Raw genomic sequence first — 288,358 nt, forward strand, 5'->3', positions numbered from 1 at the left:
GCAGAATACAAAAGGTATATATTAAATCACGAAGAGTTCCAAACCAAGAGGGACATACATTCAGTATACCATTCATTTAGACTGTTTTGTAAATGAACTGGGATTACAACTTCTACACTAGATACTCAAAAGCAAGTACATCACTCATAGGTATTAGATTGATATCAATTGTGGTTGAGGTAACAATTGAATTCTCGAGCTGTAATGCAGAATGTTGAATACTCATCCGATCTGTGTGGATTCAGATCTCCCGCGGACACAAAGAAGCAGTGGCAGGCTGTTGCTGTGTGCAATCGGCGCTCTCTGGCTCGGTGCCAGGCAGTGGCAGGTGCGGCTGGCGAGAAGGAGAGGAGGGAGAGATTCCTGCTGCAATGCGCTGCTGATGCTCTTTGAAGACCGGCTAGTTAGTGTTGGCTGAAACTAGCAGAGCTTGTGCACATGGAAAGTGACTGCGGGTCCAAGCCAGTCACACTCTTTAGATGGGAAGAAGACCAGTTCGTTCCCGATGTAGCGCTAGTCCTGAATCCTGAGATTCAGCTGTCGACAGTTCCAACCGTAGTTCACTCGTTGATCAGGTGAGCTTTGGCGGTGGAGTACCGGCGGTTCACGAGGCTTGCTAACCTCGAGCAGATCTTTTTATTATGCACGGGCAACCTCCGTTCTCGACTCTTAAAACAAAGTGAAGTCCTGGCACTCGGACACACTGGCCATCACGTGATTGTCCGAGCTGAGTCTGAGAGCATCCTGGAGGGGCACCTTCTGGGCATCGTGCTGCCTGTTTTATCTGGAGGAACTACGGTAGTTCAGTGGCTTAAAGTTCTGCAGGCATTCGAGACCCACGTGGGGTTACCCTGCCCTACCAGTTCCTGATTGGCTGATTGAGGTGGCGGATGAGTAACAATGACCTCTGACCTTAGGGTTGTAAACCTTGGGATGAGACTCTCCCATGGAATCTCCCAGACAGTAAGGCGCCATAGATGACCATTTATTAGGGTGGCTGGTGAATCTCAGCATTGGGAGCTGTTCCTTATCAGGAAACTCTATCAGCTAGAAAAACACCTTAAATGTGAACCAGATGGAATGGCCTCTCTGTATCCAGCTGCACTGAGATGAGGGAGAGAGGGACTGGCAAGGGAGCAGCAAACTTAATTCCTGTATTTTAAATTAACCTTGCCTCTACAGAAGTGTCCTTAGAAGAAAAACATCTTCTATGATAGTGGTACAGTCCATCACACCCCTCCTATAGCCTTTCAAAGAGAAAAAAAACTGACAACAAAGTATGTCTATGTGTGGTAATCAACCAGGTCTTACAAACATTCTTAAACCCTTCCACCTCCTTTCATTGCAAATGATTTGTTCATGTTAGAAGGTTAATTTTGGCTTCTGATATTATTGTGGATTAAGAGTCCTGGAATCTTTGTAGAAGGACAAAGATGAAAGAAAGGACAGTGTAATCATGGCCAAGAGAAGGCAAATGTTGGACTATCCGCTTGGATTGAATGGAGCAAAACGTAGGCAACTCCTTGAGCAGAACCTGCTTCATCCTTCAGACTGGGGTTTCTGAAGATCTGTACATTTGAACTTTCAAAGTGACTAAAGTAAAGGAGTTTTCCCTTTTTACCACATAATTCCCACAGATCAACACTAACAGAGAGCCTAATTCCAGCCAGGATTCAATCACTGTCTCTCAGGCATCCCAGCAGTGGACTTCATGACTTCAGAAAGCCATCTTCACCAGTGGAGAACTCAATGCTCTGAGGTTTACTGGCAGAGTCTCACACTGGGTAATGTTAGATGTTGATAAATAATGTCCTATGGAATTCTACTATTGATAACTTCTACTATGGAACTGCGATGTGTCCTAAAAAAAATCTTCTATGATAGTGGTACAGTCCAGCACAGCCTTTAAAAGAGAAAAAAAACTGACAACAACAAAGTAAGTCTGTGGTGTAATCAACTAGGTCTTGCAAACATACTTAACCTCTTCCAGCTACCAACATTACAAATGCTGTTTACACATTAGATGGTTATTTTTGGCTTATGATATTATGGTGGATAAAGAGCCCTGGAATCTTTGTAGAAGGACAAAAGACGGAAAGAAAGGGCAGTGTAACCATGGCTAAGAGAAGGGAAATGTTGGGGAGAGCTTTTTTCATACACTTTTTATCAGTTTTTCCAGCCCAACAAAGATCAACATATATGAGCAGGCGTCCTGTGCCAAATCCAATCTGCCTTCCTTCCAAGCATACAGGAATGTGAGTGAATTAAATATTGACATATGAAAATACACAAAAATATGCAATCACACTGTAGTGTGCTCTCTGAAGGCACCAGTTCTGTAGGGTTTGGGCATTTACTGGGACAATTATTAATTGTAGCAGTAAATCACAAAATTGATTCTTTTGATGGCTTTAGAATCCAACCATGCGACATAACTCAAACAACGCACACACACAGGTACTAATACACGAGGATACATTTATTAATACATAGAATATGCATATAAACCTAACAGATCTTATCGAGAGGGTTATCAGAATACAAAAGGTATATATTCAGTCAGTTACAAAGTGTTACACATATCAAAAGGACATACGTTCAATATATCATTCATTTAGACCGTTTCGTAAATGAACTTGGTTATAACTTCTACATTAGATACTTAAAACAAGTACATACAGATGCAGCCATTCAAAATGCGCGGGCGATACCGCATTATTTTGCGGTACGCTGTACGCAGTCTACCGCAAGCTACCGGTAAATACCGCGAGTTACCGTAAATTCTCCTATAATACGACAAGCAAAATAATAGTATCCGGAATTTCCGCAAGGTGGAGCTAATAAAGCTCAACCTCTCATGTTTGAGCTGTGGCCATCAAAGTCTTTAACGAAGATATTACTAATAGTATTAATAATGAATGACCTTGGACAAGCTGTAAGTGTAAACTCAAAGTATTGCCCTGGTCAACATTCTTTTTTTCATTGACCATCTTTGTAAAAGTAACACCACAGAATTTCGCAATCACGCATTTGTTTCCAATCATGCAAAGTACAGTGATTCACCATGCCTTTCACATGCTCATAAAAGAGATTGATTTAGGAACATAAACATATTACCGTATGCAAACTGTACTGTATACAGTATGTATATGTATATTTAATGTCTTAACGGTGCCCGTTTAAGTATTGACTATTCATATCTAATTTTACCACTGAAGGGAAATCTTAGTAGCTGAGCATAAAAAGAATAGGAGCATACTGCAACGCGTGTGAAGGCCATAAACGATATTAATTTTGGAACATAAACATACAGTATATGGCTGGTCTCGGTACTTTAAAGAAAACATACACGAAACATGGTTTCATTATGACCAGAATCTGTCTTGAGATATTTTTAACTTGATTTACAGTATTTGAGAGGTATGTCTTAACACCGATACTACAGTGCTTAAGTACTGCTCACGTATATGTTTCTAGGTTTATATTATGCATTTCATAAGGTCAAATTACTTTTGAGCAACTAATAAGAAGCGCGAAACGGTATGCGTTTTAGTTTCGTTTCGTGCTGGGACCCGTGGATTGATTAGAGATATCAAGTACATACAAGTCATTTTTTAAATGTTGTAGTTCGTCTTGAAAAAATGTTACGAGTACATCATCTATCAACAATTACACAGGGTCTGTTTCCATATTGTGGATTTTGGTTACGTAATATTATTTTCTAGATTTCACGTTGTGAATATATGATTTGGGCAAACAGAGCCGCAAAGAAGTACATTGTGGGTTGTTGTTTTTTTTTTATGCAGTTTTATCTAGAACAAGCGATGCTTAAACCTTTGTCTGATTCTTGTGAAACTATCCACACGACAGTTACAGTACCTAGGAGTTGACTTCAGTGATGTCACTGATGGGATGTTTCTAAAAATCCATCCTCTGTAAAACGTCTTCTCTAGTTGTCCTGCATATGTATTCGCTAATGAAGCTGTGTGTTCTGAGCCTGGATCTCTACATTTCTGTATGAACCAGCTTAGAGGGCTAAAGACAGCTTGTGTTTAAATTGAGTGTAAGGCAATTTATGCTTCTAAAGTCATGGTCAGCATTTATTATTGAACTGTGCTGTAAACTTGTTCTGTGCCAAGTCACATTATTTTATAGCGTTTTTATAGCGTTATCAAATCCGGTGGAGTTTCCTGACTCCCATGTCACATGGTCTGTGATTGAAACTTGTAAAACCGGTTTAATTCGTCACAGCCAGCACTCCGGTTGTAAAGTAGAAGCAGGCGAGATTTCCAGCGAAAAACACCTCCCCCTTCTTCAGGTGTGAGGGTCTTCTGCTCAGAATGAAACGCTAAAATGTAATGTAGGCTCTGAATGGGTTCAATTGTGATTTGGGCTTGATTAAGGTCGCTGCCTTTCATCTAAAACCCTACTTGAATCCTTCTAAACTAAAAATCAGTGTTTGTGAGTTCTAAATAAAGAGGTATCCAGGTAACAGTGAAACGGGCGGACAGTCTGGGGAGATCGCCCGTTTTCCATGTAAATAGTTCCCTGGTTCCGCACCCCTTGGTGTTTCTCTCGCTCTCTCTCGGGTCACCTGATCATTAGCTCGAAAGATTTGAGTGCTTTGTGTATATTCTAATGGTAGTGGGGGCACGGTGTGTGGGAACAGGTTTGGTTGAAATTGCATTGGAGATCTATGTTCTTCACACCTGAAACATTTTCTCTGAAAGCATTTTCTTCGCAGTTTAACCGATCTTGTTACAGCATGTTACAGTTTACTATTATTAACCATATTAATTTTAAGTGCTTAATGTAAAATCTTGTAAAAATATATTTTCATTGTTCAAATATACATTAAGTCTGACTATCATATAATAAGTTAAATACAAAACTAAAGAAAAAATAGGGTTAAATATAATTCAAAATATTTTGCTAACAATGTTAACTGTTTATGAATAATAAAATGTATTAGCTAAGGAGTAGGATGGCACAGTTGTTAGTATGTTTTTTGTTTTGTTTCTTTTTCATAAATACAACAGTAGTACCTGATGTCTCAGTGGCTTTCAAAATTAAATTATGCATGCAAACCTGTGAACTAGAAAGATAACTAAGATATCAATCCATTTATAATGGTGGCAAAGTGGTTAGCATTGCTATCTTGCAGCACTGGGGTCCTAGGTTCAATTCCTGCCATCCTGTGTGTGTGGGGTTTACATGTTCTCTCTGGGTTACATGGTTTTTCTCCATATGTGTGATATGACTCCCTCTCGCACTCCAAAACATACTGGTAAGTTAATTGGTTTATGGGAAAACTGGCCCTGGTGTGTGTGTGTTTGTGTCTGTCTGTCCTGTGATGGACTGGCGCTATGTCCAGGGTGTATTCTGCCTTGTGTCCGTTGCTTCCTTAAAATCTAAAATATGAGCTCTACTTGCCACTTACAGTACCAACAGTACCAGCTAACTTTAGTAGTGACATTTTCATGGATCTTTTTAACAATAAAATTTACAACATCAGACTTCAGACACAATTAAACAGGCCTCAAAAAAGTCTGGTACAAACATTTTCAGCATGGAATAAACCGTTACTTTAATGGTATAAACCTTAAATGGATTCATATTCTCAATACGATTTGGTGCTCAGTAACATGACTTAGAAAATGACAGAAGACATACGTATCATGCTTATCCTTCTATTTTTCATAATCGTAAACTCCTTAAGGCAGTTACATTTTCTCTGTTCTGACCTGGAGTTACAGAGAAATTTAAATTCTAATAAGAGATTTGTAATGAGGAAAGTCATACCAATCACTCATACAGTACCAGGATTTGCAATTACAATACAAATACTTTCTTTCTGTATGTGTTTATTTTGCAGTTTGAGTCTATGGCATTCCTTTGGGGGTCTATACTCCCAAGGCATGACTTTTTTATGTATAAACATCAGTATTTACTGCTATTAATTACTGTACGATTTATAGTTGAAATCTGAGCCTAGATATAAAGTTAGATATAAAGTTAAAATCTCGACAAAGCAATGTAGGAAATACAGAGAAAATAAATCCTTTCTGACATCTAAAATCAGTTTCGATCAAGGTCTCTAAAACGAACAAGAAAAAGAAGATTTTCGGAGGGCAATTACGCTGTGTTTATATAGAATAAGTGATTTATGAGCAATCTAATTTCTTGTTCGTTTAAAACAGTGAAATGTCAGCTGTAAAAGATCGCACCAGAAACAGCACTCTCTCTGCCTGTCATAGACGTTCAGGAAAGGCTGAATGAAGTCATGTCAAGTACAATAATTCGGAGATCAATAATAACAGTTGTAGGACAGTATATAAGGAGGATAAGGATTTTGAAGTTGACTCGAAATCTGATAGGTAACCAGTGCAAGGACTTGAAAACAGGTGTAATGCATCCCTGATAGGATTCTTGCTGTCATATTCTGAACATATTGAAGATTGCTCAGTGTGGATTTAATTTCCCCAGTGAACAGGATGTGCATTTATTAATTCTAGAAAAAAAGCCTTTCTTGATTTCTCTAGTTCTTAGTTTCTCTAGTTCCCTTTAAAATAAACTATTATTCCACAATGCAGAGTATTACATGGCCAGTATTTACACATGATATTTGTGATTTAAAGAAATTAACACAAGCAGCTTTTGGAGATTTAAGTGTTGGCTGAGTTATTGCAGGATAAAAGACTAGAGATGTTGGCAAGAAGAAGATAGTTTGGGGAAAGCTGAGGAATACACTTATAACAAGAACACTTCCTAATGGGGTTAGGCATACTTTTGATGAAGATGATGAAGTTAACAGACTATATGTTTACATAGATACTGAAATAAGGATTGTATTTTAGATTATGTGTAGTTGCTGGCATTGAACTGTGTTGGATGCACATGAATTGAAGGAATGGGCAAACATAGCTGATGCGGATCCACAGAGCCAGCATATTAAGATGTTTATAATTAGAGGCAATTTGTTTAAATAACTAGGTATGGATACTGATGTGCAAGAGAGGTGGAAAGGCTGTTTCCTTAAGATATAAAATATTTTAATAAAATAATAAAATATTTTATTCTCAGTGAGATGCTGCCATTTCATAGTGGGTTTCTAACACTGTGTATAGTTCCATCCACACAGTGCCTTTACTTCCATTTCTAATCTCTTTATCCAGTACAGAGGATTTGGAGCCTATCCCAGTAAGCGACGGACACAAGGCAGAATACACCCTGGACATAGCGCCAGTCCATCACAGGACAGACAGACACAAACACACACACACCAAGGCCAGTTTAAATCTAACCTCAGAACCTTTCTTTTCAGAAGACTTAGTGTCTGTATCTGCTTCATTTTCTAATTTTGGTAGCACCTCTAACTGCTTGTCTTTCTTATATGCATTTACTTTGTAATCTGTGGTCCTTTTATCTGTTTTTACATCTACTGTATTGCTTTGAGATGCCACCTTTAATGGTGATATATCAAATAAAAGTTTTTATTATTGTTATAGGGAAACATGATCAGATTGTCCCTGGTTCAGAAAAAAAGATCTAAAGTATACTAGTTTGTCACTCTTCTAATTCCCTTTGCTAAATGACTTTTCATACTAATCTGATCAATCTAACTGCCAGTTTTCTGTGCTTTCTCTATCCTGCTAGATTTGCAATTATTCTGAAAATTTTCATCTTGAAATAACTCATTTCTAAATACCTTTTTCACTGTTAACATCTTGCAGCAACTCTGCGACAAAATATACACTCTGACAGTTCATCCTGCTACCAACATTAAATAGAACAAATCTTAAGATTTCTATATTTATGTCTTTATTTAGTGGTTTCATTAGTGACAAAGGCTAAACTTTCTTGGAAAAATGTCTTTTATGTGTTGTGGAAAAAACTGACTTGCTTTAACAAAATATGTTTACAAATCCTTTCACCTGGCATTTTCGTAGTTAGAAATTATGGAACGCTCTGTTAAAAGCAAGGGAGTTTTTATGTCCGTTGCAGTTCTTTTGCAACATGAATATAATTATATCGTTATTAATTTCTTGAGATACGCGATTCCATATTATATTCCCTTTTAATCAAATTCTAAAAGTATGCTTGTTGACTCCGGTATCGTGTTAGTTAAAGACTTCGATGCTTAAAATGTTTAGGGAGAAATGGAATACTGGTGTGTATTTTTTTCTTTAAAGTACCAAGACCAGCCATATACTGTATGTTTATGTTCCAAAATTAATATCGTTTATGGCCTTCACACGCGTTGCAGTATGCTCCTATTCTTTTTATGCTCAGGCACTAAGTAAAAGGAGATGCTTCATATTGCTTGACTAATTTTAAAAACTAAGTTAGAAATGCAGACGCTCCCTCGGTGCGCTGCTCTGGTGCGCCGGCTCTTACACAGTGCCTGTCTGCCGTAAGCGTTACAATATACATACCCAACACTGCTTGTACCCATCTGTCATGCAAATAAAACACCTTGAATTGAATTGAATTGAGGGGAGAAGGGGGGGATACTAAAGCCAATACTGGCTCAATGGGCTTTGACGTGCTAATGCGTTGGTTTAACAGTCCGGGTGTGGCAGGCTTCCAATGTCAACTCGACTCGATTGGAAGACAATGAACGTATTTTAGCCCTAAATGAATTAATAGCAAACATGGTTTACATAAAATACATTTTTCCAAGAAAGTTTATAATAATACGATCTATAGTTGAAATCTGAGCCTACTTTAAAAATAAAGGAAAAGCATTTTCAGAGAGCAATCACGCTGTGTTTATGTAGAAAAAGCGATTAGGTTTATGAGCAATCTAATTACCTAATCGCTTAAAACGCTATATAAAATAAAGTTTATTTAGAGATGAATGATCAATGTGGTAGTTTAAATAATGTGAGTCAGGAAACTAACACAGCGCCACCGGAGTTAATAACGCAATAAAAACGCTATAAAATAATGTGACACAGTACAGCACAGTACAATAATACTGACCATGACTTTAGAAGCATAAATTACCTTACACTCGATTTAAACACAAGCTGTCTTTCTGTATGAACCTCTAAGCTGGTTCATACAGAAACTGTAGAAATGCATTAGCCTGATTATGATTAAAAACACATAATTAAACACGCGTTTGCGATTTAAATCAGAACACGATTTAAATCAATATAAATGTTTATATTGTAACGCATACTGTCCAGCCTCCATTTCTCTATAAAAATTTACTGTTGCACACACACACACAATAGAAGCGGGAACCGCTGTCAGAAGGGAAGATATGTTCAAAATATCGCAAATATCGATCATGTTGCGATATTTTGAAATATAAAAGTCAACTGATTGTCCATAATATCGCTTACCTATTTTTTCGAAGAAATGTTTGTTAAAATAAAAGTCCAGCACCAGCTGGATTCGAACACACAACCTACCAGTTGGTAGTCACGCACCTAGACCAGTAGGCTACAAGAGAGCTCACATGATCAGGCAGGCGAAACAGCCCTACACAGCCCTGCCGCAGTACACGGATATAATCATACCGTTATTAAATTCTTTAGATACGCGATTCCATATTATATTCCCTTTTAATCAAATTCTAAAAGTATGCTTGTTGACTCCGGTATCACGTTAGTTAAAGACTTCGAAGCTTACAATGTTTAGGGAGAAATGGAATAACGGTGTGTATTTTTTTCTTTAAAGTACCAAGACCAGCTATATACTGTATGTTTACGTTCCAAAATTAATATCGTTTATGGCCTTCACACGCGTTACAGTATGCTCCTATTCTTTTTATGCTCAGCTACTAAGATTTCCCTTCAGTGGTAAAATTCAATATCTACAACGGGCACAGTAAAGACGTTTACAGTAAGTCTTTCTACGACAGACCAACGGACCACGAGTGCCCCTGTCGGTCAACCAATCACGCACCGCGGTATGCCGTGTCATCATACCTGCGGTATCTGTACCGCGGTGTCTGTGCCGCGCACTTTGAATGGCTGCATCTGTAACTCTTAGGAATTAAATTGATATCAACTGGTTGGGATAACAATTGAATTCTCGAGCAGTAATGCATTGAAGTTGAATACTCATCCAATCTCTGGGGATTCAGATCTCCTGCGGACTCAAAGAAACAGTTGCAGGCTGTTGCTGTCCAATCCGCGCTCTCTGGCTCGGTGCCAGGAGAAAAGATGAGTGTGGGTCCCAGCAGGTGAGGAAGAAGACCGGTTCGTTCCTGATGAAGTGCTAGTTCTGAATAGTGATTCAGCTGTCCACAGTTCCGACCTGTTCACGTGGCCTGCTGCTGGTGCTAACCTCGGGTGGATCCTCTGGTTACTCTCTGGCAACCTCCGCTCTAGACTCTTAGAACAAAAGAAAGTTCTGGCACTCGGACACACTGGCCGTTCCGTGGTTGTCCGGGCTGAGCCTCAGGATGGTCAGGAGGCGCGCTGTGAGAATGTCCTGCCCTTGGGAGCCTTCTGCTCCTGGGCCGTCCTGCCCTGGAATTCTCCTTTGAATTCCCTTTAGAAAAGTCCACAGAATTCTCCTGAATCTTACTACAGGCTCTCTGTGTTGCCTGTTTTTACCTGGAGGAACTTCAGCTCGTTCATTGGCTGAAAGTTCCATGGGCATCAGAGTCCCACGTGGGTTACTCGGCCCTACCAGTCCCTTATTGGTTGATCAAGGTGAGATATGAGTCATTTACTCCTGACACCTAGGAATGCAGTCCATCTGGCACTCCCTAGACAGATAGGCGCCAATGGATGACCATTGATCATGATAGCCAGGCTTAGCTAAGTGCATCCCCCTTTGGGAGCTGTCCCTTATCAAAGGAAACCTTAAATCAGCCTGCATGAATAGTTTCTCTGTGGCTGCACCACAGAGATGAACAGAGAGATGAGGCCTAATTTGGGAAAGCTCAGAACACTTAATTCTTTCTTATTAATAAGCCTCACCGCTACAACACATATGCAGTTTGAGCAAACATAAGACAATAACCAAGTACCACAAACTACCAGGCATCTAGTATCATTAGCAGTTCAGGTGGGGAGCTGCGTCACCATGTGTAGGCTGCAAAGGAACAAGTAATAGGTCTATTCCATGCTTAAAAGAAAAGAAAGAAAACACAACATTTCAGCCGTGGAGCCCTCACACCTGAAGAAGGCTCCACGGCTGAAACGTTGTGTTTTCTTTCTTCTCTTTTCATCTAGTGTCATTAGCCTTTTAACAGTTCCTGTCAAAATAAAATAGAAATGGATAACATTCTAGAGAGAGTTTGAAATACCAAGGTACAATTTAAAACATATCTCTTCCACTACAACCACAATATTTTGGAGAGATCGTTGAACCTCACTGTTCTGACATGTCCGTTAGCCTCCGTCCTGCTTCAGCAATGAATGTGGCGGGGCATATTCTGAGGGAGATGAGGTCAATCAGGTGGCAGGAAAACCACGCTATGCTTTTTTTTGAGATCCTGAAAAGGACAGAAGGGCCATGTATATGTGTGCAGCTGGATATGTAATTGCAAGTGGCGTAGCAAATTCTGCCGAAGCCCCACTACCTGGTGTGGACAGTAGCTGTGCATGTTGCAGCAGAATTGTGCATGTGAGATCAAGGGGGCATGTCATGTGTTTCAGCACTTCACTCCCTTCAGTAGCACGTGATTCCCTGAGTCCAAAACAATTGTGAGTTCTTTAGATAACCTTCGTTGCCTATTGTACGATTGTACGAGCTGAACTTTTGTGCTCATCAATTCAACGCTCTTTCCATCAACTCATCTTGTCTTTTGACACTTCGTGTTTTGCGCTCCTTTGACTATCGGCAGATCGGGTGACTGCAAACACTGAAGTTCTTGCTTACGGAGTGTGGAACATTGTTTTCAAGTGATCGCTGTTCTGTCATGTTGACGCCGAGTGAATCTTTCTTTGGCAACATGGCCAGGCTGACAGCAGTGCGAGCGAAAGTAATGGCAAATTTCTTGACTTATTTCTGAATGTGAATGTTCTTTAGAAAAGGGATGCGGCGTTGCTTCTCGCCCGTGTAAAGGTCACGCATTCCAGACGTGGTTATGAGCGAACAGTTGCCGCAAGTGTTTGAAAAGAGCAAGGGAGGAAGCAGCCCTGCCCCGTGTGAGGATCAAACTCACGACCTTCAGGTTATGAGACTGACACACTACCTACTACGCCAATGAGGCCAGCTGCAGTGAATGTGTCGGAAAGTTTGCCTCACATGAATTTCAGTCACCTGTACCCTAATCTTGCGACGCCCTCTGCTGGATGTTGCATTTGCCTTTTGATCTCACCGATACTTTTTTGGTCTGTTTCTGTTGCGAGTCCGTCTTTCAGATCTCACCTAGCACAAGTCTCTCTGGCTGAAGTGGCCTCTCTGCTTCAGCATCGTGCACTCACTCAGCCATTAAAAATGTCACTCGGACTTCTGACATGCTGACATGAAATGTCAAGAGAGAGTGGCGGAGACGCTTAAGCCAGAGAGAAGACGAAAAGGGGGCATAGCTGCGAAATGCTTGACAGCTGCACAATGCTCTCCATGCAAGGCGTGACCACAGGCTAAAGGATACCTTTCAGCACATCAAGCTCTAAGCACACACCTGGAGGATGGGGGAATTGATCCTGCTACCTCCCACATGCAAAGCAAGCGCTGTACCATACAAGCCAACCCTGCTTGCTGGGGCTTATGCCTCGGCGTCACCTAGTGCCGCTTGTTCCCCTCTTACCGGGCACAGTTCACTGCCCTTCGTCTGCAAGGCAGTCGTGTAATTGTGGCTTTCTTGACTTATTGATGAAGGTCTGACCGGACGAGCGAATGACGCCTCTCCCCCATCCTCAAGCTCGCTGACAGATTGAAATGAAAAGTGCTGCTGTGGCTCGTTGGTCTAGTGGTATGATTCTCGCTTAGGGTGCGAGAGGTCCCGGGTTCAACTCCCGGACGAGCCCTCGTGTGCTCTTTTCCTCCTCTTCCACAAGACTGGGAACTGATATCCACATCACTTCGCAGCGTCTGCTTATGGCAAACGATGGAATGTGACTAATAACTGAACGAGCCTGGTGAATTCTCATCACGTGGCACAATGAGAGCGTGCAGTCAGCTGTCCAAGGCGGCAACCTCATTGCTCGTTCAAAAGAACACGTACTGAAAACTCATCACCACTATGTCGTAGATGAGCACCGCGATCGCTTGTTGTCATGCGTCCTTACTTGGGAAATGCAGAAGCAAAAACTGCCCTCTCTCAGCCACCGAAACGTGTGCGGCTCGCCTTGCGCTCTCTGCGCCTCGCATATTTGTGGAGCTGTCTGCTCTTCTTTCTGTTGAAGTACTCAAGTTACGGGGTGTCCTGCAGCCTATGATGTTCTCACTGAGAGCTTTCAAGATTTGAAGGAAAACTACAAGCTTGATGGCTCAAGTCGAACGAATGTGATTGTTAAGCAATCGATGATCAAAAGCACGTCTTCTAACAATTTGTGAGAGTATTATCAGCACTGTTTTCACTCGGATATACTTTTCACTTGCTAAGCTGACAAATTGGACGAGAAAATGCCGGAGACGCACTCAGTGCAGACTGAGGTTGGGAAGGAGGTGTGGCCCTTCAACGCTTGACAACTGAAGGACATTCTCTCCGCAACGGAGGAGCACCTGTCAGAAGTTGCAGAGGCTAAATGAAAGCACCGGGCTCGCGGAGTTCCAAACTCAGACCTGGAGGATGCAGGCATCGATCCCGCTACCTCTCGCATGCTAAGCGAGCGCTCTACCATTTGAGCTAATCCCCCTCGCTTCATGCTTCTCGGCATCATGTCTTACCGCCTCTGCCCCTCTTGCCGGGCACCGCCCACTGCCCTTGGTCTTGTAGTGGTTTGATGGGTTTACTGAGACAATTATTAATTGTAGCAGTAATCACGAGGTTCTTCGTTGGGGCTTTTAGAAAATCAATCGTCAGAACAACTAACAACGCACACACACGGGTTCAATACACAAGATACATTTATTCATATAAATTGTGCACCAAACATATACTAGTCTGCCTGGATACGAGCGGCAGACCTTACTGTGAGGGTTATCAATATACAAGGTATATAATCTCGAAGAGATGCCAACACAAAGAGATACACAACAGAGAATATATGTCAATATATATCGTTCGGTTACCAAATCGCTAATCAGTGTTATTACCCACTGTTACTCTAAACTCGGAAGTAAATACATTACTCATGAATTAAATTGATAACAACTTGTGTTGAGGTACAATTGAATTCTTGAGACGCAATGTAGAACATGGGGTTTACTTATCCACTGTGTATGGATTTGGAATTTCCCGGCACGAACACCAAACCAGCTGACAGGCTCTGTTGCAGCCTCTGTTGCAGCGGTTGTCCAATGGGCGTTGTGTCGGCGTCCTCTGGCTACCGGCCAACCAGTCAAGGTGCAGCTCGGAGTAGGACGGGCGGAGGAATCTGACTGCGGCGCGCAGGGCAATCGTTGCTCCAAGGGGATCTACCAGCAGTCCGGCTGACTAGTAGAAAGTCTCTATGCACAGAGTGTGACCGCGAGTCCTCACAAGTCACTCTTTTGCCTGGGAAGAAGCTGGTTCGTTCCCGGTCCAGCGCTGCTTCTGAATAAACTATTCAGGTTGTCGACGAGGGTCCAACTGTAGGCTGCCGTTGATCAAGCGGAGCATTCACGTTGGTAGAATTCTGAGTACGTACGGGATCCTCGGCCTCGCGCTTAGAACAAAGTCCAAGTCCTTTTGCAGACAACAGCGGTTGTCACGTGATTGTCTCTGAGGATGCGCGAAAATGGCCAAGGAGAGCCCCGATCTGAGCTTGCGCTCCCTTTTTGACCAAGACCCAGATGTGTGCTGATTGGTTGAGAGTTTGGTGGGCATTGGAGACCCACGTGGTATTACCACGCCCTGCCAGTCCCTGATTGGTTGGTCAAGATGAGATATAAGTCACTTACTCTTGACACTTAGGAATGCAGTCCGGATGTCCATTCGGCACTCCCTAGACTGATAGGCGCCAATGGATGACCATTGATCTTGATAGCCAGGCTTAGCTAAGCGCATCCCCGTCTGGGAGCTTGTTCCTTATCAAAAGAAAACATCTTAAATCAGCCTGCATGAATACTTTCTCTGTGGCTGCACCACAGAGATGGAGGGTGAGATGGGGCCTCCTTTAGGACAGCATACCAACGCTTAATTCTGTCTTATTAACAAGCATTGCCGCTACACAGGTCTGGACCGACCAGCGCTTGTAAGTGGTGCGTTGGGGTCATGGGTTAGGAGGTTTTTAGAGCAGAGCAGTGGCTCTGCAGCTGAGAATCTGTGCCTGTGGCTGGAAGGGTTTGCCGGTTCAAATCCCACAGCTGGCAGAGGAATCCTACTCCGTTGGGCCCCTGAGTGATGCCCTGAACTCCAACTACTCCAGGGGTGCTGTGTAAATGGCTGACCCTGCACTCTGACCCCCAGCTTCTCTCCCTGTCTGTGTATCTCCTGGAGAGCAAGCTGGGGTCTGTGAAAAGACATGTTCCTCATGCAAGAAATTGTACATGGCCAATCAAGTGATCTTTGATTTATTATTTCCCCAACATGTCTCACCTCTTGGGACAGGATCACCTCCCATCAGATTTCTACCACTGTGAGTCCCTGAGGAAGCTCTCTGTGGTCAGAGACATGCTAGTGTTTCCTAGTGTCCACTAGGGGGCACAAATTGTGTCCTACCGGTTGTTCAATCTGTCGCTTTTTGAATCACCCTATTACATCACTTCCTGAAACAACCCCATTACGTCACTTCCTGAAACACCCCATTATGTCACTTCCTGAATTACCCCATGACATCAGATCCTGATGTACAACACAACTTATTATGTCACTTCCTGGAACACCCTGCTACACACCTGACTCCCTTCAGCAATTCACTAACAACACAGCAGATGAGTCAGGACCTCATAAAAAGAGAGCCCCGCGTATGAGCAGAGGGGGGTGGAATACTCACACAGGTGCCAGGACTTTTGGCTGCTCGCCCCCTGACCTGGAAGAAAAAAGATTTTGCTTTCAGACTGACGGGACCCCATTGGTTAGTGCAAGACACCTTAATTCTGCCGCACGGTGTCTGTAACTCAGAGCAACTAATAATCACATATTAATTTAAGAGCTTTTGCCTCAAACTCTATATTATGCCCACTGCAACCAGAAGAATTAAAAGAGAGAAATTACCTGTATTTCAAAAAGAGACTGGCAGCCAATATCTTTTTTTCCATGACAGCTATTTTGAGATATGTACTTGGTGTTATTGCTAATTAAAACACTATTAATTGAGGACCCAGCTGCCCAGCCCTGTTGTTGAAGCCGATACCCTGGCTCCTCTCCAGACACAGCAGGATGAGCTCCTCCAGTCAGGACAGGAGGCTCTACTGTACACAGAGAGGGGTGGGAGGGGGGAACAGGCTGCTCAGCCACGTGGTTGAAGCCGAGACACAGGTGCCCCAGCCAGGACAGAGGATGTTCCTGAAGCCCGCAAGGTGTATCGAACCCACCTGGGAGACGAGGTGAGGTGGAAGAGTAGGTGCCTCCGGACCGCCCTGTCAGGGAAAGAAGGCGAGAGTTAGCTGTGCTCACTGTCTGTTCCTCAGGCTGGGACAGGAGATCATACACACTGTATTATTATTATTATTATTATTATTATTATTATTATTATTATTATTATTATTAAGAGACAGGCTCACTGTCTGTTCCTCAGGCAGCTTCTCGGGAGCTTATTCCATCTTCCCACTCGTAATCTACTTGAAATGTAAGGAAAATTCAAGTGCAACCCTCATCTTATTTTATCTTATGACTGGGATACGGGAGAGCTACAGTATATGTGCAGAGCGACACCAAGCGGTCACGGTGGAGTACTGCGTTAAGAATTGTGTGTCGGGTCGTGTTTTTAGCTGCTGCGTTAATTTGTATGCTGGGGTGTTAAGATTATCGAGTTGAGGATTATGTCAAGACGCTAGGTTGTGTTAAATTTGGTTTTGCAACACCAGCATTCACAACGTAATCACAACCTGACAGAAGATAGACCCTCTCCGCCCTGCGTGGGCAGTATTTCTCCCGGTACTGTGTCCCGATGACCCGCTGCGCTCATTTTGATGTGGCAGCGGGGTGAGGTTCACGTTATAAGTTTCTTCAGAGGCGTGGGGCTTAGCTGCAGCGCCACACGGCTGTTTTCTGAGAGGTTATAAAGCGACCCCACGTCTCGATATAGTACAGAGGGAGAGGGGAACAATGTTTACTGATTTTATCATCCTGGGCTGGAGGCTCTTTCTCGGCGTGTAACCCGACCCATCGCTGCCCATGGCGACGCTCAAATTACTATAATTAACACCCCTCCGCCGGCAGGGCTTATACCTTTTTCATGTATTTACTTTCTTTCGGTTGTGATCTTTTGTCTTAATTTTTTTTTATGAGACGTATAAAGAATCTACAAATACAGCTACAACCAGAGGAACAAAACCAGGTACAAGAGGAAAAAAACACATCTCACCGGCAGAGCTCAGGAAGTAAATGATGTGCTCAAACTGTATTTTTTTACACAGATCATGTTTTCCTGGCTTTAGTATTTCTCCAGTTTGTTTAAATAGAATTTAAAGAGCGTTTCCGCTCCGCCTCGAAAGTACTGAAAGGGGGAGGACTATTAGACCCTTTGGATTGATGGAGGGGAAATTCACCCAGAAAGACTAATAAATTGACTGTAAATAAATGCTCTTTTTTTCCGAATTGTCTGTTAAACGGCACAATAACATCTCAAAATCCTTCAAGCCTGCAAACACTACTCTGCCGGTCTGTCCAGAGTGACTTCACACACCTCCACCTCACAAATAATATGCAAATATACAATATACATCATATACAGATAATATATATCTATAATAATGATGCACCCTTTCAGCCCGACAAGAAACACACAGGGCTTAGACCTGTTGCCCGGGGCGACGACCCGGTCGCAGGGGCGACGACCCGCGTTGCCGGGGCGACGACCCGCGTTGCCGGGTGACCCGGGGTCAGCGGCCGGCCCGGCCTCCTGCGCTGCCGAGGAGCAGCAGACAGTGATGGTGGCGTTTTGTCGGGGCCTCGGCTCACGAAGTGCTGCTCAGGGCTGTGGGTGTCGCCCACCCATCGAGCTGCGCCTCGCTTTTCTCGTCACACCGGTCTCGCCGGGCCGAGAGACGTCTCCTATGACTCTGGCGCTCCCCTCCCCCCCCCCCAGCCTCCACCCCAAACCTCACGACCTGAATGTCGAAACACGTTGACATTTAAAAAACACAACATTTTCTTCGAGGCCGAGAGCTGAGAGAAGCGCCTTTCTGCCCATCTAGGAAGGAAAAAAGACCCCCCCCCGAGTTGTCTCGTAATGACAAAGTCTTACCCGAGGTCCTGTCGTAGCCCACCTGCAGGTCTCCCTCTCAGATCGTGGATTTGGGGGTCAATTCAATCGCTTTCTGCGCCTGTTTGAGGGCGTTAGCGGGTGTCCCCTTGGGTGACCGCGGCGCTCACACGGATAGGCGCTATATCCAAATCAATCGAAGTGAATTGAATCGCATTACACGCCGTAGCGCCCACGAATCGTCCAATAACGAAACGAGCTTTCAGCGAGCAGCTGAGCTCGGCCGGTTATTCATGTCTTGTACTTGCGCTCCATAGCTTTTCAGGCGATTTGCCTTCTTGTCTTTAGCCCTGTTGCGATAGCTTCGTGAAACGACCCGAGGTGCCGCACCCGGCCACTATCTGTCGGTACCAAACTGCAAGGGGGTTCGGCTGAATTTGAACCCCCCCCCCCATGGGAAACCAGCTGAAAATACCTCGTGTCCTCATGCTCGCACGTCATCACATATTTGTATATAAAGTGAACGGGGTTTTGGCAAGAGACCCGTGTTTGAACAGTCTAAAATAGGCGTATTTACACGTACACGAAGGCTGAGCGAAGCTTTTCTTCATTTAGCTTGTTTAATCTTTTAATTGTGTTATCTCCCCCCGCCCAAACGTGTATTTTTGGTTGACAGTACGTTTCCCCGGCGACGTTCTGTCTTTTGTCTTGTCTGTGCGTTTGTGTTGTTACAGTAAAAAGTAAAAAAAACAACAACATACTTTTGACTGTAATTGGGCGTTACAGGGACTCTAACGCCATGGTGAATAACCCCAGGGCAACACCAGGCGCACACCTCCAGGAGAGCTGTGGGGAGCTTGTAGCTGCTGTCAGGGGAAACTGGGAAACTGGGGAGTTTATCCTGCTTCATGGTAGCCATGTGCGTATTGCTATCAGCGGCACCTTTACAGCGCCAGCAGCCATATCACCGTGCAACCCACCACTGGCAGCCCCCCCACTGGAGCCCAGCAGGTGTCCAAGTTGAGCCCTTAAGTGTGTCTGTGTGTGTCCTGTGATGGTTTTGGCAAGAGACCCGTGTTTGAACAGCCTAAAATAGGCGTATTTACACGTACACGAAGGCTGAGCGGAGCTTTTCTTCATTTAGCTTGTTTAATCTTTTACTTGTGTTATCTCCCTCCACCCAAACGTGTATTTTTGGTTGACAGTACGTTTCCCCGGCGACGTTCTGTCTTTTGTTCTGTCTGTGTATTTGTGTTGTTACAGCGCCAGCAGCCATATCACCCTGCAACCCACCACTGGCAGCTCCCCCACTGCAGCCCAGCGGGTGTCCAAGTCGAGCCCCTGGGTGTGTCTGTGTGTGTCCTGTGATGGACTGGTGTCCTGTCCAGGGTGTGTGTATGTGTGTGTGTGTCCTGTGATGGACAGGTGTCCTGTGCAGGGTGTGTGTGTGTGTGTGTGTGTGTGTGTGTGTGTGTGTGTCCTGTGATGGACAGGTGTCCTGTGCAGGGTGTGTGTGTGTGTCCTGTGATGGACTGGTGTCCTGTCCAGGGTGTGTGAGTGTGTGTCCTGTGACAGACTAGTGTCCTGCCTTGCACCTGCTGCATGCTGGGATAGACTCCAGCCCTCCTGCAGCCCCTGTACTGGGAAAACCAGTCAGAAAACAGACGGCGCAAAATCCAAATCGAGCCCCTGGGTGCTCTGAGACATTTCTTCAAGCTCCTCTGAGGGGCTGGAGATCCCCACCATCGCTAGGGAGTATCTGCAAACCACAGGCCGTGTCACCGACCTGGACAGGCCCTCCCGCCCGTGAAGAAAGACTTCCACATTCGATGGGGTACGGCAAGCAGTTCCCCCTTTTATTATGACACCCATTACAGCAACAGTATAAACTTAAACCTGGAAAAAAACAGACTCTATAAATATACTATGAAGTATAACTTCAGGGCCTGGGGCGGTCCTGCATTCAGAAGCACCTGTTCTTCTCTTCCTTAAAATCCCCCCTCAACTTCAGGTGTTTCCCTTCTGACAGACGAGTGACGTTATCCAGCCCCAGAATGGAAGGTCAAGCACAGCAGGACCAAGACTGGCGAGCCAACCAGCTCGGACCGGATCGAGCTCGTCGCCAAACCTGTGTGCCGATCTGTCCCATCGCACGCCTGGGGCCCCCTGGCAACATCGTGAAACGAGGCGAGGATCTCCCGAGCGCCCACCTGCAACACTCCCGACTCTCCCCGCCGCGAATCCGGATCGTTTAGCTAGGTCTAGTTGTCCTGCACTTTGGCCAGGTTTTTTGTTGAGCGTCGAGAAGCGGATGAGCTGGACCTCGCCCGCGAATCCGGATCGTTTAGCTGGGTCTAGTTGTCCCGCACTTCGGCCAGGTTTTTCTTGACCGTCGAGAAGCGGATGAGTTTGACCTCGCCCACTCGCTTCTTGTTGTCGTCCCACATGTACTCGGGGGAGAGCAGCCTGCTGGGCTTGTGGTGGATCAGGTACTTGTTCAGGTGGCTCTCCTCCTGCCAGGCCGCCTCGATGTCGTGCCGCTTGTCGGCCTCCAGGTTCTCCTCGCAGGCGCGGACCAGCCCGTACACGCTCTCCACCAGCCCCCCGAACACGGCCGCCTGGTAGTAGAAGTCGCCCTGGCCGCGGGGGACGTAGGCGGTGGAGGCCTCCCAGCGCTCGTAGGGGAACTGGTCGCGGTTTACGTAGTAGAACCAGGAGTGCAGAGCCGCCACCAGCCCGCCCAGCACCTCCGCGCCCACGCGGTTCTGGAAGTGCATGTCCACGTCCAGGCAGAACAGGTACCGGGCCTCCTGGCGGATCCGCTCCTCGATGGTCTTCCGGATGATCTCCATCCTCCTCAGGGAGATCTCCTGCCAGCGGCTGAACTTGGGCACCTGGATGGCGGTGAGATGTCTCCCGGGCGCCAGGTCCACCTGTGGCACCTCGCCCGGCTGGTCGGTGAAGACGTAGTAGTGCACCCTGAACCCCACCAGGAAGTGCTTCTCCGCCGACTCCAGGAAGCCCCTCAGGAAACAGATATACCTGGGAAAGAGCAGAACGAGAGAGCTTGGGAACGGTGCTGTCGAACCAGGGGCATTCAGCAGTTCGGTCATATTCTAACATAGGCGAAACAAAGTCAACTTTGGCTTGGAGTCGCACCGGCAGAGGAAATGACCTCATTGGTTACAGATTGACTTTGCTGCATGAGCCCCAAAAAGGTCCCCCGAAACACCAACTCAGATTGGTTGAGGGTCAACACCGCACCAGTTGGACACCAGCCAGTGGGGGATTGGGGAGCAAAAGGGAGGAGGAGTGGGACCCAGGCACAGCAAGAGCTGTGATCGTGGAGGACGGTGCCCAGTACAGACGGACACCGTGTGATCGTATCCGAGAGGCCTGGGAAGTGGGACCCAGGGACAGCGAGGGCTGTGAGTGGCTAAACAGATGAGTGAATATACAGGGACATACTGTGGCATTAAGGCACCTGGCAGAGGAAATGACCACACTGGTTGCAGACCCGCATTGCCACAAGCGCCCCCAAACACAGCCCTAAAACACCAGTCAAGCAGCTGAGAGAAAGCCTGATGCCTGAGAGCTTTTGCTTGTTCCCGTTTGGGTGACAGGAAAAAAAAAACAGGCTTACTTGCCGACGGCGAACACCGTGGTCGCTACGGTGATGTTCAGGGGTTTGTAGATGCCGTCGAGGATCGAGGGGTCAAAGGTCCCTTCCCAGACGATGGGCGCCAACCAGGGGGTGACGGTCAGCACGTCTCTCCTCCTGGGATAGGAGAGAGGCAGTCACAGGTCTGGACCGAGCAGCGCGTTGCTGCACGATTTCACATCCCAGAGGCTGTTTCCTCTGGCAATCTAGGTGATTCTCCCAAGCTTTGAAGAGCGAAAGAGAGATCATGCGGGAAATAAGGAGTTTTCAGTTCGGAACAAAGAGGCATCATATAGAGAGAGAGAGAGAGAGATTGAGAGAGAGAGAGAGAGAGAGAGAACTGATCACACAGAGTTCTCTATTCTCTCCACTGAGAGAGGTAACGCCGAATTTCCAGCATCAGACTGGGATTTGGTTTGAAGGCCACTCTGGAATCCGAAGACTGTCAAAGAGACCTTAGGGGAGACACAGAGACAGGGAGAGAAGCTGGGGTCTGTGAAAAAGATAAATTCCAAAAGCAAGAAATTGTACAGGGCTAATAAAGTGATATTATCAGATTTATTCCACTGAGTCTCACGTTCTCAGTATCCAGTAGCTGGTACAATTCTCTCCCATTGGTTACTAACTCACTTCCTGAATCACCCTATTATGTCACTTCCTGAATGACCCTGGTACCCATCTCAAGAACTGGATCAATTCCTTCACAATACAACAGGGAGGTCAATGTCTCTGGTCTCCCAGAACGTGATCTTATCCGGAAGGAAGTCTAGGAGCAGCGTGGGTCTGGATACTCACGGAGGGTCCAATACTTTCGTCTGTTTGTTAACGAACCTGGAAAAGGAAGACAGCCGTTTCAGTCTCAGAATTAAAGCGCTGCTTGGCGCCCACTCATTCATTAATGAACAGGCAGATTTCTTGGACTGTTCGCCTGGGCAGACAGCAGATCCCACTCTCTGCTCGTCTTCATCACCCTCAGCCGCACGCTGCCCTGATCTGCCTTCAACACTGATCTCTGCAGGTTTTTTTCGGTCGTTACTTAAAAACTGCCTGGAAGCCAGCACAGGGATGCCAGGACTGGGGTTATCATTGAAGTCGACCTCAGAGCTGATTGAGAGACTTGGTTTGTGTTGGAAAAATATTTCCAGAAAGAGGTCAGGACACATTATTATGGGTTTTTCTTGGGGGTACAGATGATGTTGGACTTTAACCTTAAGGGTGTTGCATAACCAGAAAAGAGCACAGCCAGGGTTTCTCAGAAGACAAACCGAAATACTCACCCCTCCGGACCGACATTGATCCCTTGAGTCCTCTTCCACTCTTTCCTGTTAAAAGTCAGAATGCTGGGCGTTAGTGCAAGAGACATGAACTTGGGTCACATTCGTTCAGGTCAGGAGTCAGGGGTCGGGGGTCAAATCCCATTCTTCTAGTCACCACAGTGTCTCCGATCGTCCCCACCAGAATTGCTCTCAGAAACGGTTTTAACTGTGAGGAGACGGACAGAAATGTTGCCGGCACACAGCGGAATGAATCTCTCTGTGCGCTGTACGCAGAGAGTGGGGGGAGATGGGAACAGGTCTGTACTTCACCAGCACCAGGGGTAGCAGGATCTCTTAGTTTAGAAATAGGCACTCGTGCACTTGACCTTACAGGGCAACATGCGAACTCCCCCCGCGATATTTCACTCGGAAAACGATGCGTTTTCCACGATCCAAGTATTTCCAGCTCAGGTCTACATGTCGTACTTCCAGCAGAGCAGCCTCAGGCCCCAAACTTCACCAGCTTCACCAATATTGACCACCCTGCTGCACTCCAGTGTGTACACAGAGAGGGGTGGGAGAGGGGATCAAGCTGCCCAGCCCTGTTTTTGAAGCTGATACCTTGGCTTTTCTCCAGACACAGCTGGATGAGCTCCTCCAGTCAGGACAGGAGGCTCTACTGTATACAGAGGGGGGCAGGAGGGTAGAACAAGCCGATACCCTGGCTTCTCTCCAGACACAGCTGGATGAGCTCCTCCAGTCAGGACAGGAGGCTCTACTGTACACAGAGAGGGGTTGGAGGGGGGAACAAGCTGCCAAAGTGGGTGGGGATGCAAGAATTCTAGTCCTTGGTAAGTTAATTGGCCTCGTTAATCGCTCATCTGCTCTTTCCTGCTCTGGAGAAGCTGGGGGTGGGAAGAGAAGGGGACAGGGCCATCAGGGACAAGCACAGTCTCACTGCTGTCAGCTCCAGTTCTGGCTCCAGCTCGGCCCGTACTGCCTACCTGTTCAACGCATGGGGGGTGACAGCCTGGAACAGCCACAGGGCCCTGCGGAGACAGAAAACGACATTTCTGTGGCCAAGCAGGAAAAACAGGAAGCGTGTTGCATGGGGAGGGAGAAGGGGGTGGGACCGGGTATCCCAGCGTCCCCTGTTCTGTAGTTCTCAACTGAACTTCCTCGTTCGCCCTCATCAGGAGGGACCTGAGCCTCCTCTCACACAGCCTTTGTAGAAGGGACCGGATTCATTCCTTGGATGCAGAAGTGCCGGAACGGACCCAGGGATATCTCCACAGACTGGGGAGTGACTGATCCGAGGCTGGGCGGCCACGTGACCGGTTCTGAGCGGGGGACCGCTTCAGGACGGCGGTCCTTGTCGGGGGAGTCTGCACGGTTCCCATACCGGGCGCCGTGGGCCCGTGGGTGAGCTGTGATCCGGGGGACCTCACCAACACAGCAGCATCAGCGCGGCGCTGGAACCACACTCACCCGAGCGACAGCGCAATTCCGGCCAGGAAGTACGGGAGGAATCTGCACGTCCCCATGCTGTCTGCACAAGGAAGAGGAGAAACAACATCGGGGAGGAGAACATTAGTGTCCAGTTATTCTGAGGGGTTATTCTGAGGTGGCCTGGCTGTACACAGAGAGGGGTGGGAGGGGGGAACAAGCCGATACCCTGGCTTCTCTCCAGACACAGCTGGGTGAGCTCCTCCAGTCAGGACAGGGGGCTCTACTGTACACAGAGAGGGTTGGGAGGGTGGAACAAGCCGATACCCTGGCTTCTCTCCAGACACAGCTGGGTGAGCTCCTCCAGTCAGGACAGGGGGCTCTACTGTACACAGAGAGGGGCGGGAGGGGGGAACAAGCCGATACCCTGGCTTCTCTCCAGACACAGCTGGGTGAGCTCCTCCAGTCAGGACAGGAGGCTCTACTGTACACAGAGAGGGGCGGGAGGGGGGAACAATTCGATACCCTGGCTTCTCTCCAGACACAGCTGGGTGAGCTCCTCCAGTCAGGACAGGAGGCTCTACTGTACACAGAGAGGGGCGGGAGGGGGGAACAAGCCGATACCCTGGCTTCTCTCCAGACACAGCTGGGTGAGCTCCTCCAGTCAGGACAGGAGGCTCTACTGTACACAGAGAGGGGTGGGAGGGGGGAACAAGCCGATACCCTGGCTTCTCTCCAGACACAGCTGGGTGAGCTCCTCCAGTCAGGACAGGAGGCTCTACTGTACACAGAGAGGGGCGGGAGGGGGGAACAAGCCGATACCCTGGCTTCTCTCCAGACACAGCTGGGTGAGCTCCTCCAGTCAGGACAGGAGGCTCTACTGTACACAGAGAGGGGCGGGAGGGGGGAACAAGCCGATACCCTGGCTTCTCTCCAGACACAGCTGGGTGAGCTCCTCCAGTCAGGACAGGAGGCTCTACTGTACACAGAGAGGGGCGGGAGGGGGGAACAAGCCGAGACCCTGGCTTCTCTCCAGACACAGCTGGGTGAGCTCCTCCAGTCAGGACAGGAGGCTCTACTGTACACAGAGAGGGGTCTCCCGCCAGCTCGGGACGAGCCCGGCCCCACCCACCACCTGCCGCTCGCCTGCGGGCAGAGGCGCCCCCGCCCTGCTCTCTGCTCGCTGCTTGTTCTAGATGTTTCGGGCGAGCCCCTCCCTGCCCAGGAATCTCAAAACACACCTGCTCCCCCCCCCGCCCCCTCAGTGCCTCCCGCCGAGAGACAACTCCCGACACAACAACACGTCCGGCCGGCGACGCGCGCCGCGTCACGCAGAGACCCCACGGGATATCCCCGAGCCAAGCGCGTCGATATCAAGGCGGTAGAGAAATATCACACACGAACCTGTTACACGTCAGCCCCGTTTCTCAACACCCACAGCGATCCTGCGGGTAATCGATTCTGCCATTATGAGTAGCAGCGGTGGTGTCAGTAATAGTATCGATGATAAAAATTTAAAGGTTTAATACACGCGGAAAGGAAACGGCGCACGACGTTTCGGCCGCGGACTGTGTGTGTGAGTGTGAGAGAGAGAGTCACCTTCCCTAAATTCAGAAATCGAGTCCCAGAATTCCCACACCTGCCAGAATCCCAGCGGGTCCCGATCCTACTGGGAGAGGGAGGAGGGAACTCAGCTGAACTGGCGGCCCAGTCTGTGATCTTCTGTCCCAGCCTGAGTAACAGTGAGCCTCTCTCAATAATAATAATACAGTGTGTGATCTCCTGTCCCAGCCTGAGGAACAGACAGTGAGCCTGTCTCTCAATAATAATAATACAGTGTGTGATCTCCTGTCCCAGCCTGAGGAACAGACAGTGAGCCCGTCTCTCAATAATAATAATACAGTGTGTGATCTCCTGTCCCAGCCTGAGGAACAGACAGTGAGCCCGTCTCTCAATAATAATAATACAGTGTGTGATCTCATGTCCCAGCCTGAGGAACAGCGAGCCTGTCTCCCAGTAATGTTCAATATCTTTACAGTCTATGTAAATATTTTACGATATGTCTTTGTTGTAAATGTCTGTCCCCATCGCCCACGCTAATAAAGCCTCTTGAATTTGCATTGAACTGATTAGCGAGACCCAGCAGCTGAGAACAACTTCGCCGTCAGAACGAACAGTCGCCATCAGGATCAGGAATGAAGTCGTCCTGAATCCGGCTCGTCGACAGCCGAAGCGCAGGCAAACGCAGCGCCCTTTCCTGACGTTCGAGGACGAGAATGAGCATCATAATCATCATCATCATCCTCATAATAGTAATATTAAAAACCATTACAGCCGGACAGCACAGCCACACCCAGAGCTTAAACCCGCATCGAACCCTTAACCTCGGCGTGTCGTCCTGAACTCGGCCACCCCGGGCAGCCTCATTCAGGACTGAATTTGCTCGGTGTCTGGGCCGCTCTTCGTTGCTGGCCGCTAGTTTTGGTGGTTTTGTGTCTTAATTTCGGTCGGTGTCGCTTATATATAAAAAGACACACACACACACACACACACACACACACGCACGCACGCACGCACGCACGCACGCACACACACACACACGCCGCGCTGAGCTCGCCCGACACGCAGCGCGTCCCTCACCTGTCTCCAAGGGGCCCTCCCGGCCGCGGCAATGTCGCCGAGATGCCCCGCAGACGTGAGAACCGCGGAGGAGGGCTCCTGGACAGGACAGACCGGCCGGGGGCCTTTGAGTATCGCCCGCTGGAGTCGAAACCGAGGGCGACCGCCGAGGTCGGGAGAGGAAACCCTCTGCGGACGGAGACACACGCCCAGAGCGGAGCCCCTCCTCCCCATCGCCGGGCAGGTGAGTGAGACTGGTTCCTCCTGTCAGACGATATTCAAATACCCCCGGCCGGTCTGTCCTGTCCTGTCCTGTCCTGTCCTGTCCTGTCTGGCGACTTCGGCGCGGCGTGTGTCGGTGTGTGTGTGTGCGTGTTTTTTACGCATCTTTTTTATATAAGGCGACACCGACCTAAATTAAGACACAAAACCACCAAAACTGGAAGCCATCAGCCAGGAGCGGCCCATCACCGAGCCCCCGAATGCGTAGTGAACCAAACTGACCAAACTGGTTCGAATTTCCTCTGTCGATGTGCGTGCGTCGGTCGGGGGGACATTTCTCTTCCACATCTGGAAAAAAGATTTCTGACACATTCCCAATAAGCGAGTGCCCCACGACGAACCTGTCTGTGGAGAGCTGGGGAACGTGACCTCTTCACTAGGACGCCCAGACAGTGAGGCACAGCCAGGATCCTATCATCGGCTTCATCCAGAGGGCTGGGCGGCTCGTTCCTCACCCCCACCACCCTCTGTGTACAGTAGAGCCTCCTGTCCTGACTGGAGGAGCTCACCCAGCTGTGTCTGGAGAGAAGCCAGGGTATCGGCTTGTTCCCCTCTCCCACCCCTCTCTGTGTACAGAAGAGCCTCCTGTCCTGACTGGAGGAGCTCACCCAGGTGTGTCTGGAGAGAAGCCAGGGTATTGGCTTGTTCCCCCCTCCCACCCCTCTCTGTGTACAGCCAGGCCACCTCAGAATAACCCCAGCAATCCCAGTCCCACCTACAGCCTGTGTCTCAGCTGCCACCAGCAGCGCCCTGTGCCGTGACATCATCAGTGGCCCGGTTTCCGTGGCGCCCGCCCATTATGACGTCAGTGCTCCGACGTCGCCCCCTGGCCCCCTCCCTCGCCAGATTGCTCCTGGACGCTAATGTTCTCCTCCCCGATGTTGTTTCTCCTCTTCCTTGTGCAGACAGCATGGGGACGTGCAGATTCCTCCCGTACTTCCTGGCCGGAATTGCGCTGTCGCTCGGGTGAGTGTGGTTCCAGTGCCGCGCTGACACTGCTGTGTTGGTGAGGTCCCCTGGATCACAGCTCACCCACGGGCCCACGGCGCCCGGTATGGGAACCATGCAGACTCCCCCGACAAGGACCGCCGTCATGAAGCGGTCCCCCGCTCAGAACCGGTCACGTGGCCGCCCAGCCTCGGATCAGTCACACCCCAGTCCGTGGAGATATCCCTGGGTCCGTTCCGGCACTTCTGCATCCAAGGAATGAATCCGGTCCCTTCTTCAAAGGCTGTGTGAGAGGAGGCTCAGGTCCCTCCTGATGAGGGCAAACCAAGAAGTTCAGTGGAGAACTACAGAACAGGGGACGCTGGGATACCCGGTCCCGCCCCCTTCTCCCTCCCCACGCAACACACTTCCTGTTTTTCCTGCTCGGCCACAGAAATGTCGTTCTCTGTCTCCGCAGGGCCCTGTGGCTGTACCAGGCTGTCACCCCCCATGCGTTGAACAGGTAGGTAGTACGGGCCAAGCCGGAGCCAGAATCGGCGCCACAGGTGGGCCCAGCTCCTGGAGCTGACGGCAGTGAGACTGTGCTTGTCCCTGATGGCCCTGTCCCCTTCTCTTCCCATCCCCAGCTTCTCCAGAGCAGGAAAGAGCAGATGAGCGATTAACGAGGCCAATTAACTTACCAAGGACTAGAATTCTTGCATCCCCACCCACTTTGGCAGCTTGTTCCCCCCTCCAACCCCTCTCTGTGTACAGTAGAGCCTCCTGTCCTGACTGGAGGAGCTCACCCAGCTGTGTCTGGAGAGAAGCCAGGGTATCAGCTTCAAAAACAGGGCTGGGCAGCTTGTTCCCCTCTCCCACCCCTCTCTGTGTACACACTGGAGTGCGGCAGGGTGGTCAATATTGGTGAAGCTGGTGAAATTTGGGGCCTGAGCCTGCTCTGCTGGAAGTAGGACATGTAGACCTGAGCTCGAAATACTTGGATCGTGGAAAATGCATCGTTTTCTGAGCGAAATATCGCTCCCAAGAGATCCTGCTACCCCTGGTGCTGGTGAAGGGGCGGAGAGCCACGTCTCATCATCCCGAAACAGGTTTTTCAGTCAGTACAGACTTGTTCCCATCTCCCCCCACTCTCTGCGTACAGCACACAGAGCGATTCATTCCGCTGTGTGCCGGCAACGTTTCTGTCCGTCTCCTCACAGTTAAAACCGTTTCTGAGAGCAATTCTGGTGGGGACGATCGGAGACACTGTGGTGACTAGAAGAATGGGATTTGACCACCGACCCCTGACCCCTGACCTGAACGAATGTGACCCAAGTTCATGTCTCTTGCACTAACGCCCAGCATTCTGACTTTTAACGGGAAAGAGTGGAAGAGGACTCAAGGGATCAATGTCGGTCCGGAGGGGTGAGTATTTCGGTTTGTCTTCTGAGAAACCCTGGCTGTGCTCTTTTCTGGTTATGCGACACCCTTAAGATTAAAGTCCAACATCATCTGTAAACCCAAAAAAATAATAATAATAATGTGTCCTAACCTCTCTTTGGAAATATTTTTCCAACGCAAACCAAGTCTCTCAATCACTTCTGAGGTCGACTTCAAGGATAACCCCAGTCCTGGCTTCCCTGTGCTGGCTTCCAGGCAGTTTTTAAGTAAGGACCAAAGAAAACCTGGAGAGATCAGTGTTGAAGGCAGATCAGGGCAGCGTGCGGCTGAGGGCGATGAAGACGAGCAGAGACTGGGATCTGCTGTCTGCCCAGACGAACAGTCCAAGAAATCTGCCTGTTCATTAATGAATGAGTGGGCGCCAAGCAGCGCTTTAATTCTGAGACGTCTGTCTTCCTTTTCCAGGTTCGTTAACAAACAGACGAAAATACTGGACCCTCCGTGAGTATCCAGACCCACGCTGCTCCTAGACTTCCTTCCGGATAAGATCACGTTCTGGGAGCCCAGTGACACTGACCTCCCTGTTGTATTGTTTAGGAATTGATCCAGTTCTTGAGATGGGTACTGGGGTGATTCAGGAAGTGACATAATAAGTTGTGTTGTTTCAGGAAGTGACATAATACTCAACCAATCTGAGTTGGTGTTTCAGGGGACCTTTTTGGGGCGCTTGCAGCAAAGTCAATCTGCAACCAGTGCGGTCATGTTAGAATATAACCGAACTGCTGAATGCCCCTGGTTCGACAGCACCGTTCCCAAGCTCTCTCGTTCTGCTCTTTCCCAGGTATACCCGTTTCCTGAGGAGCTTCCTGGAGTCGGTGGAGAAGCACTACCTGGTGGGGTTCCGGGTGCTCTACTACGTCTTAACCGACCAGCCGGGCGAGGTGCCGTAGGTGGACCTGGCACCCGGGAGACGTCTCACCGCCATCCAGGTGCCCAAGTTCGGCCGCTGGCAGGAGATCTCCCCCGAGTACATGTGGGACGACAACAAGAAGCGAGCGGGCGAGGTCAAGCTCATCCGCTTCTGGACGGTCAACAAAAACCTGGCTGAAGTGCGGGACAACTAGACCCAGCTAAACAATCCGGATTTGCCGGCGAGGTCCAGCTCATCCGCTTCTCGACGCTCAACAAAAAACCTGGCCAAAGTGCGGGACAACTAGACCTAGCTAAACGATCCGGATTCGCCTGATGCGGGCCCCCTCGAACCCCTTTAAATGTGGCGGGGAGAGTCGGGAGTGTTGCAGGTGGGCGCTCGGGAGATCCTCGCCTCGTTTCACGATGTTGCCAGGGGGCCCCAGGCGTGCGATGGGACAGATCGGCACACAGGTTTGGCGACGAGCTCGATCCGGTCCGAGCTGGTTGGCTCGCCAGTCTTGGTCCTGCTGTGCTTGACCTTCCATTCTGGGGCTGGATAACGTCACTCGTCTGTCAGAAGGGAAACACCTGAAGTTGAGGGGGGATTTTAAGGAAGAGAAGAACAGGTGCTTCTGAATGCAGGACCGCCCCAGGCCCTGAAGTTATACTTCATAGTATATTTATAGAGTCTGTTTTTTTCCAGGTTTATACTGTTGCTGTAATGGGTGTCATAATAAAAGGGGGAACTGCTTGCCGTACCCCATCGAATGTGGAAGTCTTTCTTCACGGGCGGGAGGGCCTGTCCAGGTCGATGACACGGCCTGTGGTTTGCTGATACTCCCCAGCGATGCTGGGGATCCCCAGCCCCTCAGAGGAGCTTGAAGAAATGTCTCAGAGCACCCAGGGGCTCGACTTTTGCGCCATCTGTTTTCTGACTGGTTTTCCCAGTACAGGGGCTGCAGGAGGGCTGGAGTCTATCCCAGCATGCAGCAGATGCAAGGCAGGGTACACCTTGGGCAGGACACCAGTCTGTCACAGGACACACACAGACACTCACACACCCTGGACAGGACACCAGTCCATCACAGGACACACACACACACACACACACACACACACACCCACCCTGGACAGGACACCAGTCCATCACAGGACACACACACACACTCACACACCCTGGACAGGACACCAGTCCGTCACAGGACACACACACACACTCACACACCCTGGACAGGACACCAGTCCATCACAGGACACATACAGACACACACCCTGGACAGGACACCAGTCCATCACAGGACACACACACACACACACACACACACTCACACACCCTGGACAGGACACCAGTCCATCACAGGACACACACTCACACACCCTGGACAGGACACCAGTCCATCACAGGACACACACACACACACACACTCACACACCCTGGACAAGACACCAGTCTGTCACAGGACACCAGTCCATCACAGGACACACACACACACACACACACTCACACACCCTGGACAGGACAGCAGTCCATCACAGGACACACACAGACACACACACCCTGGACAAGACACCAGTCCGTCACAGGACACACACACACACACTCACACACCCTGGACAGGACACCAGTCCATCACAGGACACACACACACACACACACACACACACACACACACACACACACACACGGTGATATGGCTGCTGGCGCTGTAAAGGTGCCGCTGATAGCAATACGCACATGGCTACCATGAAGCAGGACAAACTCCCCAGTTTCCCAGTTTCCCCTGACAGCAGCTACAAGCTCCCCACAGCTCTCCTGGAGGTGTGCGCCTGGTGTTGCCCTGGGGTTATTCACCATGGCGTTAGAGTCCCTGTAACGCCCAATTACAGTCAAAAGTATGTTGTTGTTTTTTTTACTTTTTACTGTAACAACACAAACGCACAGACAAGACAAAAGACAGAACGTCGCCGGGGAAACGTACTGTCAACCAAAAATACACGTTTGGGTGGAGGGAGATAACACAATTAAAAGGTTAAACAAGCTAAATGAAGAAAAGCTCCGCTCAGCCTTCGTGTACGTGTAAATACGCCTATTTTAGACTGTTCAAACACGGGTCTCTTGCCAAAACCCCGTTCACTTTATATACAAATATGTGATGACGTGCGAGCATGAGGACACGAGGTATTTTCAGCTGGTTTCCCATGGGGGGGGGTTCAAATTCAGCCGAACCCCCTTGCAGTTTGGTACCGACAGATAGTGGCCGGGTGCGGCACCTCGGGTCGTTTCACGAAGCTATCGCAACAGGGCTAAAGACAAGAAGGCAAATCGCCTGAAAAGCTATGGAGCGCAAGTACAAGACATGAATAACCGGCCGAGCTCAGCTGCTCGCTGAAAGCTCGTTTCGTTATTGGACGATTCGTGGGCGCTACGGCGTGTAATGCGATTCAATTCACTTCGATTGATTCACATCGGCGTGATATTCACTTCGATTGATTTGGATATAGCGCCTATCCGTGTGAGCGCCGCGGTCACCCAAGGGGACACCCAAGGGGACACCCGCTAACGCCCTCAAACAGGCGCAGAAAGCGATTGAATTGCCTCATTTTTAAATGTCAACGTGTTTCGACATTCAGGTCGTGAGGTTTGGGGTGGAGGCTGGGGGGGGGGAGGGGAGCGCCAGAGTCACGGGAGACGTCTCTCGGCCCGGCGAGACCGGTATGACGAGAAAAGCGAGGCGCAGCTCGACGGGTGGGCGACACCCACAGCCCTGAGCAGCACTTCGTCAGCCGAGGCCCCGACAAAACGCCGCCATCACTGTCTGCTGCTCCTCGGCAGCGCAGGAGGCCGGGTCGGCCGCTGACCCCGGGTCACCCGGCAACGCGGGTCGTCGCCCCGGCGACCGGGTGGTCGCCCCGGGCAACAGGTCTAACCCCTGTGTGTTTCTTGTCGGGCTGAAAGGGTGCATCATTATTATAGATATATATTATCTGTATATGATGTATATTGTATATTTGCATATTATTTGTGAGGTGGAGGTGTGTGAAGTCGCTCTGGACAGACCGGCAGAGTTGTGTTTGCAGGCTTGAAGGATTTTGAGATGTTATCGTGCCGTTCAATAGACAATTCAGAAAAAAAGAGCATTTATTTACAGTCAGTTTATTAGTCTTTCTGGGTGAATTTCCCCTCCATCAATCCGAAGGGTCTAATAGTCCTCCCCCTTTCAGTACTTTCGAGGCGGAGCGGAAACGCTCTTTAGATTCTATTTAAACAAACTGGAGAAATACTAAAGCCAGGAAAACATGATCTGTGTAAAAAAATACAGTTTGAGCACATAATTTACTTCCTGAGCTCTGCCGGTGAGATGTGTTTTTTTCCTCTTGTACCCGGTTTTGTTCCTCTGGTTGTAGCTGTATTTGTAGATTCTTTATACGTCTCATAAAAAAAAATTAAGACAAAAGATCACAACTGAAAGAAAGTAAATACATGAAAAAGGTATAAGCCCTGCCGGCGAGGGGTGTTAATTATAGTAATTTGAGCGTCGCCATGGGCAGCGACGGGTCGGGTTACACGCCGAGAAAGAGCCTCCAGCCCAGGATGATAAAATCAGTAAACATTGTTCCCCTCTCCCTCTGTACTATATCAAGACGTGGGGTCGCTTTATAACCTGTCAGAAAACAGCCGTGTGGTGCTGCAGCTAAGCCCCACGCCTCTGAAGAAACCTATAACGTGAACCTCACCCCGCTGCCACATCAAAATGAGCGCAGCGGGTCATCGGGACACGGCACCGGGAGAAATGCTGCCCACGCAGGGCTGAGAGGGTCTATCTTCTGTCACGTTGTGAATGCTGGTGTTGCAAAACCAAATTTAACACAACCTAGCATCTTGACATAATCCTCAACTCGATAATCTTAACACCCCAGCATACAAATTAACGCAGCAGCTAAAAACACGACCCGACACACAATTCTTAACGCAGTACTCCACCGTGACCGCTGGGTGTCGCTCTGCACATATACTGTAGCTCTCGCATATCCCAGTCATAAGATAAAATAAGATGAGGGTTGCACTTGAAGTTTCCTTACATTTCAAGTAGATTACGAGTGGGAAGATGGAATAAACTCCCGAGAAGCTGCCTGAGGAACAGACAGTGAGCCTGTCTCTCAATAATAATAATAATAATAATAATAATACAGTGTGTGTGATCTCCTGTCCCAGCCTGAGGAACAGACAGTGAGCCTGTCTCTCAATGATAATAATACAGTGTGTGATCTCCTGTCCCAGCCTGAGGAACAGTGAGCCTGTCTCTCAATAATAATAATACAGCGTGTGATCCTCTGTCCCAGCCTGAGGAACAGACAGTGAGCCTGTCTCTCAATAATAATAATCCAGTGTGTGATTTCCTGTCCCAGCCTGAGGAACAGACAGTGAGCCTGTCTCTCAATGATAATAATACAGTGTGTGATCTCCTGTCCCAGCCTGAGGAACAGTGAGCCTGTCTCTCAATAATAATAATACAGTGTGTGATCTCCTGTCCCAGCCTGAGGAACAGACAGTAAGCCTGTCTCTCAATAATAATAATACAGTGTGTGATCTCCTGTCCCAGCCTGAGGAACAGACAGTGAGTCTGTCTCTCAATAATAATAATACAGTGTGTGATCACCTGTCCCAACCTGAGGAACAGACAGTGAGCCTGTCTCTCAATAATAATAATACAGTGGAACAAGTAATAGGTTTATTCCATGCTGAAAAAAAAGAAGAAAGAGAACACAACGTTTCGGCCGTGGAGCCTTCTTCAGGTGTGAGAGAGACAGGGCAGTAGGCAAAGGTAAAGTAGCGGGAGAACAAAGGCTGGGAGGGAGGAGGAGTGAGAGGCGGGAGTAGGGGACAGAAAGAGAGGCCAATCAAGAGGTGTGAAATGAAACTTCCAATGAATGGAGAAAATTTAAAAGAACAGTAGTCTGTCGTTAAGAGAAGGGAGAATGTGTGATCCTAGCTGCAGAATAATTTTGGTTTCGGTGGTCTTTCTGATGTACGAGTTTGGAAAACCGTCTTTGAGAACACAGACGGAGAGATTAGAGTGGTCGTGGCCGTCAGAGGTGAGATGAGAAACAATGGGCTTGGAGAGATCTTTAATCTTCACAGCCCTGACGTGTTCTCTGAAGCGGTCTCCGAGTCTCCTTCCTGTTTCTCCAATGTAGATGGCTGGGCATTTACTGCAAGAGATACAGTAAATAAGGTTGCTGGAGGTACAAGATGCTGTCTGGGTGATCCTGAATTGTCCTGAGGGGCCTTGAATGAGTGTGTTGTTGGATGTGTACTTGCAGGTGATACAGCGAGCTCTGTTGCAAGGGAAAGTGCCTGGTGTGTATGGTTGTTGAGGGCGGTCAAGGGAGCTGTGAACAAGGAGGTCACGCAGATTAGGTGATCGGCGATATGAGATGATAGGGCGATCAGAAAAGATGTCCCCCATCACTATACTGGGGCATCAGGACCCACACAGACCGCAGGGTGAGAGCGCCCCCTGCTGGCCCCACTCACACCTCTCCCAGCAGCAGCCTCAGTGTTTTCCCAGGAGTCTCCCCTCCAGGTACTGGCCAGGCTCACACCTGCTGGGCTCCAGCGGGCTGTCAGCTGGGAGTTGAGGGCGATATGGCTGCTATCCCACGTTCCTCTCCTGCGTGACGAAGGTGGTGCGCTTTTAAGCTCTCCGCCCGCCAGAAACTCCTCCCGCACTCCCTGCAGCTGAAGCTGGTGGGTTTTTCAACTGCCTTCCTGACTGAAGCTCTTCCCACATTGCTCGCAGCTGAAAAGTCTCGCTCCCGTGTGCGTCAGCTGGTGTTTTCGTAAGCTAGCGGCCCAGCTGAAACTCCTCGCGCACTGACTGCAGCTGAAAGGCTTCTCTCCTGTGTGAACGGACTGGTGGGTTTTTAGACTGTCCGAGCGACTGAAACTCTTCCCACACTGACTGCAGCTGAATACTCTCTCGCCCCTTGTGACTTAATTTCCCTGACCTCTGAAAACACTGCTGCTGTCTGTGCTGTGCCGACACTTCCTCCGTTTTATCTGAACAAGGCGTTGAAGGCTTCCTGATCCTCTGGCCCACGACGATGTGTCAAACCACCTCGGCGCTGACAGTCTCTGAATTTGCACAGAACAAGGTCTTGGTACTATCGAGCCCTGTAGGTGCTGCTCTTGCTCCTCCCTGTCCTGACTCTCCTCTGGGTGCTGTGACTCAGCACTGATCTCTTCACCAGGTACAGCAGTCTGCTGCTCTGCAGGGTCCATCAGCTGGATCACCACGTACTGCTCTGTAAGAGGAAACTCACCCAGTTCTTCATTGTGCTCTTGTACAGAGACAGAGTCCTGCTCCTTACAACTTTCACTAATATTCTTAATGTCCAGATCATTAATCTCGTTTGAGGGCTTTACTAAGAGGCTCTCAGGCTCGGTCTTCATCATGGGCACAGAGTCCAGATCCTCCACACTCTCTCTGCTCTCTGTGTGCTGCTCCCTGAGTCTCTCTTTCCCTTGTGCGGCGGTGAGCTCTGTCTCCTGCCTCAGACTGGAGCCCCACTCCTCCTCCTCACTGTGCTGCTGTTCAAGAGGAGCCCTGTCCCCAGCGTCAGGGAGGGCACTGACCTCTGACCCTGAAAAACACAGGACAAGAGGACAGGGCCTTTAACACGGGCTGAGGGTAGAGGCCAAAACCTTCTCAGAAAACAAAATGTAAAGTAGCAATAACTGAATAATCCTCAACAATGAAGATCAAAGAAGAATTGTGACAGAGATGAATAAAACATCTACCAAATTGCAAGACCGTACATGCGCCGCACACAAACGCAGAAAGCTCAAGTCTTTCAGTTAACGTACGACTCCAGCTGATGTATGTGTGGATTATTGTATCTGCAGGGTCAGTCCACTGGGGCTCCTATGTCCTGCTCTGCAAGATGAAACTCACCCAGTTCTGCTCTGAGCTCTGGTGCATAGAGACGCTGTCCAGTTCAATACAATGTTCTGCGATATGCATGGTGTGCGGATGATTGATCTTCTCTGTAAATATTAAGAGCCCAGGTGTCTCACTCTCAGGCTAGGTCTTCATCGTGGGCACAGAGTCCAGATCCTGTCTCTGTCTGCTCTCTGTGTGCTGCTCACTGAGTGTCTCTTTCCCTTGTGCGGCGGTGAGCTCTGTCTCCTGCCTCAGACTGGAGCCCCACTCCTCCTTCTCACTGTGCTGCTGGTCAAGAGGAGCCCTGTCCCCAGAATCAAGGAGAGCACTGACCTCTGACCCTGAAAAACACAGGACAAGAGGACCAAACCTTTAACCAGGCTTAGAGTACTGCTCAAAAGAAGTGATACCCATGCAAAGAGCAGCTTCAAATTTCAATTTGAAATTGCAGAGACATTCTTCAGAAGGCTGGCTCTGTGTTGGGGATGAGACTCGACCCCCTGGAGGTGGTGGCTGAGAGGAGAATGCTGACCAAGCTCACAGCCATCATGACCAACGCCTCTCATCTGCTTCTGCACATGTTTTATTGTTTCTACAGGGACTATGGGCATCACATTTTGCACACACCTATGTATTTATTTTATATTTATTTTGTTGTCTTTTGTTTTTATAACTATTCTGATGTCTGTTTTTGCTTGTCTTGGGCTGGACTGCTATAGTTCCCTACGGGATCAATAAAGTCTTATCTACAGTGGTGTGAAAACGTTTTTGCCCCCTTCCTGATTTCTTGTTTTTTTGCATGTTTGTCACACTGAAATGTTTCAGATCATCAAACAAATTGAAATATTAGACAAAGATAACACAAGGAAACACAAAATGCAGTTTTTAAATGAAGGTTTTTATTATTAAGGGAAAAAAAATCCAAACCTACATGGCCCTGTGTGAAAACGTGATTGCCCCCTAAACCTAATAACTTTTTCACACCACTGTATAATGTAGGATGTCGGAGTTGATATGTTAGCAGTCAAGAAGAACCTGTTGTGGTAATAGCTCTGTACAGCCTGGTAATTGGCTGCCAGACCTGGGACATGATAATATTGTAACGCAACGGGGGCTCAGGCGGGCGCCCTTGCCGCATCAGGTCGGCCCCACACCGTCCGGGGCTCGAACCCGGGACTTCCGCGTCTCTCTGCAGCGACCTAGCCCCATGAGCTAAAGAGAGATCTCTCTACAGCCCAGTAGCTGTAGTCCTGCTATCACAGGGAAGGGCGGTGACGTCACCTGCTCTGGTACGCCGGCTCTTACACAGTACCTGTCGGCCGTAAGCGTTACAATATACAGGAATTCAGGCAGAGAGTCTTTGTCTATTTTAACAGAGCAGTGGTTTGCTATTGTGAAGACTGAGTCTGTCCAGAGACTTTTATATCCATTGACACAGTAAAGCTCTGCGGTATCAGATGAATGTTCGACTAACAACGCTATAAAAACAATGCAGTGTCGACCATGAAAATGTCTGAACAGCCGAAATGTTGTTTCTCTTTCTCTCCCGTTCCTTTGCGGGATCAACATGCTGTAAACGAGTCTCATGTTCGCGGTGCTCCGGGATTTCTGTACGTCAGCTTGTTCATTTGATAAAGTTATTTTAGACACGTCCCACCCTTTTCTGAATACAAATACGCAAAACAAATACACAATTAAAATTAGGAAAAGCCACTGACTGGACAAACCGTGATAAGTAAAACATGCTAAAACCGACGCGAGACTCGGGTAAATTAGATTTACTCACTAAAACACAGTGAGTTCGGGGTTCCCAGTCCTGGTCCCTGGGTCACCTGGCTCTGTCCCATACTGATGGTTCAAGCTGTCTGTTTCACAGGCGACAGGTGCGTCTGTGTGAACCTGCGCCCAGGTGTGTCGCCTGCTGTCACTCAGAGCTGTCTGTCCCGCGCGCACAGGTCTGAAATAACCCTGCCAAGGAGTATCAGTGCTTTATCAACAAACTGTAATAACTTTTATTTTATACAGTATCTTTCCTGGGGCCTCTCATGGCATCAGTTTGTATAGAATTTCCCTATGTCGGATTTTTTACCAGTAAAAACAGTATCTGCGACACACACAAGCAAATACACAGGCTTTCTGAGCACCGCCCGCGTGTAAAACGAGCCTGACAGGTTACCGAAACCGAAAGTACTTGAGTGTTACGAAACACTGGCGTCCTCACCTGCACAATCACCTTCGCTTTGGTGTTTTAAGGGCTCTTTTTCTTTTTCTTTTTTAAGAGCTCGAATCAAACAGAGCAGGGGCATGATGATGCTGTTCGCGGTTCTGGTGGGTTTGGGTCTTCCAGGCTGGGTCGCTGGAGATGAGTCCTGCTGGTGCTTTTCCAGACGCACGAGTAGTAAACTCGGGAAAAGGGCTCGCTGCTTTTTTATGTTTATGTACGGCTAAAGCTATACTTTAATCAATATTTTATTGTCGTCACTTTGTTTGCATCTGTCCATTTCGTTTACAGCCTTGGGGGTCATTAATTATGATAATTATGATACGCTTTCCGTGAAGCACAACAAAAACATAATTTCCTCTTCACGTCTCAATTCCATAGATTTAACGTACAAACAGGCCTGTTGTCATGACTGAGTGATTTCTAGCAATTGGTGTCTTGCCAGACTCACCTAGCTGGGTAATTTCATAAACGTCCAAGGAAAGTGTGCTCATATTTGGAGCAAAAGTGTCTACAGCGCTGAAAATTGACGGACCTGAAAAGCTGGGAGAGGCAGTGACAAAAAGGCTGTATTTATACACATGAACTGATTTATGTTAAATCAGCTGATTTGGAATGAAAAAAAAAATGCAAACAAACCATCTCTCCAGGACCGCTGTTAATATAATATAATGTTGAGTGTGTCTGTATTAAACTCTCTTAATGCAGTGTAATGTCCAGTCAGTGTGTCTGTATTAACCCCTCTCTCTCGGTGCAGTGTTAATGTACTGGAGTGTCCAGTCAGTGTGTGTGTATTAACCCCTCTCTCTCTCAGTGCAGTGTTAATGTATTGGAGTGTCCAGTCAGTGTGTCTGTATGAACCCCTCTCTCTCTCAGTGCAGTGTTAATGTACTGGAGTGTCCAGTCAGTGTGTCTGTATGAACCCCCCTCTCTCTCTCAGTGCAGTGTTAATGTACTGGAGTGTCCAGTCAGTGTGTCTGTATGAACCCCTCTCTCTCAGTGCAGTGTTAATGTACTGGAGTGTCCAGTCAGTGTGTCTGTATGAACCCCTCTCTCTCTCAGTGCAGTGTTAATGTACTGGAGTGTCCAGTCAGTGTGTCTGTATGAACCCCTCTCTCTCTCAGTGCAGTGTTAATGTACTGGAGTGTCCAGTCAGTGTGTCTGTATGAACCCCTCTCTCTCTCAGTGCAGTGTTAATGTACTGGAGTGTCCAGTCAGTGTGTCTGTATGAACCCCTCTCTCTCTCAGTGCAGTGTTAATGTACTGGAGTGTCCAGTCAGTGTGTCTGTATGAACCCCCCTCTCTCTCTCAGTGCAGTGTTAATGTACTGGAGTGTCCAGTCAGTGTGTCTGTATGAACCCCTCTCTCTCAGTGCAGTTTTAATGTATTGGAGTGTACATACTGTGCAGTAAGTATTAACATACAATTTCTTTTTTTTCCAGAGAGACTGAAATTGGTTCGGTGCAATGGGAAATTCCATGGCTTAGTCTCTTTGGATGGGGAGCCCTTGATGGAGTACAGCAGTGGCATGAAGTGTGTCGTGTTCACGCAGGACTGGCTGAAGCAGGTCGCAGTAGATTCTGCAAACCAATGCATTCTGGAGGAGCTTTTCTTCTATGAAATGATGAAAGAGCTAAAAAACCTAACTGGTGGTGAGAGGAAAGACCTAATATTTTGTCACAAATATGTGATATTTTGTCCTCACATGTATAGAACTCTTTATTGACACATAATGTTGATTGCCTGTGAATTGTGTATGTTATTTCTCTGGTGGTCTCTCAGATGTTGAAGAGAGGTAACAGTGAAGCTCATTCTTGTCCGTCTCTCAGGGGTTCATGTCCTGCAGAGGTTTGTGGGCTGCTCAAAGGATGAGAAAGGGAGGGTGGAATCATTCGACTGGATCGGGTACAATGGTCAAGTTCGACAGCTTCAACACCCAGTGGGAGGGTCTCTCTCCCATCCACCAGTCTCTCAAGATGCACATGGACCGCAACACAGACTACAACAGAGAGAACAGAGATGATCTGAAATACATCTGTCCCGAGCTCATGGACAGCTACCTGAAGGTCAGGGGACATCACTCAGGTGAGTGTGTGAAAGGAATATGTGAAAAAATATGGGCCAGGACTTAGGTGTGCATAAATGTGCCAGCAGCCATATCACCCTGCAACTCACAACTAACAACCCACTGAAGCTCAGCAGGCATGTGTAGCGGCAAGGCTTATTAAAATACAGGAATTAAGTGTTGCTGTGCTTTCCCAAATGAGGCCCCATCTCTCTCTTCATCTCTGTGGTGCAGCCACAGAGAAGCTATTCATGCAGGCTGATTTAAAGATGTTTTCTTTTGATAAGGGACAGCTCCCAAAGGGGATGCACTTAGCTAAGCCTGGCTATCATGATCAATGGTCATTCATTGGCGCCTATCTGTCTAGGGAGTGCCAGATGGACATCTGGACTGCATTCCTAGGTGTCAGGAGTAAGTGACTCATATCTCACCTTGATCAACCAATCAGGGACTGGTAGGGCTGAGTAACCCATGTAGGACTCTGATGCCCATGAAACTTTCAGCCAATTAACGAGCTGAAGTTCCTCCAGGTAAAAACAGGCAAGAAGGAGAAATTCTAAGGAGAATCTCTAAGGAGAATTCCAGGGGTACGAGACAATTCCAGGGCAGGACAGCCCAGGAGCAGAAAGGCTCCCAAGGGCAGGACATTCTCGCAGCGCGCCTCCTGACCATCCTGAGACTCAGCCCGGACCACCATGGAACGGCCAGTGTGTCCGAGTGCCAGATCTTTCCTTTGTTCTAAGAGTCGAGAGCGGAGGTTGCCACGAGTAACCAGAGGATCCACCCGAGGTTAGCACCAGCAGCAAGCCTCGTGAACAGGTCGGAACTGTGGACAGCTGAATCACTATTCAGAACTAGCGCTTCATCAGGAATGAACCAGTCCACTTCCTGACCTGCTGGGACCCACAGTTTACTTTTCTCCTGTGCACAAACTTCGCTAGTTAAAGCCAACACTAACTAGCCAGTCTTCAGAGAGCAGTGCAGAGCATCAGCAGCGCACCATTGCAAGCCGCACAGCACAGCCTGGCACGGAGCCAGAGAGCGCGGATTGGACAGCAACAAGCCTGCAGCTGTTTCTTTGCGCCCACAGGAGATCTGAATCCCCAGAGATTGGATAAGTATTCAACTTCACTGCATTACAGCTCGAGAATTCAATTGTTATCCCAACCAGTTGATATCAATTTAATTCCTAAGAGTTATGTACTTGTTTTGAGTATCTAGTGTAGAAGTTGTGACCAAGTTCATTTACGAAATGGTCTAAATGAATGATATACCGAACGTATGTCCTCTTGATATGTGTAACTCTTCGTGATTGAATGAATATATATCTTTTGTATTCTGATAACCCTCACGATAAGAGCTGTTAGGTTTACATGCATATTGTATGTATTAATAAATGTATTCTTGTGTATTAGTACCTGTGTGTGTGCGTTGTTTGAGTTATACCGCATGGTTGGATTCTAAAGCCATTAAGAGAATAATTTTGTGATTTACTGCTACAATTAATAATTGTCCTAGTAAATGCCCAAACCCCTACAGAACTGGTGCCTTGTGAGAGCACACTACACATGAGACTGGCCAGTACCTGGATAGGAGACCTCCTGGGAAAGTTAAGGTTGCTGCTGGAAGAGGTGTTAGGGGGGACAGTAGGAGACGCTAACCCGATGGTCATTGTGGGCCCTAATGCCCCAATATAGTGATGGTTGTGAAAAGGCGCCGTCCTTCAGATGAGATTTAAAACCAAGGTCCTGACACTCTTTTGTCATACAAAATCCCAGGGCATCTCTTGAAAAGAGTAGGGGTGTTACCCTGGTTTCCTGGCCAAAAAAATGTCCCATTGACCTTTATCAATCATGGCCTCCTAAAAATCCCCATCTATGAACTGGCTTCATCACTCTGCTCTCCTCCCCACTGACAGCTGGTGTGAGGGGAGTGTACTGGCGCACTATGGCTGCCTTTGCATTGTCCAGGTGAGGGCTACACTTTGGTGGTGTGGAGGGGAGTCCCCATTACTTGTAAAGTGCTGTGAGTGAAGTGTCCAGAAAAGTGCGACGTAAGCGTAATTATAGAGGGAGTGTGCTTTGGGTCTAGAGTTTTGAGGAGCCTCTACCCTCTTGACCCTGTCTGTTTAAAAAATTGTAGTTTCCTCTGTGCAGGAAGAGAACTTCCAAGTCCCAAGATACCTTGGGGGGGAAACAGCCTGCTCATTTTTTTCTGAGCTGTGAGGAATTACCCGCCTTCTCTCTGGCTCCGAAGATGTTCAGTGTGTGTCTGTTGTTGTTGGTCAGTACTCAGTGTCTGTGGGAGTGGTGATGGTCAGTGTGTCTGTTGTTGTTGGTCAGTAGTCGTGGCTGTGGGAGCAGTGATGGTCAGTGTGTCTGTTGTTGTTGGTCAGTAGTCAGTGGCTGTGGGAGCGGTGATGGTCAGTGTGTCTGTTGTTGTTGGTCAGTAGTCGTGGCTGTGGGATCGGTGATGGCCATTGTGTCTGTTGTTGTTGGTCAGTAGTCAGTGTGTGTGGGATCGGTGATGGCCAGTGTGTCTCTTCTTGTTGTTGGTCAGTAGTCAGTGTCTGTGGGAGCAGTGATGGTCATTGTTTCTGTTGTTGTTGGTCAGTAGTCAATGGCTGTGGGAGCAGTGATGGTCATTGTGTCTGTTGTTGTTGGTCAGTAGTCAATGGCTGTGGGAGCAGTGATGGTCATTGTGTCTGTTGTTGTTGGTCAGTAGTCAATGGCTGTGGGAGCAGTGATGGTCTGTGTGTCTGTTGTTGTTGGTCAGTAGTCAATGGCTGTGGGAGCAGTGATGGTCTGTGTGTCTGTTGTTGTTGTTGTTTGTCAGTAGTCAGTGTCTGTGGGAGCGGTGATGGTCAGTGTGTCTGTTCTTGTTGTTGGTCAGTAGTCAGTGGCTGTGGGAGCAGTGATGGTCATTGTGTCTGTTGTTGTTGTTGGTCAGTAGTCAATGGCTGTGGGAGCAGTGATGGTCAGTGTATCTGTTGTTGGTGGTCAGTAGTCGATGGCTGTGGGAGCAGTGATGGTCATTGTGTCTGTTGTTGTTGTTGGTCAGTAGTCAATGGCTGTGGGAGCAGTGATGGTCTGTGTGTCTGTTGTTGTTGGTCAGTAGTCGATGGCTGTGGGAGCAGTGATGGTCAGTGTGTCTGTTGTTGTTGTTGTTGGTCAGTAGTCAGTGGCTGTGGGAGCAGTGATGGCCAGTGTGTCTGTTGTTGTTGGTCAGTAGTCAGTGGCTGTGGGAGCAGTGATGGCCAGTGTGTCTATTGTTGTTGTTGTTGGTCAGTAGTCAGTGGCTGTGGGAGCAGTGATGGCCAGTGTGTCTGTTGTTGTTGGTCAGTAGTCAGTGGCTGTGGGAGCAGTGATGGCCAGTGTGTCTATTGTTGTTGTTGTTGGTCAGTAGTCAGTCGCTGTGGGAGCAGTGATGGCCAGTGTGTCTATTGTTGTTGTTGTTGGTCAGTAGTCAGTGGCTGTGGGAGCAGTGATGGCCAGTGTGTCTGTTGTTGTTGTTGGTCAGTAGTCAGTGCCTGTGGGAGCAGTGATGGTCAGTGTGTCTGTTGTTGTTGGTCAGTAGTCAGTGCCTGTGGGAGCAGTGATGGCCAGTGTGTCTATTGTTGTTGGTCAGTAGTCAGTGGCTGTGGGAGCAGTGATGGCCAGTGTGTCTATTGTTGCTGGTCAGTAGTCAGTGGCTGTGGGAGCGGTGATGGTCAGTGTGTCTGTTGTTGTTGGTCAGTAGTCAGTGGCTGTGGGAGCAGTGATGGCCAGTGTGTCTGTTGTTGTTGGTCAGTAGTCAGTGGCTGTGGGAGCAGTGATGGCCAGTGTGTCTATTGTTGCTGGTCAGTAGTCAGTGGCTGTGGGAGCGGTGATGGTCAGTGTGTCTGTTGTTGTTGGTCAGTAGTCAGTGGCTGTGGGAGCAGTGATGGCCAGTGTGTCTGTTGTTGTTGTTGGTCAGTAGTCAGTGCCTGTGGGAGCAGTGATGGTCAGTGTGTCTGTTGTTGTTGGTCAGTAGTCAGTGGCTGTGGGAGCAGTGATGGCCAGTGTGTCTGTTGTTGTTGTTGGTCAGTAGTCAGTGCCTGTGGGAGCAGTGATGGTCAGTGTGTCTGTTGTTGTTGGTCAGTAGTTAGTGGCTGTGGGAGCAGTGATGGCCAGTGTGTCTGTTGTTGTTGTTGGTCAGTAGTCAGTGCCTGTGGGAGCAGTGATGGTCAGTGTGTCTGTTGTTGTTGGTCAGTAGTCAGTGGCTGTGGGAGCAGTGATGGCCAGTGTGTCTGTTGTTGTTGTTGGTCAGTAGTCAGTGGCTGTGGGAGCAGTGATGGCCAGTGTGTCTGTTGTTGTTGTTGGTCAGTAGTCAGTGCCTGTGGGAGCAGTGATGGTCAGTGTGTCTGTTGTTGTTGGTCAGTAGTCAGTGCCTGTGGGAGCAGTGATGGCCAGTGTGTCTGTTGTTGTTGGTCAGTAGTCAGTGGCTGTGGGAGCAGTGATGGCCAGTGTGTCTATTGTTGCTGGTCAGTAGTCAGTGGCTGTGGGAGCGGTGATGGTCAGTGTGTCTGTTGTTGTTGGTCAGTAGTCAGTGGCTGTGGGAGCAGTGATGGTCAGTGTGTCTGTTGTTGTTGGTCAGTAGTCAGTGGCTGTGGGAGCAGTGATGGCCAGTGTGTCTATTGTTGCTGGTCAGTAGTCAGTGGCTGTGGGAGCGGTGATGGTCAGTGTGTCTGTTGTTGTTGGTCAGTAGTCAGTGGCTGTGGGAGCAGTGATGGCCAGTGTGTCTGTTGTTGTTGTTGGTCAGTAGTCAGTGCCTGTGGGAGCAGTAATGGTCAGTGTGTCTGTTGTTGTTGGTCAGTAGTCAGTGGCTGTGGGAGCAGTGATGGCCAGTGTGTCTGTTGTTGTTGTTGGTCAGTAGTCAGTGCCTGTGGGAGCAGTGATGGTCAGTGTATCTGTTGTTGGTGGTCAGTAGTCGATGGCTGTGGGAGCAGTGATGGTCATTGTGTCTGTTGTTGTTGTTGGTCAGTAGTCAATGGCTGTGGGAGCAGTGATGGTCTGTGTGTCTGTTGTTGTTGGTCAGTAGTCGATGGCTGTGGGTGCAGTGATGGTCAGTGTGTCTGTTGTTGGTGGTCAGTAGTCAGTGGCTGTGGGAGCAGTGATGGTCAGTGTGTCTGTTGTTGTTGTTGTTGGTCAGTAGTCAGTGGCTGTGGGAGCAGTGATGGCCAGTGTGTCTGTTGTTGTTGGTCAGTAGTCAGTGGCTGTGGGAGCAGTGATGGCCAGTGTGTCTATTGTTGTTGTTGTTGGTCAGTAGTCAGTGGCTGGGGGAGCAGTGATGGCCAGTGTGTCTGTTGTTGTTGGTCAGTAGTCAGTGGCTGTGGGAGCAGTGATGGCCAGTGTGTCTATTGTTGTTGTTGTTGGTCAGTAGTCAGTCGCTGTGGGAGCAGTGATGGCCAGTGTGTCTATTGTTGTTGTTGTTGGTCAGTAGTCAGTGGCTGTGGGAGCAGTGATGGCCAGTGTGTCTGTTGTTGTTGTTGGTCAGTAGTCAGTGCCTGTGGGAGCAGTGATGGTCAGTGTGTCTGTTGTTGTTGGTCAGTAGTCAGTGCCTGTGGGAGCAGTGATGGCCAGTGTGTCTGTTGTTGTTGGTCAGTAGTCAGTGGCTGTGGGAGCAGTGATGGCCAGTGTGTCTATTGTTGCTGGTCAGTAGTCAGTGGCTGTGGGAGCGGTGATGGTCAGTGTGTCTGTTGTTGTTGGTCAGTAGTCAGTGGCTGTGGGAGCAGTGATGGCCAGTGTGTCTGTTGTTGTTGTTGGTCAGTATTCAGTGCCTGTGGGAGCAGTGATGGTCAGTGTGTCTGTTGTTGTTGGTCAGTAGTCAGTGGCTGTGGGAGCAGTGATGGCCAGTGTGTCTGTTGTTGTTGGTCAGTAGTCAGTGCCTGTGGGAGCAGTGATGGTCAGTGTGTCTGTTGTTGTTGGTCAGTAGTCAGTGGCTGTGGGAGCAGTGATGGCCAGTGTGTCTGTTGTTGTTGTTGGTCAGTAGTCAGTGGCTGTGGGAGCAGTGATGGCCAGTGTGTCTGTTGTTGTTGTTGGTCAGTAGTCAGTGCCTGTGGGAGCAGTGATGGTCAGTGTGTCTGTTGTTGTTGGTCAGTAGTCAGTGCCTGTGGGAGCAGTGATGGCTAGTGTGTCTGTTGTTGTTGGTCAGTAGTCAGTGGCTGTGGGAGCAGTGATGGCCAGTGTGTCTATTGTTGCTGGTCAGTAGTCAGTGGCTGTGGGAGCGGTGATGGTCAGTGTATCTGTTGTTGTTGGTCAGTAGTCAGTGGCTGTGGGAGCAGTGATGGTCAGTCTGTCTGTTGTTGTTGGTCAGTAGTCAGTGGCTGTGGGAGCAGTGATGGTCAGTGTGTCTATTGTTGTTGGTCAGTAGTCAGTGGCTGTGGGAGCAGTGATGGCCAGTGTGTCTATTGTTGCTGGTCAGTAGTCAGTGGCTGTGGGAGCGGTGATGGTCAGTGTGTCTGTTGTTGTTGGTCAGTAGTCAGTGCCTGTGGGAGCAGTGATGGCCAGTGTGTCTATTGTTGCTGGTCAGTAGTCAGTGGCTGTGGGAGCGGTGATGGTCAGTGTGTCTATTGTTGCTGGTCAGTAGTCAGTGGCTGTGGGAGCGGTGATGGTCAGTGTGTCTGTTGTTGTTGGTCAGTAGTCAGTGGCTGTGGGAGCAGTGATGGTCAGTGTGTCTGTTGTTGTTGGTCAGTAGTCAGTGGCTGTGGGAGCAGTGATGGCCAGTGTGTCTATTGTTGCTGGTCAGTAGTCAGTGGCTGTGGGAGCGGTGATGGTCAGTGTGTCTGTTGTTGTTGGTCAGTAGTCAGTGGCTGTGGGAGCAGTGATGGCCAGTGTGTCTGTTGTTGTTGTTGGTCAGTAGTCAGTGCCTGTGGGAGCAGTAATGGTCAGTGTGTCTGTTGTTGTTGGTCAGTAGTCAGTGGCTGTGGGAGCAGTGATGGCCAGTGTGTCTGTTGTTGTTGTTGGTCAGTAGTCAGTGCCTGTGGGAGCAGTGATGGTCAGTGTATCTGTTGTTGGTGGTCAGTAGTCGATGGCTGTGGGAGCAGTGATGGTCATTGTGTCTGTTGTTGTTGTTGGTCAGTAGTCAATGGCTGTGGGAGCAGTGATGGTCTGTGTGTCTGTTGTTGTTGGTCAGTAGTCGATGGCTGTGGGTGCAGTGATGGTCAGTGTGTCTGTTGTTGGTGGTCAGTAGTCAGTGGCTGTGGGAGCAGTGATGGTCAGTGTGTCTGTTGTTGTTGTTGTTGGTCAGTAGTCAGTGGCTGTGGGAGCAGTGATGGCCAGTGTGTCTGTTGTTGTTGGTCAGTAGTCAGTGGCTGTGGGAGCAGTGATGGCCAGTGTGTCTATTGTTGTTGTTGTTGGTCAGTAGTCAGTGGCTGTGGGAGCAGTGATGGCCAGTGTGTCTGTTGTTGTTGGTCAGTAGTCAGTGGCTGTGGGAGCAGTGATGGCCAGTGTGTCTATTGTTGTTGTTGTTGGTCAGTAGTCAGTCGCTGTGGGAGCAGTGATGGCCAGTGTGTCTATTGTTGTTGTTGTTGGTCAGTAGTCAGTGGCTGTGGGAGCAGTGATGGCCAGTGTGTCTGTTGTTGTTGTTGGTCAGTAGTCAGTGCCTGTGGGAGCAGTGATGGTCAGTGTGTCTGTTGTTGTTGGTCAGTAGTCAGTGCCTGTGGGAGCAGTGATGGCCAGTGTGTCTATTGTTGTTGGTCAGTAGTCAGTGGCTGTGGGAGCAGTGATGGCCAGTGTGTCTATTGTTGCTGGTCAGTAGTCAGTGGCTGTGGGAGCGGTGATGGTCAGTGTGTCTGTTGTTGTTGGTCAGTAGTCAGTGGCTGTGGGAGCAGTGATGGCCAGTGTGTCTGTTGTTGTTGGTCAGTAGTCAGTGGCTGTGGGAGCAGTGATGGCCAGTGTGTCTATTGTTGCTGGTCAGTAGTCAGTGGCTGTGGGAGCGGTGATGGTCAGTGTGTCTGTTGTTGTTGGTCAGTAGTCAGTGGCTGTGGGAGCAGTGATGGCCAGTGTGTCTGTTGTTGTTGTTGGTCAGTATTCAGTGCCTGTGGGAGCAGTGATGGTCAGTGTGTCTGTTGTTGTTGGTCAGTAGTCAGTGGCTGTGGGAGCAGTGATGGCCAGTGTGTCTGTTGTTGTTGGTCAGTAGTCAGTGCCTGTGGGAGCAGTGATGGTCAGTGTGTCTGTTGTTGTTGGTCAGTAGTCAGTGGCTGTGGGAGCAGTGATGGCCAGTGTGTCTGTTGTTGTTGTTGGTCAGTAGTCAGTGGCTGTGGGAGCAGTGATGGCCAGTGTGTCTGTTGTTGTTGTTGGTCAGTAGTCAGTGCCTGTGGGAGCAGTGATGGTCAGTGTGTCTGTTGTTGTTGGTCAGTAGTCAGTGCCTGTGGGAGCAGTGATGGCCAGTGTGTCTGTTGTTGTTGGTCAGTAGTCAGTGGCTGTGGGAGCAGTGATGGCCAGTGTGTCTATTGTTGCTGGTCAGTAGTCAGTGGCTGTGGGAGCGGTGATGGTCAGTGTGTCTGTTGTTGTTGGTCAGTAGTCAGTGGCTGTGGGAGCAGTGATGGTCAGTCTGTCTGTTGTTGTTGGTCAGTAGTCAGTGGCTGTGGGAGCAGTGATGGTCAGTGTGTCTATTGTTGCTGGTCAGTAGTCAGTGGCTGTGGGAGCGGTGATGGTCAGTGTGTCTGTTGTTGTTGGTCAGTAGTCAGTGGCTGTGGGAGCAGTGATGGCCAGTGTGTCTGTTGTTGTTGTTGGTCAGTAGTCAGTGCCTGTGGGAGCAGTGATGGTCAGTGTGTCTATTGTTGTTGGTCAGTAGTCAGTGGCTGTGGGAGCAGTGATGGCCAGTGTGTCTGTTGTTGTTGTTGGTCAGTAGTCAGTGCCTGTGGGAGCAGTGATGGGCAGTGTGTCTGTTGTTGTTGGTCAGTAGTCAGTGGCTGTGGGAGCAGTGATGGCCAGTGTGTCTGTTGTTGTTGTTGGTCAGTAGTCAGTGGCTGTGGGAGCAGTGATGGTCAGTGTGTCTGTTGTTGTTGGTCAGTAGTCAGTGCCTGTGGGAGCAGTGATGGCCAGTGTGTCTGTTGTTGTTGGTCAGTAGTCAGTGGCTGTGGGAGCAGTGATGGCCAGTGTGTCTATTGTTGCTGGTCAGTAGTCAGTGGCTGTGGGAGCAGTGATGGTCAGTGTGTCTGTTGTTGTTGGTCAGTAGTCAGTGGCTGTGGGAGCAATGATGGCCAGTGTGTCTGTTGTTGTTGGTCAGTAGTCAGTGGCTGTGGGAGCAGTGATGGCCAGTGTGTCTATTGTTGCTGGTCAGTAGTCAGTGGCTGTGGGAGCGGTGATGGTCAGTGTGTCTGTTGTTGTTGGTCAGTAGTCAGTGGCTGTGGGAGCAGTGATGGCCAGTGTGTCTGTTGTTGTTGTTGGTCAGTAGTCAGTGCCTGTGGGAGCAGTGATGGTCAGTGTGTCTGTTGTTGTTGGTCAGTAGTCAGTGGCTGTGGGAGCAGTGATGGCCAGTGTGTCTGTTGTTGTTGTTGGTCAGTAGTCAGTGGCTGTGGGAGCGGTGATGGTTAGTGTGTCTGTTGTTGTTGGTAAGTAGTCAGTGGCTGTGGGAGCGGTGATGGCCAGTGTGTCTGTTGTTGTTGGTCAGTAGTCAGTGGCTGTGGTATCAGTGATGGTCAGTGTGTCTGTTGCTGGTGGTGGTCAGTAGTCAGTGGCTGTGGGAGCAGTGATGGCCAGTGTGTCTGTTGTTGTTGGTCAGTAGTCAGTGGCTGTGGGAGCAGTGATGGCCAGTGTGTCTGTTGTTGTTGTTGGTCAGTAGTCAGTGCCTGTGGGAGCAGTGATGGTCAGTGTGTCTGTTGTTGTTGGTCAGTAGTCAGTGGCTGTGGGAGCAGTGATGGCCAGTGTGTCTGTTGTTGTTGTTGGTCAGTAGTCAGTGCCTGTGGGAGCAGTGATGGTCAGTGTGTCTGTTGTTGTTGGTCAGTAGTCAGTGGCTGTGGGAGCAGTGATGGCCAGTGTGTCTGTTGTTGTTGTTGGTCAGTAGTCAGTGGCTGTGGGAGCGGTGATGGTCAGTGTGTCTGTTGTTGTTGGTAAGTAGTCAGTGGCTGTGGGAGCAGTGATGGCCAGTGTGTCTATTGTTGTTGTTGTTGGTCAGTAGTCAGTCGCTGTGGGAGCAGTGATGGCCTTTGTGTCTATTGTTGTTGTTGTTGGTCAGTAGTCAGTGGCTGTGGGAGCAGTGATGGCCAGTGTGTCTGTTGTTGTTGTTGGTCAGAAGTCAGTGCCTGTGGGAGCAGTGATGGTCAGTGTGTCTGTTGTTGTTGGTCAGTAGTCAGTGCCTGTGGGAGCAGTGATGGCCAGTGTGTCTGTTGTTGTTGGTCAGTAGTCAGTGGCTGTGGGAGCAGTGATGGCCAGTGTGTCTATTGTTGCTGGTCAGTAGTCAGTGGCTGTGGGAGCGGTGATGGTCAGTGTGTCTGTTGTTGTTGGTCAGTAGTCAGTGGCTGTGGGAGCAGTGATGGCCAGTGTGTCTGTTGTTGTTGGTCAGTAGTCAGTGGCTGTGGGAGCAGTGATGGTCAGTGTGTCTGTTGTTGTTGGTCAGTAGTCAGTGGCTGTGGGAGCAGTGATGGCCAGTGTGTCTGTTGTTGTTGGTCAGTAGTCAGTGGCTGTGGGAGTGGTGATGGCCAGTGTGTCTGTTGTTGTTGTTGGTCAGTAGTCACTGGCTGTGGGAGCAGTGATGGTCAGTGTGTCTGTTGTTGTTGGTCAGTTGTCAGTGCCTGTGGGAGCAGTGATGGCCAGTGTGTCTGTTGTTGTTGCTCAGTAGTCAGTGCCTGTGGGAGCAGTGATGGCCAGTGTGTCTATTGTTGTTGGTCAGTAGTCAGTGGCTGTGGGAGTGGTGATGGTCAGTGTGTCTGTTGTTGTTGGTCAGTAGTCAGTGGCTGTGGGAGCAGTGATGGCCATTGTGTCTATTATTGTTGGTCAGTAGTCAGTGGCTGTGGGAGTGGTGATGGTCAGTGTGTCTGTTGTTGTTGGTCAGTAGTCAGTGGCTGTGGGAGCAGTGATGGCCAGTGTGTCTGTTGTTGTTGTTGTTGGTCAGTAGTTAGTGGCTGTGGGAGCGGTGATGGTCAGTGTGTCTGATGTTGTTGGTCAGTAGTCAATGGCTGTGGGAGTGGTGATGGTCAGTGTGTCTGTTGTTGTTGGTCAGTAGTCAGTGGCTGTGGGAGCAGTGATGGCCATTGTGTCTATTATTGTTGGTCAGTAGTCAGTGGCTGTGGGAGTGGTGATGGTCAGTGTGTCTGTTGTTGTTGGTCAGTAGTCAGTGGCTGTGGGAGCAGTGATGGCCAGTGTGTCTATTGTTGCTGGTCAGTAGTCAGTGGCTGTGGGAGCGGTGATGGTCAGTGTGTCTGTTGTTGTTGGTCAGTAGTCAGTGGCTGTGGGAGCAGTGATGGGCAGTGTGTCTGTTGTTGTTGTTGGTCAGTAGTCAGTGCCTGTGGGAGCAGTGATGGTCAGTGTGTCTGTTGTTGTTGGTCAGTAGTCAGTGGCTGTGGGAGCAGTGATGGCCAGTGTGTCTGTTGTTGTTGTTGGTCAGTAGTCAGTGCCTGTGGGAGTGGTGATGGTCAGTGTGTCTGTTGTTGTTGGTCAGTAGTCAGTGGCTGTGGGAGCAGTGATGGCCAGTGTGTCTATTGTTGTTGTTGTTGGTCAGTAGTCAGTGGCTGTGGGAGCAGTGATGGCCAGTGTGTCTGTTGTTGTTGTTGGTCAGTAGTCAGTGCCTGTGGGAGCAGTGATGGTCAGTGTGTCTGTTGTTGTTGGTCAGTAGTCAGTGGCTGTGGGAGCAGTGATGGCCAGTGTGTCTGTTGTTGTTGTTGGTCAGTAGTCAGTGCCTGTGGGAGCAGTGATGGTCAGTGTGTCTGTTGTTGTTGGTCAGTAGTCAGTGGCTGTGGGAGCAGTGATGGCCAGTGTGTCTGTTGTTGTTGTTGGTCAGTAGTCAGTGGCTGTGGGAGCGGTGATGGTCAGTGTGTCTGTTGTTGTTGGTAAGTAGTCAGTGGCTGTGGGAGCAGTGATGGCCAGTGTGTCTATTGTTGTTGTTGTTGGTCAGTAGTCAGTCGCTGTGGGAGCAGTGATGGCCTTTGTGTCTATTGTTGTTGTTGTTGGTCAGTAGTCAGTGGCTGTGGGAGCAGTGATGGCCAGTGTGTCTGTTGTTGTTGTTGGTCAGAAGTCAGTGCCTGTGGGAGCAGTGATGGTCAGTGTGTCTGTTGTTGTTGGTCAGTAGTCAGTGCCTGTGGGAGCAGTGATGGCCAGTGTGTCTGTTGTTGTTGGTCAGTAGTCAGTGGCTGTGGGAGCAGTGATGGCCAGTGTGTCTATTGTTGCTGGTCAGTAGTCAGTGGCTGTGGGAGCGGTGATGGTCAGTGTGTCTGTTGTTGTTGGTCAGTAGTCAGTGGCTGTGGGAGCAGTGATGGCCAGTGTGTCTGTTGTTGTTGGTCAGTAGTCAGTGGCTGTGGGAGCAGTGATGGTCAGTGTGTCTGTTGTTGTTGGTCAGTAGTCAGTGGCTGTGGGAGCAGTGATGGCCAGTGTGTCTGTTGTTGTTGGTCAGTAGTCAGTGGCTGTGGGAGTGGTGATGGCCAGTGTGTCTGTTGTTGTTGTTGGTCAGTAGTCACTGGCTGTGGGAGCAGTGATGGTCAGTGTGTCTGTTGTTGTTGGTCAGTTGTCAGTGCCTGTGGGAGCAGTGATGGCCAGTGTGTCTGTTGTTGTTGCTCAGTAGTCAGTGCCTGTGGGAGCAGTGATGGCCAGTGTGTCTATTGTTGTTGGTCAGTAGTCAGTGGCTGTGGGAGTGGTGATGGTCAGTGTGTCTGTTGTTGTTGGTCAGTAGTCAGTGGCTGTGGGAGCAGTGATGGCCATTGTGTCTATTATTGTTGGTCAGTAGTCAGTGGCTGTGGGAGCAGTGATGGCCAGTGTGTCTGTTGTTGTTGTTGGTCAGTAGTCAGTGCCTGTGGGAGCAGTGATGGTCAGTGTGTCTGTTGTTGTTGGTCAGTAGTCAGTGGCTGTGGGAGCAGTGATGGCCAGTGTGTCTGTTGTTGTTGTTGGTCAGTAGTCAGTGCCTGTGGGAGCAGTGATGGTCAGTGTGTCTGTTGTTGTTTGTCAGTAGTCAGTGGCTGTGGGAGCAGTGATGGCCAGTGTGTCTGCTGTTGTTGTTGGTCAGTAGTCAGTGGCTGTGGGAGCGGTGATGGTCAGTGTGTCTGTTGTTGTTGGTAAGTAGTCAGTGGCTGTGGGAGCAGTGATGGCCTGTGTGTCTATTGTTGTTGTTGTTGGTCAGTAGTCAGTCGCTGTGGGAGCAGTGATGGCCTTTGTGTCTATTGTTGTTGTTGTTGGTCAGTAGTCAGTGGCTGTGGGAGCAGTGATGGCCAGTGTGTCTGTTGTTGTTGTTGGTCAGTAGTCAGTGCCTGTGGGAGCAGTGATGGTCAGTGTGTCTGTTGTTGTTGGTCAGTAGTCAGTGCCTGTGGGAGCAGTGATGGCCAGTGTGTCTGTTGTTGTTGGTCAGTAGTCAGTGGCTGTGGGAGCAGTGATGGCCAGTGTGTCTATTGTTGCTGGTCAGTAGTCAGTGGCTGTGGGAGCGGTGATGGTCAGTGTGTCTGTTGTTGTTGGTCAGTAGTCAGTGGCTGTGGGAGCAGTGATGGCCAGTGTGTCTGTTGTTGTTGGTCAGTAGTCAGTGGCTGTGGGAGCAGTGATGGCCAGTGTGTCTATTGTTGCTGGTCAATAGTCAGTGGCTGTGGGAGCGGTGATGGTCAGTGTGTCTGTTGTTGTTGGTCAGTAGTCAGTGGCTGTGGGAGCAGTGATGGCCAGTGTGTCTGTTGTTGTTGTTGGTCAGTAGTCAGTGCCTGTGGGAGCAGTGATGGTCAGTGTGTCTGTTGTTGTTGGTCAGTAGTCAGTGGCTGTGGGAGCAGTGATGGCCAGTGTGTCTGTTGTTGTTGTTGGTCAGTAGTCAGTGCCTGTGGGAGCAGTGATGGTCAGTGTGTCTGTTGTTGTTGGTCAGTAGTCAGTGGCTGTGGGAGCAGTGATGGCCAGTGTGTCTGTTGTTGTTGTTGGTCAGTAGTCAGTGGCTGTGGGAGCGGTGATGGTCAGTGTGTCTGTTGTTGTTGGTAAGTAGTCAGTGGCTGTGGGAGCGGTGATGGCCAGTGTGTCTGTTGTTGTTGGTCAGTAGTCAGTGGCTGTGGTATCAGTGATGATCAGTGTGTCTGTTGCTGGTGGTGGTCAGTAGTCAGTGGCTGTGGGAGCAGTGATGGCCAGTGTGTCTGTTGTTGTTGGTCAGTAGTCAATGGCTGTGGGAGCAGTGATGGTCAGTGTGTCTGTTGTTGTTGGTCAGTAGTCAGTGGCTGTGGGAGCAGTGATGGCCAGTGTGTCTGTTGTTGTTGGTCAGTAGTCAGTGGCTGTGGGAGCAGTGATGGTCAGTGTGTCTGTTGTTGTTGTTGTTGGTCAGTAGTCAGTGGCTGTGGGAGCAGTGATGGCCAGTGTGTCTGTTGTTGTTGTTGGTCAGTAGTCAGTGCCTGTGGGAGCAGTGATGGTCAGTGTGTCTGTTGTTGTTCGTCAGTAGTCAGTGCCTGTGGGAGCAGTGATGGCCAGTGTGTCTGTTGTTGTTGGTCAGTAGTCAGTGGCTGTGGGAGCAGTGATGGCCAGTGTGTCTATTGTTGCTGGTCAGTAGTCAGTGGCTGTTGGAGCGGTGATGGTCAGTGTGTCTGTTGTTGTTGGTCAGTAGTCAGTGGCTGTGGGAGCAGTGATGGTCAGTGTGTCTGTTGTTGTTGGTCAGTAGTCAGTGGCTGTGGGAGCATTGATGGCCAGTGTGTCTATTGTTGCTGGTCAGTAGTCAGTGGCTGTGGGAGCGGTGATGGTCAGTGTGTCTGTTGTTGTTGGTCAGTAGTCAGTGGCTGTGGGAGCAGTGATGGCCAGTGTGTCTGTTGTTGTTGTTGGTCAGTAGTCAGTGCCTGTGGGAGCAGTGATGGTCAGTGTGTCTGTTGTTGTTGGTCAGTAGTCAGTGGCTGTGGGAGCAGTGATGGCCAGTGTGTCTGTTGTTGTTGTTGGTCAGTAGTCAGTGCCTGTGGGAGCAGTGATGGTCAGTGTGTCTGTTGTTGTTGGTCAGTAGTCAGTGGCTGTGGGAGCAGTGATGGCCAGTGTGTCTGTTGTTGTTGTTGCTCAGTAGTCAGTGGCTGTGGGAGCGGTGATGGTCAGTGTGTCTGTTGTTGTTGGTAAGTAGTCAGTGGCTGTGGGAGCGGTGATGGCCAGTGTGTCTGTTGTTGTTGGTCAGTAGTCAGTGGCTGTGGTATCAGTGATGGTCAGTGTGTCTGTTGCTGGTGGTGGTCAGTAGTCAGTGGCTGTGGGAGCAGTGATGGCCAGTGTGTCTGTTGTTGTTGGTCAGTAGTCAGTGGCTGTGGGAGCAGTGATGGTCAGTGTGTCTGTTGTTGTTGGTCAGTAGTCAGTGGCTGTGGGAGCAGTGATGGCCAGTGTGTCTGTTGTTGTTGGTCAGTAGTCAGTGGCTGTGGGAGTGGTGATGGCCAGTGTGTCTGTTGTTGTTGGTCAGTTGTCAGTGCCTGTGGGAGCAGTGATGGCCAGTGTGTCTGTTGTTGTTGGTCAGTAGTCAGTGCCTGTGGGAGCAGTGATGGCCAGTGTGTCTATTGTTGTTGGTCAGTAGTCAGTGGCTGTGGGAGTGGTGATGGTCAGTGTGTCTGTTGTTGTTGGTCAGTAGTCAGTGGCTGTGGGAGCAGTGATGGCCATTGTGTCTATTATTGTTGGTCAGTAGTCAGTGGCTGTGGGAGTGGTGATGGTCAGTGTGTCTGTTGTTGTTGGTCAGTAGTCAGTGGCTGTGGGAGCAGTGATGGCCAGTGTGTCTGTTGTTGTTGTTGTTGGTCAGTAGTCAGTGGCTGTGGGAGCGGTGATGGTCAGTGTGTCTGATGTTGTTGGTCAGTAGTCAATGGCTGTGGGAGTGGTGATGGTCAGTGTGTCTGTTGTTGTTGGTCAGTAGTCAGTGGCTGTGGGAGCAGTGATGACCATTGTGTCTATTATTGTTGGTCAGTAGTCAGTGGCTGTGGGAGTGGTGATGGTCAGTGTGTCTGTTGTTGTTGGTCAGTAGTCAGTGGCTGTGGGAGCAGTGATGGCCAGTGTGTCTATTGTTGCTGGTCAGTAGTCAGTGGCTGTGGGAGCGGTGATGGTCAGTGTGTCTGTTGTTGTTGGTCAGTAGTCAGTGGCTGTGGGAGCAGTGATGGCCAGTGTGTCTGTTGTTGTTGTTGGTCAGTAGTCAGTGCCTGTGGGAGCAGTGATGGTCAGTGTGTCTGTTGTTGTTGGTCAGTAGTCAGTGGCTGTGGGAGCAGTGATGGCCAGTGTGTCTGTTGTTGTTGTTGGTCAGTAGTCAGTGCCTGTGGGAGTGGTGATGGTCAGTGTGTCTGTTGTTGTTGGTCAGTAGTCAGTGGCTGTGGGAGCAGTGATGGCCAGTGTGTCTATTGTTGTTGTTGTTGGTCAGTAGTCAGTGGCTGTGGGAGCAGTGATGGTCAGTGTGTCTGTTGTTGTTGTTGGTCAGTAGTCAGTGCCTGTGGGAGCAGTGATGGTCAGTGTGTCTGTTGTTGTTGGTCAGTAGTCAGTGGCTGTGGGAGCAGTGATGGCCAGTGTGTCTGTTGTTGTTGGTCAGTAGTCAGTGGCTGTGGGAGCAGGGATGGTCAGCGTGTCTGTTGTTGTTGGTCAGTAGTCAGTGGCTGTGGGAGTAGTGATGGCCAGTGTGTCTGTTGTTGTTGCTGGTCAGTAGTCAGTGCCTGTGGGAGCAGTGATGGCCAGTGTGTCTGTTGTTGTTGGTCAGTAGTCAGTGGCTGTGGAAGCAGTGATGGCCAGTGTGTCTATTGTTGCTGGTCAGTAGTCAGTGGCTGTGGGAGCGGTGATGGTCAGTGTGTCTGTTGTTGTTGGTTAGTAGTCAGTGGCTGTGGGAGCAGTGATGGCCAGTGTGTCTGTTGTTGTTGTTGGTCAGTAGTCAGTGCCTGTGGGAGCAGTGATGGTCAGTGTGTCTGTTGTTGTTGGTCAGTAGTCAGTGGCTGTGGGAGCAGTGATGGCCAGTGTGTCTGTTGTTGTTGTTGGTCAGTAGTCAGTGCCTGTGGGAGCAGTGATGGTCAGTGTGTCTGTTGTTGTTGGTCAGTAGTCAGTGGCTGTGGGAGCAGTGATGGCCAGTGTGTCTGTTGTTGTTGTTGGTCAGTAGTCAGTGGCTGTGGGAGCGGTGATGGTCAGTGTGTCTGTTGTTGTTGGTCAGTAGTCAGTGGCTGTGGGAGCGGTGATGGCCAGTGTGTCTGTTGTTGTTGGTCCGTAGTCAGTGGCTGTGGTATCAGTGATGGTCAGTGTGTCTGTTGCTGGTGGTGGTCAGTAGTCAGTGGCTGTGGGAGCAGTGATGGATAGTGTGTCTGTTGTTGTTGGTCAGTAGTCAGTGGCTGTGGGAGCAGTGATGGTCAGTGTGTCTGTTGTTGTTGGTCAGTAGTCAGTGGCTGTGGGAGCAGTAATGGCCAGTGTGTCTGTTGTTGTTGGTCAGTAGACAGTGGCTGTGGGAGTGGTGATGGCCAGTGTGTCTGTTGTTGTTGTTGGTCAGTAGTCAGTGGCTGTGGGAGCAGTGAAGGTCAGTGTGTCTGTTGTTGTTGGTCAGTAGTCAGTGGCTGTGGGAGCAGTGATGGCCAGTGTGTCTGTTGTTGTTGGTCAGTAGTCAGTGCCTGTGGGAGCAGTGATGGCCAGTGTGTCTATTGTTGTTGGTCAGTAGTCAGTGGCTGTGGGAGTGGTGATGGTCAGTGTGTCTGTTGTTGTTGGTCAGTAGTGAGTGGCTGTGGGAGCAGTGATGGCCATTGTGTCTATTATTGTTGGTCAGTAGTCAGTGGCTGTGGGAGTGGTGATGGTCAGTGTGTCTGTTGTTGTTGGTCAGTAGTCAGTGGCTGTGGGAGCAGTGATGGCCAGTGTGTCTGTTGTTGTTGTTGTTGGTCAGTAGTCAGTGGCTGTGGGAGCAGTGATGGTCAGTGTGTCTATTGTTGTTGGTCTGTAGTCAGTGGCTGTGGGAGCGGTGATGGTCAGTGTGTCTATTGTTGCTGGTCAGTAGTCAGTGGCTGTGGGAGCAGTGATGGCCATTGTGTCTGTTGTTGTTGGTCAGTAGTCAGTGGCTGTGGGAGTGGTGATGGTCAGTGTGTCTGTTGTTGTTGTTGGTCAGTAGTCAGTGGCTGTGGGAGCAGTGATGGCCAGTGTGTCTGTTGTTGTTGGTCAGTAGTCAGTGGCTGTGGGAGCAGTGATGGCCAGTGTGTCTGTTGTTGTTGTTGGTCAGTAGTCAGTGCCTGTGGGAGCAGTGATGGTCAGTGTGTCTGTTGTTGTTGGTCAGTAGTCAGTGGCTGTGGGAGCAGTGATGGCCAGTGTGTCTGTTGTTGTTGGTCAGTAGTCAGTGGCTGTGGGAGCAGTGACGGCCAGTGTGTCTGTTGTTGTTGGTCAGTAGTCAGTGGCTGTGGGAGTGGTGATGGTCAGTGTGTCTGTTGTTGTTGTTGGTCAGTAGTCAGTGCCTGTGGGAGCAGTGATGGTCAGTGTGTCTGTTGTTGTTGGTCAGTAGTCAGTGGCTGTGGGAGCGGTGATGGTCAGTGTGTCTGATGTTGTTGGTCAGTAGTCAGTGGCTGTGGGAGCAGTGATGGCCAGTGTGTCTGTTGTTGTTGGTCAGTAGTCAGTGGCTGTGGGAGCAGTGATGGTCAGTGTGTCTGTTGTTGTTGGTCAGTAGTCAGTGGCTGTGGGAGCAGTGATGGCCAGTGTGTCTGTTGTTGTTGGTCAGTAGTCAGTGGCTGTGGGAGCAGTGATGGCCAGTGTGTCTGTTTTTGTTGTTGGTCAGTAGTCAGTGCCTGTGGGAGTAGTGATGGTCAGTGTGTCTGTTGTTGTTGGTCAGTAGTCAGTGGCTGTGGGACCAGTGATGGCCAGTGTGTCTGTTGTTATTGTTCAGTAGTCAGTGCCTGTGGGAGCAGTGATGGCCAGTGTGTCTGTTGTTGTTGGTCAGTAGTCAGTGGCTGTGGGAGCAGTGATGGTCAGTGTGTCTGTTGTTGTTGGTCAGTAGTCGGTGACTGTGGGAGTGGTGATGGCCAGTGTGTCTGTTGTTGTTGTTGGTCAGTAGTCAGTGGCTGTGGTATCAGTGATGGTCAGTGTGTCTGTTGCTGGTTGTGGTCAGTAGTCAGTGGCTGTGGGAGCAGTGATGGCCAGTGTGTCTGTTGTTGGTGGTCAGTAGTCAGTGGCTGTGGGAGTAGTGATGGCCAGTGTGTCTGTTGTTGTTGGTCAGTAGTCAGTGGCTGTGGGAGCAGTGATGGCCAGTGTGTCTGTTGTTGTTGGTCAGTAGTCAGTGGCTGTGGGAGCGGTGATGGCCAGTGTGTCTGTTGTTGTTGGTCAGTAGTCAGTGTCTGTGGGAGTAGTGATTGCCAGTGTGTCTGTTGTTGTTGGTCAGTAGTCAGTGGCTGTGGGAGCGGTGATGGCCAGTGTGTCTGTTGTTGTTGGTCAGTAGTCAGTGTCTGTGGGAGTAGTGATGGCCAGTGTGTCTGTTGTTGTTGGTCAGTAGTCAGTGGCTGTGGGAGCGGTGATGGCCAGTGTGTCTGTTGTTGTTGGTCAGTAGTCAGTGTCTGTGGGAGTAGTGATGGCCAGTGTGTCTGTTGTTGTTGGTCAGTAGTCAGTGCCTGTGGGAGCAGTGATGGTCAGAGTGTCTGTTGTTGTTGGTCAGTAGTCAGTGGCTGTGGGAGCGGTGATGGCCAGTGTGTCTGTTGTTGTTGGTCAGTAGTCAGTGTCTGTGGGAGTAGTGATGGCCAGTGTGTCTGTTGTTGTTGGTCAGTAGTCAGTGGCTGTGGGAGCAGTGATGGCCAGTGTGTCTGTTGTTGTTGGTCAGTAGTCAGTGGCTGTGGGAGCGGTGATGGTCAGTGTGTCTGTTGTTGTTGTTGTTGGTCAGTAGTCGGTGCCTGTGGGAGCAGTGATGGTCAGTGTGTCTGTTGTTGTTGGTCAGTACTCAATGGCTGTGGGAGCAGTGATGGTCAGTGTGTCTGTTGTTGTTGGTCAGTAGTCAGTGGCTGTGGGAGCAGTGATGGTCAGTGTGTCTGTTGTTGTTGGTCAGTAGTCAATGGCTGTGGGAGCAGTGATGGTCAATGTGTCTGTTGTTGTTGGTCAGTAGTCAATGGCTGTGGGAGCAGTGATGGTCAGTGTGTCTGTTGTTGTTGTTGTTGTTGGTCAGTAGTCAGTGTCTGTGGGAGCAGTGATGGTCAGTGTGTCTGTTGTTGTTGTTGTTGGTCAGTAGTCGGTGGCTGTGGGAGCAGTGATGGTCAGTGTGTCTGTTGTTGTTGGTCAGTAGTCAGTGGCTGTGGGAGCAGTGATGGCCAGTGTGTCTGTTGTTGTTGGTCAGTAGTCAGTGGCTGTGGGAGCAGTGATGGTCAGTGTGTCTGTTGTTGTTGGTCAGTAGACAGTGGCTGTGGGAGCAGTGATGGCCAGTGTGTCTGTTGTTGTTGGTCAGTAGTCAGTGGCTGTGGGAGCAGTGATGGCCAGTGTGTCTGTTGTTGTTGTTGGTCAGTAGTCAGTGCCTGTGGGAGCAGTGATGGTCAGTGTGTCTGTTGTTGTTGGTCAGTAGTCAGTGGCTGTGGGAGCAGTGATGGCCAGTGTGTCTGTTGTTGTTGGTCAGTAGTCAGTGGCTGTGGGAGCAGTGATGGCCAGTGTGTCTGTTGTTGTTGGTCAGTAGTCAGTGGCTGTGGGAGTGGTGATGGTCAGTGTGTCTGTTGTTGTTGTTGGTCAGTAGTCAGTGCCTGTGGGAGCAGTGATGGTCAGTGTGTCTGTTGTTGTTGGTCAGTAGTCAGTGGCTGTGGGAGCGGTGATGGTCAGTGTGTCTGATGTTGTTGGTCAGTAGTCAGTGGCTGTGGGAGCAGTGATGGCCAGTGTGTCTGTTGTTGTTGGTCAGTAGTCGGTGGCTGTGGGAGCAGTGATGGTCAGTGTGTCTGTTGTTGTTGGTCAGTAGTCAGTGGCTGTGGGAGCAGTGATGGCCAGTGTGTCTGTTGTTGTTGGTCAGTAGTCAGTGGCTGTGGGAGCAGTGATGGCCAGTGTGTCTGTTTTTGTTGTTGGTCAGTAGTCAGTGCCTGTGGGAGTAGTGATGGTCAGTGTGTCTGTTGTTGTTGGTCAGTAGTCAGTGGCTGTGGGACCAGTGATGGCCAGTGTGTCTGTTGTTATTGTTCAGTAGTCAGTGCCTGTGGGAGCAGTGATGGCCAGTGTGTCTGTTGTTGCTGTTGGTCAGTAGTCAGTGGCTGTGGGAGTAGTGATGGCCAGTGTGTCTGTTGTTGTTGGTCAGTAGTCAGTGGCTGTGGGAGCAGTGATGGCCAGTGTGTCTGTTGTTGTTGGTCAGTAGTCAGTGGCTGTGGGAGCAGTGATGGTCAGTGTGCTGTTGTTGTTGGTCAGTAGTCGGTGACTGTGGGAGTGGTGATGGCCAGTGTGTCTGTTGTTGTTGTTGGTCAGTAGTCAGTGGCTGTGGTATCAGTGATGGTCAGTGTGTCTGTTGCTGGTGGTGGTCAGTAGTCAGTGGCTGTGGGAGCAGTGATGACCAGTGTGTCTGTTGTTGGTGGTCAGTAGTCAGTGGCTGTGGGAGTAGTGATGGCCAGTGTGTCTGTTGTTGTTGGTCATTAGTCAGTGGCTGTGGGAGCAGTGATGGCCAGTGTGTCTGTTGTTGTTGGTCAGTAGTCAGTGGCTGTGGGAGCGGTGATGGCCAGTGTGTCTGTTGTTGTTGGTCAGTAGTCAGTGTCTGTGGGAGTAGTGATGGCCAGTGTGTCTGTTGTTGTTGGTCAGTAGTCAGTGGCTGTGGGAGCGGTGATGGCCAGTGTGTCTGTTGTTGTTGGTCAGTAGTCAGTGTCTGTGGGAGTAGTGATGGCCAGTGTGTCTGTTGTTGTTGGTCAGTAGTCAGTGGCTGTGGGAGCGGTGATGGCCAGTGTGTCTGTTGTTGTTGGTCAGTAGTCAGTGTCTGTGGGAGTAGTGATGGCCAGTGTGTCTGATTTTGTTGGTCAGTAGTCAGTGGCTGTGGGAGCAGTGATGGCCAGTGTGTCTGTTGTTGTTGGTCAGTAGTCAGTGGCTTTGGGAGTGGTGATGGCCATTGTATCTATTGTTGCTGGTCAGTAGTCAGTGGCTGTGGGAGCGGTGATGGTCAGTGTGTCTGTAGTTGTTGTTGTTGGTCAGTAGTCGGTGGCTGTGGGAGCAGTGATGGTCAGTGTGTCTGTTGTTGTTGGTCAGTAGTCAATGGCTGTGGGAGCAGTGATGGTCAATGTGTCTGTTGTTGTTGGTCAGTAGTCAATGGCTGTGGGAGCAGTGATGGTCAGTGTGTCTGTTGTTGTTGTTGTTGTTGGTCAGTAGTCAGTGTCTGTGGGAGCAGTGATGGTCAGTGTGTCTGTTGTTGTTGTTGTTGGTCAGTAGTCGGTGGCTGTGGGAGCAGTGATGGTCAGTGTGTCTGTTGTTGTTGGTCAGTAGTCAATGGCTGTGGGAGCAGTGATGGTCAGTGTGTCATGTTGTTGTTGGTCAGTAGTCAGTGGCTGTGGGAGCAGTGATGGTCAGTGTGTCTGTTGTTGTTGGTCAGTAGTCAATGGCTGTGGGAGCAGTGATGGTCAGTGTGTCTGTTGCTGGTGGTGGTCAGTAGTCAGTGCCTGTGGGAGCAGTGATGGCCAGTGTGTCTATTGTTGTTGGTTAGTAGTCAGTGGCTGTGGGAGTGGTGATGGCCATTGTGTCTATTGTTGCTGGTCAGTAGTCAGTGGCTGTGGGAGTGGTGATGGTCAGTGTGTCTGTTGTTGTTGGTCAGTAGACAGTGGCTGTGGGAGCAGTGATGGCCAGTGTGTCTGTTGTTGGTGGTGGTCAGTAGTCAGTGGCTGTGGTATCAGTGATGGTCAGTGTGTCTGTTGCTGGTGGTGGTCAGTAGTCAGTGCCTGTGGGAGCAGTGATGGCCAGTGTGTCTATTGTTGTTGGTCAGTAGTCAGTGGCTGTGGGAGTGGTGATGGCCATTCTGTCTATTGTTGCTGGTCAGTAGTCAGTGGCTGTGGGAGTGGTGATGGTCAGTGTGTCTGTTGTTGTTGGTCAGTAGTCAGTGGCTGTGGGAGCTGTGATGGTCAGTGTGTCTGTTGTTGTTGGTCCGTAGTCAGTGTGTGTGTACGCAGTGATGGCCAATGTGTGTCTGTTATTGTTCAGTAGTCAGTGGGTGTGGGAGTGGTGATGGCCATTGTGTCTTTTGTTGCTGGTCAGTAGTCAGTGGCTGTGGGAGTGGTGATGGTCAGTGTGTCTGTTGTTGTTGGTCAGTAGTCAGTGGCTGTGGGAGCTGTGATGGTCAGTGTGTCTGTTGTTGTTGGTCCGTAGTCAGTGTGTGTGTAAGCAGTGATGGCCAGTGTGTGTCTGTTATTGTTCAGTTGTCAGTGGCTGTGGGAGCAGTGATGGCCAGTGTGTCTGTTGTTGTTGGTCAGTAGTCAGTGGCTGTGGGATCAGTGATGGTCAGTGTGTCTGTTGCTGTTGGTCAGTAGTCAGTGGCTGTGGGAGCAGTGATGGCCAGTGTGTCTATTGGTGGTGGTCAGTAGTCAGTTGCTGTGGGAGCAGTGATGGTCAGTGTGTCTGTTGTTGTTGGTCAGTAGTCAGTGTGTATGTAAGCAGTGATGGCCAGTGTGTGTCTGTTATTGTTTAGTAGTCAGTGGCTGTGGGAGCAGTGATGGCCAGTGTGTCTGTTGTTGGTGGTCAGTAGTCAGTGGCTGTGGGATCAGTGATGGCCAGTGTGTCTGTTGTTATTGTTCAGTAGTCAGTGGCTGTGGGAGCAGTGATGGCCAGTGTGTCTGTTGTTGTTGGTCAGTAGTCAGTGGCTGTGGGAGCGGTGATGGTCAGTGTGCCTGTTGTTGTTGGTCAGTAGTCAGTGGCTGTGGGAGCGGTGATGGTCAGTGTATCTGTTGTTATTGTTCAGCAGTCAGTGGCTGTGGGAGCAGTGATGGCCAGTGTGTCTGTTGTTGCTGTTGGTCAGTAGTCAGTGGCTGTGGGAGCAGTGATGGTCAGTGTGTCTGTTGTTGTTGGTCAGTAGTCAGTGTGTGTGTAAACAGTGATGGCCAGTGTGTGTCTGTTATTGTTCAGTAGTCAGTGGCTGTGGGAGCAGTGATGGCCAGTGTGTCTGTTGTTGCTGTTGGTCAGTAGTCAGTGGCTGTGGGAGCAGTGATGGTCAGTGTGTCTGTTGTTGATGGTCAGTAGTCAGTGTGTGTGTAAACAGTGATGGCCAGTGTGTGTCTGTTATTGTTCAGTAGTCAGTGGCTGTGGGAGCAGTGATGGCCAGTGTGTCTGTTGTTGTTGGTCAGTAGTCAGTGGCTGTGGGAGCAGTGATGGCCAGTGTGTCTGTTGCTGTTGGTCAGTAGTCAGTGTCCGTGGGAGTGGTGATGGTCAGTGTGTCTGTTGTTGTTGGTCAGTAGTCAGTGGCTGTGGGAGCAGTGATGGCCAGTGTGTCTGTTGTTGCTGTTGGTCAGTAGTCAGTGGCTGTGGGAGCAGTGATGGTCAGTGTGTCTGTTGTTGTTGGTCAGTAGTCAGTGTGTGTGTAAACAGTGATGGCCAGTGTGTGTCTGTTATTGTTCAGTAGTCAGTGGCTGTGGGAGCAGTGATGGCCAGTGTGTCTGTTGTTGCTGTTGGTCAGTAGTCAGTGGCTGTGGGATCAGTGATGGTCAGTGTGTCTGTTGTTATTGTTCAGTAGTCAGTGGCTGTGGGAGCAGTGATGGCCAGTGTGTCTGTTGTTGCTGTTGGTCAGTAGTCAGTGGCTGTGGGAGTAGTGACGGCCATTGTGTCTGTTGTTGTTGTTGGTCAGTAGTCAGTGGCTGTGGGAGTAGTGATGGCCAGTGTGTCTGTTGTTGTTGTTTGTCAGTAGTTAGTGGCTGTGGGATCGGTGATGGTCATTGTGTCTGTTGTTGTTGTGGGTCAGTAGTCAGTGTGTGTGGGAGTGGTGATGGTCAGTGTGTCTGGTGTTGTTGTTCAGTAGTCAGTGTGTGTGTAAGCATTGATGGCCAGTGTGTGTCTGTTATTGTTCAGTAGTCAGTGTGTGTGGGAGCGGTGATGGCCGGTGTGTCTGTTGTTGTTGGTCAGTAGTCAGTGTCTGTGGGAGCAGTGATGGTCATTGTGTCTGTTGCTGGTGGTCAGTAGTCAGTGGCTGTGGGAGTGGTGATGGCCAGTGTGTCTGTTGTTGTTGTTGTTGGTCAGTAGTCAGTGGCTGTGGGAGCAGTGATGGCCATTGTGCCTGTTGTTGTTGGTCAGTAGTCAGTGGCTGTGGGAGCAGTGATGGCCAGTGTGTCTGTTGTTGTTGGTCAGTAGTCAGTGTGTGTGTAAACAGTGATGGCCAGTGTGTGTCTGTTATTGTTCAGTAGTCAGTGGCTGTGGGAGCAGTGATGGCCAGTGTGTCTGTTGTTGTTGGTCAGTAGTCAGTGGCTGTGGGAGCAGTGATGGTCAGTGTGTCTGTTGTTGTTGGTCAATAGTCAGTGGCTGTGGGAGCAGTGATGGCCAGTGTGTCTGTTGCTGTTGGTCAGTAGTCAGTGGCTGTGGGAGTAGTGATGGCCAGTGTGTCTGTTGTTGTTGGTCAGTAGTCAGTGTCCGTGAGAGTGGTGATGGTCAGTGTGTCTGTTGTTGTTGGTCAGTAGTCAATGGCTGTGGGATCAGTGATGGTCAGTGTGTCTGTTGTTATTGTTCAGTAGTCAGTGGCTGTGGGAGCAGTGATGGCCAGTGTGTCTGTTGTTGCTGTTGGTCAGTAGTCAGTGGCTGTGGGAGTAGTGACGGCCATTGTGTTTGTTGTTGTTGTTGGTCAGTAGTCAGTGGCTGTGGGAGTAGTGATGGCCATTGTGTCTGTTGTTGTTGTTGGTCAATAGTCAGTGTCTGTGGGAGTGGTGATGGTCAGTGTGTCTGATGTTGTTGTTCAATAGTGTGTGGGATCAGTGATGGCCAGTGTGTCTGTTGTTGTTGTTTGTCAGTAGTTAGTGGCTGTGGGATCGGTGATGGTCAGTGTGTCTGGTGTTGTTGTTCAGTAGTCAGTGTGTGTGTAAGCATTGATGGCCAGTGTGTGTCTGTTATTGTTCAGTAGTCAGTGTGTGTGGGAGCGGTGATGGCCGGTGTGTCTGTTGTTGTTGGTCAGTAGTCAGTGTCTGTGGGAGCAGTGATGGTCATTGTGTCTGTTGCTGGTGGTCAGTAGTCAGTGGCTGTGGGAGTGGTGATGGCCAGTGTGTCTGTTGTTGTTGTTGTTCGTCAGTAGTCAGTGGCTGTGGGAGCAGTGATGGCCATTGTGCCTGTTGTTGTTGGTCAGTAGTCAGTGGCTGTGGGAGCAGTGATGGCCAGTGTGTCTGTTGTTGTTGGTCAGTAGTCAGTGGCTGTGGGAGCGGTGGTGGTCAGTGTGTCTGTTGTTGTTGGTCAGTAGTCAGTGGCTGTGGGAGTGGTGATGGTCAGTGTGTCTGTTGTTGTTAGTCAGTAGACAGTGGCTGTGGGAGTAGTGATGGTCAGTGTGTCTGTTGTTGTTGGTCAGTAGACAGTGGCTGTGGGAGCAGTGATGGTCAGTGTGTCTGTTGTTGTTGGTCAGTAGTCAGTGGCTGTGGTATCAGTGATGGTCAGTGTGTCTGTACTGGTGGTGGTCAGTAGTCAGTGCCTGTGGGAGCAGTGATGGCCAGTGTGTCTATTGTTGTTGGTCAGTAGTCAGTGGCTGTGGGAGTGGTGATGGCCATTGTGTCTATTGTTGCTGGTCAGTAGTCAGTGGCTGTGGGAGTGGTGATGGTCAGTGTGTCTGTTGTTGTTGGTCAGTAGTCAGTGGCTGTGGTATCAGTGATGGTCAGTGTGTCTGTTGCTGGTGGTCAGTAGTCAGTGGCTGTGGGATCAGTGATGGCCAGTGTGTCTGTTGTTGTTAGTCAGTAGTCAGTCGCTGTGGAAGCGGTGGTGGTCAGTGTGTCTGTTGTTGTTAGTCAGTAGTCAGTGGCTGTGGGAGTGGTGATGGCCATTGTGTCTATTGTTGCTGGTCAGTAGTCAGTGGCTGTGGGAGTGGTGATGGTCAGTGTGTCTGTTGTTGTTGGTCAGTAGTCAGTGGCTGTGGTATCAGTGATGGTCAGTGTGTCTGTTGCTGGTGGTGGTCAGTAGTCAGTGCCTGTGGGAGCAGTGATGGCCAGTGTGTCTATTGTTGTTGGTCAGTAGTCAGTGGCTGTGGGAGTGGTGATGGCCATTGTGTCTATTGTTGCTGGTCAGTAGTCAGTGGCTGTGGGAGTGGTGATGGTCAGTGTGTCTGTTGTTGTTGGTCAGTAGACAGTGGCTGTGGGAGCAGTGATGGCCAGTGTGTCTGATGTTGGTGGTGGTCAGTAGTCAGTGGCTGTGGTATCAGTGATGGTCAGTGTGTCTGTTGCTGGTGGTGGTCAGTAGTCAGTGCCTGTGGGAGCAGTGATGGCCAGTGTGTCTATTGTTGTTGTTCAGTAGTCAGTGGCTTTGGGAGTGGTGATGGCCATTGTGTCTGTTGTTGTTGTTGTTGGTCAGTAGTCGGTGGCTGTGGGAGCAGTGATGGTCAGTGTGTCTGTTGTTGTTGGTCAGTACTCAATGGCTGTGGGAGCAGTGATGGTCAGTGTGTCTGTTGTTGTTGGTCAGTAGTCAGTGGCTGTGGGAGCAGTGATGGTCAGTGTGTCTGTTGTTGTTGGTCAGTAGTCAATGGCTGTGGGAGCAGTGATGGTCAATGTGTCTGTTGTTGTTGGTCAGTAGTCAATGGCTGTGGGAGCAGTGATGGTCTGTGTGTCTGTTGTTGTTGTTGTTGTTGGTCAGTAGTCAGTGTCTGTGGGAGCAGTGATGGTCAGTGTGTCTGTTGTTGTTGTTGTTGGTCAGTAGTCGGTGGCTGTGGGAGCAGTGATGTTCAGTGTATCTGTTGTTGTTGGTCAGTAGTCAATGGCTGTGGGAGCAGTGATGGTCAGTGTGTCTGTTGTTGTTCGTCAGTAGTCAGTGGCTGTGGGAGCAGTGATGGTCAGTGTGTCTGTTGTTGTTGGTCAGTAGTCAATGGCTGTGGGAGCAGTGATGGTCAGTGTGTCTGTTGTTGTTGGTCAGTAGTCAGTGGCTGTGGGAGCAGTGATGGTCAGTGTGTCTGTTGTTGTTGGTCAGTAGTCAGTGGCTGTGGGAGCAGTGATGGTCAGTGTGTCTGTTGTTGTTGGTCAGTAGTCAGTGTGTGTGGGATCAGTGATGGTCAGTGTGTCTGTTGTTGTTGTTGGTCAATAGTCAGTGTGTGTGGGATCAGTGATGGTCAGTGTGTCTGTTGTTGTTGTTGGTCAGTAGTCAGTGGCTGTGGGAGTGGTGATGGCCAGTGTGTCTGTTGTTGGTGGTCAGTAGTCAGTGTCTGTGGGAGCAGTGATGGTCAGTGTGTCTGTTGTTGTTGTTGGTCAGTAGTCAGTGGCTGTGGGACTGGTGATGGCCAGTGTGTCTGTTGTTGTTGGTCAGTAGTCAATGGCTGTGGGAGCAGTGATGGCCAGTGTGTCTGTTGTTGGTGGTCAGTAGTCGATGGCTGTGGGTGCAGTGATGGTCAGTGTGCCTGTTGTTGTTGTTGGTCAGTAGTCGGTGGCTGTGGGAGCAGTGATGGTCAGTGTGTCTGTTGTTGGTGGTCAGTAGTCGATGGCTGTGGGTGCAGTGATGGTCAGTGTGTCTGTTGTTGTTGTTGTTGGTCAGTAGTCAGTGTCTGTGGGAGCAGTGATGGCCAGTGTGTCTGTTGTTGTTGGTCAGTAGTCTATGGCTGTGGGAGCAGTGATGGCCAGTGTGTCTGTTGTTGGTGGTCAGTAGTCGATGGCTGTGGGTGCAGTGATGGTCAGTGTGTCTGTTGTTGTTGGTCAGTAGTCAGTGTCTGTGGGAGCAGTGATGGTGTGTGTGTCTGTTGTTGTTGTTGTTTGTCAGTAGTCAGTGTGTGTGGGATCGGTGATGGCCATTGTGTCTGTTGTTGTTGGTCAGTAGTCAGTGTGTGTGGGATCGGTGATGGCCAGTGTGTCTGTTGTTGTTAGTGGTCAGTAGTCGATGGCTGTGGGAGCAGTGATGGTCAGTGTGTCTGTTGTTGTTGTTGGTCAGGAGTCGGTGGCTGTAGGAGCAGTGATGGCCGGTGTGTCTGTTGTTATTGTTGTAGGCAGTGGTCAGGAGTCGGTGGCTGTGGGATTGGTGATGGCCAGTGTGTCAGTTGTTGGTCTTTCAGGTGTTTCTTCACACATCAGTTCGGAGGTGAGTACCAGTTCCAGTGTGACAGATAGAGGAGCTTGCGATCAGGCTGAAGAATTTGACCCCATGCTGCCCCCTAAAAGCCAGAAGCTAAACAGTGATGTTGAGACAAAGCAAATAATGCTGGAACATAATTTGTGACCCCTAGTTCACACAATATATTGTCACAGGTGTTTTATACACACTGACCTACACAGTTTCACCAGTGTCTTGACCGCAGCATCAAGAAGCAGTGAAACACAATGCTTAAACACACACTCACCTCCTCCAGCACTGAGAGAAATGTGTGCCAGAGCAGAGAAGCAGGTTTAAAGTCAGCTGTGCCAAGACATTTTCACCAGTAATCTTTCATGCCCTTCTTCACTTATTCTGCTTGTTCTTTAATGTTTGTTTTTTTAGGCCTGTGATTGTATCTAGGTTTCTGGGTTGTATTGTATCTGGGTGACTGTCTCAATGAGATACAGTATGAAACTGGCATAGTTGCTTAAGGCTAATTATCCTGATATATCTGAGACACTGCGCTGTTCAGGGCTCTTCCTCTTGGAGACACTGTTGTGACAGGAAGCGGTCAATAATCTGGGAACAGAGACAAGACAGGACTAGGGGAACAACCTCCCCGTCTTCCCTGCACCCCAAGAGGAGGACATGAGGATCAGAGGATTTACAAACCAGCCAAGAGCTGATGATACTGGAATCCAGCTACAGTGAGACTTGAGCACTGGGGCTTGGTCATTGTTGCACTACTGAAATTTGAATTTAAAATCAAAATATGAAATTTCCTCTTTTCTTTCTGGGTATTATTTAGCATACGTACTGTATTTGACCATGTTTGAAGATGATTTGCGATAAGTTGACAATGGTATAGTGAGTGGAACATTGGAAAAACATGTTTGCACCTGAATATACTTTTCATTTTATATTAATTAAATCCATATTGTAGCACATTAAAATGCACCAAGAAGAGAATCTGAGAACTAATTGCATGTTTCTCAGCTCTCAAAAACCTTTCTAGTCTGTCTGTTTGAGAATTTTGCAGGAATATGTTTTGAAACCTGTATTGTAATACTTTTTTGTTACCAAGGTCTTCAATAAAATAAAGCAGACTTTAATATTTGAGGCTTGCAAGCAATGCTGCATGTTAGTGACTGAGTATTGGTTTACTAGATGCTTCCCTACAGGCCTGCATGTTGCACTATGAACCTCAGGGGTGAAGACTTGATTTAAAGTGTTTGCTGTCGAAAGGGAACAGTTTGAAGTGAAAGGTGAACAGGGTGCACAGTGTTTTGGTTGATTTGACAGGTTGGTGATGGGAGAGAGGTGGAGGTGGGGCTGGACAGGAGATGTCAGAATGGCGGGAAGTTTGGGTGAGGCTGTGCAAGTACTGAGTGCCCTGTAAACAGATATCTGAGATAGCTACAGCATGCAACTGGGAGAGAGTCACTGTGCCAGGGCTCTGGGCTTTAACACAGGTCTCAATCACAGAAGAGAGGTAGTACATTTTACCAGGTGAGAGAGTCATTGTCTCAAGGTGAAACTGTCTTCGAGGGATGTTGCATCCAAAATACAATGGAAACCATCACATTTAAGCTTTTTTGGGGGGATCGAGAAGACGATCATGGTGAGACTCAAAACATACCTGTGTTTTCTTCTTTTGAGAATGAGTGGATTATTGCGGCGCAAATATTGGTTCAAAATAAAAAATCCATTCCTGTCATTGTTTATCCTTTGATAGATTCTTCAAATCCTTCCTCTGAACGTTGATATTTAGTGATAATATAAAAATTGTGGTTTTCTCTTTTCACTAATTTTATTAAAATAACAGGCTCTTTTACAATTGTATTGGATGTTTGGAAGGTATAACAGTCCCTCTTGCATCCACAGCTAAAATATATATTTTTTTTAAATTACAAAATATTGAATGGCATTTGTCTTTAGATTCACATTAAAATTAAGATAAATATGCCAAAAGATTATAATAGAACTCTACAGTCCTAACCTAATGACGCCGGCGAGCTGTCATTTTTACTTGTCACGTTCTCTAACAAATCTGTACTGTATTTTTAAAATATTTTAGCTGAGGAGACAAGAGGAGTATAAATGAATTCTTCTGCCGCCCACTCAATGAATATTTGCATTAAGCTAAATCAAGACGTATGTTGTCCATGACTATAAATTCTGTACAACAAGACAGAAAGAAAGGCACCACTGGGATTTGAGTGTAGGATCTGGGATGTTTACTAGACAGGTGCTTTATCAGCTAAGTGCTCCCCTTTTACAGCCACTTGTCCACAGCGCTCTGAGACACCCAAGTTCGGTGTGCGCTGAGCCTGCTCGCTGAGCAAGCTGTCTCCTTTACAAGCAATAGTAGCACTAAAACTGAGAGAAAGGATGAGAAAATGCTATTATCTGGCACTTTTCATGTTAAAGGAGCTCAATGTGCTTTCTGTGTACAACAGGATGTCCTGTACACCCGCCACTGAAGCACAGCACAGGCTTGGTAGCTTGACAGCTCCCAAGAAAAAATTTGAAATTGCAGTTGGAAGAGGAAAATGACCCTCGCCTACAGGGAAAGATGGTCATCTAGAGCATGACACCTCATGCCTGGAGGTGCTAGTTTTCCTGACGAAGTGGCCAAGTAGTTAAGGCGATGGACTACTAATTCATTATGCACTGCACCTGTGGGTTCAAACCTCATCATTACCAAGCTCACAGATGTGCCTTGTTTTAATAAAAAAGCTGGGTATGCTTTCATTTCCTTTTTTGCTCTTGTAGTACATCAGCAGTATATCTGGACTGAACATGCTATAGCAGGCTCACAGCAGGAACGTGTGACCCACAAGCAATGACAGTATCAGTATCAGATCTGGCTGCAGTATATTGGTTGACGAGAAGCAGTAAAGATTCTGTGGAAACAGGTGAGCTTGCTTTAATACAGCTCTTTTGAGCAGAATGTGTCACAACAAAACTGACCTAAACTCAACTATTTCAGTAGCTAAAGACATAAGTGATGTTGCTCCAGCTGAAACTCGAACTCATAACCTCGGTATGACTCCGCTGTGCGCTGATGACCGATTGCACCCCTGGAGCTGCGTAAGTTTCTCTCTACACAGACTGACGCTGCACAAACACAGGGTGAAACACAGGGTTTTGACTGTGGATCCATCTCCACGTGGGGGAAGGAGACAGTAAAATAGCAAGGGACATACAAAAGAAGGAACTGAAAGAATTGTGCTCGCTGCAAATTAAAAAGGAAAGAGATGGTCGGACATGTAAAACAGCTCGGCGGATAATTTGTAGCAACATTTTTTGCATCAATCAGCATACAGATTTCTCTTCGTGTGCCTTAAGATGTGCAATTTGTGCAGTCGTTGTATGACATTGGTTTCTTCAAAAGTCCAGTCAATTGGCAGTAGAGAGCTAGGCGACGCACGCCTTCGTGAAGACCCTCTGTAAGGCAATTACACATTTTATTTTCAAGTCGCCTCCTTCACATGCAATAGCAGCACCGACACTAAGAGAAAGGATGAGAAATGGCTTTTATCAAGCGATTACAGCCTTTGTTTGAAGGAGGGTATTTGTGTGCTGAACTGGCTCCTGGAGAAGTGCAGAACAGTAGGATACAAGGTTTATCAAAACTGACAGCAGCCCCAGACAATAAAGCTTCACACACGCATGACAAAATTCGTGTACGTTTGGGCTGCTCGCCTTAATGGTATAGAGGCCAGTACTTTGTATTGAGACCACAGTACTCCTGCTTTGAAACTGGGTTACAGCAACCCAAGACAAGAGAGCTGCCATCTATGATATTTGAGTGAAGGGGAAAACGGTCATAGAGCTGATGTGCCGTCCCACATAACCAATCCGAACAAACACTGCTTTACAAAGGAGCACTGCCTGAGCTTATTGTTGGCAAACTGAAGACCAGATCCCCCTCTTCCGTGACGAAAAGTAGAGGACAGGAGCCGCAGTGTTTAATATAAATAAAAGATTTCAGTTTTCTCTGGAGCAACTAGCATGAAACTCTGAATCTCAGGGTTGCGAATTCAAGCGCCAGACTGGCAAGAAATTCCATAGTTAATGATAAGATTTACTTGTATTCTAATAAAAAGACATATTATGAAACTTTTCCCGATACCAGTTTCACAGTGACTTTGTTGGTGTTCTTTATGAAAATAAGATTTTGTATGTGATCAATAACCGCACCAGAAAAAATATTGGAAAGAAATGGCCTGTCACTAACGAAATTCATTAAGTAAAGCAGAGACATAATCAGAAAATCGACATAATTGTAATGTTAATCACTTTGCATATTCTTTTGCGTTTTTTTATATAACTAAAGTAGTTCAAGATGTTCTAGTCCCTGTACTCCTCATAGATAATCTAAACGAAATCACAGTACAGTACAGGACACGCAGTCAGAAGCTCAAGCAGTGAAAATACTCTTGAACATGACAAGAGTAAAGGTACACTACACATCTGCGGACATCACGTCCAAGTTTAGTGAGAACTACTTCAGAGATTGTAAGCTAGGAAGTTTCAGATCGTTTTTTTACTGAAAGGTTTAAGCAAACCTGAAAACCTTTGCAGGAGACATTTCAGAATCCCAGTCAATTCCAGTACGATTGCTGGATTCTTCGAATTCGGCTGAGCTATAGCACAGATCTGCAGTCCACAGTTAGAATACTGTGGGTGCGTTGTATAAGACATACTGCCCAAAACAGTTCTTAAACAGGAGACACATTCTGATTTCAGAATGTGATATACATAAAGTGAAATGGTCTGGGAAGAGTCTTTTGTTTGAACAGTTCAAAATAGATGTAAAGGCGTATTTACAGGCTACTTTGAAATGTCTTTAATATGCCTTGTTCAATCTTTTTTTTAATAAGGTATAATTCATTATAGTATGTATCCCTGACAATGTTATTGATACTTTATATGTGTTCTTGTTTGTATTGTATCTAATTTTTGTTGTTCAAATAAAAAGTAAAAAAACAACTTTCCGGATGCGTCCTGCTGTAAAAATAAAATGACTTCAAGGGCGCTGTATGAAGAGATCTGAAGACTGCTCAACAGAGGAACTATATCCAGAGGTGCCAGAGAAGTTGAGAGGGGAGAGGGGAGAGGGAGAAGCATCTCAGAAAATGGAGGTGCAGTCGCTTCCAGGCATCATAAAACCACTAGGATGGACAACAAGAGCTGAAGCCACCCAGCATTCTCCGAGCAAGTAATGTGAAGAACAGACACAGGGTATAGGGTAGTGTGACCGAGGGTCTAAGGCGCTGGATTAAGGCTCCAGTCTCTTCAGGGGTTGGAATCCCACGGCTGCCAGTTGTTTCAGGAACTGAACCACGATCACTTGCTTGGGAGGCAGCTATGCTCACCATTATTTTACCAACGAGCATGCAAGATATGTGCAAATTTTCACTCAAAAGTTATGTAGACGAAAGTGTTCAATAAAAGCGATTTTTGTTCACTCAAAGCCCCACTAATTACTTTGTTGTGATGATGTTTGAATTAATATTTCCCGTGATAAGGTGTCATTGTGTCTCAAAGTTTAAGAGTCTGCTCCCTTTTTTACTATTGGCTGGTATAGGAAAAACTCAATCTTTGTTTTCACAGCTCCATTATAAATTATTTGTCGACGTTCTAACACCTGTGTGCATTTACAAGGCATGTCTCAAAAGGACATATTAAATAAGAACACAATCCTTCCTGTTACCATTCTTCTGGTTGGGGCTGTTGTTTCACCCTTTATAATTCTCGTACAATATTCCCAGGCAGGGCTTTATCACTAGAGTTCTACAGAACAAGTGTGCATCGGCCCATGAAAATCATCAGCAGTGATGGTTTTCTATGCATGGTTTAAGCGAGAGCACTTAAAAGATGTAAAAAGCTTTCAAAGAAGACAGAATTGAACGACAGTCTAATAAGAAGGTAGAGAAACAACACATCCCCATCGGCGAATCAACCCGTCTCCTGTGTGACTGGATATAGAAACAGCTGATTCATTCGTGCCAAGTAACTGGAAACTTTAATGTGATATTTTTTCTTTCCATTTCTCTTCATTCCTATGAATTTACTCTGCAGTAAAGGAAACGCATAAGTGGCAGACTGCAGACATTTTTCATTTATGTTGGATTGCTTGTGTGCAGGGAGCTTCAGCGTTTCCTAGGTAATCTCCACAGACACACTGCTGTGTACAAGTTATTTTCTTATTACTTTAGGTTTTTAAAAACCGCACACACCAGGAGCTACTGAAACTGGTAAGGCTCATATAATGTGCAATGCAGTAGCAACGTTTAGGGGGGAGAAATATGCCTTGCCATGAATCCTAACACTTTACAGGAGGTATTTTAATCATTATCGGCTCAGATATAGCTGTCAATAAATACATCATGCATTTCAACTCCATCAATATCAGCAGTGCTAAATGTAGATCCTGGTAATACTTCATGAGTTCTTACATCCACATTACAGTATTAAACAAAATGTTGGAAGAATCAATTGCATGCTGCTGATAAAATCTCTCTTCGATGGAAGTTATAGCGTAGAGATGCAAGGAGTCACAGCAGAGTGAGTTGTACTATAGTTTAGACTTGAAATAGTGTATTGCACATACAAGTATACAATGCAACTATATTGTTTGTGCTCAGTTCAACTTTAAGCAAAATGATACTGCACGTGAATTCTCTCTAGGTTTCTGACACATACACGCTTTTATAACTTTCCCTATTAGGTTCTCCTGTAAAATAGTAAAGATTTCATCTAAGTGTATTCTTATGTTGTGTTAGACCATTGCAAAAGTCTCATTTCAATGTTTTGGTTCTTCTTTGTCTAGGCTTCTCCTAGTTTGATTAAGGGTTTAAGTTGCTGCAATGTTAACTCTGGGAGCTTCACTTTCATGTTGCTCTTTATAAACTCACCTGTCTCTTCACTTTACAATATAAAGTTGTTGTATAATTTCTATTCCAAATGTCAGAAAAGTTTTATTTTTTCACTATCCCATGCATTGTTTGCATATTATTTTGTTTTTGCAGTTTTTTCAACATAATACGTAGTTTTTAACTTTTGTAGTGTTTCATAGCCGTTCAGGGACGCCAAATATGTAATGTAGTGGCTCTCTGAAGGCACCAGTTCTGTAGGGTTTGGGCATTTACTGAGACAATTATTAATTGTAGCAGTAAATCACAAAGTTGATTCTTTTGATGGCTTTAGAATCCAACCATGCGACATAACTCAAACAACGCGCACACACAGGTACTAATACACGAGGATACATTTATTAATACATAGAATATGCATGTAAACCTAACAGATCTTATCGAGAGGGTTATCAGAATACAAAAGATGTATATTCAATCAGTTACGAAGTGTTACATATATCAAGAGGACATACGTTCAGTATATCATTCATTAAGACCGTTTCGTAAAGTGAACTTGGTTACAACTTCTACATTAGATACTCAAAACAAGTACATAACTCTTAGGAATTAAATTGATATCAACTGGTTGGGATAACAATTGAATTCTCGAGCTGTAATGCATTGAAGTTGAATACTCATCCAATTTCTGGGGATTCAGATCTCCTGCGGGCACAAAGAAACAGCTGCAGGCTTGTTTCTGTCCAATCCGCGCTCTCTGGCTCCGTGCCAGGCTGTGCTGTGCGGCTTGCGATGGTGCGCTGCTGATGCTCGCTGACCGGCTAGTTAGTGTTGGTTTTAACTAGCAAAGTTTGCGCACAGGAGAAAAGATGACTGTGGGTCCCAGCAAGTCAGGAAGAGGACCGGTTCGTTCCTGATGAAGCGCTAGTTCTGAATAGTGATTCAGCTTTCCACGGTTCCGACCTGTTCACGAGGCCTGCTGCTGGTTACTCTCTGGCAACCTCCACTCTAGACTCTTAGAACAAAGGAAAGTTCTGGCACTCGGACACACTGGCCTTTCCGTGGTTGTCCGGGCTGAGTCTCAGGATGGTCAGGAGGCGCGCTGCGAGAATGTCCTGCCCTTGGGAGCCTTCTTTTCCTGGGCTGTCCTGCCCTGGAATTCTCCTTTGAATTCCCTTTAGAAAAGTCCACAGAATCCTCTCCAGAATCTTACTGAATCTCCCGAATCTGAATCTGAATCTCCAGGCCTGTGTTGCCTGTTTTTACCTGGAGGAACTTCAGCTCATTCATTGGCTGAAAGTTCCATGGGCATCAGAGTCCCACGTGGGTTACTCGGCCCTACCAGTCCCTGATTGGTTGACCACGGTGAGATATGAGTCACTTAGTCCTGACACTTAGGAATGCAGTCCAGATGTCCAACTGGCACTCCCTAGACAGATAGGCGCCAATGGATGACCATTGATCATGATAGCCAGACTTAGCTAAGTGCATCCCCCTTTGGGAGCTGTCCTAGGAAACCTTAAATCACCCTGCACTAATGGTCTCTCTGTGGCTGCACCACAGAGATGAACAGAGAAATGGGGCCTCATTTGGGAAGCTCAGAAACACTTAATTCTGCCTTATTATTAAGCCTCGCCGCTACACTTTCAATAATCACGTACTCAGAAATATTAAATATATAGTATTCTAATAGTTCATCAACTAACGATTTTCTCATTTTTTCCTTTTGAGTGATACATTTCCTTTTCCTTAATTTTATATTCTAGATATATGTAATATACATTCCCCCAACTACCAATATAGTAGTATTTTCTTAGGGTTATCATAAAGCTGCTCTTATTATCACTTGTAATGATATATTTACACTGATTCCTTCCTCTCAGCGAGAATATGATGATAAAAGTGGTTGGCTTTTATAATTTTTATATATACAGATACAGCCATTGAAAATGCACAGTACAACCCCGTACTGTGGAAATTTCTACAGTTCACCGTTGTACCGCAGTAAGTGATTGGCTGGCCAAAATGACTGACAGGCAGCACTCATGATGAATTGGTTGTTAGTGAAACGATTGCTTCATTTGATCTCTTTACTGTGCATGTTTAAATCAGCTTAATATTGAATATTAATATGGACATTTTACAACTAAAGGGAAATTTTAGTAGCTGAGCATAAAAAGAAGAGGAGTATAACGCGTCTGAAGGTAATAAATGATATTAATTTAGGAACATAAACATATTATGTAAAATGTATATGTCTGGTTTTGGTAATTTAAATAAAAAATACACACCAGTATTCCACTTTCTTCATAAACATTTTAAGCATCAGTCTTTCATTCGGTTACATACTGTGGTTATTTTGGAAAAAGTTTTACGTACTTCTGACTGTATTAAGTTTATATACAGAACTTCATTAAAAGTATATAAAAGTATATACTAAGTAAAAGTATAAGTATTAACTTCATTAATATTTATTCATATTTAATTGGGCTCGATATCACGGTAAAAAAACGCATACTTTTTATAATTTGATTAATAGGGAATATAATATGGAACCGTGTATCTAAATAAATTAATAACGATATAATTATATTCATATAGCTCAAAATATTACAGTAGTAGGCTTTCTTTGTAAACATCTGCATCAATTTGACTCATTCACCCGCGATTACTTGGAAACCTTTGGCCTGCCCTGTTCAGTTATAACTTGAACTGTTAAGCAGTGTCTTGGTATAATGGTTTAGGCATCTGACTTGTATGCTGTAAGTTGGGGGATTGAACCCAGCTCTTGCCATGAGTTTTCTTTTAACAGATAAACATTTCTTTGAAAAACTAAAATAGTAAATATTATTGACAATATATTGAATTTGATGGTAATTCTAAATATCACAACACATTCAAAGTTAACTGAGTTAAGTGATTAACCTTTTCTATGAATACTTCTGCTCGTTATCGCAGTAAAAAACCTCATACTTTTTAGAATCCGCTAAATAGGAAATATAAGATGGAATCGCTTATCTAAAGAAATTAATAATGATATTAATTTACTGTACTCCACATTCTTTGCAAACATGGTTTATTTTTAATTTGACTCAATCGCGCATGATTACTTTCACAACATTTTAAAACTGTTCGTCTCAGCTGTGTTTTTGAGCAGCCCTTGACAATCCAAGTTCAATACCTGCTTACGGCACAAGTTTTTCTTCTAACAAATACTTTAAAAAAATAAAATAGTAAGTATTATGTACACTATAGTAACATGTTTTTATATATATATATATATTTATCATAACATATTCAATGTTAATTTATATTAATAATGAAATAAAAACGTGAATTATCAAACGGGAATACTGTCAACTGTTCAACCAATTTGATTCAAAACACTTTATTCAGTTGGGCAGTTTAACAGACGCCTCAAGCCTTAAAACGAAGTTGTATATATTGTAATTAGAATCGAGAATAACAAATTAAAAATACCACTGAAACTATAATAATGTGTCTGGTCATTATTAACAGTATTAATTCAAAAATAATAATTTCAAGCTTCTTGTATCTTTTTCAGAGTCATTTTTTTCTTCGGTTTTCATAAGCTTTGCTTATTAAAATACCTGTTTAGGAGACACAATGTTTCAGATGTCGATAATTTTGTGAACAAATGACAGAGCCTGCAACCTACAGTTTTAAAGATCGTGATTTGTGAAAAATTTCACAGCTTTAATTTAAACAATATCTAGTACCTGGTTGCAGTTTTAGAAATCCTAGTTTGAATAAAGCGGATCCGAGGTGCAAGTGATAACGTGAGAAGACATTATGGTAAATTTTTTTATGCATCACTTGAAGCATGCTGAAGTCTCTCAAAAACATAAAAATGTAACATAATATTGTGTGGCACGATGGGCAACCGATTCTTTTAATTTTAAAGAAAATCAAAAATAGGAAACAATAAAGTGTGTGTCTCAAATAGACATTGCATGGTTTTAAAACCCATAAAAACGGGTTTAGTTAAAAATACGAAAAAAAAACAATTTCCTTTTGTGTGATCAGCTTAGAATCTTTGTGCAAGCTGTACATTTTTAAAACTTTTTAATTAAACATTTTAAAGACTTTAATATTGTAAACGCAACACAAATTTCTCACAGATACAGAACAATCACAATCTCCTGTTTTCCCGTGGTGTGAAATGAATTAGCAGGAGATTGAGAAAACGCTGTACCCACTAAGCTCAGTCAGAGAAAAGGAGGGCGCCTTATGGACACCATTCTGCAGCGCAGTGTTTATGGCTCTGAGTGGGCCTGCCTTTAAAACTTAATAATAGAGTGTAAATAATTTATTTTAACTTGAAATATTTTATTATTAAACATAGCTCGTTTTATAGTTCGTTTTATTTTTGAAATTATCTTTAAACAAAACAGGGGCTTATTGTACTTTCTAATGACATTACACATGGAAAGATTATACATTTTAATCATTTTTAATTAAAAAAATACATTTTAGAAACATTTCATCTACACAAATATCACATACTATTTTATTTCTGATTGTTATGACAACAGATTACAATCTAATCTTTCCACGTGTGATGCCATTAGGAAGTACAATAGGCTCTTGCTTTGTTTAATGATGGTATGAAAAATAAATCTAAATGGTGAGAAAGCTATGCTTAAAGTTAATTCAGGAACTAAGAAGACAAAGATAATGATTAACGTTGTTTAATTTTAAAAACTAAATAATAAAATAATGCAGACGCGATTAGTGCCATTTGCACTGCGAAAGCTCAGGCTGTGCTGCTTCTCCCCCCGTCCCCCCGTGGGGCGCAGTATTTTCACAGCCTCTGACTGGGATGGTTCTTTTCTGTATGAAACGTGTGTTACGTTTATGAAATTCAAGTATTTTAAACATTTAATTAAAAAGTAAAAATCTTAAAGCTAACACAAAGGTTCAAAGCTGATCACGAAGATGAAAAATCACCCATTGTTTGCGCATAAAAAGTGGTTTTTAACTAAACCATTTTTTTACAGATTTTAAAGTCATGCGATGTTAGGCAGGTACATGTAATTGAATCTTATTTTTAATTTAATTTAATAAGATTAAATCATTTGGCCATCTGGTTGATAGGCTGTTCTCCAATTACTGGCAATTGTAAAACAAAATAACCATTCCACCCTCCCAATTAACTTAATTAACTTAAAGAAAAGCTTCAACACATAACCATTATGTATAATAATTAATCCAAATACACACGCAGGAGCCAATTTTGCCAGACACAACATCCCAGAGCAAATCAGGCACTTGGGCTGAGATCTCCTTTAGCCCAGCCAGCTGGTTTCCTGTTGAATGACGTGACAGACTGGGTTCAATCCCAGGTGGTGTACTATATAGTACAGTTAATTTTTGGTTTTAATTCCAAGTTAAATTGTTGGCTGATTACTGGCTGATGACATTTGGATGAAGACAAAATATAGATTTTCTCAATTCGGGTGTAAACCTGAAAAAGACACATCATGTTCACAATAAGCTATAGTGGACTATAGTAGTAGTAGTAGACTATAATAATAGTGGACTATCTTTATGCATTCGGCTCTGATTGCGCCTAGGTGCGCCTAGGTACATTACTGTCATGATCGCAAACCCCTCCTCTTAAGGGCGCTCCAGCCCTTATTCCCCACACCTGTCCCTTGTTCCAGCCCCTTTTCAGTTCCCCCTTATAAGCCAGACGCAGAAGCCAATCTGGGCTCTGCATTGGTTCCTGTATCATGCGAGCCCGCGTCCTGGATGTGTCTGGCTCCGTCATGGTATTAAGTTTCTGTTCCTGTTCTCCTTGCCGGTCCCGACCCGGTTCTGGTTTTTAATCTCCTGTCTTGGATGGATCTCCTGGCCATGGACCTTTGCCTTGTTTTTGGACTTCTCTTTGGACTCGTCCCCAGATTGTTTGCCTTGCTACACCTTCCCCGACCACCAGCACTCCATGGACACGCCCCCCTGTTTTTATTCCCGTATCCTGCATGACTTTTTCCCTGTGTTTCCTCACTCAACCCCGGATTGTGTCGTCCGCATAGTGTCCGGAAAGAAAGCTTTCGTGACAATTACAGTACTCATTACCACTACAGCGACAATAGAAGTTTTTTTTAAAAGAAACGAATGTCAAAACGTTTCCAAAACGTCCACTTGTGATACTTTAGCTGCTTAGTTACACAATCCCATATTAATATAACTATCAAGTGATGTTAAATCACTACAACATGTATTTTTTTACAATAACAGCAAGTGGTGTTTTTACTACGTATTCTTAGAAAAGGATAAAACGTTATAACTTTTTATGAATTACAGAATATAAGCTTAATAATGTTAGAACAAGCATGTTAAAACCAGAACCCATGTTAGTTACCAAGTTAAAGACTTTGAAGCATAAAATATTTATGCATAATTAAAATATTTATGATGAAGGTAGAAGGTTGTGTACTTTTGTCCACAAGAGCAATCTTTCTTTTATAAAATATACCTACTTTTTAATGTTTAATGATTGACATTCTGTAATACAGTTTCAAATTATTAAAAATCTAAAGAGTATGCAATTTAAATTCTTAATTGTAAAAAGACCCTCAGCAGTGACTGGGATTCGAAACCAGGCGTTTTCTGGTGACAGCTCAAATGCTGTACATGAGATGTTAAGCTTTATTAGCTCCACTTGGTGATTTTACAAGGTGCTTCCAGATACTATTATCATATTTCAATTCAAATGTGGTATGATTCGCCATGCCCACCGCGTTTTACCGCCACGTACTCCACACATTTTGAATGGCTGGATCTGTAGGTGCCATTGCTCCAGGTGAGGCGTGAACACACAACATCGCCATGACTCTGCTGTGCACGCTGACTGATTGTGCCACTGGGGCTTCGCAAGTCGCAAGTCAGTCCAAAGACTTTGAACAAACAAATGGTGAAACAGGGTTTCGTCTGTGGATCCATCTCCACATGGGGGAAGGGGACAGTGAAACAGTAAGGAAAATACAAGAGAAGAAACTGAAAGAATTGTAATCACTGCAAAATAGGAAGAGGTGGTTGGACATGTTAAACAGTTTGGCGGTTAATTTGTGACATTTTTGGTGACAATCAGCACACGGATTTCTTTTCATTTTCCTTAAGATGTGCAGTATATATTTTCATTGTAGATTGGTTACTTCAAAAGTCCAGTAAAGTGACAGTGGAGAGCTATCCGATACACATCTTAAAGAAGACTCCCTGTAAGTCGATTAAACGTTTCATTTTCAAGTCAAATCCTTTACATGAGATAGACACCAACAATAGAAGGGGATGAGAAATGTCTTTTATCAAAATAAACCTGCTATTCACAGACCTCGGCCACAACATCTCCCAGGTACTTCTGCAGGATAAGGTCAAGCTCGGCTGCAGCCTGGCGGAAGCACTTGTCCACCTCAGATAAGTCACACCTGACCATTGTATTTTCGAAGTAGGATTTCAGCGCCTCTTTCACCTCCTCATAGTTGTCCTGCTTCATGATTCCTGTGCCCTGGGAGAACAAGAAAGGTGAGTATTCATCATCATCCCTCAACGATTCTCCAAATTGCCTGACTGCAGACACCACCATGAGGAGGAGCTGGAGTGACATAACATCATCAGTAGGCAGTGAGTCAAGAGAGGGGGAGTCATCCCACTGTTATCCTTATCCATGATCAAGAGTCTCACCCCCTGCTTTACACTGTCCCTAGTGGTGATCTGTAGACAGTGTGTCTTCCACCTCACCCACCTCCTGAGGCAATAATCTTGAATAAACAGAGGGCTGGAGGCCCAGCCCGGCTCCTGTCTCTCTCCCCTTGGGGACGGGAGATTTTCTCAGAACCATGTTGAGGTGAAATGGGAGTGGGATGACGCAGGTGTCTTGGAGAGGTGAGTCGCCCCAGCCCCTGTGTACCTCAGTGTGATTCAAGCAAGGGGGAGGGGTTTAAGGGACTTACCAATCCCACGAATGCACCCTCTGATTCAAAGTCAGGCAGGACTTCATTGTACAGCGCCAGGCAGTCCAGCTGGATAGATGATATCATGTTCTGAGCCCAGGTCCGCACCCGTATCTCCTCCTCCTGGAGAAGCCCCTCCAGCTCGACCTGCAGGCCCTCCCTGAGCCGCCACAGGGCCGCTGGGGTCAGGTCCGGGTGAGCGGGTGTTCCAGGGGGTGGGTGAGGGGGTGTGTGAGGGGGCGAGCAATGGGGTATGTGGGCTGCCAAGGAGGAGGTCCATGCCCTGTCCTTCTGCAAATCCCTCTCCAGGCCCTTAGGGTAGTTCCACAGCTGGGTCTCGGTCTCCTGCCTGGTGATTGGCTGGCTGGCCTGAGGGGACAGGGGCACAGAGAGGGCATGAGGAGGACAGAGAGGAAACTGAGAGGGTCTTCTCCAGGAGGACCAAGCCCTGCCCCTGGTCTCCCAGCAATCACAGTCACTATCATTGCAGCTGAAACCAAACTTTCGATAGACGTCACAGACATATCAGGCTCACAGACTTGCAGCTCTCGGCTGCCTGGGGTGAGACGCAGGGGGAGTCAGCTCCCTCTTCCTCTGACAGTTCTATCAGATGACAGCGGCAGACCTGATCCAACCCCACCTTCCCTTTCACACACAGCCACACACAGGCATGACTGTGTCACCATCATCAACACCTCCACCATTATAATCTCCACTATCTTCGTCACCATCATCTTCATCACATTTCTAATGAATGATCTCCACCATCTTCATCACCATATCCTTCTTCATCATGACAATCATCATGTCCACCATCATCATCATCAACACCTTTCCATCAACATCATCATAATAACCACCTTCATTATCTACACTACCATCTGCATCACCATCATCATCCTGAGCAGAACACATTGGTTGTCTTACACTGGACGAATCTTTGCTCAGAGCTTCAGTATCGGTTGCCCTTCTCCGGCCTTTCAGGGTCACGTCCACCTCTGTCAAGACCTGTCAGCAAGTTGACTGCTTTAGTCTCACCAGCAGAAGCCAACCAAGTTTGTGTCTCAGTACAGGTTTATTCTTTGTCTAACAGTATTAATACAGTATTCTTTACATAGAGGAGGGTGGGGGTGTGGAACAAGCTGTCTAGCCATGTTGTTGAAGCCGATAGGGTGGCTTATCTTAAGAGAGAGCTGGATAAGACTCTACAGTCAGGACAGGAGGCACTACTGTACGTAGAGGGTGGTGGGTGTGTGGAACAAGCTATCCAACCATGTTGTTGAAGCCAATACTCAAGTTCCTGTGGGATCTGCCCCAGGTCTCGGTGTGACACCCTTCTCTCTGCTCGGCCATCCCTCTCTCCACTTGAGCGAGTTTCTCCAGGCGGTGCTGGGGAGGAGAAAACAGAGTTACCAGCCAGTCACACGAACACACATCATCATCATGGGCCAAGATGACCCTACATGACAGTGGCCTGTCGTCCTCGATCCAGAAGCAGTGTCCAGCCCTCAGCTATCCAGCTTCATGATCCCCAACATCCCTGTCGAGACCTGTTGAGGGGCCAGTTCTGCTAGACCAGGGGTCTCAAGCCCAATCACAATCCCTGGAGAGCCAGGTGCATCTCCAGGTTTTCTTTCCAAACGGGGCTAGCCAATTAAACAATTAATCTAATTATTTTCATAAGAAAATGTGGAAATAATGTGTTTAATAATATATTTTGATGTCTCTCACTGTTGAAGACTCAAAATATTCAAGGCACAGTTGGATATTTAAGGTCTAGATAAAGGCACAGTATTAGATATATATTTTTTGTTTAATTAAAAAATTAGATCAACTTTGTAACCAAGACCTCTGGGCAGGAAACCAGATGATGCACCAGACCCTCTAGGAATGGAGTTTGAGACATGCTCACCCTCTCTCACACACAACCTCACACACACTCACCCTCTCACTACTACTGCTACTACTACTACTACTACTACTAATAATAATAATAATAATGCAGACTTGCTTTTCTTGGGGTCTTGGGTCTGGCTCCTGTGTTGGCTGAGTCTCCTGTTACCTCCTTCCTGATATGGGGATGTCAGACACAGTTCTGTTACAGACACGGGCTGGACTAGACTCACAAGCACACACACCCACAGACACACACTCCCACACACTAACACACACGCAGATGCACACACTGTCAGGTAGAGTCTTTCTCCTCCTCAAGAGAAGACAACAGAGCCCTGCTACTGCGATGAGCTTTAATTTCAGGAGGAGGAAGAAGAGGAAGAATCACAATATGAAGAAGACCAGCAGTGGACTCACAGCTCTCTGGGTCTGGGGCCTGACTCTCAAACTTGTCTCCAGTCTCTGGTGGGTTTGGACATCTTCTCTGTTCACCTCTGTTGACATCTGTGGACAGGACAGTTCAGTTAGACAAACAAGTTCGACCAGACTTCACTCTCATAGTCAATCAATCAATCAATCAATCAATTTTTTTCTTATATTTTGCCTTTTAATCCAGAACATCAAAGCACTTTACAAAACATACCTGGAAAATAGAGTATAAATGTGTAATACTGTAGTTCCTGGAGTAAGTGCTTGGATAATCCAGCTACCACTGTTGTTACTTCTGCTGCTACTACTATGACCATGACTACAAATTCTAATACTAATTCTGATATTGCTAGTACTACTGCTGTCATTACTAGTAATAGTGATAAAAACAGAGCACTCACAGCTCTCTGGACATGGGTCTGGAATCTAGAAAGTGGTTCCATTCTCAGGCGACTCTGGACCTCAACACCTGTTGATGGGTCACTTCTGTCAGACACACGAGTGGAGCCCAAGCCCACCTACACACACACTCACACACACTGACAGATATACACCCACCCAATCACACACATTATCACACACTGACAGACACCCACCCACACATATTCACACACAGACACTCACACACACTCACAGACACACATTCTTACACTGACAGACACACACACATACACTACACACACTCACAGACACACATTCACAGACACACACATAGACTACAAATACTTATAGACACACACCAACACACACACACACAGACAAAGACACACACACTCATAACTACAAATACAGTATAACTAACACTAACACAAATGCCACTAACAGTAACACAGTAACACTATCTCTAAGAATTACACTATCATTATCACTGACACAAACTACTACTACACTACTAATGCTAATAATAACAGTAATGTTATCACTAAAACTAACATGACTACTAGTGTAAATACTCTAACAGTAACTCTATAATTATAACTAATATTAACATGAATACTGGCATCAAAACTATCAGAAGCACAATCACCATTAATACTGACATGAACACTAGCATTAATATTAAAGCTACCGATTGTACTCTCACTAATATTAAATATGAATACACTCGCATTAGTATTAGTCCGTGACGTCAAACCACTCTTTGTGACGAAGGCGAGACACCTAGCTGGGCACAGTGACGTGGCACGTGTCGCCGTGGTTACCATACTTATAATTTGTAAACAGTGGAAAAATGCATTTAAACTGTTACCTACACAAATTTATCAACTTGGAATATAATTTTCAAGCTGTAGAATACAATTTCTAAACAATCATTTGAATAATCATTCTTTAATTTGGGATTGAACATTATGAACACTAAACGCACAATGGTATTTGATCGATACAGGCTGTATTGACTGTTTTCTAGATATTTAAAGAATTTAAAGAAAGAAAAGAATCAGTACTCACCAATCGGTGAAGTTAATCGATGATTCTAAGGTTTTTTAGTTGAATTAATTGGTTGTCGATAGATAAGTGATCAATATCTCTCCTCCGAGCGCTCAGCGCGCCTCCCGCGGTCTCGCTCTCTGATCCCGGCGCTCTGGCTGGTGTCTGTGACGTCACAGCGCTCTTTCTGACAGAGCAGAGCGCGTCTCCGCTGGAGGAGACTCCTGTCCGGAGCCCGGGGGGCTTTTCTTACAGATATACTGTAACATCTCCAAAAGAAAAACACCAGGCTGTGAAGAGAAGTGATTTACTGTATAACAGTTGGAGAAGGAGAGCGACAAACCGAGGAATTAAATTCATTTAACAGAAAAAATATATAGTTTACTTTACAGACTAATACGTTGTATAGCGTACTCCCGTAGAGCAGACGAGAAATAGCACAAGTACCTGTAATCAGCGCTTTTAAGCGTTTTACACGAATCTCCACAGAATATAATCCTAGAAGATCAGATCCTGGAAGTTCAAGTGCATCTCCTGGTTTTATTTCCATTCGAGCTCTCAGCTCCTCAGGCGGTTTGATGATTGAATTAACTATATAACTGTTATCAGACTCTGTTTAACTGTGTATTTATAAGACTCTCTCTGAGAGACGTGTGGGAGACGCTGTATCCCAGGGCTGGTGTGGAATCACACACAGACAGGTCTTCTGTGTGATCTGAGTCCCACTGCTCAGAGCTACAGACTGGTCAACTGGTCACTATTGTAGACTCAACCATCAGTCTGCTGCTGCTGAGAATCATAATACACTTATAACAGTGGCAATACTGCTGTTCATTAAATCAGTAAAAATAATAATAAAAGATAATCACATATTGCTCAATTGTCAGTCAAACACTTCTGACAGAGGATTGGAGGCTGACTTACAGTAAAGACAGTGAATCAGGACAGTAATACTGGAGGTCCTGGAAAGGGTTAAGAGAAGCTTCTTGCTTCTGACCTGGAACAGAGCCCACAGCTGCCAGATCAGTGACCCCTGAGCCCAGTTCACAGAGAGGAGAACCAGGAGCTCTGCTCTGTCTCTAAGAGGCTGTGAGGAAGGAGAAAAGGGGGAGATGTGACCTGAGTCCAGGCTGTTCTGTCTGATATTATTCATGTAGCAGCACTGATTGTCTCAATGTCCTCTGGTTCTGGATTATCAGGATAGAGAGAAGTATGGAGATGAGCTTTTGTCTGTTCAGGAGGAAGGAGTTTGGGTAAAGTACTGAGGGACCCAGAGCTCTGTGTGTGAGTCTGAGCTGTGAATCTGACTGTGAAGAGTTTTTTTTTTTATTCTGCTTCTGATAATTTTTTTTCTTTTGCCAAGTGATGTTACATCCCCTTCAGATACTCTGCACAGATTGTCAGAGTGAGAGAAGAGGAGAAAGAGAGATGGACAGATAAGAGCACACACAGCGAGAGAGACAGGAAGGGGGAGAGAGAGGAGAAGGGGCAGGAAGACAGTACAGGTGTTCAACCACACTGTGATCACAGGAGACAGGAGGCTTTTCTCAGCTGCTGAGGAGCTCAGGGCTCATGGCCACTCAGGCTCAGAGGCTCTGGCAGCAGTCAGGTCTGGGAGCTTCTCCTCATACTGACACTGGAGCTCTGAGAGTCAGCCTCCATTCTGACAGGAACAGCCCGTCCTGTTCAGCCCTGAGAGACACTGAGACAGCTGTGTAGGGAGAAGACCTGTCACCCTGTAGAGCTCTGAACACTGGGATCCCCTGTGTGCCTCACTGTACAGTAATAGAGCTCTGACTGGAGTCCCTGTGTGTGTCTCTGTACAGCACTAGAGCTCTGAACACTGGACTCTCCTGTGTGTCTCCCTGTACAGTTCAGCTCTCAGCTGCCTCATCACACTGCACTGCACATCACAGCACAAACCACAGACTCTCTGCAGAGTCTGACCTGCAGTTCCGGTAAAGCTCTGACGAAACAGGCCCATTTCCTAAAGACAGGGAAGTGAAGAGATAGTGCAGTTTTACTGAAGATAATATGTCCCTTTCTAAAAATATGTTGTCATGTCATTGTAGGAATTGTTTTAATTGGTGCCTTAAATCACAGCTCCTACTATCGCTGCTACTGATACAACTGCAACTTGTAATATTTTACTGCTACTACTAATGCTACTAAAGCTACTAGTACTACTGTTACTACTGCTGCAGGTACTACTGTTACTGTTACTACTGCTGCCACTGCTACTTCTACTACTATTAATAAGGAGGAGGTGGGCTGTGTTCTCGCTGGGTGTTGTAACAAGGACTGATTTTTCATTTAGCTGTTTTTCCAACTTTGAAACTGTCTCCTACTCTTCTGCTGAAGCTATATTGTTGAACTAAAGAGTTAAAATATAGCATAACTACCAATACTACTACTGTTACTACTGCTAATGCTTCTACTACTGTTACTACAGCTACTACTAGTGCTGCCACTGATACTGCTGCTATCCACTATTACTATTAATACCTACTATTAATATTTTACTGCTCCTCCTACTGCTACTGCTTCTACTACCTATAATAATAAGGAAGAGGATGTGAGCTGTGCCCTCACACTGTTCAGCCTGGGGGTGTATCAGTGTATCAGTATCAGTTCAGCTCCACTGTGCTGTTAGAGAGTCTCAGTCTCACAGTCAGCTCCACACAGAGAGACACTGGGGCCACAGCTGGAGGGGTTGGAACATCTGTGTGGATTGGAGCTGCGCAGAGACAGACTCTGGGTCTGAGGGACTCAACTGGAAGAGCTGCTGTCCACCAGGCTCAATACAGAGGGGACAATCACTGCTGAGCTTTTCTTTCTTTTTCATTTAAATTATTGATCACAGTCACAGGACAGCCAGTTCTTATTCAGTACACCTTGTCTCTGTATTCCTGTGCCGACCTGAATGACCTCACTGCCACCTTGAGCACAGGCTCTCCTCACACTGCCCTTGAAGAGGACCAGAAGACATTACTGTCTGGAGACACAACAACTCTGTGAGTCACTGCAGGACACCAGTCACTGGACACTGCCTGACACCGACAGCAAGACAGGACCATATTCAGGACACCAGTCACTAGACACTGCCTTACACAGAAAGAAAGACAGGACCACGTTCTAGACACTTCCTGATACAGACAGCAAGAATTACAGGACCATATATACATAATTGATTATCTTGATACTGATTTAAAAATATAATACTTGTCTACAATTTTTTCTTAGTTTAATATCTGATCTCTTCCTGCCCCTGCAGCACCTGCAGCCCTGCTGTCTGTATCTGTATCTGTGTTTCCTCCAGTGAGACACAGAGCTGCTCCTGTCTCTCCTCTCCTCCGCGCTGCTGGGAGTGTCTTCAGGGAGAGGAAACAGTGATGTGTCTCTGATATATATGGAGAAGACTGAAAGGGCCCTGTGTGATTGGCGTCCCACCTGTGTGAGAGGTTCCTGCTGTCAGTCTGAAAAGGCAGTGCTGTGTGTGATTGGCGGGGCAGGGGGCTGTGTTGTTACTGGGGGTCCGGGGTGCGGAGCAGCAGCTCAGTTGCCCTGTGGGCTCAGGGGTGAAGACAGGGGTCTCAGCTGCGCTCTGTCCAGATGACAATGAAGAGCTGCCTGTCCATCTTCTCTCTCGCTGTCCTGGTGCTGCACAGCTCAGCCAGTAAGTGACCAGTCTTCTCCTGTCCAGACAGACAGACAACAACTGGAATTAAATTAATTAGATTTTTTATGTAAATGGAGCAATAAGTGGGTTGAACAATTTTTGAATTTTTATTTAACATTCAGCTTTGTGGGTATTCATCAAAAATATTATAACCGTATTTTATCTTGTTCTGTAAGTAAGGAAATATAATTAGTTGTGTCTAAATATAATTTGTTGCTTTTAATTTTTATTGGATTTTATTAAAATATTCTTAAGATTTCTAAACATTATATAATAATAATGTTATAGATGGATAGAGCAGAAGCTGGCCATTATCACCCTCTATTGATAATTGTGAAAACATGGAGTGTATAAAATCTTTAAAAAGTTATTTAACTTACTCGTTACTGTAATAAGAAACTTTATATATAAGTGATAATTCGAGTGATATGCTGTGACATGTGAAAAAGTCTTCATTTACTCGAAAACAAAAAAAGTGTGAGCAATAAAAAATGTTTCTAGAATAATATCATATTATACAGGATGATTCAGGATGACCCTGGGTTGTTTATTGTTTTATTGTGTTCAATTCTGACTCCTCAGTATTGTATTATTACAGACTGGTGCATTAATAGAGATACACATGTTTTTAAATAGTGAATTATTACTGAGACTGATATTAAATTATTACAGACTGATGTATTAATAGATATACAGTAAATGTGTTATTACCATCTAAAGTGTTTATGCTAGAGAATTAAGACTGGAGTTTTAATGCTGCCATTATATCTTTGGTGTATTCAGACAGTCCAGGTTTCTATCGTTAAGCTGTGTGATATTCAGTTACTGTGAAAACAAGTAGTTCCTCTAGGTGTTATAAGAATATGTGTTCCAATATGATAGGAAGTTATGAATGTGAATTCTTCATTTTAAAGACATACAATTACATTTTGAAAATGTAAAACATTTTCAGTCATAGGACAATTAGCTCTTGTATTTTTATAGTGTGAAAATAAAATTTGTATACTGTATGTATAACCTGCTTCATAAAGACCAGGTTTGCTTGTTTTCACATTGAAAAGCACAGGCTGATAAAAGTTGCATTCATTATTGGTTTATAAGCTATAAAATGAAAAATATTAACAAAATTGTGGAAATTCTTAGTATTGTAGGTGTATTATTATTAACTGGGGTCTCATCAGAAACTGAGGTGTAACATTAATAATTTAACAGCTACAAGACATTGTGGCATTACAGGAAGAATTAAAAAATAGTAGTTGTGTTTTGTGTTTATACAGGATTTGTCTATTATTTAACAGCTAAATAATTTAATTTGTGTTTTTAGGTTAGTTATCTAATGACAGGGTTTTTTTGTAAATTGTGAAGTTTTAATAAGAATGCTTTATTGTTTTTGACTACATTCGAAATCTGAAATTAGTATCAAATGCAATTATATAAGTATGAGTAATACAAATTAAATATTTAATTACATGTTATCATACAAATGCAATATTTAAAAAATAATTCGTAATCACAGGACTCAAGTTTAGATTTTTGAGCAATTGCTCAGGACAACATCATAATAAATGTATCTGTGCCTATATGTTAAACCTGTCTGGTATTTTTGAAAATGTTGTTCTTTAATATAATTTAATCTGATGATCATGTGTTAAGTTTAGATGTTGACAGGTAAAGGCTAGAAAATCATTGTCAACAATTCACATACAGACAATGGGAATATACACCTCACACACATTTCAGCACAGCATGTGAGGGACCTGTCAGCCTCTGACCACTGTTGTGACCACAGGTCCCACTAACACAGAAACACTGGTCCCGGGACTTGGAAGCCACAGAGTTAGTACAGCCAATGTCCAGTATAGTGACCACAGTCTCCTGGAACCCAGGACCAGCCATCTGAGGTTCTACAGTCATTACAGCCACTGCCCGCCGTAGTGACCACAGCATGCAGAAGTGCTTTTCTGTTTAATTTAAAACTCAGCTTTATGGATATTTCTTAAAATTATAATTGATTTTATTCTGGTGCTATAAATAAGGAAAAATAATAAACATTTTGCAGTATTAATGAGATTTTCACCTCGACAATTAATCATAATATTAATTCAGCTTATATCTTTTTTAAACTATTTTCTATTAATGCTGTATTAATAGTTTTATATGCAGATATACACTATTACACACAACACAGACTAAGGATAATGTTTTTTAAGTACTAACATATAATTATTATAACTATTAATATTTTAGATATTTAGCAACCTTATCAAAAATGTTGTACAACTTGACAATCCCTTATCTATTACCATAATAATAAAATACAAAATTTGGGCTGTAATTTGGGTCATGTGCTAGGACTTGTGGAAATTTTCCCATTTGCAAACAAAAAGGAATACAAATGTTTTAACAATAATACAACGTCTTCAAAATATTTACCAGGGGTTGTTTATTTCATTGTGCTCAATTCTGCCCTCTCTAACAGGTATAAAAACAGACTAGTGTATTAACAGCGATCAGTGTGTTTTTAAACACTGTTGTATTGATCGGACTGATATTTTATTTTACACACTTATGAATTAATATGTTTTATTAAAGTAATTAACTGATGTGTTATTAAACACTGGAGTATTTTTAGACTAATATTTTAACTGAGATAAGTGTGTTATTAAATACTAGAGTATTATTGAGACTCCAGTATTATTACTATTGACACATTTTGTATTTACTGTATTATTAAACTAACATTAATAATAATAACATTATAACATTATGGAAATGTTATTAAAAAATAGAGTATTTTGAGAGAAGGTGACAATTTTAGTGCAAAGAACTATTACAGACAGGTGATCAGAGATAAAAGTATATTTAAGGCACGTTTCCGATTAACAAATAATATTAGTAACTATTGCAGATGAATGTGCTAATACAAATAAGAGTACTGAAGGTAAATGTATTAAAATATTTTTGATCCATGGTTATTTTTGAGAATGATTACAGTAGTTTTAGATACTATGGTAATTATATTACAGAAGGATCTAACATTGTAACATGATTGAGGACAAGACAAATAGTTGTGTTTATTTGTTATAACAGTCACATTCAGGTGGTAGGTATTTGTATTGCAGTGTGTTGTAGTTTTCTGACCTGAATCCATACTGGGTGCTTTTAGACAACAATGTCCAGTTTCAGTAACAACACAGGCAAATCTTGTAGTTTTTTCAACTTTAAACAAAAGTTTGGGATCTGTTCAGACTGGAGTTTTATTTGAGAAATGTGTCTATTATGTTGGAAGAAATGTGTATTTGACCCGGAAGTCCTTCATTTTGAAGAGTTAAAGGTTTAATTCTTGTTCCATGTTTATTCTGCATTTGACTGATACTTCACAGCTAAATGAATTGTTGTTTGTAAGTCTTAGATAACTAATGATAGGGATAATTTTTCTTACATTATGGAATTTAAAAAAAAAAAGATTAATCAAAACAACCTGTGCACTGTGATTCTAGAATATACTATTAAGTGCAACTATAATTCAATCTGTGAATTATGTACTAAGATATTGAGAGGTAAAAGCTTAAACACATGTTCACATATTTATCATGTAAGCATAGCAAAAAAATATATGAATAAAAAGTAGTATTTAAATGAATTGTAGCATATAGTGTGTAATGGAAAAAAATATTTCACACTCCAAACTGAAGGTGATTGAAAATGTAATCAAAAAGAACAAATCTAGTTACTGTAAATGTGCCCTGGACAGTAAGTATACACACTTCACGTACAGACTGGGCTGGGACTGACTCGCGTTAACAGCAACATTCCCTCGAGCGCTCACCCTGTCATTCAGACTGGGTCAGGACGTCTTTCAATTAAACCTTCAGTCTTTCATTCAGGCTCCCAGTCACACTAATCACCTCTTTATTTGAAACTGTTCAGAACACCGGATCTCCATCATTAGAGCTAAACCTTGCGAACCTAGCGATCACATTCCTCTCATAGTCAAGTTTATCACTTGGTTATTTTAATTTCTCACTACTCCTGCTCTTCGATCCTGAAATATTTTCTCTGTTTTAATTCTTTCCTTTTCCTCGCTGACTCTCCAGCCTTTCTTTTCTTTATTTCAGCTGGGAGACAGGTGACCCTCTTTATTTTTTCTTTCTGCTCACCTTTTTCATTCAGCCCAGCAGCCTGCATTCGATCTGTTACTCCCTGATCATTCAAACTCTGAAAGAGCTCAAAGTCCCGCGCCTGGGTTTCAATTATATCTCCTGCTGCAGATTTTCCATCTTTCTGCAGCATTACACTTCACATATTTCAGCACAAGTTGTGAAGCATCCATGTATTAAGAAAATATTTTTATTGATTCTGTTTTGGATTTTATAACTTATTTTCAAAGTAGACCATTAAAAAGACTTATCAGTGTTTAAATCAGTGTCTGATACAGACATGTGGTCAGTGTGCACTGCTAAGTACATGTGGGGCCTGAGACCCAGATACACCAGATACACCAAGCCAGGTTTCAGTGATTCAGCCTTCTGACAAACACAGGAACATGATAATTACAGCCACTGTCCACTGTACTGACCACAGCTTCTAGAAACACAGGAGCACAGTCATTATAGCCACTGTCCACTGTACTGACCACAGCTCCCAGAAACACAGGAACACAGTCATTACAGCTACTGACCACTATACTGACCACAGCTCCCAGAAACACAGGAACACTGTCATTACAGCTACTGACCACTTTACTGACCACAGCTTCTAGAAACACAGGAAGACCATCATTACAGCCACTGACCACTATACAGACCACATTTTCTAGAAACACAGGAACACAGTCATTACAACCACTGACCACTGTACTGACCACAGCTTCCAGAAACACAGGAACACTGTCATTACAGCCACTGTCCACTGTACTAACCACAGCTTTTAGAAACACATGAGCACAGTCTTTACAGCCACTGTCCACTATACTAACCACAGCTTTTAGAAACACAGGAACACAGTCATTACAGCCACTGTCCTCTGTACTGACCACAGTGGAACAGCCCTCTGCAGTCACACAGTGATATGGACAGAGAGATATATAACAGGATCTGGACACAGGTGTGTGGAGGGAGACGTGAGATGGCTGCTGGTGGACTTCCTGTCACTCCACTGTCTCTTCTTCCACATGGGAGAGACTAGCAATCCAATCAAAGAGGTAAAACAAAATAAAAATTCCAGATGTGCTTCTAAAATGTCTTAATATGAAAATATCCTGTAGACATGGTGATAGGTATTGTTTCTCTCTCTCTGCAGGCAGTGCTGATGTGAGGCTGGTGAATGGTGCCAGTCCCTGTGAGGGGACAGTGGAGGTGTATCATGGTGGAGAGTGGGGGACAGTAGCTCAGTTTGACTGGGATCTGAATGATGCTGCAGTGGTGTGCAGACAGCTGGGCTGTGGATCTGCTGTTTCAGCTCCAGGAGGAGCTCACTACGGACCAGGGTCTGGATCAGTCCTGCTGGGTGGGGTCAAGTGCAGCGGGTCTGAGTCTGCGCTGAGGGACTGTGGTAAAACTGTAGTGAAACAGTATAGCATTCCTCATGTCTATGATGCTGGAGTGAGGTGTTCAGGTAAGAGAAACAGACTCTCTCCAGTCTCCAGCACTGAGGAGAATTGAAACTCCTCCATTGATCGAGAGCCCCGTCAACACTCCTTACTGTCACTATGTCTTTCTAACTGTGTGGAGACCAGATGTAGAAACACAGACAGGAGACAGTGTCTGAGAGCAACTGCAGGACAAACCCCTCCTGTCTGCTGTCTGTCAGTTTTACACTCGACCTTCCAGTTATGTATAATAAACATTAATATATAAGGTAATATAACTATGTCACCAATGGATCTGAGTTGAACAAATTGAATTTTTCAGTCTCCAGTCTCCAGCACTGAGGAGAATTAAAACTCCTGCACCAATCCTTCGTCATTTGTCCATCCTCCCATTGCCGCTGCTCCTGTCCTGCTGAGAGCTGTGACATCACTCCTCCCTGTCACTGTGTGTCTTTTCTCCTTCAGGATTGTATTTCCTGCAGTGTGTAGAAAACATATTGAAAACTGTCTGAAACCCCCAACCCCACCTGTATGCTTTCTTTTAGGTTTTACAATTGACCAATAAAGAGGCCAAAGGACAGTGTTTGATCATAAGGCTGTAAATCTACGAATAAATTTACAGTATGTGACCGATAGATCAGTATAAACAAATTTATTCTTGGCCTTGATTTGAAAACTACAGTTTGTCTTCCTTGTAATTCACCAGCATCATTTTCACTTACAGTTCTGCTGTGTCTCTCTTAAGTCTCCCTTTTCTCTATTTAATTCAGATTCAAAGAGCTGTATTGATCAAAGAATTACAGCAATGACATTGAACATCAGTTGCATTTCTCTGACATATTTACAAACATTACAACAACGACCACATTCTGTGAGATTGAGTGAAACAAATTAGTTACAACAATATCTAAAAACTATAGAAATAAAAACTATAGAATAAAAACAATATGACTGATATATATTCTCAAAATTTAATCTATTACAAAGTAGAGGAGATCTCTCAGCTTCCTGGTCCATTTGGTAGTCAGTACTGATCCAAGGATCTCATCCACTGTTTCTTCAAGAAAGCTGGGATATCTGGTAACCTGTTCCATATTCCTACAGTCCTTTAGCAAAGGTGCCCTCAGTTCTCAGTGTACATACAGTATGGAATGTTTTAAATACATCATGAATACATTCACATTCTTAAAAAATAACTAAAAAATCTGATATAACATCTCTGTTTCTCTAGGGAAAAATGTCCTTCTCCCTCTGTTTTATGTTTTCCAGGGTTGAGGTTTCAGAAAATAAAAACGCTTTGTAAGTTAGTGTCAAACCCAGAAGCCAGCTGCTGTAAACAGACAGCTCTTTGGATGAACACAAATACAGCCTTCATTTCCAAAGTAGTGTTTCATTATTTACAGAACAATAAAAACAACCCAAAAACTAAAAAACTAAAGCTAAACATTTGAATGAGCATCTTCACATGAAGTAATACAACAGGCAATTAAGCTGCTTACCAGCTCTTTAATATCTTTCTCAAAAGTGATCAGTCCCTCCCTTCTGCTCCCATCTCATCACGGTGAACTGCTTCCTGCTTTTAAATGTCACCTTACAGGTGACTGAGGATGGCAGATCAATCTTCATGGGTTTGACAGAAATCACAATCTTGTCTTGTCTCCACATGCTCATCCCTTTACAAATTAGAAAATAATATGTAGGTACTGTACCTGAAATAAGGTCACATATGCACATATATACTGTAAATACATGAAGAATAATACTGTTTCTATTAATCTTAATAGAAGTGAGCTTCGGTAATTGAGCCTATACTTCCTCAGGGTCTGTTTCTCTTTACTGTGTCTTACCCTCAGCTAGTGTGTGTTGTCATATTGCCAGAGTGTGTGTCGGTGCCCAGGTCAGACAGTCCTGCTCCAGCAGTGCCAGACTGTGACACTCCTGGTCTTGTCCAGAGTGTGTGTCAGTGCCCAGGTCAGACAGTCCTGCTCCAGCAGTGCCAGACTGTGACAGTCCTGGTCTTGTCCAGAGTGTGTGTCAGTTCCCAGGTCAGACAGTCCTGCTCCAGCAGTGCCAGACTGTGACAGTCCTGGTCTTGTCCAGAGTGTGTGTCAATGCCCAGGTCAGACAGTCCTGCTCCAGCAGTGCCAGGCTGTGAGATCTCTGTTCCTTGGGTTTATAACGCCTGGAGTGACACGCTGCTCTTCTTTTGTGAATTAGATGATAATGATCAGCCATTTCTTCTGTAGTTATTAATTCCATACCTCTGGCTCCACTGAATTGGAAGAAGCAGAATTAATGGATGGATTTGTTATCACTTTCTGTTTTGATTGATTTCACAGCAGTCGGTGTGCAACATGTAGCACTACTGTCAGCGCTGTAGTAATAGTTATGGGCATGTTGAGCAGCTGGAATGATAGTGATAATTTGGGTACTTTGTAATGTTCCACAGACTGATCAATTTGGTGTCTGTGAGTTTTATTTGCCCCAGTGTATAGCTAATAATGCACTGAGTTTCTTCAGAGGCACATTTTAGAGAACAGGTGGAGGTGGAGGTGGAGATTGGTGGTTTAGCCTCTTTGATCTTAATATACATCTAAAATTATTAGATTAACATGTATCTACATTATTTCTGGAGGAAAACAATCAATTTTACATTCAGTAAAAACATTCAACCCTAAAAGATTTTTTGGTTTAACTATCTGACGTTGACCTTTCAGATTTTCTTCTGACTCTCCTCTCTTTCATTTCATTTTTATTTATGTCCTATTATCTACTTTTTTATCTATATCTATCCTATTATCTATATTCTTATTGAAAGCACTCTGCATTATTGTACAATTGATTGTAATAGTGTATGTATTTCTAAAATGTAATTTTCTACGCCAAATTGTAGGTGTAAATCTGTTTATGAATGGAACAATAAGAAGTCAAGATTTAAATTGAGAATCTATGATATTTATTTTTTCACATGAAGTTGGTTTATTTTCATAGGGTAGTAAGTTTAATTCTCACAGGCACCAGGTTCAGTGACAGTGAGCAATGAGCTGCACTATGAGAGATTACCTGCTCAGACTGACAGCCTGTAGTTCTCTATTGCAGGTTTCCTGAGGCTGGTGAACGGACACAGTCTCTGCTCTGGGAGAGTGGAGGTGAATCTCAAGAACACCTGGACCTCAGTGTGCGACTCTGACTTTGACTGGCAGGATGCAGAGGTTGTCTGTCGGGAGCTGGACTGTGGGGCTCCTTCAGTGATACACAGAGGCGCTCATTTCCGACAGGGCCAGGGTCCAGTCGGGTCAGAGCAGTTCCAGTGTACAGGACAAGAGTCCAAGCTACAGCACTGCCCCACTGCAGCCAGGCCAGAGCAGAGCTGCTCCCAGAGCAGAGCTGTGGGTCTGACTTGCACAGGTAAGATAAAATCACTTGACTAAAGGCGAGGTCATTGTCATTTGTGAGTATTGTAGTATTTGTGAGTATTTGTGGGTATTGCAGAGGCAGTGTATGAAACTTGTGTAGGACTAGTGTAGCACTGATGTTGGACTGTGTCATTGTTCCAGTAGCCCGCCAGGTGTGTATACCCCTAAAGAAAATAGCGCAGTATAATGGCCAAGGTGATGGAAGTTTCTGCCTGGGCTGTATTGTGAAATATACACCTACAACCTGTGCTGTGGCCACAACTGACCCTCAGCCCTGAGGCTGGATAAACCTCCAAGCCTGTGCTGTGCCAAAGCCTGTTTTAATAGCAGTAACCTGTCCTTCAGCCCTCAGAGTGGGTGGAAAAAAAATGTAGCTGGTGCTGTAGCAGGTAGCTGCTCTTCAACCCTGAGGCTGAGAAAGGTCTATGTGATGGCAGTGGCTGTTACAGGTATAGCAAATGAAATAGGTCGTCCTTAACTCACTATCTGCTGGTATTGCAGTCTATTTTCTCATCTGTTAGGTATTTGCTGGAGGTCACATCTTAATTAATATCAGCTGTGGACCTCCAGTTGACCTATATATAGGTAAATGAGAGATCTAGTGAGACATGAGGAGCAAAATAGATTACCAGTGTCCAGGAAAATTTTTTGATTAAGACTTTGTTTTTGTTTTTATTTTTATTCATGTCTTGGATTTGTTCATTTTAGTTGTTTTGTTTTTTGTAGTTGTTAGTCAGATTAGGACAGGGAGTTAGCCGAAGACTTTTCTTTTTGTGTTTGTTCTGTTTTCAGGTTCACAGCTAGTTACTTTTTTAAATTTTTCTTACTGATAGGACCTCACATATAACTGTGATACTATTTAACTAATGTTGTACCTGAGATTGTCAAATAAACTAGTACTCTGGTTTGTTTTTTTCAAAAACAGGCACAAGTGCTGTTTGTTTTTGGTCTTTTTTGCGGCTCATTGTTAGCCACAACGGGCACACCTGCACACTCTCTAAGTTTTGGGAAGGCTAGGTGGGAGCATAACACAACGCTCTTCTTCAGGTCTAAGGCTGGGGTTGTAGTGATGAAAAATAAAAGTGAAAGCCTTCAGCCTGGAGGCTGATGATCGGGCAGAATTTGTTCTGTGTCTTCTTCTCCTGGTTGTCCTTCCTGGTTTCATCAGGCCTGGAGCAGGGAGCACATTGTCTCATTGCCTTGGAGCTTCACATCACTATCTTAGGTACTGGGAAAGCTTGACAAAAATAAAGGAGTCCCTGGGAAAAGTAACACGTCTTGAAGAAGCCTTAACATGGCATCACAATATGTGTTCTTAGTCAAAGCTTTCTGTTGGTCTCTCGGTCACTGAGAGCTGGATGTTACAGTTTTTTCATCTTATTGATTTTTTTTTATTGTTGTATTTCATGTGCCCAGTTATGGTGTCATGCTGATGAAGTTCTCTCCTATCTGCAGGATACACAGGGTTCAGGCTGGCGAACGGCTCGGACTCCTGCTCTGGACGAGTGGAGCTGCAGTATGACAGTAAATGGGGGACTGTGTGTGACCAATACTGGGACCTGAGAGATGCCAGTGTTCTCTGCCAGCAGCTGGGCTGTGGGGAGGCTGTAGCAGCACCAGGACAGGCTTGGTTTGGACAGGGCAGTGGACCAGTATGGGCTGATGTGTTTGAGTGCCAGGGCAATGAGAGCCGTCTCTCACGCTGTGCTGTCTCTACATGGGGGAGAGCAGGGTGCTCTCATGGACAGGACGCAGGAGTCATCTGCTCTGGTGAGAATGCAACCATCAAACCAATTTACATCTTGATAATTAAACATGTTAACTACTAAAAATATATGAACTCGGGACATGCAGCCATTACATGCAGAATGTAAATGTGATTTTGACACATTGCTGGTGCTCCACTTCCATCAATCTGTTGGATCCTAGTGAAAAATTGTCTTTTAAATTGAAATTCCAACCGTTTTCTAACAGCTTCATCCAATTTAGTGTCATGGGGGAGTTGGAGCCTACCCAAGCAAGCAACAGGAGAAAGTGATACCAGTCCGTCACAGTGCACACACAGACACAAACACACACCGATACCTGGGGCAGTTATCCCAAAATCTAAATAACCTGTCAGAATGTTTCTGGACTGTGGTAGGAAATCCACGTGAACATGGGAAGAACATGCAGGTCATTAGTGCTGTGAGGCAGCAATGTTAACTACTGCACCACAATGCCATCCAATAAATGAAACATGATGTCCAAACATTTTGTTGAAAAACTGTTAATAAGTAACATTGGGTGGAGTGGTGGCTCTGTGGCTAAGGGTCTGTGCTTATGGCTGAAAGGTTGTTGGTTCAAATCCTGTGACTGGCAGAGGAATCCTACTCTGTTGGGCTCCTGAGCAAGGCCCATAACCCCAACTGCTCCAGGGGTGCTGTACAATGGCAGACCCTGTGCTCTGACCCCATGCTCTCTCCCTGTCTGTGTGTGTCTCACGGAAAGCAAGCTGGGATATGTGAAAAGATAATTCTTAATGCAAGAAATTGTATAGGGTTAATAAAGTGATATTATTATTATTTAAAAACAATGCTTCTTGAGGTTGAACACATGGATGTGTCATGTTAATTTTACCAAAAGATAACGGTGAAATCAGTCAGGTATGAACAAATTTTCCATCCTTTCACCTGGACAAAACAAATTCTCCATCTCCGTGGGCTGCTTTTATGGTACTGATATCTGACTGACAATAAAACGTGATGTTCATTTATTTTTTAGATTCATCCTTGTCAGCTCTAGATGGTGGAGTCCGGCTGTCAGGAGGAGAGAGTCACTGTGATGGCCGGGTGGAGGTTCACTACAACAGCGCCTGGGGGAGACTCCTCCAGCACTCCTGGGGCTACAGAGAGGCCTCTGTGGTCTGCAGACAGCTGGGCTGTGGCTCAGTGGTGCAAATATACAACTCCTCTCTGTATGAGACAGGCGACAGTGCTGTGTGTCTAACAGGTATTCAGTGCTCTGTAGTACAAGTCTATAACTCCTCTCTGTATGGGACAGTGACAGTACTGTGTGTCTGACAGGTATTCAGTGCTCTGTAGTACAAGTCTATAACTCCTCTCTGTATGAGACAGTGACAGCACTGTGTGTCTGACAGGTATTAAGTGCTCCGGGGACGAGTCTCACCTGGTGAACTGCAGTTCTCCACATACAGTCAGCTGCAACACTGGACAGGATGTTGCCCAGCTCTGCTCAGGTAGGGGCCATTCAAAGTATTTTTGACTGTTATCATATGCAGAGTTAAGAGTTAAAATATTGTATGACGTGATATTTGTTCCTATTTTAAGTCTTTGGTCCATTAATATAGACTGGTAATAAAGCTGGGATAAATGTTTCCTGAAACTTGAGCATGTCTGTAGAAGAGGCTCTGTATATTGTTCGATTCAATCATCCCTTTCTGTAGAGATGCAATGTTTTGTCATCAGGTTAATGCACTGCTGACCACAGATGTGCTTCTAATTCATTAAGATCTCCTTTCTTGCAGTTGTGAGCAACAGAGATGAAAACTGAGAATATTTGCATGACAAGTCAATAGATTAATTAACAATGAAACAATGAACAATGAAACTCTACAGCCTAAGGAAACAAACATTTTATCTATTTCTTTTTTTAAAAGAATGTTTGGTGGGCATTACCAGAAAGTATGGATGTAGATGCACTTACTACATCATGAGCATTGAAAAGTACTGGTATATTAAGTCCATAAAAACAATCTTTTAGTTGTATTAATGATATATAATGTTTTATCTTGAATGAGCTGGATTTCCATTGATATAACAAGAAAATAAATATTTAAACATTCAGAATCTTAACAAATCCATTGGAGATGGAGTCTCAGGTTGTCACAGAATCCAGGGGAAATTTCCACCTGGAAGAAAGTGCCCTTAAACATCTTGGGGTGCAATATCTTGTAAAGTATAGACAGTAGAGGCCTGGACCAGGGCTTGAATTGAAGCTAAACCCTTGGATATTAAACCTGAATCATCACATTTCTCGTATGTCTTAGTGACATAGGCAGTGCTAGAGAGGCTATATATAGGATTTAAGCAGTAAAAAAGAAGACTTCTTACAAACTGATTGCTAGCAAATAAGAATCTGATTGATCTGCACTTGACTGACATGCAGACAATGAAGATTAAACAAAAACTTGGTTTTTGCTCAGCATTGCCCCAAACAGCAATGATATCTCTCTAAGCCTCTGAATGGTCAGAATTCATTGACTAATAGCTATTTCTATTCGGGTTTTCTACAGACACTTAGTTTGAAGATAGTTTACCCCTTGTTATATTAAATGTTTTTCCCTTATAACTCTATAATCTGAAATCCTCTATGATGCATAAACAGGCTAACCAGAGAATTACCCTGCATCCTAAATGAACAGAATATGTTCTCACTAATATCATGCCAAAAAGTGAATGAAAATCTACTTTCTATTCTAAACCTCCAACTAGGAGAGAATGCCTTTAGCCTGAGGATTGCACAATAAAGGAAACCTGAAAATGTTTTAATGTTCTTAAATTACAAGACTGCAAGGTCTCTTAAACAAGGTTCACATTATTTAACTAGAATTTTATCTCCAGTTCTTCTTGTCTGACATGCCTCCTCTCTCTTCCTTCCTTCAGTTACCTCTCTCTTCTTTCTCTTTGTTTATATTTTATCCTGTGAATTTAGTCTGATGACAACTCTAATAAGGAGGTAATTCGAGTAGACCAAAAGATTTACTTTGTTCCTCTGTGCTTACCAGTTCTGCAGATATGTAAACTAATATTTTTGAGACTCCTAAGTTTTTTTTAAGAGTCAACGTTAGCTTGAATGGCACCACTCCAGCCATAATGATATATATGTCTCTTTCCTAGACCAGCACTCCCTCAGGCTAGATGAGGTAGGAGGTAATTGTATCAGCAATGTTTATAGAAACTCACACCTGAATAAGGCTCCACGGCTGAAATGTTGTGTTTTCTTTCTTCTTTTTTTTCAGCACGGAATAAACCTATTACTTGTTCCTTTGCAGCCTATGCATGCTGACGCAGCTACCCACCTGAACTACTATGTTTATAGGAATGTGTCTTTATCACTTGGTCCTGCCTCTCTCCTAGCCCAGCGCTCCTTAAGGCTGGTTGGAGCAGGAGGCGATTGTGCTGGGAGGCTGGAGGTTTATCACAATGGCTCCTGGGGGACAGTCTGCGATGACTCCTGGGACCTGGCAGACTCTCAGGTGGTGTGCAGGCAGCTCCATTGTGGGACGGCCCTCAGTGCCCCAGTGCCAGCCTCCTTCAGCCAGGGAACTGGACCCATCCGGCTGGACGAGGTGGACTGTCTGGGGAACGAGTCGTCTCTGTGGGAGTGTCCTTCAGCAGGTTGGGGACAGCATGACTGTGGACACAAGGAGGATGTGAGAATCCTGTGTTCAGGTAAGCGAACGAAAAATAAAATCATCCATAATCTCGAATTCCACAACGTGGATATGGTTTGCATTTGGAGTGCTTAAATATATCCTATTGAGGAAAATTCAATTCAATACAGTTTAATTTTATTTGTATTTTTTCAATGGACATTGTCACAAAGCAGCTTTACAGATTTCCAGGCCTGAACCAAGGCTTGAAAGGGGGAGCCTTCCTCCTCTGTTAATTAAAATGAACAGACATGGTGAAAAAGATAGTATTTTTATTTCAGTAATGTGTAGTGAGGTCCAGCAGTGTCTGGAATGTTCAGTAGTTTCCTTTGGTTGAAATTTCTCTGGGAAGTTGAGTTCGACAGGTAGAAGGAGCTGGATTCTGGGCCTGGGCTTCCTAACAGTCCACCTCAGAATAGACAAGAAATAAAGTATTAGTGAATGACAACGAAAACAGAAATTGGTAGGTTGCGTGGCTTGCTTTTCCTAAATATTTATCCAAAGGCTAGACTGAACAAATATGTTTTTAACCCAGATTTGAACACTGGGAGTGCGTCTTAATTCCACACATCTGCGGGGAGGCTATTCCATCATTGGGGAGCTCTATAAGAAAATGCTCTGTTGCCAGCTGTGACTTTTTTAATTCCAGGAACAACTAGGTAACCTGCTCCTTGTGATTGAAGTGTACGAGAGGGATTATAAGGGACTAAAAGATCACTCAAATATTTTGGGCCAAGATCACGCAAAGCTTTGTAAAAAGAGACTAAGATATAGTTATGATACAGCTGGGAATGCACAAATTCACATCCCAGCAAAAATAAAAATAAAGAAAGAAAGAAACTCTGGCACTGAATGTGAATTCCCCTCCACTAGTGAATGGGGATATATTCATCTCAGTGCTCCAGTAAGATCTAGAATCCAATCTTCAAACTTCTCACATCAATTGCCTTTAGTGATTTTCTGCCTCAAATGTTTCATTTTAATTTCTTCCAAGAATGGCTTCTGGCCAGATCCTGATGAACCACACGGTGTTAAATGTCACCCGAAGCAGCACGTTCTCCTTTCACAGCGCAGCACCACTCACCCTGAGCCACGCGTTCTACTTTCATACTCAGTTCCTTAGTTGTGCTGGTGCTGAATAGCCAAGCTGATCAGAATGACGTTTTGAATCAGAACCTGATCTTCTAATGGGATTTTAAAGCTCTGTGTGATGCACTGTCCAGATTCTGAATGAACAGCACCACACACTCCTGTCACCTTCATGTCAACTGTGTGATTGTACAGCTGTCCTTATTTCATTACGTGAGTCAGTTATAACTGGATTAGTACGGGAAATGAGACTGGTTGCTGTTCACATTGTTTGCTTGTAGTTTCTTATCAGTTCAGAATGAAATGTTGGGCTGTCTTGTCAGGGTTTGTTGCCTTTGACTTTCCCTGCTGTCTTGATAGATCACACTCTCCTGAGACTGTCTGCAGGCTGTTCAGGACAGGCAGAAGTTTACTACAATGGCACCTGGGGCAGTGTGTGTCAGAACGGCATGACTGACTCCACAGCCGCAGTGATCTGTAAACAGCTGGGCTGTGGAGACAAGGGCACCATCAGAGAGACAAACTCCAGGCTGAGCACTGATCCCAGATGGCTGGACATTGTCTCCTGTCGCAAACACGACTACACCCTGTGGCAGTGTCCCTCCTCCCCCTGGGGTCAGAATGACTGCACAGACCGAGAAGTGGCTAACATCACCTGCTCAGGTACAGAGGGAAGAGTAATGCTCTGTAAATTAGTGTTTTGCCATATTTAGAACAGACAAAAGCTTTAAACTGAATTCTTATTAATTTATATCCAAACATGTATAAAAATGAAAGCAATGTCATTGTTAGTCATTTTATAATAATAATGTTTTTATATGATTATTAATCTTTGAAGGTCCTAGAAAAGAAGCTGACAGAAGCACACCAGCCCCTCAGGAAGAGCAGCCTCAGCTGTACTGCCCAGGTGAGTTCAGTGTGTAAAACAGTCAGAGACACTGCAGCCCTGAGCTGAGGAACAGTAACCATACAGCTCTCTTCTAGAGCCACTCAATACCTCACTAGTCTTTACTACAGTCATTGAGCTAAAGACACTCAGTAGCCTCTGTGCTTTTGTCTACAGTCACAGATCTAATGACACTCAGTAACCTCACTGTTGTCTTTCAGTCCCACTGGCTCTGCGCCTGGTTGGAGGCACTAACTGCTCTGGCCGGGTGGAGCTGCGGTACGAGGGCTCCTGGGGGACAGTCTGTGACGACTCCTGGGACCTGCAGGATGCCCAGGTGGTCTGCAGACAGCTGGGCTGTGGGGACGCAGTGAGCGCAGCAATAGAGGCCTCATTCGGACCAGGAAATGGCGCCATCTGGCTGGACGAGGTGAACTGCACAGGCAGTGAACTTCACCTGTGGGACTGCTGTCACTCTGGACTGAATCAGAGCGACTGTCGACACAAGGAGGATGCAGGGGTTACCTGTACAGGTGAGGAGAGTCTTAGAACTGTAAATAAACAAGGTAGCAGATCAATGGAGAAGTTAGACTGATGTCACCCATACTCTATCACTGCTTAATATCTCACTAATCCAACTAAGATCATCAGTCACAAGATTTGGATGTTTTGTAGCCATGTGTGTGTGAACAGCACTAGGCTTTAATTCTGAGCAAGACACCATTCATCCTGCAATCCTACATTTGACCTCAAGGAACAAATGTAAAGATTTTTTTTTTTATTAAGACCACTCTGGATTCAACTTGCTTTAAAACCAAAGACAAAATAATGACAGTTCTCCTATCTCTTTTACAGGTTTGTCAGAGACAACAGCCAGTCCAGCAACAGCTACAGGTGAACAGAAATCCTCCTTGTCATTGATAACTCCTGTCTTTCTGTCTCTTCAGATTCCCAGTGTAGCTGTAGTGTCTCCTCTCCTCCCTCAGGGTGAAGATCAGTGTCTCTTCAGATTCCCAGTGTAGCTGTAGTGTCTCCTCTCCTCCCTCAGGGTGAAGATCAGTGTCTCTTCAGATTCCCAGTGTAGTTGTAGTGTCTCCTCTCCTCTCTCATGGTGAAGATCAGTGTCTCTTCAGATTCCCAGTGTAGCTGTAGTGTCTCCTCTCCTCCTTGAGTGTGAAGATCAGTGTCTCTTCAGATTCCCAGTGTTGTTGTAGTGTCTCCTCTCCTCTCTCAGAGTGAAGATCAGTGTTTTCAGATTTCCAGTGTAGATCTTGTGCTAGTGTCCTCTCTTTCCTCATTGATTTAGTGACAGTCCTGATGGGTTAGATTGGGAATCCTTAACTGTTCTTCATTGATCTTGGGTTCACCCTGAAGCCATGATAGCCACATATCGGAACAGGAGGAGAACAGGACATGTGTCGAAGTGTATATGAGCCCAAGAGCACCTCTCCTGATCCCTGTTCATCCATTGTCTCCCCCCTCTCTCAGGCAGAACCAGGACAACACCCCAGACACAGCCACTGGGAGGCCTGTCTGCCTCGCCCCTGGTCCTCCTGCTGCTGGGGGCTCTGCTCTTCGTGGTGCTGGCCCTGTTAGTGGGGCAGCTGATCCAGAACAGGAATCTGAGGAAAGGTAGGGAGGGAACTATCCATCCACATAGTGACCTCTAGTGGTCAGTTCTGTCACTCACATGGAACTTATATTTACATAATTACCTTGAGGAATAAACCTGGTAGAGAAAACCATTTAAAGTTTAAAAAAGATTATCAACAATTACAGATGGAGATATCAGGAAATTTGCAAATCCAGAAGCATAACATTTATGTGCACAAATGTCCAAAGAAGGTTTAGCAGTGAATTATTGATCTTGTACTCCTCTCCCTGCATGTTAACCCTGAGTGTCTGTTTTCTCACACAGCCCTATCTAAAGGAGCACTCGCCCCCTATCATGATGCCGTCTACGAGGAAATAGAGTACAAACTGGCCAGAGAGGGAACCTACAGCGCCCCCAGGAGAGGTGAGTGGAGAGAGTCTTCAGGTGTGATTAGTCTCCACCCTCGGAGGAAGATCTGAGGACTTACACTTGTAGAAAATCTCACTCAACTGGTTTCTGACAAAAAGAGTATTTTTTAGTTTTAAACCTGTAGGGTTTTTTCTCAACTGGTGTCAAACTAAGTGACGAAAATCAACACAGCACGAATCTGGATCTGCCTTATAAACACAAACTCACACCCTGGCTTCTCTTCCAGTAGAGGACACTGAGGCTGCTGCCCGACTGCAGGTATTACTGATCTGTCCTCCTGTTCACAGGGAGATTCCTCTCTGATGAGATGCCCTCTGGATATGACGATGTGGAGGACAGTGAGGGAGACCCAGTACCAGGTGAAGGAAGATGGAGTCAGGGGGCTCAGTGTGAGAACTTAAGTAGAAAATTCTGAATTATACAAATATAACCAAATGTGTTTGATACCTTATAAAGCCAGCTCTTCAGTGTTGCCTCACACTAGTCTTATCTCGGCAGATCACAGATGCTGAGCAAAACTAGATCTGGTCAATACTGGGGTGGTAAACAGGGTGCTGCTCTAATTGGTTTTGATAGAAAAGGAGACTGGGGAACAGCATGCTGTAAAAACGGCCTTTCAGATCAGATAAATCAGCGACCCTAGAGTTTTGGCTTAACTATACACCACAAAACATTTAAAATCACACTTTACAATTACTTTGCAGCTCTATGGTCAAACTAAGTCTGAGTCCTGAAGTGTACATTCTCTGTCTCTCTGTGTGGTTCAGGAGACTCAATAGCCTCTGTGAAAGAAGAGATCCCAGAGTACTATGATGATGCAGTAACTGTACCTCAGAGTCCAGATGCCTTGTCAGGTGGGTTATTTCAGTCCAGTCACATGGGGAATCTCTGCACCAATCCCACTGAGTCTGAATCTCTCTACTCTCTCTTCTATCTCAGCCTCTGAATACGGAGTCTGTACTATTCTGCACCAGTTACATGAATCTGACTCTCTCTCTGTGATCTCAGCCCTGCACACTCAGTCTGGGTCACTGCTGCCAGTGTCCGGCTCCTCTTCAGTATCTCATAGGGTTCACATCATCACCCTCTCTGTCCAAATACAGCTTAACTTTCTCTGCCCTGTTGTCCTTCAACATCTTATTTGAAAATCTAGGAATTGTTTTACATTTATCACAGTTGTGAATAGGACTGGAAATCAGGTTCCCCCTGATCTCCTGTACTTAGAGCCTGGAGTTTTAGTTCCTGTGTGATGTTGAGTTAATCAGTGTGTTCTGATGAGCTCCAGCAGTCCTGTGCTCTAGATAACTCAGTGTTCTGATGTGTGACAGTGAAGTTGTGCTCTGTGTGCTTTAGGAGAGATGATGTCCTCTGTGAAAGAAGAGGCCCCTGAGTACTATGATGATGCCATCACTGTGCCCCAGAGTCCAGACACTGTGTCAGGTGAGTTAAATTAAATAAGACTAAGGAGTACCCCCTGTACCAGCCCACAGTAGCCTTTGTCAGAAATAAATCTCAACCTAATTTCATATCTGCAAATAAACACTAACTGGGAATGAAGAGACCAGTTTGTGTCAGAATGACAGAGACATTACTGACCTACTCTTCTGTTCACAGGGAGACTCCTCTCTGATGAGACACCCTCTGGATACAGTGATGTGGGCGACGGTGAGGGAGATCCCACTTCAGGTAAAAGGGGCTACAGCCAGGGGGCTCAGTGTGGGTTAGGTAGTTCAGGGATGAGAGAGATAACCTCCAGTAATCCATCTCTGTTGCACTGTCATCCAAGACAGGGGGGAATCAGGCATTTTGCAGTAGCGGTAGCTTCACTCTGTCATGTCCTACAAGGATCAATAACAGCTAATAAAGGCTGAGAGACCTGAATTGTACAAAGTTAGATCACAAAGATCAGAGTGTCATTGAAACCCTGACACACCTAGCCAATCAGATAGCCAAATTGATTTAAACTGATCAGCAGCTGATTAATTGTGAGGGAATGAGGTCTGGGCAGAACAAAGCTTTAGATTCCCCAAGACCAGGAATTCTGTTCTCTGACTGCAGAGAGAATTACTAGGCTCAGAAATTACTAGGTCTTCCTCACTGTGGTTTAAGAGCATTGATACTTCATAAGTATAAGTGAATTCTACACTGAATTATCAAGTCTTCCAAAAAGATACAATTTAATTTTTAAAAAATCCTATTAAACACTTTTGACTACAATATTGTAACATCTATTCTGTATACTACAACTGTTAGTCCACTAATAGCCATTGATATCAAAGCAGATTACTTCTCAGATATGTTCTATTATGCTTATTTTTTGTTATGCAAATTATGATTATATTAATAAATTGTATATTGTTTGGTTAGAATACGTGTGAGACTATAGATTATGGTGTTTGATTAGTTCCTAAAAGTCTACAAGTACTCTCAAAATATACTGCTATAATTTCTGATTGTTACAGAAAATTAAAATCCCCTTTCACTACACTATTGTGACTACGTAAGTGTTTTAAAAAATCTAGGTACACCTGGCTAATGTCATCAATTCCAATTCCAATTCCAATTACATTACATGGCTAGGGGCTGCAAAGCAAGGAGATGTTTGCTGAGATGTTGAGGTGTGAGATTCAGTGATCAAAGCAACCATAAAGATTAGTTAAGTTCTGGGTAAATGATTGTCAATCAACCATCCAGGAATGACAGAGCTATTTCTTGCTTCTACTACTTGTCCAGATCAACTGGAAAGACCAGATTGGAGTTTAGTCTTTGACCCTCATAAAGAGAGCTTGCCTTTCTGTTGTTTTTAGAAACTTTAATTTCTTGTTTAGAGAATCCCTTGGTTACAAAAGTGCCTCTCCTGGCTAGTGGGAGCATCTTTAGAACAGGGAAATAGGCTCCCATTCATTTTGTAGCAATTGGGTTCACAAAGAGATTTAACTGTAGGTTGTAATGTCTTTGGTTTAGAAGGTTTGGTTTCTCTTTCTTTTATGTAGGTGATCTGTAAAAGCTGAAAAACATGGTAGCAGTGTTACGGATTCGGCCAGTGAAACCGAAACCAAGTAGTGAACCCACTTGCGGGAGCCGATAGAGACAAGTTGTGATCCAAATACCGTAGCCGAAGGAGAGAGCCGAGAGTCCAGGGGAAGCCAGTGATTCAAACAGGGAGAGAGTAGCCGAAGCCAGACCGTAATCCAAAACCGTAGACGAAGGAGAGAGCCGAGAGTCCAGGGGAAGCCAAAGAACCAAACTAGGAGGAAGCAACCAAAGCCGAGCCGTAATCCAAAAGACGTAGTAAAAGGGGAAAAACCAAAGTCGGAACCAGAACAGTACGAGGAGGTAGAAGGCGTAGCGCAACTAAGTAGCTCGAAAGGGAAACCAATACTGAGCGAGGGGGTAGGGAAAGACTAATACTTAAATACCAGATGAGACGGAGGTGTGGTGGTGAAAGCGTACACTGATAGGTAGACTGATGAATTAAGGCTACGCCTTCTTCTGCCTCTTTCGTTGCCGAGAGGCAGGGATCGTAACAAGCAGTTTGAGGATTTTCTGGGTGGTTAGGATGTAGGTGTCTAAAACACCTTGTCAGCAAATTTGTAATTGTGTGCTGTATGTTTGTTGTGTGCAATTTCGTGTGTGTTGTGTCGTTAATGACAAATATTTAACTATTGGGAATATATTTGGCAAAATCTTTACAATTTGGAGGCTTATGATTATGACTTTATGATTTAATTATTAATTTATCTACTCAGTCATTTCTGATATTCACCATTTTCATAATACTTATTTGTATCAATATTATGTTAATAACTGAGTCATTTTTAAAAATATGAGTCTGTGTCTCTCTGTCAGGTGTCCCCCACACTGGCCCTGGAGTGGACAGGGTCCTGCCCACACTGCCCTCTGAAGAAGGAGCCCCTGCCCCTGACAGGACTGACTACGATGATGTTGGGGACGAGTCTCAGGGAAAGGATGGGTGCTGTGAGACTGACAGGGCTGTCTGGGAGAAGCTCCTCCTGTAGGTCTAGACACAGAAGAGCTTCACCAACAGAGTCACGCAGTCTTAGAACAACTCTGAGCACTGAGACTGTCTGTGACCTGAGTCCACATCACTCCACTGTTTCCACACTGACACTGTCTGTGACCTGAGTCCACTTCACTCCACTGTTTCCACACTGTCCTGCAGCTTGTGTTTTGCAAAATTGAGACTTGAACATTCCATTTCTGCTCAGCCTTTCTTTTAATACTTTTTGATGTTCCAGATATAGGAAATAAAATTGTTGATTGATGTACAGTTCTGAATGTACCACTTTTGATGGGAATATTTTTAATACGTTTTATTAAAGTTTTGCTTTGCAATAATCTTTGGTTTTGTGCTCATTTCTAATCTATGACATTAAAGGTATCATTAAAAATTAAGGAGCCCTTGGTCACTCGCAATGATAAAATCAAAAGAAAGAAGAAAGTTACTTGTTTGTTTCAAATCATAAGTGTCAGTAGATCCACACAAAGGACAAAAAAACACTGTACACAAAGATAGACACAACATGATACAACCTAAATGTTATTTAAATTTCCCTACAAATCAAGAGAAATCATGGGTCCTGCAAGAAGACACTGTACAGCATAACTAATCCAAAACCTACAGAAATTGTATAGCTACAGTGAGTTACAAAAGCATCTGGATTTAAATAACTGGAACACAGGAAAGTTAAAACTATAAACAGGAATGACGTACATTGGAAAACTCATGATCATAAAGGGTCAGGCCTTTTTAAACTAACTTGCTAAAATAATATCAGAATGTTTTTGGACTGTGGTAATAAAAATATAATTAATAATTGCTTGTACTTATATAGCACTTTTCTGGACACTCCACTCAAAGCACTTTACAGGTAATGGGGACTCCCCTCCACCACCACCAATGTGGAACCACAGCCATAGTGCACAAGAACACTCACCACACATCAGCTCTCAGTGAGAAGGAGAGCAGAGTAATGAAGCCAAATCATAGATGGGGATTATTAGGAGGCCATGATTGGTAAAGGCCAATGGGAAATTTAACACATCTATGTAGAACAGAGGGACAGTTAGTCCTCAGTAATATCCTCTACTTTGGCCTCTACTCTTTTTGAAAGACGTCCCGGCATTTCTAATGGCCAAAAGGAGTCAGGACCTCAGTTTTACATCTTACCTGAAGGGCAGAGCCAGTTTACAGTATAGTGTCCCCATCACTATACTGGGGTATTAGCACCACCTGCTGGCCCCACTAACACCTCATCCAGCAGCAACCAGTTTTTTTTTTCCCCCAGGAGGTCTCCCATCCAGGTACTGGCCAGGCTCATACTTATTTAGTTTCAGTGGGTTGTTAGTTGTGAGTTGCAGAGTGATATGGCTGCTGGCAAGAAACTAGACCACCTGAAGGAAACTAATGCAAACATGGGGAGAAACCACTCTGCTCTACTCAAGGACAATTTTTATCTTCCACCTGCGATTTCAACATTTTCCTTGGAAGATGTCAACCCACAGAGCCTGTGCTGCGCTTCAGTGCCGGCTGTAGTGGATATCCTGTTGAACATAAAAAGCATATTGAGTTCCTCAGACATGAAATTACCAGATAAAAGCCATTCTCGTCACTTGCTGAGCGAGCAGGCTCGGCGCAAACAGAACGCAGGTGTCTCAGAGTGGTGTATCCAAGTGGTTGTAAAAGGGCCAGGCCTCCACCAGTGCCACAGCTTAGCTGGTTAAAGTACCTGTCTAGTAAACTGGTGAACCTTAATTCAAATCCTGCCAGTGCCTTTCTTTCTCTCTCGTCGTGTAGAGTTTATCATTATGGACAGCAGCAGGCGTCTGCCTTAAGTTTAATGTAAGTGTTCATTTCTGCAACAACTTGTTTTCTCCACACAAATTGCAATAGATAAAATACTAATCTCCCCTGTCAGTGCAGAATTACTACCAGCTGGCAAGAAAATAAAAACGATTTTTTTTGTCTTTAGCCTTAAACCTATGAATGTAGAAGAAAAGATGATATAGATGATAACCCTTAGACGTTCATCGAAAGCTCAGTAAACGATAAAGCAGAGGCTCATGTTCTGAATTCTCCTCGCATCTGATTTAAATTGTACACTGTGTAGACATGTCACTCTTCCTAACACAATTAAAGAGCCGCAGGCAAAAGTGCCTCTCAGGAGTTCAGTTCAGTGGCAGAGCACTTGCATGGCGTGTATAAGGCTTTGTTTTCTATCGCGACTCTGGATTTCTTTTTAAACGTGATATCTTATCTGTGATTATCTTTCGTGTGACTTCCCCCGTGTGTGAATTTCAGAGCGACACATAAAACCGTTTGTCTGTTTTAAAGAGATGCTATTTTTAAAACAGACCAAATGAAAGACCTAGTAGCTAAATACAAGTAGGAAACACGAGAATCTAATTGAGAAAATTTGGACCGGAGCAATGTACAGTATTACTAATAGCGGCACTATTACAGTGGTGTCGTAAGAAGTATGCTTTCAGGGCCAGTGGCACAATGGATAATGTGTCTGACTTCAGCTTGGAAGATTGTAGGTTGTATTCCTACCTGGCTCTTAAGGTTTTTAAACCACGCATCTCAACACTGTCACTATAGCGTGTGCGGTTCTATGCAACCTTTCTCGAATTCTTTCCGCACTTTCTTCTTGTTTCACCACCGTTACTGTTGGACCACAGCCACAGAATCAAGAAGAGATACGGTTCAGAGAAACTGTCTTTAATAATCACGTTGAAAAAGGTGACATCGTTTTTTTTTACTTTAACATAACCTTACATTTGCCTGTTCAGTTCAAGATATTTTCTGTACCCGCAAATTCCACCATTTTTCTGCTGTCTCCTGAGAAATACAAGTTTGTGTCAAATCACAATAACTAATACAAAGAATCTATTCAGTTAACACCCAGATGTGACAGAACACATTTAAGACTTACCTTTAAATATGTATTTCCTTCATTTAGGTTTTCTTCCCTCCCCAGGTTACCTGCAAATTCACTATTGCATGTTAAAGGCTGTACATGCATTACCTGTAATACACTAAAGGACTGAAGGACTCCCTGACTGATTGTGCCAGAGAAAGTGACACACATTGTGTTTTTTCTACATTCTACATTCACAGGTTTTTGGCTAAAGACAAAAAAAAATCATTATCATTTTCTTGCCAGCTGTCAGTAATTCTGCATTTTATCTTTTTATGGATTTCTTGAATAACAAGTTGTGCCAAAAACGAAATGAACACCTCCATTAAACTTAATGCAGAAGAATGGTGCTATTTATAAAGATAAACTATACAGCAGAACAGGCACCACTGGGATTTGAACACAGGATCTCCTGTCTACCCAGCAGGTACTTTAACCAAATGAGCCACAGCACCAGCAGAGTAGTGTTTTTTTACGGCCACTTGGACACACCGCTCTGATACATCTGCGTTCGGTGTTCGTTCTGCCTGCTTGCCGAGCAAGTTGAGGAAGGATGGGAAATGGCTTTTATCTGGCAATTCCATTACCAAGGTGCTCAATATGCTTTTCATGATCTACAGGGTGTCCACTACAGCCGGCACTGAAGTGCAACACAGGCTTGGTGGCTTGAAAAAAAAATTTAGCTGGGGATCCTCAAATCAGGAGTGTAGAAAAGAGCACCGCTAAACACCATCGGGAGTGCAGAACATGTGATAAAAGTGTTCTTTAAACAAAAAGTGAAAATAGTGAATTTGTCTTTCACTTATATTATAAATATATACTTATAAATTATAAAGCAGAGGCTCGTGTTCTAAATTCTCCTCACATCTGATTGTCTTGCTTTGACCTTTAAATTGTACACTGTGTAGACGCTTCACTCAATACCTAACAGACTACAATCCCACTAGATAAGGTGTTTAGGATGACCTATACGTAGCAGCATCTAAACTGGACAGTTGCTTTCAGTAGCTAAAGACCTGCCCAGACTGACGTTGCACAAACACAGGGTGAAACAGGGTTTCGGCATGTTTTCCGTCTCCGCCTGGGGGGGAAGGGACAGTAAAATAGCAAGGAAAATACAAGGGAAGAAAGTTAAAAAACAGTGCTCACAAAACAAAAAGAACATTAAAAGCATATCTGGGGAACAACAAAAACACAGAATCTAACTGCTATAGCTTTTTCAAGTTTTCCGTACTCCATCATACTCCTCTCATCTAAGAAGATATCTCTCATCTATCTGTGCACAGGCCAGCTGAGGGTCCACAGCTGATGGTAATTTAAGTAAGTAGCTGTGTCAGCATGCGTGGGCTGCAAAGGAACGAGTAAAGGTTTATCCCATCCTGAATAATGTTTCGGCAGTGGACCCTTCTTTGGGTGTGGTACAGAGTAAAACTTTACTTGTTTCATTTATGTTAATTTAGACCTGATCTCCAGCAAATACCTAAGAGCACCTAAACTCAAGAGTTGCTTTCAGTAGCTAAAGACACCGGCCACACTGGTCTAGGTGAGGCTCAAATTCACAACCTCAGCATGACTCCACTGTGCATTGCTGTATAAGTACCACGTGCTGACCGATTGCACCACTGGAGCTGCATGGTTTACATTCCTGTACATTGTACATTGTACAAGTTGCACAAACACAGGGTGAAATGTGGTTTCGGCATGTTTTCCGTCTCCGTGTGGGGGGAAAAGGACAGTAAAAGAGCAAGGAAAATACAAGGGAAGAAAATGAAAAAAATAGTGCTCACTGCAAAGGAGGGAGGAGGTCCCAGGTTCTTTTGCCTTCATTCGTGGACGTAGTGAGTACCCCTCTGTAAAGCACCGTTCGTTCACAGCAATGGGCTTTTTTTTGCCTTCATTCGTGCAAGTAGTAGAAGCAGACGCCCCTATTCTGCCGTGACCCGGATTCGAACCGGGGTTGTTGCAGCCACAACGCAAAGTACTGACCACTATACGATCACGGCAAGTTACCGAGACACATGTGGCAAGGCGGAAAAAGCTGTGCTCTCTTCGTGTGACATAATTCGGAAAAGTCCTGACGTTGCATTTCAACTAAGCCCCAGTATACATCGACCCTTCACCACTCTGAGTGACAACTCTCTTGCGTGTTTTCTCATATTTATATAGTTTCCTTGCATGATGCCCAGAACAGCGGGGTTGTGCGCTCCCATATAGTCTAGTGGTTAGGATTCCTGGTTTTCACCCAGATGGCCCAGGTTCGAGTCTCGGTATGGGAATGTCTCAGTTTTGCCTCCTGCTTTCCAAAAGATCAGCACCGTATACAAAGGAGCCGCATTAAAACTACTCGAACGTGCAAGACGTGCGAGAAGAGGGGGCGCTTGTTTCCAACTGAGGACCTCTCGCGTGTGAGACGAACTGATCATCGCTGCAGCTCGGAAACCTGCAGGAGTCAGGAGGGTTACTCTGGTAGACAGTGCTGACCTTTGGCAATAGGATTTATACTCTCCAAGATGATATTTGCACTTTCTGGAGAGGAGATTTTCTCCACTTCAGTAGCCCAATTTTGTCGATTGCGTGGAGAGGGCTGTAGAATGTGGCGCCGCCTTTCCTGCTCCGTCCATGACGGTCCATCAGCGCACTCCAATAAAGGCACTGGAAGCAGCTGAATCGCATTGGCGAAGCTCAGCACTGGGCCGCTGGGCACAGTTTCCTACTGTTTCTGTAGTGTAGTGGTATCACGTTCACCTCACACGCAAAAAGTCCCCAGTTCGAAACTGGGTGGGAACGGACCAGCTTCTTTGTCGCCACGCCCACTGTTTGGGGATTCGCTTAGGGCTGTGATTGAACAGACCCACTCACCTCTTAGTGTGACGGGATCTGCACAGTGCATGTCGCAGCGCTTCCTGCTTTCACTTCAATGCGCGTCCCGTGTGACAGGTGGGGATACTCGCCACTATACTAACAAGAAAGACATCGCTCTCTCTGACTCCCGGCATCGTGTCCTGACCCACCGCGCTGGAAGCCGACGCGTGCTGTGATTCCTGTACGGAGCAGAAATGACAACCGAGGAGCCGAGAGATCATTTCAGCATTTCGCGTCTGAACGGAAAACACAAATGACCAACTCGGAATGACTTGCTTTTGACGCTTTTCAAAGCTTTCTTTGTGCACGACGACTGCGCCGCTTGCAGATACAAATGGGTTGTACAACTTTGAACAAGCAAATGGAAGAGGGCTAAGCCCCCTCTCTTTTAGCCCATGTTCGATCTGTCTCCCAGAATCATCAGGGCATACACACACCAGTACGGTTAAAGTGCTCTGCTTCATTTCTAAAGGCAACTCAACATTCACTCCTACCCCGAAAAAAGAAAAGACAGCGTCCGCAGCAACAACAGCTCAAGTCTCTGCACAGGAGCTAAGTTGCCCCCATCTCCTCTGCTCTGCGGCTCCTGTGGAGTGGAGTCCTGCCTGGAGCCATGTCGCAGGTGGCTGCTCCCCTCACTCTGTCTGTGCATTGTGTCCAAGGGCTCCTGGGAGGAAGAGAGAGCCCTCCCACCCGGGGGCTTTTCCACGGTCTGTGTCTGGAGGGGCAGGTGTGTCCAGTAGCTTATCGAGCGGAAGCCTGGGGAGGCGGAGAGCTGTGATCATGCAGATCTTGAGGTGTCACCTCTTTGTCTGCTTTCCCGCCCCCCCCTCCACCCAAGGTCTGGTCCAAAGCGGACTGGCAACCCCTCACACCTGCACGTGTCACAACCTAAGGTGTGGTCATGAGACACCCATGGGGTGCTGTTCTGTTCTTGCTAATTGTTTCCTGCCCATCACAGGCAGAAGTCCATGCAAAGAAGATGCGCTGGACAGAGCTCAAAGGGCGCAGCTGGGTGGCTTTCCTTCTGAGTGACATTCCTGCAACACTCTCCCGCTCCTCTTGGTGCGCTCATGCCGCAACACAGGAAGGCTGGAGCAGGTGGCTGTGTACTGTGCGCACAGCCGAAGTAGGTCACTTGGGAGAGCGTTAGACTGAAGATCTAGAGGTCCCTGGTTGGTGTGTTGGCCAAGTGGGAAGTCGTTGGTTTTGTAAACTGAAGACCATGGGTTTGAGCCCTCTCTGTGTTTTCTTCATTCATCGTCCTGTTCCTTATCTAGGTCTTCAAGTACCTTGCAAAACATCTGTTACTGTTACTCTTTTTCAAAGTGGAAGCGCATAGTTGCCTGTTAAAGCCTTCTTTCACAAATAAATACAGAATAATACAGAGAAGACATTTTACAGTCATATATAAACCAGCAACAGTATCAATGCACACATTCAGAAGAGATTACAATGCCAATAGAAAAACGCACTTGCTCCGGCAAATTACATCACGTATCATGTTTGATTTTCATTTCAAGCTTTGTGATAATAAGAGTGTGTTGTGTCGCGCACTGCCTCAGTTTGGGGTTTACGACGATGTCGTGCTTTGGGTTGGGGGTTACCTTTTAACGGTACTCACGTGCCTTGGCAGGTTTTTGCCATTCTTTGTTAGTTATGAGTTATGCACCATAAAGGGCAGACATCCCTGAACTCTGTCCGCCTCAGTCCCTGGTCTTTCGCGGTGTACCATTGGCGACAAGGATGGAGCTCACTGTCACCGCCTTCCCCATTCCTCTCTTTAACCTGGCAAGCCTACAGTGCCCTGGACTCGCTGGCTGGACTCTCTTGAGACTTAATGGGCTGCACTTGACCTCAGAAATGTGCTGGACGCCTGGAAAAAAGCGATACCCGTACACTGCCTAGGGACCAAGGGACAGCGCATTTTACACACTCTCGGCCCGGCTGCAACATGTGCTGAAACCGTGGAGCTTCTGAAAGCGACCTTTCTCTCCACTTCCTCTCCACCCTGACAGCTGGAACTTGACAGCTTGTCGTCACACACATCAGTGTCTTCCGCTACACAAGGGTGCCCTTTGGATTGAGCTCCGCCGCCAGCTGTTTCTAGAAAGTGATGTCCACTATCTTCACCAGAATCCCTGGGTTGTTCATCTACCTCGATGAGATTGTGGTTGATGGCCCAACCCTTGCCAGCCATGATGAGTGCCTACACAGGGTGTTCAAGGTGCTTGACCACCACCACCCCTCACCCTCAAGGGAGTGAAACGTGTGTTGCCGCTGACGCCAGCAAGTTTGTGGTTTTTCACCTTACAGCTGCAGGTCTCACCCACTGCAGTTCAACATCGAGGCCATTCAGTTCATCCCAGAGCCTACCACACCAGCGCAGGTCACCTCCTTCCTTGGGATGACTGCCTACTATCTTCAGTTTCTGACACACTACTCAGCCACTACAGCCCCGCTGCGTCAGCTACTGCAGAAGGAAGCCCCTTGGGTTTGGACTCCTGCCTGCTCTGAAGCCGTCTGTCACTTGAAGGCTCATCTTACCTCACCGCCTGTCCTGGCACACTTTGACCTCTCCAGCCCCACCTTCGTCACCTGCGATGCCTCCAGCACTGCTGTGGGAGCTGTACTGGCCCGACTTCACAACAGGGCAGAGCAACCTATAGCCTTTGCATCCCAGGCTCTCAGTCCTATGATACAGAAGTACTCTGTGGGGGAACAAGAGGCCCTGGCCTGCATCCGGGCATGTGACAGGTGGCACATGCATTTGTATGGTCATTTATTCATGCATTCATGCATTCATGCTACGGATGGCCCACAGGCACTCACCGCACTGCTCGCCACTTTAGGAACAGGGCATCGACCACTCAGACTCCAACGCTGGTCCAAGAGGCTCCAGCAATACAATTTTACACTCAAGCGGACTTCAGGACATAAAATACTGTAGTTGCAGATCTACTGTCCTGCTCCTTTCCTAACCTGCCTGGAGGCCCTCATTCAGACACACTCGAGCCCGACCTCATCTAAATGCTCCACACTCCACTTCAGGCCATAGTCTCTCTCCAGGAGCTACAGAAAGCCTCAGAACCCAGTGCTCTCCCAGCTCCGCACCTTTATACGCTTGGGGTGGCCCTCCAAGGCCCCTGCCGAACTGGGCCCCTTCTATCTCGTCAAAGATGAGCTCTCTTGCTGGAACAACTCCTATGTTGCCCAGGGGACTTGTACGGTTGTTCCAGCTAGTCTCCAAGCACGTGTCCTGCAGATGGCACATGAAAGCCACCTGGGCATTGTTAACATCAAGCAACAGTGCTGGGATCTGGTGTGGTGGCCAGGAATCAACCGGGACATAGAGGCACTGGTCAGAAACTGCGAGGCCTGCCTCCTTAGCGGGAAAACAGGAGGGCCTCCTCTGCCACCTCTTCAGCCCCTGGCCGGCCAAGCCCTAGTATCACATCCAGCTGGACATCTGTGGGGAGCTACATGGTGTCCTGCCCCATCAGCACTTCCTCATAGCGGCCTATGACCTCCATTCAAAATGCCCAGAAGTAGCCTCCACACGATCGATCACAACTCAGGCAATCACGGGATTCCTGGAAGCCCTCTTTGCCTGCAGGGGTTACCAACCATCATCACCACTGACAACAGGCAGCAATTTGTGTCTTTCTTGGCAGACAGAGGCATTTGACACATTTGCACTGCTTTCTACAACCCAAAGGTGAAGGGGGGTGTGGAATGACTGAACCGGACCATCAAAAATGGCATAAGAGCCCACCTGTCCCAGGGCTGTCCTCAGCTGTGCTCCTCCACACTCTTTTTCACTACAGCACGCCTCAATTGGCAGCTCAACAGCCTTCCTCATGCTCGGTCGTGAGTCAACAAATGCCCCTGGACAGGCTCTGGGCATACTTCAACCTCTCGTAAAGCAGGGTGGCCGAACGCCAGAGTCACATGAAAAGGTGGTATGACAGGTCACACAGGGAGAAGCCACCAGTCCAGGATTGGGTCCGGATACGACGACCTCATCTGTCACGCCCTCTGTAGCCAGAGGACGCTCCTACTCTGTCCTGTCCCTTGTTTCCTGTGCTTTGCTGTCCTTCTGGTGTCTCTCCCTCTGGGGCTATATACTTCCTGGTCACTCATTCCTCTTCGCTCAGCAATGACGTTCGGATGTCCTGAGACCCGCCTAGCACCAGGTTGCCCCATGTCCGCTGCCTGAGGGCATGGGTTTCTATATGACTCCTGAACTGCTGAGCCCAGGCTAACTCAACGTTCCGCCGCCTCGCATAGGGGCTTTTTCCGCTCTCCTGCTATTCCACGGTTCGTCCCTTTTCAGACATCCATGACATCATCAGGAGCACAAGCTCCAGTCTTTTTGGTCTTTTCCTTCACAGGTTACAGAGCCGCCACCTTCCACCTATCAGATGGGTCACGATGGCACGCCAGCCACCTCCGTAGAGTGACACCGCCCACACACCCTGCCCCTGCTGGACACCCAGGTGAAGTCGACTTGTCCTTCACTGTGGGGGAGCAGCCCACAGCCCACCTGCAGGCAAATTACGGCCTGTGGGCCGGATCCGTGGCATGTGGAAAATTGGACAGGTCAAGGGATGCATCGACCCACAGAGTTTGGCAATCCCTGCTTTACTGATTTGATCCACCAGTTCAAGTGGGTCCATCATACTGTGAGGGAACTTGTGCCAAAATGAGCCGATCGAAGAAGCAGAAATGTCAGGGAGAGTTCTTTCCGGACCCTATGCAGATGACACAATCCGGGGTAAAGTACAGGGAAAAGCATGCAGGATATGGGGATGAGAACAGGGAGGGTGTGTCCATGGAAGGCTGGTGGTGGGGGGAGGTGAGGCCGAAGCAAACGATCCAGGGATGAGTCAAACGGGAAATCCAAAAATGGCGCAAAAAGTGAAAGGCCAGGCGATCCATCTGAGACAGACGATTAAAATCCAGAACCAGTTCGGGACCGGCAGGGGGAACAGGAATGGGAACAGAAACTAAAACCATAATGGAGCCAGGTGCATCCAGGTCCCGGGTTCGCACGATGCGAGAATCAATGCACTGAGTGGGCATCTGGCTTTTAAGGGGGTCTGGAAGGAAGCTGAAACAGGGGGCAGGTGCACAAAATCAAGTCCGAAGTGAAAGAACTGGAGCGCCCTTAAGGGGGAGGGACTACAATCGTGACAGCACACACATGAATACTAATACACGACAATACATTTATTAATACATAAAATGTTTATATTGTGATTATCGAGGCTAGCCTTTATTTGGTCATGGGGGCCTCGGTACTGTATGCTAATTCTAAAGACAGTTTCACCCGTTTTCTGATTGCTAGGTTCTGTACCAGTGCAGACATGTCAAACAGTGAATGGCTGTACCTCTATTGTATCCGTGCTCAATGAATGAAATCAGTAATAAATGAATATATGTATAGTTATCCGAAAAACAAGTGGTTTATCGACTCATCTTCATTTGCAGATTTAGAGGCAGCTTCGATATTCGTTTTACAAACGGGTTTTGTTTTTTATATGGGTCACACATGCCATAGCAACAAAACATCTCTAGAGATGAGGCTATAGATCACCTTTCCATCCTCCAGGTTTTCCTCCCAAAGCCAACGGCGACCCCTGCTGGCCGAGAGAGCAAGAGCTTGCAGCACCTGGTATTCCCAGGCGGTCTCCCATCCAAGTACTAACCAGGCCCAACCCTGCTTAGCTTCCGAGATGAGACAGGATCAGGCCCGTTCAGGGTGGTGTGGCCGCAAGCGATAGCCATGGCGCCTGACTCGCTACTTGAAGCTGTGTGTGGCCTGGGCTCCATGCTCCCCGAGCGGGACTGAAGGATCGTTCGTGTGCAACTCTTTGGAAAGGAGCTGCTTTCCAAATCGCATTGTGTACCTGGATGTTGGCAAATGTGCTCCCTTGTGTTGGCTTGTCCCGCACTGGAGGAGCACAAGGCAAGTCTTCACAAGACAAAAACCTCCAGTGCACAGCACTCAAAACATTTCTGGGCTGTCGCGTGTTTATTTCAGCACATAAAGCGCACCAGTCCAACACGTCGGCCGGGCGCGGCGCCTCCGCCCTCTTGTGGCCTTGCGGCGTCAGAGCAAGAGGCTCCTTCTCGCTGCCTTTCCGCTGTGTTGCAGAGCCCCGAGAGGGAACCTGGAGCGCACACTTTGTGGGGGGCGGGGGATTGCGTTCGCGCTCTGCCCCCGGTCTCTTGCGCGAGTACTAAATCTCACGGCGCCAGCCAGCGGCCAGGAGACAAGTACAATATCGCGGGACAGGGGGGCCTCGTCATTGATTGTTACATATGAGACGGGGATTAGGAGGAGACCCCGACTGATTGGTAAAGGGGAACACTAACACCAGAGTGACACCCCCTGCCTCTCTTTTTGAGAGACGCCCTGGGATTTCTTAATGGCCAAGGAGGGTCGGGACCTCGGTTTACGCCTCCCCCGAAGGACGGCGCCTGTTTGTGCAGCAGAGTGTCGCCATCAGGATGCTGGGGCATAAGAAAGCCACACAGACCGCAGGGTGAGCGCTCCCTACTGGTCCCAGTCACACCTCTTGCAGGAGCAGCAGCAACCTGAGCTTTTCCAGGGGGAATCTCCCATCCGGGTGCCGGCTAGGCTCACACCTGCTGGGCTGCCGTGGGTGAGCCCAGTCGAGAGTCGCAGGGTGACATCTAGTCACCAGGGAGAAACGATACAAGCGAAGGATTACTCGGCTCCCAGCACTTGAAAAGACCGACAAATGACTCGTTCCCGCCGGAGCTGAATGTACCTGCATGTGTCGTGTCGTCTACTTCCCCCGCCCCGCTGTGTTTGCTGTATTGTCTTTGAAGCCGGCCCCCGAGACCGGGAACCAGTTTCTTTGGGGTACAGCAGTGGCATCGACTCCTTTCGAACTGGGATCCTATCGCAGCTCGTGGTGTCGTAACTCTTCCGTATCTGATATTGGACCAAACACATCAGGGGAGAGCGCGAACGCAGTCCCCCACTACCAGAAATTATGCAGTCGAGATTCCCACATTTGGGGAATTCGCAGGGATCAGCACAGCCGGAGTGCAATGGCCGAGTCTTGCTCTGGGTGAATCTCCTTCTTGATCAAGGTATCTCCCTTGCCAGGTAAGTATGAGTTGTACAAGCCCCTGCAAGCGGCCCGCACCCACAGCACAAAGCGTGCAGCCTAGGCCAGCTCCTCGCCCCGCACACCACCGCCTCCTGCTGGGCCCACTCTTTCGCACACTCACACGCCACACTAACACTCAAAAGGGTGGGCAAAACGAGAAAACGAGCGCGCCGTTTCCTACACATCTGCAGTCGCCAATGCGCATTCGCAGCATGTCCCGGGACGCAATTTGGCCTCATTTGCATAACACCAGACCGGCAGATCGCTACGCAAGCTCGCGTTGTGCGCCTGCCACACACCGAACAAACACCGGAGCCTTTTCAGCAATTTCCAAAAAACGGGCCTGCTCGCCTGCCCACAAGGCTCCGTCTCTAACCCGCTCTCCAGAGCCTGCTGCCTTCTGTGCTGTTCTCTCGGCACCGCTGCAGCGCACACAACTCCTGCAGCGCGGGGAGAAAGTTCCACGCTCCGCCGCAGGGAAGGCTCGCTGTGGAGCTTAGTACTGATAACACTGCTGATATTGATGGAGTAGAAACAAGTGATGTATTGGCAGCTTTATCTGGGACGAGAAGTCCTGGAACAACTACAAAAATGTTAGGATTCAGAGGAAGAAATATTTTTCCACCTCACCTCACCCAATCCTGTTGCATTAACGAAGCTGAAGTTGGCTTCTTATTCGGCAGCTTCTTATTCGCGTTTTTCGTTCCACCTTATAAGATGCTGCTGTGATGTTATGCCGCCTTTCGCCTGTAGATGGCTCTCTATAGTTATTTTTAAAAATACTAATCCGAGTGGATTACTGGACATAGCCTCAGTAAAGCGGAATATGTAAGTAATGATGATCCAAATTGCATTTTTGTATGAAACACATTTAAGAAAATCGAAAACCAATTTTCAAAACTCACAATAACACAAACTGGCATGTTAGACGACAAGTAAATAAGACAAAAGCAAACCATCAATTCACTGGCATTTTCTGCATATTTACCACAACCTTGCCTTCTGATTATTAAAAGTCTCAAAATCCTGCATTTTGCAAGAAATGTTAATATAGCAGTCTACAATGGGACATTTAGAACATGGCATGTGAGAATATGGTTAACCGAAGATGAGCAAAGGGTGATGGCACTTTCTGCTTATTGCTATGACCCTCCCTCCTGATTATAAAATAGTCTCACAATTGTGCCACTGAGGTAATGTGACAAATTATGAAAATCATTAAGTATAAGAAAATTTACTGTACCATTTTTTAAATATGACCTTCTGAACATGTAAGGATTAACAGTCAACAAAATAGCACCCCTTCTGCTGATTTACTTTTTCCCTCCTTCCTTGTCACCAGAACATCTTAATATTCCGACACTAAGGTAGGAGAGACAAAATCACTCATCACGAACATTTGTAATTACGACACGTCACTGTTGCATTTCTGCGTTGTGACATTCTGAACATGGCATGTTAAAGTATATAGAAAACCTAGATCAGAACAGGTTAAATGTAATTCATAGTGATTTATATTTTTTTAATTCTTTCTAAATGAAAAAATATGTTTTTCAGTGATTATGACACTTCGGTATTACATAAAATATGCTTCAATGCCAAAATAAATAATAATGGAAAAAATACCCACAGTGGACATTCATACAGATGCAGCCATTCAAAGTGCGCGGTACAGACACGTACCGCAGGTAATTGGCTGCGGTGTCGCGTTCATGACGCAAGATGACGTTGGGTACCGCGGTACGTGATTGGTTGACCGACAGGGGCACTCGTGGTCCGTTGGTCTGTCGTAGAAAGACTTACAGTAAACGTCTTTGCTGTGCCCGTTGTAGATATTGAATTTTACCACTGAAGGGAAATCTTAGTAGCTGAGCATAAAAAGAATAGGAGCATACTGTAACGCGTGTGAAGGCCATAAACGATATTAATTTTGGAACATAAACATACAGTATATAGCTGGTCTTGGTACTTTAAAGAAAAAATACACACCAGTATTCCATTTCTCCCTAAACATTTTAAGCATCGAAGTCTTTAACTAACGTGATACCGGAGTCAACAAGCATACTTTTAGAATTTGATTAATAGGGAATATAATATGGAATCGCGTATCTAAAGAATTTAATAACGGTGTGATTATATTCGTGTACTGCGACAGGGCTGTGTGGGGCTGTTTCGCCTCCCTGTTCATGTGTGCTGTCTTGTAGCCTACTGGTCTCCGTGCCTGACTAACAACTGGCAGGTTGTGTGTTCGAATCCAGCTGGTGCTGGACTTTTAACAAACATTTCTTCGAAAAAATAGAATAGCGATATTATGGACAATCAATTGACTTTTATATTTCAAAATATCGCAACATGATCGATTCTAAGTCATTTTTGATAACAATGAATAGTCACCTTCTTCCCTTCTGACAACGGTCCCTGCTTCTGCTTTCTGCTTCTATTGTGTGTGTGTGTGCAACAGAGTAAATTTTTATAGAGAAATGGAGGCTGGACAGTATGCGTTACAATATAAACATTTATATTGATTTAAATCGTGTTCTGATTTAAATCGCAAACGCGTGTTTAATTATGTGTGTTTTTTAATCATAATCAGGCTAATGCAACATAAATTGATACAGTATCTTTGTCTTCTAAGTATCTTAATAAACTTTCAGCATAGCTTTCTACCCGTCAAGATTTATATTTCTTGGGATTTTGGGATCAAACGTGGAAGGATTAGATTGTAATCGTTTTTATTTGTCAAATACGTGATTGTATTTCTGAATGTTATGTGACACCTACAGTAGTTCACTGCTTTAAATACATCGAATTAAGAAAGTTATGTGTAGCACTTTAGATCTTTTTTCTGAACCAGGGAAAATCTGATCATGTTTCTCTATAACAATAATAAAAAACTTTATTTTACATATCGCCTTAAAAGTGGCATCTCAAAGCAATACAGTAGATCGAAAAACAGTTAAAAGGGACCAAATTAAATACCAGACAATCGCAAACGCGTTTTCAATAAAATTATTTTATTCATTCAGCAGAGAGTGAGAGGGACATCCAGCAGAGAGAGACACACACACCGGTTTTCATTGACAAAATTGTTTTTTTTTCAATTCCTCTTGTCTAACAGGAATGTTTTGTTTGTGGACAGACTGTTAGACTAGAGGAAAAGAGCGCCTCCTCCTACGAAGCATTAATCGCGTATCTAAGGAAAATTGCAGTATACCTTTGTTCATGCACATCATTATACAGTATCTCATTTTGTATTTCGATAAAAAAAATCGTTTGCCCAGCCACTATTGTTGTTATTGTTTTTATCCTGTAAAGCGCTTTGAGGAGCGCCACACCATCCTTACACAAAGCAGAAACTGATTGTATTTTCCGATAACATACAAGTGCAAAGATTACAGATTTTAATCGTCTTTTTTCTGAACCAGGGAAAATCTGATCATGTTTCTCTATAACAATAATAAAAAACTTTATTTTACATATCACCTTTAAAAGTGGTAGTACCTTTTTTAGTACTATATTTTTGTATTATATTCCCTATTAATCAAACTCTAAGAGTATGTATCGGCTTGTCAGTCAGGTCTTTTTTCTCTATTTCAATTGTCGTTTACACATGCACGACTTTAAAAGCTAGCAAGACAGGTTTCGATTCACATTAGCTGGTGAGCCTTGTTAACAAAAAAACTAATAATAATGTAACATGCCACTGTTTGTTCATGAACAAAGTTATACTGAGATTTCCTTAGATACGCGATTAAAAAATAAATAAATAAAAATTTGAATCTCCTGCGGAACACATTCCATAAGAATCAGCAGTTTTACAGTATATATCGCCTTTAAAGGTGGCTTCTCAAAACGCTTTACAGGATAGAAACAACCAGAACAGCAGCAACAACAATATTGTATTTCATTGCACTTTGAAAACCAAGTAATAACTTAACTATACAGTACGTGCAAAATACTGAGATTTCCTTAGATACGCGATTAAAAAATAAACGTTTCATATGTTGCTGTTGTGAATGCCTGTGGAGTGTATCTTATTAAGCTCTAAATTGCATTTTGAGCGCGGTTTTTGACTTTTTTTAAATTGCATTTTGGGCGCGGACAGCACATACAAGGGTTAATGAACTGCGCCAAGAAATTTAAAATAGTATTCTTTAGGTGTGAGGGTAGGAGTGGACCGCAGCAGGCATAATCAGCAAACCAGGAAAACAAAGAACAGGAACAAGCTTAGTCTTCCTCTAACGCAGTCTTTGCCTCGGACCACCCCTCTTGGCACATTAGCCCTTTAATTTTCGATTTTCTGTATAGAACACCGAATATCTTGAGGAAGTCTGTCAAGCAAAGACTGCTGGATAATTGAGGTGCAAACATTGGTTCAAAATCAACATCCTCTGCTATTGCCGTTGATTCTTTGCGAGTTTCTTCAAGTTCTTCATCTGACCTTCAATATCGAGGGATAATACCGTACTATTTGTAGCTTTCTTTTGATCGCCCGTTTTATTAAAATGCCAGCCTCTTTTACAATTATTTAGATGTTTAGCAAGGTGTAATAGCCCCCCTCGCATCCTCAGCTATAATATTTTAAAAGTACAACAAAATTACATTATATTGAACAGCGTTTATGTTAACATTTATATTCAAATTAAAGTAAATATACGAAAATATTAAAATACAACTTCGGCGATCTGTCGTTTTTGCTTGTCAAGTTCTCAAACAATTTTGCGTTGTAATTTAAATTACTTTAGCTGAAGATGCAACGGGAGCATAAGTGAATTCTCCCGCCACCCACTGGAACATATAATTCCATGGGTGAATACTAACTGCTCGCAAGTTGCCAATATCGGAAATTATTGGAAATTCCCGGTAATGTTGACTCTGGTACTCAATTGTTTACTACTGCAAATATCAAAATAGTTCCGGTTTTGCGGAACAATTATTTTTTTGCGGTGATGATGTTTACTATAGGAAGAAGTGCGTCCCTGGGTGGGATCAAAAAACCCACCTTGGGGTTAATAGCTGAACACGCTAACCGATTGCACCACAGAAATGCTTACACCTTGTTTTTTTTCATTTACATACTTTTGGTGAACAAAGAAATTCGCTCGCATTTCATCTTTCGCAAGCTATATGATTTAAAAAAAACAAGTTGTTCTTCAAAGGAAATGAATTAACGCATTAAACCAAATCAAGACCTCTTTGAGTGTCCCAAATTACATGTTCTGTAAAACAAGACAGGAAAAAAAAGGTACCTCTGGAATTCGGATCCAGGATCTCCTCTTTATGAAACAGGTGTTTTAACCAGCTTTACCACAGTGCCGGCAGAACACTATTCTTATACAGGTGGGTACCCACCCTCAAACCTTTGTTCTCTCGCTACTTTACCTTTGCCTACTGCCCTGTCTTTCTCACACCTGAAGAAGGCTCCACTGCCGAAACATTGTGTTCTCTTTCTTCTTTTTTTCAGCATGGAATGAACCTATTACCTATTCTTATACAGCCGCTTGGACACACCGCTCTGAGACATCTGAGGTCGATGTGCGCTGAGCCTGGTCGCCGAACAAAATCATGCCCAAGGGGGGTGACTTTTGTGACGAGGTGGCCGAGTGGTTAAGGCGATGGACTGCTAATCCATTGTGCTTTGCACGCGTGGGTTCGAATCCCATCCTCGTCGGTTTATGTCTTCGACTTCTGATCTGTTTCCAAGTCGGACTTGCTTTCTTTAGCTACTGTAGTAGAGCAGTAATATTTCTAGCGTTGGCTGAACATGGGTTACAGCAGTAGCTGACAGATATAGCCTCTTAATATTTAGGTTAAATTTATGCTTTGTACTGCTTTCACCTGATATTAATAGTAGTCCTGGTGAACGATTTAGGGACATGGCGCATCTTGAAAATGTTCTTTTTAAATTAAGTTTGGAAAAAATGCACTCACCAGAAGCAGAAACTGGTCGTATCTGCAAAATGCGCAATGCAATAGCAATGTCTTGCTATGAGTCCTTACCTATTACAGGAGGCGTTGTAGGACTTTTTTAGCTCAGAAAAAGCTATCAATTCATCTTACATTTCTACTCCATCAATATTAGCAATGTTATCTTTACTAAGCTCTAAATAAATGCAAATTTTAAAATACATTTTAAAATAAATGCTATTCCATATGTTGTAACTTTGTGGTATTTAGAATTTTTATCAGAGGATGCAAGGGAAAGTATTATACAAATGTGAAAGAGGCTTGTATTTTAATACAATTTTCGATCAAAAGAAAACCAAAATCCGTATGATATTACCGTCAATATCCCTTGATATCAACGTTCAGTTGAAAGATTTAAAGAAACTCTCAAACAAGCAACTGCAGTAGCAGAGAGTTTTGATTTGAGCCGATGCTTGTAGCTCAATACTCCATTCATCCTTGAGAGAAGCAAAGGTTAGTATGTTTTGAGTGTCACCATGATCCTCTTCGCAATCCAAACGAAAGGTTTCATGTGATCCTGATTCCACTAGAAAAAGAGTCAATTTCTACCTGCACTGATATCCCTTCAAATGTTTTATAAGAACTCCGACGTTTATAGAGTAGAAGCCTGGTCCATTTCTTCTACTAAACGAGACTCCCGAAAGCTCAGTATACAAAGAAGTAGAGGCTCCTGTTCTGATTAATCCTCACGTCTGATTGTTTTGCTTAGACCTTTAAAATGTACACTGTGGACTGTTTGCTCTTCCTAACACAATTAAAAAGCCGCCGACAAATTTACCGATCGGGAGTTTAGTTCAGTGATAGCGCGCACTTAAGACGCTCCGTTTTCTATCGCCGGCATCTCTGTATTCTTTTTAAACGCGATATCTTTTATTCTTCGTGTGTGAAATTCAGGGAGACTCATAAACCCTTTGTCTGTTTTAAAGATACATTATTTTAATCCAGACATAATGAAAGACGTAGTAACTAGACACACGTACAAAACACATGAATAGTAGCGGCTCTGAACTCAATGTGGTGCTGGATGGGAATGCAATACAAACGCCAATGGCACAATGGATAACGTGTCTGATTACGAATCAGAAGACTGTAGGTTTCTACTCCTTCCTGGTTCGTGAAAAAGCTTTTAAACCACACTACTCAACACTGACATCATAGTGTGTGCGGTCCTACACAACCTTACTATCGACCGGGCGGAAACAGCGTCTTTTCGCACGCTCCTGTACTTCACAGAGGTCTTGAGCCACCGGTCATTTGTTCCCAATGTATTTCCGCTGCCTTCATGCACTCTTGTACCAAACGCACGTTCCTTCTGTACGCGGAGCCGATCATTTGCATTTGGGCTGTGCCGACAGACCAAGACGAGCTCTGTCGGCTCAAACGCAGCGCAGCACCTGCAAGAACAACAGAAAGATTAGCATCCAGCGGGGGCTTCTTAGTGAGCCCAAGATCTCATCAAGAATCGGCTCCAGCAACAGGGCTGGGCGCATTGTTCCATACTCCGACCACTCTCGGTGTAAACAGGTCCCTCCTGGTCTCTGCTTGAAATGCACTTTCCTGCGTTTGCTTTGGTGTAACTGGCTTCCCCTGCATGGGCGAATGTGAAGAAGATCCTTAGTAAGTCATTGAAGAAACCCGAGAAGAGGTCGGAGTGGCCTCTGTCGTTCATCAACGATCCAGTCAGGCAGTACTCCTCTGTAAAGCGCCGTTCGTTCACATCGATTGGCTTTTTTTTGCCTTCATTCGTGCATGTAGTAAAAGCAGATGCCCCTATTCTGCCGGGACCTACAGTCGAACCGGGGTTGTTGCGGCCACAACGCAAAGTACTGACCACTATACGATCACGGCGAGTTACCGAGACACACACGGCAGGGCGGAAAAGGTCCCCGGTTCGAAACAGAGCGGCTTCTTTTGTCGCCACGCACACTGTTTGGGGATTCGCCTAGCGCTGTGATCAAACAGACCCACTCACCTCTTAGTGTGGCGGGATCTGCACAGTGCATGTCGCAGCGCTTCCTGCTTTCACTTCAATGCGCGTCCTTATGTCGAGTCGTGTGCCGTGCAGAGGCTCTGAAACCGAGAGCAATGAAAAGGTGCACGGCGCTGTGAAAGAAAACGCAGAGAAGTGAAAGGCAGTCCTTTCTCTAAGGAGGTAGAAGAAGAGCAACTCCCCGTCGGGGAATCAAAACCCGGTCTCCCGCGTGACAGGCGGGGATACTCACCACTATACTGACAAGGAAGACGTCAGTCTTGTCAACCCCCGGCATCGTGTCCCGACCCACCGTGCTGGAAGCCGACGCGTGCTGTGATTCCTTTACGGAGCAGAAATGACAACCGAGGAGCCGTGAGATCATTTCAGCATTTCGCAGCAATTCAGCTTTTCGAAAACAGAAACGACCAACTCGGAATGACTTGCTTTTGACGCTTTTCAAAGCGTTCTTTGTGCACGACGACTGCGCCGCCTAGCAGATACAAATGGGTTGTACAACTTTGAAATAGCAAATGGAAGAGAGCTAAGCCCCCTCTCTTTTAGCCCAGGTTCGATCTGTCTCCCAGAATCACCAGGGCACACACACACACTGTCTTGTTTCTCGTACACGTATAGTGTAAAAATGAAGAACCCAGGACGAAGATGTGACACTCGAAGAAACTCTTTATTATTTAACCTGTAACTCTGAACCAGTTAGCTCCTAAATTCACTATGACCTGTGACCCTGAGCAACCGTTATTCCCCGCTCAGCCCTTCATCAATCAACATGCAGTTTCACTGCTGACGCACACAAATATTACACCTTCTCCAGCTGTTATGAATCGCCTCTCTTCAAAGCCCGGTGTGTTTTTTTTGGAGATGTTATATATTTTAGAAAGTTCAGGTGGGTAGCTGCGTCAGCATGCGTAGGCTGCAAAGGAACAAGTAATAGGTTTATTCCATGCTGAAAAAAAGAAGAAAGAGAACACAACGTTTCGGCCGTGGAGCCTTCTTCACGTTGTGTTCTCTTTCTTCTTTTTTTCAGCATGGAATAAACCTATTACTTGTATATTTTAGAAAGAGCACTGTGACGTCAGAGACACCAGCCAGAGCGCCGGGATCAGAGAGCGAGACCGCGGGAGGCGCGCGAAGCGCACTGCGGAGAGTTATTGATCACTTATCTAGCGACAACCTATTAATTCAACTGAAGAACCGTAGAATTAACGATTAACTTCACCGATTGGTGAGTACTGATTCTTTTCCCGTTCTTGACCCTGTTTTAAATATCTAGAAAACGGTCAATACCGCCTGGATCGATCAATTACAGTACCATAGTGCGTTTAGTGTTAATAATGTTCAATCCGAAATTAAAAAATGGTTATTCAAATTATTATTTAGGAATTTAATCCTAGAGCTAGAGAATTATATTCAAGTTGATAAATTTGTTTAAGTAACAGTTGAAATGCATTTTCCGTTTGTTTACAAATCATAAGAATGGTAACCACGGCGACACGCGCCACGTCACTGTGCCCTGCTAGGCGTCTCGCCTTCGTCACAAAGAGCGGTGTGACGTCACGGACAGCTACTAATACTAATGCTAGTGTATTCCTGTTAATATTAGTGAGAGTACAACTGGTAGTTTTAATATTAATGCTAGTGTTCATGTGAGTATTAATGATGATAGCGCTACTGATAGTTGTAATGCTAGTATTCATGTAATATTAGTGCTTATTATAGATTTACTGTTAGACTATTTACACTAGTAGTCATGTTAGTTTTAGTGATAGCATTACTGTTATTATAAGTATTAGTAGTGTAGTAGTAATTTTGTGTTATTGTTAGTAATAATGATAGTGTTAGTCATAGTGATAGTGTTACTGGTATTTTTGTTAGTGTTTGTTATAGTGTAACTGTAGGTAAGAGTGGTGTCCGTCATTGTGTGAGTTTGTGTCTGTGAGTATGTGTACTGTCTATGTGTGATTCTGTAAATGTGTGCGTATCAGTGTGTGGGTGTGTATCTCTGAGTGAAGTGTCTACAGTATGTGTGTGTCTGTGAATGTGTGCTAGTTTGTATTTGTGCATGTATGTGTCTGATTGTGTGTATAAATGTGTATGGTGTTAGTCAGTATGTGTAGTGTCTGTGTGTGTGAATGTGTGTGAGTGTGTAGGTATATCTGTCAGTGTGTGTAAATGTGTGTAGGTGGGCTTGGGCTCCAATGTTGTGTCTGATAGAAGTGACCCATCAACAGGTGTTGAGGTCTAGAGCTGCTTGCAAATGGAATCACTTTCTAGAGTCCAGAACAATGTCTACAAAGCTGTGAGTGCTCTATTTTTATCACTATTAGTAGTAATGACAGCAGTAATAGTAGCAGGAGTATTAGTATCAGAATTAGTATTAGAATCTGAAGTCATGGTCGTAGTAGTAATGGTAGTAGTGGTAGTAGCAGTTGTGTCAGTGGCAGCAGTATTAGTAGCAGTAACAGTACTACTAGTAGCTTTAGAAACATTAGTAGTAGCATTAGGAGTAGCTGTAAAATTGTATTAGTTGCAGTTGTATCAGCGGCAGCAGTAGTAGTAGCTGTAGTAACACTAGAACCATGTGTTACGATCCCTGCCTCCCGGCAACGAAAGAGGCAGAAGTAGGCGTAGTCTTAGTTCATTAGTCTACCTATCAGTGTACGCTTTCAACACCACACCCCCGTCTCACCTTATATTTAAGCACTAGTCTTTCCCTACCTCCTTGCTCAGTATTGGTTTTCCTTTCGAGCTACTTAGTTGTGCTACGCCTTCTACCTCTTCGTACTGTTCAGGTTCCGACTTTGGTTTCTCCCCTCTTACTACGTTTTTTGGATTACGGCTCGGCTTCGGTTGCTCTCTCTCAGTTTAGATCACTGGCTTCCCCTGGACTCTCGGCTCTCTCCTTCGACTATGGTATTTGGATCACGACTTGTCTCTATCGGCTCCTGCAAGTGGATTTATTACTTGGTTTCGGTTTCACTGGCCGAATCCTTAACAAGTAGCTAAATACACAGGCCACACTGCTTCAGTTGAGGCTCAAACTCACAACCTCAGCATGACTTTGCTGTGCATTGCTGTATAAGCAATGCGCGCTGACCGACTGCGCCACTGGAGCTGTTTAACACCCTCTCCTCATACAGACTGATGCTGCAGAAACACAGGCTGCAAACAGGGTTTCAGTTGTGGATCCATCTCCACATGGGGGAAAGGGACAGTAAAAAAGCAAGGAAAATACAAGAGAAGAAACTGAAAGAATTGTGCTCACTGCAAAGTAGGAAGGAAAGAGGTGGCCGGATACGTAAAAGAACTCCGCAGATAATTTGTAACGACATTCTTTGGTGATAATCAGCGGTCGGATTTCTCTTCCTGTTCCGCTGTGCAGTATGAAGGTACATTCTCCGAGATTGGTTAGTTATATGTGATCAGCTGATATTAAATAGGACTAATAAGAATCAATACAATTGATGTCTGGCAAAGGCAAATAACCTTTGTACATGATCTGGAATGTGACTGGTTAAATTTCAGCACAGTTGCTACCCCCTTTATAAAGGGTGTGCACACTTAAACAACCAAGACATTGAAAGTTTTTTTTTTATTATTGTTCCAAAAATGTGTTTTGTTTCTTAAATGTTGTTGATTAAAAGATCTTATTAAATGTGAAAAGGTCAAATTCTTAGTGAAAAAATCAGTAATGTGAGGAAAGATGGATTGTGGGAGCCCCTTGACTCCTTGTGTAATTCTGTATTTCTCTCTCATTCTATTGGGAGTTGTGCCGTCGCTTCTGGATAAAGTCTGTCAGTGGCCATTCCAGATGTGTCAGGTATGACTGCACTTCGGCACAAGAAGAGACATCTGATTTGCGAGGATCCCAGCAGTGTCTTCATTTGTTTAGAGCCCAGATAGCTCAGTTGGTAGAGCATCAGACTTTTAATCTGAGGGTCCAGGGTTCAAGTCCCTGTTTGGGCGGTTGTGCTTTTCTTCAATCTATTGTGAATGTCATTCTAAATCGTCTTTTATCTTTCCCTCTTCTAGCTGTACTGTGGTTATTTTAAATGTTCTTCACTTCTATTTTCTTTAGTGTTTCCTTTCACAAACCGAAAATGTTCAAGGTGATCTTCTCACCACACTCCACGTAGATAAATTAAAAGAAATCACAGTAGAGTAAAGGACACGCAATGAGGAGCTCCCGCAGTGAGTACTCTTGAATACGACAAGAGGAAAGGCACACTGCACATCTGCGGAACATCGCAAAGTAATTTTTTTTATTAAAGGTTCAAGGAAACCTGAATATGTTTGCTAGAAGTATTTCAGAATCACAGTCAAATCGAGTACGATTGCTGCACAGATCTGCCGTGTGAAATTAGAATACTGTTTGTGCATTGTATAAAATACGCTGTTCAAAGCTTTTCTAAAACTACAGAGATACGTTTCAGAATGAGTCTTCCTGTAAAAATAAAATCTCTGCATGGGCGCTATAAGCAGAGTCTGAAGCCTGCTTAACAGAAGAACTATATTCAGAGGGCCAAAGAAGTGAATATTTCACCGAGTGAAAGAAAGCATCTCAGAAAAAGGAGGTGCAGTCTCTTCCATGCAGTATAACACCACAAAGTCAGACTACAAGTGCTGAAAAGCCACTATCAAGGGTAACCCGGCCGAGCGCTCTAAGGAGCTGGATTAAAGCTCCGTCTCTTTGAGGGCGTGAGTTGGAATCCCACTGCTCCCCAGTATCTCCTTGTTAAGAATCATGGTTTTGTTGTTGTAGATTCTGCGTGATTAAATCAGTTTCAGTAGAATTAATTTGAACAATCATATTTGTTTTATTCCTCCTACCATGGTAATTTGTGCTCAAAGATTTAACTTTTTTGTATTTTAAAAAACGTGCTAGCCTTGATGGGAAAGTAAGCGGAACCGCAGGCGTGGTGGCCAAGTGGTAAGACGTCAGTATCAATAAGGTCAATAATCTGTTAAACATTTTATGCCATTTTTTCCATAGATGATGCTCACGTTGGAACAGTGAGAAAGGTGTACCTGGATGCACTTGAACCATCACCTTACTATCACCTTACTATCATTTTAGTCCCAACCTGGCCACACTAAGCAATTGTACCACAGAGACTCCAACGAGTCGGTTTTCTCTATTTGCAGTTTTGGGTAAAAAATAATCTGCACTTTTAAGCAAGTATTTCTTGAAAAATGTTGTTTCAGAGAGAAACTGAGTAGACAGGAATAGCCCAGTCAGTAGAATATCGAACTTTTTATCTCTAGGTCCCTAGTCAGGCGACTGATTTTCTTGCAAGTACTGTGAACCTGCAAAATAGATGGTCTTTTGTCCCTCAGTTTTTCAAGTTGTTCTATGAATGTTTAAAATGTTCAATATTTTTCATGCTCTTAAGCACTTTCCATCACAAAGTTTATGGTGTTCTTGGTGCTGTGCTGCACGTAGATAATGTAGACGAGAGCACAGGTAACAATACAGGACAAGCAGTGAGGAGCTCCCGTAGCTTTCAACTCAGTGCAGAGTCCAGAGGGAAGCCTAGGTCGCTAAACGATCAACAGGTATCTAATAATGACGTTCACAAAGGTGACAATACGTTTTTTTCAACATATCCTTACATTTACTCATACAGCACAACGTATTTTCTATACCCTCAAATCATCAATGTAACGACTTTCTCCTGAGAAACACAAGTATAGAGTGAAATCACAATAACTTATAAAACAAATCTATTCAAACGCCCAGATATGACAGAACACACCCCTTTAAATGTGTATTTCCTTCATTTCAGTTTTCTTCCCTCCCCAGGATACCTGAAAATTCACTATCGCATATTAAAGGCTGTACATGTAATACATCTACTAATAAAGATGGACATTAAAGTTAATTATTAAAAAAATACACTTTTCATTCAGACCTGTATTGATAAAATTATTGTGAATAGTTGTGGTGTCTGGAAAGCAATTTTTGTTAAATATAACAATTCTCAAGCGAGTGGTGCATAAGCTTCTTATTTAGTGACTAAATTATTTCCACTGCATTCACAACAGTTCTAATGTGTTTGCTTGTTCCGCATAGCCTGCTACTGAGTTGTTTTCAGAACTGAAACCTATAAGAACATTATTTAAGATGCACCATGGCCCAGAATCGTTCATTGGGACTAGGATTAATATGAATTGAAAGTACTCCAAAATAAAAGATTTAACCTGAATATTAAAAGAGTAGGAAAGTATTAAAACAACACCATAACGTCTTGACTTCCAATCTTCTTCCAGGTTCAGGCCATGTACAGTAAAATGACATAATCAGTGGAGTCATGCCGAGGTTTAAAGTTTAAACCTCACCTGGAGCGGCCTGGTTTTCTGTCTTGACAAAAAAAGTGTTTTGTTCCACAACGGCGTGAAATGATCACGTCTTTCACTCTACTTCTTTCTTGTAATAAAGCAGATCTTGCTAGGTGAGCATTTGCTCTGGTAAATTAGGTCACTTTTCATGTTAACTCACTTCTTCTAAACACAACATTTCCTGGTGCATGTTTTCTCCATGAAAAAGTCATTTTCCCTTACATGATTTCTCGTCTTATTTCATCAAAGAGTACAGAAAGAAGAAAGGAAAAGTGTCGTAAATGAACTCTGCCGCCCTTGGGAGATGTCAAGCGCATTGGACATGAAAAGTGCCCAATAAAAGCCATTTCTCTTCGTTTCTCTTACAGTCGGGGCTCCTGTTGCGTGTAAAGGAGGCAGCTTGCTCAGCCAGCAGACTCAGGGCTTACTGAACGCAGATGGCTCAGAGCGGTGTGTCCAAGCGGCTGTAAAAGAGAAGAATTCTGCTGGCGCCGTAGCTTAGTTGCTTTAAGTATCTGTCTCGTTAACTGGAGATCCTGGCTCCACATCCCAGCTGTGCCTTTCTTCCTGTCTTTTTGTGCAGAAAGTACCATTTTGGACAACCGCATAGGGCTTGATTTAGTTTAATGCATGAATGCATTTCCTTTCTGCAACAACTTGTTTTTCAAGAAATTCATACAGCTTGTGAAAAATGAAATTTAATTCTTGCCTATCAGAGCAGAAGGAATATTGCCGACTGGCAATAAAATGCAAGCAATGTTTATTTTTTGACCAGAAAGGTGCGACTGGAGGAAAGCCTCTCTCGTCAGTCTCTGTGGCGCAATCGGTGAGCGCGTTCGGCTATTAACAGAAAAGTTGGTGGTTCAAGCCCACCCAGGGACGATCTTCTTATTATTGTCAATGTAAACACTGCCTCCTCTAAAGCCGAAACCTTAAACCTCTTTATATTTGCCGAAAATGCGAGTCTTTTGCCCGTGTCCAACAACAACACTTGAGACCGGGGAAGTCCAATAGTGATCAACACCGCAACTCCCCAGACAACCATATTCACCCATGGAAAAGTATCTTTGAAGGGCTGGCGGGAGATATCATTTATACTCCTGATGCGTCCTCTGCTAAAATAGTTTAGAAATACAGCGCGGATTTGTTTGAGAATTTGACAAGCATTGTTACGTTAGCACTGTGAAGTTGGATGTTGATATTTTGATATATTTACCTTCATTTTAACATAAATAGAAACATAAATGCTGTACAATCTACGCTGTACAGTCAAACACAGGTATATTTTGAGTCTCGTGCTGATCGTCCTGTGGATCCAAAAGAAAATGTTAAAGCTGATACATTTTCGATTGTAATTTGCATCTAGCTACAACGTCCCTGGAAAAGAGATTTTATTAGTTGCGTGCAATCGGTATCTTTTACTTTACGTATGGTAGTGGAAATAGTTTGAAAAATGTTTTCTAAAGAAGATTGTATTGCCAGGACCTGCCTTTAGCGCTCAGTAGCGATGACGCTGTTGATATAGATGGAGAAGAAATGTAAGATGAATTGATGATCTAAGCTAAAATAGCCCTAACACGCCTCCTGTAACAGTGTTTGTATTCATAGCAAGTAATATTCTTTTTCAAACCCGAACGTTGCTTTTGCATTAAGTGTTATGTAACCATTAGCGGTTTCGGTAGCTTCTGAAGAGCGCACTTTGCAAACTAAAGCCTATAAGAACATTATTCAAGATGCACCATGGCCCAGAATCGTGCATCGGGACAAGGATTAACATCAATTGAAAGTACTCCCAAATAAAAGATTTGACCGAAAAATTGAAAGAGTAGGCAAGTATTAAAACAACGCCATAAATGCTCGACTTCCAGTCGCTTTCCCAGTTCAGGCTTTGTAAAATGACATGATCAGTGGAGTTATGCCGCGGTTGTGAGTTCAAGCCTCACCTGGAGCAGCCCGGTTTTCTGTCTTGACAGGTAAACAGTGTTTTGTGTTATTTGCTAAATGGAGAGAGGATTCTGTGTTAATTGTGCTCCTCCTGGGAGAGGTCAAGATGAGAAGTTCACGAGGCTGGTGGTAAATATCCTGTCCAGGAATATCGGGGCTATAGGGGGTCAGATCTATAGATGTAGTAAACACATCAGTGGAGACGGTGTGTCTGCTCTCTGTGAGAGAGCCGGGCGGAAAGAATAATCTGTGGTCTGGGAAGAAGAGACCCTCGTTGGAAGAGCGGCGCTCCTCACAGGAGAGAATGAAAAAAATCTTTTTCAGGGACGCTGATTGTTCTCTTTGGGGGAATTAAAAGCACCTGTGGCGAGTGACCTCGTGGCGCAACGGTAGCGTGTCTGATTCCACATCAGAAGGTTGCGTGTTCAAATCACGTCGAGGTCAGCTGAGGAGTTTGCAGGTGCTGCTGGTGCCGAACCCAGAAATCACACCACGCAGTCGGGTTTTATCTGTACACCACATAGGTAATCTGAACGAAGTAACAGCGCAGTACAGAACACCCAGTCAGGAGCTTATGCAGCGAATCGTCATGAACACGACAAGAGAAAAGACACACTGCATATCCACGAAACATCACGCCCGGCTTTAGAGACAGTGACATCAGAGAATGGAAGCTTCAGATCTCCTTCCTGTTACAGGTTCAAGCAAACCTGAAAGTTAGGGAGTGTTTGGTCTCTTTTGTTTGAAAAAGTGTCTGAAGCCTGTAATTATAATTTGCCCTTTTTTAATTGTGGTTGAAATCCACTCCCATGTACCAAGACCTTACAGTATATTCATGTTTACTTAAATGACTAACGCCATTGGACATTATTTGGTGTTTTTTTTTTAACGATTTGCAATTTAATGCAGGAAAGAAAGGAACCCAGACCCAACGTTTGCTTTCAGGTGCGGTTCATTTACATAACGGACATCTATTTCTGAGGAGCCTGATTTAAATCACACAACCCCGGTAGAAGTCGAATCGACAATCTAATAAACCGAAATCAGACGCGTTATCCATTAAACCACTAGCCCGTCACGTAAATGAATTGCACCATGGTGAGTTCAGCGCCGCTCCTAGTAATACCCCACCCCCATCTTAAATTTCTACGTGAGAAACGTATTTTCTACATTTTTATCAGTTTTTAAAAATCATCACTTTTAAGCAGACAAAGCCTTTATGTGTCGCTCTGAATTTCTAATTGATTTAGAATTCCAAGAAAAAAGCGTTTTGTTCCACAACGGCGTGAAATGATCACGTCTTTCACTCTACTTCTCTCTTGCAGTAAAGCGGAACTTGCTGGGTGAGTATTTGCTCTGGTAAATTAGGTCACGGATCATGTTAACTCACTTCTGCTAAACACAACATTTCCTTGTGCACGGAAGTGTGTCTTTGTACAGCTGTTAAACAAAGGGCTGGTGGTCAGGGACGCGCTTCGGATTGTTTCGATGTAAACACAATCTCCGCTAAAAGCCCTCTTGAACTTTGCAGGAAATGTGCGTGTTTTAAACCATTTTCACGTGTGGAATTTTATCTTCAGCTGGCTGTAGTTAGAATGACTTATACACCCGTTGTGTATCCTTAGCAAAAATATTTTAAAATTATAACACAGAGTTGTTGGAGAACTTGATAATCCTTGACAATCATTATTAAATGAGCACAGTACAAATGTACATTGATATTTTTGTTGTATGTACTTTAATTTTAAAATATATAAACATAATTGTGCTGATATGGATGTTCATTTGAAGGATTTGAGGAATCTATAAAGGATGTCAGAACAACCAAAGAAACATTTGGGCATCTGCATATTTGTAAAGATTAAAGAGCACCGTAAGTGTGAAGTTTGCACACACGAGAGAAGAAATCAGTTTCAATGCACGTCATTAAACTGATGGTATGCTTATCAATCGTGCATAAAACGTGTATAACAGAGGATGGCTTTGATCCATCGATCTTTGGGTTATGAGCCCGGCACGCTTCTGCTGCGCCACTTAGCTATATTTAACACAACTGTTTTTGCACCTGAGATGAAAAGTTTCAACGGTAAACGCAGACGTCACTGAGCACTTGGTCTTTTGTAGTACCAATCATCACACGCTGCTCTACATGGGCGTGTCTTCAAGATCGTTGAGAACCAAAGCTTCTGCCTTCCTGGCTACTGATTCTTTCTTCGTTAATTCCCAAATCTTCAATGAGAATCAGTGAAACGAAAACCAAACACATGTACACACTCGCGTCCTAGCCTGAAAGAAAAATGATGGAAGCGTTTGAGAAATAACAAGAGTAGTCTGAACAGCTCCAGCCTATCAACTGCTCTACAAAGTGATCGCTATCTCCACACCCAGTTTATAACACTGAAAATGATTCAGGAAGCACAGCAAAGTTCTAAAATCAGCGGTTGAAAAGCGTCTAGATACATAAAATGACAATTTCTCAAAAGTAAAATCTTCATCTTTTAAATATTGTCATCCATATATTTTCGTTTTTCTCTTTTTTACATAACAAGCTTTCGAGAAATAAACTGTCTTGTAATGAAGGCTGCATTAGAAAATGTGTATCTAAATTAAAATCGGGTTTATTACTTCTGCGTTTTTCAGCTTTCTTAGCGCTTGGGTCTCGATTCAGATATTGCAATGAAAGCAACAGGGGAGTAAGTTTTCCTTTTCTAAATCAAAGGTGATCTGCTCACAAGGAAGTATAAAAACTTCAGCGTTTACGTTTTGAAGACCGCAAATTGTCGAAACAATATTGCTTCATAAGCTAATAAGTAACGTTTCTGAGCACGCATTGTATTACTAATGCTGTTATTAATAAAAAAAGGCTTAAATTCACATAATGGAATTTGGACGGCTCAAAGTAGTCTATTCCTTGTACAACTTTACTTGCCCGCTGAGTAGAGTTTAAAGCAACGGCAGCAGAAGTAGCAGTAATAGCGTGGTTAGAGTGTCACAATACACTCTATGAAAGAATTGCGGCTTCAGATCGTTTTGTTCTGTTCAAGCTACCTACAGGCTCCGATTAGCTGACATTGGCTGTGATCTTTTTCATGAAATTCTTCACATATTTGAAATATTTAATTCGGGTTCGCCTAATACACGGTGCAAACAGTACCTGCAGCAGAATGCTGTGGCACATGAAGTCGTTTTGTTTATCGGTTGTAAGGACTGAGGAGCGTACTACAAATCGAGGAAACGAAAAGAAAATTAAACAGGTGTCACTTTTTGGATTGCTAATCCATTGTGCTCTGCTCGTCTTGGTTCAAATCCCATCCTTGTCATGGTTAAGGCCTAAAACGTGTGTGTTTTTTCTAAACGGTGTTTGCATTTGTTTCCTCTTTTACTCCTGTAAACTCAGGATTTTTTTTTCCTTGGTGGCAACAATACGCTTCTGCAATACAGTAAATCGTAGACTCCGCTTTCAAAATAGCTGCACCAGGCATTCGGATACAGATAAACACAGGGATTTAAAATTCAGGAATATGAATGGCCAATTGCTTACAGCTAGGGTTTTCACGTTTTCTTATTTAGCGATTTGTGTATCAATCTTTTAACAATTCATTAAAATGCTAACAATATGTAAAATCAAAACAACAGCACCGTTAAATGCTGGGGAGACAGGTAGTTTTTTTTTTCCAATCAGATGCCAATCTCTAATGCTGTGTGTGAGAACTTACGTACCTTTCCTTTTCTCACATTTTCTGACAACTATTCCAAAGGGGCACCCTGTCAGCTCCTAATACTTTTTAAAAGTCTGCCTGCATGTTTGATTATTGTCGTTTTATTTAGAAAAAGTTCAATATTGATCATAACTAAAGAAAATTAGGATCACGAATAAAAAAGGGCTGAAGATGCGAGTCGCTCTTGAATCAGAGCTGGGCGACACGGGCTTCTGTTCTAATATGATTGTGCGAGAAGCAGGAGGAATCTCTTCTCTCCTATGGAGCATGAGCTGAATCAGGAGTGAGACATTTCGTATGCTCGTGTATATGTTAAGGCATGACCTACATCGTAAAACTAAATTAAAAGCTAACATTAAGTTGTCAAAGACATTCATTTATATACAAACAAGAGACAGACATAGTAATGATTCTACATTAACTTGTCCTACACTGATCAGACTAATTGAAATGTATGAAAGCCCGTTTCCGCCAGGGAGTTACAAAAAAACGCGCTATGGTATCTCAGAATTCCGACTAAGTAACTCAGAATTGCGACTTAGTAACTCAGAACTCCAACTTTATATTTCACATTTGCAACTTGGAAAAAGCCCATATTTAATTGTCTGTCATTTTGTTATTGTGACGGATTCGGGTTCTAGGGCTTGTACCCTCGCTACTCCCACTCTAGCTTGTGCCTTACTGCATTGGCTCGAACCCAGGTCCTGCCAGCTGAGCTAAAGAACACTTTCTTTAGTCCCGGCAGCCAGCATCCCTGTTATGCGCAGGGGAGGGCGGTGCCGTCATCACTGCAACCAGATCGTACAAATTGTATGTCGCAAAGGAACAAGTAATAGGTTTATTCCATGCTGAAAAAAAGAAGAAAGAAAACACAACGTTTCAGCCGAAACGTGTTTTCTTTCTTCTTTTTTTTCAGCATGGAATAAACCTATTACGTGTTAATTTGCAGCCTACGCATGCTGACGCAGCTACCCACCTGAACTACAAATTGTATGTCGGCCGTTCCGTTACACTATATTGATGAATCGTGCAAGATCATAGGATCTATAGGCCTGATGACTTGTCTTGTACAGTGCCCTGATAAAAATCAAATTAATTACATTATTTTTTATGGAATCCCATTTCCGCCAGTGAGGCTTCCATAGTACCCGGATGGAATAGTGGACGGTGGGCTTTTTTTTTTAAAATATTGAAACACTAGAAATACAAAAACGGAGACAGAATATGAAATAAGATACAGAAATAGACACTTCACATCCAGAGGAACTCACAATTATAAAATCTGAAACTTATACTTTTTACATATTACCATTGTATGTCCTTTTTTACTTAAAAAAGAAACTCTTCTTTAGCTCGGCTAGCAAGGCCTGGGTTCGAGCCAATACAGTGAGGCAAGAAGCAGGGTGGGAGCGGCGAGGGCACAAGAATCCATTACAATAACAAAAGGACAGACAAAGAAATATGGGCTATTTCGAAGTCGCAAATGTGAGATATAAACTCAAAATTCTGAGTTTTTAGGTCGCAATTCTGAGATTCTAAGTCACAATTCTGAGATACCATAGTGCGTTTTTTTTTACTCCCTGGCGGAAACGGGCTTCCATTGGTTCTCAGTGCTGCGAAGCAAAAGCAATCTCTGGAAAATCAGACAAATTATTATCAGATCATGTCAAAAGCTGATCAGTATTTCTTTACTGGGAAGCAAAGAAATGCTTGTATTACCCATTTTAATATGACATGCAATTACAGATGAAAAATAGTAAAATTATTTTCAATGCGGTACGTGTTGATAGAACAGCCCCCTCGATAAAAGAAAGTGTGGTCGGACTTGTCGCATGTTCCGTACTCTGTCTGACAGCGAGTTTAACACACTGTCCTCGTAAATTAGAAACTAATTGAACAATAAATTAATCTGAGCAAATTTTACACGTGTGGGTGATTTAATTCTGTCGAAATTGCGTGGAACTCCTCCGCTGAGGTCAGATACACACGGGAAAGTGTTCAGGCGGCTTCACGGAGTCCCGCCTCAGACTGGAAGCAGGTTCTAATTAGACGCTGAGAACAATCCGGGTCTCTGTGTGTAATTGATTGTGTTGATTGAGCGGTAGTGTGACCATGTGTGTGGTAGCATAGTCCTGCTAGTATAAAAACCTAGTCACCGCGTTCACACTTTATGCTCTCTTGCTTCAACACAGTTTGGTGGTTTACTTGTCTTACTTCTGTAGCAGTTTAGCGGGACGTCAATTTGGCAATGCGCTCGTTTCTCTTTGTGCTGTGCCTGTGCGCAGGGGCCGGGCTCCCCGCACTGATCTCTGCCGGGCCGGCTGGCTGGGACTCTCGGGAATTAGCGCTCCAGGCCGACCTCCCGGCTCCTGAAGACGCAGCCCAGTCGGAGGACTTGAGCCTGGCAGATGCGCCCTCCGAAGACCTGTCTGCAAGTGAGAACGACTCGCAGTCCTTGGCTCCCGACTTTCGCCGCCTTCCCGTGTCCAGAGACGCGTACTCGCCCTACTTCGACAAGGAGAAGATGAAGCCCGAAGCCGGCAGCCGCCCCTTACCCGCCTACATCAAGAGCGTCCTGTTTCCTCCCCAGCGAGGGCGGCAGCCGGCTCGCCCGGCCATCGGGGGCACCCAAGGAGTGGCTGTGTGGTGCGACTCCAGCAGGATGTACGTGAGGGTCAGTCGGCTCCTGTTCGGCTTCAGCTGTCGGCCATCGGAGGTGACCTTGGGCAACTGCAGCGTCAGCCGAACCACACGCAGTTACTTCTACTTCATCTACGGGCTTCACGAGTGCGGCACCGAGCGATCGGTAAGCGGGTCTTCATCTACATGCAGTGTATCAATGTGAGCTGTAGGGCTAGTGTCGGGGTTGCCTTTCGTGGGAATATCCCTTCCTCTGTGACCCTGCAGGTTGTCCAGGGCCGTCTGGTGTACTCCAACACTCTCCGCTATGCCCCACCCTCCTCCAGTGCACCTGTGCATCGCTTCATTCCCTTCTCTGTGCCGGTCAAGTGCTCCTACAACAGGTAGGCAGGGCTCTGCTGCTGCTGAGAAGCTGCTGGGAAAGTGACCAGAAGCCCCTCATCCCCTCTGTCCTGCAGGTTCCACTACTCCTACAAGGTTGGCTATGTCCCCACATGGGCCAGGAGAAGGACCTTCTTCAAGGACCTGAAGAACAAGCACAGCTTTGTCCTGCTCACCACCAACTGTAAGCTCCTTGAGCAAGTGGCTCCTCCTGCCTGCAGGGGGTGCTGTGTGCAGGTGTAATGCTGCCTCTCTCTCTCTCCAGCCCACTGGGTCCGGCTCTCTCCTAAGGATGAGTACTTCCTGGGTCAGCCCATGTACTTCCAGGCCACTGCCTACTTTGCCACAGTGGAGCAGAGGCTGTACATCCACTCGTGTTACGTAACGGAGAAACCGGACCAGCACTCCCAGCCCCGTTTCCCTGTGATCGACAACTTGGGGTACGGCCCCTTCTGGGAGGAGAGGTGGGTAGGAGCCCCGAGAACCTGCAGGGGTTCATCCTTGTCCTTGTCCCCGGGTGCATGGTGGACAGCAAGGCAGATGGATGCCTGTCCAGGTTTGTCCCCTCCAAGCAGAAGGATGTGCTTCGCTTCACAATTGATGCCTTCCTCTTCCAGAAGAAGCTGTCCAGGAAGGTACTACTCTCAAAGGCTGCTCAGCCTTCTTGCTCTACTGATCCATGGTCTGCTTTCACGTCCATGATCTAGATGTGAACCAGACTGTGGCAGCTGTAGTGCCTAGAGCTGCCAGCTTGACTTCACTGATGGCAGAAGGTCCTTCTCTGTCCCTCTATTGGCCTTGATCCCTTAATGCTGTGACTTTCCCTCTTGCAGCATGAAGTGACTGAGCTGTACATGCACTGTGTCATGGCTGTGGCTCCTGCTAAAGCAACACCAGGGACCAAGTCCTGCACCTACAGCAGGGAGGCTAAGAGGTACTTCTGCAAGGAGCCTGCTGAGGGTGCTCTGGGACATGCCAGGTGGAGGCCTCACCTGTCCTCCTCTCCTCCAGGTGGGAGGAGCTGTATGGTGACCATGAGGTCTGTGCCTGCTGTGAGTCCCGGTGTGCTGGCAGCTGGAATGAAGGTGGGTCTGGTTCTCTATCCCTTGTGGATGCATCTCTGCTCAAGAGACAACCATGCTTGGACAACTGAGGAATGATCCCATGCTGGACAAAGGGACTGTTTAGATGAGTAGCATCACTGTGGGACTCTGGGTATAGTGGATCCCTCACTCCTGGGTGCTGCTTGTCCATAGGTACCAGGAGCCTGGTGACCAGCAGTCGGGTGGCTGTGGCACCAGTAGAAGCTCCTCTGGATGTGGGAGCTGACTGGACTGAGGATGAGGAGGGAGACCCTCAGAGCTCCAGTGAAGATGCTGAGAGCACCAGTGAGGATGTGGAGGGAGCAGAGGACTTTGGAGATGTTGGCCAGTGGACAGGTAGGGTCTGGCAGGAGGAGCTCCTGTAGGGGTGGGTGTCCTGCAGTTCAGCTGGATTGTTCTCCTTCTTCCTCCCCAGGTGCCTGAATGAAGGCTCCAGCCTGGCCCTTGTGACTCCTGCCTCCACTCGGCTTGTAATGGCAACATTTCAATAAAGCTGTGAAAGACCCTTCTGCCTGCCCTTGTTTCTTTATGGTTTATAGGTTTGAATGGGGTGGAGGATTGCAAGGGAAGTGAGACCCATTAATAAATGGAAGTATTTGTGGGGGTTCCCCTTTCAAGAATGCTTCCCGTATTGCTGCCAATGAGGACTGAAAATGGCTGGAGTAATAAAGCGTTGTACTGGGGGAAGATGGCCGCACTATTCCTTGGGCAGGGCAGTGTGACTTTTTTTTTTACTGTGGGAGAGACAGAGGTGTTCAATATACTGGAAATCCTCCTGTTTCTGAGAGGGGTAGTGCTTATGGTGTGTGAGTTGCTATTGTAGTGCCCAGTAAGAGTGAGATCTGGTGTCCTATTCTAGGCTGCACAAACTCCCTAAAAGAAACACAAGGAAGGAATTGTCAACAGGGGCTTGGTATAAAGTAGCCCTTCCCTTCCTTAGTAGAGGAACAATACTGGTGCACAAACATCAGTGAATAATGGTGCAGTTAGAATCTTGGAGGTCTTATCTTATGGGTGTTGGTTTCACAGTAGTGGTATTGGACAGTCATGGGAAGTATTAGGATTGAGACTGGAGATCCCAGTACTAGACTGGGAAGACAGGTGTTCACAACCACCTCTACCAGCAGCACAGACTGTGTAGATTGGGACTGAACGCTTATTACACAAAGCCTCTCCCCTGTTTCAGTGTCCCATGTCATGAATTTCAAGTGAATCCTAGTCTTCTTTTGTGACTACCTATAATTTGCACAAATCCTGCTGGCCCACTAACACTGTTAATTCTTAGCCCTACTGCAACGCCCTATTAAAGCTTCAAGGATTTAGGATAAACTATTTTATATAATGGTTCTGAAGGTGGCTTCTCAAAGCACTTGACATAATTACAATAAGAATACACAGGATAAAACAATTCCAATAGACAGAGGAGACCATGGATGGCGGTACTAAGAAAAGTAGAAGCAGAGGGGTAAAGAATAGAACCAGTTCAGTAAAGGCTCTTCTCCAGAACAAGGTGTTGAGTCTGAATTTGAAGGAGTTTAGGGAAGGTGACTCTGGTGTCCTTGGGGAGAGAGTTCCAGAGCTTGGGGGCGTAACGGCAGAAGGCCCTGTCCCCCATACAGTGTAGACGGGCTTGGGGGACAGTTAGGAGACCAGAATTAGAAGACTGAAGGTTATGAAGTGGGGAGTAGGGTGATAATAGATTAAACTGCAACTGAAATGTGAAGGCACGTTCTACAGTTTATGCAAGAAAGGGTAATGTTAGGCTTTTATGGGACTGGGAAAGTGGCAGCACTTTTGAGGACCGTTGGTACAACAGCAGTGCTCAAGGATTCATTTCTAAGATTGAGGACAATAGGTTATATACCCATCGTTCTTACCAAAGGATCAGAGACCTTTTGCTATATAAAAAGACTCCTTTCCACCACTAATTTATTCAGGTTTGGTTCATTTGGGTTTTATCAGTTAAACATTTAATATTGTATGTCAGTTTGTTGATGCCTGTATATCACAGTGATCTGCACACACACCTTTGACTGAATATGGGCTGCCAAACCTCTCCACCAAACTTATGTATCACGGTAGGTACACAAGAAGTTTATTTTTAATAACAGGGTTGTTGGTGCCAGTAGTCAGATTGGGTCAATTGCAAGGTAAGAACAGCATCACATTAACTGGAGATGATCCAGAGATTAGCATGCAGCTCTGTATGCCAGATTAATACCGATTTGCAACTCGCTCGTCTGCTGACTTTAGTCCCCTGCTCAGTAATCACAATGTTACCAATTGCAATGAGCCCAAGGAAACAGCTGCTGCTCTCTAGAGGACACTACAGGACAGGACTAAGTACAATTCCTGCAATAGACTAAGCAGTTTAGTGCCAAACTAATAGAACACTGAATCCTATGGGACAGTTCCGAATGTAGTAACATCTTAATACTGAAATAATATCGTAAACACCTCGTGATCTTAAGAATCTGTCGCTGTTAAAAAGTATTCTAATAATAAGCTAAAATTGTACTGGAGCCACAACACAGTGGACTTGCAGCTCCTGTCCTGATCATACAGAAAGATGTCATCACTATAACACCTGTTAACAAACATAGCTCCTGCAGTCTGTGAAAGAGAGCTCTGAGGTAAATATTCCTTGCAGGGAAGTGAACTGAAAAACAGGCAAATACATCACTCAGATGAAGAGCAACGACTGTCGCTAAAGAAAGTGAGCGAGGGTACACCTATAGTAGTTCATCCACAGAAATTCAAATATAAATTTGTGACGCACCAGAGTACCACAAAGCTAGAAGCGTGCCTTCAACTGGAGTATTGTAGTACGACTATTTATAAGTAATATTAACTTATTCCAGGCGTTCATCTGGTTTAAGAATACGAATCGATGCCTTCAGATAGACCTTTAACAGTCCTTTGATGTAGAATTAAGAAAATGGGGAATTATTTGATCCCATTCTCAATCCAGTAGTTTATGGACAGGCGCTCTCAGCGGACTGTGTGCAGGAGTGAGGGGTGATGTGGAATTCTATGGGCTCAGTGGGACTCTGGGAGTCAACTCAGGGCTCTGCTATAGATTCCTGTAGAACCGGTGTGAAATGATAATGTATCGTTGGCTGGTATTGTTCATGTAAAGTTTACTGGTACGTTTCGGCCAAAACATATTTTCTTTCTTCTTTTTTTCAGCATGGAATAAACCTATTACATGTTCCTTTGCAGCCTACGCATGCTGACGCAGCTACCCACCTGAACTAAAAATTGTATGTTGGCCGTTCCGTTACACTATATTGATGAATCGTACAAGATCATAGGATCAATAAGCCTGAAGACTTGTCATGTACAGTGCCCTGATAAAAATCAAATTAATTACACTAATTTTTATGGAATCCCATTTCCGGTAGTGAGGTTTCCATAGTACACAAATGGAATACTGGACGGTGGGCTTTTAATTTTTTTTTTTATTTAAACACCAGAAATACAAAAACGAAGACAGAAGATGAAATAAGATACAGAAATAGACACTTCACATCCAGAAGAATTCACAATTATAAAAGCTGAAACGTATACTTTTTAAATATTTCCGTTGTATGTCCTTTTTCACTTTAAAAAGAAACTCTCCTTTAGCTCAGCTGGCAAGGCCTGGGTTCGAGCCAATGCAGTGAGGCACGAAGTAGGGTGGGAGCGGCGAGGGCACAAGAATCCGTTACAGTAACAAAAGGACAGACAATGAAATATGGGCTATTTCGAAGTCCCAAATGTGAGATATACTGTATAGTCGGAATTCTGAGTTTTAAAGTCGCAATTCTCAGTTACTAAGTTGGAATTCTGAGATACCATAGCGCGTTTTTATTTTTACTCCCTGGCGGAAACGGGCTTCCATAGAAATGGTCAGATTCAGATCCATTGCAGTTCGTGCTAATTAGAACAACGCCAGTACTGAACCCTCAGCACCGTACTGACTACTGAGCACAAGTTCAGCTGCTCGCCAGCTTTGTTACGCACAGTTTTGCATTGCTATTGAGCTCAGACCAGGAGCTGATCTTCAGACAGTACCGTGTTAAAAAAGCAACATGAGCCAGGCAGGAGTCAAACCTACAATCTTCTGTTCCGAAGTCAGATGCGTTATACATTACGTCACTGGCCCTAATCTTACGGTGCTCAACTGCACCATAGTGACCTCAGCGCCACTACTAGTAATACATCGCCCCCGGCCAAAATTGCTTAGTAAAAAAAAAAACGTTTTCTATACTTGTCTGTTTAAAAATATTATATCTTTAAAAAAGACAAAGGGTTTGTGTGTCGCGCTAAAGTTTCGATTCATTTCGAATGCAAAGAAAAAACATTTTATTCCAAGAAATCATAAATGTGTCTCATCCTCCATACTATAATTCTCTCTTGTAGTAGTAAAGCATTTTGAGTCAAACCGAACACTATATTAAAGGAACAAGTAATAGGTTTATTCCATGCTGAAAAGAGAAGAGAGAAAACACAACGTTTCAGCTGTGAAACCTTCTTCAGGGTTGTTTTCTCTCTTCTCTTTTCAGCATGGAATAAACCTACAATATTACTTGTTCCTTTGCAGATACGCATGCTGACGTAGCTACCCACCTGAATATATTAAACGTTTCATCTATACGATTAACATAATGTTCTCCTGAATAACTACAGTAAATGACAAAGCCATAATAAAAAAAAATATATTTACGAATTTTAACTTTTTATACAGTAAAGTTTTGTTGTGAACATGAGCCCTGTTTATCGATATCACCAACACAGTTCTGGATTTTATTCTGCCTTCCTATGGACATATGAATTTTCTTTCACACAACAGCTTGCATGTGTGGTAGCTTATTAGCGCCAGGGAGAAAAAGAATATTGTTGGCTTTTAAATGAGAAACCATTTGCGTTTACACAAAATCACAATGCGTTGTCCCAGACATTGGGACATCCTCTGTTTAAACACCTGTCGTTTTCTCTAATATTGGCTCCTGTGCTTCGGTCCATTTGAGAGAGAAGACACTGAAAAAGTCGTGTGAAAGTGGATTTTGCACCTGCGCCAGTGCTGTAGTGGTATCATACAGACACCCATACAAATCCATCACACGTTGGAAGCTCTGGAAGGCAACGTAAAATATTGCTCTGTCCGTTGGTGGATTAGGTACTGTATGCATGCTACATTTCAACGTAAAATGCAATGTAAAAAGATCAAATTTGATTCAAAATCGATTAATGTAAAAACCGATAAAGCTCATATTTTTTATCTAGTTTTATCTATATCTATATCTAGTTTTTCAAAGGTCTTTAAAAAATGTTTATCGCGATTGTGAAAGTTAGAGAAGGTGTACCAGTGCGTGCCTTTATATCGCCAGCTTCAGTCTCGCCTGTAGCTGCGAGAAGGTTAAAAGCGTACAAGTGATCTGTCTTTCGTCAAAATAATTGCTGGAGCAGCAGGACGTAGAGTACAATCCAGCAGCTGTAGATGGTGCTCAGGTAAGAGCTAATTCTGTTTTCAGCACAGGGAGCAAGAATGAGCTCAGTCCGGCTCCCAGCAGAATCCATTCTGGTTTGGTTGCTGTCAGACTGTGCATCTGAGGCTTTTTGGATCGCAACGTGAAAAAAAAAAAGAACAAAAAACAATTACTCACATCGTGTTACTTCTACCAGAGGAAGGGAAGATATCACTTAAAAAAAATCAGAACTGAATATTTGGATCCGGGGCCTCATACTTATCAAATTATTTAAATAATAATTATTTAACTATCAGATTGTGTTTCTGCAACATTTCGTGCACAGTATGCCGTATTTAACAATAAAACAACAGTCACAACGAGGCCTTTACACCCAGTCTGGGGTATTTTCCCCTTTTATATTTTTGCCACTTTATATCGAACCTGTTATACTCCCAGAAGTGCGCAGTAGCTTCTACTTAATACAAATATACAATTCACCGCTGGTATAAAGAGATGTGTGCCATGTCTGCCTTTGTAAGCATTTGTTTCAAAAATAAGTTCACAATATGTTAAAAACACCAAAAGCACAAACTTAATAATACAACGATACAAAATCAAAACCAAATCATAAAGCCAATTAAGTACCTATCCTTTGAAAACAGAACACCTTTATATCTACAATAAAAATGTGACATTTGTATCTACTTTTGAATTACTGTACAAAGCAGACAGAGTAGTCCCTGAATTCAAAGATCAGATCTTGGCCAAAACAAGACAATCAGACGTGAGCTGAATTCGGAACAAGAGCCTCTGCTTCGTCGTTTATTGAGCTTTTGATCAAAGTCTGAGTAAAAAAAGATAGGCTCTTTTAACTGTTTGAATGAAATACACAGAGGACACCTTCCTTCGAGCCGGAGTCAAACCAGCGACCTAAGAATTCCCTCTTGTTTCCGCTACAGTCCTCCGCTCTACCAACTGAGCTATCAACAGATGTCAGGAGCTGCTCTCTGGCACATACTGTCCAATGTAGTGAAATGTTCCGGATGATTTAAATCCCAGATCGACATCGTTTCCAACTTGTTTCCTTAGTCTTGTTTACCTTGAATTTAAGCCACAAACTAGGATTCTACTGTATAAACTTCCGGAGATATTACAAAATGTTTGATGGAGCATCAATCATTCCAGGCGGAAATTAACTCCTTTTCTTTCTCGAGGGATCATATTAAACATTTCATTTGGATCGAGAAGAGAATCACCATGAGACACAAAACAAACTGTTTCATTCTGTCTTTATTAGAATCTGTATCACAGCTAATGCATGTAAAGCCTTTAGTATGCGAGAGTGAGAGTTCAATTATGCCAGGGAGTGTGAGAAAAGAGAACTGAAATTTAGTAAATTAATATTTAAATAGAGTGTAAATCTTCAAAGTGTCACTGCAAAATTATTACAGGGGTCTACCAGCTGCAGGACGTACTTGTTTTGGGACTATTTCCAATAAGTACCGCATTAGTAGTTGTGTGTCCTTACTGGTATCTTTTAAACATTCGGTTATATACAAACGGGACAGAGACACAGTAATAATCCGATTTTAACGTGTCCTGCATTTTAACTTACTGAACAGATAAATTGAAATGTTCTGATTCAGAGCCCCTGCAGTTCGTGCTAATTAGAACCACAACAATACTCCTGAGTCCTGAGCACCACACTGAGCAAAGGTTCAGCTGAACTCTGACTTTGTTCAGCACGACTTCTTGTTGCAGTTGAGCTCAGAGCTGGAGATGATCTCTATATTCTACCACACTAACTAGTCCTAAACGTAGTACACAGTACACACTTTTTTAAAACAATTTAAAATATTACACAAAGGCTGTAAAGCACACTCTAAATCGATCCGAATATTTGATTTCCGAGATCCGTTTAGGCAACATTAGGCAACGTGGCGCTTCTCCAGCAAAGCATTTCTCAGTTTTGTGAACTACTGGTGCTTTTAACACACCAGCTTACGTACAGTACCTCGTCTGGATGGCCGAGTGGTCTAAGGCGCCAGACTCAAGGACTCCTGTCTTTCCATTGGTTGGGTGTTCTGGTCTCTGAAGAGAGGCGTGGGTTCAAATCCCACTCCTGACAGCTTTTCCCTCTCTTGCATTTTTCCTGTCTTGTGCTCGCTGACAACGACAGAAAGAAGAAAACGGAGAAACCGGCTTGCGGGCACATGATGGGCAGGGAAATGCTTCGTGAACACTTCAATGTGATTAGCAGAAAGTCAAATAGGCTTCGATTTCTACCTTAAGAACTGTTTGGGGTGCCTGTAATCGAGTAAAGATTTACAGTCAAGGTATGCATTCAAAGGTGAAAGACCGAAATATAAATCCAGAAGAAGATGTATTAAAACATATTGTTTTCCTTGCGGTTTCCCATGTATTTCATTAAATGTGGCATTGTGAAATCAGCCTGTAGCCCTATGGAATGCAGCCACTCTCCCGGTGACAGCGGCAGGAGCCGAGAGGATTAAATCAGAGCTCGAACAGAGAGTTAAAAAAAATATGGGCAACTAGAACATAGATCATATAACATTTTTATTAAACTTTCCTATCTGCTCGGCCTTACTGAAGTATTTTAGCTGCATTTTAGCTTCTATTTATATACTTTACAGTAGATAGTGTTTAGTAAGAGAAGAGAGATACAAGCGCTAAACCCCCACAATAACCAAACCTTAACTAAAGCAGGAAGATCAGTTTCTGCTCGAGACAGCCGTTTTCTGAACTGTAAACCTTCAACACTGGCTGGAGACGCTGTGTGTCCGGACTCAGAGGTTGTATAAGAAAAGACTCGGAGAGCTGCAGGCACGGCTCATTGCTCTGCGCTCCCCGTGCTGAATGCGCGTATCCTCCCTCCTTCATTACCTTCATACACTCCTCTCAAACCACAGCAAACTCCTAGAATATTTCGGTGAACAGATACTGGGTCTTTCTTTCCGAGGTCATAGGCAGAAACAATAAACACGGTGAAAACAGGAAGGTATTCTGATCGTATAGAGAAATGCGCAAAAATACATTTCCTAAAATCCAATAAAATCTAGTTACATTCTGATGTATCTGAATAGTTTTGGCACAGTTGTTACAGCAAAGAGACAAATAAACTTTTTTTAAATTTCATTCGAGCTGTAGTTTTGAAAATGTTTTTTCAATTCTCTAAATAATACAAACACAAACACCCGTTGTAAGCGTCTGACCATTGATATTCTTGAATTATAAGCCCGTACACACGCTGGCAGGCAGTTCAGCGAATATGATGCCCCTGCAGGGGCCGAATATTAGACAGACGTATACATACAGTCATCGTGTGGAGTTTATTCCTCCTCTACCGCAGTCTTTGCCTCTTGTCACATTTGCGCTTAATTGTCGATTTTTTGTATAGAACACCGAATATCTTGAGGAAGCCTGTCAAGCGAAGACTGATGGATTATTGAGGTGCAAACACTGGTTCAAAATCAACGCCCTCTGCTATTGCCGTTGTTTCTTTGATACTTTCTTCAAATTCGTCATCTGACCTTCAAAAATCGAGGGATATTAAGCATAATACCATACAAATTGTAACTTTCTTTTGATTGCCAGTTTTATTAAAATGCCATCCTCTTTTACTGTTATTTTAGATGTTTGGCAAGACGTAATATCCCCCCTCTCACCCTCAGCTAAAATATTTTAAAAGTACAACAACATTACATTATATTGAATAGCACTTCGGTTAACATTTATATTCAACTTAAGGTAAATTTACAAAAATATTAAAATAGAACTCCGGCGATCTGTTGTTTTTGCTTGTCAAGTTCTCAAACAATTTTGCATTGTTTTTTAAATTACTTTAGCTGAAGATGCAACGGGAGTAGAAGTGAATTCTCCCGCCACCCATTGGAACATAAATGAACATGGGTGAATACTATCTGCTTGGAAGTTGCCAATGTCGGGAATTATTGGAAGTTCCCGGTAATGTTGACTCTTTTCTCAATTGTTTACTACTGCAAATATCAAAATAGTTCAGGTTTTGCGGAAAAATAAAATTTTTGCGGTGATGATGTTTACTACAGGAAGAAGTGCGTCCCTGGGTGGGTTCAAAACACCCACCTTTGGGTTAATAGCCGAACATGCGAACCGATTGCACCACAGAAATGCTTGCACCTTGCTTTTTTTTCATTTACATGCTTTTGGTGAACAAAAAATTCGCTCGCATTTCATCTTTCGTAAGCTATATGGTTAAAAAAAAGCAAGATGGGTTCTGCAAGGAAATGAATACACGCATTAAACCAAATCAAGACCTCTGTAAGTGTCCCAAATTACATGTTCTGTAAAACAAGACAGGAAGAAAGGTACCACTGGAATTCGGATCCAGTATCTCCTCTTTATTAAACAGGTGTTTTAATCAACTTTGTCATGGCGCCGGCAGAGCGCTCTTCTTTTATAGCAGCTTGGACACACCGCCATGAGACATCTGCATTCGGTGTGCGTTGAGCCTACTCACCGAGCAAGTTGCCTCCTTTAATGCACTAGCAGCCCCGATACTAAGAGACAGGTTGAGAAATGGCTTTTATCTGGCACTTTTCATGTCCAAGGAGATCAATGTGCTTTCCGTGTACAACAGGGTGTCCTCTACACCCGCCACCGAAGCATAGCACTCGCTTGGTGGCTTGACATCTCCCAAGGAAAATAGTGAAATTACAGGTGGAAGAGGAAAATGACCCTCAAGAATGCAGAAAGATGGTCATCTTAAGGGCGCCAAATCATGTCTGAAGAGAGTGGGTTTCTAGGTGAGGTGGCTGAGTGGTTAAGGTGATTAACTACTAATATATTGTGCTCTGCACGCATGGGTTTGAATCCCATCCTCATCAGTAACAATGATTTTTTTTTTCTTTAACGTAACCTTACATTTGCCCATAAAGTTCATATATTTTTCTGTAGCTGCAAATCCCCAATATTTCTGCTGTCTCCCGAGAAACACAAGCGTGGAGTCAAATCATATTAAATAACACAACACATCTATTAATTTAACACCCAGATGTGACAGAACACATGTAAGACTTACACACAAAAACAAGTTGTGCCAAAAACTAAATGAACACCTCCATTAAACTTAATGCAGAAGCATGTTGTCTATACTGATAAATGGTGCAAAAAGACAGGAATAAAGGCACCACTGGGATTTGATCCCAGGATGTCCTGTTGACTAGCCAAGCACTTTTACCAAGTGAGCCACAGCAAAGCACTACCCTTTTCTAAGTGGTTGTGTTTTCGTTTCATTTTTCACTCTTGTACTAGAGTAGTAATGTTTCTAGATGTGCATGAACGTGGTATAGTAGGCTGACAGCAGGAACACGTGGCCCACAAGCAGTGACGGTATTAGAGGGACCTGCAGTATGTTGGTTTGTGAGAAGCGATAAAGTAACTTGCCGAGGAAGCAGGTGTGCCTGATTTAATAGAGGCCATCGAGCAGAAAAAGTAACAGAAGAACCAACATAAATTCAACAGCGATCTTCTGCAGCTGAAAACACAGGCGAGACTTCTCCAGGAAACTCACAACCTGGGCATGACTTCACTGCACACTGCTGTTGAGAACGATTGGTGCAGTGGTGCACTGGAGCTGTGCAAGTATTTCTCTCTACACTGACTGACACTGCAGAAATGCAGGGTTTTGGCTGTGGATCCATTTCCTCATGGAAGAAAGAGACAGTAAAATAGCAAGGAAAATACAAGAGAAGAAACTGAAAGAATTGTGCCCACTGCAAAGTAGGAAGGACAGAGGTGGCCGGACACTTAAAACAGCTCAGCAGATAATTTGTGACAATCAGCAGATGGATTCAGGTTCTGTTGTGCAGTTTGAACGTTTGTTCTCTGAAATCTGGTTCGTTATATGAGATGAACTGATATTAAATAGGAATAATCATTGATATAATAATTGATGTCTGGCGAAGGCAAATAACCTTTGTTCATGATTTGGGATGTGACTGGTTACATTTCAACAGCTACAACCCCCTATATAAAGGGTTTGCACTCTTATGCAATCAAGGGATTGAAAGATTTTTATTATTATTATTGTTGTTCCAAAAATGTTCTATTTGTTATTTCTGATGGAGCTGTGTGCAAAGATTTAACAAGCTCAACTCCCGCCAACGATTCGCCGTGAAGAAGCAAAACATTGAAGTTTCACAGACAGAAGCAGTACGCCAGCACAACCAACATTAAAACACTACGATTTGCACTGACTCGAAAGTGATCTCAGCAGACGTTGTTCCCTGCATAACGCTAAAGGTGGCAAAGCGCATTTGGGTTGAGAGGACACAGTAAAGCTTTTGTTTTCTGCCTTCATGTCAAGCTGACAAAGTATCTCTAAAAACTTAGCTTAGGTTCTCAAGAGACTGTCAAAACACAATTCCACTGATTGCTTTCCAAGTCACTTTTTGCCAGCCGGTAATATTTCTTCTGCACTGATAACCAAGAATTGAATTTCATTTTTTTGCAAGCTGTGTGAATTTCTTGAAAAACAAGTTTTCCAGAAAGGAAATGAACACATGCATTTAACGAAATCAAGCCCTTTGTGATTGCCCGAAATGGTACGTTCTGTACCACAAGATAAGAAGAAAGACACAGCTGGGATTTGAATCTAAATTCTTTTGTTTAATAGACAGGTGCTTTAACTAAGTCAGGCACGGTGACAGGACAACCATCACCTTTTACAGCCACTTGGACACACCGCTCTGAGACATCTGCATTCAGTAAGCACTGGACCTGCTCTCAGAGCAAACTGCCTCTTTTATATAGCAGCCCCGACACTGAGAAACGAAGAGAACTGGCTTTAATCTGGCATTTTTCATGTCCAATGCGTTTGACATCTCCCAAGGGCGACAGAGTTCTTTTGTGACACTATTTCTTCTTCTTTTTTCTTTCTGTGTGCTTTGATAAAAAAAAACAAGAAATCGCGCAAGGGAAAAATGTCATTTTTTTCATAGAGAAAACATGCACCAGGAAATGTGTTGAGAAGAAATGATTTAACATGATACGTGACCTAACTTACCGGAGCAAATGCTCACCCGTCGAGGTCTGCTTTACTACAAGAGTGAAAGATTTGATCATTTCTCGGCATTGTGGAAGAAAACAGTCTTTTTTTAATTCTAAATCAGTCGGAATTTCAGCGCGACACATAAACCCTTTGTCTGATTTAAAGAGATTATATTTTAAAACTCACAAAAATGTAGAAAACACCTGTTTCTCAATTTGAAATTTTAGACAGGGCGGTGTATTACTAGTAGCAGCGCTGAGCATACTATGGTGCAATTCAGGTTATGTGATATACCAGAGTTTTAATAAATAACGAGTCTGATTTCGAATCATAAGATTGTAGGTTCGACTTCTACCTGGCTCGTGTAAACTTTATTCAGGCTCCGCAGTAATAGATGTCTATTATGTAATAAACTGCACCTGAAAGCAAACGTTGGGTCTGTTTCCTTTTTTTTTCCAGCATGAAATAGCAAATCGTTACAAAAAGCACCAGCTAATGCCCAATAGCATTTTTTTTAAATTACATTTACTTCAGGCTTCAGACACTTTTTAATAAAACAAAAGTGTCCTGAAACTCCCTAGCAGGTTTGCTTGAACCTGTATTAAAAAAAGTTACCTGAAACTTCCAGGATTCCATTTCATTTTCTGATGTAGCTGTCTCTGAAGTCGGACCTGATGTTTAGCAGATGTGAACTGTGCCTTTTCTCTTTTGTTCAAGTGTATTCGCTGTGTGAGCTCTATTTTGTTTAGATTATCTATGTGGTGTACACACAGAGCTCAACTGCATGGTGTGAATTCCATGTTCAGGACCAGCAGAACCTGAAAAACTATGAGCTGACTCCAATGTGATTTGAACACACAGCCTTCTGATCGGGAGTCAGACGTGCTACCGTTGCGCCACAAGGTCACAGTTGTCTATGGACTTGAATTCCCCAAAGGAGAAAAATCAGTTTCACAAAAAAAGATTTTTTTTCCTCCTGTGAGGAGCACCGCTCTTCTGAAGAGAGTCTCTTCTTCCCAGACCACATTTTATTTTTCCTGAGCAGCTCTTGTGCAGGTGTTGTTCTCGATAACAGATCCAGGAACACTGATTGTTTTTCTATTTTTTTAATTAAGTACCCCATGGTGCAACTGTAACACGTCTGACTCTAAATCCCGAAGTTAATTTTCAAAGTATATCGGAGTCAACTGATACTGATCAGGTTCTGATGCTGCTGAACCCACAGCTTTAATCATAAGGTCCAATTCCCCAAGCCTGCTGACCTTATATGTCCATCCCTTCTCGTCAAAACTCGTATTTTCACAGGGTACCCTTCAGAAATTGCAGCATAGAATGAAAAACTCCAGCAGATGTTGGTGATTTTCCTTTAAAAACAATTGAATCTCCAGAAATTTTACGGAGTGTATCACTTTTACTGAGACCGAGGAGTGTTAAGCTGTATATGAGTCTTTGTGAGTCGGTTGTTAACCAAAAGGGTGGTGGTCTGAGCACTCCCAGGGACGCTATGAGCCTTTTAATGTACACACCCTTCTCACTTCTTTTCTCCATGGCCGGTCTTGTTCCGCAATCAAATACAGAGCCCGTAGGGAGCAGCAGGCTCGCAAATATAGCTCACTGTGTATATAATGAAGAAGCAGAGGTTAGTTTCTCATCTGCATGTTGCAGAGCCTTATGCAACTCGTACCAACAGCTGGGGTTTGATCCCTGCACGGGCTATTAGTTGAAAGGCCATTGTAAATGACGTGTAACAGATTTATCCAGCTGGCTTCTATGTTTAACACTAAATTGCGATCTTGAAACCAAAATAATTAGAAATTTTGAACACAACCGTTGTTCTCCAAGAAGGAAAGCTGTTTTACACTGATGTCACTCCTTTTTATTTAACCCAGATAGTGAAGACAACTTTGCCCTATCAAAGGAAAATGTTACACAAAAGTTGGAAAGCACACTCTGAACCCATCTGTATATTTGATTCCCGCAATCCGTTCAAAGCTGCTTAATGCTTTGCAAGCAAATCATTTCAGGGAAGAAACTCAGTTTAGTGAACTACTTGTGTATTTTAACTCATTGAATTTGATCTCAAAATTACAGTTCAGATTTATTAGAAAACTTCACAAGCATTGTTAGGTTAGGACTGTAAAATTGTATTTTAATATCTTGGTATATTTACCTTCATTTTAATATAGATATAACCATGAATGTTGTTAAGCATATTGTACTTTTGTCGTACTTTTTAAAACATTTTAGCTGAGGACGCACTGGGACTATTATACCTTGTGATACATGCAAGACATCTGTAAAAAAAGATGTAATTACAATAAAATTGGCAATTAACAGAAAACCACAATTTGTATAATATTATTCCTCGATATCGATGATCAATTGAAGGATTTGAAGAAACTATCAAAGAAAAAGCAGCAATAGCAGATGATTTTGGTTTTGAACCCATCTTTACACCTCAATAATCCACTTGTCCTTGAAAAAAGAAAAGATGGGCATATTTTGAGTCTCATAATTATCCTAGATTATTCTAGATCCAAAAGAAACGTATACATTTGATTGCTTCTGTAGTATTTTGGATTTTCTTACGAAGATCTCACGAAGTATTGCCAGGATCTATATTTAGTGTTCGGTAGCGATAACACTGCTATTGATTGAGTAAAAATCTATGATGTATTGACAGCTTTATCTGAAGCGAGAAGTCCTCGAACCCCGCTTATGAAGTGTTGGGATTCATACCAAGAAATACTTTTTGTTTTCCCACCCAAAATGCTGCTATTGCATTACACATTATATGAACATTACCAGTTTTGGTAGCTTCTGGGTGCGATTTTCCAAAATTGAAACTAATTACAAAATTATTTAAGATGAACCATGTCCAAAAGTTGTAAATCATGACTAATATTAATATCAACTGAAATTACTACAGAAAAAAAAGATTTAACCGAAATATTCATAAGGCTATGCAAGCTAAAAAGTAGAACAATTAATTTCATATAACTTTTATTTTTTATTTTTTTAGAGATGGGCTCACACACCTGAAGACACTAACATTTCTCTCCGTTAGAGTGTGTGAATAACAGTTTAACCCAAACTGTTTGTAATTGTGTTAAAATGCAATAAATCGTCTATCAGCAGTAAGAAATTATTAAGAAAGTAAGAAATTGTTTTATTTCATAAACTATAAGACGTGAAGAGAGTTTACAGTTTGCATCCTTTGCTTTGTCTTTTAACTTAAGCATTAAAAAAACGCTTAATTTAAAACGCTTCGAGAAATCGAAGCCTATTTGACTTTCTGCTAATCACATTGAAGTGTTCACGAAGCATTTCCCTGCCCATCATGTGCCCGCAAGCCGGTTTCTCCGTTTTCCTCTTTCTGTCGTTGTCAGCGAGCACAAGAAGACCGGAAAAATGCAGGAAAGGGAAAAGGGAGCAGCTGTTAGAAGGGGGATTTGAAACCACATCTCTATTCAGAGAGCAGAACACCCAAGCAATAGAAAGAGAGAAATCCTTGAATCTGGCAGCTTAGACCACTCAGCCAACCTGATGCTATACAAAGATTGGTGTGTTAAAAGCACCAGTAGTTCACAAAACTGAGAAATGCTTTGCTGGAGAAGCATCACGTTGCCTGTTGTTGCCTAAACGGATTGCGGAAATCAAATATTCGGATCGATTCAGAGTGTGCTTTACAGCCTTTGTGTAATATTTTTAATTGTTTTTAAAAAAGTGTGTACTGTGTACTACGTTTAGGACTAGTTAGTGCGGTAGAATATGGAGATCATCTCCAGCTCTGAGCTCAACTGCAACAAGAAGTCGTGCTGAACAAAGTCAGAGACCAGCTGAACTGGTGCTCAGGACTCAGGAGTATTGTTGTGGTTCTAATAAGCACGAACTGCAGGGGCTCTGAATCAGAACATTTCAATTTATCTGTTCAGTAAGTTAAAATGCAGGACACATTAAAATAGGATTGTTACTTTGTCTCTGTCCCGTTTGTTTGTAACTGAACGTCCCTTACATTTTTAAGGACACAAACCTACTAATGCGATACTCATTGCGTATAGCCCAAAAACAAGCACGTCCGGCAGCTGCGGGGTTGAAGGTGAACATGTATCGTATTCTAATGGCTTCTGTTTCCATTGATGAATGAGACAGATTCATGAGGAGATCCTACACACGATTAAGTGAACACATTTATTTAGAGCTACATTTAGTGCTAGCTAAAGATAACATTGCTAATATTGATGGAGTAGAAATGTAAAATGAATTTATGAGCTTAAAGTCCTAAAACGCCTCCTGTAACAGCTAAGGACTCATAGCAAGATTTTTTTTCAAATCCAAACGTTGCTATTGCATTGCGCATTATGTAAACACGACCAGTTCCGGTTTCTGGTGTGTGCATTTTTTCCAAACTGAAATTAACAAGAACATTTTTCAAGATGCGCCATGTCCCAAAACCGTTCATCAGGACTACTATTAATATCAGGTGAAAGCAGTACAAAACATAAATATAACCTAAATATTAAGAGACTATTGTCTGTCAGCTACTGCTGTAAGCCATGTTCAGCCAACGCTAGAAATATTACTGCTCTACACAAAAGTGCACAAACCCGCCTTAGAAACAGATCACAAGTAAGAAGCTCAAGACGACGAGGATGGGATTCGAACCCACGCGTGCAGAGCACAATGGATTAGCAGTCCATCGCCTTAACCACTCGGCCACCTCGTCGAGAAAGACAGCCCCTTCAGACATGAGTTGGCGCGCTCAAAATCATCTTCATTCTTGATGGTCATTTTCCTCTTCCACCTGCCATTTCACTATTTTGTTTGAGTGATGTCAATCCACCAGGCGTGTCCTGTGCTTCAGTGGCGAGTATAGAGGACACCCTGTTGTACACGGAAAGCACATTGATCTCCTTGGATATGAAAAGTGCCAGATAAAAGCCATTTCTCATCCTGTCTCTTAGTATCGGGGCTGCTAGTGCATGAAAAGGAGGCAACTTGTTCGGCGAGCAGGCTCAGTGCATACTGAACGCAGATGTCTCAGAGCGGTGTGTCCAAGCGGTTGTAAGAATAGCGCTCTGCCGGCGCCGTGGTTTAGCTGGTTAAAGCACCTGTTAAATAAAGAGGAAATCCTGGGTTTAAATTCTAGCGTTACCTTTCTTCCTGTCTTGTTTTACAGAACAGATCATTTGGGACACTCACAGAGGGCTTGATTTGGTTTAATGCATGTATTCATTTCCTTTGTGGAACTTTTTTAAATCATATATCTTATGAAAGATGAAATGTGAAATGTTTACCCAAAGAAAACATCATCACCGCAGAAATTTAATTTATCTGCAAAACCTTAACTATTTTGATATTTGCAGTAGTAAACAATTGAGTACCAGAGTCAACATTACCGGGAATTTCCAATAATTACCGACATCGGCAACTTCCAAGCAGATAGTTTTCACCCATGGAAATCTATGTTCTAATGGGTGGCGGGAGAATTCATTTATACTCCCGTTGCATCCTCAGCTAAAGTAATTTAAAATACAACGCAAAATTGTTTGAGAACTTGACAAGCAAAAACGACAGATCGCCGGAGTTGTATTTCAATATTTTCGGATATTTACCTTAATTTGAATATATATGTTAACCTAAGAGCTGTTCAATATAATGTAATTTTGTTGTACTTTTAAAATATTTTAGCTGAGGATGCGAGAGGGGCTATTACACCTTGCCAAACATCTAAAATAACTGTAAAAAAGGCTGGAATTTTAATAAAACTGGCGATCTAAAGAAAGCTACAATTTGCATTGTACAGTATGCAAAGGAACGAGTAGGTTTATTCCATGCTGAAAAAAGAAGAAAAAAGCACAACATTTCATGCATTGGGTCTTCTTCAAGTGTGGAGAAGGTGTTCTTAGCACACCTGAAGGCTCCACGGCCGAAACTTTGTTTTCTTTTTGTAATAAACCTATTACTCGTTCCCTTGCAGCTTACGCATGCTGACGCAGACCCACCTGAATTTGTATGGTTTTATGCTCAATATCCCTCGATATTGAAGGTCAGATCAGGAATTTGAAGAAACTATCAAAGGAGCAACGGCAATAGCAGAGGATGTTGATTTTGAAACAATGTTTGCACCTCAATAATCCAGCAGTCTTCGCTTGCCAGACTTCCTCAAGATATTCGGTGTTCTATACAGAAAATCGAAAATACAGCGCAAATGGGCCAAGAGGGGTGGTCCGAGGCAAAGACTGCGGCAGAGGAGGAATAAACTCCGAACGATGACTCTGTCTAGTATCCGGCCCCTGAAAGGAATCATATTCGCTGAACTGCCCGCCAGCGTGTGACTCTTGCATGAATTTCGCGACGCCTGTGTACTGGTTTACAATTCCGGAATATCAATGGTCAGACGCTTACAATGAGTGATTGTGTTCTGTATTATTTAGAGAATTAAAAATAAACAGTTTTAAAACTACAGCTTGAATGAAATAAAAAAAAAGATTATTTGTTTCTTTGTTGTAACAACTGTGCCAAAGCTATTCAGATACAGTACATCAGAATCGTACCTAAACGTGACTGGACTTTATTGGATTTTAGGAAATATATATTTTTGCCCATCTTCGCCTACGATTATTAATAACTTTCTGTTTTCAGCGTGTTTATTTTTTCTGCCTGTGATCTCGGAAAGAAAGACCCAGTAGCTGTTCATCGAAATATTCCGGGAGTTTTCTGTGGTTTGAGAGGAGTGTACGAAGGTAATAAAGGAGGGAGGACACGCGCACTCCGCACGGGGAGCGCAGAGCAATGAGCCGCGCCCGCAGCTCTCTGAGTCTTTTCTTATATAACCTCTAAGCCCGGACACACAGCGTCTCCAGTCAGAAAACAGCTGACTCGAGCAGAAACTGATCTTCCTGCTTTAGTTAAGGTTATTGGAATCGGTGGTTAATATTAATTGTCTCAGCGGTTGCCTCGGTGAATGATGGATCTTCTCCCTTGCAGGGTGACGGCAAACTTCTTCAGAGAGGGAGTCTCCCAGGTACGGCTTTTCTTCATCAAGAGCCGAGACAACAGAAACAGACTTCAAACTGAAATTAATTACTTCATGGGCGTTTATGACCGTTTTTAAAAAACTGAGAACAGGCGAAAACGTCATTGGAAATGAGGAAATGTCTGCTGACAGTAAACAGAGCTCATGCGCAGCTGCGGAAGCTGTTGCGCGGAAGACAGGGGTACGTTTCTGTGACAGGGCACTGGTTTAATTTTTTTAACAACCAGACTTCACTTAAAACGTGTTTACTGTGTACTACGTTTCGGAGTAGTTATTGCGGTAGAATATGGAGATCATCTCCAGCTCTGAGCTCAACTGCAACAAGAAATCGTGCTGAACAAAGTCAGAGCCCAGCTGAACGTGTGCTCAAGACTCAGGAATATTGTTGTGGTTCTAATTAGCACGAACTGCAGGGGCTTTGAATCAGAAAATTTCGATTTTTCTGATCAGTAAATTAAAATGAAGGACACGGTAAAATAGGATTATTACTGTGTCTCTGTCCGGTTTGTATATTACCGAATGCCCCGCACAGTTTAAAAGATACCAGTAAGGACACACAAATACTAATACGATACTTATTGCAAATAGTCCCAAAACAAGCACGTCCGGCAGCTGCGGGGTTAAAGGTGAACATGTATCGTATTCTAATGGCTTCTATTTCCATTGATGAAGGAGACAGATTCACGAGGAGATCCTTCACACGATTAGGCGAAGACATCGCTATTTCGGTCTGATATAGAGGCTACATTTGTGTCAGCAGTACTATAATTGTAAGTCTTATACACTTTCATTGGCTGCATCTGTAGCGCTTCATCTAAGAGGATTTTCTTTACTTTAGCGCACGGTTACATTCACCCACACAACTTATTCTCTGAATGCCCAATGGCTCAATAACCCTGTTTTCTTCTTGGATCTAGCAATGTACAGTCCCATCCCCTTCAAAAATATAAGAAATATATTCAGTGAACAAATATATTTAATGAACTGTGTAACACAGAGCTGGAAAGGTGAACCCAGGATGGCTGAGCAATTGATAAGTTGGAGTTGTCTTTTTATACGTGAATAATTACAAATGTCTGAATCCGATTCATATTCAAATATTAAACAAGCGAAAAAAGCATCACTATAGACCAGGATGACCAAGTGGTTAAGGCGTCCACGTGGGTTCACCCCCCCTCCTGTAATAATTTTGAAGTGACAGAACACTTTGAAGATTTACATTCTATTTAAATATGAATTTACTAAATTTCAGTTCTCTTCACTCTGGGATAACTGAACTCTCACTATTGCATACTGAAGGCTTTACATGCATTAGTTCAGGTGGGTAGTTGCGTCAGCATGCGTAGTCTGCAAAAGAACAAGTAATAGGTTTATTCCATGCTGAAAAGAGAAGAGAAAAAAGATAATGTTTCAGCTGTGAAGCCTTCTTCAGAAACGTTGTGTTTCTCTCTTCTCTATTCAGCATGGAATAAATCTATTACTTGTGCCTTCAATGCCACCTGTCTGATCAAGAAAGCACAACAGCACCTGTACTGCCTAAGACGGTTGAAGAAGGCTAAGATATGTCCCCAGATCCTTACTAACTTTTACAGATGCACCACAGAAACCACAGTGACAGGTTGCATCACAGTGTGGTATGGCAACTGCAGTATTGCTGACCACAAAGCCCTACAGTGGGTGGTGAAAACTGCCCAGTCCATCACTGGGGTTGCCCTCCCATCTATACAGGACATTTATGACAGACGGTGCTTGAGGAAAGCTCTAAGCATCATCAAAGACCCCACACAGCCCAGCTACAGACTGTATGACCCTCTACCATCTGGAAAACGGTACCAGAGCATTCTGGCCTGGACTACCAGACTCAGAGACAGTTTTTACCCCCGCACTATCAAACTGTTAAACTCCCAGCCTCTCTCACTCTCACCTCACCTCTCACCTATGATCTGAACCTCACAGTGCCTTCTTTCTTACCAAAAACTCAAACACACATTGAAATCTTCCTCTACCTCACATGTCAAAAGGCTCACTCCCCATAATTTCTATCCCTTTATTTCATTCTGTTGATGCATGTTTTTGCACATCTGATGTTGTTTTTGCACATTATCTGTTACCTTTTTGTTGTTTTGCACACTACCTGTTGTCTCTGTCTTTCTTTTGTTATACAATTGTATTGTTGTTGTTTTATCTTTGTACTACTTATCGTCTGAGAGCATTTTGTTATACCATATAACTGTGTATGAGTATAATGACAATAAACTTGAACTTGAACATGCATTAGCTGTGATACATAATCTAATAAATCTGTATGTTAGAATGAAACTGTTTGTTATGTGTCTCATGGTGATCCTCTTCTCGATCCAAATGAAATGTTTAATATGATCCCTCAAGAAAAAAAAAGGAGTCAATTTCCTCCTGGAATGATTGATACCCCATCAAACATTTTGTAATATCCCTGGAAGTTTGTACAGAAGAATCCTGGTTCGTGGCTTAATTTCAAGGTTAACAGGACTAAGGAAACGAGCTGGAATCTTGATGTCGAACTGGGTTTTAAATCATCCGGAACATTTCACTACATTCGGCAGTATGTGCCAGAGAGGAGCTCCTGTCATCCCTTTGATAGCTCAGTTGGTAGTGCAGAGGACTGTAGTGAGAACAGTGGGGAATCCTTAGGTTGCTGGTTTGACTCCGGCTTGAAGGAAGGTGCTTTTTATGTACTTTAATCAAAGAGTTAAAATAGCGAATCTTTTTCACTCAGACGTTGATCAAAAGCTCAGTAAACAACAAAGCAGAGGCTCTTGTTCCGAATTCAGTTCCCGTCTGATTTTCTTGTTTTGGCCAAGATCTGATCTTTGAATTCAGGGACTACTCTGTCTTCTTTGTAATTCAAAGTGTATACAAATGTCACGTTTTTTTGTATATATAAAGGTGTTCTCTGTTTTCAAAGGATAGGTACTTAATTGGCTTTATGATCTGGTATTGATTTTGTATTGTTATATTTTTAAGTTTGTGCTTTCTGTGTTTTTATTGCATTGTGAAATTATTTTTGAAACAAATGCTTACAAAAGCAGACACGGCACACATGTGTTTATAACAGCGGTGAATTGTATATTTTTATTAATTACAATCTACTTCGCACTTTTGGGAGTATAACAGGTTTGATATAAAGTGGCAAAAATATAAAAGGGGAAAATACCCCAGACTGCGTGTAAAGCCCTTGCTGTGGCTGTTGTTTTATTGTTAGATAGAAATGGTGTACTGTGCACGAAATGTTGCAGAAACACAATACTTATTTCTTCATTCCCATTAATTAGCTCTGTAGTAAAAGAAATCGCAATAGTGAGAAACTGCGGGCGTTCTTCGATTGTGGTGGATCGCTTGTGTGCAGAGAGTTTCTGCACGTCCCTAAGTCGGTTCCGCAGTCATGCTTTGGCTTTTATCTGGCACTTTTTATGTCCAAGGAGCTCAATGTGCTTGACATCTCCCAAAGGGTGACAGACCTCTGGGTTATTTGCGAAACTGCTTTATTCCCCATTCTTTCTACACTTGTTGATAAGTAAACGAGAAATCCTGTAAGAGAAAAAAAAAGTATTTTAGTTAATCGCGGAAACTAGCACCAGCAAATGTTGTGTTAAAAAGAAATGATTTAAAATGATTTGTGATCTAATTTACCAGAACAAATGCTTTTTTTCTATCGGCATTGTAATGTCTTCTGAATGTGTGCGTAGATACTGTTACTGGTCTCAGCATACGACTATAAAACGTCTTCTTTCTATTATTCTTTATTTATTTGTGAAAAGACGATAAAGTTCTTAACAAATTCAATATATTGTAACGCAACGGGGGCTCAGGCGGGCGCCCTTGCCGCATCTGGTCGGCCCCATCCCGACTGAGGCTCGAACCCGGGACTTCCGCGTCTCTCTGCAGCGACCCAGCACCGTGAGCTAAAGAGAGATCTCTCCAGCCCAGTAGCTGTAGTCCTGCTATCATAGGGAAGGGCGGTGACGTCACCTGCTCTGGTACGCCGGCTCTTACACAGTACCTGACGGCCGTAAGCGTTACAATATTATATTTTCGCAATCCGTTTAGGCTTTAACAGACAACTGTGTGCTTTCACAGAAAGAGTAACAAGAAGAGACGTTTCCATGTTACTTGTAGACCTTGATAAAGGTGAATGAAAAAGGGATGGGGTTCGGACCCACGGTCTTTGGGTTACAAGACCGACGCTTTGTCACTTGGACACCGTTCCTTCAGAGGGAAGGTGCTAGCCTACTATACTATGTTGAATCAACGCTAGTAATATTGCCTATTTTGCACACACCTAACTATATATTTATTTTGTATTACTCTACATATTTTAATTTTTCGTCTATTCTGGTTTTGCTTGTCTTGGGTTGGACTGCTATAACACCTCAATTTCCCGTCCATATCAATACAGTTTTATCTATTTCGAGCGCTTTACTGCATTTTTTTTTTGATTGATCAACATTTTCCATGTGAGATGTGAAGCCATCGAGCCTGTACTGCGCTTCACATTGAATACGTTGAACATGAGACGTGCTAGATAATTTCTCAACCTTTCGCTTAGTGTCCGGGCTGCTATGCGTGTAAAGGAGGCGAATTGAAAATGAAACATGTAATCGACTTAAAGAAAGTCTTCACAAAGGCGTGCGTCAGTTAGCTCTCCATTATTGTCAGTTTTGTGGATTTTTTAAACGAAAATACAAACTGCAAAGTTTCGGACACATGAAGAGAAATCCGTGTGCTGATTGACTCATAAATATCGTTACAAATTACAAATTTGTAGTGTAAATCCGCTGGGCTGATTTACGTGTCTGACCACCTGAGCACTATTTTTTCATGTTCTTCCCTTGTAGTTTCCTTGCTCTTTTACTGTCCCTTTCTCCCACGCGGAGACGGAAATCATTCCGAAACCGGTTATGCAGTTATGCCGAGGTTGTGAGTTCGAGCCTCACCTGGAGCAGTGTCTTTAGCTACTGAAATCAAGTGATGAGTTAAGGTGCTCTTCGGTATTTGCAGGTCTAAATTAACATGAAAAAAACAAGAAGGCTCCACTGCCGAAACGTTGTCAGCATGGAATAAACCTTTACTCGTTCCTTTGCATGCATGCTGACACAGCTACTTACAGTACTTACATTACTATCAGCTGTGGACCTCCAACTGATCTTCTTAGACGAGAGGAGCACGATGGAGTATCAAAAACTTGAAAAAGCTCTCGCAGTTAGATTCTGTGTTTTTTTACGTGTCTGACCACCTGAGCACTATTTTTTCATTTTCTTCCCTTGTAGTTTCCTTGCTCTTTTACTGTCCCTTCCCCCCCCCAGGCGGAGACGGAAAACATGCCGAAACCCTGTTTCACCCTGTGTTTGTGCAACGTCAGTCTGCGCAGGTCTTTAGCTACTGAAAGCAACTGTCCAGTTCAGATGCTGCTACGTATAGGTCGTCCTAAACACCTTATCTAGTGGGATTGTAGTCTGTTAGGTATTTGCTGGAGATCCGGTCTAAATAAACATCAAAGAAACGGGTAAAGGTTTATTCCACGTCACACCCGAAGAAGGGTCCACGTTGTGTTTCCTTCTCTTTTCAGCATGGAATAAACCTATACTTTTTCCTTTGCAGCTGACGCAGCTACCTACTTAATTTCCAATCAGTAGTGGACCACCTGCTGATCTGTACACAGATAGATGAGAGATATTTTTGTTTTGAAGTTGTTCCGTTAAGTATTTTTTTTACTTTATTTTCTGTAGTAGTTAGACTACTACAGTGATTTACCTAGGTTCCCGGAAGGCTTCTCGCAGTGTGGTTGTTGTGTTTTCGGGTATTTTTGTTTCTATTGATAGGACCCCCCTATTAATTAAGATTAATGTGTATCTTTATTAGTAGATGTATTACCAGTAATGCATGTACAGCATGTACTATATGGGATAGTAAATTTTAAGGTATCCTGGGGAGGGAAGAAAACTGAAATGAAGGAAATACATATTTAAAGGAGGTGTAAGTCTTAAATGTGTTCTGTCACATCTGGGTGTTAACTGAATAGATTCTTTGTATTACTAATTGTGATTTGACACATACTTGTATTTCTCAGGAGACAGCAGAAAAATTGGGGAATTTGCGGGTACAGAAAATAACTTGAACTCAACAGGCAAATGTAAGGTTATGTTAAAGTAAAAAAAAAACATCTTTGTCACCTTTTCAACGTGATTATTTAAGACAGTTTATCGGAACCATATCTCTTCTCGATTCTGTGGCTGTAGTCCAACAATATCGGCGGTGAAACAAGCAGAATGTGCGGAAAGAATTGGAGACGTAACGGGAGACTCATCCAGTTAATAGAAAGGTTGTTTAAACGACAAGTTATCTATCGCAACTTGTTTTTGAAAATCAAGTTGTTCCAGAAATGAACACTTACATTAAACTTAAGGCAGACGCCTGCTGCTGTCCATAATGATAAACTCTACACGACGAGAGAGAAAGAAAGGCACTGGCAGGATTTGAATTCAGGTTCACCAGTTTACTAGACAGGTACTTTAACCAGCTAAGCTGTGGCCCTGGTGGAGGCCTGCCCTTTTACAGCCACTTGGACACACCACTCTGAGACACCTGCGTTCTGTTTGCGCTGAGCCTGCTCGCTGAGCAAGTGACGAGAAATGGCTTTTATCTGGTAATTTCATGTCCAAGGAGCTCAATATGCTTTTTATGTTCAACAGGATGTCCACTACAGCCGGCACTGAAGCGCAGCACAGGCTCTGTGGGTTGACATCTTCCAAGGAAAATGTTGAAATCGTAGGTGGAAGATAAAAATTGTCCTTGAGTAGAGCTGAGTGGTTTCTCCCCATGTGTGCATTAGTTTCCTTCAGGTGGTCTAGTTTCTTGCCAGCAGCCATATCACTTTGTAACTCATAACTAACAGCCCACTGAAGCTAAAAAAAGTGTGTGCCTGGCCAGTACCTGGATGGGAGAAAAAGAAAAAGAAAAAAAAACTGGTTGCTGCTGGAAGAGGTGTTAGTGGGGCCAGCAGGTGGTGCTAATACCCCAGTATAGTGATGGGGACACTATACTGTAAACTGGCTCTGCCCTTCAGGTAAGATGTAAAACTGAGGTCCTGACTCCTTTTGGCCATTAAAAATGCCGGGACGTCTTTCAAAAAGAGTAGAGGCCAAAGTAGAGTATATTACTGAGGACTAACTGTCCCTCTGTTCTACATAGATGTGTCAAATTTCCCATTGGCCTTAACCAATCATGGCCTCCAAATAATCCCCATCTATGATTTGGCTTCATTACTCTGCTCTCCTTCTCACTGAGAGCTGATGTGTGGTGAGCATTCTTGTGCACTATGGCTGTGGTCCCATCATCCAGGTGGGGTTCCACATTGGTGGTGGTGGAGGGGTGTCCCCATTACCTGTAAAGTGCTTTGAGTGGAGTGTCCAGAAAAGTGCTATATAAGTACAAGCAATTATTAATTATATTTTTTTACCACAGTCCAAAAACATTCTGATATTATTTTAGCAAGTTAGTTTAAAAAGGCCTGACCCTTTATGATCATGAGTTTTCCAATGTACGTCATTCCTGTTTATAGTTTTAACTTTCCTGTGTTCCAGTTATTTAAATCCAGATGCTTTTGTAACTCACTGTAGCTATACAATTTCTGTAGGTTTTGGATTAGTGATGCTGTACAGTGTCTTCTTGCAGGACCCATGATTTCTCTTGATTTGTAGGGAAATTTAAATAACATTTAGGTTGTATCATGTTGTGTCTATCTTTGTGTACAGTGTTTTTTGTCCTTTGTGTGGATCTACTGATACTTATGATTTGAAACAAACAAGTAACTTTCTTCTTTCTTTTGATTTTATCATTGCGAGTGACCAAGGGCTCATTAATTTTTAATGATACCTTTAATGTCATACATTAGAAATGAGCATATCAAAACCAAAGATTATTGCAAAGCAAAACTTTAATAAAACGTATTAAAAAATATTCCCATCAAAAGTGGTACATTCAGAACTGTACATCAATCAACAATTTTATTTCCTATATCTGGAACATCAAAAGGTATTAAAAGAAAGGCTGAGCAGAAATGGAATGTTCAAGTCTCAATTTTGCAAAACACAAGCTGCAGGACAGTGTGGAAACAGTGGAGTGAAGTGGACTCAGGTCACAGACAGTGTCAGTGTGGAAACATCGGAGTGAAGTGGACTCAGGTCACAAACAGTGTCAGTGTGGAAACAGTGGAGTGACGTGGACTCAGGTCACAGACAGTCTCAGTGCTCAGAGTTGTTCTAAGACTGCGTGACTCTGTTGGTGAAGCTCTTCTGTGTCTAGACCTACAGGAGGAGCTTCTCCCAGACAGCCCTGTCAGTCTCACAGCACCCATCCTCTCCCTGAGACTCGTCCCCAACATCATCGTAGTCAGTCCTGTCAGGGGCAGGGGCTCCTTCTTCAGAGGGCAGTGTGGGCAGGACCCTGTCCACTCCAGGGCCAGCGTGGGGGACACCTGACAGAGAGACACAGACTCATATTTTTACAAATGACTCAGTTATTAACATAATACTGATACAAATAAGTATTATGAAAATGGTGAATATCAGAAAAGACTGAGTAGATAAATTAATAATTAAATCATAAAGTCATAATCATAAGCCCCCAACTTGTAAAGATTTTGCCAAATATATTCCCAATAGTTAAATATTTGTTATTAATGACACAACACACACGAAATTACACACAACATAAACATACAGCACACAATTACAAATTTGCGAACAAGGTGTTTTAGACACCTACATCCTAACCATCCAGAAAATCCTCAAACTGCTACCAAGTATTCAGCTTTTACAGAACACCTACATAAAAGAAAGAGATAAATCAAACCTTCTAAACCAAAGACATTACAACCTACAGTTAAATCTCTCTTTTTGTGAACCCAATTGCTACAAAATGAATGGGAGCCTATCTCCCTGTTCTAAAGATGCTCCCACTAGCCAAGAGAGGCACTTTTTAACCAAGGGATTCTCTAAACAAGAAATTAAAGTTTCTAAAAACAACAGAAAGGCAAGCTCTCTTTATGAGGGTCAAAGACTAAACTCCAATCTGGTCTTTCCAGTTGATATGGACAAGTAGTAGAAGCAAGAAATAGCTCTGTCATTCCTGGACGGTTGATTGATAATCATTTACCCAGAACTTAACTAAACTTTATGGTTGCTTTGATCACTGAATCTCACACCTCAACATCTCAGCAAACATCTCCTTGCTTTGCAGCCCCTAGCCATGTAATGTAATTGGAACTGGAACTGGAATTGGAATTGATGACATTACCCAGGTGTACCTAGATTTTTTAAAACACTTACATAGTCACAATAATAATAATAATAATTGCTTACATTTATATAGCGCTTTTCTGGACACTCCACTCAAAGCGCTTTACAGGCAATGGGGACTCCCCTCCACCACCACTGTGCAGCATCCACCTGGATGATGCGACGGCAGCCATAGTGCGCCAGAACGCTCACCACACATCAGCGATCAGTGGGGAGGAGAGCAGCATAATTAAGCCAATTTATAGAGGGGGATTGTTAGGAGGCCATGATTGTTAAAGGCCAATGGGAAATTTGGCCAGGACGCCAGGGTACACCCCTACTCTTTTCAAGAAACACCGTGGGATTTTTAATGACCACAGAGAGTCAGGACCTCGGTTTTTACGTCTCATCCGAAGGACAGCGCCTGTTTACACTATAGTGTCCCCATCACTACACTGGGGCATTAAGACCTACATGAGCCGCAGGGTTAGCACCCCCTGCTGGCCCCACTAACGCCTCTTCCAGCAGCAACCTTAGTTTTTCCCCAGGAGGTCTCCCATCCAGGTACTGACCAGGCTCACACCTGCTTAGCTTCAGTGGGTTGCCAGTTGTGAGTGCAGTGCAGTGAACGGGGATTTTAATTTTCTGTAACAATCAGAAATTATAGCAGTATATTTTGAGAGTACTTGTAGACTTCTAGGAACTAATCAAACATAATAATCTATAGTTTCACACATGTATTCTAACCAAACAATATACAATTTATTGATATAATGATAATTTGCATAACAAAAAATAAGCGTAATAGAACATATCTGAGAAGTAATCTGCTTTGATATCAATGGCTATTAGTGGACTAACAGTTATAGTATACAGAATAGATGTTACAATACTGTAGTCAAAAGTGTTTAATAGGATTTTTTAAAATTAAATTGTATCTTTTTGGAAGACTTGATGATTCAGTGTAGAATTCACTTATACTTATGAAGTATCAATGCTCTTAAACCACAGTGAGGAAGACCTAGTCATTTAGGAGCCTAGTAATTCTCTCTGCAGTCAGAGAATAGAATTCCTGGTCTTGGGGAATCTAAAGCTTTGCTCTGTCCAGACCTTACTCCCTCATCATTGATCAGCTGCTGATCAATTTAAATCATCTGATTGGCTGGGTGTGTCAGTAGGTGGGTTTCAATGACACTCTGATCTTTGTAATCTTACTTTGTACAATTCAGGTCTCTCCGCCTTTATTGGCTGTTATTGATCCTTGTAGGACATGACAGAGTGAAGCTACCGCTACTGCAAAATGCCTGATTCCCCCCTGTCTTGGATGAGAGTGCAACAGAGATGGATTACTGGAGGTTATCTTCCCATCCCTGAACTACCTCACCCACACTGAGCCCCCTGGCTGTAGCCCCCTTTACCTGAAGTGGGGTAACCCTCACTGTCCCCCACATCACTGTATCCAGAGGGTGTCTTATCAGAGTGGAGTCTTCCTGTAAACAGAAGAGCAGGTCAGTAATGTCTCTGTCATTCTGACACAAACTGGCCTCTTCATTTCCAGTTAGTGTTTATTTGCAGATATGAAATTAGGTTGAGACTAATTTCTAATGACAAAGGCTACTGTGGGCTGGTACAGGGGTACTGATGAATCTTATTTATTATAACCCACCTGACACAGTGTCTGGACTCTGGGGCACAGTGATGGCATCATCATAGTATTCTGGACCCTCTTCTTTCACAGAGGACATCAGCTCTCCTGAAGCACACAGAGCAATGTGTCACTGTCACTCATCAGAACACTGACTCATCTAAAGAGCAGGACTGCTGGACCTCGTCAGAACACACTGATTAACTAAACATCACGTTACGACTAAAACACCAGACTCTTAAGTACAGGAGATCAGGGACCCTGATTTCCTCTCCTATTCATGTCTGTCATACATTTAAAACTAATCCTAGATTTTGAATTAAGATGTTGAGGGACAACAGGGCAGTGACGTACGGATGTATTTGGACAGAGAGCAGCGATGTGAGCCCTATAATCCAAATGTGCCGTGCAGTGCACAGAATCAGACTCTCTGGGATTGGTGCAGTGTTTCTCTATGGGACTGGACTGAAATAACTCACCTGACAAGGCATCTGGGCTCTGAGGTACAGTTACAGCATCATCATAGTACTCTGGGGCCTCTTCCGTCACAGGGGACATCAGCTGTCCTGAACCACAAAGAGTACAGATTCAGTGACGCATATCAGAGCACTGATTTATCTAGAGCACATGACTGCTAGAGCTTCTCAGAACACACTGATTAACTGAACATCACATTGGAACTAAAACTCCAGACAAGTACAGGAGATCAGGGAACCTGATTTCTAGTCCTATTCACTTCAGTAAGAAATTTAAAACAATTCTTAAAATTTAAAATAAGATGTTGAAGGACAACAGGGCAGAGAAAGGTTGGTTGTATTTGGACAGAGAGTGATTTGAACACTATGTGCAACTGAAGAGGAGCTGGACACTGGCAGCACAGTGACCCAGACTGAGTGTGCAGGGCAGAGATCACAGAGAGAGAGAGAGAGAGTCAGAGAGTCAGATTCATGTGACTGGTGCAGAATAACACAGACTCCGTATTCAGAAGCTGAGATCAAAGACATAGTAGAGAGAGTCAGACTCACTGAGATTGGTGCAGATTTTCCCCATGTGACTAGACTGAAGTAACTGACCTGACAAGGCATCTGGGCTCTGAGCTACAGTTACAGCATCATCATAGTACTCTGGGATCTCTTCTTTCAGAGAGGTTATCGAGTCTCCTGAACCACAGAGAGAGACAGAGAATTTACACTTCCGGACTCAGACTTAGTTTGACCATAGAGCTGCAAAGTTATTGTAAAGTGTGATTTTAAATGTTTTGTGGTGTATAGTTAAGCCAGAACTCTAGGGTCGCTGATTTATCTGATCTGAAAGGCAGTTTTTACAGCATGCTGTTCCCCAGTCTCCTTTTCTATCAAAACCAATGAAAGCAGCACCCTGTTTACCACCCCAGTATTGACCAGCTATAGTTTTGCTCAGCATCTGTGATCTGCCGAGATAAGGCTAGTGTGAGGCAACATTGAAGAGCTGGCTTTATAAGGTATCAAACACATGTGGTTCTATTTGTATAATTCAGGATTTTCTACTTAAGTTCTCTAAATGTCAGCCTGGTTTGGGATGAGAGTGAGTACTGGACTGAAGACACCCCCACTCCCACACTGAGCCCCCTGACTCCATCTTCCCTCACCTGGTACTGGGTCTCCCTCACTGTCCTCCACATCGTCATATCCAGAGGGTATCTCATCAGAGAGGAATCTCCCTGTGAACAGGAGGACAGATCAGTAATACCTGCAGTCGGACAGCAGCCTCAGTGTCCTCTACTGGAAGAGAAGCCAGGGTGTGAGTTTGTGTTTATAAGGCAGATCCAGATTCGTGCTGTGTTGATTTTCGTCACTTAGTTTGACACCAGTTGAGAAAAAACCCTACAGGTTTAAAACTAAAAAATACTCTTTTTGTCAGAAACCAGTTGAGTGAGATTTTCTACAAGTGTAAGTCCTCAGATCTTCCTCCGAGGGTGGAGACTAATCACACCTGAAGACTCTCTCCACTCACCTCTCCTGGGGGCGCTGTAGGTTCCCTCTCTGGCCAGTTTGTACTCTATTTCCTCGTAGACGGCATCATGATAGGGGGTGAGTGCTCCCTTAGATAGGGCTGTGTGAGGAAACAGACACTCAGGGTTAACATGCAGGGAGCAGAGTACAAGATCAAACATTGACTACTAAACCTTCTTTGGACATTAGAGCACCTAAATGTTATGCTTCTGGATTTGCAAATTTCCTGATATCTCCATCTTTAATTGTTTATAATCTTTCTTAAACTTCAAATGGTTTTCTCTACCAGGTTTATTCCTCAAGGGAATTATATAAATATCAGTTCCATGTGAGTGACAGAACTGACCACTAGAGGTCACTATGTGGATGGCGAGTTCCCTCCCTACCTTTCCTCAGCTTCCTATTCTGGATCAGCTGCCCCACTAACAGAGCCAGCACCACGAAGAGCAGAGCCCCCAGCAGCAGGAGGACCAGGGGCGAGGCGGACAGGCCTCCCAGTGGTTGTGTCTGGGGTGTTGTCCTGGTTCTGCCTGAGAGAGGGGGAGACAATGGATGAACAGGGATCAGGAGAGGTGCTCTTGGGCTCATATACACTTTGACACATGTCCTGTTCTCCTCCTGTTCCCATATGTGGGTATCATGGCTTCAGGGTGAACCTAAGATCAATGAAGAAAAGTTAAGGATTCCCAATCTAACCCATCAGGACTGTCAGTAAATCAGTGAGGAAAGAGAGGACACTAGCACAAGATCTACACTGGGAATCTAAAAACACTGATCTTCACCCTGGGAGAGGAGAGGAGACACTATAGCAACACTGGGAATCTGAAAAGACTGATCTTCACCCTGAGGGAGGAGAGGAGACACTACAGCTACACTGGGAATCTGAAGAGACAGAATGACAGGAGTTATCAATGACAAGGAGGATTTCTGTTCACCTGTAGCTGTTGCTGGACTGGCTGTTGTCTTTGACAAACCTGTAAAAGAGATAGGAGAACTGTCATTATTTTGCCTTTGGTTTTATAGCAAGTTGAATCCAGAGTGGTCTTAATAAAAAGAAAATCTTTACATTTGTTCCTTGAGGTCAAATCTAGGATTGCAGGATGAATGGTGTCTTGTTCGGAATTAAAGCCTAGTGCTGTTCACACACACATGGCTACAAAACATCCCAATCTTGTCACTGATGATCTTAGTTGATTCAGTTAGATATTAAGCAGTGATAGAGTATGGGTAACATCAGTCTAACTTCTCCATTGTCCTGCTACCTTGTTCATCTACAGTTCTAAGACTCTCCTCACCTGTACAGGTAACCCCTGCATCCTCCTTGTGTCGACAGTCGCTCTGATTCAGTCCAGAGTGACAGCAGTCCCACAGGTGAAGTTCACTGCCTGTGCAGTTCACCTCGTCCAGCCAGATGGCGCCGTTTCCTGGTCCGAATGAGGCCTCTATTGCTGCGCTCACTGCGTCCCCACAGCCCAGCTGTCTGCAGACCACCTGGGCATCCTGCAGGTCCCAGGAGTCGTCACAGACTGTCCCCCAGGAGCCCTCATACCACAGCTCCACCCGGCCAGAGCAGTTAGTGCCTCCAGCCAGGCGCAGAGCCAGGGGGACTGAAAGACAACAGAAAGGTTATCAAGTCTCATTAGATCTGTGACTGTAGATGAGGGCAGAGAGGTTACTGAGTGTCTTCAGCTCAGTGACTGTAGTAGTGTCAAGGATGTCAGAGAGGACGAATTGTGGAGAGACAGGAGAGTGAAAAGACCCTATGAGTAGCGGAGAGACGGGTGTAAGCCCGGGCTCAGCTGTTCAGGGAATGCCGTATAGAAACCTATGCCCTCAGGTAGCGGACATGGGGCGACCTGGTGCTAGGCGGGTCTCAGGACATCCGAACGTCAATGCTGAGCAGAATGAAAGACCCGGAAATATATAGCCCCAGAGAGAGAGAAACACCGGAAGGAGAGCAAAGAACCAGAAATGAGAGACAGGACAGAGAAGGGGCGCCAGTAGAGGTTAGTGAGGTACTGAGCGACTCTAGAAGAGAGCTGCATGGTTACTGTTCCTCAGCTCAGGGCTGCAGTGTCTCTGACTGTTTTACACACTGAACTCACCTGGGCAGTACAGCTGAGGCTGCTCTTCCTGAGGGGCTGGAGTGCTTCTGTCAGCTACTTTCCTAGGACCTTCAAAGATTAATAATCGTATAAAAACATTATTATTATTATTATTATAAAATGAATAACAATGACATTGCTTTCATTTTTATACATGTTTGGATATAAATTAATAAGAATTCAGTTTAAAGCTTTTGTCTGTTCTAAATATGGCAAAACACGAATTCACAGAGCATTACTCTTCACCCTGTACCTGAGCAGGTGATGTTAGCCACTTCCCGGTCTGTGCAGTCATTCTGACCCCAGGGGGAGGAGGGACACTGCCACAGGGTGGAGTCGTGTTTGCGACAGGAGACAAAGTCCAGCCATTTGGGATCAGGGCTCAGCCTGGAGTTTGTCTCTCTGACGGTGCCTTTGTCTCCACAGCCCAGCTGTTTACAGACCACTGCAGCTGTGATGTCTGTCATGCTGTTGGCACAGATGCTGCCCCAGGTGCCATTGTAGTAAACCTCTGCCTGTCCTGAACAGCCTGCAGACAGTCTCAGGAGAGTGTGATCTGTCAAGACAGCAGGGAAAGTCAAAGGCAACAAACCCTGACAAGACAGCCCAACGTTTCATTCTGAACTGATAAGAAAAAAAACAACAAACAATGTGAACAGCAATCAGTCTCATTTCCTGTACTCATCCAGTTATAACTGACTCACATAATGAAACAAGGACAGCTGTACAATAACACAGTTGACATGAAGGTGACAGGAGTGTGTGGTGCTGTTCATTCAGAATCTGGACAGTGCATCACACAGAGCTTTAAAATCCCATTAGAAGATCAGGTTCTGACCCAAAACGTCATTCTGATCAGCTTGGCTATTCAGCAGCAGCACAACTAAGGAACTGAGTATGAAAGTAGAACGCGTGGCTCAGGGTGAGTGGTGCTGCTCTGTGAAAGGAGAACGTGCTGCTTGGGGTGACATTTAACACCGTGTGGGTCATCAGGATCTGGCCAGAAGCCATTCTTGGAAGAAATCAAAATGAAACATTTGAGGCAGAAAATCATGAAAGACAATTGATGTGAGACGTTTGAAGATTGGATCCTAGATCTTACTGGAGGACTGAGATAAATATATCCCCATTCACTAGTGGAGGGGAATTCACGTTCTGTGCCAGAGTTCCTTTATTTATTTTTATTTTTGCTAGGATGTGAATATGTGCATTCCCAGCTGTATCATAACTATATCTTAGTCTCTTTTTACAAAGCTTTGCGTGATCTTGGCCCAAAACATTTGAGTGATCTTTTAGTCCCTTATAATCCCTCTCGTACACTTCGATCACAAGGAGCAGGTTACCTAGTTGTTCCTGGAATTAAAAAAGTCACAGCTGGCAACAGAGCATTTTCTTATAGAGCTCCCCAATGATGGAATAGCCTCCCCGTAGATGTGTGGAATTAAGACGCACTCCCAGTGTTCAAATCTGGGTTAAAAACATATTTGTTCAGTCTAGCCTTTGGATAAATATTTAGGAAAAGCAAGCCACGCAACCTACCAATTTCTGTTTTCGTTGTCATTCACTAATACTTTATTTCTTGTCTATTCTGAGGTGGAGTGTTGGGAAGCCCAGGCCCAGAATCCAGCTCCTTCTACCTGTCGAACTCAACTTCCCAGAGAAATTTCAACCAAAGGAAACTACTGAACATTCCAGACACTGCTGGACCTCACTACACATTACTGAAATAAAAATACTATCTTTTTCACCATGTCTGTTCATTTTAATTAACAGAGGAGGATAGGCTCCCCCTTTCGAGCCTTGGTTCCTCTCACGGTTTCTTATAGTCTAGGGGAGTTTTTCCTTGCCACTGTCGCCTTAGGCTTGCTCACTGGGGGTTCAGGCCTGGAAGTCTGTAAAGCTGCTTTGTGACAATGTCCATTGAAAAAATAAAAATAAAACTTAACTGTATTGAATTGAATTTTCCTCAATAGGATATATTTAAGCACTCCAAATGCAAACCATATCCACGTTGTGGAATTCGAGAATATGGATGATTTTTTTTTTTCGTTCGCTTACCTGAACACAGGATTCTCACATCCTCCTTGTGTCCACAGTCATGCTGTCCCCACCCTGCTGAAGGACACTCCCACAGAGACGACTCGTTCCCCAGACAGTCCACCTCGTCCAGCCAGATGGGTCCAGTTCCCTGGCTGAAGGAGGCTGGCACTGGGGCACTGAGGGCCGTCCCACACTGGAGCTGCCTGCACACCACCTGAGAGTCTGCCAGGTCCCAGGAGTCATCGCAGACTGTCCTCCAGGAGCCATTGTGATAAACCTCCAGCCTCCCAGCACAATCATCTCCTGCCCCAACCAGCCTGAGGGAGCGCTGGGCTAGGAGAGACAATACCCAGTGATATAGAGACATATATAGGTGGTGTGGTAATTCTCTGGTTAGCCTGTTTACGCATCATAGAGGATTTCAGATTATAGAGTTATAAGGGAAAAAAGTTTTATATAACAAGGGGTAAACTATGGATTTTTAGCCTGTCTTCAAACTAACTGTCTGTAGAAAATCCAAATGGAAATAGCTATTAGTCAGTGAATTCTGACCATTCGGAGGCTTAGAGAGATATCATTGCTGTTTGGGGCAATGCTGAGCAAAAACCAAGTTTTTGTTTAATCTGTCATTGTCATTGTCTGCATGTCAATTTAATCAGATTCTTATTTGCTAGCAATCAGTTAGTAAGACGTCTTCTTTTTTACTGCTTAAATCCTATATATAGCCTCTTTAGCACTGCCTAGTTCAGTGCTTTTGGTATTTTTTTATTTATTGGTGAAGATGAAAAAACATTCCATATTTCTTTTGAGTGAGTGCACACAGTAAGACATATGAGAAATTTGATGATTCAGGTTTAATATTCAAGGATTTAGCTTCAATTCAAGCCCTGGTCCAGGCCTCTACTTGTCTATACTTCACAAGATATTGCACCCCAAAATGTTTAAGGGCACATCCTTCCAGGGGGAAATTTTCCCTGGATTCTGTGACAACCTGAGACTCCATCTCCAATGGATTTGTTAAGATTCTGAATGTTTATTTTCTTGTTATATCAATGGAAATCCAGCTCATTCATTATAAAACATATATATCATATATATATATAATTATATATCATATTACATATCATTATATATTATATATCATTAATACAACTAAAAAGATTATTTATATGGACCTAATAAGCCAGTACTTTCAATGCTTATGATGTAGTAAGTGCATCTACATCCATACTTTCTGGTAATGCCCACCAAACATTCTTTTAAAAAAAGAAATAGATAAAAGGTTTCTTTCCTTAGGCTGTAGGCTTTCATCGTTCCCAGCTGTCTTAATTAATCTATTGACTTATCATGCAAATATTCTCATTTTTTTATCTCTGTTGCTTACAACTGCAACAAAGGAGATCTTCATTAATTAGAAGCACAGGCCTCACAACTGTGATCTGCAGTGGATTAACCTGATGACTAAACACTGCATCTCTACAGAATGGGATGACTGGATTGAACAATATATGGAATCTCTTCTACAATCATACTCAAATTTCATACATTTATCACTGGTTTATTGCCAGTCCATATTAATGGACTTAAAATAAAAACAAATATCACTTCATTCAATATATTAACTGCTGCTGACAGGTCCAGTTGTTATATTTTGTGACAAATATTTTTGGGTTTGTGTTGTATGTCCTACATATCAATGTGCATATAAATAAAAAATTACTTTGAATGGCTCCTACCTGAGCAGAGCAGGGCAGCATCCTGTCCAGTGTTGCAGCTGACTGTCTGTGGAGAACTGCAGTTCACCAGGTGAGACTCGTCCCCGGAGCACTGAATACCTGTCAGACACACAGTACTGTCACTGTCCCATAAAGAGAGGAGTTATAGACTTGTACTACAGAGCACTGAATACCTGTCAGACACACAGCACTGTCACTGTCCCATACAGAGAGGAGTTATAGACTTGTACTACAGAGCACTGAATACCTGTCAGACACAGTGCACTGTCGCCTGTCTCATACACAGAGGAGTGGTATATTTGCACTACAGAGCCACAGCCCAGTTGTCTGCAGACCACAGAGGCCTCTCTGTAGCCCCAGGAGCGCTGGAGGAGTCTCCCCTAGGTGCTGTTGTAGTGAACCTCCACCCGGCCATCACAGTGACTCTCTCTTCCTGACAGCCGGACTCCACCGTCTAGAGCTGACAGGGAGGAACCTGTAAAAATCAATAATCATCAGGTTTCATCATCACACTTCAACTCTGTAATCCAAGCTCACAGAGGCATTGCCTCCTGACCTGCATTTAGAATGAGAGGCTTCATCCTCTCCAGGTTACAGTAACATCTGACTGATTTCACTTGTTTTATTTGTCTGTCAAATGCACAATCACAACCTTTGGGTAAATTTAACATGAACTGTCCCTGTTTTCTCTATCAGAAACTATTGTTTTTAAATATCCATTATCTCATGTACAACCAAATGTTGTTGGTACATCATGTTATTATTTAGGTGTGTGTTTATTACATTGATTGACTACGTTTACGTCCCAGTGTGTGTTCTGTGTGTGTTTTTTTCTGTTATGTCCACACTGCTGACCCTTGATTGTTCTCCCTTCCCCATTGACCCACCATTACACCACAATTTCCGTATGATGTCATGATGATGAATTAGCTCTCAGCCAATCAGAACTCATTTTATTCACTATATAACATGGAGGCTTTCAGGAAGAAAAGGCCTTTCGTTTGACTTCGGTCCCGTTTGGTTTTGATTATCGCTTTGTTTCGCTTTGCTTCTGGTTATTGCTTCGGCTTCGTTTGTTGGTTTGTTTTGCTTTGTGTGTGTGTGTATTTTCGTATAGCTTCGGCTCTGTTGTTTTGTTGGTTTTACGTTAGTTTCTTTGTACTTTCGTTTGTTTGTGTGTTCATCCTTGTTTTGCCATTACCTTGCCCCAGTGTTACATGTTCAACTTTTGTGTTCTTTTGTACCCTGCTCCTGTTGATTACTCTTGTTTTCCCTTATTTGTATTCCTGGTTCACTTGTGTTTTTGTGTGAACTTTTGTACATAAGGTTAGTTTAGGTTGTTGGGTACACTTTACACACTTAGTTGATTTTGTATTAGTACACTAGTTTAGTACGGGTGAGTGCCGTTTATCTTGTATGGTTTTGGGTAGTCAGTGCAGGTTAGCTAGGGTGTTGAAGACACCGAAGACCGTGTGTTTCGGGTTTTCTTTTGTAGTCAGATTAGCTTTCCCTCACTGTCCTAGCCAGCTCAATTTTGTTTGTTATTTTCTTTCCTTTGGCACCACTCTAGTTCCTTACCCTTGTTATCACGCTTCCTAGTCCCTCACCAAAACCCACCTGCTTCCAAAAGAATTATCCTAAATGCTACACCCCTTTACCCCTAGACACTTGGGGTCGTAACAACTACCTTCATGGAAAACTGTGTGTTACCCATCATCACAGACTCGTTTTCAATGATAGTCCTGCACACTTGAACATCATGGGTCAACTGAAGGAAAAATGGATACAGCTAGTTACTCCAATCAATGTATTTTACTCATGAAAAGTCTGGGTGAAGTCAGCGAATAAGACCAGTCAACCATGTGTGAATGGTTTTATACATTTTTTTATAACCCCTTCCAAATTTCATTTAATTCAAAAATACAAATTCATAATTTGAAGGATTTCCCTTCAACCAGCAGATATATCGCCCTGCAACTCACAACTGGTAACCCATTACAGCTAGCAGGTGTGAGCCTGGTCAGTACCTGGATGGGAGACCTCCTGGGAAAAACTAAGCTTGCTGCTGGAAGAGGTGTTAGAGGTGCCAGCAGGGGATGCACAACCTTCGGCCTGTATGGGTTCTTATGTGCCAGTATAGCAATGGGGACACTATACTGTAAAACGGCGCCGTCGTTCGGATGAGATATAAAACTGAGGTCCTGACTCTCTGGGGTCATTAAATATCCCAGGGTGTTTCTTGAAAAGAGTAGAGGTGTCACCCTGGTGTCCTGGCCAAATTTCCCTCCCTGGCCAATCATGGCCTCCGAATAATCCCCATCTATGAATTGTTCTCCTCTCCACTGAGAGCTTTTGTATGGTGAGTGAACTGGCGCACTCTAGCACTCTAGCTCACATCATCGAAGTGGGGCTGCACATTGGTGGAAGTGGAAGGGAGTCACCACTACCTGTAAAGCACTTTCAGATGAGTGTCCAGAAAAGTGCTATATAAGTGTAAGAAGTTAATTCATGAGTTAGGAGACAACCGACTGACTCAAGGTGATTGCACATAAAACATCTAAAGTGTGTCAAGATTGTCTCTCATTTTGCACGTAATGAAGGCATGCAAACCTATCTCATGTCTGCCAATCATTGCTTCATCATAATTACAATGTTTAATATTCAAGATGTAAATGTGTGTTGGTTCTCACCAGAGCAGATGACTCCTGCGTCCTGTCCATGAGAGCACCCTGCTCTGCCCCATGAGGAGACAGTGCAGTGTGAGAGACGGCTCTCATTGCCCCGGCACTCAAACACATCAGCCCATACTGGTCCACTGCCCCGTCCAAACCAGGCCTGTCCTGGCACTGCTACAGCCTCCCCGCAGCCCAGCTGCTGGCAGAGAACACTGGCATCTCTCGGGTCCCAGTACTGGTCACATACTGTCCCCCATTTACTGTCGTACTGCAGCTCCACTTGTCCAGAGCAGGAGTCCGAGCCGTTCGCCAGCCTGAACCCTGTGTATCCTGCACACAGGACAGGGATTATAGTTAGGAATTGTGCAGTACTTACACACACTCTTCACACTTACACAAACCAATACTGTCCTACAAGTACCTGAACGTGTTACTGTTCAGTCCAATTGAATTTGAATGCTTTATTCATCAGCAAAGGTGGCAATTTAAAGTTTATTTAATTTACTGTTAATAAGAAGATTTGTGTAGTGAATCTTCATGGTTAAACACCAATCCCCAGTGCTGACACAGTTATTGTAGCAATCATCAGTTTCTCTTTTAAACTTCAGTTTTGAGCTCCATTAAAGAAAAAATGAAATGAATTATCCCCCTCTTACCAAAACACTCCAGTCCCACATCGTTCTCATGGGTGCAGCTCTGTGTCTTTGTGGAGGACTTTGGACAGAAGAACAGGTGGGATTCACTTCCCTGGCACTGGAGCTCCTCTGTCCAGACCTGTCCCTCCCCCTTCCCGAAATGAGCCCCCTTCAGCACCTGTGAGGGAACCCCACAGTCCAGCTCTCGACAGACAACTTCTGCATCCTGCCAGTCAAAGTCAGAGTCACACACTGAGCCCCAGGTCTCTCTGTGCTGCACTTCCAGTCTCCCAGAGCAGAGATCACTGCCTCCAACCACTCTGACCCCTCGATGAGCTGGAATTTCAGAACAATAACAGAGATCACTGTCCCTGACCTTTCTGACAACTCGATGAGGTGGAATATCAGAATAATAACAGAGATCATTGCCCCTGACCAGTCTGACCCTTTGATGAGCTGGAATATCAGAACAATAACAGAGATCACTGTCCCAGACCACTCGATATGCTTGAATATAAGAAAAGATAGGAAGAGAGAGCAGTAATAGAGAGTGAGTATTCATTATTTGAACAAAATTGTGAGGAATTCTAAAGAATACTAAAACTATACACTGTTTTGGAATTTTGGGAAATTGCTCAGCCAAAAATTAATCTGTAAATTATCAAGCACACATTCACTGCAGATCAAGTCACTGTCACAGAAACACTGAGAGATCAATGAAAAATAATTAAAATGACCAGAACCTCTGGACACCCCACTGTGTCATAGGAGCTGACATCCTAGAACTCTGGGCTTCAAAGTGGGAATCTGGTTGTGAAACACAAGTAATTGACCTGCAGATATCTGAAACCCTGAACCAAGATGAAGAACACATTCTACCCCAAAGCTTCCTGATAAACCTGGAGAAAACCTGGGAACTAAACAATGTCCTTCAATATAAAGCAGAAATGAACACTTACATATAAAAAATAAAGGGAATTGGATTCAAAAATTGTAAATTATTTTTAATAAAGTTGTTTTAGACATCACGTCCAAAGTGGTGCAGAGGTTATAGAAAACCAAGCCTAACATACCCAGTCCAGCTACTGTTGCAGCTGGACTGCCTGACCTGCCCCCTGACAAAAACTGTGAACAGGACTGTCACAGCCTGGCACTGCTGGAGCAGGACTGTCTGACCTGGGCACTGACACACACACTGGACAAGACCAGGACTGTCACAGCCTGGCACTGCTGGAACAGGACTGTCTGACCTGGGCACTGACAGACACTCTGGACAAGACCAGGACTGTCACAGCCTGGCACTGCTGGAGCAGGACTGTCTGACCAGGGCACTGACACACACTCTGGACAAGACCAGGACTGTCACAGCCTGGCACTGCTGGAGCAGGACTGTCTGACCTGGGCACTGACACACACTCTGGACAAGACCAGGCCTGTCACAGCCTGGCACTGCTGGAGCAGGACTGTCTAACCTGGGCACTGACACACACTCTGGACAAGACCAGGACTGTCACAGCCTGGCACTGCAGGAGCAGGTCTGTCTGACCTGGGCACTGACAGATACTCTGAACAATATGACAACGCACATCAGCTGAGGGTAAGACACAGTAAAGAGAAACAGACCCTGAGGAAGTATAGGCTCAATTACCGAAGCTCACTTCTATTAAGATGAATAGAAACAGTATTATTCTTCATGTATTTACAGCATATATTGGCTATGGAGGTGTGCATATGTAAACTTATTTCAGGTACAGTGCCTATCTATTATTTTCTAATTTGTAAAGGGATGAGCATGTGGAGACAAGACAAGATTGTGATTTCTGTCAAACCCATGAAGATTGATCTGCCATCCTCAGTCACCTGTAAGCTGACATTTAAAAGCAGGAAGCAGTTCACCCTGATGAGATGGGAGCAGAAGGAAGGGACTGATCACTTTTGAGAAAGATATTAAAGAGCTGGTAAGCAGCTTAACTGCCTGTTGTATTCCTTCATGTGAAGATGCTCATTCAAATGTTTAGCTTTAGTTTTTTGTTCTTGGGTTGTTTTTATTGTTCTGTAAATAATGAAACACTACTTTGGAAATGAAGGCTTTATTTGTGTTCATCCAAATAGCTGCCTGTATACAGCAGCTGGCTTCTGGGTTTGACACTAACTTACAAAGCGTTTTTATTTTCTGAAACCTCAACCCTGGAAAACATAAAACAGAGGGAGAGGGACATTTTTCCCTAGAGAAACAGAGATGTTATATCAGATTGTTTAGTTATTTTTTAAGAATGTGAATGTATTCATGATGTATTTAAAACATTCCATACTGTATGTACACTGAGAACTGAGGGCAACTTTGCTAAAGGATTGTAGGAATATGGAACAGGTTACCAGATATCCCAGCTTTCTTGAAGAAACAGTGGATGAGATCCTTGGATCAATACTGACTACCAAATGGACCAGGAAGCTGAGAGATCTCCTCTACTTTGTAATAGATTAAATTTTGAGAATACATATCAGTCATATTGTTTTTATTCTATAGTTTTTATTTCCATAGTTTTTAGATATTGTTGTAACTAATTTGTTTCACTCAATCTCACAGAATGAGGTCGTTGTTGTAATGTTTGTAAATATGTCAGAGAAATGCAACTGATGTTCAATGTCATTGCTGTAATTCTTTGATCAATACAGCTCTTTGAATCTGAATTAAATAGAGAAAAGGGAGAAAAAAGAGAGACACAGCAGAACTGTAAGTGAAAATGATGCTGGTGAATTACAAGGAGGACAAACAGTAGTTTTCAAATCAAGACCAAGAATAAATTTGTTTATACGGATCTATCGGTCACATACGTTAAATTTATTTGTAGATTTACAGCCTTATGATCAAACACTGTCCTTTGGCTTCTTTATTGGTCAATTGTAAAACCTAACAGGAATCATACAGGTGGGGTTGGGGGTTTCAGACAGTTTTCAATATCTTTTCTACACACTGCAGGAAATACAATCCTGAAGGAGAAAAGACACACAGTGACAGGGAGGAGTGCTGTCACAGCTCTCAGCAGGACAGGAGCAGCAGCAATGGGAGGATGGACAAATGATGAAGGACTCTAGATTGGTGCAGGAGTTTTAATTCTCCTCAGTGCTGGAGACTGGAGACTGAAAAATTCAATTTGTTCAACTCAGATCCATTGGTGACATAGTTATATTACCTTATATATTAATGTTTATTATACATAACTGGAAGGTCGAGTGTAAAACTGACAGACAGCAGACAGGAGGGGTTTGTCCTGCAGTTGCTCTCAGACACTGTCTCCTGTCTGTGTTTCTACATCTGGTCTCCACACAGTTAGAAAGACATAGTGACAGTAAGGAGTGTTGACGGGGCTCTCGATCAATGGAGGAGTTTCAATTCTCCTCAGTGCTGGAGACTGGAGAGAGTCTGTTTCTCTTACCTGAACACCTCACTCCAGCATCAGAGTCATGAGGAATGCTATACTGTTTTACTTCAGTTTTACCACAGTCCCTCAGCGCAGACTCTGAACCTCTGCAGGAGACCAAGCCCAGCAGGACTGATCCAGACCCTGGTCCGTAGTGAGCTCCTCCTGGAGCTGAAACAGCAGATCCACAGCCCAGCTGTCTGCACACCACTGCAGCATCATCCAGATCCCAGCCATCTTGAATTACTGTCCCCCACTCTCCACCATGATATACCTCCACTGTCCCCTCACAGGGACTGGCTCCATTCACCAGCCTCACATCAGCACTGCCTGCAGAGAGAGAGAAACAATACCTATCACCACGTCTACAGGATATTTTTATATTAAGATTTTAGAAATAAACCTGGAATTTTTATTTGGTTTTACCTGTTTGATTGGATTGCTAGTCTCTCCCATGGGGAACAAGAGACAGTGGAGTGACAGAAAGTCCACCAGCAGCCATCTTACCTCTCCCTCCACACACCTGTGTCCAGATCCTGTTATATATCTCTCTGTCCATATCACTGTGTGACTGCAGAGGGCTGTTCTGCTGTGGTTACTACAGTGGACAGTGGCTGTAAAGACTGTGCTCATGTGTTTCTAAAAGCTGTGGTCAGTATAGTGGACAGTGGCTATAATGACTGTGCTCCTGTGTTTCTGGGAGCTGTGGTCAGTATAGTGGACAGTGGCTATAATGACTGTGCTCCTGTGTTTCTGGGAGCTGTGGTCAGTATAGTGGACAGTGGCTATAATGACTGTGCTCATGTGTTTCTAAAAGCTGTGGTTAGTACAGTGGACAGTGGCTGTAATGATGGTGTTCCTGTGTTTCTGGAAGCTGTGGTCAGTATAGTGGTCAGTGGCTGTAAAGACTATGTTCCTCAGTTTCTGGAAGCTGTGGTCAGTAAAGTGGTCAGTGGGTGTAATGACTGTGCTCCTGTGTTTCTGGAAGCTGTGGTCAGTATAGTGGTCAGTGGCTGTAATGACTGTGTTCCTGTGTTTCTGGGAGCTGTGGTCAGTACAGTGGTCAGTGGCTGTAATAACGGTCTTCCTGAATTTCTAGAAGCTGTGGTCAGGACAGTGGACAGTGCCTGTAATGAGTGTGTTCCTGTGTTTCTAGAAGCTGTGGTCAGTACAGTGGACAGTGGCTGTAATGACTGCATTCCTGTGTTTCTGGAAGCTGTGGTCAGTACAGTGGCTGTAATGATTGTGCTCCTGTGTTTCTGGAAGTGGTCAGTTGGCTGTAATGATGGTCTTCCTGTGTTTCAGGAAGCTGTGGTCAGTAGAGTGGACAATGGCTGTAAAGACTATGTTCCTCAGTTTCTAGAAGCTGTGGTCAGTATAGTGGTCAGTAGCTGTAATGACTGTGCTCCTGTGTTTCTAGAAGCTGTGGTCAGTATATTGGTCAGTTGCTGTAATGACTGTGTTCCTGTGTTTCTGGGAGCTGTGGTCAGTACAGTGGTCAGTGGCTGTAATAACGGTCTTCCTGAATTTCTAGAAGCTGTGGTCAGTACAGTGGACAGGGGGTGTAATGAGTGTGTGCCTGTGTTTCTGGGAGCTGTGTTCAGTAAAGTGGTCAGTGACTGTAATGACGGTGTTCTGGGTTTCTGGAAGCTGTGGTCAGTACAGTGGTCAGTGGCTGTAATAACGGTCTTCCTGAATTTCTAGAAGCTGTGGTCAGTACAGTGGACAGTGGCTGTAATGACGGTGTTCTGGGTTTCTGGAAGCTGTGGTCAGTAAAGTGGTCAGTGGGTGTAATGACTGTGCTCCTGTGTTTCTGGAAGCTGTGGTCAGTACAGTGGACAGTGGCTGTGGTGTCAGAAGGATGAATGACTGAAACCAGGTTTGGTGTATCTGGGTCTCAGGCCCCACATGTACTTAACAGTGCACACTGACCGCATGTCTGTATCAAGTAAGAGATTTAAACACTAATAAGTCTTTTCAACAGTCTACTTTGAAAATAAGTTATAAAATCCAAAACAGAATCAATAAAAATATTTTCTTAATACATGGATGCTTCACAACTTGTGCTGAAATAAGTGAAGTGTAATGCTGCAGAAAGATGGAAAATCTGCAGCAGGAGATATAATTGAAACCCAGGCGCAGGACTTTGAGCTCTTTCAGAGTTTGAATGATCAGGGAGTAACAGATTGAATGCAGGCTGCTGGGCTGAATGAAAAAGGTGAGCAGAAAGAAAAAATAAAGAGGGACACCCGTCTCCCAGCTGAAATAAAGAAAAGAAAGGCTGGAGAGTCAGCGAGGAAAAGGAAAGAATTAAAACAGAGAAAATATTTCAGGATCGAAGAGCAGGAGTAGTGAGAAATTAAAATAACTTGACTATGAGAGGAATGCGATCGCTAGGTTCACAAGGTTTAGCTCTAATGATGGAGATTCGGTGCTCTGAACAATTTCAAATAAAGAGGTGATTAGTGTGACTGGGAGTCTGAATGAAAGACTGAAGGTTTAATTGAAAGACGTCCTGACCCAGTCTGAATGACAGGGTGAGCGCTCGAGGGAATGTTGCTGTTGATGCGAGTCAGTCCCAGCCCAGACTGTACGTGAAGTGTGTATACTTACTGTCCAGGGCACATTTACAGTAACTAGATTTGTTCTTTTTGATTAAATTTTCAATCACCTTCAGTTTGGAGTGTGAATTTTTTTTTTCCATTACACACTATATGCTACAATTCATTTAAGTACTACTTTTTATTCATATATTTTTTTGCTATGCTTACATGATAAATATGTGAACAATGTGTTTTAGCTTTTACCTCTCAAGATCTTAGTACATAATTCACAGATTGAATTATAGTTGCACTTAATAATATATTCTAGAATCACAGTGCACAGGTTGTTTTTATTACTCTTTTTTTTTTAAATTCCATAATGTAAGAAAAATTATCCCTATCATTAGTTATCTAAGACTTACAAACAACAATTCATTTAGCTGTGAAGTATCAGTCAAATGCAGAATAAACATGGAAAAATAATTAAACCTTTCTCTCTTCAAAATGAAGGACTTCCGGGTCAAATACACATTTCTTCCAACATAATAGACACATTTCTCAAATAAAACTCCAGTCTGAACAGATCCCAAACTTTTGTTTAAAGTTGAAAAAACTACAAGATTTGCCTCAGGACTCCTGTGTTGTTACTGAAACTGGACACTGTTGTCTAAAAGCACCCAGTATGGATTCAGGTCAGAAAACTACTACACACTGCAATACAAATACCTATCACCTGAATGTGACTGTTATAACAAATAAACACAACTATATGTCTTGTCCTCAATAGTGTTACAATGTTAGATCCTTCTGTAATATAATTACCATAGTATCTAAAACTACTGTAATCATTCTCAAAAATAACCATGGATCAAAAATATTTTAATACATTTACCTTCAGTACTCTTATTTGTATTAGCACATTCACCTGCAATAGTTACTAATATTATTTGTTAATCGGAAACGTGCCTTAAATATACTTTTATCTCTGATCACCTGTCTGTAATAGTTCTTTGAACTAAAATTGTCACCTTCTCTCAAAATACTCTATTTTTTAATAACATTTCCATAATGTTATAATGTTATCATTATTAATGTTACTTTAATAATACAGTAAATACAAAATGTGTCAATAGTAATAATACTGGAGTCTCAATAATATTCTAGTATTTAATAACACACTTATCTCAGTTAAAATATTAGTCTAAAAATACTCCAGTGTTTAATAACACATCAGTTAATTACTTTAATAAAACATATTAATTCATCAGTGTGTAAAATAAAATATCAGTCCGATCAATACAACAGTGTTTAAAAACACACTGATCTCTGTTAATACACTAGTCTGTTTTTATACCTGTTAGAGAGGGCAGAATTGAGCACAATGAAATAAACAACCCCTGGTAAATATTTTGAAGACGTTGTATTATTGTTAAAACATTTGTATTCCTTTTTGTTTGCAAATGGGAACATTTCCACAAGTCCTAGCACATGACCCAAATTACAGCCCAAATTTTGCATTTTATTATTATGGTAATAGATAAGGGATTGTCAAGTTGTACAACATTTTTGATAAGGTTGCTAAATATCTACAATATTAATAGTTATAATAATTATATGTTAGTACTTAAAAAACATTATCCTTAGACTGTGTTGTGTGTAATAGTGTATAACTGCATATAAAACTATTAATACAGCATTAATAGAAAATAGTTTAAAAAACATATAAGCTGAATTAATATTATGATTAATTGTCGAGGTGAAATTCTTGTTAATACTGCAAAATGTTTATTATTTTTCCTTATTTATAGCACTAGCATAAAATCAATTATAATTTTAAGGAATATCCATAAAGCTGAGTTTTAAATTAAACAGAAAAGCACTTCTGCATGCTGTGGTCACTACGGTGGGCAGTGGCTGTAATGACTGTAGAGCCTCAGATGGCTGGTCCTGGGTTCCAGGATGCTGTGGTCACTATACTGGACACTGTACTAACTCTGTGGCTTCCAAGTCCTGGGACCAGTGTTTCTGTGTTACTGGGACCTGTGGTCACTACAGTGGTCAGAGGCTGACAGGTGCTTCACATGTTGTGCTGAAATGTGTGTGAGGTGTATATTCCCATTGTCTGTATGTGAATTGTTGACAATGATTTTCTAGCCTTTACCTGCCAACATCTAAACTTAACACATGATCATCAGATTAAATTATATTAAAGAACAACATTTTTCAAAAATACCAGACAGGTTTAACATATAGGCACAGATACATTTATTGTGATGCTGTCCTGAGCAACTGCTCAAAAATCTAAACTTGAGTCCTGTGATTACGAATTAATTTTTAAATATTGCATTTGTATGATAACATGTAATTAAATATTTAATTTGTATTACTCATACTTATATAATTGCATTTGATAATAATTTCAGATTTCTAATGTAGTCAAAAACACAATTTACAAAAAAAACCCTGTCATTAGATAACTAACCTAAAAACACAAATTAAATTATGTAGCTGTTAAATAATAGACAAATCCTGTATAAACACAAAACACAACTACCATTTTTTAATTCTTCCTGTAATGCCACAATGTCTTGTAGTTGTTAAATTATTAATGTTACACCTCAGTTTCTGATGAGACCCCAGTTAATAATAATACACCTACAATACTAAGAATTTCCACAATTTTGTTAATATTTTTCATTTTATAGCTTATAAACCAATAATTAATGTCACTTTTATCAGCCTATGCTTTTCAATGTGAAAACAAGCAAACCTGGGCTTTATGAACCAGGTAAACATATATCAGTTTTATTTTAATACTATAAAAATACAAGAGCTAATTGTCCTATGACTGAAAAGGTTTTACATTTTCCAAATGTAATTGTAAGTCTTTAAAATGAAGAATTCACACTCATAACTTCCTATCATATTGGAACACATATTCTTATAACATCTAGAGGAACTACTTGTTTTCACAGCAACTGAATATCACACAGCCTAACGATAGAAACCTGGACTGTCTGAATACACCAAAGATATAATGGCAGCATTAAAACTCCAGTCTTAATTCTCTAGCATAAACACTTTAGGTGGTGACAACACATTTACTGTATATCTATTAATACATCAGTCTGTAATAATTTAATATCAGTCTCAATAATAATCCAGTATTTAAAAACATGTGTATCTCTATTAATGCACCAGTCTGTCATAATACAATACTGAGGAGTCAGAATTGAACACAATAAAACAATAAACAACCCAGAGTATTTCTGAATCATCCTGTATAATATGATATTATTCTAGAAACATTTTTTATTGCTCACACTTTTTTTGTTTTCGAGTAAATGAAGACTTTTTCACATGTCACAGCATATCACTCAAATTATCACTTATATATAAAGTTGATTATTACAGTAACGAGTAAGTTAAATAACTTTTTTAAAGATTTTATACACTCCATGTTTTCACAAATTATCAATAGAGGGTGATAATGGCCAGCTTCTGCTGTATCCATCTATAACATTATTATTATATAATGTTTAGAAATCTTAAGAATATTTTAATAAAATCCAATAAAAATTAAAAGCAACTAATTATATTTAGACACAGCTAATTTTATTTCCTTACTTACAGACCAAGATAAAATACAGTTATAATATTTTTGATGAATACCCACAAAGCTGAATGTAAAATAAACATTTAAAAAATGTTCAACCCACTTATTGCTCCATTTACATCAAAACTTTACTTAATTTAATTCCAGTTGTTGTCTGTCTGTCTGGACAGAAGAAGACTGGTCACTTACTGGCTGAGCTGTGCAGCACCAGGACAGCGAGAGAGAAGATGGACAGGCAGCTCTTCACTGTCATCAGGACAGAGCACAGCTCAGACCCCTGTCTTCACCCCTGAGCCCGTAGGGCAACTGAGCTGCTGCTCCGCACCCAGGACCCCCAGTAACAACACAGCCCCCCGCCCCGCCAATCACACACAGCACTGCCTTTTCAGACTGACAGCAGGAACCTCTCACACAGGTGGGACGGCCAATCACACAGGGCCCTTTCAGTCTTCTCCATATATATCAGAGACACATCACTGTTTCCTCTCCCTGAAGACACTCCCAGCAGTGCGGAGGAGAGGAGAGACAGGAGCAGCTCTGTGTCTCACTGGAGGAAACACAGATACAGATACAGACAGCAGGGCTGCAGGTGCTGCAGGGGCAGGAAGAGATCAGATATTAAATTTAAAAAATTGTAGACAAGTATTATATTTTTAAATCAGTATCAAGATAATTAATTATGTATATACGGTCTTGTAATTCTTGCTGTCTGTATCAGGAAGTGTCTAGTGACTGGTGTCCAGAATGTGGTGCTGTCCTGCTGTCTGTGTCAGGCAGTCTCCAGTGACTGGTGTATATGGTCCTGTGTGCTGTAAGAAAACCGGCTCAGGGACGCCAAATATGTAATCATAGTGGCTCTCTTAAGGCACCAGTTCTGTAGGGTCTGGGCATTTACTGAGACAATTATTAATTGTAGCAGTAAATCACAAAGTTGATTCTTTTGATGGCTTTAGAATCCAACCATGCGACATTACTCAAACAACGCACACACACAGGTACTAATACACGAGGATACATTTATTAATACATAGAATATGCATATTAACCTAACAGATCTTTTCGAGAGGGTTATCAGAATACAAAAGGTATATATTCAATCAGTTACAAAGTGTTACACATATCAAGAGGACATACGTTCAGTATATCATTCATTAAGACCGTTTCGTAAAGTGAACTTGGTTACAACTTCTACATTAGATACTCAAAACAAGTACATAACTCTTAGGAATTAAATTGATATCAACTGGTTTGGATAACAATTGAATTCTCGAGCTGTAATGCATTGAAGTTGAATACTCATCCAATTTCTGGGGATTCAGATCTCCTGCGGGCACAAAGAAACAGTTGCAGGCTGTTGCTGTCCAATCCGCGCTCTCTGGCTCCGTGCCAGGCTGTGCTGTGCGGCTTGCGACGGTGCGCTGTTGATGCTCACTGTTGGCTTTAACTAGCAAAGTTTGTGCACAGGAGAAAAGATGACTGTGGGTCCCAGCAAGTCAGGAAGAGGACCGGTTCGTTCCTGATGAAGAGCTAGTTCTGAATAGTGATTCAGCTTTCCACAGTTCCGACCTGTTCACGAGGCCTGCTGCTGGTGCTAACCTCGGGTGGATCCTCTGGTTATTCTCTGGCAACCTCCGCTCTAGACTCTTAGAACAAAGGAAAGTTCTGGCACTCGGACACACTGGCCGTTCCGTGGTTGTCCGGGCTGAGTCTCAGGATGGTCAGGAGGCGCGCTGCGAGAATGTCCTGCCCTTGGGAGCCTTCTGCTCCTGGGCTGTCCTGCCCTGGAATTCTCCTTTAGAATTCCCTTCGAAAAAGTTCACAGAATTCTCCTGAGTCCCTTCTGAATTTCACTGAATCTTGTTGAATCTCCCCTTCTGAATCTCTCAGAATCTCTCAGGCTCTCTTTGTTGCCTGTTTTTACCTGGAGGAACTTCAGCTCGTCAATTGGCTGAAAGTTCCATGGGCATCAGAGTCCCACGTGGGTTACTCGGCCCTACCAGTCCCTGATTGGTTGATCAAGGTGAGATATGAGTCACTTACTCCTGACACTTAGGAATGCAGTCCAGATGTCCATCTGGCACTCCCTAGACAGATAGGCGCCAATGGATGACCATTGATCATGATAGCCAGGCTTAGCTAAGTGCATCCCCCTTTGGGAGCTGTCCCTTATCAAAAGAAAACATCTTTAAATCAGCCTGCATGAATAGCTTCTCTGTGGCTGCACCACAGAGATGAAGAGAGAGATGGGGCCTCATTTGGGAAAGCTCAGAAACACTTAATTCTTTCTTATTAATAAGCATTGCCGCTACAGTGCCATGCTGTCTGTGTTAGGCAGTGTCCAGTGACTAGTGTCCTGCAGTGAGTCACAGAGTTATTGTGTCTCCAGACAGTAATGTCTTCTGGTCATGGTCAAGGGCAGTGTGAGGAGAGCCTGTGATCAAGGTGGCAGTGAGGTCATTCAGGTCAGCACAGGAATACCGAGACAAGGTGGACTGACTAAGAACTGGCTGTCCTGTGACTGTGATCAATAATTTAAATGAAAAAAAAAGCCCAGCAGTGATTGTCCCCTCTGTACTGAGCCTGGTGGATAGCAGCTCTTCCAGTTGAGTCCCTCAGACCCTGAGTCTGTCCTTGTGCATCTCCAGTCCACACAGATGTTCCAGCCACTCCAGCTGTGGCCCCAGTGTTTCTCTGTGTGGAGCTGACTGTGAGACTGAGACTCTCTAACAGCACAGTGGAGCTGAACTGATACTGATACACCCCCAGGCTGAACAGAGTGAGGACTCAGGTCACTTCCTCCTCCTTATTCTTATAGGTAGTAGAAGCAGTAGCAGTAGGAGGAGCAGTAAAATATTAATAGTAGGTATTAATAGTAATAGTGGATAGCAGCAGTATCAGTGGCAGCACTAGTAGTAGCTGTAGTAACAGTAGTAGAAGCATTAGCAGTAGTAACAGTAGTAGTATTGGTAGTTATGCTATATTTTAACTCTTTAGTTCAACAATATAGCGTCTGTGTTGCAGCTTCAGCAGAAGAGTAGGAGACAGTTTCAAAGTTGGAAAAACAGCTAAATGAAAAATCAGTCCTTGTTACAACACCCAGCGAGAACACAGCCCACCTCCTCCTTATTAATAGTAGTAGAAGTAGCAGTGGCAGCAGTAGTAACAGTAACAGTAGTACCTGCAGCAGTAGTAACAGTAGTACTAGTAGCTTTAGTAGCATTAGTAGTAGCAGTAAAATATTACTAGTTGCAGTTGTATCAGTAGCAGCGATAGTAGGAGCTGTGATTTAAGGCACCAATTAAAACAATTCCTACAATGACATGACAACATATTTTTAGAAAGGGACATATTATCTTCAGTAAAACTGCACTTCTCTTCACTTCCCTGTCTTTAGGAAATGGGCCTGTTTCGTCAAAGCTTTACTGGAACTGCAGGTCAGACTCTGCAGAGAGTCTGTGGTTTGTGCTGTGATGTGCAGTGCAGTGTGATGAGGCAGCTGAGAGCTGAACTGTACAGGAAGACACACAGGAGAGTCCAGTGTTCAGAGCTCTAGTGCTGTACAGAGACACACACAGGGACTCCAGTCAGAGCTCTATTACTGTACAGTGAGGCACACAGGGGATCCCAGTGTTCAGAGCACTACAGGGTGACAGGTCTTCTCCCTACACAGCTGTCTCAGTGTCTCTCAGGGCTGAACAGGACGGGCTGTTCTTATCAGAATGGAGGCTGACTCTCAGAGCTCCAGTGTCAATATGAGGAGAAGCTCTCAGACCTGACTGCTGCCAGAGCCTCTGAGCCTGAGTGGCCATGAGCCCTGAGCTCCTCAGCAGCTGAGAAAAGCCTCCTGTCTCCTGTGGTCACAGTGTGGTTGAACACCTGCACTGTCTTTCTGCTCCTTCTCCCTCTCTCCACCTTCCTGTCTCTCTCGCAGTGTGTGCTCTTATCTGTCATCTCTCTTTCTGTGACAATCTGTGCAGAGTATCTGAAGGGGATGTAACATCACTTGGCAAAAGAAAAAAAATTCTCAGAAGCAGAATAAAAAAAAAACTCTTCACAGTCAGATTCACAGCTCAGACTCACACACAGAGCTCTGGGTCCCTCAGTACTTTACCCAAACTCCTACCTCCTGAACAGACAGAAGCTCATCTTCATACTTTTCTGTCCTGACAATCCAGAACCAGAGGGCATTCAGACAATCAGTGCTGCTACATGAACAATATCAGACAGAACAGCCTGGACTCAGGTCACATCTCCCCCTTTTCTCCTTCCTCCCAGCCCTCTTAGAGATAGAGAAGAGCCCCTGGTTCTCCTCTCTGTGAACTGGGCTCAGGGGTCACTGATCTGGAAGCTGTGGGCTCTGTTCCAGGTCAGAAGCAAGAAGCTTCTATTAACCCTTTCCAGGACCTCCAGTATTACTGTCCTGATTCACTGTCTTTACTGTAAGTCAGCCTCCAATCCTCTGTCAGAAGTGTTTGACTGACAATTGAGCAATATGTGATTATCTTTTATTATTATTTTTACTGATTTAATGAACAGCAGTATTGCCACTGTTATAAGTGTATTATGATTCTCAGCAGCAGCAGACTGATGGTCGAGTCTACAATAGTGACCAGTTGACCAGTCTGTAGCTCTGAGCAGTGGGACTCAGATCACACAGAAGACCTGTCTGTGTGTGATTCCACACCAGCCCTGGAATTCAGTGTCTCCCACACGTCTCTCACAGAGAGTCTTATAAATACACAGTTAAACAGAGTCTGATAACAGTTATATAGTTAATTCAATCATCAAATCGCCTGAGGAGCTGAGAGCTCGAATGGAAATAAAACCAGGAGATGCACTTGAACTTCCAGGATCTGATCTTCTAGGATTATATTCTGTGGAGATTCGTGTAAAACGCTTAAAAGCGCTGATTACAGGTACTTGTGCTATTTCTCGTCTGCTCTACGGGAGTACGCTATACAACGTATTAGTCTGTAAAGTAAACTATATATTTTTTCTGTTAAATGAATTTAATTCCTCGGTTTGTCGCTCTCCTTCTCCAACTGTTATACAGTAAATCACTTCTCTTCACAGCCTGGTGTTTTTCTTTTGGAGATGTTACAGTATATCTGTAAGAAAAGCCCCCCGGGCTCCGGACAGGAGTCTCCTCCAGCGGAGACGCGCTCTGCTCTGTCAGAAAGAGCGCTGTGACGTCACAGACACCAGCCAGAGCGCCGGGATCAGAGAGCGAGACCGCGGGAGGCGCGCTGAGCGCTCGGAGGAGAGATATTGATCACTTATCTATCGACAACCAATTAATTCAACTAAAAAACCTTAGAATCATCGATTCACTTCACCGATTGGTGAGTACTGATTCTTTTCTTTCTTTAAATTCTTTAAATATCTAGAAAACAGTCAATACAGCCTGTATCGATCAAATACCATTGTGCGTTTAGTGTTCATAATGTTCAATCCCAAATTAAAGAATGATTATTCAAATGATTGTTTAGAAATTGTATTCTACAGCTTGAAAATTATATTCCAAGTTGATAAATTTGTGTAGGTAACAGTTTAAATGCATTTTTCCACTGTTTACAAATTATAAGTACGGTAACCACGGCGACACGTGCCACGTCACTGTGCCCAGCTAGGTGTCTCGCCTTCGTCACAAAGAGTGGTTTGACGTCACGGACTAATACTAATGCGAGTGTATTCATATTTAATATCAGTGAGAGTACAATCGGTAGCTTTAATATTAATGCTAGTGTTCATGTCAGTATTAATGGTGATTGTGCTTCTGATAGTTTTGATGCCAGTATTCATGTTAATATTAGTTATAATTATAGAGTTACTGTTAGAGTATTTACACTAGTAGTCATGTTAGTTTTAGTGATAGCCTTACTGTTATTATTAGCATTAGTAGTGTAGTAGTAGTTTGTGTCAGTGATAATGATAGTGTAATTCTTAGAGATAGTGTTACTGTGTTACTGTTAGTGGCATTTGTGTTAGTGTTAGTTATACTGTATTTGTAGTTATGAGTGTGTGTGTTTTTGTCTGTGTGTGTGTGTTGGTGTGTGTCTATAAGTATTTGTAGTCTATGTGTGTGTCTGTGAATGTGTGTCTGTGAGTGTGTGTAGTGTATGTGTGTGTGTCTGTCAGTGTAAGAATGTGTGTCTGTGAGTGTGTCTGAGTGTCTGTGTGTGAATATGTGTGGGTGGGTGTCTGTCAGTGTGTGATAATGTGTGTGATTGTGTGGGTGTATATCTGTCAGTGTGTGTGAGTGTGTGTTTAGGTGGGCTTGGGCTCCACTCGTGTGTCTGACAGAAGTGACCCATCAACAGGTGTTGAGGTCCAGAGTCGCCTGAGAATGGAACCACTTTCTAGATTCCAGACCCACGTCCAGAGAGCTGTGAGTGCTCTGTTTTTATCACTATTACTAGTAATGACAGCAGTAGTACTAGCAATATCAGAATTAGTATTAGAATTTGTAGTCATGGTCATAGTAGTAGCAGCACAAGTAACAACAGTGGTAGTTGGATTATCCAAGCACTTACTCCAGGAACTACAGTATTACACATTTATACTCTATTTTCCAGGTATGTTTTGTAAAGTGCTTTGATGTTCTGGATTAAAAGGCAAAATATAAGAAAAAAATTGATTGATTGATTGATTGATTGACTATGAGAGTGAAGTCTGGTCGAACTTGTTTGTCTAACTGAACTGCCCTGTCCACAGATGTCAACAGAGGTGAACAGAGAAGATGTCCAAACCCACCAGAGACTGGAGACAAGTTTGAGAGTCAGGCCCCAGACCCAGAGAGCTGTGAGTCCACTGCTGGTCTTCTTCATATTGTGATTCTTCCTCGTCTTCCTCCTCCAGAAATGAAAGCTCATCGCAGTAGCAGGGCTCTGTTGTCTTCTCTTGAGGAAGAGAAAGACTCTACCTGTCAGTGTGTGCATCTGCGTGTGTGTTAGTGTGTGGGAGTGTGTGTCTGTGGGTGTGTGTGCTTGTGAGTCTAGTCCAGCCCGTGTCTGTAACAGAACTGTGTCTGACATCCCCAGATCAGGAAGGAGGTAACAGGAGACTCAGCCAACACAGGTTGTGGAGCAGACCCAAGACCCCGAGAACAGCGAGTCTGCATTATTATTATTATTATTAGTAGTAGTAGTAGTAGTAGTGAGAGGGTGAGTGTGTGTGAGGTTGTGTGTGAGAGAGGGTGAGCATGTCTCAAACTCCATTCCTAGAGGGTCTGGTGCATCATCTGGTTTCCTGCCCAGAGGTCTTGGTTACAAAGTTGATCTATTTTTTTAATTAAACAAAAAATATTCTAATACTGTACCTTTATCCAGACTTTAAATATCCAACTGTGCCTTGAATATTTTGAGTCTTCAACAGTGAGAGACATCAAAATATATTATTAAACACATTATTTCCACATCTTCTTATGAAAATAATTAGATTAATTGTTTAATTTGGCTAGCCCCGTTTGGAAAGAAAACCTGGAGATGCACCTGGCTCTCCAGGGATTGTGATTGGGCTTGAGACCCCTGGTCTAGCAAAACTGGCCCCTCAACAGGTCTCGACAGGGATGTTGGGGATCATGAAGCTGGATAGCTGAGGGCTGGACACTGCTTCTGGATCGAGGACGACAGGCCATTGTCATGTAGGGTCATCTTGGCCCATGATGATGATGATGTGTGTTTGTGTGACTGGCTGGTAACTCTGTTTTCTCCCCCCCAGCACCGCCGGGAGAAACTCGCTCAAGTTGAGAGAGGAATGGCCGAGCAGAGAGAAGGGTGTCACACCGAGACCTGGGGCAGATCTCACAGGAACGTGAGTATTGGCTTCAACAACATGGTTGGATAGCTTGTTCCACACACCCACCACCCTGTACGTACAGTAGTGCCTCCTGTCCTGACTGTAGGGTCTCATCCAGCTCTCTCTTAAGATAAGCCAGGATATCGGCTTCAACAACATGGCTAGACAGCTTGTTCCACACCCCCACCCTCCTCTATGTAAAGAATACTGTATTAATACTGTTAGACTAAGAATAAACCTGTACTGAGACACAACTTGGTTGGCTTCTGCTGGTGAGACAAAAGCAGTCAACTTGCTGACAGGTCTTGACAGAGGTGGACGTGACCCTAAAAGGCCGGAGAAGGGCAACCGATACTGAGGCTCTGAGCAAAGATTCGTCCAGTGTAAGACAACCAATGTGTTCTGCTCAGGATGATGATGGTGATGCAGATGGTAGTGTAGATAATGAAGGTGGTTATGATGATGATGTTGATGGAAAGGTGTTGATGATGATGATGGTGGACATGATGATTGTCATGATGAAGAAGGATATGGTGATGAAGATGGTGGAGATCATTTATTAGAAATGTGATGAAGATGATGGTGATGAAGATAGTGGAGATTATAATGGTGGAGGTGTTGATGATGGTGACACAGTCATGCCTGTGTGTGGCTGTGTGTGAAAGGGAAGGTGGGGTTGGTCTGCCGCTGTCATCTGATAGGACTGTCAGAGGAAGAGGGAGCAGACTCCCCCTGCGTCTCACCCCGGGCAGCCGAGAGCTGCAAGTCTGTGAGCCTGATATGTTTGTGACGTCTGTCGAAAGTTTGGTTTCAGCTGCAATGATGGTGACTGTGATTGCTGGGAGACCAGAGGCAGGGCTTGGTCCTCCTGGAGAAGACCCTCTCAGGTTTCTCTCTGTCCTCCTCATGCCCTCTCTGTGCCCCTGTCCCCTCAGGCCAGCCAGCCAACCACCAGGCAGGAGACCGAGACCCAGCTGTGGAACTACCCTAAGGGCCCGGAGAGGAATCTGCAGAAGGACAGGGCATGGACCTCCTCCTTGGCAGCCCACATACCCCATTGCTCGCCCCCTCACACACCCCCTCACCCACCCCCTGGTACACCCGCTCACCCGGGCCTGACCCCAGCGGCCCTGTGGCGGCTCAGGGAGGGCCTGCAGGTCAAGCTGGAGGGGCTGCTCTAGGAGGAGGAGATACGGGTGCGGACCTGGGCTCAGAACATGATATCATCTATCCAGCTGGACTGCCTGGCACTGTACAATGAAGTCCTGCCTGACTTTGAATCAGAGGGTGCATACGCGGGATTGGTAAGTCCCTTAAACCCCTCCCCCTTGCTTGAATCACACTGAGGTACACAGGGGCTGGGGCGACTCACCTCTCCAAGACACCTGCGTCATCCCACTCCCATTTCACCTCAACATGGTTCTGAGAAAATCTCCCGTCCCCAAGGGGAGAGAGACAGGAGCCGGGCTGGGCCTCCAGCCCTCTGTTTATTCAAGATTATTGCCTCAGGAGGTGGGTGAGGTGGAAGACACACTGTCTACAGATCACCACTAGGGACAGCGTAAAGCAGGGGGCGAGACTCTTGATCATGGATAAGGATAACAGTGGGATGACTCCCCCTCTCTTGACTCACTGCCTACTGATGATGTTATGTCACTCCAGCTCCTCCTCATGGTGGTGTCTGCAGTCAGGCAATTTGGAGAATTGTTGAGGGATGATGATGAATATTCACCTTTCTTGTTCTCCCAGGGCACAGTAATCATGAAGCAGGACAACTATGAGGAGATGAAAGAGGCGCTGAAATCCTACTTCGAAAATACAATGGTCAGGTGTGACTTATCTGAGGTGGACAAGTGCTTCCGCCAGGTTGCAGCTGAGCTTGACCTTATCCTGCAGAAGTACCTGGGAGATGTTGTGGCCGAGGTCTGTGAATAGCAGGTTTATTTTGATAAAAGACATTTCTCATCCCATTCTATTGTTGGTGTCTATTTCATGTAAAGGATTTGACTTGAAAATGAAATGTTTAATCGACTTACAGGGAGTCTTCTTTAAGATGTGTATCGGATAGCTCTCCACTGTCACTTTACTGGACTTTTGAAGTAACCAATCTACAATGAAAATATATACTGCACATCTTAAGGAAAATGAAGAGAAATCCGTGTGCTGATTGTCACCAAAAATGTCACAAATTAGCCGCCAAACTGTTTAACATGTCCAACCACCTCTTCCTATTTTGCAGTGATTATAATTCTTTCAATTTCTTCTCTTGTATTTTCCTTACTGTTTCACTGTCCCCTTCCCCCATGAGGAGATGGATCCACAGATGAAACCCTGTTTCACCATTTGTTTGTTCAAAGTCTTTGGACTGACTTGCAACTTGCGAAGCCCCAGTGGCACAATCAGTCAGCGTGCACAGCAGAGTCATGGCGATGTTGTGTGTTCACGCCTCACCTGGAGCAATGGCACCTACAGATCCAGCCATTCAAAATGTGTGGAGTACGTGGTGGTAAAACGCGGTGGGCATAGCGAATCATACCACATTTGAATTGAAATATGATAATAGTATCTGGAAGCACCTTGTAAAATCACCAGGTGGAGCTAATAAAGCTTAACATCTCATATACAGCATTTGAGCTGTCACCAGAAAACGCCTGGTTTCGAATCCCAGTCACTGCTGAGGGACAGTCTTTTTACAATTAAGAATTTTAATTGCATACTCTTTAGATTTTTAATCATTTGAAACTGTGTATTACAGAATGTCAATCATTAAACATTAAAAAGTAGGTATATTTTATAAAAGAAAGATTGCTCTTGTGGACAAAAGTACACAACCTTCCACCTTCATCATAAATATTTTAATTATGCATAAATATTTTATGCATCAAAGTCTTTAACTCGGTAACTAGCATGGGTTCTGGTTTTAACATGCTTGTTCTAACATTATTAAGCTTATATTCTGCAATTCATAAAAAGTTATAACGTTTTATCCTTTTCTAAGAATACGTAGTAAAAACACCACTTGCTGTTATTGTAAAAAAATACATGTTGTAGTGATTTAACATCACTTGATAGTTATATTAATATGGGATCGTGTAACTAAGCAGCTAAAGTATCACAAGTGGACATTTTGGAAACATTTTGACATTCGTTTCTTTTAAAAAAAAACTTCTATTGTCGCTGTAGTGGTAATGAGCACTGTAATTGTCACGAAAGCATTCTTTCCGGACCCTATGCGGACGATACAATCCGGGGTTGAGTGAGGAAACACAGGGAAAAAGTCATGCAGGATACGGGAATAAAAACAGGGGGGCGTGTCCATGGAGTGCTGGTGGTCGGGGAAGGTGTAGCGAGGCAAACAATCCGGGGACGAATCCAAAGAGAAGTCCAAAAACAAGGGAAAAGTCCATGGCCAGGAGATCCATCCAAGACAGGAGATTAAAAACCAGAACCGGGTTGGGACTGGCAAGGGGAACAGGAACAGAAACTTAAAACCATGACAGAGCCAGACACATCCAGGACCCGGGCTCGCATGATACAGGAACCAATGCAGAGCCCAGATTGGCGTCTGCGTCTGGCTTATAAGGGGGAACTGAAAAGGGGCTGGAACAAGGGACAGGTGTGGGGAATAAGGGCTGGAGCGCCCTTAAGAGGAGGGGTTTGCGATCATGACAGTAATGTACCTAGGCGCACCTAGGCGGGATAAGAGCCAAATGCATAAAGATAGTCCTTTATTATTATAGTTTACTACTACTACTATAGTCCACTATAGCTTATTGTGAACATGATGTTTTTTTTTCAGGTTTACACCTGAATTGAGAAAATAATGACCAGACACATTATTATAGTTTCAGTGGTATTTTTAATTTGTTATTCTCGATTCTAATTACAATACATACAACTTCGTTTTAAGGCTTGAGGCGTCTGTTAAACTGCCCAACTGAATAAAGTGTTTTGAATCAAATCGGTTGAACAGTTGACAGTATCCCCGTTTGATAATTCACGTTTTTATTTCATTATTAATATAAATTAACATTGAATATGTTATGATAAATATATATATAAAAACATGTTAATATAGTGTACATTATACTTACTATTTTATTTTTTTAAAGTATTTGTTAGAAGAAAAACTTGTGCCGTAAGCAGGTATTGAACTTGGATTGTCAAGGGCTGCTCGAAAACACAGCTGAGACGAACAGTTTAAAGTGTTTTGAAAGTAATCATGCGCGATTGAGTCAAATTAAAAATAAACCATGTTTACAAAGAATGTGGATTACAGTAAATTAATATCAGGTTTTTTACTGCGATAACGAGCACAAGTATTCATAGAAAAGGTTAATCACTTAACTCAGTTAACTTTGAATGTGTTGTGATATTTAGAAATACCATCAAATTCAATATATTGTCAATAATATTTACTATTTTAGTTTTTCAAAGAAATGTTTATCTGTTAAAAGAAAACTCATGGCAAGAGCTGGGTTCAATCCCCCAACTTACAGCATACAAGTCAGATGCCTAAGCCATTATACCGACACACTGCTTGACAGTTCAAGTTATAACTGAACAGGGCAGGCCGAAAGTTTCCAAGTAATCGCGGGTGAATGAGTCAAATTGATGCAGATGTAGAAGAAAGCCTACTACTGTAATATTTTGAGCTATATGAATATAATAATATTGTTATTAATTTATTTAGATACACGGTTCCATATTATATTCCCTATTAATCAAATTATAAAAAGTATGCGTTTTTTTACCGTGATATCGAGCCCAATTAAATATGAATAAATATTAATGAAGTTAATACTTATACTTTTACTTAGTATATACTTTTATATACTTTTTATGAAGTTCTGTATATAAACTTAATACAGTCAGAAGTATGTAAAACTTTTTCCAAAATAACCACAGTATGTAACCAAATGAAAGACTGATGCTTAAAATGTTTATGAAGAAAGTGGAATACTGGTGTGTATTTTTTATTTAAATTACCAAAACCAGACATATACATTTTACATAATATGTTTATGTTCCTAAATTAATATAATTTATTACCTTCAGACGCGTTATACTCCTCTTCTTTTTATGCTCAGCTACTAAAATTTCCCTTTAGTTGTAAAATGTCCATATTAATATTCAATATTAAGCGGATTTAAACATGCACAGTAAAGAGATTAAATGAAGCAACCGTTTCACTAACAACCAATTCATCATGAGTGCTGCCTGTCAGTCATTTTGGCCAGCCAATCACTGCGGTACAACTCGGTGAACTGTAGAAAATTTCCACAGTACGGGATTGTACTGTGCAATTTCAATGGCTGTATCTGTATATATAAAAATTATAAAAGCCAACCACTTTTATCATCATATTCTCGCTGAGAGGAAGGAATCAGTGTAAATATATCATTACAAGTGATAATAAGAGCAGCTTTATGATAACCCTAAGAAAATACTACTATATTGGTAGTTGGGGGAATGTATATTACATATATCTAGAATATAAAATTAAGGAAAAGGAAATGTATCATCAAAAGGAAAAAAACGAGAAAATCATTAGTTGATGAACTATTAGAATACTATATATTTAATGTTTCTGAGTACGTGATTATGTAAAGTTAAAAACTACTTATTATGTGAAAAAACTGCAAAAACACAATAATATGCAAACAATGCATGGGATAGTGAAAAAATAAAACTTTTCTGACATTTGGAATAGAAATTATACAACAACTGAAAATTAGACAACAACTTTATATTGTAAAGTGAAGAGACAGGTGAGTTTATAAAGAGCAACATGAAAGTGAAGCTCCCAGAGTTAAAATTGCAGCAACTTAAACCCTTAATCAAACTAGGAGAAGCCTAGACAAAGACGAACCAAAACAATGAAATAAGACTTTTGCAATGGTCTAACACAACATAAGAATACATTTAGATGAAATCTTTACTATTTTACAGGAGAACCTAATAGGGAAAGTTATAAAAGCGTGTATGTGTCAGAAACCTAGAGAATTCACGTGCAGTATCATTTTGCTTAAAGTTGAACTGAGCACAAACAATACAGTTGCATTGTATACTTGTATGTGCAATACACTATTTCAAGTCTAAACTATAGGACAACTCACTCTGCTGTGACTCCTTGCATCTCTACGCTATAACTTCCATCGAAGAGAGATTTTATCAGCAGCATGCAATTGATTCTTCCGACATTTTGTTTAATACTGTAATGTGGATGTAAGAACTCATGAAGTATTACCAGGATCTACATTTAGCACTGCTGATATTGATGGAGTTGAAATGCATGATGTATTTATTGACAGCTATATCTGAGCCGATAATGATTAAAATACCTCCTGTAAAGTGTTAGGATTCATAGCAAGGCATATTTCTACCCCCTAAACGTTGCTATTGCTTGTGTAAACGTTGCTATTGCTAATGTAAACATTGTACATTATATGAGCCTTACCAGTTTCAGTAGCTCCTGGTGTGTGCGGTTTTTAAAAACCTAAAGTAATAAGAAAATTACTTGTACACAGCAGTGTGTCTGTGGAGATTACCTAGGAAACGCTAAAGCTCCCTGCACACAAGCAATCCAACATAAATGAAAAATGCCTGCAGTCTGCCACTTATGCGTTTCCTTTACTACAGAGTAAATTCATAGGAATGAAGAGAAATGGAAGGAAAAAATAGCACATTAAAGTTTCCAGTCACTTGGCACTAATGAATCAGCTGTTTCTATATCCAGTCACACAGGAGACAGGGGTTGATTCGCCGATGGGGATGTGTTGTTTCTCTACCTTCTTACTAGACTGTCGTTCAATTCTGTCTTCTTTGAAAGCTTTTTACATCTTTTAAGTGCTCTCGCTTAAACCACGCATAGAAAACCATCACTGCTGATGATTTTCATGGGCCGATGCGCACTTGTTCTGTAGAACTCTAGTGATAAAGCCCTGCCTGTGAATATTGTACGAGAATTGTAAAGGGCGAAACAACAGCCCCAACCACAGGAATGGTAACAGGAAGGATTGTGTTCTTATTTAATATGTCCTTTTGAGACATGCCTTGTAAACGCACTCAGGCGTTAGAACATCGACAAATAATTTATAATGGACCTGTGAAAACAAAGATTTTCCTATACCAGCCAATAGTAAAAAAGGTAGCAGACTCTTAAACTTTGAGACAAAATGACACCATATCACGGCAAATATTAATTCAAACATCATCACAACAAAGTAATTAGTGGGGCTTTGAGTGAACAAAAATCGCTTTTATTGAACACTTTTGTCTACATAACTTTTGAGTGAAAATTTGCACATATCTTGCATGCGCGTTGGTACAATAATGGTAAGCATAGCTGCCTCCCAAGCAGGTGATCGTGGTTCAGTTCCTGAAACAACTGGCAGCTGTGGGATTCCAACCCCTGAAGAGACTGGAGCCTTAATCCAGCGCCTTAGACCCTCGGTCACACTACCCTATACCCTGTGTCTGTTCTTCACATTACTTGCTCGGAGAATGCTGGGTGGCTTCAGCTCTTGTTGTCCATCCTAGTGGTTTTATGACGCCTGGAAGCGACTGCACCTCCATTTTCTGAGATGCTTCTCCCTCTCCCCTCTCCCCTCTCAACTTCTCTGGCACCTCTGGATATAGTTCCTCTGTTGAGCAGTCTTCAGATCTCTTCATACAGCGCCCTTGAAGTCATTTTATTTTTACAGCAGGACGCATCCGGAAGGTTGATTTTTTACTTTTTATTTGAACAACAAAAATTAGATACAATACAAACAAGAACACATATAAAGTATCAATAACATTGTCAGGGATACATACTATAATAAATTATACCTTATTAAAAAAAAGATTGAACAAGGCATATTAAAGACATTTCAAAGTAGTCTGTAAATACGCCTTTACATCTATTTTGAACTGTTCAAACAAAAGACTCTTCCCAGACCATTTCACTTTATGTATATCACATTCTGAAATCAGAATGTGTCTCCTGTTTAAGAACTGTTTTGGGCAGTATGTCTTATATAACGCACCCACAGTATTCTAACTGTGGACTGCAGATCTGTGCTATAGTTCAGCCGAATTCGAAGGATCCAGCAATCGTACTGGAATTGACTGGGATTCTGAAATGTCTCTTGAAAAGGTTTTCAGGTTTACTTAAACCTTTCATTAAAAAAACTATCTGAAACTACCTAGCTTACAATCTCTGAGATAGTTCTCACTAAATTTGGACGTGATGTCCGCAGATGTGCAGTGTACCTTTACTCTTGTCGTGTTCAAGAGTATTTTCACTGCGTGAGCTTCTCACTGCGTGTCCTGTACTGTACTGTGATTTCGTTTAGATTATCTATGAGGAGTACAGAGACTAGAACATCTTGAACTACTTTCGTTATATAAAAAAACGCAAAAGAATATGCAAAGTGATTAACATTACAATTATGTCGATTTTCTGATTATGTCTCTGCTTTACTTAATGAATTTCCTTAGTGACAGGCCATTTCTTTCCAATATTTTTTCTGGTGCGGTTATTGATCACATACAAAATCTTATTTTCATAAAGAACACCAACAAAGTCACTGTGAAACTGGTATCGGGAAAAGTTTCATAATATTTCTTTTTATTAGAATACAAGTAAATCTTATCATTACCTATGGAATTTCTTGCCAGTCTGGCGCTTGAATTCACAACCCTGAGATTCAGAGTTTCATGCTAGTTGCTCCAGAGAAAACTGAAATCTTTTATTTATATTAAACACTGCGGCTTCTGTCCTCTACTTTTCGTCACTGAAGAGGTGGATCTGGTCTTCAGTTTGCCAACAATAAGCTCAGGCAGTGCTCCTTTGTAAAGCAGTGTTTGTTCGGATTGGTTATGTGGGACAGCACATCAGCTCTATGACCGTTTTCCCCTTCACTCAAATATCATAGATGAAGGCAGCTCTCTTGTCTTGGGCTGCTGTAACCCAGTTTCAAAGCAGGAGTACTGTGGTCTCAATACAAAGTACTGGCCACTATACCATTAAGGCAAGCAACCCAAACGTACACGCATTTTGTCATGCGTGTGTGAAGCTTTATTGTCTGGGGCTGCTGTCAGTTTTGATAAACCTTGTATCCTACTGTTCTGCACTTCTCCAGGAGCCAGTTCAGCACACAAATACCCTCCTTCAAACAAAGGCTGTAATCGCTTGATAAAAGCCATTTCTCATCCTTTCTCTTAGTGTCGGTGCTGCTATTGCATGTGAAGGAGGCGACTTGAAAATAAAATGTGTAATTGTCTTACAGAGGGTCTTCACGAAGGCGTGCGTCGCCTAGCTCTCTACTGCCAATTGACTGGACTTTTGAAGAAACCAATGTCATACAACAACTGCACAAATTGCACATCTTAAGGCACACGAAGAGAAATCTGTATGCTGATTGATGCAAAAAATGTTGCTACAAATTATCCGCCGAGCTGTTTTACATGTCCGACCACCTCTTTCCTTTTTAATTTGCAGCGAGCACAATTCTTTCGGTTCCTTCTTTTGTATGTCCCTTGCTATTTTACTGTCTCCTTCCCCCACGTGGAGATGGATCCACAGTCAAAACCCTGTGTTTCACCTTGTGTTTGTGCAGCGTCAGTCTGTGTAGAGAGAGAAACGTACGCAGCTCCAGGGGTGCAATCGGTCATCAGTGCACAGCGGAGTCATACCGAGGTTATGAGTTTCAGCTGGAGCAACACCACTTATGTCTTTAGTTACTGAAATAGTTGAGTTTAGGTCAGTTTCTTGCGACACATTCTGCTCAAAAGAGCTGTATTAAAGCAAGCTCACCTGTTTCCACAGAATCGTTACTGCTTCTCGTCAACCAATATACTGCAGCCAGATCTGATACTGATACTGTCATTGCTTGTGGGTCACACGTTCCTGCTGTGAGCCTGCTATAGCATGTTCAGTCCAGATATACTGCTGATGTACTACAAGAGCAAAAAAGGAAATGAAAACATACCCAGCTTTTTTATTAAAACAAGGCACATCTGTGAGCTTGGTAATGATGAGGTTTGAACCCACAGGTGCAGTGCATAATGAATTAGTAGTCCATCGCCTTAACTACTTGGCCACTTCGTCAAGAAAACTAGCACCTCCAGGCATGAGGTGTCATGCTCTGGATGACCATCTTTCCCTGTAGGTGAGGGTCATTTTCCTCTTCCAACTGCAATTTCAAAATTTTTCTTGGGAGCTGTCAAGCTACCAAGCCTGTGCTGTGCTTCAGTGGCGGGTGTACAGGACATCCTGTTGTACACAGAAAGCACATTGAGCTCCTTTAACATAAAAAGTGCCAGATAATAGCATTTTCTCATCCTTTCTCTCAGTTTTAGTGCTACTATTGCTTGTAAAGGAGACAGCTTGCTCAGCGAGCAGGCTCAGCGCACACCGAACTTGGGTGTCTCAGAGCGGTGTGTACAAGTGGCTGTAAAAGGGGAGCACTTAGCTGATAAAGCACCTGTCTAGTAAACATCCCAGATCCTACACTCAAATCCCAGTGGTGCCTTTCTTTCTGTCTTGTTGTACAGAATTTATAGTCATGGACAACATACGTCTTGATTTAGTTTAATGCAAATATTCATTGAGTGGGCGGCAGAAGAATTCATTTATACTCCTCTTGTCTCCTCAGCTAAAATATTTTAAAAATACAGTACAGATTTGTTAGAGAACTTGACAAGTAAAAATGACAGCTCGCCGGCGTCATTAGGTTAGGACTGTAGAGTTCTACTATAATCTTTTGGCATATTTATCTTAATTTTAATGTGAATCTAAAGACAAATGCCATTCAATATTTTGTAATTTAAAAAAATATATATATTTTAGCTGTGGATGCAAGAGGGACTGTTATACCTTCCAAACATCCAATACAATTGTAAAAGAGCCTGTTATTTTAATAAAATTAGCGAATAAGAGAAAACCACAATTTTTATATTATCACTAAATATCAACGTTCAGAGGAAGGATTTGAAGAATCTATCAAAGGATAAACAATGACAGGAATGGATTTTTTTATTTTGAACCAATATTTGCGCCTCAATAATCCACTCATTCTCAAAAGAAGAAAACACAGGTATGTTTTGAGTCTCACCATGATCGTCTTCTCAATCCCCCCAAAAAAGCTTAAATGTGATGGTTTCCATTGTATTTTGGATGCAACATCCCTCGAAGACAGTTTCACCTTGAGACAATGACTCTCTCACCTGGTAAAATGTACTACCTCTCTTCTGTGATTGAGACCTGTGTTAAAGCCCAGAGCCCTGGCACAGTGCCTCTCTCCCAGTTGCATGCTGTAGCTATCTCAGATATCTGTTTACAGGGCACTCAGTACTTGCACAGCCTCACCCAAACTTCCCGCCATTCTGACATCTCCTGTCCAGCCCCACCTCCACCTCTCTCATCTCAACCAAAACACAGTGTACCCTGTTCACTCTTCACTTTAAACTGTTCCCTTTCGACAGCAAACACTTTAAATCAAGTCTTCACCCCTGAGGTTCATAGTGCAACATGCAGGCCTGTAGGGAAGCATCTAGTAAACCAATACTCAGTCACTAACATGCAGCATTGCTTGCAAGCCTCAAATATTAAAGTCTGATTAATTTTATTGAAGACCTTGGTGACACAAAGTATTACAATACAAGTTTCAAAACATATTCCTGCAAAATTCTCAAACAGACAGACTAGAAAGGTTTTTGAGAGCTGAGAAACATGCAATTAGTTCTCTGATTCTCTTCTTGGTGCATTTAATGTGCTACAATATGGATTTAATTAATATAAAATGAAAAGCATATTCAGGTGCAAACATGTTTTTCCAATGTTCCACTCACTATACCATTGTCAACTTATCGCAAATTATCTTCAAACATGGTCAAATACAGTACGTATGCTAAATAATACCCAGAAAGAAAAGAGGAAATTTAATATTTTGATTTTAAATTCAAATTTCAGTAGTGCAACAATGACCAAGCCCCAGTGCTCAAGTCTCACTGTAGCTGGATTCCAGTATCATCAGCTGTTGGCTGGTTTGTAAATCCTCTGATTCTCTGATCTCCTCATGTCCTCCTCCTGGGGTGCAGGGAAGACGGGGAGGTTGTTCCCCTAGTCCTGTCTTGTCTCCGTTCCCAGATTATTGACCGCTTCCTGGCACAACAGTGCCTCCAAGAGGAGGAGCCCTGAACAGCGCAGTGTCTCAGATATATCAGGATAATTAGCCTGAAGCAACTATGCCAGTTTCATATCTCATTGAGACAGTCACCCAGATACAATACAACCCAGAAACCTAGATACAATCACAGGCCTAAAAAAACAAACATTAAAGAACAAGCAGAATAAGTGAAGAAGGGCATGAAAGATTACTGGTGAAAATGTCTCGGCACAGCTGACTTTAAACCTGCTTCTCTGCTCTGGCACACATTTCTCTCAGTGCTGGAGGAGCTGAGTGTGTGTTTAAGCATTGTGTTTCACTGCTTCTTGATGCTGCAGTCAAGACACTGGTGAAACTGTGTAGGTCAGTGTGTATAAAACACCTGTGACAATATATTGTGTGAACTAGGGGTCACAAATTATGTTCCAGCATAATTTGCTTTGTCTCAGCATCACTGTTTAGCTTCTGGCTTTTAGGGGGCAGCATGGGGTCAAATTCTTCAGCCTGATCGCAAGCTCCTCTATCTGTCACACTGGAACTGGTACTCCCCTCCGAACTGATTTGTGAAGAAACACCTGATAGACCAACAACAGACACACTGGCCATCACCAATTCCCCGGCCACCGACTCCTGCCTACTGCCAACAACAATAACAACAGACACACCGGTCGTCACTGATCCCACACCCAACGACTCCTGACCAACAACAACACCAGGCACACTGACCATCACCACTCCCACAGACACTGACTACAGACCACCACCAACAACAGACACACTGGCCATCACCGATCCCACAGCCACGACTACTGACCAACAACAAGAGACACAATGACCATCACTGCTTCCACAGCCACGACTACTGACCAACAACAACAGACACAATGGCCATCACTGCTCCCACAGACACTGACTACTGACCACCAGCAACAACAGACACACTGGCCATCACCGATCCCACACACTATTGAACAACAACACCAGACACACTGACCATCACTGCTCCCACAGACACTGACTACTGACCAACAACAACAACAGACACAATGGCCATCACCACTCCCACAGCCACGACTCCTGACCAACAACAACAGACACACTGGCCATCAGTGCTCCCACAGCCACTGACTACTGACCAACAACAACAGGCACAATGGCCATCACCACTCCCAAAGCCACGACTACTGACCAACAACAACAGACACACTGGCCATCACTGCTCCCACAGCCAATGACTACTGAACAATAACAGACACACACTGGCCATCACTGTTTACACACACACTGACTACTGACCAACAACAACAGACACACTGACCATCACTGCTCCCACAGCCACTGACTACTGACCAACAGCAACAACAGACACACTGGCCATCACTGCTCCCACAGCCACTGACTACTGACTACTGAACAATAACAACAGACACACTGACCATCACTGATCCAACAGCCACTAACTACTGACCAACAACAACAGACACACTGACCATCACTGCTCCCACAGCCACTGACTACTGACCACCACCAACAACAGACACACTGGCCATCACCGCTCCCACAGCGACGACTTTTGACCAACAGCAACAGACACACACTGGCCATCACTGCTTACACACACACTGACTACTGACCAACAACAACAGACACACTGACCATCACCGCTCCCACAGCCACTGACTACTGACCAACAACAACAGACACACTGGCCATCACTGCTCCCACAGCCACTGACTACTGAACAATAACAGACACACACTGGCCATCACTGCTTACACACACACTGACTACTGACCAACAACAACAGACACACTGACCATCACTGCTCCCACAGCAACTGACTACTGACCACCACCAATAGACACACTGGCCATCACTGCTCCCACAGCCACTGACTACTGACCACCACCAACAACAGACACACTGACCATCACTGATCCCACAGCCACTGACTACTGACCAACAACAACAGACACACTGGCCATCAGTGCTCCCACAGCCACTGACTACTGAACAACAACAGACACACTGACCATCACAGCTCCCACAGCCACTGACTACTGACCAACAACAATAGACACAATGGCCATCACCACTCCCACAGCCACTGACTACTGACCAGCAACAATAGACACAATGGCCATCACCACTCCCACAGCCACTGACTACTGAACAGTAACAGACACACACTGGCCATCACTGCTTACACACACACTGACTACTGACCAACATAACAGACACACTGACCATCACCGCTCCCACAGCCACTGACTACTGACCAACAACAACGGACACACTGACCATCACCACTCCCACAGCCACTGACTACTGACCAACAACAACAGACACACTGGCCATCACTGCTCCCACAGCGACTGACTACTGACCACCACCGGCAACAGACACACTGACTGTCACGAACAGTTCTTCCCGGGCCCTATGTGGACGACACGATCCAGAATAGTGAAGACACAAGGGGAAAAATGGTCATGCAGGAAAAGGGTCTGGAGACGGGGGGCGTGTCCATGCAGTGCAGGTGTCCAGGGGAAGTGAATCCAGGCGAACAATCCATGTAGGAAATCCAAAAGAGTAATCCGAGACAAAGGGTAGAGTCCAAGGCCAGGGGATCCATCCAGGGAGTTAAAACATGAACCGGGTCGGAACCGGCGAGGGGAACCAGGAACAGAAAGTTAAAAGCATAACGGAGCCAGACGCAGCAAGACCCCGGAAATCAATGAGGAACCAGGAGTGAGGTCCGCGTCTGGCTTATAAGGGGGAACGGGAATAGGGAACAGTTGCAGACAATGGGAGGGAACAAGGAAGGGCTGGAGCTCCCTTAAGAGGAGGGGTTAGCGATCGTGACACTGACCATCACTGATACCACAGCCACCTACTACTGACCAACAACAACAGACACACTGACCGTCACCGCTCCCACAGCCACGACTACTGACCAACAACAACAGACACACACTGAACATCTTCGGAGCCAGAGAGAAGGCGGGTAATTCCTCACAGCTCAGAAAAAAATGAGCAGGCTGTTTCCCCCCCAAGGTATCTTGGGACTTGGAAGTTCTCTTCCTGCACAGAGGAAACTACAATTTTTTAAACAGACAGGGTCAAGAGGGTAGAGGCTCCTCAAAACTCTAGACCCAAAGCACACTCCCTCTATAATTATGCTTACGTCTCACTTTTCTGGACACTTCACTCACAGCACTTTACAAGTAATGGGGACTCCCCTCCACACCACCACCAAAGTGTAGCCCCCACCTGGACAATGCAAAGGCAGCCATAGTGCGCCAGTACACTCCCCTCACACCAGCTGTCAGTGGGGAGGAGAGCAGAGTGATGAAGCCAGTTCATAGATAGGGATTTTTAGGAGGCCATGATGGATAAAGGTCAATGGGACATTTTTTTGGCCAGGAAACCAGGGTAACACCCCTACTCTTTTCAAGAGATGCCCTGGGATTTTGTATGACAAAAGAGTGTCAGGACCTTAGTTTTAAATCTCATCTGAAGGACGGCGCCTTTTCACAACCATCACTATATTGGGCCATTAGGGCCCACAGTGACCATCGGGTTAGCGTCTCCTACTGTCCCCCCTAACACCTCTTCCAGCAGCAACCTTAACTTTCCCAGGAGGTCTCCTATCCAGGTACTGGCCAGTCTCATGTGTAGTGGCTCTCACAAGGCACCAGTTCTGTAGGGGTTTGGGCATTTACTAGGACAATTATTAATTGTAGCAGTAAATCACAAAATTATTCTCTTAATGGCTTTAGAATCCAACCATGCGGTATAACTCAAACAACGCACACACACAGGTACTAATACACAAGAATACATTTATTAATACATACAATATGCATGTAAACCTAACAGCTCTTATCGTGAGGGTTATCAGAATACAAAAGATATATATTCATTCAATCACGAAGAGTTACACATATCAAGAGGACATACGTTCGGTATATCATTCATTTAGACCGTTTCGTAAATGAACTTGGTCACAACTTCTACACTAGATACTCAAAACAAGTACATAACTCTTAGGAATTAAATTGATATCAACTGGTTGGGATAACAATTGAATTCTCGAGCTGTAATGCAGTGAAGTTGAATACTTATCCAATCTCTGGGGATTCAGATCTCCTGTGGGCGCAAAGAAACAGCTGCAGGCTTGTTGCTGTCCAATCCGCGCTCTCTGGCTCCATGCCAGGCTGTCCTGTGCGGCTTGCAATGGTGCGCTGCTGATGCTCTGCACTGCTCTCTGAAGACCGGCTAGTTAGTGTTGGCTTTAACTAGCGAAGTTTGTGCACAGGAGAAAAGTAAACTGTGGGTCCCAGCAGGTCAGGAAGTGGACTGGTTCATTCCTGATGAAGCGCTAGTTCTGAATAGTGATTCAGCTGTCCACAGTTCCGACCTGTTCATGAGGCTTGCTGCTGGTGCTAACCTCGGGTGGATCCTCTGGTTACTCGTGGCAACCTCCGCTCTCGACTCTTAGAACAAAGGAAAGATCTGGCACTTGGACACACTGGCCGTTCCGTGGTGGTCCGGGCTGAGTCTCAGGATGGTCAGGAGGCGCGCTGCGAGAATGTCCTGCCCTTGGGAGCCTTCTGCTCCTGGGCTGTCCTGCCCTGGAATTGTCTCGCACCCCTGGAATTCTCCTTAGAGATTCTCCTTAGAATTTCTCCTTCTTGCCTGTTTTTACCTGGAGGAACTTCAGCTTGTTAATTGGCTGAAAGTTTCATGGGCATCAGAGTCCCACATGGGTTACTCAGCCCTACCAGTCCCTGATTGGTTGATCAAGGTGAGATATGAGTCACTTACTCCTGACACCTAGGAATGCAGTCCAGATGTCCATCTGGCACTCCCTAGACAGACAGGCGCCAATGGATCACCATTGACCATGATAGCCAGGCTTAGCTAAGTGCACCCCCCTTTGGGAGCTGTCCTAGGACCTTAAATCACCCTGCACTAATGGTCTCTCTGTGGCTGCACCACAGAGATGAACAGAGAAATGGGGCCTCATTTGGGAAAGCACAGCAACACTTAATTCCTGTATTTTAATAAGCCTTGCCGCTACACATGCCTGCTGAGCTTCAGTGGGTTGTTAGTTGTGAGTTGCAGGGTGATATGGCTGCTGGCACATTTATGCACACCTAAGTCCTGGCCCATATTTTTTCACAATTTCCTTTCACACACTCACCTGAGTGATGTCCCCTGACCTTCAGGTAGCTGTCCATGAGCTCGGGACAGATGTATTTCAGATCATCTCTGTTCTCTCTGTTGTAGTCTGTGTTGCGGTCCATGTGCATCTTGAGAGACTGGTGGATGGGAGAGAGACCCTCCCACTGGGTGTTGAAGCTGTCGAACTTGACCATTGTACCCAATCCAGTCGAATGATTCCAGCCTCCCTTTCTCATCCTTTGAGCAGCCCACAAACCTCTGCAGGACATGAACCCCTGAGAGACGGACAAGAATGAGCTTTACTGTTACCTCTCTTCAACATCTGAGAGACCACCAGAGAAATAACATACACAATTCACAGGCAATCAACATTATGTGTCAACAAAGAGTTCTATACATGTGAGGACAAAATATCACATATTTGTGACAAAATATTAGGTCTTTCCTCTCACCACCAGTTACGTTTTTTAGCTCTTTCATCATTTCATAGAAGAAAAGCTCCTCCAGAATGCATTGGTTTGCAGAATCTACTGCGACCTGCTTCAGCCAGTCCTGCGTGAACACGACACACTTCATGTGTCACACTGCTGTACTCCATCAAGGGCTCCCCATCCAGAGTGACTAAGCCATGGAATTTCCCATTGCACCGAACCAAGTTCAACCATATATGAGTCTACCAAAATATGTCTCTCTGGAAAAAAAAAGAAATGGTATGTTAATACTTACTGCACAGTATGTACACTCCAGTACATTAACACTGCACCGAGAGAGAGGGGTTAATACAGACACACTGACTGGACATTACACTGCATTAAGAGAGTTTAATACACTCAACATTATATTATATTAACAGTTGTCCTGGAGAGATGGTTTGTTTGCATTTTTTTTCATTCCAAATCAGCTGATTTAACATAAATCAGTTCATGTGTATAAATACAGCCTTTTTGTCACTGCCTCTCCCAGCTTTTCAGGTCCGTCAATTTTCAGCACTGTAGACACTTTTGCTCCAAATATGAGCACACTTTCCTTGGACCTTTATGAAATTACCCAGCTAGGTGAGTCTGGCAAGACACAAATTGCTAGAAATCACTCAGTCATGACAACAGGCCTGTTTGTACGTTAAATCTATGGAATTGAGACGTGAAGAGGAAATTATGTTTTTGTTGTTGTTTACGGAAAGCGTATCATAATTATCATAATTAATGACCCCCAAGGCTGTAAACGAAATGGACAGATGCAAACAAAGTGACGACAATAAAATATTGATTAAAGTATAGCTTTAGCCGTACATAAACATAAAAAACAGCGACCCCTCATCACGAGTTTACTACTCGTGCATCTGGAAAAGCACCAGCAGGACTCATCTCCAGCGACCCAGCCTGGAAGACCCAAACCCACCAGAACCGCGAACAGCATCATCATGCCCCTGCTCTGTTTGATTCGAGCTCTTAAAAAAGAAAAAGAGAAAGAAAAAGAGCCCTTAAAACACCAAAGCGAAGGTGATTGTGCAGGTGAGGACGCCAGTGTTTCATAACACTCAAATACTTTCGGTTTCGGTAACCTGTCAGGCTCGTTTTACACGCGGGCGTTGCTCAGAAAGCCTGTGTATTTGCTTGTGTGTGTCGCAGATACTGTTTTTACTGGTAAAAAATCCGACATAGGGAAATTCTATACAAACTGATGTCATGAGAGGCCCCAGGAAAGATACTGTATAAAATAAAACTTATTACAGTTTGTTGATAAAGCACTGATACTCCTTGGCAGGGTTATTTCAGACCTGTGCGCGCGGGACAGACAGCTCTGAGTGACAGCAGGCGACACACCTGGGCGCAGGTTCACACAGACGCACCTGTCGCCTGTGAAACACACAGCCTGAACCATCAGTCTGGGACAGAGCTCACCTAGAGCCAGGTGACCTAGGGACCAGGACTGGGAACCCCGAACTCACTGTGTTTTAGTGAGTGAATGTAATTTACCCGAGTCTCGCGTCGGTTTTAGCCTTTTACGTTACGTTACCTGTTCTGTAATCAGCATGTTTTACTTATCAGGGTTTGTCCAGTCAGTGGCTTTTCCTAATTTTAATTGTGTATTTGTTTTGCGTATTTGTATTCAGAAAAGGGTGGGACATGTCTAAAATAACTTTATCAAATGAACAAGCTGACATACAGAAATCCCGGAGCACCGCGAACATGAGACTCGTTTACAGCATGTTGATCCCGCAAAGGAACGGGAGAGAAAGAGAAACAACATTTCGGCTGTTCAGACATTTTCATGGTCGACACTGCATTGTTTTTATAGCGTTGTTAGTCGAACATTCATCTGATACCGCAGAGCTTTACTGTGTCAATGGATATAATAGTCTCTGGACAGACTCAGTCTTCACAATAGCAAACCACTGCTCTGTTAAAATAGACAAAGACTCTCTGCCTGAATTCCTGTATATTATCATGTCCCAGGTCTGGCAGCCAATTACCAGTCTGTACAGAGCTATTACCACAACAGGTTCTTCTTGACTGCTAACATATCAACTCCGACATCCTACATCATATACTGTACATATAGTGCAGTTATGCTGAATACAGTGAAAACTGTGTGTCCATGTAGCCATTACAGGCGATTTGCTGAAGGAGCTGCAGGTTGGCTATTTAGCAGTCTTATTGCCTGGAGGTAGAAGCTGTTCCGTAGTCTGTTGGACTTGGACCGAATGCTTTGTTACCGTTTACCGGACGGTAGGAGGGAAAACAGTTTGTGACTGGGATGACTGGGGTCCTTGAGAATGGACCTGGCCTTCTTCAGACATCTAGCTGAGTAGATCTCCTGGATGCTTGGTAGCTCACAGCTGGTGATACGCTGCGCTGACTTCACCACCCTCTGCAATACCTTGCGATCCTGGGCGGAGTAGTTCCCATACCAGGCAGTGATGCAACCAGTCAGGATGCTCAAATTATTAAAATAATAGTTATTAAAATATCAGATTGTGTTTCTGCAACATTTCGTGCACAATACGCCATTTTTATCTAATAATAAAACAACAGCCACAACAAGAGCTTTACACGCAGTCTGGGGTATTTTCCCCTTTTATATTTTTGCCACTTTATATCGAACCTGTTATACTCCCAGAAGTGCACAGTAGCTTGTACTTAATAAAAATATGCAATTCACCGCTGGCATAAACAGATGTGTGCTGTGTCTGCCTTTGTAAGCATTTGTTTAAAAAATAAGTTCACAATACGATAAAAACACAGAAAGCACAAACTTAATAATACAACGATACAAAATCAATACCAAATCATAAAGCCAATTAAGTAGCTATCCTTTGAAAACAGAGAACACCTTTATATCTACAAAAAACTTGACATTTGTATGTATTTTTGAATTACAAAGCAGACAGTGTAGTCCCTTAATTCAAAGATCAGATCTTGGCCAAAACAAGACAATCAGACGTGAGGTGAACTCAGAACAGGAGCCTCTGCTTCGTCGTTTATTGAGCTTTTGATCAACGTCTGAATGAAACAGATCCGTTATTTTAACGCTTTGATTAAACAAAGTACACAAGAAGTACCTTCCCTCAAGCCGGAATTGAACCAGCAACCTAAAGATTCCTAGCTATTACCCACTACAGTCCTCTGCTCTACCAACTGAGCTATCGAAGGGCTGTCAGTAGATGCTCTTTGGCCCATACTGCCCAATGTAGTGAAATGTTCCGGGTGATTTAAATCCCAGATTGACATCGTTTCCAACTCGTTTCCTTTTTTTTAACTTGAATTTAAGCTGCGAACCAGGATTCTCTGTATAAACTTTCGGGGATATTAAAAAATGTTTGATGGGGCATCAATTATTCGGAAATGGACTCCTTTTTTTTCTTGGGGGATCATATTAAACTTTTCATTTGGATCTAGAAGAGGATCACCATGAGGAACAAAACTAAGTTTCATTCTGTGTTTATTAGAAGCATTATCACAGCTAATGCATGTAAAGCCTTTAGTATGCGACAGTGAGGGTTCAGTTATGCCAGGGAGTGGGAGAAAAGAGAACTGAAATTGAGTAAATTCATATTTAAATAGATTGCAAATCTTCAAAGTGTTCTGTCACTGCAAAATTACTACAGGGGTCTACCAGCTGCCGGACCTGCTTGTTTTGGGACTATTTCCAATAAGTATCCCATTAGTAGTTGTGTGTCCTTACTGGTATCTTTTAAACATTCGATTATATACAAACGGGACAGAGACAAAGTAATAATCCCATTTTAAGGTGTCCTGCATTTTAATTTACTGAACAGATAAATTGAAATGCTCTGATTCAGAGCCCCTGCAGTTCGTGCTAATTAGAACCACAACAATGCTCCTTAGTCCTGAGCACCGCACTGAGCACACGTTCAGCTGGGCTCTGACTTTGTTCAGCACGACTTCTTGTTGCAGTTGAGCTCAGAGCTGGAGATGATCTCCATATTCTACCGCAATAACTAGTCTGAAACTTAGTAAACGGTACACAGTTTTTAACTGAAGTCAGGTTGTTGTTAAAAAATTAAACCAGCACCCTGTCACCGAAACGTACCCCGGTCTTCCGCGCGACAAGCGGGGGTACTCAACACTGTACTAACAAGGAGCGCTTGTTCGCAGTTGAGCATGAGCTCTGATTACTGTCAGCAGACATTTCTTCATTTCCAATGACGTTTTCTTCTGCTCTCAGCTTTTTACCGGTCATAAATGCTTAAGAAGTAATTCATTTGAGTTTGAAGTCTGTCTCTGTTACCTTCGGTCCTGATAAAGAAAAGCCGTGCGTGGGAGACTCCCTCTCTGAAGAAGTTTGCCGTCACCCTGCAAGAGAAGAGAGCCATCATTCACCGAAACAACCACTAAGACAATTAACATTAAACACGTGAAATGCGAGATGTTGTGGAAATGTTTTCTACTTAGAGAATCTGTCATTTCTACTCTAATGAGAGAGGCTCTTTGTCGGAAGTAAGATTTGAACAAACGTATCCAGGGGAAACTGCGACCTCAACGCAAGCCCTTAGACCACCAGCCATCCTGTCTGTGGCTCGTAGACTGAATTATGTTTTATTTATTTCTACTTGTTGATGGGGAAAAAAGTGAAATCATGTAATTTGGGAAATGTCTTTTTTCATGGGGAAAACTAGCCTGAGCAAATGTAAAGTTAAGAGCAGCGCTCAATAAAAACCATCAGAAGCCGAAAGCGCTACTTATGTGGATCAGTATATTCTGATGCCGGTGGTTCTGCTGAAGAAATAAGAAAAGCTGAACTCAAAGACATTGTATTGCATATTTCTAATTGGTTTATTTTATTTTAGTTGATTTCACAAAGCCCCCATTTAATAAAATACATTAGAAACCGCAAGGAAAACAGTATGTTTTAATAAGTCTTCTCCTGGTTTTACATTATTATAGTCTTTCACATTTGAATGCATACCTTACCATAAATCTTACCTAGATTACAGGCAATGCAAACAGTTCTTAATGCACGAAGTCTATTTATAGTTGACTTTCTGCTAATCACATCTAAAAGTTCATGAATCTTCCTGCCCATCATGTGTCTGCTAAGCAGTTTCTCCGTTTTCCTTCTCCTGTCATTGTCAGCGAGCACATCAAGATGGGAAAAATGTAACAGGGAAAAAGAGTAGCTGGTAGGAATGGGATTTGAACCAAAACCTCGATCTGGAGACAAGAATACCCATGAGAGCTAGAAAAAACACAAGTCCTTGATCAGGGTGCATTAGAACACTCAACCATCCTGACAAGGAACTGGTAGGAGTGGGATTTGAACCCACACCTCGATCTGGAGACAAGAATACCCATGAGAGCTAGAAAAACACGAGTATTTGATCATGGTGCTTTGGTGGTGGTGGAGGAGGGGAGTCCCCATTACCTGTAAAGCGCTTTGAATGGTGCTTTAGAACACTCAACCATCCTGACAAGTGATGGATGAATGGAGGTGTATTGAATACACCAGTAGTTCACTAACCTGAGTTGCTTTGCTGGAGAAGTGCCATGTTACCTGTTGTAAACGTCAAACGTACAAACGTGTTGTACTTTCCAACCTTTGAGTAACATTTTCCAAAGCTAGGGCGCACTTGTCTTCACAATCTGGATTATCTCAAAAGCAATGATGTCTGTGTAAAACAGATTTTATTTTCGGGAACCGACGTTGTATTGCATATTTCTAATTGATTTGTTTTCATGATTGTAATGTATAGTGGAGCATAAAAAACATCTGCAAAAATCTCTATTACGCTTCTTTAATAATGATATTTCAAATAGTAGCGAGAGCGAGGATCAAACCCCCCTCCTGGCGATAGTTGCCTCACGCTCTGAGCACCCAAGTCCTGCTCATTCCCGCTGTGGGTCGCGGATGGTGTGTTTTGGTATTTACTCGAAATTACGGAGGATACATGGGACTGCATTTACATGATAACATACCGTGATCTCTAGTACCTAATGAGCTTTGATAATTCAGCTTGCTTATCGCTTTGGGCTCAATTCAAAAGTTGCAGTGAAAGCAGGAGCTGAGCAGGATTCTGTTTAAATGGAGCCAGATCTGCTCACGAGCGGGGAAACACTTCAGCGTTTACTAATTTAAGACCACAATCCGCTAAAACACCCCTGTTTCTTAGACTAAAAGAAGCTAAAAGCATTTTTGAACATGGGTTATATTGTAAATACTGTTATTAAAAAGCCTATTCGCATACTGTCGGTTATTTAGACGGTGCAAAACAGGCTGCCCTTATAAAACTTTCTGTGCCCGTTTTGACCAAGGAGAAAGTATTTCTGATGGAGCGCTTTGCGAAAAGATTTAATAAGCCAATGATTCAGCATGAAGAAGTAAAAGTTTCAAAGGGAAAAGCAGCTTGCTAACACAGCCTATATTAAATGTACTTGCCGGCACCCTATCACGTGCATTGGCTAAGAAGTGATCTCGGCAATGTTCCCAAAGTAAAGCTGAAAGTGCCAAAGAGCATTTCTGTTGAGAAAACAAACAACAAATCTGCCTTGATGTTCAGCTTAGAGAGCCTGTCTTTTAGAAGTTCTATCTCTAAACACCTTGCGCAGCCTCCCGACAGACTAACAAATATTTTTTTTTGAGAAATGGGCTCACACACCGACAATGTGTATGTGAAAAACAATTTAACAGAAAAAAGTTTGTAAATGAGATTTTGTAAAAATTCAATAAATCGTCTATAAACAGTAAGAAATTATTTAGAAAGTAAGATATTGTTTTATTTAATAAACTTTAAGACAATGAAGAGAGTTTACAGGTCATATCCTTCGCTTTTTTCTTTCAACTTAAGCGTTCAGGATCCAAGCCCATGTGCGGATGGTTGTATTTCTTAAAATAACTTTTAATCATCAAAAGTCGTTGTGTAGTCCTTCAGTTCTTTCTCGAGTTGTACCGTGGATATTTTATACGATCAATACTTTTCATGATCATTTGCATTTTCCTTTTCAAACAGAAAAAGTTCAAAGTGTCCTTATAGCTGTGCTCCACATCTACACGAGAGCGCTTGTAAGAGTACAGGACACGCAATGAGGAGTTTGTGCAGCTTTCAGCTTAGTGAGGAGTCCAGAGGGAGGACTCGCTCGCTGAATGATCTCTCAAGAGGTGTTTTCTGCAAAAGCCATGACAAGTGTGAAGAACAGAACTAAATGTTTTGAAGTTACATTTAAAACAGGAGAGAACACTGTAGCACTTCGAGTGTGTCTAAATTTAATTGTGTAAACCTGGCTGTCTATAAACACAGACGAAGAGTTCTCACTCAACAGAAGATTGCGATGTGAGCACAGTAATATAAAGCACTTGGCAATGCCAGGGATTGAACCCAGGACCTCATACCTCAGTGGGCAAAAGCATGCACTCTACCACTGAGCTACATCCCCAATGGGTAAGGTTATGGAACAGACTTAGAGATGTGCAGATGCTCACTGACCACAATCCACCACTCATGAAGAATGCCTGCAGTTTCCCACTTTCGCGTTTCCTCTAATACAGAGTAAAGTCATGGGAATGAAGAAATAAGGAAGGAAAAATAATCACATCTAAGCTTCCAGAGACCGGGTTAAAATGAATCAGTTATTTTTATATCCAGTCACACGGGCGACGGCCCAGTGGGCAAAAGACGTAGGATATACGTCTATTAAATGCATACCTTAGATGTCTAAATGTGGTCCGCAATTCGTCTAGAATGAAATTCTAATATACGTCTATTGTTATACGTCAATTATACATCTATGATTAGATGTTCATTATACATAAATGGTTGGAGTTCTATTATACGGATAAATTTAGAGGACTATTAGACATATATGGTTGGAGTTCCGGATAACTTTAGAGGACTATTATAGGTATATGGGTAGAGGCCTATTATACATCAAAGATTTTAAAATGTACAACTTCTATATTTCCAAGAAAAAAAATGTTACAATGAAAGTTAAGACGATTTTTGTCCACCATTTGCAAACCCTGTCTAATTGTCCTAACAGTTAGAACCAGAAACCTATTATTTTCAGTGTCCAGATCTCCTGGCCCCCTGCCTTGCATATGCATTCTTCAAGTTATGCATTGCGTGCTCCTTTATTTCTTTTTCTGTCAATGTAGGGTGGGACTTCAGTACCGCAGCTAGGAGAAAATTATATAATATTACTACCCAAATAAATGATGATTAATATCTTCTTTAGTATAATCTCAAAAATTAACTGATTACTAAGCTCAAAGCTGAAATAAACGTATAAAATTTGGCTTGCAACATAGCAGTTGAGCAGTAAAGTCTATCCTAATTAAAGAGTACCCAAAGTTTGAAAGTACAACATAGAATAAGAATAATTTGAGAAACGGCAAAACGATTTTGTGTCATCTTCCCCATTCACACTATTTTTATGTGCCATTTTTTGCTTATTCACGTACTATTTTAATCAAAATAATATTAAGAAAGATCTGTATGTATTCAAATAGTATTATTATTATTTATACTTACTCGTCAAAAGAGGATTGCTGAGATATTTGCGGATAAATACTTCAATCTTCTACGTTTGAAAAACGTGTCCAAAATGGTGACCAACGAATACTAGCAATGCATTGTGGTATATAACCGGAAAATATGCTGGGTTAGATATTTTCTCAACATATGCATTTATTAATGTTGTCGATATTATGGTTGAAATTTAACATTGATAATACATCGCGGCTATGTGCCCCCTGCTATGTGCTGATGTGCAATTTTAACGCATGCAGTTAGTAAGGATCGGTCACTGTTGTATGGTATTATATATAATGACATTATGGAATAGGATGGGGACAGGCCTGGCATCACGGGGGGAGGGGGGAATGTCGCCCCTTCAGTTTTGGGCAAAAGGATTTACCTAACTTAATTTGCGCCCTAAAAAAATAGTTGTACTTTGTCAATGGTCAGACAACACTAACTGACACTAACAGTCACTCGGACTGTTTGATGGGCAGGAGGGCTATCCGTCCAGGAACGGCACATATCAGTGTCGTTATTGAGTGTCAACATTACGATCCTGTTTGCTCAGGTGGACCGATTCCTTGCAGTAGTTTATCATTATACTTAAAATCGTTATATAACTAGGACTAGTTATAGCAGTCTGTGCTTTCTGTTGGTTTTACAACTATTTTTTCTTAACGATTCAGAACCTCCATCGATGTAGCTGCAAAAATGAACGCTTGTGGTACTTTTCACTCCAGGCAATACAAACCACGAGAGTGACAAAAAATGTGAAACTGAACTTCTTCGCAAATACCAGATTGCTAGTCGTTATCTTCTATCATGAAGCCCTGATCAATGGCATAGCTGCGAGATTTCATTTGAGTAGTTGCACCGTACCCCAGTGGGCAGTGATTCGTCGAATATACGTATATTCACGGTGAAAATACGGCTATACGTATATATACGTCGCTGCGACGTATAATCAACGTCAAATTGCAACCGTAAAATCGACGACATTAATAAACGCATATATAACGTCAAAAACACATCTAACACAGTGCCTAAGGCTTTTTACTGTATATATCGTGTGTGCCGCAACTAGGAGTATACAGCACTCTGCACAGTGTACGAAGTAAATTATTTTCGCAGTAATTAATTTATTTACACGTGTATAATAAATATAGTAATAAATATAATAAATAAATTATTACTGCGAAAATAATTTACTTCGTACACTGTGCAGAGTGCCGTATACATAAGTTTGTAGGTGAGAGAGAGGATTGTGATAATTTGCAGGTGCTTCTTAGAAGTGCGTTGGTGGTACAGGCGCCGTCCAAATAATTGAGACGGGTTTGAATCCAGGACAGTGCATCCCCAGAACTTTTCAAGATAATCTGTCGTCCGGTAACATCTTTTGAAACTAGCATTCGAGGTAGGAAGCGTGTTCTTAAACACCAAAACACTCAATAAGGAAGAAGCAGATCTCTGTACACAAGACGGCAGTGCGATATTAGAATTCCTGTGTTCTTGACGGATTCAGACTTCTTCCCAGAGGTCCTTGCTCGCCAAATAACTTTGCAGTTGAGGAAGAGCAACACGGAAAACACACAACTCAACAAGCGAGCGCGTTGGTTGCTCTTGCTCTTTATGCAAGGAGCTGTTTTTTTTTCCTCGCAAAAGTCATTATTAAGCAGAAACAGCAGCACAACTAGTCACATTTGTGATAATTCTCTGCTTCAGCAAGGTCAATAAAAGACTCTGAAAGTAGTAAAGCAAAACTGAATTCAAAATCATATTAGGATTTCCGAGCGATAACTGCATACAGGCATTCCAATAAGAACGTTGAAATCTTTGAATATAATCTCTTTATATATTGCGCTGCTTTTTACCTATTGGATTTCAAAAACTATTGGATTGAAGGAATGCTAACTGCACGGTTAAAACGTACAGATGCAGCCATTCAAAACAAGCTGGCGATACCGCATTATTTTGCTGTGCGCTTTACGCAGTCTACCGTGAGTTACCGTAAATTCTCGTATAGTACCGCAATTAAAATAATAGTATCCGGAATTTCCGCAAGGTGGAGCTAATAAAGCTCAACCTCTCATGTTTGAGCTGTCGCCATCAAAGTCTTTAACGAAGATATTACTAATAGTATTAATAATGAATGACCTTGGACAAGCTGTAAACTCAAAGTATTGCCCTGGTCCACATTCTTTTTTTCATTGACCGTCTTTGTAAAAGTAACACCACAGCATTTCGCAATCACGCATTTGTTTCCAATCATGCAAAGTACAGTAATTTTTGAGAATCGATTCACCATGCCTTTCACATGCTCATAAAAGAGATTGATTTAGGAACATAAACATATTACCGTATGCAAACTGTACTGTATACAGTATGTATATGTATATTTAATGTCTATATTTAATTGTAGATGAATATAATTATATCGTTATTAATTTCTTTAGATACGCGATTCCATATTATATTCCCTTTTAATCAAATTCTAAAAGTATGCTTGTTGACTCCGGTATCACGTTAGTTAAAGACTTCGATGCTTAAAATGTTTAGGGAGAAATGGAATACTGCTGTGTATGTTTTCTTTAAAGTACCGAGACCAGCCATATACTGTATGTTTATGTTCCAAAATTAATATCGTTTATGGCCTTCACACGCGTTACAGTATGCTCCTATTCTTTTAATGCTCAGCTACTAAGATTTCCCTTCAGTGGTAAAATTCCATATAAATATTCAATACTAAAACGGGCACAGTAAAGACATTTAAATCTTTCTACGACCGACCAATGCACCACGAGTGCCCCCGTCGGTCAACCAATCGCGTACCGCGGTATTTTGCGTCATCGCGCGTCACGATGCACAAGGCCGTAGCCAATTACCTCCGGTACGTGTCTGTGCCGTGCACTTTGAATGCCTGCATCTGTACATCCTTAAATTGAGCTCCATAAATATTGGCAGTGAGTGGCCTGGTGTCTATGAATAGATACCACTATGATTTGCACCCAGGATCAGTTGTTTTTGAGTCAGGCGCATTAACCAGCTAAGCCATGGTACCTACTCTGTGAATCGTTATCCACAACTTCAAGCACCTATGAGAAACAGGTAACTTTGCAATATTACTCCTACTGGCTCAAAAGGTTAACCTTTTCAAAGATGAAGATCAGGAGAGGATTTCTTTGTCAATTCAATCAAACGTTTCAGAAATGCTAAAAGATTGGTGTGTTTCATACACAGCACAGGCTCTCGTTTGCTTACAAATAGAATTAATTTCTTACTCCAATCTACTCAACTACAATTTTTGCTATTCATTTTGTTTAATTGCTTCCTACTGTATACTGTGCTGATTCCTGCACTGTTCAATTTCCCAGTTGATTTAATTTCTTATTGTAAGACAGGGAGGCTGTTCAAAACGCTACTGTACCTCACACTTTCTTTCCAAAGGCGCAGAGGGAGATACTACTGCAGGTAACACCCCATGTGAAACATCATGAGCATCTGTAAAACCTCTCTACCTGCCCGCTCCCCACACCGACGTGTGTGAGGAGGGTTTTAAAGAGACATTTTGAAGTGTAGAAACATTTTATAGTTCCTTTTTTCTGTGCAGTTTGTTCCCCTTCAACTCCGCCCAACAACAGAGGTAGTTTTTAATACAAGAGTAAAGGGACACTGCACATCTGCAGAAGATCACATCCAAGTTGATGATGAGTTTGATGATAATGAGTTTATGTTCACATCCGAGACCCCTATGTTCACATAGTCCCCACCTGCTTCAAGACAACCACCATCATCCCAATACCAAAGAAAACCACAGTGACATGTCTTAATGACTACCGACCAGTGGCACTAACACCTGTCATCATGAAGTGCTTCGAGAGGCTGGTCATGAAGCACATTAAGGACACCATCCCAAACACAGTGGACCCGTACCAGTTTTCCTTCCGGTCCAACAGATCCACAGATGACGCAATCTCCATTGCCACACACACGGCCCTATCCCATCTGGACAAAAAGAACACATACACAAGACTACTATTCATCGACTTCAGCTCAGCGTTTAACACTATCATCCCAGAGAAACTTGTCAAGAAACTCAGTGCACTGGGTCTCAACACCACCCTCTGCAACTGGATTCGGGACTTTCTGACATGCAGACCTCAGGCTGTCAGGCTTGGAAACCACACCTCCGGCAAACTAATTCTGAACACTGGGGTCCCCCAGGGGTGTGTGCTTAGTCCATTGCTCTACTCCCTCTATACCCACGATTGTAAGGCCAAACAACACCAACTCCATCATCAAGTTTGCCGATGACACCACAGTTGTAGGTCTGATCACAGACAATGATGAGAGGGCCTACAGGGAGGAGGTCAATCTCCTTACAATTTGGTGTGAAGACAACAACCTCACCCTCAACGTCAGCAAAACCAAGGAGCTGATCATTGATTTCAGGAAACTGCAAAATGGACATGCTCCTATCCACATCAATGGGACTGAAGTGGAAAGGGTCAGTAACTTTAAATTCCTTGGCGTCCATATCACCGAGGACCTCACATGGTCTCTTAATGCCACCTTGCTGATCAAGAAAACACAACGCCTCTACTTCCTAAGACGGTTGAAGAAGGCTAAGATATGTCCCAAGATCCTCACTAACTTTTACAGATGCACTACAGAAAACACACTGACAGGTTGCATCACAGTGTGGTATGGCAACTGCAGTATTGCTGACCACAAAGCCCTACAGCAGGAGGTGAAAACTGCCCAGTCCATCATTGGGGTTGCCCTCCCATCTATACAGGACATTTATGACAGTTTAGTTACAGGAACATCAGAGATTGGAAGGTAGGTAGTTTCATATCACTTTTTATTCAAGTTTCAAGCAACCCTGAATACCTTTTCAAGAAAAATGTCAGAATCCCAGCCAAATCCAGTACGATTGCTGCACTGATCTACAGTATACAATTAGAATACTGTTTGTGCATTATAGAAGATACACAGCCCAGAGCATTTCTAAAACAGGAATTACACTTTTCGGAATGTGCCCTCCTTTACAAATAAAATAAAAGGTCTGAAGCCTGCTCCAAAGAAGAACTATATTCAGAGCTGCCAAAGAAGTCGAGATTTCACTAAGTGACAGGAAGCATCTCAGAAAACAAAGGTACACTCGTTTCCACGTGTCGGGTAAGCAGAGCTGAAGCCACCCGGCGTTCTCCGAGCAAGTAATGTGAGGAAGGAAGGCAGTGGCGAAGGTAGAGTCGTCGAGCGGTCTAGGGCGCTGGATTTATGCATCAGACCTGGGTTCGAGCCAAAGCAGTGAGGCACGAACTAGGGTGGGAGTGGCGAGGGCACAAGCCCTAGAACCTGAATCTGTTACAATTACAAAATGACAGACAATGAAATATGGGTTATTTCGAAGTCGCAAATATGAGATATAAAGTCGGAATTCTAAGAAAAACGAGTTGGAAACATGATGTCGAGCTGGGATTTAAATCACCCGGAACATTTCACTACATTGGGCAGTATGTGCCAGAGAGCAGCTCTTAGCATCACTTTGGTAGCTCAGTTGGTAAAGTGGTGGATTGGAGTGGGAACAGTGGGGAATCCTTAGGTCGCTGGTTCGACTCTGGTTTGAAGGTGCTTTTTGTGTACTTCAATCAAAGAGTTTAAATAATAATAATAAATAAATAAATAAATAAGGGTGATAGACCTCTGGGTTATTTGCGAAACTGCTTTATTCCCCATTCTTTCTACACTCGTTGATAAGTAAACGAGAAATCCTGTAAGAGAAAATAAAGTCTTTTAGTTAATCGCGGAAACTAGCACCAGCAAATGTTGTGTTAAAAAGAAATGATTTAAAATGATTCGTGATCTAATTTACCAGAACAAATGCTTTTTTTCTATTGGCATTGTAATGTCTTCTGAATGTGTGCGTAGATACTGTTACTGGTCTCAGCATACGACTATAAAACGTCTTCTTTCTATTATTCTTTATTTATTTGTGAAAAGACGATAAAGTTCTTAACAAATTCCATATATTATATTTTCGCAATCCGTTTAGGCTTTAACAGACAATTGTGCGCTTTCACAGAAAGAGTAACAAGAAGAGACGTTTCCATGTTACTTGCAGACCTTGATAAAGGTGAATGAAAAAGGGATGGGGTTCGGACCCGCGATCGTCGGTTTACGAGACCGACGCTTTGCCACTTGGACACCGTTCCTTCAGAGGGAAGGTGCTAGCCGACTATACTATGTTGAATCAACGCTAGTAATATTGCCTATTTTGCACACACCTAACTATATATTTATTTTGTATTACTCTACGTATTTTAATTTTTCGTCTATTCTGGTTTTGCTTGTCTTGGGTTGGACTGCTATAACACCTCAATTTCCCGTCCATATCAATACAGTTTTATCTATTTCGAGAGCTTTACTGCATTTTTTTTTGATTGATCAACATTTTCCATGGGAGATGTGAAGCCATCGAGCCTGTACTGCGCTTCACATTGAATACGTTGAACATGAGACGTGCTAGATAATTTCTCAACCTTTCGCTTAGTGTCCGGGCTGCTATGCGTGTTAAGGAGGCGAATTAAAAATGAAACATGTAATCGACTTAAAGTCTTCACAAAGGCGTGCGTCAGCTAGCTCTCCATTATTGTCAGTTTAGTGGATTTTTTAAACGCAAATACAAACTGCAAAGTTTCGGACACATGAGGAGAAATCCGTGTGCTGTTTGACTCATAAATATCGTTACAAATTACAAATTTGTAGTGTAAATCCGCTGGTTATGTCTGACCACCTGAGCACTATTTTTTCATGTTCTTCCCTTGTAATTTCCTTGCTCTTTTACTGTCCCTTTCTCCCACGCGGAGACGGAAATCATTCCGAAACCGTTTCACCCTGTTTGTGCAACGCCCATGTGTGAAGGGAAAGTAAATTATGTAGCGCAATCAGTCAGTGTGCGGTACTTATACAGCAGTACACGGCAGAGTTATGCCGAGGTTGTGAGTTCGAGCCTCACCTGGAGCAGTGTCTTTAGCTACTGAAATCAAGTGACGAGTTTAGGTGCTCTTCGGTATTTGCAGGTCTAAATTAACATGAAAGAAACAAGAAGGCTCCACTGTCGAAACGTTGTTCAGCATGGAATAAACCTTCACTCGTTCCTTTGCATGCATGCTGACACAGCTACTTACTTACATTACCATCAGCTGTGGACCTCCAACTGATCTTCTTAGACGAGAGGAGCACGATGGAGTATCAAAAACTTGAAAAAGCTCTCGCAGTTAGATTCTGTTTTTTTACGTGTCTGACCACCTGAGCACTATTTTTTCATTTTCTTCCCTTGTAGTTTCCTTGCTCTGTTACTGTCCCTTCCCCCCCAGGCGGAGACGGAAAACATGCCGAAACCCTGTTTCACCCTGTGTTTGTGCAACGTCAGTCTGCGCAGGTCTTTAGCTACTGAAAGCAACTGTCCAGTTCAGATGCTGCTACGTATAGGTCGTCCTAAACACCTTATCTAATGGGATTGTAGTCTGTTAGGTATTTGCTGGAGATCCGGTCTAAATAAGCATCAAAGGAACAGGTAAAGGTTTATTCCACGTCACACCCGAAGAAGGGTCCACGTCGTGTTTCCTTCTCTTTTCAGCATGGAATAAACCTATACTTTTTCCTTTGCAGCTGACGCAGCTCCCTACTTAATTTCCCATCAGTTGTGGACCACCTGCTGATCTGTACACAGATAGATGAGAGATGTCTTCTTCGACGAGAGATCTACTGGGACTAAGGGAGCACGATGGAGTACCGAAGACTTGAGAAAGCTCTCGCATTAGATTCTGTGTTTTTGTTGTTCCCCAGATTTGTTTTTAATGTTCTTTTTGTTTTGAAGTTGTTCCGTTAAGTAATTTTTTAAAATTTTATTTTCTGTAGTAGTTAGACTACTACAGTGATTTACCTAGGTTCCCGGAAGACTTCTGGCTTTGTGGTTGTTGTGTTTTCGGGTTACAAGTATTTTTTTTCTGTTGATAGGACCCCACGCATTACTGTGGGACTAGTTAACTTAAGTTCTTACATTGTACAGTACCTGAAATTACCACATAAACTACTACTCTGTTTTTCTTTTTTTTTAATAAAGGCACAAATTATGTTTTTTTTTTCTTGCGGCTGATTGGTAATGACCCTACAACAGGTCATTGCAACGAACGTGGCTGCTGAAATTTGTCAGCAGCTCTGTACTAAACCTGTTCTCAATTGCAACAAACCTAAAATAACATCTGCTGCCTATTAGATGTTACTGATGTAGGAGACTAACTTAAACCACCTCTTCACAGGGTTTAAGTAGCTCAGTAGTGGAACAGGTGATCGCATTTGAACTGTTCTGAATGTAGTGGAAATAATATAGTCACAATAACGAACATATGCATCACTCCCTTGAAATATTTAGCTAAAATTGTTTTCTAGGCATCACAACTATTCACAATGAATTTATCAATACATGTCTTTATTAATAAAAGTGTAATGTATTAATAATTAAGATTAATGTATATCTTTATTAGTAGCTGTATTACAGGTAATGCATGTACAGCCTTTAATATGCAATAGTGAATTTTCAGGTATCCTGGGGAGGGAAGAAAACTGAAATGAAGGAAATACATATTTAAAGGGGGTGTAAGTCTTAAATGTGTTCAGTCACGTCTGGGTGTTAACTGAATAGATTGTATTACTTATTATGATTTGACACATTTCTCGGGAGACAGCAGAAAAATGGTGGAATTTGCGCGTACAGAAAATAACTTGAACTGAACAGGCAAATGTAAGGTGATGTTAAAGAAAAATAAAACTTTGTCACCTTTTTCAACGTGATTATTTAAGACAGTTTATCGGAACCGTATATCTTCTCGATTCTGTGGCTGTAGTCCAACAATATCGGCGGTGAAACAAGCAGAATGTGCGGAAAGAAATGGAGACGTAACGGGAGACTCATCCAGTCGATTGAAAGGTTGTGTAAACGACGCTGAGAAGTGTGGTTTAAAAACTTTACGAGCTAGGTACCAGTCGAACCTATAATCTTCCGATCCGAAATCGGATGCTTCATCCATTGCGCCATTGGCCCTGCTACCCTAACCCCACCACTGTGAGCTTTGCGCCGCTATTAGGAATTCTGTACATCGCTCCAGTCCAAATTTTCTCAATTAGATTCACGTGTTTTCTACTTGTATTTAGCTACTAGCTCTTTCATTCAAAATTTCAAAATAGCATCTCTTTAAAACAGACAAACGGTTTTATGTGTCGCGCTGAAACTCACACACGGGGGAAGTCACACGAAAGATAATCACAGATTAGATATCACGTTTAAAAAGAAAACCAGAGTGGCGATAGAAAACAAAGCCTTATACACGCGATGCAAGTGCTCTGCCACTGAACTGAACTCCTGACAGGCACTTTTGCCTGCGGCTCTTTAATTGTGTTAGGAAGAGTGACGCGTCTACACAGTGTACAATTTAAAGGTCGAAGCAAGACAATCAGATCAGAATTCAGAACACGAACCTCTGCTTTATCGTTTACTGAGCTTTCGATGAACGTCTAAGGGTTATCTTCTATATCATCTTTTCTTCTACATTCATAGGTTTAAGGCTAAAGACAAAAAAATAGTTTTCATTTTCTTGCCAGCTGGTAGTAATTCTTCTGCACTGACAGGGGAGATTAGTATTTTATCTATCGCAACTTGTGTGCAGTTTTTGAAAAACAAGTTGTTCCAGAAATGAACACTTACATTAAACTTAAGGCAGACGCCTGCTGCTGTCCATAATGATAAACTCTACACGACGAGAGAGAAAGAAAGGCACTGGCAGGATTTGAATTCAGGTTCACCAGTTTACTAGACAGGTACTTTAACCAGCTAAGCTGTGGCCCTGGTGGAGGACTGCCCTTTTACAGCCACTTGGACACACCACTCTGAGACACCTGCGTTCTGTTTGCGCTGAGCCTGCTCGCTGAGCAAGTGACGAGAATGGCTTTTATCTGGTAATTTCATGTCCGAGGAACTCAATATGCTTTTTATGTTCAACAGGATATCCACTACAGCCGGCACTGAAGCGCAACACAGGCTTGGTTGTTTGACATCTTCCAAGGAAAATGTTGAAATCGCAGGTGGAAAATAAAAATTGTCCTTGAGTAGAGCCGAGTGAATTCTCCCCATGTTTGCATTAGTTTCTTTCAGGTGGTCTAGTTTCTTGCCAGCAGCCATATCACTTTGCAACTCATAACTGACAACTGAAGCTAAATAAGTGTGTGCCTGGTCAGTACCTGGATGGGAGACCTCTTGGGAAAAACTGGTTGCTGCTGGAAGAGGTGATATTGGGGCCAGCAGGGGGTGCTAATACCCCAGTATAGTGATGGGGACACTATACTGTAAACTGGCTTTGGCCTTCAGGTAAGATGTAAAATTGAGGTCCTGACTCCTCTTGGCCATTAAAAATGCCGGGACATCTTTCAAAAACAGTAGAGGATATTACTGAGGACTAACTGTCCCTCTGTTCTACATAGATGTGTTAAATTTCCCATTGGCCTTTACCAATCATGGCCTCCTAATAATCCCCATCTATGATTTGGCTTCATTACTCTGCTCTCCTTCTCACTGAGAGCTGGTGTGTGGTGAGCATTCTTGTGCACTATGGCTGTGGTCCCATCTTCCAGGTGGGGCTCCACATTGGTGGTGGTGGATTGGAGTCCCCATTACCTGTAAAGTGCTTTGAGTGGAGTGTCCAGAAAAGTGCTATATAAGTACAAGCAATTATGAATTATATTTTTTTACCACAGTCCAAAAACATTCTGATATTATTTTAGCAAGTTAGTTTAAAAAGGCCTGACCCTTTATGACCATGAGTTTTACAATGTCAGTCATTCCTGTTTATAGTTTTAGCTTTCCTGTGTTCCAGTTATTTAAATCCAGATGCTTTTGTAACTCACTGTAGCTATACAATTTCTGTAGGTTTAGGATTAGTGATGCTGTACAGTGTCTTCTTGCAGGACCCATGATTTCTCTTGATTTGTAGGGAAATTTAAATAACATTTAGGTTGTATCATGTTGTGTCTTGCTTTGTGTACATTGTTTTTTTGTCCTTTGTGTAGATCTACTGATACTTATGATTTGAAACAAACAAGTAACTTTCTTCTTTCTCTTGATTTTAGCGAGTGACCAAGGGCTCCTTAATTTTTAATGATACCTTTAATGTCATACATTAGAAATGAGCATAACAAAACCAAGGATTATTGCAAAGCAAAACTTTAATAAAACGTATTTAAAAATATTCCAATCAAAAGTGGTACATTCAGAACTGTACATCAATCAACAATTTTATTTCCTATATCTGGATTTGATATCCTATATCAAATGGTAGAAAAAGAAAGGCTGAGCAGAAATGGGATGTTCAAGCCTCAATTTTGCAAAACACAAGCTGCAGGTACTGTAGACACAGACACTGAGGACAGTGTGGAAACAGTGGAGTGAAGTGGACTCAGGTCATAGACAGTGTCAGTGTGGAAACAGTGGAGTGAAGTGGATTCAGGTCACAGACAGTGTCAGTGTGGAACAGTGGAGTGAAGTGGACTCAGGTCACAGACAGTGTGAGACAGTCTCAGTGCTCAGAGTTGCTCTAAGACTGTGTGACTCTGTTAGTGAAGCTCTTCTGTGTCTAGACCTGCAGGAGGAATTTCTCTCAGACAGCCCTGTCAGTCTCATAGAACCCATCCTCTCCCTGAGACTCGTCCCCAACATCATCATAGTCAGTCCTGTCAGGGGCAGGGGCTTGTTCTTCAGGGGGCAGTGTGGGCAGGACTCTGTCCACTCCAGGACCAGTGTGGGGGACACCTGACAGAGAGACACAGAGTCAGAGACAGGCTGTGGAGAGGCTGATGGACAGGAATGACTCTCCTAGATGACATTTTTGATTTAGAATTGGACCCATGATTTTTTATGCATGGGTACAGTATGTTTTTTTAAGTGTGATCTTAACAACCATTAATTATATAAACGAATAATATTAGACAGGATTACAAAAAAGAATGTTATACTTAAGACGTGAATACGATTGGTCAGATGAATAAGTTAGTGAAAGTATATTATAATCCAAAGCTTTTATAGGAATTCATTTGAATTAAAATTAAAAATGTACCTTTTAGAACAAATTGATGATTACTTCAGATTTTACTTACCAACAATGTACCAGTGTTATAAAACCAGAGTGCGGAAGAGCTTTGACAGTATTTTCTAAAATTAGTCATTCTCTTTGGGTATCTGAAGACCTCTCTCTGGTCAGATCGGTAGGTGATCTCAGGCCTCTAGCAGGGCTGAACAGGACAGGGAAACACTAGGCTGACATGTAGAGTTCAGGACTCCTGGTCAGGGATTGGCTGGACTATAGCCAGAAAACGATACTGAAAGCATCCGATTGGCTGGGTGTGACAGTGGGTGGGTTTTACAGAGACCCTGATCTAAGTGTTTAAATCTTGTGGCAATCAAGACTCTCAATCTGTATTAGCTTCTATTGATCCCTGCAGGATAAAGCACAATTTGAGCCACCACTTAGACCTGGTACCCTCTTGTCTTGGATGAGAGTGGCACAGAGATGGATTACTGGGGGTCATCTTCTCTATTCCTGAACTACCTCTTTCACACTGAGCCCCCTGGCTGTAGCCCCATTACCTGAAATGGGGTCTCCCTCACTGTTGCCCGCACTGTATCCAGAGGGTGTCTCATCAGAGAGGAGTCTCCCTGTGAACAGAAGAGCAGGTCAGTAATGTCTCTGTCATTCTGACTGGCCTGTCTCCCTGAGACCCCTTCTTTCTTATTGTAATTGAGCTAGTGTTTAATTTAATTAATATGAAGGCATGTGTAGGCTGATTACAGGGGGTTCTCCTGAGTCTAATTTATAATAACTCACCTGACACAGTGTCTGGGCTCTGGGGCACAGTTACAGCATCATCATAGTAATCTGGAGCCTCTTCTCTCACAGATGACATCAGCTCTCCTGAAGCAGACAGAGATAGTTTTACTGTAATTAATAATAATAATTGCTTACACTTTATAAAGCGCTTTTTCTGGACACTCCACTCAAAGCGCTTTACAGGTAATGGGGATCCCCTCCACCACCACCAATGTGCAGCTTCCACCTGGATGATGCGACGGCAGCCATAGTGCGCCAGAACGCTCAACACACATCGGCTATTAGTGGGGAGGAGAGCAGAGTAATGAAGCCAGTTCATAGATGTAACACTGTAACACATCAAATTTAAATTACAGGGGATCAGGCAACCCTATTCTATTATACATTTCAAACCCATTCCATTTTTTTTAATTGAGATGGTGAATGACAACAGTGCAGCCTGTATCAGTACAGAGAGCGCTATGCTGTGAATTCTTGTGAAATATGTAAAGAGGAGCTGGACACTGGCAGCAGAATAATCAGACTCAGTGTGATGTGCTCTGCAGTGCATAGAGAGAGGAGAGAGAGTCAGAGTTTCTGGGATTGGTGCAAGGTTTCTCTTTGGGACTGGACTGAAATAACCCACCTGACAAGGCATCTGGACTCTGAGGTATAGTTACAGCATAATCATAGTACTCTGGGGCCTCTTCTTTCACAGAGGACATCAGCTCTCCTAGAGCACACAGAGCACAGCTTCACTGTCACAAATCAGAACACTGAGTTATCTAGAGCACAGGACTGCTGGAGCTCATCAGAACCCACTGATTAACTGAACATCACATTGGAACTAAAACTCCAGACAAGTACAGTAGATCAGGGAACCTGATTTCTAGTCCTATTCACTTCAGTAAGAAATTTAAAACAATTCTTAAAATTTAAAATAAGATGTTGAAGGACAACAGGGCAGAGAAAGGTTGGTTGTATTTGGACAGAGAGTGATTTGAACACTATGTGCAACTGAAGAGGAGTTGGACACTGGCAGCACAGTGACCCAGACTGAGTGTGCAGGGCAGAGATCACAGAGAGAGAGAGAGAGAGTCAGAGAGTCAGATTCATGTGACTGGTGCAGAATAACACAGACTCCGTATTCAGAAGCTGAGATCAAAGACATAGTAGAGAGAGTCAGACTCACTGAGATTGGTGCAAAGTTTCCCCATGTGACTAGACTGAAGTAACTGACCTGACAAGGCATCTGGGCTCTGAGCTACAGTTACAGCATCATCATAGTACTCTGGGATCTCTTCTTTCAGAGAGGGTATCGACTCTTCTGAACCACACAGAGAGACAGAGAATTTACACTTCAGGACTCTGAGTTACTTTGACCACAGAGCTGCAAAGTTACTGTCAAGTCTAATTCTAAATGTGATTTTAAATGCTGTGTGGTTAAGTATAGTTAAGCCAAGACTGTAGGGTCCCTGATTTAACATGTGATCTGAAAGGCAGTTTTTGCAGCATAGTTTCCCAGTCATCATTCTGGACCTGAGGCACCATCTCCTTTTCTATCAAAACCAATTAGAGCAGCACCCTGTCTACCACCCCAGTATTGACCAGGTCTAGTGTTGCTCAGCCTCTGTGATCTGCTGGTTAGCGTGAGGCAACACTGAAGAGGAGAGTTTGTAAGGAATAGAACATATTTGGTAAGATTTGTAAGATTCAGGATTTTCTACTCAAGTTCTCTAAATTTTAGCCTGGTTTGGGATGAGAGTGAGTACTGGACTGAAGACCCCCCACTCCTACACTGAGCCCCCTGACTCCACCTCCCCTCACCTGGTACTGGGTCTCCCTCACTGTCCTCCACATCATCGTATCCAGAGGGCAGCTCATCAGAGAGGAATCTTCCTGTGAACAGGAGGGCAGATCAGTAATAGCTGCAGTCAGTCAGCACTGTCTCTTACTGGGGGAGAAGACAGGGTGTCAACAGAAACACAGAGTTTATGCTCATTTTCTTCACTTACTTTGACAGCAGTTGAGAAAGAAAACTCTACAGGTTTAAAACCAGTGTGGGGAGATTTTCTACAAGTGTAAGTACTCAGATCTGTCAAGATTGTAATCCCTCCTCTTAAGGGCGCTTGGGCTCTTTCACATTTTAGTTGATTTTGTGCACCTGCCTTCTATCCAGCCCCTCCTTATATAAGCCAGATACTCACACTATTCTGGGTTCTGCATTGGAAGACGGATGCCAGGAGGCCCGCCTACCACCAAGTCGCCCTACGCCCGCGGCTTGAGGGCATAGGCCTCCTATCGGCATCCTGACCAAGCTGAGTCTGGGTCTCAGAGTGCCTGGCCTCGTGATCCTGTTTTATTCCCTGTCCCTGCACCGGATCCCATTCCAGTTCCTAAACCTTGTCTTGTCTTGTCTCGTTTGGATTACCCGGCTCTGGACTTTTGAACTTCACCCTTGATTTTTCTTTGGACTCCCTTGGACTTGTACGCCAGGACCACACCTCCCCAAGGACCAGTGCACAGTCATCACGCCCCACTGTTCGTCAACCTGCCCAGTTTCTCATCGGCTCCTCCCAGTGTCTGTTTCACATACGTCCGGATCCTGACCAACGCATTGTAACAATATCATCCTCAAGTGTGAAGACTAATCACACCTGAAGACTCTCTCCACTCACCTCTCCTGGGGGCGCTGTAGGTTCCCTCTCTGGCCAGTTTGTACTCTATTTCCTCATAGACGGCATCATGATAGGGGGCGAGTGCTCCCTTAGATAGGGCTGTGTGAGGAAACAGACACTCAGGGTTAACATGCAGGGAGCAGAGTACAAGATCAATAATTCGCTGCTAAACCTTCTTTGGACATTTGTGCACATAAATGTTATGATTCTTGATTGGCAAATCTCCTCATATCTCCATCTGTAATTGTTGATAATCTTTTTCAAGCTTCGGCTGGATTTCTCTACCCTATTAATAATGTTCAGATCCAGCAAACCTTTAAATTAGACAGGTTCACCTTGATTTTAAATTTTGATTTCTTCCTCAAGTTCAGTATAGAAATCTGAGTTCTATGACAGTGACAGTAATGACCACTAGAGATTAGTTCCTCCCTACCTTTCCTCAGCTTCCTGTTCTGGATCAGCTGCCCCACTAACAGGGCCAGCACCACGAAGAGCAGAGCACCCAGCAGCAGGAGGACCAGGGGCGAGGCAGACAGGCCTCCCAGCGGCTGTGTCTGGGGTGTTGTCCTGGTGCTGCCTGAGGGAGAGGTAGACAGATCAGGAAATGATCTTCTTTCTCAACCACATAGTGGCAAGAAGCATCTTAGACAACAGTGAAGTTACTGTGAGCTCATCTGGACAGAGATTAGAAACTGGAGGATTTACCTGTTTTCACAGACGAAGTGCTGGTTGAAGTAGGAAGAGCTGTAACACAGGATAAAATGGTTTTGATGAGGAGATTCACAGCAGTTCTTCTATTCTTCTTGACAAAAATGAAACACAGAGAGGCCACGGTTTATAGACAGCAGTACTCCTGAGAATCAGCAGCACCATTTAGACAAACTGAAATGTCTCTTATCCTCTTCTGCCAAACTGTATTACCTGTCGTCACTGGATGGTTTTGAGATCCCCAACCTGAAAAACATAAAAGTGATGGGTTGAGTTTCAGAGAGCAGGAAAGTGTGATGATGGACCCAGAGAATCACATACTGCAGCAATAAAGAGTATTTAATGACCAGAAGCACTCATCTTAATTATTTTTCTAATAGGCAGAGCTTGTGTTGGCTTCTTCATTATTATTTACATCAGTATTCCTGTATTGAGAGCAGCCCTGAACACCCTGGGACCTCCAGCTGCTCTTCTGCTGCTCAGACTCACCTGTACAGGTGACCCCAGCATCCTCCTTGTGCCGACAGTCGCTCTGTCCCAGGGGAAGGTGCCAGCAGTCCCACAGGTGGAGCTCACTGCCCCTGCAGTTCACCTCATCCAGCCAGATGGTGCCACTCCCTTGTCCAAATGATGTATTAGCCACTGCACTCATTGCATCCCCACAGCCCAGCTGTCTGCAAACCACCTGGGCATCCTGCAGGTCCCAGGAGTCATCACAGACTGTCCCCCAGGAGCCATTGTGATAAACCTCCACCCTCCCAGAGCAGTGACCTCCTTCTCCGACCAGCCTGAGGGGCCAGGAATCTAGAGACCAAAATAAAACTGATTAACAGACAAAGAGACACAAAGACACAGACCCCACCAGCCTGTGCTTCAATCTATATTCCTCCTTCCCAGTTTGACACATCTTATAAACATCAAAGCAAAATACAACTAGGCTACTGTCTGGTTCAGTGCACTGACTGGATTTGTTATTTGTTTTTTTAAAAGTGTACACAGTATCTGTGTATATGGCACACACCTGTGAAACACAATTTAAAACTGATTTAATTTATCAACATATGCACACATTTTTTAAACTCACTTGAACATGTTTCCTGGCCTGAGGCTGTGAAACAGGATTTGAGGCTTCGAGGCACAGACTTCTTCTCGTCAGCTAAAAGAATAAAAACCATGTTAATTTAAAATTATTATACTGTGCATGATGACATATTATACTGGACATGATGACATTAATGTGTATTATGTCACAGCATGTTAGCGACAGTTTTGAGTACTCATAATGTCATAATGTCTCCTTTTATCTTTGAAATAAGATATTTATTTACTTTCATTTTTTAATGTGTTGGATGGATTGTGCATATAACAAATATTAATTGCTACTTGAAAATGCTGTGATTTCCAGCTTATAAAGAGCAATAGAATATGAACACTGTGTGAAAGTCTGAAGAGGGACTTGCATGCATACCTTTTGGTAAACTGCTGGATTTAAAGTTTCATGCACTCTGGGATTAGGGATTAGAAATACTGGAATTCAGTTTACAAGTCTGAAAAAACTAACATTCAGCACCTTTGATAAGTGATGACTCACCTTATTTTTTATTAGCAGATTGTTCAGTCTCAGAAGTGGGAAATAATCAGTAATGGGCAAGGCTAAACAGGCATTATGTGACTCAAGATAAACACCATAAATACAGAACATTATTTACTAGGGATAAGCAATATAAAATCAGCAAGACAATCACTTTTCAAAGTACTGCTATTGCTCTCTGGCAACAGCTACCTGTTGTGTACAGATCAAACATTTTGGCATTCCGTTTTCTTCCATGAAGAAATTTAAAATTCTCTTGAACCACAAAGTATTTTGCCTGTTTTTGTTTTGATAATGACAAGCATGTTAGTCACAAACATCATTTTTAGATTGCAATAAAAGATACTAGGATTAGTGTTTGTGAAACCAATCAATCATTGACGTGTTTAGATGTCAATGTTTTCCCCACCTGAAGACAGATTTATGTCAAATTAGCTTCTGGGCCATCCCACCATAATTCTGACCTTCAGTGTCTTACTGTCCAACACAGGGTGTGGTCAAATACAGTGTAACACTGGGCTGTCTATTTCATTTATCAGTAATGATCTCCTTCCCCTTCACCCTCTTCTTCATATACACACACATCCAGCCCCTGCTGACCCTCAGACAGGTGGAAGACGGAGTCCTTACCTGAGCAGGTGATCAGAGCCACTTCAGAGTCTGTGCACTGGTTCTGGTTCCAGGCAGAGGAGGGGCAGTGCCACAGCGTGGAGTCGTGAGGGCGACATTTAAATTCATCAACCCAGTGAGGAGCGGAGTCCCGTCTGGGGGCTGAATCAACGACACGCCCACTCTTCCCACAGTTCAGCTCCTGACAGATCAGACTCACTGTGTCCTCACTCATGCTATTCAAGCACACGTTGCCCCAGGTGCCATTGTAGAAAACCTCCAGCTGACCAGAACAGCCCTCGGCCAGTCGCAGCTCCTTGAACTCTGGGGACACACAAGTGGACAGACTGAGAGAACCCTGCTCTGAACTGACACAGAGTTTCTCGATTAAAGACCTCAGATAGAAACAGCGTGTCTGAGAACTACTGTGACATTAGATAATTGCATTATCTTTTTTCCCCAAATCATATTAATGTAACGGAATTCTGTTTTTCAAAAGAAAATAATACAATCTTGACATTTTTAAAATCAATGTCAACATTCAGTAAATTACAATCCAGATTGAGAATATTTGGATTATTATGTCAAGCACTATTACAGTAAAACTTATTTTCTTGTCTTGAACAGGGGATATTGTGCTTGCTCCTGGCAGTATAAGAACACAGTCCTGGTGTAACTGGAGTCCTGTACCTGAACACACCACTCCGACATCCTCCTTGTGTCCACAGTCATGCTGTCCCCACCCTGCTGAAGGACACTCCCACAGAGACGACTCGTTCCCCAGACAGCCCACCTCGTCCAGCCAGATGTGTCCAGTTCCCTGGCTGAAGGAGGCTGGCACTGGGGCACTGAGGGCCGTCCCACACTGGAGCTGCCTGCACACCACCTGAGAGTCTGCCAGGTCCCAGGAGTCATCGCAGACTGTCCCCCAGGAGCCATTGTGATAAACCTCCAGCCTCCCAGCACAGTCACCTCCTGTCCCAACAAGCCTGAGGGACAGCTGGTCTAGGAGCAGAGAGTCAGAGGTCAGTGCAGTTCTAAGAGATCACAATGATGACATCTAAAGGAAGAGAATCTGCTGTTAAAAGCTGAACATCAGCTCAGGCCACTGGGGACAGCAGACACATTACAATTACAGTGTTTCCTGACTTTTGGATAATTTAACCTACTTGAACTACCTAAAAGACTCCATGTTGATCATCAGCACTATACCATATATGTTAATGTTGTGTGTGACCACAGTTTGGCACAGAGACAATAGCTCCACAGGTGATAAACTCCAGTATTCAGGTAGATGTGTTTGCTGTAGATCCCAAAGACCAAGACTGTGTGTGTGAGATGCAGACAAAACTGCACACACATACACATGCTGCCTCACAGATGCATCTGGGATTGAGCTCAGCAACAGAGACATCAACACACACTGAGAACCTTGGAGATAAAAAACAGGGGCTAATTCATACCCGGTGTTTTGGAAGAAGGAACAGCTGAAGAAGGGAAACCTGTGAAACAAACAGAGAGAAATCAGACTGTGAGCTGTGTGTGAGAGGAGCAATTTAACACCAGAAATGAAACTACAATTAAAACAGCACTGAATAGTCCTCAATCTCTTTTTACCTGCTCCAGGTGAATTTCTGGTCATATTTGAGTCTGTAAAAGAGAAGGAAGGAGCTCATTTCTGTCCACAGGAGCAATGTTTCACAAGTGGAGTGTCAGCTGTGTGTGGGGCTCAGCTGTACATAACATCTGTAATCCTTGACTTTCTGAGACTCACTTTCTTTCCAGGCTCCTGTTTAATTGGGCTCTATTAATTAAACTAATTAAGCATGTCCGATATTAATTACAGGATACGGAGGTCCAGGACTTTCTTTCATCTCTTAGAACCATCAGTGATATCAATATAAATATAAAACTGATTTTTAGTCCTCAGTGTATTTGTGTATCTAACCATCAGAAAGAAAATGACAACCTAATAACCCCTTGAGGGAATATTTGAGATAGATATGACATGTTAAAAACACACTCATGTTTTAAGGTTGTGTTTTCATCTTTGCATCTCTTACATAACTGGCAGTGTGTAACAGAGCAGATATTCAGTCAATCATGAAAACAGTGTGCTTCTGTGTGTAAGCAGAGGGAGTGTCACTGTGTTTTAAACACACGATTCTCACCAGAGCAGATGACTCCTGCGTCCTGTCCATGAGAGCACCCTGCTCTGCCCCATGAAGAGACAGCGCAGTGTGAGAGACGCCTCTCATTGCCCCGACACTCAAACACATCAGCCCATACTGGTCCACTGCCCTGTCCAAACCAGGCCTGTCCTGGTGCTGCTACAGCCTCCCCACAGCCTAGCTGCTGGCAGAGAGCCCTAGCATCTCTCAGGTCCCAGTAGAGATCACACACTGTCCCCCAGTCCCCGAAGAGCCACTGTAACTCCACTCGGCCAGAGCAGGAGTCAGAGCCGTTCGCCAGCCTGAACCCTGTGTATCCTGCAGATAGGACAGGGGAGAGAGCAGAGACCCAGATTCACAACATAACAACCAGCTATTTCATTCAATGGCATCTTCAAGTATACTTACAATACTGAGCTTTAAATTACTGTCATATAAGTATCTCACTAACATGTTACTGTTCAACCCAATTCAATCTGAAGTACTTTATTCATCAGCAAGGCTGGTAATTTATGGTTTAATTAAGTTACTGTTGATCAGAAGATCATCGTATTGAGTTTTCATGGTTAAACACCAATCCCCAGTATTGAATCAGAGCTATAGACACACTTATCTGTTTCTCTTCTAAGCTTCAGTTTTGAGCTCCATTAAAAACAAAATGAAATGAATTATCCCCCTCTTACCAAAACACTCCAGTCCCACATCATTCTCATGGGTGCAGCTCTGTGTCTTTGTGGAGGACTTTGGACAGAAGGACAGGTGAGATTCACTTCCCTGGCACTGGAGCTCCTCTGTCCAGACCTGTCCCTCCCCCTTCCCGAAATGAGCCCCCTTCAGCACCTGTGAGGGAACCCCACAGTCCAGCTCTCGACAGACAACTTCTGCATCCTGCCAGTCAAAGTCAGAGTCACACACTGAGCCCCAGGTCTCTCCGTGCTGCACTTCCAGTCTCCCAGAGCAGAGATCACTGCCTCCAACCACTCTGACCCCTCGATGAGCTGGAATTTCAGAACAATAACAGAGATCACTGTCCCTGACCAGTCTGACCCCTTGATGAGCTGGAATATCAGAACAATAACAGAGATTCCTGTCCCTGACCTTTCTGACCACTCAATGAGCTGGAATATCAGAATAATAACAGAGATCACTGCCCCTGACCAGTCTGACCCCTTGATGAGCTGGAATATCAGAACAATAACAGAGATCCCTGTCCCTGACCTTTCTGACCACTCAATGAGCTGGAATATCAAAACAATAACAGATATCACTGTCCCTGACCACTCGATATGCTTGAATATAAGAAAAGATAGGAAAAGAGAGCAGTAATAGAGAGTGAGTATTCATTATTTGAACAAAATTGTGAGGAATTCTAAAGAATACTAAAACTATACACTGTTTTGGAATTTTGGGAAATTGCTCAGCCAAAAAATAATCTGTAAATTATCAAGCACACATTCACTGCAGATCAAGTCACTGTCACAGAAACACTGAGAGATCAATGAAAAATAATTTAAATGATCAGAACCTCTGGACACCCCACTGTGTCATTGGAGCTGACATCCTAGAACTCTGGGCTTCAAAGTGGGAATCTGGTTGTGAAACACAAGTAATTGACCTGCAGATATCTGAGGCCCTGAACCAAGATGAAGAACACATTCTACCCCAAAGCTTCCTGATAAACCTGAAGAAAACCTGGGAACTAAACAATGTCCTTCAATATAAAGCAGAAATGAACACTTACATATAAAAAATAAAGGGAATTGGATTCAAAAATTGTAAATTATTTTTAATAAAGTTGTTTTAGACATCACGTCCAAAGTGGTGCAGAGGTTATAGAAAACCAAGCCTAACATACCCAGTCCAGCTACTTATGCAGCTGGATTGCCTGACCTGCCCCCTGACAAAAACTGTGAACAGGACTGTCACAGCCTGGCACTGCTGGAGCAGGACTGTCTGACCTGGGCACTGACACACACACTGGACAAGACCAGGACTGTCACAGCCTGGCACTGCTGGAGCAGGACTGTCTGACCTGGGCACTGACACACATACTGGACAAGACCAGGACTGTCACAGCCTGACACTGCTGGAGCAGGACTGTCTGACATGGGCACTGGTACACACTCTGGACAAGACCAGGACTGTCACAGCCTGGCACTGCTGGAGCAGGACTGTCTGACCTGGGCTCTGACAGACACTCTGGACAAGACCAGGACTGTCACAGCCTGACACTGCTGGACTAGGACTGTCTGACCTGGGCACTGACAGACACTCTGGACAAGACCAGGACTGTCACAGCCTGGCACTGCTGGAGCAGGACTGTCTGACCTGGGCTCTGACACACACACTGGACAAGACCAGGACTGTCACAGCCTGACACTGCTGGAGCAGGACTGTCTGACATGGGCACTGGTACACACTCTGGACAAGACCAGGACTGTCACAGCCTGGCACTGCTGGAGCAGGACTGTCTGACCTGGGCTCTGACAGACACTCTGGACAAGACCAGGACTGTCACAGCCTGACACTGCTGGACTAGGACTGTCTGACCTGGGCACTGACACACACTCTGGACAAGACCAGGACTCTCACATCCTGGCACTGCTGGAGCAGGACTGTCTGACCTGGGCACTGACACACACTCTGGACAAGAGTGTAAGCTGAGGGTAAGACACAGTAAAGAGAAACAGACCCTGAGGAAGTATAGGCTCAATTACCGAAGCTCACTTCTATTAAGATTAATAGAAACAGTATTATTCTTCACGTATTTACAGTATATATTGGCTACAGACGTGTGCATATGTGAACTTATTTCAGGTACAGTGCCTACATATTATTTTCTAATTTGTAAAGGGATGAGCATGTGGAGACAAGACAAGATTGTGATTTCTGTCAAACCCATGAAGATTGATCTGCCATCCTCAGTCACCTGTAAGGTGACATTTAAAAGCAGGAAGCAGTTCACCCAGATGAGATGGGAGCAGAAGGAAGGGACTGATCGCTTTTGAGAAAGATATTAAAGGGCTGGTAAGCAGCTTAACTGCCTGTTGTATTCCTTCATGTGAAGATGCTCATTCAAATGTTTAGCTTTAGTTTTTTGTTTTTGGGTTGTTTTTATTGTTCTGTAAATAATTAAACACTACTTTGGAAATGAAGGCTTTATTTGTGTTCATACAAATAGCTGCCTGTATACAGCAGCTGGCTTCTGGGTTTGACACTAACTTACAAAGCGTTTTTATTTTCTGAAACCTCAACCCTGGAAAACATAAAACAGAGGGAGAGGGACATTTTTCCCTAGAGAAACAGAGATGTTATATCAGATTGTTTAGTTATTTTTTAAGAATGTGAATGTATTCATGATGTATTTAAAACATTCCATACTGTATGTACACTGAGAACTGAGGGAACCTTTGCTAAAGGATTATAGGAATATGGAACAGGTTACCAGATATCCCAGCTTTCTTGAAGAAACAGTGGATGAGATCCTTGGATCAGTACTGACTACCAAATGGACCAGGAAGCTGAGAGATCTCCTCTACTTTGTAATAGATTAAATTTTGAGAATACATATCAGTCATATTGTTTTTCTTCTATAGTTTTTATTTCTATAGTTTTTAGATATTGTTGTAACTAATTTGTTTCACTCAATCTCACAGAATGCGGTCATTGTTGTAATGTTTGAAAATATGTCAGAGAAATGCAACTGATGTTCAATGTCATTGCTGTAATTCTTTGATCAATACAGCTCTTTGAATCTGAATTAAATAGAGAAAAGGGAGAAGTAAGAGAGACACAGCAGAACTGTAAGTGAAAATGATGCTGGTGATTTACATGGAGGACAAACAGTAGTTTTCAAATCAAGACCAAGAATAAATTTGTTTATACGGATCAATCGGTCACATACTGTAAATTTATTTGTAGATTTATAGCCTTATGATCAAACACTGTCCTTTGGCCTCATTATTTGTCAATTGTAAAACCTAACAGAAAGCATACAGGTGGGGTTGGGGGTTTCAGACAGTTTTCAATATCTGTTCTACACACTGCAGGAAATACAATCCAGAAGGAGAAAAGACACACAGTGACTGTGAGGGGTGCTGTCACAGCTCTCAGCAGGACAGGAGCAGTAAGAATGGGAGGATGGACAGACGGATCGTGATGATGGACTCTAGATAAATCGAGGAGTTTTAATTCTCCTCAGTGCTGGAGACTGGAGAGAGTCTGTGTCTCCTACCTGAACACCTCACTCCAGCATCATAGTCATGAGGAAAGCTATACTGTTTCATTTCTTGTTTTTCACAGTCCCTCAGCGCAGCCTCTGACCCCCTGCAGGAAACAGCACCCAACAGGACTGATCCAGACCCTGGTCCAAAGTGAGCTCCTCCTGGTGCTGAAACAGCAGATCCACAGCCCAGCTGTCTGCACACCACTGCAGAATCATCCAGATCCCAGTCAAACTGAGCTACTGTCCCCCACTCTCCACCATGATACACCTCCACTGTCCCCTCACAGGGACTGGCACCATTCACCAGCCTCACATCAGCACTGCCTGCAGAGAGAGAGAAACAATATCTATAACCATGTCTACAGGATATTTTTATATTAAGACATTTTAGAAATACACCTGGAATTTTTATTTTGTTTTACCTGTTTGATTGGATTGCTAGTCTCTCCCATGGGGAACAAGAGACAGTGGAGTGACAGGAAGTCCACCAGCAGCCATCTTACCTCTCCCTCCACACACCTGTGTCCAGATCCTGTTATATATCTCTCTGTCCATATCACTGTGTGACTGCAGAGGGCTGTTCTGCTGTGGTTACTACAGTGGAAAGTAACTGTAAAGACTGTGCTCATGTGTTTCTAAAAGCTGTGGTTAGTACAGTGGACAGTGGCTGTAATGACGGTGTTCCTGTGTTTCTGGGAGCTGTGGTCAGTATAGTGGACAGTGGCTATAATGACTATGTTCCTCAGTTTCTAGAAGCTGTGGTCAGTAGAGTGGACAGTGGTTGTAATGAGTGTGTTCCTGTGTTTCTGGGAGTTGTGGTCAGTAGAGTGGACAGTGGTTGTAATGAGTGTGTTCCTGTGTTTCTGGGAGTTGTGGTCAGTAGAGTGGACAGTGGCTGTAATGACTGCATTCCTGTGTTTCTGGAAGCTGTGGTCAGTACAGAGGCTGTAATGATTGTGCTCCTGTGTTTCTGGAAGTGGTCAGTTGGCTGTAATGATGGTCTTCCTGTGTTTCAGGAAACTGTGGTCAGTAGAGTGGACAATGGCTGTAAAGACTATGTTCTTCAGTTTCTAGAAGCTGTGGTCAGTATATTGGTCAGTTGCTGTAATGACTGTGTTCCTGTGTTTCTAGAAGCTGTGGTCAGTACAGTGGTCAGTGGCTGTAATGACGCTGTTCCTGTGTTTCTAGAAGCTGTGGTCAGTAAAGTGGTCAGTGGGTGTAATGACTGTGTTCCTGGGTTTCTGGGAGCTGTGGTCAGTAAAGTGGTCAGTGGGTGTAATGACTGTGTTCTTGGGTTTCTGGGAGCTGTGGTCAGTATAGTGGTCAGTAGCTGTAATGACTGTGTTCCTGGGTTTCTGGAAGCTGTGGTCAGTATAGTGGACAGTGGGTGTAATGACTGTGTTCCTGGGTTTCTAGAAGCTGTGGTCAGTACAGTGGACAGTGGCTGTAATGACTGTGCTCCTGTGTTTCTGGGAGCTGTGGTCAGTATAGTGGACAGTGGGTGTAATGACTGTGCTCCTGTGTTTCTGGGAGCTGTGGTCAGTACAATGGACAGTGGCTGTGGTGTCAGAAGGCTGAATGACTGAAACCAGGTTTGGTGTATCTGGTGTATCTGGGTCTCAGGCCCTCCATGTACTTAGCAGTGGGCACTGACCGCATGTCTGTATCAAGTAAGAGATTTAAACACTAATAAGTCTATTCAACAGTCTACTTTGAAAATAAGTTATAAAATCCAAAACAGAATCAATCACAAATATATTCTTAATACATGGATGCTTCACAACTTGTGCTGAAATATGTGAAGTGTAATGCTGCAGAAAGATGGAAAATCTGCAGCAGGAGATATAATTGAAGCCCAGGCGCAGGACTTTGAGCTCTTTCAGAGTTTGAATGATCAGGGAGTAACAGATCGAATGCAGGCTGCTGGGCTGAATGAAAAAGGTGAGCAGAAAGAAAAAATAAAGAGGGACACCTGTCTCCCAGCTGAAAAAAAGAAAAGAAAGGCTGGAGAGTCAGTGAGGAAAAGGAAAGAATTAAAACAGAGAAAACATTTCAGGATCGAAGAGCAGGAGTAGTGAGAAATTAAAATAACCGAGTGATAAACTTGACTATGAGAGGAATGCGATCGCTAGGTTCGCAAGGTTTAGCTCTAATGATGGAGATTTGGTGTTCTGAACAGTTTCAAATAAAGAGGTGATTAGTGTGACTGGGAGCCTGAATGAAAGACTGAAGGTTTAATTGAAAGACGTCCTGACCCAGTCTGAATGACAGGGTGAGCGCTCGAGGGAATGTTGCTGTTGACGCGAGTCAGTCCCAGCCCAGTCTGTACGTGAAGTGTGTATACTTACTGTCCAGCGCACACTTACAGAAACTAGATTTGTTCTTTTTGATTACATTTTCAATCACCTTCAGTTTGGAGTGGGAAATATTTTTTTCCATTACACACTATATGCTACAATTCATTTAAATACTACTTTTTATTCATATATTTTTTTGCTATGCTTACATGATAAATATGTGAACAATGTGTTTTAGCTTTTACCTCTCAAGATCTTAGTACATAATTCACAGATTGAATTATAGTTGCACTTAATGATATATTCTAGAATCACAGTGCACAGGTTGTTTTTATTAATCTTTATTTTTAAATTCCATAATGTAAGAAAAATTATCCCTATCATTAGTTATCTAAGACTTACAAACAACAATTCATTTAGCTGTGAAGTATCAGTCAAATGCAGAATAAACATGGAAAAATAACTAAACCTTTCTCTCTTCAAAATGAAGGACTTCTGGGTCAAATACACATTTCTTCCAACATAATAGACACATTTCTCAAATAAAACTCCAGTCTGAACAGATCTCAAACTTTTGTTTAAGGTTGAAAAAACTACAAGATTTGCCTCAGGACTCCTGTGCTGTTACTGAAACTGGACATTGTTGTCTAAAAGCACCCAGTATGGATTCAGGTCAGAAAACTACAACACACTGCAGTACAAATACCTACCACCTGAATATGACTTCTATAACAAATAAACACAACTATATGTCTTGTCCTCAATCATGTTACAATGTTAGATCCTTCTGTAATATAATTACCATAGTATCTAAAACTACTGTAATCATTCTCAAAAATAACCATGGATCAAAAATATTCTAATACATTTACCTTCAGTACTCTTATTTGTATTAGCACATTCACCTGCAATAGTTACTAATATTATTTGTTAATCGGAAACGTGCCTTAAATATACTTTTATCTCTGATCACCTGTCTGTAATAGTTCTTTGCACTAAAATTGTCACCTTCTCTCAAAATACTCGATTTTTTAATAACATTTCCATAATGTTATTATGTTATTATTATTAATGTTACTTTAATAATACAGTAAATACAAAATGTGTCAATAGTAATAATACTGGAGTCTCAATAATACTCTAGTATTTAATAACACACTTATTAAAACTCAGTTAAAATATTAGTCTAAAAATACTCCAGTGTTTAATAACACAGTTAATTACTTTAATAAAACATATTAATTCATCAGTGTGTAAAATAAAATATCAGTCCGATCAATACAACAGTGTTTAAAAACACACTGATCTCTGTTAATACACTAGTCTGTTATTATACCTGTTAGAGAAGGCAGAATTGAGCACAATGAAATAAACAACCCCTGGTAAATATTTTGAAGACGTTGTATTATTGTTAAAACATTTGGATTCCTTTTTGTTTGCAAATGGGAAAATTTCCACAAGTCCGAGCACATGACCCAAATTACAGCCAAAATTTTGAATTTTATTATTATGGTAATAGATAAGGGATTGTCAAGTTGTACAACATTTTTAATAAGGTTGCTAAATATCTACAATATTAATAGTTATAATAATTATATGTTAGTACTTAAAAAACATTATCCTTAGTCTGTGTTGTGTGTAATAGTGTATAACTGCATATAAAGCTATTAATACAGCATTAATAGAAAATAGTTTAAAAAACATATAAGCTGAATTAATATTATGAATAATTGTTGAGGTGAAATTCTTGTTAATACTGCAAAATGTTTATTATTTTTCCTTATTTATAGCACCAGAATAAAATCAATTATAATTTTAAGGAATATCCATAAAGCTGAGTTTTAAATTAAACAGAAAAGCACTTCTGCATGCTGTGGTCACTACGGTGGGCAGTGGCTGTAATGACTGTAGAACCTCAGATGGCTGGTCCTGGGTTCCAGGATGCTGTGGTCACTATACTGGACACTGTACTAACTCTGTGGCTTCCAAGTCCTGGGACCAGTGTTTCTGTGTTAGTGGGACCTGTGGTCACTACAGTGGTCAGAGGCTGACAGGTGCTTCACATGTTGTACTGAAATGTGTGTGAGGTGTATATTCCCATTGTCTGTATGTGAATTGTTGACAATGATTTTCTAGCCTTTACCTGCCAACATCTAAACTTAACACATGATCATCAGATTAAATTATAATAAAGAACAACATTTTTCAAATATACCAGACAGGTTTAACATATAGGCACAGATACATTTATTGTGATGTTGTCCTGAGCAACTGCTCAAAAATCTAAACTTGAGTCCTGTGATTACGAATTAATTTTTAAATATTGCATTTGTATGATAACATGTAATCAAATATTTAATTTGTATTACTCATACTTATATAATTGCATTTGATAATTATTTCAGATTTCGAATGTAGTCAAAAACACAATTTACAAAAAAAACCCTGTCATTAGATAACTAACCTAAAAACACAAATTAAATTATTTAACTGTTAAATAATAGACAAATCCTGTATAAACACAAAACACAACAACCATTTTTTAATCCTTCCTGTAATGCCACAATGTATTGTAGCTGTTAAATTATTAATGTTACACCTCAGTTTCTGATGAGACCCCAGTTAATAATAATACACCTACAATACTAAGAATTTCCACAATTTTGTTAATATTTTTATTTTAAGAGCTAATTGTCCTATGACTGAAAAGGTTTTACATTTTCAAAATGTAATTGTAAGTCTTTAAAATGAATTCACACTCATAACTTCCTATCATATTGGAACACATATTCTTATAACATCTAGAGGAACTACTTGTTTTCACAGCAACTGAACATCACACAGCTTAACGATAGAAACCTGGACTGTCTGAATACACCAAAGATATAATGGCAGCATTAAAACTCCAGTCTTAATTCTCTAGCATAAACACTTTAGGTGGTGACAACACATTTACTGTATATCTATTAATACATCAGTCTGTAATAATTTAATATCAGTCTCAATAATAATTCACTATTTAAAAACACGTGTATCTCTATTAATGCACCAGTCTGTAATAAGACAATACAGAGGAGTCAGAATTGAACACAATAAAACAATAAACAACCCAGGGTATTTCTGAATCATCCTGTATAATATGATATTATTCTAGAAACATTTTTTATTGCTCACACTTTTTTTGTTTTTGAGTAAATGAATACTTTTTCACGTCACAGCATATCACTCAAATTATCACTTATATATAAAGTTTATTATTACAGTAACGAGTAAGTTAAATAACTTTTTAAAGATTTTATACACTCCATGTTTTCACAAATTATCAATAGAGGGTGATAATGGTCAGCTTTTGCTCTATCCATCTATAACATTATTATTATATAATGTTTAGAAATCTTAAGAATATTTCTAAAAAATCCAATAAAAATTAAAAGCAACTAATTATATTTAGACACAGCTAATTATATTTCCTTACTTACAGTCCAAGATAAAATACAGTTATAATATTTTTGATGAATACCCACAAAGCTGAATGTAAAATAAACATTTAAAAATTGTTCAACTCACTTATTGCTCCATTTACATCAAAACTTTACTTAATTTAATTCCAGTTGTTGTCTGTCTGTCTGGACAGGAGAAGACTGGTCACTTACTGGCTGAGCTGTGCAGCACCAGGACAGCGAGAGAGAAGATGGACAGGCAGCTCTCCATTGTCATCAGGACAGAGCACAGCTGAGACCCCTCTCTTCACCCCTGAGCCCACAGGGCAACTGAGCTACTGCTCCGCACCCCAGACCCCCAGTAACAACACAGCCCCCCGCCCCGCCAATCACACACAGCACTGCCTTTTCAGACTTACAGCAGGAACCTCTCACACAGGCGGGACGGCCAATCAGACAGGGCCCTTTCAGTCTTCTCCATATATATCAGAGCCACATCACTGTTTCCTCTCCCTGAAGACACTCCTAGCAGCGCGGAGGAGAGGAGAGACAGGAGCAGCTCTGTGTCTCACTGGAGGGAACACAGATACAGATACAGACAGCAGGGCTGCAGGTGCTGCAGGGGCAGGAAGAGATCAGATATTAAACTAAAAAAATTGTAGACAAGTATTATATTTTTAAATCAGTATCAAGATAATCAATTATGTATATATGGTCCTGTAATTCTTGCTGTCTTTATCAGGAAGTGTCTAGAACGTGGTCCTGTCTTGCTGTCTGTGTCAGGCAGTGTCTAGTGACTGGTGTCCTGAATATGGTCCTGTCTTGCTGTCGGTGTCAGGCAGTGTCCAATGACTGGTGTCCTACAGTGAGCCACAGAGTTGTTGTGTCTCCAGACAGTAATGTCTTCTGGTCCTCTTCAAGGGCAGTGTGAGAAGAGCCTGTGCTCAAGGTGGCAGTGAGGTCATTCAGGTCAGCACAGGAATACTGAGACAAGGTGGACTGAATAAGAACTGGCTGTCCGGTGACTGTGATCAATAATTTAAATGAAAAAGAAAGAAAAGCTCAGCAGTGATTGTCCCCTATGTACTGAGCCTGTTGGACAGCAGCTCTTCTAGTTGACTCCCTCAGACCCTGAGCCTGTCTCTGTGCAGCTACAATCCAAACAGATGTTCCAGCCCCTCCAGTTGTGACCCCAGTGTCTCTCTGTGTGGAGCCGACTGCATGACTGAGACTCTCTAACAGCACAGTGAAGCTGAACTGATACTGATACACTGATACACCACCAGTCTGAACAGTGTGAGGGCACAGCTCACATCCTCTTCCTTATTATTATTATAGGTAGTAGTAGCAGCAGTAGGAGCAGCAGTAAAATATTAGTAGTAGCAGTAGTATCAGTGGCAGCAGTTGTGGTAGCAGTAGTAGTATTAGCAGTTATGCTGTATTAAAACTCTCCTGTTCAATATAGCAGAGTTCTTGTGTTACAGCTTCACCATAATAGCTGCAGCAGCAGGAGCCACAGAGCAGGAGTCAGTTTCAAATTTGAAAAAGCAACACAATTATGAAAAAAAAAGCTCAGTCTTTGTTAATACAGTGGTGATTTAAGGCAGAGCTTCACTGGAGCTACAGGTCAGGCTCTGCAGTGAGTCTGTGGTTTTTGCTCCTCCGAGCTCTTCCAGCACAGGAAACCAGGCTATACTGTGAGGCTGTGGGTGTCAGTGTGATGAGGCATCTGAGAGCTGAGCTGTACAGGGAGACACACAGGGAGCCCAATATTCAGAGCTCTAGTGCTGCACAGGGAGACACAGGAGAGTCCAGTGTTCAGAGCTCTACAGGGTCTCTCAGGGCTGAACAGGAGGGCTGTTCCTGTCAGAATGGAGGCTGACTCTCAGAGCTCCAGTGTCAGTATGAGCAGAAGCCCTCAGACCTGACTGCTGCCAGAGCCTCTGAGCCTGAGTGGCCATGAGCACTGAGCTCCTCAGCAGCTGAGAAAAGCCTCCTGTCTCCTGTGCTCACAGTGTGGTTGAACACCTGCACTGTCTTCCTGCTCCTTCTCCTCTCTCTCCCCCCCGTCTCTCTCGCAGTGTGTGCTCTTATCTGTCCATCTCTCTCTCTCCTCTCTGCTTACTCTGACAGTCTGTGCAGAGTATCTGAAGGGGATGGAACATTGCTTGGCAAAGGAAAAGACTTCTCAGAGGCAGAATAAAACAAAAATATTTTTCTCCTCTCAGTCAGATTCACAGCTCAGACACACAGAGCTCTGGGTCCCTCAGTACTTTACCCAAATTCCTACCTCCTGAACAGACAGAAGCTCATCTCCATCCTTCTCTTTATCCTGACAATTCAGAACCAGAGGACATTCAGACAATCAGTGCTGCTACATGAACAATATCAGACAGAACAGCCTGGACTCAGGTCACATCTCCCCTTTTTCTCCTTCCTCACAGCCTCTTAGAGACAGAGCAGAGCTCCTGGTTCTCCTCTCTGTGAACTGGGCTCAGGGGTCATTGATCTGGCAGCTGTGGGCTCTGTTCCAGGTCAGAAGCAAGAAGTTTCTGTTAACCCTTTCCAGGACCTCCAGCCCCTCAGTATTACTTCCCTGATTCATTCTCTTTACTGTAAGTCACTCCTCCAACCCTCTGTCAGAAGTGTTTTACTGACAATTGAGCAATATGTGATTATCTTTTATTATTATTTTTACTGATTTAATGAACAGCAGTATTGCCACTGTTATAAGTGTATTATGATTATCAGCAGCAGCAGACTGATGGTCGAGTCTACAATAGTGACCAGTTGACCAGTCTGTAGCTCTGAGCAGTGGGACACAGATCACACAGAAGACCTGTCTGTGTGTGATTCCACACCAGCCCTGGGATACAGCGTCTCCCACACGTCTCTCACGGAGTCTTATAAATATACAGTTAAACAGAGTCTGATAACAGTTATACAGTTAATTAAATCATCAAACCGGCTGAGGAACTGAGAGCTCGAGTGGAAATAAAACCAGGAGATTTACTTAAACTTCCAGGATCAGGAGTCTAATCCTCCTGGCTTCTATTCTGTGGAGATTCGTGTTAAACGCTTAAACGCGCTTATTACAGGGACTTGTGCTCTTTGTCTTTTACAGGAGTATAACGCGTTAGTCTGTAGTAAACTATGTTTTTCTGTTTAATCAATTTGATTCTTCGGTTTGTCACTGTCCTTCTCCAGCTGTTATGAATCGCCTCTCTTCACAGCCTGGTGTTTTTTCTTTTGGAGATGTTACAGTATATCTGTAAGAAAAGCCCCCCGGGCTCCGGACAGCGGAGACGCGCTCTGCTCTGTCAGGAAGAGCGCTGTGACGTCACAGACACCAGCCAGAGCGCCGGGATCAGAGAGCGAGACTGAGGGAGGAGCGCTGAGAGCACGGAGGAGAGATATTGATCACTTATCTATCGACAACCAATTAATTCAACTAAAAAACCTTAGAATCATCGATTAACTTCACCGATTGGTGAGTACTGATTCTTTTCTTTCTTTAAATTCTTTAAATATCTATAAAACAGTCAATACAGCCTGTATCGATCAAATACCATAGTGCGTTAGTGTTCATAATGTTCAATCCCAAATTAAAGAATGATTATTCAAATGATTGTTTAGAAATTGTATTCTAGAGCTTGAAAATTATATTCCAAGTTGATAAATTTGTGTAGGTAACAGTTTAAATGCATTTTTCCACTGTTTACAAATTATAAGTATGGTAACCACGGCGACACGTGCCACTTCACTGTGCCCAGCTAGGTGTCTCGCCTTCGTCACAAAGAGTGGTTTGACGTCACGGACTAATACTAATGCGAGGGTATTTATATTTAATACTAGTGAGAGTACAATCGGTAGCTTTAATATTAATGCTAGTGTTCATGTCAGTATTAATAGTGATTGCGCTTCTGATAGTTTTGATGCTAGTATTCATGTTAATATTAGTTATATTTATAGAGTTACTGTTAGAGTATTTACACTAGTAGTCATGTTAGTTTTAGTGATAGCATTACTGCTATTATTAGAATTAGTAGTGTATTAGAAGTTTGTGTCAGTGATAATGATAGTGTAATTCTTAGTGATAGTGTTACTGTTTTAATGTTAGTGGCATTTGTGTTAGTGTTAGTTATACTGTATTTGTAGTTATGAGTGTGTGTGTTTTTGTCTGTGTGTGTGTGTTGGTATGTGTCTATAAGTATTTGTAGTCTGTGTGTGTCTGTGAATGTGTGCGAGTGTGTGTGTGTCTGATTGTGTGTATAAATGTATGTCGTGTCTGTGAGTGTGTGTTGTGTCTGTGAATGTGTGTCTGTGAGTGTGTGTAATGTCTGTGTGTGAATATGTGTGGGTGAGTGTCATGCAGTGTGTGATAATGTGTGTGATTGTGTGGGTGTATATCTGTCAGTGTGTGTGAGTGTGTGTGTAGGTGGGCTTGGGCTCCACTCGTGTGTCTGACAGAAGTGACCCATCAACAGGTGTTGAGGTCCAGAGTCGCCTGAGAATGGAACCACTTTCTAGATTCCAGACCAACGTCCAGAGAGCTGTGAGTGCTCTGTTTTTATCACTATTACTAGTAATGACAGCAGTAGTAGTATTAATATCAGAATTAGTATTAGAATTTGTAGTCATGGTCATAGTAGTAGCAGCAGAAGTAACAGCAGTGGTAGTTGGATTATCCAAGCACTTACTCCAGGAACTACAGTATTACACATTTATACTCTATTTTCCAGGCATGTTTTGTAAAGTGCTTTGATGTTCTGGATTAAAAGGCAAAATATAAGAAAAAAATTGATTGATTGATTGATTGACTATGAGAGTGAAGTCTGGTTGAACTTGTTTGTCTAACTGAACTGTCCTGTCCACAGATGTCAACAGAGGTGAACAGAGAAGATGTCCAAACCCACCAGAGACTGGAGACAAGTTTGAGAGTCAGGCCCCAGACCCAGAGAGCTGTGAGTCCACTACTGGTCTTCTTCATATTGTGATTCTTCCTCTTCTTCCTCCTACTGAAATTAAAGCTCATTGCAGTAGCAGGGCTCTGTTGTCTTCTCTTGAGGAGGAGAAAGACTCTACCTGACAGTGTGTGCATCTGCGTGTGTGTTAGTGTGTGGGAGTGTGTGTCTGTGGGTGTGTGTGCTTGTGAGTCTAGTCCAGCCCGTGTCTGTAACAGAACTGTGTCTGACTTCCTCATATCAGGAAGGAGGTAACAGGATACTCAGCCAACACAGGTTGTGGAGCCAGACCCAAGACCCCAAGAACAGCGAGTCTGCATTATTATTAGTAGTAGTAGTAGTAGTAGTGAGAGGGTGAATGTGTGTGAGGTTGTGTGTGAGAGAGGGTGAGCATGTCTCAAACTCCATTCCTAGAGGGTCTGGTGCATCATCTGGTTTCCTGCCCAGAGGTCTTTATCCTTTATCCAGACCTTAAATATCCAACTGTGCCTTGAATATTTTGAGTCTTCAACAGTGAGAGACATCAAATATATTATTAAACACATTATTTCCACATCTTCTTATGAAAATAATTAGATTAATTGTTTAATTGGCTAGCCCCATTTGGAAAGAAAACCTGGAGATGCACCTGGCTCTCCAGGGATTGTGATTGGGCTTGAGACCCCTGGTCTAGCAGAACTGGCCCCTCAACAGGTCTCGACAGGGATGTTAGGGATCATGAAGCTGGATAGCTGAGGGCTGGACACTGCTTCTGGATCGAGGACGACAGGCCACTGTCATGTAGGGTCATCTTGGCCTATGATGATGATGTGTGTTTGTGTGACTGGCTGGTAACTCTATTTTCTCCTCCCCAGCACCACCTGGAGAAACTCGCTCAAGTCGAGAGAGGAATGGCCGAGCAGAGAGAAGGGTGTCACACCGAGACCTGGGGCAGATCCCACAGGAACGTGAGTAGTGGCTTCAACAACATGGTTGGATAGCTTGTTCCACACCCCCACCCTCCTCTATGTAAAGAATACTGTATTAATACTGTTAGTCTAAGAATAAACCTGTACTGAGACACAAACTTGGTTAGCTTCTGCTGGTGAGACTAAAGCAGTCAACTTGCTGACAGGTCTCGACAGAGGTGGACGTGACCCTGAAAGGCCGGAGAGGGGCAACCGATACTGAGGCTCTGAGCAAAGATTCGTCCAGTGTAAGACAACCAATGTGTTCTGCTCAGGATGATGATGGTGATGCAGATGGTAGTGTAGATAATGAAGGTGGTTATTATGATGATGTTGATGGAAAGGTGTTGATGATGATGATGGTGGACATGATGATTGTCATGATGAAGAAGGATATGGTGATGAAGATGGTGGAGGTCATTTATTAGAAACGTGATGAAGATGATGGTGACGAAGATAGTGGAGATTATAATGGTGGAGGTGTTGATGATGGTGACACAGTCATGCCTGTGTGTGGCTGTGTGTGACAGGGAAGGTGGGGTTGGATCAGGTCTGCCGCTGTCATCTGATAGGACTGTCAGATGAAGAGGGAGCAGACTCCCCCTGCGTCTCACCCCAGGCAGCCGAGAGCTGCAAGTCTGTGAGCCTGATATGTCTGTGACGTCTGTCGAAAGTTTGGTTTCAGCTGCAATGATGGTGACTGTGATTGCTGGGAGACCAGGGGCAGGGCTTGGTCCTCCTGGAGAAGACCCTCTCGGTTTTCTCTCTGTCCTCCTCATGCCCTCTCTGTGCCCCTGTCCCCTCAGGCCAGCCAGCCAATCACCAGGCAGGAGACCGAGACCCAGCTGTGGCACTACCCTAAGGGCCCGGAGAGGGATCTGCAGAAGGACAGGGCATGGACCTCCTCCTTGGCAGCCCACATACCCCATTGCTCGTCCCCTCACACACCCCCTCACCCACCCCCTGGTACACCCGCTCACCCGGGCCTGACCCCAGCGGCCCTGTGGTGGCTCAGGGAGGGCCTGCAGGTCGAGCTGGAGTGGCTGCTCCAGGAGGAGGAGATACGGGTACGGACCTGGGCTCAGAACATGATATCATCTATCCAGCCGGACTGCCTGGAGCTGTACAATGATGTCCTGCCTGACTTTGAATCAGAGGGTGCATACGCGGGATTGGTAAGTCCCTTAAACCCCTCCCCCTTGCTTGAATCACACTGAGGTATGGAGGGGCTGGGGCTGGGACTCACCTCTCCAAGACACCTGCGTCATCCCACTCCCATTTCACCTCAACATGGTTCTGAGAAAATCTCCCGTCCCCAAGGGGAGAGAGACAGGAGCCGGGCTGGGCCTCCAGCCCTCTGTTTATTCAAGATTATTGCCTCAGGAGGTGGGTGAGGTGGAAGACACACTGTCTACAGATCACCACTAGGGACAGCGTAAAGCAGGGGGTGAGACTCTTGATCATGGATAAGGATAACAGTGGGATGACTCCCCCTCTCTTGACTCACTGCCTACTGATGATGTTATGTCACTCCAGCTCCTCCTCATGGTGGTGTCTGCAGTCAGGCAATTTGGAGAATCGTTGAGGGATGATGATGAATATTCACCTTTCTTGTTCTCCCAGGGCACAGGAATCATGAAGCAGGACAGCTATGAGGAGGTGAAAGAGGTGCTGAAATCCTACTTCGAAAATACAATGGCCAGGTGTGACTTATCTGAGGTGGACAAGTGCTTCCCCCAGGCTGCAGCCGAGCTTGACCTTATCCTGCAGAAGTACCTGGGAGATGTTGTGGCCGAGGTCTGTGAATAGCAGGTTTATTTTGATAAAAGACATTTCTCATCCCCTTCTATTGTTGGTGTCTATTTCATGTAAAGGATTTGACTTGAAAATGAAACATTTAATTGACTTACATGGAGTCTTCTTTAAGATGTGTATCGGATAGCTCTCCACTGTCACTTTACTGGACTTTTGAAGTAACCAATCTACAATGAAAATATATACTGCACATCTTAAGGAAAATGAAGAGAAATCCGTGTGCTGATTGTCACCAAAAATGTCACAAATTTTTGTCGCCAAACTGTTTAAGATGTCCAACGACCTCTTCCTATTTTGCAGTGATTACAATTCTTTCAGTTTCCTCTCTTGTATTTTCCTTACTGTTTCACTGTCCTCTTCCCCCATGTGGAGATGGATCCACAGACGAAACCCTGTTTCACCATTTGTTTGTTCACAGTCTTTGGACTGACTTACGACTTGCGAAGCCCCAGTGGCACAATCAGTCAGCATGCACAGCAGAGTCATGGCGATGTTGTGTGTTCACGCCTCACCTGGAGCAATGGCACTTACAGATCCAGCCATTCAAAATGTGTGGAGTACGTGGCGGTAAAACGCGGTGGGCATGGCGAATCAGACCACATTTGAATTGAAATATGATAATAGTATCTGGAAGCACCTTGTAAAATCACCAGGTGGAGCTAATAAAGCTTAACCTCTCATGTACAGCATTTGAGCTGTCACCAGAAAATGCCTGGTCTTTGAATCCCGGTCACTGCTGAGGGACAGTCTTTTTACAATTAAGAATTTAAGTCGCATACTCTTTAGATTTTTAATCATTTGAAACTGTGTATTACAGAATGTCAATCCTTAAACATTAAAAAGTAGGTATATTTTATAAAAACAAGATTTCTCATGTGGACAAAAGTACACAACCTTCCACCTTCATCATAAATATTTTAATTATGCAGAAATATTTTATGCAAAGTCAATTACAATTGCCAGTAATCGGAGAACAGCCTATCAACCAGATGGGCAAACGATTTTTAAATTTTTTTAAAAATTTTAAAAAAAATTAGATACAATGACATGTCCATGCCTAACATTGCATGACTTTAAAAGCTGTTAAAAACGGTTTATTTAAAAAACACTTTTTATACACAAAAAACAGGTGATTTTTCATCCTCGTGATCAGCTTAGAATCTTTGTGTTTGCTGTAAGATTTTTACTTTTTAATTAAAGTTTAAAATACTTTAATTTCATAAACGTAACATACGTTTCATACAGGAAAAAATCACATTCTCTTCTCTTCCTGATATGTAGGACAGATCAGCTGGTCTTTTTTTCCCAGTCAGAGACGGGGGAAAGCAGCACAGCCTGAGCTTTCGCAGTGCAAATGGCACCAATCGCGTCTGCATTTAACACTTAGTTTTTAAAATTAAACAACTCGCAAACGCATGTTTAATTAAATGTCTTTATTGATTCACAATCTGACAAATGCAACATAAATCGTTATCTTTGTCTTCTAAGTTTGTTAATTAACTTTAAGCATAGCTTTCTCATCCTTTAGATTTATTTTTCATACCATCGTTAAACAAAGTAAGAGCCTATTGTACTTCCAAATGGCGTCACACGTGGAAAGATTAGATTGTAAATTGTTTTTGTGACATAACAATCAGAAATAAAATAGTCTGTGATATTTGTGTAGATGAAATGTTTCTAAAATTTATTTTTTTTAATTAAAAATGATTAAAATGTATAATCTTTCCATGTGTAATGTCATTAGAAAGTACAATAAGCCCCTGCTTTGTTTAACGATCGTTTCAAATATATAACTAACTGGTGAGAAAGTTATGTTTAATGATAATTAAAAGATTTCAATTTAAAATAAATTATTTACATTCCATTATTAAGTTTTAAAGGCAGGCGCACTCAGTACCATAAACACTGCGCTGCAGAATGGTGTCCTTTCGGCACCCTCCTTTTCTCTGACTGAGCTCAGTGGGTGCTATATTTTCTCAATCTCCTGCTAATTCATTTCACACCACAGGAAAACGGCAGAATGTGATTGTTCTGTATCTGTACAAAATGCGTGTTGCGTTTACAAAATTAAAGTGTTTAAAATGTTTTATTAAAAAGTTAAAAAAAATGTACAAATTACACAAAGTTTCTAATCTGATCACACGGAAGAAAATCATCCATTTTTAATATTTTTAACTAAACCCGTTTTTATGGGTTTTAAAATGCAGTGTCTATTTTAAACACACACTTTATTGTTTCCTATTTTTGATTTTCTTTAAAATGAAAAGAATCGGTTGTCCATTGTGCCACACAATATTATGTTACATTTTTATATTTTTGATAGACTTCAGAAGGCTTCAACTGATGCATAAAAAATATAGCATAATGCCTTCTAGCGTTATCACTTGCATCTGGGATCCGCTTTATTCAGACTAAGGTTTCTACAACTGCAACCAGGTACTTGATATTGTTTAAATTAATGCTGTGAAATTTTTCACAAATCGCGATCTTTAAACCTGTACTGTAGGTTGCAGGCTCTGTGTCATTTGTTCACAAAGTTATCGACATCTGAAACATTGTGTCTCAAAACTAGATATTTTAATAAGTGAAGCTTATGAAAACCGAAGAAAAAGAATACTGAAAAACATACAAGAAGCTTGAAATTATTATTTTTAAATTAATACTGTTAATAATGACCAGACACATTATTTTAGTTTCAGTGGTATTTTTAATACCGCTTTGTTATTCTCGATTCTAATTACAATATATACAACTTTGTTTTAAGGCTTGCGGCATCTGTTAAACTGCCCAACTGAATAAAGTGTTTTGAATAAAATAAGTTGAACAGTTGACAGTATTCCCGTTTGCTAATTCATGTTTTTTATTTTATTATTAATATAACTTAACACTGAATATGTTATAATAAATATATATATATAAAACATGTTAATATAGTGTATGTAATACTTACTATTTTATTTTTTTAAAGTATGTTAGAAGAAAAACTTGTGCCGTAAGCAGGTATTGAACCTGGATTGTCAAGGGCTGCTCAAAAACACAGCTGAGACGAACCCGTTAGCCTGGATCATGGTCACCGGTGACCACGCCTGTCTCCCCAGATGACACTTTTTTTTAAGATAAATGCAAGATAAACAACGTTTTTTTCAAACCGCTCCACAAATTTTCTCACATGCACGTATTCTCCAATATCATCACAACAAAACGATAAAGTTTGTTTCCACAGATATGACACTATTATGCAATAAACCAATAAATTAATGAACTAGCAGAATCCCAATAAAAACACACGGCCACCCGGCCAGCACAGCATGTCAATATCATACATTTTTACCAACAAAACCGCAAAAGCAAGAACCAGCAAATATATATATATATCCCATGTTTTTACCTTATTCTGGAGCATGATATATATCCAAAATAACCCAGACTAGTTTATCTCAAGAGCTAGAGACTAGTAAACGTTACTGATTACGTAGTAAATGTTTGAAGAACGAGCGCCAGAAATAAGGCGATTTGATTGGTAAAAAGCGCTGTCATTCATTGTATTTTCAGCCATTCAGAGCCCTTAGGGGGTAAGACTTCCTCTAGAAGTCTCGAGCTGCATTCCGCCTGCCTTTTAGCTGTCAATCATTGACTCAGAAGGGGTAATCAATCAGTTTTTTATCAGTTTCTTATCAGTGCTCCTTTTTTTCACACCAGAAGACAACTCTGAGGTTTTTTTTTCATTGCATTACAGCAGATAAAGGCTCTCTAGCAGTGTCTAAAGGTTTTTATAGCAATTGCAATGGTTTTTATTCTTATTATTTTCAATATTTTTATGATTTTTTATTATAGGCGTGAAAATTCATTCCAGGTCCAGTCTTCACAAAACATGATGTAGAATTTTTTCTAATTAATCAATTTGTCCCAGATTTTTATCCAAGCTAGTAGTCACCTAGAACAAGGTTTTCAAATCATTCCCAGGCCCTTGACATGCATATAGTTGAAAAATCTGACCTCTGAAAACCAAAAACACATTTTCGCCTGCTGTTTTTTGGGGTTTTTTTTCATATGTTTGTCTGCTGAGTGGACACATTAAGAAATATAAGAAATTTGACTGTTCACACTCAAAGCCAAGGGGGTTAGCTTCAATTTAAGACCTGAACCAGGCTCTTGCTATGTTCTTCTGCAGAGATATAACAAATGTTTAAGAGGAGGAAATTCCAGGCAGAAATTGGCTAAATGTGTCAATGGTGAGAACAGGTTAAAAATGTTTTGAAAGTAATCATGCATGATTGAGTCAAATAAAAAATAAACCAAGTTTACAAAGAAAGTGTATTACAGTAAAATAATATCATTATTAATTTCTTAACATAAGCGATTTCATCTTATATTTCCTATTTTGCGGATTCTAAAAAGTATGAGGTTTTTTACTGCGATAACGAGCCCAAGTTTTCATAGAAAAGGTTAATTACTTAACTCAGTTAACTTTGAATGTGTTGTGATATTTAGAAATACCAACAAATTCAATATAGTGTCAATAATATTTACTATTGTTGTCAAACTGATGCAGATGTTTACAAAGAAAGTCTACTACTTTAATAATTTGAGCTATATAAATATAATTACTGTATATCATTATTAATTTATTTAGATACGCTATTCCATGTTACAGTATATTCCCTATTACTCAAATTATAAAAAGCATGCATTTTTTTACTGCGATAACGAGTGCAATTATTCATAGAAAAGGTTAAAAAAATACTTTTTATGAAGTACAGTATATAAACTTAATACAATCAGAAGTATGTAAAAACATTTCCAAAATAACCACAGTATGTAACTGAATGAAAGACTTTGATACTTAAAATGTTTATGAAGACAGTGGAATACTGGTGTGTATTTTTTATTTAAACTACCAATACCAGCCATATACATTTTACATAGTATGCTTATGTTCCTAAATTAATATCGTTTAGGACCTTCAGATACGTTATGCTCCTCTTCTTTTGTGCTCAGCTACTAAAATTTCCCTTTAGTTGTAAAACTCCATATTAATATTCAATATTAAGCAGATTTAAACATGCGCAGTAAAGAGATTAAATGAAGCAATCATTTCACTAACAACCAATGCATCACGAGTGCCGCCTGTCGGTCATTTTGGCCAGCCAATCACTTACTGCGGTACAACTCAGTGAACTGTAGAAAATTTCCACAGTACGGGGTTGTACTGTGCATTTTCAATGGCTGTATCTGTATATATAAAAATTATAAAAACCAACCACTTTTATCAAAATATTCTCGCTGACAATATATAACAACAGACAACAGACACACCGGCCGTCACTGATCCCACACCCAATGACTCCTGACCAACAACAACACCAGACACACTGACCATCACCACTCCCACAGACACTGACTACTGAACAACAACAACAACAGACACACTGGCCATCACCGATCCCATAGCCACTGACTACTGACCAACAACAACAACAGACACACTGGCCATCACTGCTCCCACAGCCACTGACTACTGACCAACAACAACAGACACACCGGCCATCACCACTCCCAAGCCACTGACTACTGACCAACAACAACACCAGACACACTGGCCATCACCAATCCCACAGACACTGACTACTGACCAACAACAACAACAGACACACTGGCCATCACCGATCCCACAGCCACTGACTACTGATCAACAACAACAGACACAATGACCATCACCACTCCCACAGCCACTGACTACTGACCAACAACAACAGACACACTGACCATCACTGCTCCCTCAGCCACTGACTATTGATCAACAACAACAGACACAATGACCATCACCACTCCCACAGCCACTGACTACTGACCAACAACAACAGACACACTGGCCATCACCACTCCCACAGACACTGACTACTGACCAACAACAACAACAGACACACTGGCCATCACCGCTCCCACAGCCACTGACTACTGACCAACAACAACACCAGACACACTGGCCATCACCGATCCCACACACTACTGAACAACAACACCAGACACACTGACCATCACCACTCCCACAGACACTGACTACTGGCCAGTCTCATGCCTCAGTGGGTTGTTAGTTGTGAGTTGCAGGGTGATATGGCTGCTGTCACATTTATGCACACCTAAGTCCTGGCCCATATTTTTTCATAATTTCCTTTCACACACTCACCTGAGTGATGTCCCCTGACCTTCAGGTAGCTGTCCATGAGCTCGGGACAGATGTATTTAAGATCATCTCTGTTCTCTCTGTTGTAGTCTGTGTTGCAGTCCATGTGCATCTTGAGAGACTGGTGGATGGGAGAGAGACCCTCCCACTGGGTGTTGAAGCTGTCGAACTTGACCATCGTACCCGATCCAGTCGAATGATTCCACCCTCCCTTTCTCATCCTTTGAGCAGCCCACAAACCTCTGCAGGACATGAACCCCTGAGAGACGGACAAGAATGAGCTTCATTGTTACCTCTCTTCAACATCTGAGAGACCACCAGAGAAATAACATACACAATTCACAGGCAATCAACATTATGTGTCAACAAAGAGTTCTATACATGTGAGGACAAAATATGAGATATTTGTGACAAAATATTAGGTTTTTCCTCTCACCACCAGTTACGTTTTTTAGCTCTTTCATCATTTCAAAAAAGAAAAGCTCCTCCAGAATGCATTGGTTTGCAGAATCTACTGCGACCTGCTTCAGCCAGTCCTGCGTGAACACGACACACTTCATGTGTCACACTGCTGTACTCCATCAAGGGCTCCCCATCCAGAGTGACTAAGCCATGGAATTTCCCATTGCACTGAACCAAGTTCAACCATATATGAGTCTACCAAAATATGTCTCTCTGGAAAAAAAAAGAAATGGTATGTTAATACTTACTGCACAGTATGTACACTCCAGTACATGAACACTGCACCGAGAGAGACGGGTTCATACAGACACACTGACTGGACACTCCAGTACATTAACACTGCACTGAGAGAGAGGGGTTCATACAGACACACTGACTGGACACACCAGTACATTAACACTGCACTGAGAGAGAGGGGGGTTAATACAGACACACTGACTGGACACTCCAGGACATTAACACTGCACCGAGAGAGAGGGGTTCATACAGACACACTGACTGGACACTCCAGTACATTAACACTGCACCGAGAGAGAGGGGTTAATACAGACACACTGACTGGACATTACACTGCATTAAGAGAGTTTAATACAGACACACTCAACATTATATTATATTAACAGCGGTCCTGGAGAGATGGTTTGTTTGCATTTTTTTTTCATTCCAAATCAGCTGATTTAACATAAATCAGTTCATGTGTATAAATACAGCCTTTTTGTCACTGCCTCTCCCAGCTTTTCAGGTCCGTCAATTTTCAGCGCTGTAGACACTTTTGCTCCAAATATGAGCACACTTTCCTTGGACGTTTATGAAATTACCCAGCTAGGTGAGTCTGGCAAGACACTAATTGCTAGAAATCACTCAGTCACGACAACAGGCCTGTTTGTACGTTAAATCTATGGAATTGAGACGTGAAGAGGAAATTATGTTTTTGTTGTGCTTCACGGAAAGCGTATCATAATTATCATAATTAATGACCCCCAAGGCTGTAAACGAAATGGACAGATGCAAACAAAGTGACGACAATAAAATATTGATTAAAGTATAGCTTTAGCCGTACATAAACATAAAAAAACAGCAAGCCCTTATCCCGAGTTTACTACTCGTGCATCTGGAAAAGCACCAGCAGGACTCATCTCCAGCGACCCAGCCTGGAAGACCCAAACCCACCAGAACCGCGAACAGCATCATCATGCCCCTGCTCTGTTTGATTTGAGCTCTTAAAAAATAAAAAGAAAAAGAGCCCTTAAAACACCAAAGCGAAGGTGATTGTGCAGGTGAGGACGCCAGTGTTTCATAACACTCAAGTACTTTCAGTTTTGGTAACCTGTCAGGCTCGTTTTACACGCGGGCGGTGTTCAGAAAGCCTGTGTATTTGCTTGTGTGTGTCGCAGATACTGTTTTTACTGGTAAAAAATCCGACATAGGGAAATTCTATACAAACTGATGTCATGAGAGGCCCCAGGAAAGATACTGTATAAAATAAAAGTTATTACAGTTTGTTGATAAAGCACTGATACTCCTTGGCAGGGTTATTTCTGACCTGTGCGCGTGGGACAGACAGCTCTGAGTGACAGCAGGCGACACACCTGGGCGCAGGTTCACACAGACGCACCTGTCGCCTGTGAAACAGACAGCTTGAACCATCAGTCTGGGACAGAGCTCACCTAGAGCCAGGTGACCCAGGGACCAGGACTGGGAACCCCGAACTCACTGTGTTTTAGTGAGTGAATGTAATTTACCCGAGTCTCGCGTCGGTTTTAGCCTTTTACGTTACGTTACCTGTTTTGTAATCAGCATGTTTTACTTATCACGGTTTGTCCAGTCAGTGGCTTTTCCTAATTTTAATTGTGTATTTGTTTGCATATTTGTATTCAGAAAAGGGTGGGATGTGTCTAAAATATCTTTATCAAATGAACAAGGTGACGTACAGAAATCCCGGAGCACCGCGAACATGAGACTCATTTACAGCATGTTGGATCCCGCAAAGGAATGGGAGAGAAAGAGAAACAACATTTCGGCTGTTCAGACATTTTCATGGTCGACACTGCATTGTTTTTATAGCGTTGTTAGTCGAACATTCATCTGATACCGAAGAGCTTTACTGTGTCAATGGATATAATAGTCTCTGGACAGACTCAGTCTTCACAATAGCAAACCACTGCTCTGTTAAAATAGACAAAGACTCTCTGCCTGAATTCCTGTATATTATCATGTCCCAGGTCTGGCAGCCAATTACCAGTCTGTACAGAACTATTACCACAACAGGTTCTTCTTGACTGCTAACATATCAACTCCGACATCCTACATCATATACAGTACATGTAGTGAAGTTATGCTGAATACAGTGAAAACTGTGTGTCCATGTAGCCATTACAGGTGATTTGCTGAAGGAGCTGCAGGTTGGCTATTTAGCAGTCTTATTGCCTGGAGGTAGAAGCTGTTCCGTAGTCTGTTGGACTTGGACCTAATGCTTTGGTACAGTTAACCGGACAGTAGGAGGGAAAACAGTTTGTGACTGGGATGACTGGGGTCCTTGAGAATGGACCTGGCCTTCTTCAGACATCTAGCTGAGTAGATCTCCCGGATGCTTGGTAGCTCACAGCTGGTGATATGCTGCGCTGACTTCACCACCCTCTGCAATACCTTGCGATCCTGGGCGGAGTAGTTCCCATACCAGGCAGTGATGCAACCAGTCAGGATGCTCAAATTATTAAAATAATAGTTATTAAAATATCAGATTGTGTTTCTGCAACATTTCGTGCACAATACGCCATTTTTATCTAATAATAAAACAACAGCCACAACAAGAGCTTTACACGCAGTCTGGGGTATTTTCCCCTTTTATATTTTTGCCACTTTATATCGAACCTGTTATACTCCCAAAAGTGCACAGTAGCTTGTACTTAATAAAAATATGCAATTCACCGCTGGCATAAACAGATGTGTGCCGTGTCTGCCTTTGTAAGCATTTGTTTAAAAAATAAGTTCACAATACGATAAAAACACAGAAAGCACAAACTTAATAATACAACGATACAAAATCAATACCAAATCATAAAGCCAATTAAGTAGTTATCCTTTGAAAACAGAGAACACCTTTATATCTACAAAAAACTTGACATTTGTATGTATTTTTGAATTACAAAGCAGACAGTGTAGTCCCTTAATTCAAAGATCAGATCTTGGCCAAAACAAGACAATCAGACGTGAGGTGAATTCAGAACAGGAGCCTCTGCTTCGTCGTTTATTGAGCTTTTGGTCAACGTCTGAATGAAACAGATTCACTATTTTAACTCTTTGATTAAACAAAGTACACAAAAGGTGCCTTCCTTTGAGCTAGAATTGAACCAGCAACCTAAGGATTCCTAGCTATTACCCACTACAGTCCTCCACTCTACCAACTGAACTATCAAAGGGCTGTCAGAAGATGCTCTTTGGCCCATACTGCCCAATGTAGTGAAATGTTCCGGGTGATTTAAAGCCCAGATTGACATCGTTTCCAACTCGTTTCCTTTTTTTTAACTTGAATTTAAGCCGCGAACCAGGATTCTCTGTATAAACTTGCGGGGATATAAAAAAAATGTTTGATGGGGCATCAATTATTCAGAAATGGACTCCTTTTTTTTCTTGGGGGATCATATTAAACTTTTCATTTGGATCTAGAAGAGGATCACCATGAGGAACAAAACTAAGTTTCATTCTGTGTTTATTAGAAGCATTATCACAGCTAATGCATGTAAAGCCTTTAGTATGCGACAGTGAGGGTTCAGTTATGCCAGGGAGTGGGAGAAAAGAGAACTGAAATTGAGTAAATTCATATTTAAATAGATTGCAAATCTTCAAAGTGTTCTGTCACTGCAAAATTACTACAGGGGTCTACCAGCTGCCGGACCTGCTTGTTTTGGGACTATTTCCAATAAGAATCCCATTAGTAGTTGTGTGTCCTTACTGGTATCTTTTAAACATTCGATTATATACAAACGGGACAGAGACAAAGTAATAATCCCATTTTAAGGTGTCCTGCATTTTAATTTACTGAACAGATAAATTGAAATGCTCTGATTCAGAGCCCCTGCAGTTCGTGCTAATTAGAACCACAACAATGCTCCTTAGTCTTGAGCACCGCACTGAGCACACGTTCAGCTGGGCTCTGACTTTGTTCAGCACGACTTCTTGTTGCAGTTGAGCTCAGAGCTGGAGATGATCTCCATATTCTACGGTAATAACTAGTCTGAAACTTAGTAAACAGTACACAGTTTTTAACTGAAGTCAGGTTGTTGTTAAAAAATTAAACCAGCACCCTGTCACCGAAACGTACCCCGGTCTTCCGCGCGACAAGCGGGGGTACTCAACACTGTACTAACAAGGAGCGCTTGTTCGCAGTTGAGCGTGAGCTCTGATTACTGTCAGCAGACATTTCTTCATTTCCAATGACGTTTTCTTCTGCTCTCAGCTTTTTACCGGTCATAAATGCTTAAGAAGTAATTCATTTGAGTTTGAAGTCTGTCTCTGTTACCTTCGGTCCTGATAAAGAAAAGCCGTGCGTGGGAGACTCCCTCTCTGAAGAAGTTTGCCGTCACCCTGCAAGAAAAGAGAGCCATCATTCACCGAAACAACCACTAAGACAATTAACATTAAACACGCGAAATGCGAGATGTTGTGGAAATGTTTTCTACTTAGAGAATCTGTCGTTTCTACTCTAACGAGAGAGGCTCTTTGTCGGAAGTAAGATTTGAACAAACGTCTCCAGGGGAAACTGCGACCTCAATGCAACGCCTTAGACCACCAGGCATCCTGTCTGTGGCTCTTATATTGCATTATATGTTTTATTTATTTCTACTTGTTGATAGGAAAAAAAAGTGAAATCGTGTAATTTGGGAAATGTATTTTTTTCATGGGGAAAACTAGCCTGAGCAA

General features: G+C 43.7%; 6 protein-coding genes, 10 non-coding genes and 2 pseudogenes across 16 annotated transcripts; 10 read left to right on the forward strand and 8 right to left on the reverse strand.

Annotated features, from left to right (window-relative positions):
* The first annotated feature begins 12,869 nt into the window (after positions 1 to 12,869).
* trnap-agg (transfer RNA proline (anticodon AGG)) lies at positions 12,870 to 12,941 on the forward strand. Its single transcript has one exon. It is a non-coding gene; the product is annotated as a tRNA-Pro (tRNA).
* A 7,262-nt stretch (positions 12,942 to 20,203) lies between these two features.
* Positions 20,204 to 28,724, reverse strand: LOC148827858 (globoside alpha-1,3-N-acetylgalactosaminyltransferase 1-like). Its single transcript, XM_088926388.1, has 9 exons — positions 28,370 to 28,724; positions 27,852 to 27,917; positions 27,369 to 27,611; positions 24,771 to 24,831; positions 24,287 to 24,331; positions 23,304 to 23,348; positions 22,822 to 22,857; positions 22,009 to 22,143; positions 20,204 to 21,407 (listed from the first exon to the last, which is right to left on the reverse strand). Exons 1-9 carry the CDS (start codon positions 28,722 to 28,724, stop codon positions 20,720 to 20,722), a joined length of 1,674 nt encoding a protein of 557 aa, XP_088782514.1. The 3' UTR covers positions 20,204 to 20,719.
* A 56,799-nt stretch (positions 28,725 to 85,523) lies between these two features.
* On the reverse strand, positions 85,524 to 88,922 carry LOC148827859 (uncharacterized). Its single transcript, XM_088926195.1, has 5 exons — positions 88,881 to 88,922; positions 88,468 to 88,554; positions 87,427 to 87,543; positions 86,155 to 86,523; positions 85,524 to 85,709 (listed from the first exon to the last, which is right to left on the reverse strand). The coding sequence occupies exons 1-5, from the start codon at positions 88,920 to 88,922 to the stop codon at positions 85,524 to 85,526; spliced, it is 801 nt and encodes a 266-aa protein (XP_088782321.1).
* Positions 88,923 to 98,713: 9,791 nt separating this feature from the next.
* LOC148827860 (antigen WC1.1-like) lies at positions 98,714 to 126,290 on the forward strand. Its single transcript, XM_088926389.1, has 21 exons — positions 98,714 to 98,723; positions 98,888 to 99,202; positions 102,276 to 102,584; positions 104,048 to 104,362; positions 105,356 to 105,583; positions 105,732 to 105,830; positions 107,731 to 108,045; positions 109,476 to 109,778; positions 109,954 to 110,022; positions 110,223 to 110,534; positions 110,857 to 110,877; positions 111,490 to 111,633; positions 111,920 to 112,018; positions 112,312 to 112,383; positions 112,792 to 112,878; positions 113,378 to 113,464; positions 113,639 to 113,689; positions 115,874 to 116,039; positions 124,144 to 124,599; positions 124,897 to 125,188; positions 126,222 to 126,290. The coding sequence occupies exons 1-21, from the start codon at positions 98,714 to 98,716 to the stop codon at positions 126,288 to 126,290; spliced, it is 3,819 nt and encodes a 1,272-aa protein (XP_088782515.1).
* A 1,199-nt stretch (positions 126,291 to 127,489) lies between these two features.
* Positions 127,490 to 127,608, reverse strand: LOC148827861 (5S ribosomal RNA; annotated as a pseudogene).
* Positions 127,609 to 128,815: 1,207 nt separating this feature from the next.
* LOC148827862 (U1 spliceosomal RNA) lies at positions 128,816 to 128,979 on the reverse strand. The gene has a single exon (XR_016091870.1). It is a non-coding gene; the product is annotated as a U1 spliceosomal RNA (small nuclear RNA).
* A 5,585-nt stretch (positions 128,980 to 134,564) lies between these two features.
* trnas-gcu (transfer RNA serine (anticodon GCU)) lies at positions 134,565 to 134,646 on the forward strand. Its single transcript has one exon. It is a non-coding gene; the product is annotated as a tRNA-Ser (tRNA).
* Positions 134,647 to 140,822: 6,176 nt separating this feature from the next.
* On the forward strand, positions 140,823 to 140,895 carry trnak-uuu (transfer RNA lysine (anticodon UUU)). Its single transcript has one exon. It is a non-coding gene; the product is annotated as a tRNA-Lys (tRNA).
* Positions 140,896 to 144,076: 3,181 nt separating this feature from the next.
* Positions 144,077 to 144,150, forward strand: trnan-auu (transfer RNA asparagine (anticodon AUU)). Its single transcript has one exon. It is a non-coding gene; the product is annotated as a tRNA-Asn (tRNA).
* Positions 144,151 to 145,584: 1,434 nt separating this feature from the next.
* On the forward strand, positions 145,585 to 145,656 carry trnaw-cca (transfer RNA tryptophan (anticodon CCA)). Its single transcript has one exon. It is a non-coding gene; the product is annotated as a tRNA-Trp (tRNA).
* A 5,523-nt stretch (positions 145,657 to 151,179) lies between these two features.
* On the forward strand, positions 151,180 to 153,420 carry LOC148827867 (zona pellucida sperm-binding protein 3-like). The gene is made up of 8 exons (XM_088926189.1): positions 151,180 to 151,737; positions 151,839 to 151,954; positions 152,030 to 152,136; positions 152,218 to 152,390; positions 152,468 to 152,587; positions 152,786 to 152,886; positions 152,964 to 153,037; positions 153,209 to 153,420. Exons 1-8 carry the CDS (start codon positions 151,180 to 151,182, stop codon positions 153,418 to 153,420), a joined length of 1,461 nt encoding a protein of 486 aa, XP_088782315.1.
* Positions 153,421 to 160,525: 7,105 nt separating this feature from the next.
* Positions 160,526 to 160,636, forward strand: trnal-caa (transfer RNA leucine (anticodon CAA)). The gene is made up of 2 exons: positions 160,526 to 160,563; positions 160,591 to 160,636. It is a non-coding gene; the product is annotated as a tRNA-Leu (tRNA).
* A 2,673-nt stretch (positions 160,637 to 163,309) lies between these two features.
* On the forward strand, positions 163,310 to 163,391 carry trnas-acu (transfer RNA serine (anticodon ACU)). Its single transcript has one exon. It is a non-coding gene; the product is annotated as a tRNA-Ser (tRNA).
* A 6,809-nt stretch (positions 163,392 to 170,200) lies between these two features.
* On the reverse strand, positions 170,201 to 170,282 carry trnas-gcu (transfer RNA serine (anticodon GCU)). Its single transcript has one exon. It is a non-coding gene; the product is annotated as a tRNA-Ser (tRNA).
* Positions 170,283 to 180,937: 10,655 nt separating this feature from the next.
* On the reverse strand, positions 180,938 to 204,570 carry LOC148827871 (antigen WC1.1-like; annotated as a pseudogene).
* Positions 204,571 to 233,020: 28,450 nt separating this feature from the next.
* trnay-gua (transfer RNA tyrosine (anticodon GUA)) lies at positions 233,021 to 233,109 on the reverse strand. Its single transcript is given in 2 exon segments — positions 233,021 to 233,056; positions 233,073 to 233,109. It is a non-coding gene; the product is annotated as a tRNA-Tyr (tRNA).
* Positions 233,110 to 250,141: 17,032 nt separating this feature from the next.
* LOC148827873 (antigen WC1.1-like) lies at positions 250,142 to 264,988 on the reverse strand. Its single transcript, XM_088926390.1, has 15 exons — positions 264,984 to 264,988; positions 263,339 to 263,430; positions 259,195 to 259,422; positions 258,397 to 258,435; positions 257,624 to 257,938; positions 256,955 to 257,257; positions 255,818 to 255,889; positions 255,219 to 255,537; positions 254,459 to 254,637; positions 254,026 to 254,109; positions 253,175 to 253,246; positions 252,588 to 252,674; positions 251,366 to 251,452; positions 251,128 to 251,196; positions 250,142 to 250,293 (listed from the first exon to the last, which is right to left on the reverse strand). The coding sequence occupies exons 1-15, from the start codon at positions 264,986 to 264,988 to the stop codon at positions 250,142 to 250,144; spliced, it is 2,103 nt and encodes a 700-aa protein (XP_088782516.1).
* Positions 264,989 to 273,579: 8,591 nt separating this feature from the next.
* Positions 273,580 to 276,786, forward strand: LOC148827874 (uncharacterized). Its single transcript, XM_088926196.1, has 5 exons — positions 273,580 to 273,621; positions 273,944 to 274,030; positions 274,885 to 274,977; positions 275,784 to 276,152; positions 276,601 to 276,786. The coding sequence occupies exons 1-5, from the start codon at positions 273,580 to 273,582 to the stop codon at positions 276,784 to 276,786; spliced, it is 777 nt and encodes a 258-aa protein (XP_088782322.1).
* The last annotated feature ends 11,572 nt before the right edge of the window (positions 276,787 to 288,358 follow it).

Source organism: Atractosteus spatula, chromosome 10 (assembly GCF_055471065.1).
Source record: "Atractosteus spatula isolate fAtrSpa1 chromosome 10, fAtrSpa1.hap1, whole genome shotgun sequence".
NCBI classification, from domain to species: Eukaryota; Metazoa; Chordata; class Actinopteri; order Semionotiformes; family Lepisosteidae; genus Atractosteus; species Atractosteus spatula.

Bases quoted from the DNA above. Each gene is read 5' to 3' on its own strand.
- LOC148827873 (XM_088926390.1), bottom strand. The intron at 258,436-259,194 runs GCAATGAGAGGC...TTTGTTTCACAG, and splicing joins TGATGTGTTTGAGTGTCGGG to GTTTCCCTTCTTCAGCTGTT. The intron at 250,294-251,127 runs GTAATGGGGCTA...TCTCTCTGTCAG, and splicing joins TGAGGGAGACCCCATTTCAG to GTGTCCCCCACACTGGTCCT.
- LOC148827860 (XM_088926389.1), top strand. The intron at 112,879-113,377 runs GTGGGTTATTTC...TGTGTGCTTTAG, and splicing joins GAGTCCAGATGCCTTGTCAG to GAGAGATGATGTCCTCTGTG. The intron at 124,600-124,896 runs GTATGGTCATTT...GTCTCTCTCCAG, and splicing joins GACAGGTGGCACATGCATTT to GAGCTACAGAAAGCCTCAGA.
- LOC148827874 (XM_088926196.1), top strand. From the start codon at position 273,580: ATGGAACCACTTTCTAGATTCCAGACCAACGTCCAGAGAGCT. The intron at 273,622-273,943 runs GTGAGTGCTCTG...TCCTGTCCACAG, and splicing joins AGACCAACGTCCAGAGAGCT to ATGTCAACAGAGGTGAACAG. The intron at 276,153-276,600 runs GTAAGTCCCTTA...TTGTTCTCCCAG, and splicing joins AGGGTGCATACGCGGGATTG to GGCACAGGAATCATGAAGCA.
- LOC148827867 (XM_088926189.1), top strand. From the start codon at position 151,180: ATGCGCTCGTTTCTCTTTGTGCTGTGCCTGTGCGCAGGGGCCGGGCTC. The intron at 152,137-152,217 runs GTAAGCTCCTTG...CTCTCTCTCCAG, and splicing joins TGTCCTGCTCACCACCAACT to CCCACTGGGTCCGGCTCTCT. The intron at 152,588-152,785 runs GTACTACTCTCA...TCCCTCTTGCAG, and splicing joins AGAAGAAGCTGTCCAGGAAG to CATGAAGTGACTGAGCTGTA.
- LOC148827858 (XM_088926388.1), bottom strand. From the start codon at position 28,724: ATGACGGCGGTCCTTGTCGGGGGAGTCTGCATGGTTCCCATACCGGGC. The intron at 24,832-27,368 runs GTGAGGGACGCG...TTCCTTGTGCAG, and splicing joins GGAGGGCCCCTTGGAGACAG to ACAGCATGGGGACGTGCAGA. The intron at 22,144-22,821 runs GTGAGTATCCAG...CTCCTATCCCAG, and splicing joins ACGAAAGTATTGGACCCTCC to GAGGAGAGACGTGCTGACCG.
- LOC148827859 (XM_088926195.1), bottom strand. From the start codon at position 88,922: ATGGAACCACTTTCTAGATTCCAGACCCATGTCCAGAGAGCT. The intron at 88,555-88,880 runs GTGAGTGCTCTG...TCCTGTCCACAG, and splicing joins AGACCCATGTCCAGAGAGCT to ATGTCAACAGAGGTGAACAG. The intron at 86,524-87,426 runs GTTGGATAGCTT...CTGTCCCCTCAG, and splicing joins GTATTGGCTTCAACAACATG to GCCAGCCAGCCAATCACCAG.